This window comes from Amblyomma americanum, chromosome 8, assembly GCF_052857255.1.
Source record: "Amblyomma americanum isolate KBUSLIRL-KWMA chromosome 8, ASM5285725v1, whole genome shotgun sequence".
In the NCBI taxonomy this organism is placed as follows: domain Eukaryota; kingdom Metazoa; phylum Arthropoda; class Arachnida; order Ixodida; family Ixodidae; genus Amblyomma; species Amblyomma americanum.
In genome coordinates, this window is record NC_135504.1 from 7,744,774 (window position 1) to 7,970,126 (window position 225,353).

At 47.7% G+C, this 225,353-nt stretch overlaps 4 protein-coding genes across 4 annotated transcripts in view; 1 reads left to right on the forward strand and 3 right to left on the reverse strand.

Moving 5' to 3' along the window:
* LOC144100862 (somatostatin receptor type 2-like) overlaps positions 1 to 17,027 on the reverse strand; it is a 113,193-nt gene extending 96,166 nt beyond the window's left edge. Inside the window, exon 1 of the mRNA XM_077633751.1 lies at positions 15,448 to 17,027. Within this exon, the coding sequence (XP_077489877.1) occupies positions 15,448 to 16,566 (1,119 nt within the window). The 5' untranslated portion in view covers positions 16,567 to 17,027. The remainder of the gene's footprint in view (positions 1 to 15,447) is intronic.
* A 37,682-nt stretch (positions 17,028 to 54,709) lies between these two features.
* Positions 54,710 to 70,743, reverse strand: Alr (Evr1_Alr domain-containing protein Alr). Its single transcript, XM_077633752.1, has 3 exons — positions 70,578 to 70,743; positions 61,630 to 61,850; positions 54,710 to 55,380 (listed from the first exon to the last, which is right to left on the reverse strand). The coding sequence occupies exons 1-3, from the start codon at positions 70,716 to 70,718 to the stop codon at positions 55,218 to 55,220; spliced, it is 525 nt and encodes a 174-aa protein (XP_077489878.1). The 5' UTR covers positions 70,719 to 70,743; the 3' UTR covers positions 54,710 to 55,217.
* A 233-nt stretch (positions 70,744 to 70,976) lies between these two features.
* On the forward strand, positions 70,977 to 85,190 carry LOC144100864 (uncharacterized). Its single transcript, XM_077633753.1, has 5 exons — positions 70,977 to 71,263; positions 71,617 to 71,689; positions 75,297 to 75,415; positions 81,989 to 82,054; positions 83,756 to 85,190. Exons 1-5 carry the CDS (start codon positions 71,203 to 71,205, stop codon positions 83,806 to 83,808), a joined length of 372 nt encoding a protein of 123 aa, XP_077489879.1. The 5' UTR covers positions 70,977 to 71,202; the 3' UTR covers positions 83,809 to 85,190.
* A 7,290-nt stretch (positions 85,191 to 92,480) lies between these two features.
* Positions 92,481 to 206,535, reverse strand: LOC144100866 (transmembrane protein 114). Its single transcript, XM_077633754.1, has 6 exons — positions 206,325 to 206,535; positions 205,298 to 206,202; positions 129,161 to 129,268; positions 113,023 to 113,160; positions 99,177 to 99,274; positions 92,481 to 96,450 (listed from the first exon to the last, which is right to left on the reverse strand). Exons 2-6 carry the CDS (start codon positions 205,536 to 205,538, stop codon positions 96,184 to 96,186), a joined length of 852 nt encoding a protein of 283 aa, XP_077489880.1. The 5' UTR covers positions 205,539 to 206,202; positions 206,325 to 206,535; the 3' UTR covers positions 92,481 to 96,183.
* Positions 206,536 to 225,353: the final 18,818 nt, after the last annotated feature.

A 225,353-nucleotide genomic window follows, 5' to 3' on the forward strand; every position in this document is an offset into this window, starting at 1 on the left:
GCCCCCGGCTACGCTTGCCTTCGCTTGGAATCCATTCCGTTGCCTATAGGTTGTCAGAAGTCATCGGTTGTACTGCCTTCACAGAACACGCCCAGCCCAAGACCGTTGCTTCTTGATGAACTAGGATATTGCCACATTGCTGACAATCTGCCGACGCCACCTGGTGGCCGAACCTGTCTCCCAGCGCGTGGCCGAACGTCTTCTTTCTCTCGAATGTGCGCGGCTGTTCGGCAAGCCTCGCCCGAGTAAACGGTTGTGCTTCCCGCGTCCTCTACGTTTGTCGGTGACAATATCATTAACTCTCCTTTCTTCTTCTCACCGATTCTGTTCTTTTTTGTCTTCTAAAGTTACACCTATAGTTTTCCTTTCAATAGCTCACTGCGCTGTCCTCAGCCTAATTTTAAGCCTATTGGTCTATCCCACGTTTCCGCACCACATGGTGAGTACTTTCAAGGCACAAATGTTACATACTTTCGGCTTCATGGATATTTGCAAGCTGCTGTTCATGGTCGCCGTCGTAGGGCGTCGGAACCGGAAACCCCGTACCCCTCGATCGTGCTCAGGTGGACCCGAAACATTACTGGTGACAGCGCGCTCGCGAAGACGTATCACCCGTGATCATGTGGTCCTGGCGGGCAGGACACTGGCATAAAGAGAGCGGACACAAAGGATGACCAGTGCGGGACATGATGCGGATAAAAGCAACGCTTTCCGAGGCATTGGCATGAAGCGTACGTGTTTCGAGTGGACCGAGAGCTTTGATATATAAAAAAACAAATGCCCAGTGACAAAAAGAAAACGCGCTCTTCGAACCATGCACTAGCGTCATGATTAAGCGTGGGAAATGAGCTGAGCGATTACACCACTCTGTCACGCCCCTCCCGTAAGAGTGTGACAGGCATTGATTTATTACGGTACTAAGTATGTAACGACAACGGTGTCTCAAATGGGATAATCATGGAACTGTGTGTGTGTGTGTGTGTGTGTGTGTGTGTGTGTGTGTGTGTGTGTGTGTGTGTGTGTGTGTGTGTGTGTGTGTGTGTGTGTGTGTGTGTGTGTGTGTGTGTGTGTGTGTGTGTGTGTGTGTGTGTGTGTGTGTGCGTGTGTGCGCGCGTGTGCGTGCGTGTGTGTGTGTGTGTGCGTGTGTGTGTGTGTGTGTGTGTGTGTGTGTGTGTGTGTGTGTGTGTGTGTGTGTGTGTGTGTGTGTGTGTGTGTGTGTGTGTGTGTGTGTGTGTGTGTGTGTGTGTGTGTGTGTGTGTGTGTGTGTGTGTGTGTGTGTGTGTGTGTGTGTGTGTGTGTGTGTGTGTGTGTGAGAGAGAGACCGCCACACATCACTGCTTACATAGTTCGAGCACCAGGTGTGTTCGCTATTGAACCTCCTCCTCCGCCTTTATTCGCCATAATTAGCCTAGGAGGCATCGCGAAATTTCCGCAGAGTGTATGATGAGGCCGTGCCACAATAGAAAAGTCGACTGGCGCTGGAGGGACACGGTACTATCCGAGGACACTCAAGAGAAAGTACATGACAATTAGTCGCACAAAACAAAGACCAGGAAAACAAAGAAATAACAGTCACTAGGGAGGGACACAGGGCTGTCAGAGGGCCCTGAAAGCAGGGTAAACAGCAGCCAGGGTCCCAAAGCGATTAATTACTATGTAGCAACATCAAAAGAAAGGAGAGACACAGGAGCAAGAGGGACACCACGAAAGAGACGCTTAACGGACCCTGAACTGAAGACGGCAAAGGCACTGAACAACGGAAAAGAGCGGCAGAGCTCAGGCAGAAAAAAAAAAATTGAGCAAGGGCAACGACAACTATTGTTTCCCCACATCTTCCCCCCCCCCCACCCCCTCCCCCAACTTCACGCAAAAAGCCGCGGCTCAGCGGCGATCAATGCTGGCGCGCCATGAGGAGGCGACGTGAGCGTGTCGCTCCTAGCTGCAGAAGCCCCTTCGCGGTCCATAGCAGCAATCAGATACGCGCCAGGGGGGTGACACGCTGTGGCGGTGGCGTCGACAACGGCGTTGCTCACCTCTCGACAACCGTCCGTGCGGAAGGAAATAAAGAACGAGTGGAGAGGGTGGAGGGGAAGGGAAGGAACGGGGCCAATGCGGCGATGGATCTATGGCGTTGCCAACGGTGACACCTGGCTCGGCTAGCGGCCGGGGGCCCCTGCTCGCATCGGCGCGTCGACGACCCAGCGCTAACACCATCGCCACCGCAACCACCTGTTGAGCGTTGACGCGCGCCGAGCCGTACCGGGCACCGCGGCGGTTATTTGGGAAATGCGGCACGTAGCACTTGCGGGGCATAGCAATGAGGAGCGGACAGACGCGACGCAACACGGGACGTGAACGCAATTTGTGCCTGGCTAATGCATAGCGGCAGCAGTGTGGTTTTGGTAGCGCTGGGGAGTAACTTGTTGCTGAACGTGACCGCTTTTGGCAGAACTTTCTGTCTAGAAACGCGACTAACGTGTCGCACTAGTTGCGCAGGTAGACTCGTGGGTGAACGCGTGGGGAACGTGGCGGAATTTGGAAAACCTGGCACGGTAATAAATACAGCGCCACGGGACGCGGGAATGGAAAGGAAACGGACAAAAACGACGACGGTGTGCAATTTGAAGCCGATTTCGCAGCTGTAATGAAGTGGAATAGAAGGCTAACCTGTTGCTAACAACGGGAGCGTTTTCGCGTCAGGACTTTTCGCTATCGAAACGCCAATCGGACCAGTTGCGTACGCTTATGGATGGACACGTAATGGAACGTAACGAAATCGCGCCAAATTTCTAGTCTCATCCATGGAAAATCGGTGAACGAGTCTCATCGGTGAACGCGTGCAAAGCACGTGGAAATGTGCTGTGTTTTGGTTCGCATAACTTGTCGGCCTTCTCAGTGCAGTGCGACATTGAAAAAAAAAAGTTCTCTCCGCAAGCAGATCGCTCATATCTCAAGAGTTCCCCGCACCTCATGATGTGTTTTTTGCAGCATAGTCATAATGATCATCGTGAGCGTTTTAGATCCAGTGAGGGATAAAGCCTTCACCCAATGTCTCTAATTAACTCATCACCCGCCAGTCGCCGCCACCTTACTCCTGAGGAGCCGCGTACTCTGAAAGACATGAACATAAATGCAATGCGGTCACCATAACCAGCCTACTTAGTACAGTGCAGTAATTTGGTTCACAGAGTTTGGGTGAAAATACAGAAAAGCAACTGTACGGTCGTTAAAAAACAAGACACACGAAACACAAAGAGAGAGAGAGAAACTTAAAAGCCAGGAACGTTAACCAAAACATGCTCCTGTTGGCTGCCGCACAGATGGGGACACTACAAAGAGGCAATCATGGACATTATAACTGGACCTTTATGGGCGCCGACTCCGAAGCGGAAAATCGTTAGACTGCTTAACGACGAACACATGAAAAACAACCTCTAATGAAGTCATACTGCGTGTTAGCACGAAGCGTTCTCGGCACACGAGGGTCTCGGGGTCCTGTGACTTATAAAACGCACTACTGGGCTGCTCGGGACAGCTTACCGCATGCTCCTCGGCCTAGGCTTCCTCCATTCAGCCTTCCCAACCCTACTGGCTTAGACAGGGTTGTCTTCTCGCGCAGCCTTTAATCGCGCCTCGATAAGCTTCGAATTCATGTCAGAGTTTTTCAAAATCACCAGGGATTGTATTGGATTGTAAAACTATTTGTCCAACAGATGTAGGGAAGGCTTTAAGCCTTCCCACCTAGACGACGGCCAGGAGTCCTTGGACCCTAGCGGCGGTTTCGGCCAGTCGGACGGTCTTCAGTTGAATCTCCGGATCGGAGTTGACTAATAAGGTCTCCCATTGTTCTAAAGACTTTATGCTTCTTTCAGAGGGAGCCTGTGGGCATTCCCACAGAATGTGATTAAGATCAGCCCTGGCTTTACATAGCTCACACTGGCTGGAGTACTGACCCGGGTAGTAGAGGCTGCACGACACCGGCAGGGAAATCGCCAGGGAAAAGCGCCAACACTTATGTGAGCTTCTTCAAGATCACTTCGTCCACTGTCAGAAGGTCGGGAAGCAGTAACTTCGTACTTGGCTTGGCTTATATTTGGCCGAAGACATGGATTGAGCTTGTGAGCCGTAGCTAGCTTACTATACCACGCTAAGAATAAATAATTTTGGCAAATTGTTTTTCACTACTTTAATAAATTTATCCCGTCTGTGTTCGGTATTAGGTAGGTAGGTAGGAAAAACTTTATTGAAAATGTAGAGCATTCCTTAGCAGTTTACCCGAAGAAATCCATATTCTAACAGGCCAATCGGCTTTTTCAACCAATTCCTGTAGCCAAGCCCCAAACGATGTTCACACCTCCCGGTATTCCGCGCGGTGGACGAAGCGACCGTAGTGCCTCGTTTTCATTCAAGCCTAATTCTGAGACTTGTTGCGCCGCATAGTCCTCAGTTTCCTCTCACTATACTTAGCTGCCCTACACTGGCTTAGATTGGCTCGCCATCCCACGCAGCCAGTAATCGAGTTTCAGCTGTGGCCCCTAGATGTCGCCACTACTGTGGACGTAACACGCAATACCCTTTATGCTGCAAGCGATGATGGCGCGCGGTAATCCGGTAGATCTCGAGGCGTGTAACTGAGCTGTTTGCGCCATGCTTGCGCAGGCCTACTTAGCGGTGCTCCATAACACGTTGACTAATGGTTTAGTGCTGATAAGAATAACCATTAAACTTGTTTTTTTTTTCGTAAAAGAAGGGATCTATCAAGGAATTAAAAAAATCTATCTTTTCGTACGAACCGACGGGTGCAGTGCAATGGCAGTTGTGTAATAACGCCCGCCCCTGTGGAAACATTTCCGCTTTAATTAGTTTTACGCAGTGTCAACCAGATGAAGTTTCCAGCGAGTGGAGCAAATTTGTTCTGCTCCTGCGGGTACACTTCGCGGTATGTCGTAATGAGTTGTAATTACTACTGCCGACTGAGCGCGTGAATAATGCTTTTTCGTGAAGGACAGCTCTGGAGAACAATTGAGCGACCAGTCTTAAGCCACGTCAGGAACGATATTTTGAGGCGACACTTTGTAATGATGATGACGTCACGGTAATCTCCTCCGTCCCGAGCATCACGCGAGGCTGCGGTAAGTGAAAATAAAGAAACGAATTAGTAAATCCTAATGCCTCTCTTTTACGCTCTCCACTCTTCCGGGCGGCGTTTTAATCTGGTAGATTCTAACAGCATTTCAATTTAAACTGTTCTGCCCGAAAACGCCTGGCGGTACACTATGCAAAAGTCATGTGTGTTTCCGATAATCTAGAAACCTTAACTATATATCGTAAACAGAGTTTAAAAGCATGTAAGGCTGCCCGTTCATGTCATGGGCAAAGCGTGGCTTGTAGCTGCATGTGATTCCAGCTACGGCCCCCCCAAAATCTTCTCGATTCAATGATTATGAGTACCTTGCGACGTGTCACAAATATGGCAGGCTAATACAACAAACTGACCATACTCCACGGCACTAGTGATCCCTCTCGCTAGTGCTGATTTTAATGGCTGCTTCTGATAAAAGTTTAATTTAACACGATCTACACGGATACACGTACGAGAAAGTTAATGCTCGTCCCTTTGTCATGGACCAAGACAGAAGGCTGCTCCTTCAATAATTGCGGCTACTTTTCTGCGCTTCGTTTTGAAGACGGAACACGCGGTTCATCCCGGAGGCCTCAAGTGGATGATGACGTCAGACGTGGCCGGGAGAGGACAACTCCGAGGGTTTTTCGAACATCTTTAGTTGATAATCGCATCACATTGCGTGCAGCGCTCTCGCTCTGGTAAAAAAAAAAAACAACGTTAATCAAAATAAAAAGTAGAAGTATTTCAAAAGACCGCAAAACCAGGAAACCGAAACAGGGTTCTTTTCAAACACGACAGACCGTCCCAGACGTCACTGATACTGTCAAAAAACCTACCTGTGCGCGTTAATCGGCTAAACTGGCTACTGTAAGTGAGAGCTTGGGTCAATAATCGTCCTAAATGGCCAAAAGCAAGCTCGAAAGTTTATCCTTCAGCCAAAGCAGAGCGAAATATCGACGGCCGAGCGTCCAGCGACGTCACACACGCAAGGTTACCCGCACAAATCTCCCCGATTGAGGCCACGAAATGATAAATTTTAAAATTAATTTTCTCTGCAACAAAACACCGCCCCACTCAGAAATTTGGCACAAGGGACCATAAAACTGCTGAGAACGTGCCAAGAGAGTTTCAGTAAAACCAGAGGAGGCACAGAAATTGTCGGAGTTGGCTTTTAAGTACAGGCATACAGGAGCAATGAATTTTATCTCTGGTCCGTCATTAATGACGGAAGAGCTCATCAAATTAGGCAGAAAGGTGCGGAAATGTTTGGAACGTGATCGCTCTCCGGGGCCCTAATCTTTAGAGCGTCGTCAGCGGCGCTTCGCTGTCGCGTCACGTCGGTTTATGGCTACACCATGTCTCGACGACGGGGGCACTTAGCCGTTCGCAGGGGCGTCGGCGCAAATGCTAATCGCCAAGTTCTGGCGCGCGAAAGCGACTACGCTAATGTTCAACTACACTCAACTTATTACTGGGGTTTTAACCGTATGGGGCTCGACTCTAGACAGGCACGGCGACAACAGAAAGTGTGCCAAAGTTTTCCGCCCTCTTCAGGGGCGATGATGTGACTGAGACAGTGGGACCACAACTGTCCTGCCATGACAGTGGCGACTCTCAAGCTGATTGGGGTAACGTGATTAGAGGTCACACATCTGCATTGTAACGTGGCAATTCTTCTTTGTCGGAGCTAGGAAATCAAGCAATTGTTTACATACCTCCTGTGTGTAGCTTTCTAACAGAAGCTGCTTTTTTTATATAAACTATAAATTATAGACATCACATGTCTTGATACACCTCAGTCGTTTTCTCAATCCTGAGGAAAGGGCTGAGGTGTCTATTTAATTGGTTGGGAGCCTCGATATCCTTGCCCCACCAAGGATGGCCGCTGAGGTTACCTGACCTTTAAAGATTTTACCATTCGCCATTTAAAAAAAAAATGCCCTTTACTCACATAGTGGTACGAAATAACTTTTTAGGCCCTTCACACAACTGTTGTTTTACAATTTTTTGTGTAATACTGTAAAAAACCATTCTTTTCAATACCCTGTGTTCGGCGCATAATAGCCTTAGATGCTTATGCGCCACTAAGCCCAACACAACACTACAACTTCTTTGTTGAAGCAACGCGAGGTCACCTGTGACGTTACGCGTTGATAGGCGTAACATTAAGAGACAGGAAGCGGGAAGAGTGGGTGAGGGAACAAACGCGGGTTAATGACATCCAAGTCGAAATCAAGAAGATAAAATGGGCACGCTTCGGGCATGCAATCTGGAGAGCATGTAATTGGTGGTCTCTCAGGGTTTCTGAGTGGATCAGGAGATAAGAAAAGCATAGCAGGAGGCGGCTGGCACTCGAGTGGACAGACGAGATTAGGAAGTTTGCGGAGATAAAGCGGCCGCAGCTGGCACAGGATAAGGTTAATAGGAATAATATCGGAGAGGCCTTGTCCTACACTGATACGTAGTTAGGCTGATGGTGAGATTTGTTAAACGTATTTCGTGGCCCATCCCCATCAGGGGAGAATGTTTTTAGGCAGTAGCTGAACGCTGAAGTTTTCTCGTATGACGCACTATGGCGTTAACTCTACCTCCTGCGGAGAAATTCATTCAAGCAGCCATATATATAGCTGCAAAGGTATACGAACCTTCTCTCATTTACCCCTTGCCTCTGGCAGGTCGACCCTGAACCCGTATCCAAGAGCAGTGATCACGTGACCACAGGTGACACATTCACGTTACCCGTCACGTGACCACGACGCCGCTCCATTTTCACTGGCCACAAGGTGACCACGTGACCTCAGAGTGGTCACGACAGATATACTACTGTTCCTTCTGCTACCACATACTACTGGTGATTTTGGCAAATATTACACGGATCCTGGCTTCACACAGTTACTACTGCTGCTACTACCACTACTTCTACTCCCCTAAGACTGCCAGTAATGATAAAAAATGCGCTGAACTGGCTGGAAAACCTCGGAAACCTCCCTAGTATAACGATCACCATGGAATGGAGCTGACCATGCCTGCCTCAAATCAACGGGCAGAGCAGCGACGTGCAGGTCTACAAAGTAGAAAGCGCAAGTCTCTTTCGTCGAATGCAAATGCCTGCCATTATCATTCTGCACAACTCTGCCTAGAGTATGCATTTCAACGCACGGCCGTAGTACAAAAGAATGTACCGTGTCTGCGCGCAGATAAGCCGTGTGACGACTGCTGGGCGCCGCTAATGCGTGGAGTTTTGAGGAAACAGGAAAGTAAAGTACGACCTCATCGCGCGTGCCTCTCTGACTCAATGCCAGCTGCGACTGAATTGCGATAAAACTGGTAAAAGAAACAAAAAGAAAAAAGAAAGAACGAGAGTGATGTGGCGGCTGTCGATACGAGAGAGGCGCGGTCGGCATAGGAACAAGGCATCGAAAAAAAAAAGTCAAATGTACAGAATTAGCGTCAGAGCGCCGGCCGACCTTACAGGGCAGAGGCGGTCCTGGGTGCTACTACTGTTCAGAACGACACCCGATATATATATATATATATATATATATATATATATATATATATATATATATATATATATATATATATATATATATATATATATATATATATATATATATATATATATGTTGACAATAAACGTGTCTCTGTAGACGTGCCTACTTCTCTTAATGTATGTATGTATGTATGTATGTATGTATGTATGTATGTATGTATGACACCCACACAAGCGACTAAGAACAGCTGTGTGCATGTGGGTGTCTTTTTCACGCTTCACCTTATGCCTAGGAACACGTCCGGTTGTGCTAATGACGAATACGTGTAGGAAACCGGATCCCGCGCTTCAGCGAACAACTGTTCGCGAGACGGCGCTCACAGGAAGGGAAGAGGACAAAAATGAGAAAGGGAGAGGGAGAGGGGTAAATGCAGGATACCTGAGTTGGGAACCGTGTACTTGAACAGTCGCTTCGAAGATCCACCCATACAACGTGACCAAACGGATGGCCGACAGAAACCGTGTCCCACAGTAACTCCATCGTGTCGCCTGAATGCATACACCGGGCATTACGGCGCAATACACGTTCTCGGGTACTTCCACCGTTACGGGCATGTACGTGCGCGAACTTCTGGGAAATAGCGGTTAACGCGGCGCGTGTTGTACCGTCACACGGCGACTGCTGTGCTCGCAAGATCATGATGAGTGTGTGTCGTCTGCTAATGTTTTTTTTTCTTTTTCGTCTGCTTTCGCCCCAGGCCGTCTGCTCACGTACTAACACGCACGCTCCAGGTGTAATGTCAGGCTCATTTTGTTCCCGTTGTTCGCAGATGTTAATGTGCGTGTAGGTCGAGACAAATAATCGCGCAAATCGTTCATCACGCGTCGCGAGGTCGCTATTTCTTGCGAATCGCGTTCTATACCGCGGCTGGTAATGACGTCATGGCACGACATTCGGGCCCAGAACGACCGAATCTCACGCTGCACCAACGGGCAGGCGGGTACCGTTCGGCCAGCTTTGAGCGCAGTCATCTTCACATAACTACGAGATTAACATGAAAGGACGCCCGGAACAGGACGTTCTAACTAAAGGAAAGTATTAGCCAAGCTTTGAACGCTTTTGCTCATTAAGGATGGTTTCTCAGAGATTAGTTCAGCACTTTGTTTTATTTTTAATGCTAGGCCAGAAGTTCGATCACACCAGTCAGTCAACTCTCCATGGGACCGATGTATCAAAATCCGACCTCCTGATTGGTCCAAAATTCCCGACATTCTCCGACTGTCACGCCGCTTGCGGCATTCAAATAAACTGACCAGGACTATTCAAAAGACGGAAAAGAAAGCTTGCAATGCCTCAACCTGTAACTAGCTGCATAAGTAATGGGCGGCGCAACAGTCTCAAAGCATTTATAAACTTGCTGCTGGATGTGACCGTAATTTGCTTTGAAACTTCGTAACTGAAGCGATTAAAGAACGTCCACTTAGGGTACGTGGTACAAATGAAAAGTTAGTAAGTATGTAATGGTATCGCTTAAATCATACCTGCAAGGAAACATAGCAAAGGAAGTCGCCGCGCGTTGTCACCAAGTCGAAACGTACGAAACTGGCACCTCATTCTGAAAATGGAGTATATTGTCACCTACATCTCTGTGAGGCCTAGAAAAAAAATCGTGTGAACATTACAAAACGTACTTCGCATTTCCCCAGAATGCACACGCTCTAACAAATTCTCGGGGGAGCATCAGAAAGGTTCTTCTGCCACCGTCACAGTACGCGGAGAGACGGTAGGCAGAAATCTAAATCCACACGCGATGGCGTTTTGTAACGGAAATGAGTGTTAGGATGCATTTATAAGAAAGCGAATTCGACTACGCCTCCTGCTTATGTAAGCGCAATTATTGTGCGCTTCGCTCCAGGGCGTTCTCAAATAGCCTTAACCTGAACGAAGCGCTCTGAACAATGCTCGTTCTTAAGGACTGCACCGTGCAGCAAGATCCCATTTTAGTAAACGCGCGCTTTGAACATGCGTTACGCGAGGCAAGCGCCGACAAGATACGTAATGATGTAACATCAAACGCTCTTTTGCTTTCTTTTTCGTTTTCTCCATCTGCTAAGAAGACGGTTCGGATACTTCGGCAAGACAAGCAGGAACGTTTTACGAGTTTTCGGCTCCCGTATTATAGCCTACTTTGTGACGCGTTTCTTTCGCGATCCTTGTCGGCTCCGAGTGCGAAGTGTCCATCGCGCGCCCTCCACAAGAAAAGGGTAAGAGCATGGGACCGGATCCTTAGACACATAAAACGTACCCGAAAAGTTCACTCAGCAAGACCACCCCCTTTCCTTCACCCCAACCCGGAAGTCAAAAGGATCGAGACGACTGTAGTAGCACTTTGTGACCGCGGTTGACAGAGTGCTGGTTAGGCTTAGCTGGAACAAAGAACACGTCAGTCGTAAAATGCCGCATGTGCGGAAACAGCGCAAGAGCAGAGAATTTGGAAAGAGATACGGACGGTAGCACTTGCGTCTCTCAGCTTTCAACTATATTTACAGGGACAAGAAGACGTAGTCTACAAAGACTCTGGAATTGAACGACGGCAAGTGAAATGCGCGACAGTGCGACATGCCATGAACTTCGCACTCCGAACGTTGACACTTACTCAGTACGAGAACAAAGCAAATTCAACGCTTGGAATTTATAACAAAATAGAATCAAAGCCGCCGCACTACGTGTGAAAGGTCAAAAGAGCATACGGCTCCCAACAGCCTGTAGCTTCAAACAAAACAACGCGAAGTAAAGAAAAAATAAAATTCGCTAACGTAGCACAATGGTAACTTCTAGTTAGTTTTTTTTTTATATAGAGACTTTTTAATTTTTCTTTGCAAAATATGACTGCGTAGAAGTTAGAAGTATGTAGTTGCGGAATGCCTTGCCGCAGATGTGTGCGTGAGCTCGCAGCTTTATAGAGTTCATACAACCTCGAGATTATTCCGTTCTGCTTCTACCATTGATTCGATCTCTTCGCGTTGAAAGCTTTCAGCAAGAGATGGGCCTTTCCGCCAAAACATTTTATGAGCGACCGCGAGCTCTTGGCACGAAAACGCCTTTTGTCTGCTCCGACGGATCTTCGTCCGCTTTGTTTGGGATGGAAGAGGACCTCAGCCACTTCACGAGTGCGCATAATAACAAACTATTACAAATGCAAATTAGAAATTATTACAAGTTACTAATGATGCACAATAAATAAGTGCACCTCAACTGCAACGAGCACTAACTGAGATTTCATAAAGCAGTTTTTAGCGCGAAGATTGGTAGCATGTCAGAGAGTGCTAACTTCAGAAAATTCGACATTTCTCAACTAGCGGCGAAATCTAGGTTCCATTCGATTCTATTTGAATTGAAACGTGGCTGTCGAGATAAGAAGTGGAATTCACGGCGTCCACTTGCCTGAAGCAGGGCGTAGCTAGGCACTACTACCTCTGCAATAGTCGGTTCGTTAAACAAGGGAACACTGGCATTTTTTTTTTTAACTCGGAAACTTTGAGTAAGCGATGTAGATTTTCTTTGCAGCCGCATGGCACCGCTGAGGCGAGTGTTAAGAAAAATTATTCCTTGTTTGAATTTAGCAGAAATTTTAGGAATTCTTCTCTGGAATTTGACTAAAAGCCAGCAAGTCTGGACCACCGCGCTGCTTCTGCTTCAGCGATTATGGTAGTTGACCATAATTGTCTTGCTCTTGTGCATTAGGATGAAGGTAAAATCGTGAAAGAAAAACATAACTGCGTGCCGACAGTTTAGTCAACATTAAACAGCCATGATTGGCAGCTGATCCAGCGCACGAATCAGCCTTCGAGCCAGCGATCATTTATTGGAAAGCTGGATAGCCGGAGTTTGTAGACTGCGCTATCTTTTAGGAATTTCTTGCATATCGTATGACACGTACTTGGGTAAAAGTATCCCGCCAGGCCAGGCTCTCGACAGACGCGAAGGAAATTCTAGAAGGCATCGCTATGTGGAATTCATTTGTAGGTGCTTCAGAAGTCGTCTCGTAAATCCGCTATAAACTAAACTGTACTCTTTATTAACTTTTCGTAAAACCACTCTTAATTTGGATGTCTAAAATGCAAGTTCTAATGAAGTACCAGAATGTTTGATCTCTGCTCCATAACCATTACTTTTTTTCTTTGGACATGGATTAGAAAGCCAGGCTATGAACAAGACGCGTAGTGAAAGCAGACGGTAAAGCTTACTTACAGACGATGACTGAGTTAGTTTCTATGAGTTTTTAAACAAAACATGATAGACACTGTATCGTACTACCTGCTCCGAATACTGTTTCAGTGTACTCTATAAACTTGACAAACAATCTCAAGCGAAACACGTAGCCAGTTTGACGTTCCACGAGAAGAGGTCATTAGCCACTGCTTCATGGGTCCCATAATGCCCAAGAATGGAGACATAACCTCCGCTGGACAACAAAGACGGATCTACCAAATGCTCCAATTCGTATTGAAGTCCCGTTAGCTGCAATAGGGAATATATTTCCAGAACGAACCATTCCAGAACTCACCGAGTATCTTGGTAACGCTCCAGGTCAAAAGCCGTATAGCAAAGCAACTCTGTTTTCTGTTCTTCTCGCCCGCACGTTCTACGCGGCTTTTAAATCGTAGCTCTAGAAGGCTTCAACTGCGGCAAGAGCATTCACTCCATCGGTCTTAGTCAATTTGTATTTTAGAATAGAAGAAAAATTTAATAGAAAAGGAATGTCTCTTGGTCCAGTGACGTCAAGGTACTGAAGTCCACAGTCTCAACGATAGCACTGAGATATGCGTCCAGCGATAATCGAAGCACCTTAATGTCTGTCTCAACGATACATTGCCTTCATTGAAGTCAAATTTGGAGCATAAATTAGGAGCGCCGTTTGCATAGCCTCCAACCCAAACCCATAAAAGGCTGCTTAGAGGGATTGATGACCGGGCAAACGTGTTTATAAAATTATAGTGACCGAGAAAAATATTGTCTTATATCTGCATAATGAGGCGCGGAATTATCCGTTAAACAAGCAAATTGTTAATTTGATATCGACACTTAAAAATGCTCAAAGCCGGGTGAGGCAGCGCTCTGCAGCAAGGCTTTAGCGATAACGTCTCGGAATGTGATCGCACATAAGTATCGACAGCTGTTGTTAAAAGAACCGTGGTTCTAATTTTAGGATGTGCTCGGTATCTTTTACTAGCGTAACAGCTTCTTCGATGCGCCTTCCAATATCAAAAAACTTTCGTTGAAGACTGGCGATGGCGGGAGCTCGCGCAGCTTGGCGGCGCGCGTCAGTGCTTCTGTACGCAGGCATGCGTAAAAGCGCGTACATACGTCCGCTACCGAAGTTAACGTTCTGCATACCCGTCTAGAGCGGTAGTACTGCGCGCTACGGTTTGCGTTGGTGGCATTTGCCGCGGTCTGCTGGCCTTAAATGCAGCTTTTTGAGACATGACATATAAGTCGTGTCCGGTACGAAAGTTCACGAACGATAAAATGCTGTTTCGAGCCCTGGGCCCCCTGTAAATGATGCCGGTATGAATACTTCGCAATGCGTCGTTCGGGGCCTCTGGATTATTGTGGGGAGCAGCACTATGCGTGCAGAGAATTGCGCAACCGAAATTGAAAGAATGTGCTGGAACAACAATACAATTGCCCAATGCAAGATCATACTTTCATGCGGCTAGCGTCACATACGCTCCTCGATTTGGCTGGCGCCTGATCGCTATTGTTTATAGTGTCGGAATGCACAAAAGCAAACGTGTCTGCCCACTGATGCAAAAATAGTGCTTAAAATTGTTTTCCGTAATTCTTAACGCTATCGGTGCGCATCTAGGCACTATGGACACAAATATTTCCTATGCAATGTAGCGGTCCCTACAAATTAGTTCCCGGTTGTATTTAGGCATTGTGCGAAAACTTTTGGAGTGTTTAGTGCTACGAGGCACTCAGTTAGGTAGGAAACTTCGTGCGAAGTGGGAGCTTCGGTTGGTTGCTGTTCTGTGTCCCGCATTCCTGTGCCATCCTTGGGCGCACACTTGAAAGAACTGCGGATATTTAATTGACCGTCATGTTTTCTACTGAAGTACGGAGTGCCGATAAATAGGGGCAAAGGGAATCATCTCATCCTGTTTAAGTACTCGTGCGTTAATTATCAGTGTCATTTTCCTGCGTTAGCTAATTGCCTAGAACAGAAATTTCTTACCCGAGAATTTTCTATTAATACTGCAGCGTATTACCGGGATTTCCAGCGCAACGAAGGCCCACACAAGAAAGAGGACTACGCGGGCTTTCTTTCTTGTGTGTGTCTTCATTGCGCTGATAATCCCGGTAATATGTCTGAAGACCAACTAGCTCGGAAGTTTACTGCAACTTATGCAAAGTGTTTCTACAGCAGACGGTGAATGCGCGCGAAGAGAAAGAAGAATTACTGTGTTGAAAGTGCGTGCATCTTCATGAAGGAGCAAATTCGTTATTTGTTTTCCCAGATTCCTGTATTTATATTTATGAGCCGCTTGAGATAAACCTGGATGAAATTATTCTCCCGTTTGGATCAGCACCAAACCCTGGCCAGTCCCCCACCGTTGGTATTGGCCATCGCTTTAAAGGCGTCAACAACAACAACAGCCTCAAGCCGTTGGTTCGTAGTCAGTCCGTGAATGTGCGCAAAGGTGCAGTCACGGAAGCCTTGTAAAGGAATACGGCGCTGCGAGCGCTTGCTTAGAGCAGTAGTAGCGCGTATGTTGAAGGCATCACCGAGCTAGGTGCAGTCGTTGACGAAGAGCACTGACGTACCTTGCTGACTCCCGCCTGGGTGCCTCCTCCGGGGGCGGCCGACGACCGCGGGAAGAGGCTGTCCTCCTGCTGCTGCTCGCGGCCGCGACCGGACCCGTGCGCCGCGGCCACTGCTGCGCAGGTGAACGCCTTAGCAAAGGACTTCTTGAAGTTGTCGCTCAGGAAGGCGTACAGGATGGGGTTGACGGCCGAGTTGGCGTACGACAGCAGCTGGCTGAGCAGGAACACGGTCACGGTGAGCGCGGTGGCCTGCGCGGCGCCCAGGCAGCTGATGTACAGCTGTCCCGCCCAGTAGGGCAGCCAGCAGATGACGTAGACGGTGATGACGGTCAGCACCAGGTAGGTGACCTTGCGGTGCTTCGCGCGGTGCCGCGAGCGCGGACCGACGCGACTCAGCCGCAGGATCACGAGCACGTAGAAGAGCAGTATGAGCAGCAGCGGTATGGCGAAGCCCAGGGTGAAGGAATAGAGGGTGAACGCGGCCTGGCCGTTCATCACGCCCGACTCGGGCCACACGATGGTGCAGGACTTGACCGAGCCGGCGTCCACCACGCTGGCGTACATGTACACAGGCACCATGAGCAACGCGGACACGGTCCACGCCGTCAGGCAGACGAACTTGGCGATGAACGGAGTCCGGTAGCGCGGCGACGAAATGGGGTGGCACACAGCCACGTACCGGTCGGCCGACATGACCGTCAGCAGCAGCGACGAGGTGAACTGGTTAATGGACGTGGTGGTCATGTACACTTTGCACATGGCGGCGCCGAACGGCCAGTACTTGAACACCATGGTGGCGATGAAGAAGGGCAGTCCCACCAGGAACATCTCGTCGGCCAGCGCCAGGTTGAAGATGTACATGTTGGTGACGGTCTGCATCTTGGAGAAGCGCAGCACCACGTAGATGACGAGCGAGTTGCCGCACAGGCCGACGAGGCAGACGAGCCCGTACAGGAGCTTGGAGAACTCCACCACGAACTCCGGGTGGCTGGTGAAGAAGGTCTCCTCGGCCACCGTGGCCGGGGCGCTGCAGTTGGCAGGGACCAGCGCGGACAGTGCCCGCGGACTGGCCGTGCCGTTGGCCGCGGCGCGGCACAGGGATGTCGCGGTGTCGTTCATGGTCCTCCTTCAGGGAGTCAGCGGCGGGACAACCACGCCCGGCTCGCGCACCGGCCCGGTCCGGGCTGCCGCTGCTGCTCCGACGACCGGCGGCCGCCGACTCCGGCCATCGATCGGAGCCGCCCGGCCAACATGGCGGTCAGCACTGCCGCCGGCTACGGCGACGACGGTCAGACCGGAGGGAGAGGTCTTCTGCTCAGTCCTGACCGGGCACCGCCACTGGCTCTTCCCTCCGGGCGCGCCCCCGGGCTTGGAGTCGGCAGCGTTCGACGCGATGGCAGTGAGCCGGACCGCGGTGTCTGCGTCGGGAAGAGGCGAGACGGCGGCGACGTCGGCGGTCAGCTGCTGCTGCTTCTGCCGGCGGGCCAGGCCAGCGTCGGCGTCGGCGGCGCGCGGGATGTTGCGCGTGTGCTGGCCGCTAGGCGCTGCTCGCGCGCGCGCGCGCTGGTGCCGGGAACGACGGGGGCGACTCGAAGAAGCGCGCGGAGAAAAGGCGTGCGCGCGCCGATGAGGCGGAGGCTCCCCCCGTTGGCCGACGGCGCTGTGCATAGGCGCGGCGACGCCCCCGCGGTGTGGCGCCAGCGATCGCGCGCGCAAGTTTTCCCGCGTTATTTTGTTTCTTTGTTTTGTATCCCTCCGGGAGTTCGAACGCGCAGGTGGGATCATCCGCTGGGGATTCGTGCATCCCCGGTGTCCGCCCATCCATAGACGCGGCCAAGTGGAAAAAACAATGAAGGGTGACCGTTCCGAGTGGCCGCTTTGAAGAAACAGGTGGATATGTCTTGAGGCGAATTTATGGGAAGGGAGGGGTCTTTGACAGGGCTTGCCGGTATGCTCTTGGAATAACAGAGTGGGCCTGGTAGAGGGCGCCAGAGCGTCAGGTTGAGTGATAAGGTGCAAGTACAGCATGCAAGATTATGTGCTGGGAGACTTTACGGAGGTTTGGCCGGAGGTGGTGCAAGATAAGGGTAAGTAGAGGCCCCTAATAGAGAGGTGATTGTCCTGCATACATGCCTCGGCAGCACGTTAGATGGTTCACTCATACTCAGCTGGCCTCCACTCACTCATTCCCAAACCCACACACATATCTGTTACTTACGAGAGAGTGTGCCTACCTATCCCTACAGTGAACTTTACCTGGCTGATTATAATCGGGATGACGGAGATATGACCAAATAAACTGCGATAGACGAGTCACTGCTTCACCACGCAGTGCGTGAGGTGCTCAGCACTGCAGGGAGAACTTATCAGTGATGTGTCATGATTCCGACGTAAGGGCACTGGTGAGAGTTAAGAGCAACTGGTTCCTTATCAAGCACAAAAAAGGGGAGGTGGAAAGAGTGGAGGAGCTAGGTAAAAATTTCTAAATTTACTTTTCCCACTCCGAACAGCATGTACGACCATGGGTGCCAAACGGAAGGCGTGATGAGTTAAGGCTTTTTGATGTGAAGTGGTGGGTTTTTGCTTGAGAGTAGTTCGAAAACATTCGTCTTTTTTTTTTGAAAACCCCCTTTTTCAAACTGCCTAAAAGAAGCCAAATAGAAGACAGAGCGTTGAAGAGTTTAGTTAGTCGTGTAATGGGAACGTGACCACGATCATGTGTCTTTTGCCGACACTAAAAATAACGTCCACAGACTATTCCAGTTCAAGCCTATGCCTCTTGGAACTTTAAGCGGTTTAAAGCCTTTTGTTCTGTGGATACGGTACCAAAGTATACCCGATTCGAAACGACGCAGTGCTACCTCCATAAACGCTCGGTCACTGTTGGTGCAAGGGAAATGCCAATGTATTTCCACAATCGCTGCCTCACAAGCGCTGGGGAATTAGCCATACGCAAATCCTGCCTGCATGGACGAGACAAAAATTGCATGAACTGGAAACAGCATTTTTACAGAGTTCCCTGTGTAGTTGGAATAACTTGTGCGCCATTTTCTGCAACCAAGCTTTTGAATTTCAAAAAGTGTTGAAGTTTGGGAGCTGGTTCGGCTCCTTCTTCAGAGGTGACAGGTAGCCTGAAAATCCGGTCACCATTGAAGAAGGAGCCAGCCCGGCTTTGAAAGGCCGGGGCTAAAGTGTTTTTGGTTGGAGTAACTAGCTTGCAATTTACTATAAAAATTACACGCAGTAACATCTGGTGAATCTTCACTACCCTAGTTTAACTTAACGCTACAGACACCGCCCGTTCTGCACTTAGTTCTTCGGAATGGGGCAAGTGGCGTGACGGTCTGCTAATAATAATAATTGGTTTTGGGGGGAAAGGAAATGGCGCAGTATCTGTCTCATATATCGTTGGACACCTGAACCGCGCCGTATGGGAAGGGATAAGGGAGGGAGTGAAAGAAGAAAGGAAGAAATAGGTGCCGTAGTGGAGGGCTCCGGATTAATTTCGAAGCCCTCCACTACGGCACCTATTTCTTCCTTTCTTCTTTCACTCCCTCCCTTATCCCTTCCCATACGGCGCGGTTCAGGTGTCCAACGATATATGAGACAGATACTGCGAGTTTTTGAATTTCGACATGATGGCCCACCCAAACGTTCTATGCATTAAACGTATTTCTCTCTCTCTCTCTTTCGACAACGCACTTCTTTTTCTCCCCACCCATTTCGCCCTTTGGGTCTCTGCAGTTTATCCTCTTCCCCGGCGCCCATATCCTCCTCACCCCTTCCCCTTGGACGCCAACAGTACTGCCACAAGATGGACAACATAACCAGCGCCCAGTATCCCCTCCCAAGGATAACACATAGTTTAAACAATAACAGTTTACCCACTCTGAGGAAATCGAGCTTGTTGTAGATGTTCGGTCCTTAACTCCGTCCACTTTCTTACCTGCTCCCAATCTTACCGACGACTTCACGCGTCAGCCACATGGAGTTACAGACAAGGCAGTGGATGTCCCCTTTCATTGCACCCTCACATACGCGTATGAAGAGATTCATGTCGAGCGAAGCTGCAAGCAGCGCTAACCTAACAAGGCGCACTTCGTAACACGAACAATAAACCGCGTCCAAACTCTCGCATTACTCGTTTGAGGCTTCATCTTTTTGAGCAAGCCTGTTTCTTTGTTCCCACGGTCGGTACATGCCATATCTATAGCGTCGTGCAGAGACAATTTGGGTTTTGTAAAGCATGCTTGTGACCAAGCCACTTGATGTCACGGAAGGCATTGAAGAACTGAGCGAGAAGGGGTGGACAAAGACCTGAAGGACATAGCGGTGTCCTTCTGCTAGTCTTTCCAGCCTCTTGCCCACCTTTTGTTCGTGCAGTTTATATACCTTGTTCCTTCTCGGTCGTCCTTCTCCCTTCTACTCAATGACTAAGAGGGATGACAAAGTAAGGCCAGTGCTGTGTTGACACATCTTGCGTAGGCACGCAGCACGCCGGGTATCCCACGCCCGCACACTCAAATGAGACGAGAAGGTGATACAGTGGCGCCGAAATCGACAAGGGTCGCACTCGGGATGGATCGAGGTTCGGGCGCAACAGCGAAAGAAAGAACACAAAATGGCAGCGGTTTCACAGAATGATTGAGCTCTCCCGAGCTCCGCCGACCTGAGTATAGAGCAGAACTTGGGGCCAACCCGATGACGACGTATATAGGTTCCTTTTTTTTTCTTTTCTCCTAAATAAACTCCCCGCGCACAACGCTGAAAATCAACAAAAATGTGAACTGCAGCGCAGTTGAGCAAGTGGATGAAAAACGATGTCGTGAGAACTGCGAGATCGGGGAAGGATTTTTTTTTTTGTTTCCTGGCACGATGGTGCGTAAACAATAATAAGTAGCTAATTCATCACGTTCATTGCTCCCTGAACTCAGAGGACTGAATCTAATCATCTCTTTCTCTCTTTTTCTATCTATCTATCTATCTATCTATCTATCTATCTATCTATCTATCTATCTATCTATCTATCTATCTATCTATCTATCTATCTATCTATCTATCTATCTATCTATCTATCTATCTATCTATCTATCTATCTATCTATCTATCTGTCTGTCTGTCTGTCTGTCTGTCTGTCTGTCTGTCTGTCTGTCTGTCTATCTATCTATCTATCTATCTATCTATCTATCTATCTATCTATCTATCTATCTATCTATCTATCTATCTATCTATCTATCTATCTATCTATCTATCTATCTATCTATCTTTCTTTCTTTCTTCCTTTCATTCTTTCTTTCTTTCTTTCTTTCTTTCTTTCTTTCTTTCTATCTTTCCATCTTCCTTTCATTCTTTCTCTTTCTTTCTTTCCTTCTTCCTTTCTTTTCTTCATTCTTTCTTTCTACCATTCCTTCCTTTCTTCCTTCCTTCCTTTCATTCTTTCTTTCTACCATTCCTTCCTTTCTTCCTTCCTTCCTTCCTTTCATTCTTTCTTTTGTTTTCTTTCTTTCGTTCCCTCTTTTTGTCCTTCTGGCTTTTCTGTGTTTCTTTCTTCATTTCTCTCTTATTTTCTTCCATCCTTCCTTTCGCTCTTTGTTTCCTCTTTTGTTTCTTTCTTCCTTGATTCTTTCTCTTCTTCCTTTCTTTATATTATCTCTGTTCATATCATTATTTCCTTTATCGTTTTTTTTTTACTGTTTTCATTCAAAACTGCGAGGGGACTTAACCACGTGTTGCAACCAGTGAAGCAGAAGCGAATGGCAAAGATAGGTACCGTATACGCTAAAGGTTGAGGTTTTATCCGCGCTATACTGGTGGGCTACCCCACTGCATGACAGAATGCACTCGTGCTGCGCCGCGTTTCGTTATCACGCATACACACCGAGTATCGCCAGTAAGCACACCTTTAAGGAATCGTTCCGTTGCGCAATTGTCTCCGGTGCCTTCGCCAAGGACAGCGAACAAAGGCTCAAAGTACACTTCAAGCGAAACCGCCTCCGGGGGCGTCGTGAGGGCTTGACTGTGCTACAGTCGAACCTCGTTATAACGAAACGGCTTATGACGAAATAATGGATATAACGAAGGGATAACGATTCCCCACCGAAGCTCGGTCATCACGGGCTCCTGCGAAGCAACAGCTATAATGAAGTAATCGCGGGGCCCTTAACCTTTGCTTTAACGAGATCAAAGACTACACAATTGTTTGTGAACCTTCAGATTTCTTTACTCGACTGAATCCATAATCAGCTGGGTCAGAGTCTACTTTTTATTTTTCTGATTTTATTTCCTAATTTTAATATATTCTTTTTACTTTAAAAAATGTTTCATTTTTGTTTTCATTTCTTTTCCCAATTTTATTTCATTCATTTTTAATGCTTCTCAACACGATAGCTAGGCGGGCGAGTTGGTGACACATTTTTAAAAATAACAGCGTGGAAAACGGGGACTTCAAGGGTAGAAAACACAAGACAAGTGCCGACTCTCAACTGAAGTTTAATCACAGGAAACAGGCAAATATAAGGGGACAGGCAACAACCGAACAACAAAACCACAATGCACGTGCACTATGTTGTGTCAAGATAGGCAACCTCACTGTCACGCAGGAGCAGGGATGGTTTGCTGAAGCACAATCTCGGTTTTTTTCTTATTTGGTAGGCTTCTAGGATTTCCTTGTTCAATTGGTCGGGATGTTTATACGATATGTCACTACAGTATAAGGAAGGAAAACTGGATTGGTACAGGCTGGAGACGCCGCTGTGTAATACGGCGGTAGATTCCCGGCTCACACCTGCTGTTTGCCAAGGCTTCCATGCTGTCGCTTCACCGCGGCAGAAGCTGAGGCCTGCAGTTGATTCGCCCTGAAGTCGATCGCTCTGCTTGTTGAAAAATGCTATACTGATCAGGCTTGGTTTTAGGAGTCGCTATTGTTGCTAACTAGCCGCTAACCAGCACTAATTGCGCTGTACGGTCAGGATATAAATGAGAGGAAAGGCAGTATGAAAAATGAGCGACGGCTCAATTAATGTAAAGATCAGGATAGTCCAGGAAAGGTATATGGTTGTCCCCATGGAATACCGAGTTTTCATTCATTCATTCATTCATTCATTCATTCATTCATTCATTCATTCATTCATTCATTCATTCATTCACGCTGTGATTCTCTTCAGGCTATGACAGGAGAGGAAATGAATATGTAAAGAAAATTAACGCGCATTCATAAACAAAAACTAAGACAACAAAGCAAGGACACCTTTTTAATATCTCATATGTGCACATATTAATTCTATACTGATGTAATTAGTCAGCTGAGGTATTTGTTATGGACCATGGTAGGTGGTGAAACACTGTGTGGATGTGCGTTGCCATGCTCTCATCGCACTGAGGGCTTTAGGGTTCTCTGGTTGCCTCCACAGCTTAAACCTCGTCCTGCTTCATTGATTGTAAATACTAGTTAAATGCTATACAATACGGTACAATGAAATTGATAGCTTCGCTTAGTTTAGTTTAATTGGGTTTAATGTCCCAAAGCGGCTCAGGCTATGAGGGATGCCAAAGTGGAGGGCTCCGCAAATTTCGACCACCTGGGGTTCTTTAACGTGCACTGACATCACACAGTGCACGGGCCTCTAGAATTTCGACTGCATCGAAATACGACCGCAGCAGCCAGGATCGAACCCGCGTCTTTCGGGTCAGCAGCCGAGCACCATCACCACTGAGCCATGGCAGCGGCCTACAATGAAAAAGAATGCAGAGCCATGAAATGCAATGCAACACAATACTACGCTACAAAAATTCGCTCATATTTTTAAAAGATTCACAGTGCAATATATTTTAATATATTTTTTCTGCTAACAGCTGGTATATTTCTTGGACCTTCATTTCATCGCTGGTTTCGACCTTTTTCTTTCTTTACTCTTGTTCAGATTCAGCGCACAATCCCACCTCACCACTTATGCATCAATATACCCACACCCCGTGGCAGCTCAAAACACACTCGTTTCCTGCGTCTCGCCTTAACCCCCGTCGAGCAATTAATTTCCCCGTGTATAAGCCGCGCCGTCGGCTGATCTCCGTCTTATCGGCTCCGTTCGATCCGCAAACACGGCCCAGGAAGATGTGGGTGAGGGGAAAAGGTCAGCAAGCGAAGACATACTTTCTCTGTTTTTTTTCTTTCGCCCGCAAAACAACCCACACGGTCCGACCGAAAGCACCCGCGGCTTCTTCCCCACTCGCTCCCAACAAGAGGGTCATAAATCTGACCCCCCCCCCCCGCCCCCCCTCCTCCAACGAGCGGTTAGCAGGACAGAGCGAAGACGCTGTTCTTTTTTTGTTTTTATTTTTGCTGCGTGTGAGTGTTCCTTATTTTTCTTCGGCACTGGGAAGGACACACTCCACCAAGAGAGCTGCGAAAGGAACCTAGCCGGCAGACGCCGGCGTTCATCCGCGTGCGACGCGACGCAGCGCTGACCAGGCCTTTAACCCCCCCCCCCCCCCCCCCCCCCCCCCCTCCCAGGCACGCCGTCGGCGCCGGTCTGCCGCCTTGGCCAGCTGGCTCCACTTGACCGTGACGACGCTGGCACGCGGCGCGGACAAGCGCTGAGCGTCACGAACAAGAGGACGCGCGATCGCCAAGCGACGCCGCTGCCGCCGCACATGTCCGGAATCGTAATCAGCCCAATCAACCCTCCCCCCATTGGAGGAGCCGTGAGGGACAAATAGAAACGGGCCTGCGCAGGCTCTGAGGTGATCTTGGTGGGTAGGTGAATGCGTGGTGACTCTGTGTGTGTATTACGTTTCCTCAGGTGGTCACGTTATAGGTAGGAAGAAGCACGAAATGAAGTTCGTTCGACTTGGCTGTAGGGTTAACGTGATTAGGATGGAGAACAGAGTTATTTGAGCGTATCAAATGCGAAACTGCCCTTCGGTCTGCAAGAGCGCCGGCTTGGGATGTTAACCACAAAATCACGCCAAATAGTACAACGGCTAGACAAAAAACACACACACACACACACAACACCAGGTCATGCTCTGCTTTCAGCGCTGTGTTCTGTCCTGTCCATCTCGTGTGCTTGGCTCTTTCCTCTTATTTTCGTCTCTCTGGGACCCGCGTTTCCAAATCCTGTACATTTATTGATACATAACTCGGGGAATAGCTGGCCGTCATGCCTCTTGCAACATTGAGATGAACTACTTGGTGGTGCTGAAAAGGATATAATTGTTTTTTGTTTTTTTTGGGGGGGGGAGGAAATGGCGCAGTATCTTCCTCATATATCGTTGGACACCTGAACCGCGCCGTAAGGGAAGGAATAAAGGATGGAGTGAAAGAAGAAAGGAATAGGTGCCGTAGTGGAGGGCTCCGGAGAAATTTCGACCCCCTGGGGATCTTTAACGTGCACTGACATCGCACAGCACACGGGCGCCTTAGCGTTTTTCCTCCATAAAAACGGAGCCGCCGCGATCGGGTTCGAGCCCGGGAACTCCGGATCAGTAGTCGAACGCTCTAACCACTGAGCCACCGCGGCGGGTCTGAAAAAGATGGGAAAGAAGTTTTTGAACACTGAGCGAACAGATTATATAGCTGTAAACATTAGCTATTTCACACCCGCTAACGTTTCATCCGGTGTGCCTGTAGGGAGCGTTCCTGTGCGCTTACTTTTCCTCAATTACATTAACGATCTGCCGAATTACATTGCATCGTTTGTTAGAGTACTGGCGTCGGAATTCCGTACCGCACAATCAGTAACAGTGATGACAACATTGTACTTTAATGTGACTATCATGAACTTCAGGTTAGTCGCTTCCGCCCGTATGCACAGATAATCTAACTTCACTCGCTTAATATATATAACGCTAGTGTGGGTCCAGCAGCTGCATAAAAACTCAGATGTGCATCTCACGCAAAACCAGTCGTAGTCAACGCACATTTCAGCGTTTAGGCCAAAGCATGAAAAGGGTTATTAACTGCGCTACTCGCGAAGTTTTACAAGTGATGTACTTACTCTAGCTGATTTAAAATTTTATTTACCCCCGTTAGAATACGCTTCATCTGTATGGTCATACCGTATATGCGAACCCTATACGGGTCACCTAGTTTGAGTTCACCTATTTTCACTTATATAGGTGAACCATATCGAAATTATACGTAACCTACATAATAGAAGCCGTCCATAAAATGGGTTCATGCTTAATTACTCAAGTTTAAAGTAGAAATTCTACCACAACACTGACTGAGAAGACATTTTACTCGAATTGGCAACACCTAACACAAGGCCACATCCCTTGAAGCTCAATCGGGCTTTGCGCATGTCCAGAGAACCTTACTTTCAGTTGCAAGCGATGCATCTTCGGCGAAACTAAAGCATTGTATTCATCTGCGTTACCTCTTGTCATCAAACATTGAAATGACCTCCCCAAACAAATCACTTCCATAGCTAACCGCTAATAATTGCACAAGAAGCTGCTGGAATTTTTCAGAAATCACTGGATTTACTCGTCCGCTTTTTGTGTTTTCTGTCTGTTTTTTGCGTTGCGCGGTGTTTTCTCTGATTCCGTTACAACCTGTACTTGTTAGTATGCGTATACGCTATATCTTGCACGCAATTCGTATTTATAAGGCGTAGTCCTACTTGATTCAGAGTGTGTGTGTGTGTGTGTGTGTGTGTGTGTGTGTGTGTGTGTGTGTGTGTGTGTGTGTGTGTGTGTGTGTGTGTGTGTGTGTGTGTGTGTGTGTGTGTGTGTGTGTGTGTGTGTGTGTGTGTGTGTGTGTGTGTGTGTGTGTGTGTGTGTGTGTGTGTGTGTGTGTGTGTGTGTGTGTGTGTGTGTGTGTGTGATACTTGATGGCATAAAAGATGGCGTCCTAATGAACCCTGTCAGGTGGCGGTTAAATTAATGATTGGTCTTGCGAGGTTGCTCGGGATCGTACAAATTCCACCGGTGGCAGCACCTGCCATCCCAGGGCAGTGGCGCAACCCTTAACCGCTGCACCACTGCGTCAGGAGTACTGTGATGACTCCCTTGAATCTATGAATGTCAAGTAGAGAAAGACCAGTTCTGCATATATATGGGCACTAATTCATTAGCTATACCCTTAAGACGGGTCGCGATAGGGCGGCGACTGCCTTTGTATTCAGGTAATTTGTATTCAGGTGTGCACGCAATACGTGCTTAAAAGTTCGCAGGGACACAATTCCTTTATGTGTTGGCAATGTGATAGCGTTAGCAGCTAATAATTCCTTTACCTGAAATGACACCATGTCCGGTCTGATGACGTCACTTCCGTCCACCCATAGACGATTTTCATGACTGACGACACATTTTGGCTCCCTGGGGCTTCTAATGTTAAAAACTCATAGAACGGTTAGCACTGCGTAACGCGAGATTCAGCGACAGTTGTTTGCTGAGGTAAGTCTTGCATACTCGTTAATAGTTTTCTTGTTTTCTGCAGAGCGCACGTGACGCCACTTTGCTGTCACTCATGGCGCCACTTTAATCGGACCGCTTGGCAAGGTGCGGTGACATGGTGCGTTGCAGTGAAATCCTGCGCGACGTCGCTACATGAGGACCAGTCAGAGTGGTGCTTTGCTGTGACGTCATGCGTGACGCCACTGCATGCTGACCAATCAGTGTGGCGCTGGGTGCCCGTGACGGCGTCGATGAATCCTGTAGGCTTCACCCTGAAAAGGCGAAGCTCGTTTTCTGCTTGGTAGCCGCCAACTAGCAGGACGGTGACAGCGCGAATGACGCCGAGAGAGAGAAAAGAAAAATAAATACGACCGAGGCGCCGCCTGGGGATACCGTTTGACAGCAGTTTCCGTCTGTCCTACAGGAGATTATTCCGCCGAGTTCTCGCCCTGCTCCTCTCGTGCGTTCTTTCCCTTTTTTTCCCCGGTTCCTTCCAGCCAGAAGCTCCGAGTTATCCCGCGGCAGTTTTGCCTCCTCCAAGTTCCCCCTTTTTCCCGATGTTTCCCGCCAAAAGAAGCCGTCCAGCTTGCCCGAGGCTGCGCAAATCTCGCGAAGGCTGACCGCACTTCACTTGAATTTCCACGAAAACCCGCACAGCGCGTGTCCACTGTTGTGAGCGGTAATTCGGGCAGTGATTGGCTCGTTGGGATGGTTTTGGCGGCACGGGCAAATTGTGTTCTCGCTCTGCAAGGACAAGGGCTGCGGCGGCGTGTCCAAATTGAATCGTCGGCCCCCGCTTGATCTGCGATTAGGCGCTCGGGATGTTTCTTCCTAGGAGTAGGGCCGGAAATGAAATAACGCCCGAGAGGGCCCAACACTTGTACGGCAGGCGAAAAGAAAAAAGAGATGAGGCACTGCGAAGTGGAAAGGAAGGAGGTAGGAAAGTGAGGACTTAGGGAAGGAAGGGTAGAGAGAAAGAAGAGAGGAAGGATAGACTTAGGGATGAAATGAATAGATGAAATAGGAACGAGGGAAGTGAGGGAAAGAACGGATAATGGATGGTGAGAAGGAAGAAGAAAGGGACGTTGGAACTGGGGGAAACACGGGAACCGGAAAAGGAGAACGGAGAGAAATGAGGATAATAAGCAGTGAGGGAGGAAAGGAATGAGGCGAGCAATGAGGAAGAGGGGAGGTTGGAGTGAAGACAGAAGAGGGGAGAAAGGGTGGAGGAAATGAGGTGTGGAAGGCAATGAAGAAAACCAGTGAGATAGGGCAGAAATTGAGGAACGAACAAAGTGAAGAATAAAAACATGAAAATAGGGAAATTGAGAGGAAACTGGAGAACTAAAAGCAAGATGTAGAAAAAGAAAGGTTCGCAGATGAGACAGAAAACGAGTAAGGGAAAAGGGAACAGAAATGTCGAAACAGGAAACGTATACCTAAAGCCTCGTGACTGCTGACATATGGACGAGGCAGCGGCGTTGCCAAGCACCAGCGCTTTTTCTCGCCCAAAACGCTGTCTTCCTCTTTTGCTTTTCTTGCGCGAGTGAAATCGCAAAACGGTTTATGCTAAAGCCCGTGTCTGCAATAACATTTTGACCTCGTTTGGCAAGCACATCTTTGGGGCGAAGAGTGCGCACTGCCCGCCAGCCCTGTGCTGCGACCGAGCTGTATACTTTATAGCGGCTGTTATTAGTGCCTCCGGTCGTTCATTGCCGGTGCTAATGGCATGCGGCTTAGGCGCAAATAAAAACGGGAATTGCGAAACATCCCGATAAAACGAATAGAAAGGTTGATACAAAACGAAAACAGTCTATCTCGCGACGAAGGGACGGGATAGATGATAATAAAGATCAGACATGCTAAATGCCTTGGGGGGGGTGGGGGGGGGGGTGGGGGGGGGGGGGGGCTGGGCCCGAATTTTGGTGGAAATAAAATAATCACATTTTGAGGTGTAAAGGGGGCGCTTTTTCTGTGCTTTGAGTAAATGAATTCCACTTTTTCATCACGGCTTGTTCCTGACAGGAATATCGATCAACCGAAGGAGAACAGCTCGCATGGCGAAAGCCCGAGGGCGGCGAAGAGGAGACGTCGTTGAAATACTTGTCAACGATTTCCGTTTGGCGCGCAGAAGTGCCCACAGGAGGACGTCACAGCAGCTGACAAAAAGAGCTTGCGCGAATCCCGAAGGACCCTCTGCCTCTGTGTGCCCTTAAAATGGCATGAAGGCGGTCACTTGTGTGTCGATCGAACATGTCTTCCCTCATAAGTGTCTGACTGAAATGGCTGCGAAAATTAGAGGAATTAAACGGGCGAGCAATAATCTGATGCAATTTGCTGGGACAGGATAGCGGAGGCTATTGGCGCCGAGCAAGGCTAACTGGAATCATTGGGAGAGGCGTTCATCTTGAGGTTGATGTAACGTGAATGAGGACGAAGATACGTTGATGCCAATGATGATGCGGATGACAGCGACATCATCATCATCACGTAGTGTGTGTTTTTACAGTAAGTTTAAGGAGCGCTTAAGTGATATGCTATGAAGTTAGCGTTGCTCTCTCAATTCGTAAAGGACTGACATAGCGTTTTAATGCCGTTCGAACGGCCCTCTTTCCAGGCACAACAGTCTCCCCGTGAGGATACCGCTCCCAGTCACACCGGAAGACATGAGATCGGTAAACGTGGTTGCAGTTGTTCACACAAGTAAAGAAATATCGGTAGAAAAGGAAGATTTTCTATTTTCTTTTTTCCTAGCTTTATCGTCATCATCAGCCGGATTACGCCCACTGCAGGAGAGAGGCTTCTTCCATGTCTCTCCGATTAACCGTGTCCTACGCTAGTCACGGCCACCTTGTCCCTGCAAACTTGTTAATGTCATCCGCCCCTCTAACTCTCTGCCGCCCCCTGCTACACTTGCCTTCCCTTGTAATACGGTCCGTTACCCTTAACGGCTATCCGTTAGCCTGTCTCCAAATTACACTGCCAAGCCCTCTCCTTGACTTCGAGTAAGATGTTTCCATAGCTTGCTGCGTTGTCCTGAATTGAACTCTCTTCGTTAGCCTCCATGTTTCTGCCCCATAGCTGAGTACCGGTAAGATACAGCTGTTATATGCTTTCCTTTTGAGGGATACTGGTAAGCTGCCATTCATGATCTGAGAGAACCTACCATATGCGCTCCACATCATTCTTATTCTTCCAGCTATTTCCCTCTCATAATACTGATCAGCGGTCACTACATGCCCTAAGTATCTATAGACGTATTACTTTACCACTTCCAGCGCCTCATACCAAGCGTAAACTGCAGTTCCCATACGAGGCTGCTGAACATTACTTTAGTTTTCTGCTTGTTAATTTCTAGACCCACTGTTCTGCTTTGCTTAAGTCACAGATCATGCTTTGCAATTCATCCCCTGGGTGACTTAGCAAGGCAATGTCAGCAGAGAATCGCAAATTACTAAGGTATTCTTCATTAACTCAATTCCCGAACGGTGAATACCTCTTGTAAACAGGCGGTGAATAGCACTGGAGAGATCATGTCTTCCTGCCTGGCACCTTTCCTTATTGGAATTTTATTGCTGTCTTTACGAAGACCTAAGGTGGCTGTGCGGCCCTTACAGATATCTTGCAGTATTTTCGCATCAAACTCTTCTACACCCCGATTCCATAATGCTTCCATCACTGCTGAGGTTTCCACTGAGACGAATGCTTTCTCGTAATCAATGAAGGCTATATGTAGGGGCTGGTTATATTCTGCGCATTTCTCTGTCAACTGATTGATATAGTGATTATTGTCTATTGTCGAGTAGCTTTTAGGAACGCCTGCCTGGTCATTTGGTCGATTGAAGGCTAAGGTTGTCGTGATTCTATTAGCGATTACCTTAGGAAATACCTTGTCGGCAACGAACATAAGCTGATCGGTCTGTAATTTTTCAGATACTTGACGTCTCTTTTTTATTGATTAACATGATGTTGCCACTCTTCCATAATTCCGGTATGCTAGATGTCATAAGGCACTGCATATACAGGGTGGCTAGTTTTCTGATCCTCACCAGTTGCTTTCCCCATTTTCATTGCTCCTAAGGCTTTCTTTACTTCCTTTTTCGTTACTGACGTGATGTAGAATTCTGTGCACTGCTGCCTCTTTCATTAACGTCCTGATTGCATTGGTTACTGTATAAATTTGTTTAGAACTCTTCGGCTACTTTAGCTATCTTATCCACATTGCTAATGACATGGCCCTCCCTGTCTTTCAAAGAATATATCCTGTTTTTGCCTATGCCTTGTTTCCTCTTCGCCTCATTTAGGCTACCCCCGCTCTTTAGAGCAGGCTCGATCCTCTCCATATTATACTTCCTTATATTGGTTACCTTGCGCCTGTTGGTTAGCTTTCATAGTTCTGCCAGTTCTGCTCTGTCTGTGGGATTAGAGGCTTTCATGCTTTAGCGTTTCCAAATAAGATATTTCGTCTCCCGAGAAAGCTTACAGGTATCCTGTCGAACCGTCCTACCGCCCACTTCCACTGCGCACTCCGTAATGATATCTGCAAGATTATCGTTAACTGCTGGAACATTAAGGTCGTCGTCCTCAGTTAAAGCCGTATATCTCTTCCGCAGCGAGATCCTGAATTCCTCTATTTTCCCTCTTACCGCTAACTAGTTAATGGGCTTCCGCCTTGGTAGTTTTTTCCGTTCCCTCTTCAAATCTAGGCTAATTCGAGACCTTACTATCCTGTGGTCGCTACACCGCACATTTACGAGGACTTCCACAACCTGCACAATGTCAGGATGAGCACAAGGAACCCAGATTCGTCAGGCATGTCATGCCACATCCTTTGCTTTCAAAAAAACTTGGTGCACTAAATATTAAACGTACAGTATTTGCCTCGATTGAAAACTATCTATCTTCCCGCCAACAGTGCGTGGTATTAAATAGAAAGAAATCCAGTTTTGCAGATATAACATCAGGCGTCCCACAGGACTCCTTAATATACAGGGCGTTTCAAATTATTCATTACAAATTTTGCTTTGGAAAGCCGTGAAAGATACTTGGGTGCGGTGCCCGTAGTTTGATTTCACACTTTTAGATTTTAAAATGTCCGCCATGCTGTATAATAAACCTGCACCGACTACACAGTCGTATCTTTCACGGATTTTCAAACAAATATCTGCGTTGAATAATTTGAAACAGCCTGCATATAAATGATATTTGTTCAGAAATAAATTTAGGTATACGGTTAACCGCATCGGCAAACAATTGTTTGCCGATGCCTGTGCCTTATAAAGGCTAACTAGTAATGAAGGTGATGTTCTCCAGCTACGAAGTCATTCATCACGTGCTCTTGAGTAGTGTTCAATATGGAGAACGAAGCTAAATACTAAAAATGCGTTCATGTTGTCTTTTCACGGAAAAAAAAAATTTAACCTCAGAGTATATCATCATCAGTAAAAAATTCAGGGGGGCACTTTGTCGACCTAAAGTGAGATGAGGCGAAAGCCTTTAGCGCGGTGTTGCTGCTTGTGTCGCTGATGTGTGGTGAAGATGCTGATCAAAGACTTCACAATTGTTTGTGAATCTTCAAATTTCTTTATTGGACTGAATCCATAATCAGCTGGGTCAAAGTCTACTTTTTTTTCTAAGTTTATTTTCTATTTTTAATATATTTTTTCTTGTTACTTTTTAAACAATGTTTCATTTTTTGTTTTCACAAATTTTTCCAATTTTATTTCATTCATTCTTAATGTTTTTCAACACGATAGCTAGGCAGGCGAGTTGGTGATACTTTTTTAAAAATAACAGCGCGGAAAACACAGGACAAGTGCCGGCTCTCAACTGAAATTTAATCACAAGAAACAGGCAAATATAAGGGAACAGGCAACAACCAACAACCAAACAATAAAACCACAAGGCACGTGCACTATGTTGTGTCAAGATAGGCAACCTCACTGTCACGCAGGAGCAGGGATGATTTGCTGACGCACAATCTCGTTTTTTTTCTTATTTGGTAGGCTTCTACGATTTCCCTGGTCAATTGGTCGGGGTGTTTATACAATATGTCACTATAGTATAAGTAAGGAAAACTGGATTGACACTCTCGGCAATGATAAACTAAATTAGTGTAGCGGGTAGAACTTAATGAGTTAAGATGTTTTCTGAGTCGTGTGTTAATACACCGTCCCGTTTGGCCAATGTAAATTTGACCACAGGACAGGTATTTTGTACACTACGCACTCAGAGCACGGCAAAAACGTCTTATCATGCTAAATGTCACAAGACGCTACAAATTTATGAGGATTGCAAGCCTTATTTTCAACAATTGAACAAATTTTAGTGAGCTTATTTGGTGCCGAAGAACTATATCAACTTCATACCTATGGGCCAGATTTTTAAGACCATGTGACAGGCGGTGTACATAGGGAAGGACGGCGAACTTTTTTTCGTTTCTGTTTTTTTTTTGTGAAGAAAGCGGCAAGAAGCCGAGGTTTCAAGCTTTTAGCTATTTTATTGCAACCCAAAGTGATGAGCCCCTCTGGATAACCTGCATACCTAAGCCTTTTAGCCTGATCATCGAAGCTTTGTTTCATAGCATGGTTACAGAATTTTGACAACGCCGATGACAAAGATGAAACAACAATTCCGCTTTTTACTACCTTAGAGGTTGCCATCTTGACCCAACGTAGTAACACGCGCCTTGTGGCTTTGTTTTTTGGTTGTTGCCTGTTCCCTTAATAATAATAATAATAATTGAATTTTGGGGTAAAGGAAATGGCGCAGTATCTGTCTCATATATCGGCGGACACCTGAACCGTGCCGTAAGGGAAGGGATAAAGGAGGGAGTGAAAGAAGATAGGAAGAAATAGGTGCCGTAGTGGAGGGCTCCGGAATAATTTCGACCACCTGGGGATCTTTAACGTGCACTGACATCGCACAGCACACGGGTGTCTTACCGTTTTGCCTCCATAAAAACGCAGCCGCCACAGTCAGGTTCGAACCCGGGAACTCAGTAGCCGAGCGCCTAACCACTGAGACACCGCGGCGGGTTGCCTGTTCCCTTATATTTCTGTTTCCTCTGATTAAACTTCAGCTGAGAGTCAGAGCTTCTCCTGTGTTTTCCTCCCCTTTCGTCTTCGTTTTCCGCGCTGCTATATATAAAAAAAATAATGTTTTTGCTTTTCATTGTGTTCTATTTTGATGACATCACCAGGTTGATTGATTGACAGCTATAGTGTGACACTTTTCTGCGAACATCTCCACTGGCGAGTCGTGAACCTAATAAAGGCTTTCACCTTAACGCAGTGACACAAACAGCACAGTGCAAATACTTAGGCGTGGCACTCACAGCCGACTGTTCACAGAATACGCGTTTTGATACCGTGAGGAAGTGAGCGCGCACTCTTCGTTTAATCACAACGAGCTTGGCAGCATTACAATGCGGCAGCGCAACTGCGAAGTAAGACGAAAACGTTACCACTCCCTTCCGTAGCTTGTTCGGCGTGTTTCATATGGCCTTGAACCGAGGAGCGGATAGGGTGGCAGTATTCCCGAATACATTCACCAAAACTTCGAGCAACCGCTCGCCATACAGCATTATGGGTGGTGTCAAAGCATTTTTCTTTGCATAGAGCTTACATGTTTCAGTCAAGCTGGAGGCTAATATGCGAAAGGCGTTCAGACCAATGACATATGAACCTTCATTGAATGCTTTCTGAGACTTGCGATATAAATAATAATAACAATAAAAATAATAATATTAATAATAATAATAATAATAATAATAATAATAATAATGGGTTTGGGGGGAAGGAAATGGCGCAATGTCTTCCTCACATATTCGCGGATACCTGAACCGCGCCGTAAGGGAAGGGATAAAGGAGGGAGTGAAAGAAGAAAGGAAGAAAGAGGTGCCGTAGTGCAAATTATTCTGGAGCCTTCCATGGAAGGCTCCAGAATAATTTCGACCACCTGGGGATCTTTAACGTGCACTGACATCGCACAGCACACGGGCGCCTTAGCATTTTGCCTCCATAAAAATGCAGCCGCCGCGGTCGGGTTCGAACCCGGGAACTCCGGAGCAGTAGCCGAGCGCCCTAACCACTAAGCCATCGCGGCGGGTTTTTGCGATAGGGCATACGCACCTTCAGTTGCATGCTTCAAGGCGCGGTTGAGCTGTCCACCGAGATGTCCAGATCTGAGAGCTACTGCGTTCTTCCCTTTCCTCAAAATCCTTTCTTTTCCTCAAAACAAATGCTTTCGCATTCCTCCCGTAATCATGGGGCCTCACGGTCTGGGCGCAGCAATTGGGAGGGGGTGCTTCCCAGCCAGCTCTGAGCACAGTAGACCGCGGAGAGAGCCTTGTAGTAAGCTGTCTCCGCCTGACGGATGATGAGTCTTTGCTGATCCGGGTCGTGGCTCCGTATCAGCTCTTAAGTGTCCTCAGAACAATTTTTTTAATATTTCGCCGGCTTTCATTAAATACTGAAAAAAGGACCATGTAGAAACGTTGATACAAAAAACTGGGTCAGTTATTTCGTAGACCCGCCACGGTGGCTCAGTGGTTAGGGCGCTCGGCTACTGATCCGGAGTTCCCTTGTTCCAACCCGACCGCGGCGGCTGCATTTGCATTGAGGCAAAACGATAAGGCGCCCGTGTGCTGTGCGATGTCAGTGCACGTTAAAGATCCCCAGGCGGTCGAAATTACTCCGGAGCCCTCCACTACGGCGCCTCTTTCTTCCTTTCTTCTTTCTCTCCCTCCTTTATTCCTTCCCTTACGGCGCGGTTCAGGTGTCAGCCAAGATGTGAGACAGATACTGCGCCATTTCCTTACCCTCAAAACCAATTAATATTATTATTGTTTCGTAGCAGCCTCTACAACTTAACGCAACGCGCGTGACACAAAAGTGATTATTAGAATTTTGCATAATTAACCTAGACTAATTAACTAATTAAGCGGAACTCTAAGAGAATATTCTGAGGAGCGCCACACGACGGGAAACATAGGTCTTTGGTTTCACCCAGCTCCAATGGGTAACTTTTTTATAAATCTTTGGTTAAAGTTACGTGAAACAACCTGTATATATGGAAAGTTTCGTACCAGTAAAAATAATCGCAAATAAATTAGAAAAATTCTCCAAATCTGAATGTGATATCTTAACCTGCGCGAAGCAAGAGTGGAAAGTAGCGCAAGAGCTGCCGATATACCGAAATAATTTTATTGCTACGATTTTCAACACTTGATTTGATACTCTATTAGTTGTTGGGAAATTCGGTGTTCGATAAGCAGGAAGGAGGAGTATCAACGACCTTTTGTTGTTTTGTTACGTTTTCCGCGGTCACCTTCTTATCGTGGGCGCTTTCCTGTATAAGCCATGTGCTTTCACCTGTCTCTAAAAAGGTGATTACAGCTTTCCCTTTCTTCGGATACCAAGCCTTTCACTTTATTCAATATATATCCAATTTCATAAAAAAACTAACAACATCGTTGAGCACATTTGTGAATACTAAACATATTGCAAGGAACTTCATATTTAATGTTATCGTCCTGCCTTGAATAAAAACACCGCACCCTGTTTATACAGTCCCCCAAAAATGCATAGCGCTACGTATGCAGGAAGTGAGTTGATACGTTAAACCCGCGAGCTCTAATCCCTAAAGTAAACTCGCAATGGCGGAACAGACGGGACATAATCTCTCTGCACAAAATGAAGTAGAATCTTCCAAAGAGCAGAGATACAGCGGATGAAACATACGAAGGAAAGATATTAATATGGTTAAAAATACCGCCTACGTTGGTGCCAAGCGAAGTTTGCTGAGAGAAACAAAAAAAAAAGGAGGTCGTTTTGGGATTACAGAGCACAGAATTGTCATTTTCTGCACTATTTAATTTGTAGAGCACAAAAATGAACACTGCGGGAAACAGAGAAATAAAAGGAACTGTTCCCCACTTTTGAAAAGCGTAGGAAGATGGGGAAAAGATGTTATTACACGCATACGTACCGGTCGCTGGTGGCAGAGTGGTTTGCTTAGAATATTTAAGAAGGGACCGTAATGAGCTTACGAAGTACTAAGTGTTTCTTTTTCGAGGTGGAAAAGTTTTTAACTTTCGCATTTCATGAATAGAAACTCCAGGAAGCCAGCAATACAAAGGGTGCTACTGCTTTTGATACTGTTAATCTCTGTTTTGTTCTTTTTCTTGATTTTCGTAGAGAGAAGTGAACTGTTTTGGCTTCGTTAATCCTGTATTACTCACGAAGGTCTTCACTCCCAAACCCCACGCTAGAGCTTAATTAAATTACCCCTGATGCCCATTTAAGGCTCAACTGATGACAGATAGCCAAGCTTAACTCATAAACGACGAAGAAAACGTTTCACTTCTATCTTATATGCTTTACATGCTGAAGATTCAGTAAAGACAGGGGGAAGGGGAGAGGGAGGCTTCAATAGAAAGGCGGCACAGCTAATAGCTCCGTCTTCAATTATTTTTTCATTACCCTCTCTTGTATGTGCTCTTTAATGACCTTTTTCTCTCACTCTCATGTTTTGTTCTCAAAGCAGTGTTTACAAATATCGTTAAGGAATTGAAAACAATAACTAGTGTTTGGGGAAAGAAAATGGCGCAGTATCTGTCTCATATATCGTTGGACACCTGAACCGAGCCGTAAGGGAAGGAATAAAGGAGGGAGTGAAAGAAGAAAGGAAGAACGAGGTGAAGTAGTGGAGGGCTTTTTCCACCATAGAATCGCGTGATATGATATTTAGGCCATTGTGTCCGCAGAACTGTGCAACCGCAGTGTGTTTATATTTCATTCAAAAGAGGCCTTTTCGCGGTTCTAGGCAAATGAGCTGAAAGCAACTTTTGTACACTAGCTTTCACACAACGCAGGAGTCGAGGAGACACTCGGCGCAAAGTTGCACGCCGGAAAAAAAGCGCGCGCTTTCAGGTGAAGCTTTTTGCGCGCGAAACGCGCTCGTTACGTCTGCGTCTAAAATATAAAGGCCCAGGTGCACTCCAGCTGGCCCGCTTGGTGGCGCAAAGTCGCCCGGTACTCTTTCAAAAGCGCGACTTAACGCCGGAGCTGGACAGTGACAAAGGGAACGCATTACAAACGCGCACTCTCACTGTCGCCGCCTTCATCCCGCCGCAGTGCTTGGCTCCTTCGCAAGAGAAGTTAGGCTTAGCAGATGTACCGTATTAACGCGTGTTTAATGCCCCCGCTCTAAAGCCGACAATTTCTGGTGTCTCCCTTTGAAACTGTGGGCCCTCAACTATTGGCGGTAGCAACATAGGACACAGTAATAATAACAATAATGTATAATATTGTCACGTGGTGGTGACTGCAATCCGGAGAGTAGAAAGACGGCGAAAATGGTGCTAAACAAAACTCGTTATTTGGGCTGACCTGCGCCCACAATGGACTGAATGACTCGGCGGCGTCGAAAGCAACAAGCGTGCTCGGCGGTCATCGAACAGAATGCCCGACGCTCTCGGCCGTCCTCAATTTAAAGCTGATAGCGAACTTTCGAGATACGGCGTGCAAAGTTGCCACAACATTCCGGAACAACGTAGAATCGGCTCCGCCTGAATAGGATCAATCAAGATATATCTGGTCGCGTCTTGCATCGCAAGCAAAGTGATAAAGCGGCGTGTCGGCAGCTTTGAAGAATGAACAAACACTACAAATATTCCGGGCAATATTAATAACAAAACCAGCCAAGAGAAAAAGAAAAAACGCCGTAAGAAAAGACGCGTAATTTTATCCATCTATGGTTCTTTAACGAGTATCAACATCACACTGCACAATGGCGATTTTGCATTTCGACCCCGGGTTCGAACCCGACCGCGGCGGCTGCGTTTTTATGGAGGAAAAACGCCAAGGCGCCCGTGTGCTGTGCGATGTCAGTGCACGTTAAAGATCCCCAGGTGGTCGAAATTATTCCGGAGCCCTCCACTACGGCACCTATTTCTTCATTTCTTCTTTCACTCCTTCCTTTATCCCTTCCATTACGGCGCGGTTCAGGTGTCCAACGATATATGAGACAGATACTGCGCCATTTCCTTTCCCCCAATACGAATTATTATTATTATTATTATTATTATTATTATTATTATTATTATTATTATTATTATTATTATTATTATTATTATTATTATTATTATTATTATTATTATTATTATTATTATTATTATTATTATTATTATTATTTCGGCCCCACCGAAATGCTGTTGTCACGCTCGGGATTCAATCCCGCGACCTCGTGCTACGCAGCTGGACACCAAAGCCACTGAACCATGGAGGCCGTCCTTTCCTGCACTTTTTTCATCTTTTAGTTGCAGTTTCTTGAACATCGGCAGGCCATATTTCATCAGAAATAATGGAAGCACAGAGTAAGCAGAAAAAAGTAATGCGCCTTAAAAATAAATTTTAGAATTAGGGCGCGATATCCTTGAGGTGCAACTCTAACTTGACAGTCGACGGAAGGCAGCGGAAAAAAAAATAAATACCGTTAATCGAAAGCTCAGTACAAAACTGATAACGACTCAAACTTGACGAGGAAAAACATATAAATCTGAAGAGAACTCGAGTAATAAAACACGCACTCCGAGCAAGAACGGAATCGAAGAGTAGCAAGGGAAAGTATTTGGGGAGTAAATGCGTTAAGCGTTCAGTCCCTTAGAAGACCAACCTTTACTCCCACGGAGGTTAATTGCAAAGGGATCACCAACTGTCCGTGCGTCGCGGGGACTGTCGCATTTACTTCCATTTTATCATGTTCTTTGGTTGGAACGACAACAATGAAATCATTACAGTGCAGATCACGGGGTATTGAAAGGGACTATAAGGACAAATTCAAGTTTCCTTACATCGATACATAGATTAATGCGCTTTAAAGGCAAAGAAGCTGCTCGCACTGAAAACGCTGTTTTCACAAGCTAGAAACGGCCGAAAAATGAAATACAGGTGGCGCCATCTTCGGTCGCTTCGGCAAGCAAAATGCGGTGACATCAGTACAGGGTCCCTGTTTGTACTGATCCCAGAGGCTAGGATACATCACCAATAATTTCCAATTAGTGATCACTGAGTCCCATTCAGTTCTGGCGTCACGAATTTGAATAGAATGGCGGGAAAAAAATGAATCCTCCATTTTTAAAAATCCAATTTTCTCACCAATCTATTTATTTATTTATTTATTTATTTATTTATTTATTTATTTATTTATTTATTATACCATCAGGCCCACTACTGCATTATAGAGGGGAGTGGTTACAAAAAAAATAAAATCAATTTAACAAACTGGAGTTAATGGGACAGAAAAGGTACAAACATGACTCCTACATGTACATTGTTAGCTAAGTCGTTCAGGAGGACAAAAAGACAACACAATATAAAATGTATCCTAGTTATACAATGTCAGCCAGAACGTTCTTGAATAATTGATGATCGATGATTGTGGCCGTCGAAGAAGGAGGGTGATTCCACTCATTCGATGTGCGTGGAACGAATTACTGAAAAAAAGTTTGTGATCTGCAGAAAGGGATGCCAAGCTTATGAATGTGGTCTAGTCTTGGCGATACGTACTCAGGTGGTGAGATAAGTCCGGCACGAAACTGCGGGTGATAGAATAATTTGTGAAAAAGGCACGGACGAAAAATTTTGCGACGTGATGACAAAGATGGCAAGTTAAGGCTAGATTTCATGGCACTGATGCTTGCTGTTATGGTAAAGCTAAAAAGTGTGAAGCAAGAAGAATTATTCTGAACCATTTCCAATGCCTGTGTTATGTTTGTTTTACCTGGATCCCAAATGAACGCCGCGTACTCGAGCTTGGGCCGTATTAGAGTTTTAAAAAAGATTAATTTTAGAGGGAAGTTCTTTGTAAAAGTTGCGTCGTTAAGTATCCAAGCATTCGATTAGCGTTGGATATTATTTGGGCGATGTGAACGTTTCAAGTTAGATCAGGGGTGATGTGAAAGCCGAGATACTTGTAAGTAGTTACCGGATCTAACGGCGCGTTATTAAGAGAATACACAGGAAGTTCATTAGCATTTCTTGGCACACACATAAATTTACACATGTTAATTTTCAATGCATTAACCATAATTTACATCATGCAGAAACAGCGTTAAGGTCTGACTGGAGCCTGGTTATGTCGTCATCACAAGTTATTTCGGTGAATATTACACAATCATCAGCAAATAAGTGAATGTGCGAGGAGACGCAGGAAGGTAAGTCATTAATGTAAATGAGAAATAAAAGAGGCCCAAGCACAGAGCCTTGTGGTACACCCGAGTGAATTAGACATTGATTCGAGGTTACGTCATTAACTGAGAAAAACTGTGAGCGGTTAGTCAGGAAAACCTCAAGCTAGTACAGAATTTTGGTATCAAGTTTTATTTGATGCAGTTTGTAGATTAATAAACTACGACACGCGTTATCGAATGCTGTTGAAAAATCTAAAAATATTAAAAGTCAGCTACTGAAGGGTGATTTAGTATTAGGTGGAGTTTATGCGTGAACGACATTAGCTGGGTTTCGCATGAGAATGTTTTGCGAAAGCCGTGCTGTAATTGTGATAAAAATGAGTGCGCTTCTAAAAGTTGGAAATCTGAGAAAAGAGAATATGGGGTTCAAAAATTTTGCGTGGTATACTGGTTAAAGAAATGGGCCGATAGGTAAGTGGGCATGTTTCGTACCTGATTTGTGGAGTGGAATCCCCTTCCCAACCTTCCATTCAGCGGGCAGTGAACCTCTCTCAAGTGATTGCTGAAAAATATTTGAAAGTATAACGAAACAATACGAGTTAGTGTTTTCCAGAACTTTGGAATAATTAGGTCACAGCCAGGACCAGATGAAAGTTTCAGTGATGTGATTACTTTTTCGCGAACTGGTTCAATGGATAAAGGGTGCATTACAGCAAAGTCGTAAGAATGTATAGTTGGGTGAGTGGCATGGGTGGGTTCCGAAAAGTTGCGTGTAAAAACCTCCTTTAAAGATGGATGCAGAATCTGCAGACGGCACGTTGTTTTCATCGTCATCAACAAGGGTTATTATGTCGTCATTCTTTGGGTTAATGGTGCGCCAAAACATTTCCATGTCAGTAGATAGCATAGATGGCAGTGTGTTTTTTAAAAAGTTATTTTTTGCACCCTTAAGGACTTTGATGTAGTCGTGAGATGCACGTTTGTAGGCTGCCTGTTTTCCACTGTTAGCAGATTTTTTAGCTGATTTGTATAAACACTTTTTTTCTGTAAGATAACCGCTTGATGTGAGTGTTGTACAGGGAGCGTGGCTGTTAGAAGAAACAGTGTATGTAGAGATAAACTTTTCTGTTAATTCATTACTTTTAGCAATAATCATGTCCCAGTTCACTTGTACACTGCGGTGGTCGAAATCTGTGAGGAAAGTGTCAAGAAATATGCAGAGCTCTTTGTTAATGGAATCAAGATCTGCTTTCTTGTAGTCCCGAATGGTCTTGGTTTTCTTTCTGATTTTTGGCCGTGAAATGTTGATGTTTACATTAATAAGAGAACGGTCCCTCAGAGGAGGTAAATAACTAATGTTCGAAATAAATTCGGGCCGAGTTGTTAGCAGCAGGTCAAAAGTACTAGCAACTTGTGGTGTGGTTCTGGTAGGCTGTGTTATGAGTGACTGAAAGTGAATAATGCACACAAGTCGAGAAAATCTTTTGCTATCGTAGAAAAGTGGTGTATGATAATGGGTTCGTTATCCCATGCAATATTTGGAATATTTAGATCGCCAAGCGAAAACAGGGGAAAGAAAGGGTGGCGTGTTATGACGATGTTGATCGCATCTTGCAATTAGTCAACAAAGGAGGCAGAGTGAGTAGGAGAACGATAGCATGCACCAATTATATCTTTTGTGGAAATTTATTTCAATAACGGCCCATACTATCTGCAAGTTAGTAGTAATACTAATATGCTGAGAGCGTAAGTCTTTGTTAATAGCCAGAACACCGCCACCTTCCTTTATCGTAGGGTCGCAGCGATAAACAGAGAAGTGATGAGCGGTTAAGAAAATTCCGTGGTCGCGAACATGCGCATGCAGCCAATTTTCAGTAAGTGCAACGATATCAGGGTTACGGGTGTGTATAGTAGAAGTGAACGAGTCGTGTTTGGTTTTAATGATTCAAATGTTAGTTAACAGGACTGATAGGGGGGATAAACGACTACCACTGCCCCTTGCGCCTCGCTACGCACTGCCAGGGGATGAAGTGCACTGTAACATGTATTGTTTGTGAGGCACATTCTGTCACACTGCCGTTCCCGTGGTCGTACATGTACAGTTTCTTGTTCACCAATAACTTTTTGTAGCGCAGATGAAAGAGGGGTGTTCCCGGCAAACTATTTGCAAAGGCTATCAGTTTACTTCGAGCATGTCTGGTGGTGGATGAGGAATCAACATGTATTGCTATGTCTTGTACTTTTAGTTCATTACGTACGAAAAACACATTTTCTTTTATTTTGTAGTAGCTGAATTTTTGCAATGATGGGGCGGCATTTGTTAGGCGAGGACAAATCGAGACGATGAAAGCGTTCAATTGTCATATCAGGTAAATTGACGCGACGACTTGTCAGCATGTTTACTATGAGGACTTCAGATTCGTCCCATGATTCCCGAGAATCAGGGAAACCGTGAAAAATTACATTTCTTCGAGACATGTCCTCCAGGTCATTAAAGCGAGATTTGATAGAATCAAGCTGAGCCTTTCAGGACTCCAAAGATTTCTGGAAGCCTGTAACCCGCTGTTCAAAGTCATCAAAACACTTTGTTTTTTTCTTCAAGGGCGTCAAGTCTTTCTTGGATGCAGCCAATCTTAGTTTCGATGTTTTTTGGGTAGCCTTGATTGCTTTAACATCGCCAACCAATTCTGTTCGACACTTAGAGGACTGAACAGATCGCAGTTGAATATCCTTGAGAAGTTTGAAATGAACGGCCATCTGTTCCGAGGGTTCATCAGGTAATGCCATTCTCAACGGGTGTTATGTCCAGGATTGGATTCGATGTCGCCACAACAAAGTAAGAGCACAAACATATGAAAAGACTCGCAAATAATTTAAGAAAGCACTTGTGCGCACGGGAGCAGCAACAAGCAGATATCATCGCTTCTCTTAGCGTACAAGGAAAAAGGCATTACACATCTGCGAAGTGCAGAGAGGCGGAATGTAGGCCACGTTGCTGTTGCTACTCCGGTAGCAACCGAATAAATATAAACACAGCCGAATGCGACCGAATAAATATAGGCATAGCCACAAAGTTCCAAACAATGCATTTAATTAGGAAGAAAAGAATTCACAGGGACACTTACTTCTATAATGTGTCGACAATGCGGTAGCATTAGAACTTGTGTTTGCGGACATCGCTCCTTGTCTAGTGACGTCAATTCCTTCTAGCCAATGAGCGAATTTTATTACCGACCACACATTCCTTTTTTTTTTCGGACGAGGCTTCTAATGCTTTCGCCTTAAAGTCTGAGACGGAGTGGTCTTGCCTGTCCATTTAAAACTGTACGAATTCAACAAAGTTATTAATTCATCCTTTGCAATGTGAAGAGCGAAGAATTTAAAAGATTCCAACACTGACTGGCCATGCGTGTCGTCTTTTAAGAAACAGCCGTAGCTGCAGCAGCCCGTGCTTTTCCGCTCTGTGCTTTGTTCAGCTCCGCATAGTGCATGCAAACAAGCATGGCGCACTTCACCGCCAGACACGCGTGGGGAGTTTGTCAAGCAGCAGCGCGTGTAGTTAGTTCGCCGCACACAATCATGCACGCCTGCACCTGTGGATGCGAACTTCCATGCGGACTGCGCATCCCGCGCTCCTGATTAATGAGATGCACGCTCAGAGCGGACTTAGGAGCACCGCCGTGCGATGCAAATTCAGCGAAAAGCAGTGGCTTTATTCCGAGAAACCCCTAGTCGCCGCAGCCCTGTTTCGTTTAAAATGCGAGCAACTGTTTAGCTCTTTCTTTGCACAACTGTCTCTTTTTCTGGAGCCGTGACCTGTTAGGTTGGAAATGTATTCACGAACTTCCAAACTCTCCTACGGGAATAAGCTCCTTCGTGCCGGTTCACTTGTACATGTGGCTCGGTTTAGAGTACGACACAGTGTGGTCTGTGGAACGCGTAGCGGCGTTAAAAAATACCGTCACGCTTGGAATAGCCGTTCTGATACTGGTAGAATTCGCAAGCATGATAGGAGATTTCAATGCTCACTCACTTTCGCGTGCTTGATTCTGTACCCTTATCTGTCTCTTTCTTCGTAACTTTGTGGCGCCTCTTCCAGAAAGTATACACTAAACTCTTCCTTCCTTTCTTCTTTCACTTTACCCCTTTATCTCTTCCCTTGAAGCGCGGTTCGGGTGTCCACCGAGATATTCGAGACAGGTACTGCGTCATTTCTTTTCCTCGGAACTAATTTGCAGTTTTCAAACTTGCGCTACCTGCGGTCGTCTTATACACTTCACGGGGCATGCAGCTGCGCCGAGTATGCGGGTCACTAGAGAATGGCCACTATGCGGACGCATCTATCTCAAAAAGTTACACTCTCATCATCATCACCATCATCATCATCATCATCATCATCATCATCACCACCACCACCACCACCATCATCATCATCATCATCATCAGCCTGACAGCACCCACTGCAGCGCAAAGGCCTCTACCATGCCTCTCCAATTAACCCTGTCCTTTGCCAGCTGCGCCCACCCTTTGCCTGCAAACTTCATCTCATTCGCCCACCTACCTTCAGCCGCCCCCTGCTGCGCTTGCCTTCTCATGGAATCCACTCCGTTACCCTTACAGGGCCAGCGGTTATCTCGCATTCGCATTACATGCCCTGCCTACGCCCATTTCTTCCTCTTGATTTCGACTAAGACCAATAAAACAACAGTTGAACCTTGTTACAATAAAATAATGGATATAACGAATGAATGACGATACCCCTTGGAAGCTCGGTCAACACGGGCTGTAACGAAGCTACCGCTGTAACGAAATAATGCCCGGCTTCTTCAACTTCGTTATAACGAGGATAAGCTGTATATGCGAACATACTGAGGTCATCAGTATAGCGCCGGCTACACTGATGAAGACGTTTTTCCTCCATAAAAACCCAGCCGACCGCGGCGGCTGCGTTTTTACGGAAGAAAAACGCTAAGGCGCCTGTGTGCTGTGCGATGTCAGTGCGTTGTCAGATCCCCAGGTGGTCGAAATTATTCCGGAGCCCTCCGCTGCGGCACCTCTTTCTTCCTTTCTTCTTTCACTCCCTCCTTTATCCCTTCCCCTGCGGTGCGGTTCAGGTGTCCAACGATATATGAGACAGATATTGCGCCATTTCCTTTCCTCCCAAAACCAATTATTATTATTACATCATATACATTGACCTTGACAGCCGCATTTCGATTGATGCGAAAAGTAATAAGTGTTGTGAACCTAGACATTGATGTTCATAAAAGGTGCCGTATGCTCAAAGTCAGGCTGCAGTTTCCGGTGTTGGCTAAGGTCACTGAGGTTAGAGGTGAGTAGATGGCTACGCTCTCTATGTGTTGGATAAACAACTACTGATGGCGCTCTACTATTATGATCGAAGAACTCTGGCCGGTATATCGACCGTACCGGTGCCAGGGACTAGTAGCAGTTCTAATACAAGTGCCGGTACCGCACACCAGTGCCAGTAAATTACAGTTTTGGCCGATCGCTTATTGTTTCCAAAATAACCTCGCACATTCTATCGGTAGACAGTGCCAACGCTACAGGAGCCCAGCCACCGGATGTTGCTGGGATAAAATTCAATTATCCGAGAATGTTTGCTTGAGAGAAAAAGGGAAGGAGAGAGAAAGAAAAATGAGGCAGACGAAAACGGCAAACACACGAGGAGCTGCGCAAAGAGGCCGGCCGGTATTTGGGGACTAAACCCACAGTGCTCCTTTTGCAGTACACCGCAAATGTTTGGCGAAGTGGCGGGCATTTTCTGTTTTCCCGTATTCGATACTTTAGAAAGGCAAACAAGTACATACACAGGCGCTCGCTGCCGACGAATCCGCACTAAAGGCATAAAAGAAAGGAATGGCCGGGGGAAAAGGAATTAAGGGGATGTTGGGAACTGTGTAGAGCGTGTCTTCAAACTCGGCCCGCTCAAGTATGCATTCATGTTTACAGTTCCGATGCGCGTGGCTTCCATTAAGGACACGCGAATCGCAGTAGCCAGTCAGGAGGTATATAGTTCCTTTTTCCCATTTTTTTTTAAATTTCTCTTCCCTCTTTTTCCTTCCCCTGTCTGTCTTTCACCAGCTTCTCCACTTACGGGCTCTCTTATCGAATTCTCAGTGAGCGGTTAGCGCGGAGCCCAGCCTTCCAATCTTGAAGTGTTTTTCTCGACGAGAAGAAAAAAAAACAAAAAAAAATGCAACTGCGATAAAGTAGGCAGCCTTCCCTAAATTAATGACTTGCTCCGAACATGGTGGCGCTCCCGTCGAAGTCGCCTTATTTCATTTATATTTTTGTTCATCCACTTCCCTTCGCTTCCCTCTCTCCCGTTTTTAATTTACCTTTCCAAGACGTGCTTGACGAGCGCCATTGGGGAGTGAAAGAAATGGAAGGAATAATAAACAGCAATGAAAAAAGAATGAACAAGTTGTGCGTTTCTTTTCGTCGCTGGCTCCTCGTTTCACCGCGAGCCTTTCTTCAGAGGGAAAAAAAGGAAGAAGAGAAAAAAGAAAGATATATCTTTCCTCAAACGAAGATTTTTTTGCCGATTGAAAAAAAAAAAATCTCCCTCTCATTCTTTCATTCTTCCCCCTCTAACAACCACCCTTTAATCATCTTCCTTTCAGTGGTGTTTCCGTCTATTTCATTCGTTAAAAAAAAGCAAGGTGAATTATAATCGGGAGTGGGCTATCCTTCTCTCAATGACTTTGATTTCTGGAAGTACTGTATTGACTCGAATTTAAGCAGCCGGTGATTGTAAGCACTTGCCGTCCAGGTCGTGTCTTTTTGCAGCCGTTGCTGTGGCGAAAGATATAAAGGTATGTTTATAACGATGACCGTAACAACGACAAACTTAACAATAATATTAAAATGTATTAAATGAAGCAGAGCTAAACTTCTGTGTGAGTAAGTTCGAGGGCTCTATTATTGTCTTATTGCCATATTTGTAGCGTGCCATTTTGCAACGACCGTGATTATGGTGGCTTGTAGTAATGCGATTGCTCATTGTGTACAGCTTTTCTTTTTGTTACTTTATGGCGTACACAGTGGTGTCTACGATTCACTGCCCGACATTCCCTAATAATATTACTTACTGCATTGTGAATTATATTCTGCACTCCGTGTTGCAGCACGTCTTGTTATGCACTATGCTGTCATTTTGCGTTGTTTTTTTATCACCTCTGAGACAAGGAGTAGCCCCACCACTGTCATGCACCAACCTATTGTTATATAACAGTGCAACAACTAGAAAGCATCGAGGTTTCTTTGGTATAACCCGCACTTCGTTATATCCGTACTCAACTGAGGTATTTACCGGCGGGTAAAACGAGGCCGGAATAACATTTAGTTGGAAGGCTGAGTGGTGTTTAAGTCGCTGCCTATGTCCCTGTTATTGCGGTATCATGACCGCGCCGAGAATTCCGGCCGCTTATAGTGTGATGTGATAGACCGCGTTGATAGCGCGAGCGCCCTTTTCCATTGAAATGTAATGAAGAAAAGAAAAAAGAAATTTGCATTAAACGGCCAAGGGCTCGTGCGCTCGGGTTAAGTTTGACAGTACCGCGCACAGTTGCGTTAGACTCCTGTACGTCTACCTCAAACCTTTAAAGCTGATGAAGTCACGAACATCTACGTGAAATTATCTCGAGACGTGCGAGGTTCTGCCTTTGCATTTTGTTTTATGTTTCTGGGCTTCCAAAGCAGTCCTAGACTTCCGGCTTCATCAAAAAGAGGAGAATGCAATGAAAGGAAGAGCAGCTGAAAATTAAAAAAAAAGAGAAAGCTCGCTGTCTAACTCTTTGGCATGTCTCAAAGGTGGATTCATTTGCTAAGCATTTAAAGGGTTTCTTCGAGCGGTCTTTACAAAGGAGTTTAGGGGACGGACATTAATGTACAAAACTAAAGCTCCCCCTGAAACTAAGTGAGCGCGCGGATTGGAGTGAAGCTATGATATTTTGGGCTGATTTTTTTTTTTCTTGATGGGAGCGACAGAGAGCCAAGAGTCCTGTTGAAGTTCAGTTTCACCAGAGAGCGGAGTAACACCCGCGCGAAAGCGGAGAGCCCTGGCGTATGTACCCCTACATTCTCATAAAAAGCTCGCAGGTTTTTCCTTGGTACGGTTGTATTCGTGCAAAAAATGCAGAATTGTACGTAGTAGCTACCTTCTCTTTGTGCTAGCTACTCTTAGCGGCGCTCTCATAGAGGCCCATATATTCTTAGATGCAATGTATCATCTACACTTGTATATACACAGGTACTCCTCCGTTACTCACGTGACCTTAGACTCGTATTGGTGATATGGGCTTCCACCGAACCCCATGCTAAATCTTCCTTTTGCATTGGTTTTTGAGGAAAGGCAATGGCACAGTAATTGTCTCACGCATCTCGGCGGACATCTGAACCGCGCCGAAAGGGAAGGGGTAAAGGAGGGAGTGAAAGAAGAAAAGAAGAAATAGGTGCAGTAGTGGAGGGCTCCGGAATAATTTCGACCACCTGGGGATCTTTAACGTGCACTGACATCGCACAGCACACGGGTGCCTTACTATTTTGCCTCCATAAAAACGTAGCCGCCGCGGTCGGGTTCGAACCCGGGAACTCCGGATCAGTAGCCGAGCGCTCTAACCAGGAATAAGGAAGAGAATCATAATTGGAGGCAGTCATCATCATCGTCAGCCTAATTTTATACACTGCATAAGAAAGGCCTCTTCGCCTGCGCACCTACTGACCTTTACAGCAACATGCCCGCCCACCCCCATCATCTCATCCTCCAAGATTATTCTCGACTGTTCCGGCTGTTTTCCTTTTCCTTGGAATGCATTCCGTTACCTTAGGGGGCCATCGGTAATCTTCCCTTCGCGTTATACATGCCCTGCCCATGCCTTTTCCCGTCTCTTAATTTATGCGATTGTGTTGGGGTGGTCAGGCGAGGTGTGGTGGGGTGAGGTCATGTGTGGTGTATGTGTGGTGAGGTGAGGTGTGGCTACATGTAAGCTACATGTGGTCTGGTGGTTATGTGTGGTGATGTAGGGTGAAATGAGGTGTGGTGAGGTCACGTAAGGTGTGGTGTGGTGAGGTATGGTGAGGTGTGTGTGTGTGTGCTGAGACGCAGTGTTGTGAGGTGCGGCGAGGCTTGGTTTGGTCAGGTGTGGTGTGGCACGCTCTACAATCGTGTTGCAACGGATATTCTTGGTGAAGACGAGATGAACGAAGTGTCTCGGAGGTGTGCGTGCTCCGGGCTTGGGTGCTCTGTGCTGTGCTCTGTGCGGGCCCTGTGCTCTTGACCTGTGTGCTGTGCCCGGCGTTCTTGCGTCGTTCCCGCCTTGGAACACGTAACATTATTCACTGATATGGTATGGTATCGAATCCAGTGATACATTGTGGTATATCTAATTCACGCGTATCTTACATGGGTCATCACAAAACATACGGCCCCAACTAAAACTCATCTGATTGTTCCATATACTGCCCAGTGTATGTTAATTGCCGATACGTTTATATTTTATGGTTGCATTGATGGTATTCAACCTGGACGTCGTTGTTAAACTCATCAGAACTGCTTCAGCCTGTGCAGTTATTTTGTTACACATTCGTCTATTCGTCACTTGCTTTGTTTTCCCACCGTGCTGGAAACCTGACAGCAGGATTGTAGAATCAATAACTAATAAAAAAAATGACGCATTATACAACTACCTCTGAAACAGTGAAACTAACGGCAATATTCATTAATCAATAGGTAATTGATAGCGTTGTCAACAACGATGGAGCATTAATCAATGCCTCACTCAGGAAAAAGCCCAAGCCGACCTAACGATCCCGCTCTTCTCTAAAAAAATTTAAATTTAAGGTAGTCTGTGGAAGAGGATAAGTATAAGGCAGAAAAGGCAGCATATAGCGCTCAAAGAAACCTCGGGAGTCTAAAGCAGCAGCCATTACCTTCCCGTGTATTCCAAATACATATTCTACGAGCGCCTTTTTCGGTTTGGCGAGCTCCGAGAACGAACCCGTCATCTCGGCTCGCTTCCCGAAGCCGCGGAACGTAGTCACGTTCCCTTTTAATTACGGCGCCGGCTTAATTATGTCCTTCCGATCGAGACGGATGTCGTACACGGCGGATTCTCGTACGCTCGGCATCGGCAACGGGTGCTGCTGTAGGGAAGCGCTTTAGGGAAACCGGGCACTCAAAAAATGCAAGGGGGAAAACAGGGCGTTCCGGGTGTCATAAGGAAAACGGGATCTAGAAAATGGCGAAATAAGACTCTGCGGAGCGGTGCCGTAAGGAACCAGGGAAGTCAAAAATGAGGGGGCAAAGAAATAGGGTGTTTCGGGAATTCAAAAAAGGAGGAAAGGTGATTCGGTACTTGTCTGTGATTAATGGTTACCGACACTCCGCTTTCTATTCCTCCTTAAGACTTTTTTGCAGGCGGTTTACTTTTCTATTTCTTTTTTAACACATCGATCAACGGAAAGAGAGTCGATGGTGGCTGTGCTAGGAGTTCTTCGCAGAGCCGCTATTGCCGGCGATGAAACCGGAGATGACTACAGTACTGGATCAGTAGCCGAGCGCGCTAACGACTGAGCCACCGCGGCGGATCCCTTCCCTTACGGCGCGGTTCAGGTGTCCAACGATATATCAGACAGATACTGCGCCATTTCCTTTCCCGAAAAACCAATTATATATACTACAGTACTGGCATCTTCTTCACATTCTAACTTCTTCGGACAACTCTTGACAAGCAACGGAATACCACAACTCGCCTGGTCATTGGTGGACATCCTGCACCGTAAACAGAAAGGCCGTAACGTGTCCTCTAGCGTAATGCCTTTTATAAAAGAGAGTGCGCTGTACAGCTTACTCCCTTTTTACTCCTATATAGGCGCATTCGCGTTTAGAGTGTACAGACTGTCATCGGAAATACGTGTAGTTTGTAATTATTGTTTCCAAAGAATTAAAACTACGCACGAAGCGGATAGCCTAACGCGGCTGTTAACTTTGCGGCAGTCAGCTGCAACCATTCGAGGTGTTGTGATCATGGTTATTGGCAAACTTCTTTGTTTCAACGTTGTTCTATTCTTCTTTGTCCCGTCTTTATTTTATATTACGAAGCTAACATGTTCTTACGTTTAATGTTACACTGTAAGCTATGCTCTTATTTTTGTCTGACACTTTCTTGTTCAGTTCCTGCATTTCTTTTCTCCCTTTCGTTCTTAACCTGCATAGGAGTTCGCCATCAGTCATTGACTATGAATCTTTTTTCTGAATATCACATTTTGTAACCACACTACATGTCTGGCACTAAAGTTATGATTCCCGACGCAGCCATAAATGTATAGAGGACATCTATACAGCTTTGTCAAAACAGTGACGCTGAACAAATGCAGCTTTGTTCTGAGGCGTGGACATGGGACCAGAACATTTCATGGACAGTCGTTCTACCAACTAAGCTAACCAGATCTACCTAAACACATAGTAGACCGATGCCTAGCAAATCAACGACACGAAGCTGAAATTGTTTGTCCAATGTTCGTGAAATTACCCGTCAAAGTGGAGTGGATATGAAGCGTGAAAAACGATTACCACCAGCTTTCGCAGTAGCTGTATTGACAATTTTGACAAAATCGATGCCAGAACAGCGTGATTTGCTAGATTGCCTGTGTGGTTCACCGGCGTGTTTATCCGTTGTCACAGTTTTGCAGCAAAAAAAAAAAAAATCATCTTAAGAGCGTTGTTACGTGAACATTTGCACCCTGTCGAAATAAAAGAACCACGCAGGTCTCAAATCGTGAGTTTTCCGGTGCGATCAATAGAGAGCCCATGGGAAAAGGATGTTTCCACACTGTAATGCAAGCACTTTCTCAACCATGGCAGCGCTGTTCTTACCAGGCACTCAGCCTTTATTTCTAAAGAAATGATCTGCCTAGACTAGAAGGGCCAATGTAAATAGGAGGTGCTATAACGAAACGCTGAGCACGCATGACTAACGGGCGCATTTCAAGCGCGAAGTGTTTTGTGCATGACTGCGCCTGTAATTGCGGGCCTTATTGCGGTATGCGTGTGCTGATACGGTGCTTTGTTATGCGCGGAGAGTGTGTGGATACTTACATATTGACTTGATTCGAATTCTATTCCATGCTGATTATTTCTGCCATTTAAATGGCCCATGATTGCACTGCCGCTGGAATCAGTAATTACTGACAGAGGAGCAGAAGGCGAGAATAGGAGAGAATGGAAACAAAATAATTGCATCACACAGGCCTACATTCATTGCATGCCTTCCACCCACTGCTTGCGAACAAGTAGGGCGAACCAGTGACCCGCCGCGGTGGCTCAGTCGTTAGGACGCTTGGCTACTGATCCGGAGTTCCCGGGTTCGAACCCGACCGCGGCGGCTGCGTTTTTATGGAGGAAAAACGCTAAGGCGCCCGTGTGCTGTGCGATGTCAGTGCACGTTAAAGATCCCCAGGTGGTCGAAATTATTCCGGAGCCCTCCACTACGGCGCCTCTTCCTTTCTTCTTTCACTTCCTCCTTTATCACTTCCCTTGCGGCGCGGTTCAGGTGCGCGCCGAGACTTGAGACAGATACTGCGCCGTTTCCTTTACCCAAAAACCAATTATTATTATTATTACAGAAGAAGTCTATATTCATATTTAAACTTGCACATGGTTTATAAAATTTATGAGCACGAAAAAGCGCCGAAGGCGTAGCTTTACGAATTTAAACTCGAACGAGAGTGACTGGCATATTATTCCAGTTCGTTTCCCGCGAAGAAGCATGACTGACAATCGCCGGGTCTTGCTTACCTGACTTCATGGTTTTGTCATTCACCCGTTGTACGCTAGTCGTGGTCGTTGGTTTCGTGGATTTTAAATTCTCTCCAAAGCGCGGTTCGACCATTCCACTGTCACGTAGGCCGTTTTCAAACGCCAGAGAGCGAATTTTTTCCCTGCCTCTCCGTTTATTTTTTTTTTCAACCTAAAAAAAATATTTTTTTGGCTCCCACAAGATCGCCGCCACTGAAAACAATGCAAGAGTTTGTCGTGAAATTTTTAAACAAGCTTGATTATAGCTACATGACGGAAGCCAACAGTCACCGAAACTAAGGAGCATATGGCATGTTTTTTTTTCTTTAATTTGTGGCGTTCATGGGTGGGAGAGTAATAGGAAAATTATTTTTTAAAGATAACTGATCAGAAACCACAATACAAAACAACCACCTGCAGGCGGTGGGATACGAACCCACGATCTCTGAATTTCGCGTCCGGTGCTCTACCAACTGAGCTACGGCAACGGCTAGGCAATCTTCTGGTTTCGGGGGTATTTATGTGTGGTGCAACCGAACCTTGAGAGCATTCACCAGCGCCACCCACGCCCATAGCGGCGGACGTAGTACGTCCTGTATTACCGCGTGTGCCACGTGAAACGTGATCGACTGGTGAGGGCAGAAGCTGTGAGACAGCCCTCTTATGCTACCAATGGCATCACGATTGCTAGAATTATACCTAGGCTGCGCAACGCCGCCATATTGGATAGATCGATGCTGTCCCCCTATAGATTATGACAGTCGCCAGTAGCGTCATTCATTTCAATGCTGGTGTTAGTTACTCCATTGTTTCAAGTCAATTCCACTTGGTCCCGAACACGCCAGGCTCTCCCTCATCAAGACTTCGAGGAAGTATCTTGAAAGAAAGCAGAGACGAAGTGAACAGTCAGGTTTGGTAAACCAAGAAAAAACTATTTTTCATTGCACAACCGAACTCTACTGTACAGCCTCCTGGCTTCCGCTTGTCCACGACAGAGCTGAAAAAGAGGTACAGTGTTACACATTTCTATACAATTGTTCCAGACAACCATGGCAGAACAAAAAGAACAGGAAGGGGCTACTGGAAGTGACTGGAAGGTCCTCTTCAGCACGTTGTCGTCCACTGCACCACAACCCGGACTTGTCTACAGCAGACGTGCAGAGGGGTACGTCGTACAAACACCACACATCCCACCCCACCACACATCCACTGTTCTTTGTTACGGCTCTTCTTCAGCGCGGGGTCACCAACCGCGGCTCTGTGCCTAGGCTGTGCTCTTTGTACACGAGGATCGAGTATAGAGCATAGGTGGAGGGGGGCGTGGTGTGACGTCACTTCCTTCCGTCGCTCGGCGGCCAATCAGGAACAGGAGCCGTCGTCCCAGCCGCGGCGCCACCTCTCGTCGACGCGTGCGCAGTCGAACTCCGGCTTGCCCAGCTTCCGGTTGACAGCGTTGTGCTGCTCGCACAGCCACTGCGCCAACTCGGCACGGCTGGTCACACGGGGAGGGCTCGACTCCAGCCTGCGCCAACGAGAGACACGGGCAAAAGCAAAGAAACGACGCTCTGAATATTTCTGTAAATGAAATCCGATGTAGAGAGGAAAAAGAAAAACTCCCAGATATTTAGACTTGTTAAGGGAGGGAGGGTAATGAGAGAAAGAGGTGTCGTAGTAGAGGGCTCCGAATAATTTCTGCCACCTGGGGTTCTTTTCACGTGCACTGGCATCGCACAGCACACGTGCCTGTAGCGTTTTGCCGCCATCCAAATGCTACCACCGCAGCCGGGACTGAACCTGCATCTTTCGGGTCAGCAGCCGAGCACCATAACCACCGAGCCACCACGGCGTTTTTTCTTTTTTTTAACGAAAGAAGAAGCGACGGAGATGTTGGTATTTGTAAGCCAGAAGCACCACACAAAACCCACAGCTGCACGGTCCCAATGACGTTGTCAAAAGGTCCAAACAAATTTCCACCAAAAATTTAACAGTACCGATAACAAATACCAGTAACCTTGCCAACATTAACACGAAAACACTTGGCAACGATGGGCAATAGACACTATGGGAGCAAAATGAGCGAACGCGTCAGAGTTCTGAACAGCGTACGAAAAAGTTGAATCGACCATAAAAAAATCTTTAATTGCTTTTGATGAATGAACCAGCCTCGCAGTGCGTGCCTCCTGAGTGGTCCTTCGTAATTCTACAACTGCTTCATTCATCACACATGTACAGAACTAGCTCAGCTTTTATTCTTTAGTGACAGACTTCGTGCGTGCGTGCGTGCACGTCTGTGTATCTGCGCGCGTGTGCGCGAAAAAGAAGGAAAAACGGACGAAATAAACATCGGCAGAAAAAAGAAAGACATGATATGAGATTAAGGATGCAAAAGAGGTAATGGCTACTTTCAAGGTCTACACAAAGGTGCACGTTCACATAACACGCGCGCCCGCACACACACTGCAGTATGTTCAAACTACAAGCGAATCAGCGTCTTTTCACGCAGCACAACAATAAAGTTCAGTGCGAAGAGTACGCTTAAACACACCCGTGGAGACCAGCGCCTTCCGCACTTTTCGCGGCCAATTTTCCGACCGCCCCGTCCATCCTAGCGCACCTCGTTGTGTTCCCCGTTGGGAAGGCTCAGCTCTTTCACCGCAGTAGCTTCGTTTCTCAGGCGGCCGAAGCCAATCCAATCCACTAATGGCCGGCCTTCCGCCGCCACGGAGTCAAGGTAAGTGCACTCTAGTCAAGGCAAGCGCGAACCCCAAGAGCGCCACCCCACTGCACGGTTGTCCCCACGCAAACTCCAACGAAATAGACGCAGGGACAACAACAGCTCGACCCTTCCGCTCGCCGTATGGGGGGGGAAGAACCCTATACTACGTGCGAAGAGGGCCGCAGAGTGGAGCCACTTAATTAAAGCAACGCCCAGCGGCTGACACTACGCGAGGACGGAGAAAGTGAGGAAGCGGTTAGACGAAGAATGCTGGCGGGATGGAAAATCAGGACTGGCTTCTCTGCAATGTTTTATGACAACAGGGCAGCAGGCCTCCCGCTAGAGGAACAAGTGTACAGGACTATGATGAAACAACCGGCGATGAAGAGTGCAATTAAGGTAACGGTTCGGAAGAAAAATATCATAAGGATGGAAGTGACGAGCCGCCGCGGTGGCTCAGTGGTTAGGGCGCTCGACTACTGATCCGGAGTTCCCGGGTTCGAACCCGACCGCGACGGCTGCGTTTTGGCGCGTGTGTGCTGGGCGATGTCAGTGCACGTTAAAGATCCCCAGGTGGTCGAAATTATTCCGGAGCCATCCACTACGGCACCTTCTTCCTTTACTCTTTCACTCCTTCCCTTATCCCTTCCCTTGCGGCGCGGTTCAGGTGTCCAACGATATATGAGACAGATACTGCGCCATTTCCTTTCCCCAAAAAAACCAATTATTATTATGGAAGTGACTGAGATGAGAATGCTTAGATGGATATGTGGAGGGACCAGGGAGGATAAAGTAGAAATAACCATGTAAGTGGAACGGTTAAGGTGGCAAGGATGAGCAAGGCTTCCGTTTATTGGTTCACTGCGAATAAATGTACTAGCGATGGGAACGGCATGCGTGCTGGACGGCTGAAAACCTGCGCTGAGGAAGCGACACCAGGCCGTGGTTGCTCCCAGACTCGAGGAGTAACCTCTGCGGTCGTTGTGCATGTAAGCCTTAGGCAAACGATTGATCGATGGCAGTGTCCCCGCCCGCATTGGCGACACTGCTAAATGCGGTAAACCTGGAGAGCAGCGCGTTCCTGGGATCTTAAACTCGCATGGGGAACGATGTACAAAGGCTCAACGGACGCAGACAGAACCACACGCTTGTGAATTTCAATTAGCGGTGTTTTATCCCTCAAATGAAGTCCGAAGCCAGAGGCTGGACGCAACGTGCGACGGTGGTGATCCATTGCTCTCGATTAAGCCATAGTACTAAGTAATTCCGCCGTATCCATCTAGGGGCTTTCACAAGCGACGCGACACCAACACGCAGCGACGACCTGCAGGGCTTCTTGCACCGCGGCTTGGATTTAAATCCGAAATGTAGACGACAGTTGCCTCATGCAGTTGAAATGCCGGGCGTCATGGATCTCTCCATGTCCAGTGTAGCGAAGAAGTTAGGTCTACTGCATGGAAGTAGACGCTCACAAGCGTCGCCCACGGGGCAGACCAGGGACTAATTAGACCCAGACAAGGCAGTCATCTCGCCGTATGCCAGCGACAACAGTCGGCAATAAATCCTGCCTTACAACAGCAACGCTGAGCGTCTAGCTGCTGAAGACAGGCATCTCTGAAACCGCCTTAAGTCCACACATGATGGCACTGCAGCTCCTAACCCAAAACTATACTCTGGTGAAGCAAGATAGTATCAAAAGAGACGAGGCGCACATCAGGTTCTAAGACGTGATGTGTTGCTATGGTACAGGAACAGGGAAGATGGGAGGTGACGGTGCCATAATGCAGGAACGTTTTGTACTGATGCTGCGCCAGCCCTGAGGCTGGTATGACAGGCTCCTTAATCGAGCTCTGTGCCTTGACCTCCCACACGTATCGGAAGATTCGCGTGAAAACAATTCGACGAGAAGTAGAACAAAAGGTTGAAATATAAAAATATCAGCCCAGGAAAGACGCTGGCCAAGGAATAGTGAAGAAAGGAGGACGCTACGATTAGTGCAGCGTTTCTAAAGTGTACAGTGCGAAGATGGTGTTCGACGCGTCCAGTTTGTTGATGTATCAAAGCAGTAACCAAGACATTTAAATCAGTATCAACCAAAAACAAGCCGCCGCATCGTGTCCTTCATCAGCCACGTTACCTCGACTTCATCAGCCTCAGTGGAAGAGGAAAAATACCTCTACCACTGAGCTCCACAATACGCACACTGAGGCGTAGAGACGGAACTGTACCACATGGTATACGCCTACCAAAACAACACAGTAAAGGAAAGGATAAAAAGACGACGATTAAACGGTGGGAAGAAATGCTGTCAAGCTCTGACCCGAAAGTTCAGCAAGACCTGACCGGAAAGGCTGGCTGGAGCGGCTGCAAGGTCCAACGGATTCCCGGAATAAGGGGACCGACCATCAATATTGGGTTCAAGTTAAAATGTTTTCATTATCATGATCATCCGCTTAACCCCGGCTAGTGCCAGCTGCAGCCACCTTATACCCATAAACTTCCTCATCTCATCCGCCTGCCTGACTCCCCGGCTGCCGCTACTACTTTGCCTTCCCTTGGAATCCCCTCCGTTGCCCTAAGGGACCGCCAGTGCTGTGTTATCCACGTTGCACGCCCTCCTTAAGTTTATCTCTTCCCATCGATTTCCGATAATTTACTATTAACTCGCGTTTGTTCTGTAAGTCACTATTACGCTCACTTTAAGCCTCTTAACGTCAGAGCAATGCTTTTCCGTTTCCATTCCAAGGTGCCACAGTTTTGGGACGCAAATCGGTTGAAGCTAATGCTTGCCTCACCTTTCCCTGGCTCCACTCACGGGAGGTCAATGCCTGCACTGCAAACAAGAATACGCCTATATGGAAGTGGAAGGGGAGTAAGCTGCCCTCTAGCACACTCACTTTTACTCCTATTCCCTTTCTGTTTAGAGTGTTTAAAGATCCCCAGGTTGTCGAAATTATTCCGGAGCCCTCCACTACAGCACCTCTTTCTTCCTTTCTTCTTTCACTCCCTCCTTTACCCTTCCCTTACGGCGCGGTTCAGGTGTCCAACGATATATGAGACAGATACTGCGCCATTTCCTTTCCCTCCAAAACCGATTATTATTATTATTATTATTCACCCTTCGCCGCCACAGGACAGAACAGAACGGAGCAGCTCGCGGGGACAAAGTACAACCCAAGAGCGGGCTTGCATGAGAGGCACGGAAACATCGGGGCACTTCAGAGTGCGAGCAAACCTCGCTTCCCATTCTCGCCAGCACGATCGAACCAAAACAGAGACCCGCGGGATGCGCGGCGAACGTGTCTCAAATAAGCAACGTTTCCTCGCCGGAAGACCAGCCGCGAATACATGACGCGTATAGTGTACGTACCGCGGTCCGAAACACCGGTCGAGGCACGTACTGCAAACACAGCGCGACCCAAACGGGTGTTGATCCCAAAGAGCCGAACCGCTGCAGCGTCGGGGGAAAAGTTATAGCAAGTGGAATGGCGCCTTCGTTCTAGGATTTGTCGCCCGTGTTGGGGAACTAGCACCGGCTGGAACTGCCAACTGCGGAACCAGAGGCCGCATTTTGTGATGATTATTCTGGCTATTCGTTACTTTGGCTTATTGGTGCAATCCAGTCTTCTCAAACGTCCTTACAGAAATGTTAAAAGGCTACAGGCACCCAATCTTTGTTTTTCGTGTTTTCTTCTTTCAAACGATGCGTTAGACATTGGTATACATGTAACACCCCGCGGTATTCGCCTACGACCGTTAAATAATTTATAATTAAATTTCTTCTTGATGCCGTTTCGGTTTCATCAACCGAACGACGGCTGTGACTTGTAGTTTAAGTTTACGTCACGTGAGGCACAAAAAAAAAACGGCATTATAACCGCAGATATGTCGTTTGTTGCAATTCTAGCTCCTGAATCTGGCTGGTTTAAGTGCGATAGTGAGTTGAAACTACGTATCAGCGTTTAACTTGCAGTTTTTCCGTGCCTCACGTGGCCTAAAGTACAACTACACTTCACAGCCATCATTCGGTTGATGAAAGAGCATGAGAGAAGAAATTCAATTATAAAGTATTTAGTAGTCGTAGGCGAATACCGCGCAGTGATCCATGTGTTCTAACGTCTAACGCGTCGTTTTAAGGAACAAAACATACAAAAAAAGTAGGTGTCTAAAGCCCTTTAACAGAATATCTGCAGGTTCCCTATAGACTCTCAGTGGACTGCCTGAACATATTTTTGTGAGGGCAGAGCCGGCGACTGACACTGCTTGTTTAGCCACCAACCATGATGTCACGAGCAGCGACTTGACCCACTGCAGGAGAAAAAAAAAAAGCTTGGCGAGTTGGTTCGAATTTGGCATACTGTAACAGCGCAACGACAAATGACTAAGAAAATGTTAGCCAGCATAGTGTTGTCTTTCTTCTTCCTTGGTCGACCGTCTTTCCGTGCTGCTACAATATGTTTGAGCCGCTAAAGGCAGAGCGGAAACTGAATTGACAGGGAAAAGAATTGTTAAAGAACCGGGGCCCAGGAACTGCAATAATTGGAACTGGAAACACGGATAGAAAAAGAAATGCAACTAGAAACAGGTACTATGACTCGAGCTACTGTTCTGCCTTCATACTGTTCGTGCAGACTAAATAGACGCCAAGTCGATAGACGCACTTATTGGAGCCGCTGATACGGAGGCTTAATTCACTCCTGCACTGGCCAAAAGGACGCTGTTACGTAGGGTGTCTCACCTGACATCCGCAAAAACTGAAAAATTAAGATGAAGAAAGCAGAGAACAAACTGCACGTCGTTCGGCGTAATGCGTAGTTAATTAGCCAACAAATACTGGGCTCAGCGCTGAGACGTCAACACGGAGCCGTAGAGCATCGTATGAAAAGTTAAGTTCAAATGCTTCCGACTACGTACTATGCGGCATTTACAAGGTGTCTCGAATCAGACTACATCATCGTTGTCCTTCTTCAGTTGCTTCTTCCGTACCTTCAGCTGCTCAGCGACGTAAAAGTTACAGAGTGACGCTCCAGCGGGCGATAGATGGCGCCTGCTTACTCTTTGCGGAAGTCCCTGGCGCAGTCGTCGCACGGGTACAGCCGGGAGAAGAGGCGGAAGAACTGCTCGGCGTCGTTCTGCTGGGCAGGGGTGGGCTTCTTTGGGTAGTAGGCGGCCACCGAGTGCAGCAGGGACCAGGTGCACCGGCCCAGCTCGGACCTGTCCGGGGGACACTCGCGGTCAGCCTCCGGGACGCTGCCTGGGACCGAAGATGGCGCACCCTGCGAAGAACGTGGGAGAAGGGGGAAGCTATGACTGGAGTTGTACGATGCTACAGATGGCTTGTGCACACGTCCCACTGGCCGCCACGCTGGTGGGGACCAGGTTCACAGCGAAAATCGCGTTCATTCGTCTAGTTCGCTTACTGCCACCTGCCCCGTATGAGCGCAGTAGAAGCTATGCTTGGTCCACTGTCATGGCACACGAGACGTCAGGTGCAGCTGGTACCGGCGCAGACAAACACAGGCACAGGTTAGAACGCAGCAAATTAATGGCGCAGCGCCACAAACATGCAGACAAGAAGGAAATGACTGACAATTCGCCCGACGCTAAATTGCGCTCAAATAACTGCTAAAAAAAATAATTATTAAAGTTAAGGCCCACAAGGTTGCCGAGCCCATGGAAGATCCTTTCTCCTTGCGTCCCCCGCCATCTTTCGTTGGAAACAAGGACGATTAATTGGTTTATTGATTGATTGATCGTGGAAATAAACTGCAACTGAAGGCAGACTAGTAGGCGTTCAAGGACTGAGGAGGGATTAGTGAAACATCCCCGTTCATTTTGCACTTCAAAAAGTGCGTTTTTGCTGTCGCTACACCTATCTCCATGAAACCATTCAGGCTCTAGAATGTTATCCTAGCGTCTTGGTAGCCGCATCTATAGTTTCTTTTTTCTACTCGCGAACTATGCGGCTAGCCCAGCGGTTACGAAGCGTTAACTGTTCCATAAAAAAACTGTCAGTAAGTTCCCCGATCAGCTTTATCAATTCAGTAATGAACGAACCAACTTTCGTCAGTACTCTCACATGCGCACGCTAGCGCCATCCGATGGTGCTTTCAAGAACAGTCCCTTTTAAGCCCAGGCGTAGCATACGTTCAATTCTCGAGCACAATCATAATGAGAACGGAGTCTTAGCTCAGAACAGACACGGCGCTCGGTTCAAAAGATTTGTTAATAGACCTCTCCGGGCCTACGTCATCAGCGCACGTGGTTCTGACCCGATTGGAAAAACATGAGCCACACCAAAGAGGCTCAAACCGGAAGAAGAAAGGCCACCAGGCGTCTCGAATCGGAGAACAAATGCGGCGGCGAAGCGCTCGACACCACAAAGGCATGTTCAGAAACGGCAGTGGATGATTTTGCCCAGAATCGTCACACTGTTTACACAAGGGAGAGGTCTATTGTTACTGCGTTTTTCGGTCTGTGCCTCTACGGTAAAATAAATAAAGAAAATGGTTGACGGCTCGTGAGCCTTTGGATAAGTCCCATCTCACCGTTAACACAAAGGAAAAGCAATAAATATACGCCATTTTTCATTTAATCTGGCGCTGTTTTGTAAGCAGGAAATTATATCCGTGCTTTGGCCAGAGATGGCGTCAAGGTGTGCCTTATGTTCCTGTGCATGCGTTCAGCGCACGATAGGCGTGTTCCGAATAGTTTCGCAATGGCGGGCGTAGGCTGTCCCGAAACTATTTCAAAAACGTTAGGCCTAGCAACGAAGGCCAGAAAGGCAAAGCAGAGTGTAGCTTGGATTTCGGCGACAGAGCTGGCTGCCAGAGAGAAGTGCGCATTCGGTCTAATTTCGTGGGCAGCGGCCTTACTTATACAAAACAACCTGCGGCAGGGTACAAATGAAACTCTCTCTTGTCGCAAACGCGAGCACCAAGCTGGCTAGACAGGCGTATCCATCCAGGAGACAGATCGATGGCTGGAAGGGTGGTCTGTAAAGTTGTTACGTAACGTTGTTACGTTGTTGCGTGCAGCTCTCTTTGGGTTCCTCCGCGGTTTTGTACATAGTACGGGCTGCACATCGTCCGAACCACGGCCCGCCTCGTTTCTCGGAATCTGATGATAATGGATTTTTATGGCGCGAGGGCATCTGTGGCCAAAGAGCGCCATGACACAAGGTATTTGCTTCTACTCAAGGTGAGGTCAAGGACCAATTTCCCACATAAGCCCTTACATAAGCCGAGTACCAGAGCAAGGGAAAGCTTGTACCCATTTATCACCGGTGGGTACCCGGCGGAACTGGGAACCGAACCCCGCACCTCCCTCATGCGAGGCGGATGCTCAACCACTTGGCCACCGCTGCGGTGTTTCTCGGAATCTGGAGTAATCTATCCACACGTGTGGAGGTTTGCCATCCGTTCTGAGAACTTTCCTGCACTGTGACGTGTGATGATGACAGGGATGACGTATTTAGTCGTTCTCCTCGTGACGTTCTTGCAAGATCATCAAGTTAGCTGCTCTAATAAAGTGCGAAGAAGATGAAACGGATGCTGTATTTGCACCGTTTGAAAATCTACATAACAACGTTACAGATTTTCTGCGCAAAAAAAAAAAAAAACGAAATGCACGACTGTATAGTTACACCCCTACTTTGTTCAAGCGCATATTTTAAATGATGCTAGCTATTCCTCCTTCATTACTTGTCGCGCCACCCATATTTTGTAAGATTTATCTTCCACGTCCGACAACAAACGGTTGTATTTCTTATTTGCACAGTGTTTGTTAGTGAATAGAGAGATTTAGCATAGCGAGATCCGCGAACCGATTCCTCGAGGCGCCAGTAGAGCTTGTGCATGTGCCATCTGAGCAGGGCGTACGTCTGCATTGCGCAGAAGCAGCTGGGTCTCCACGGAAGAGGCTCGCGGATCGCGCTGTGCTAAATCTCTCTAATGACAGCGTACTGCAAATGTGTAACGTGCTTCGACCATTATGCCCTTTCCACTGTTTCCTTTGCAGGGGACATGAACTAGGAACTGTGTTAGGGCTTTCCGACCACGGCGCCAAACATCTCGTCATGTCCGAATAAAATTACTACTTCACCCGAAGTTATTCCCCTTGAAAAACCTCGAATAACTGTCCACAACTACAACAAAGTTTCGACCATTTAGATTTACTGCACACATACCCGTTTCTTGCCACGGGTGGCCGGGAAGAGAGCTAAACTCCATCCCACAGGTAGTTTGCAACAATGTGAAACCTACAGCTCACTCGTCCAATCAGGGCTGAAGTTAGCTTTGAAAGTCATCGAATCGCTTCGCACAGAATCACTCCCGATCGAGAGGGAAAAAAAAGGCTTAAGAGACAAAGCGTCACTTGCTGCGGACACAGAGCAGCTGACTAGTGGTAGTTCTTCATCCCCAAAGATCCTGCGTCGAGCGCAGGCGGGATGAACCGCATGCACCCAGCGGAAACGATGTGCTCTGTCTTTTTTGCAAGCGAGAAAAGGGCACCCTGCCGCACGTCTTGGCAGAGTGCACAAAACTCAAGACTCCTCCTCCTACACTTCCCGCCAACACCCTCAATCCCCAACCCCTTGAGCCATGGGAGACCTTGTTATCCAGCCCCGCCCTACCGATTCAGCTCGCACTGACGGACAGGGGCCAGGAGCTGCTGGAAACATATGGGTCCCGTAAATAGGGAACCACCCGGTCTGGTGCCTGCGTGCACCACCGATTTATTTCGTGCTTAATAAGTGTTGATTCATCATCATCCCCAAAGATTGAGCCACCAGTCGGCGTATACTGATCCGGAGGAGCACATTAGTGGAGCGCGCGCCATCCTGATTGGCTCAGGTCGCCTTATTATCTACAGTCTTGCAAACTACTTGGGAGATGAAGTATATAAGCATAGATATAGTACTGGGCATTTCCGAACAAACCACGCCGACGTGTTGGTCAACGTTACGTTAGGTCACATTCGGCTTAGTGGCGACTGCCAACAATGCTGATGCACAATCGCACTGCGAAAAAAAAAATCGGACTGGTTTGCGGAAGGGTATTTCTTCTGCGTGTTGTATACGCAGAAATTACCAACTGTGGCCACTAAGCGTTTAGTCCTAATTATGCCTATTGCTATCGCATACTTTGATCGATGCGCAACTAAATAAAAAGTGCCTATAGTGATCGATGAAATGAGACACACCGGGGGTGGGGGTAAAACTATAACAGTTTTCATATCTTAATAATGTTTATTATTATTATATCGATTGAATAATGCATCTTGCTATTTCAATTATTTGTTTTTATATTTAGTACTTTACGCTCATTATCCACTGCTTAAGGATGAAGGAATTTTTTATTTATTAATAATGGTGCGGAGCTTGAGATGTTCACCTCATGCGCAGACCGCGCAAGGGACAGAATAATCCGGCTGAATAAAAGTAGGCAATTTTCGGACCGAGGGAAATTATAATTTATTTACATACATTTCTGCAGTTGCTAGAACAATAGAGTAGAAGAGAGGAAAATGTTCATATTGGTAGGGCTTTAACATGTACACATATGCTTCAAATATACACCTATATACAATCCGGCCGAACTGAAACGCAAACACGCATATTGCATAGTTTTTTCACCTGCAGCGATATATTTGTTCGCAGCCTGATTAAGAATATTTATTTCGCGAGACAGTTTACACAGAAACATGAATCACGATAGATTCATACTGTAGCTGAATGTAAAATATTTTTTTGTTGTTGTTCGCAGACACTGTTAGCGTTTCATTCCGGCCTGATAGTACATGCACACAATTTGCATACACATGCAAATATTATTCTCACAAAAAATCGAATGCGAAACCTTACGCTTTGCGGCAGGTAAGATATGAGGCCGCTGCACATATATGCAAGGCCGTCAAGGTACGCAGAAAAGCCCTGTTCGCTCGGCCGTCGACTCGTTCCTTTCAGCACAGAGAAAGCGGGTCAGTCATTCCCATATGACTGACCCACTCATTCATTTCGCATATAAGCAATTTGAGACTTTTAGCACAGTGCGTACCGCCACCGCATACTGCGCAGCGCCCGCCGTCAGTGCGCACGTACAGATGGCCTTGGGGGCACGAGATGGCGCCACGTACCGGCCAAGTCCGCGCGCCGCGGCGGTATCAATCAGCGGCAACGCACTGGCGGCGTGCGGCGAACGGTGCGAACTGCGCATGCATGATCAGAACGCTGCTGGCACAGTTCAGTAGAAATATGGCTGCGCTCAGAAAGGCAAATGTAAAAAGGTCCACAGCGGAGGCGTTACGCGCCATTCGAAAAGTCTCGTTTATTCCTGAACACTTGTCTGCTAAGCAAAAATAGCTAGGTGAAAAGACGTGCACGTGAACGCCGCATGTGGATGCGGAGAAACTGGCGTGCGCTATAGCTTGCAGCCACCTGCAGCTGCTGCTTGCATCTATCACCAGCACTGACTGCGCATGAGCACTACAAGCTGGCGCGCATGCGCACAGCAGCCGTGTGAAAAAGGCGGATTGAGAAGACAAGCGGCAGGCGCCCGACGGTTTCGCCAAGGATATTACGCATCTGTTCTAATACGCCCCGCAGAACACACGAGCCGATTTCCAGCTCTGACCCTAGTCACGGATAACAGTTTAACAAGAGCCCCAGCTGCGCTGAAAGCCTATTCGGTTCAAAACCTGTAGAGAGTGTGCCTAAAAGTCCGTTCAAATCACTTTCCGTGAAGTTTCGCCTTACAGCAGGGTCGGTAAAAATGCACTCCGATCTCAGAAACTGCCTCATTCCAAGCGGCTGAAATCGCCGTCGGGTCTAAATGGCTGTCCAGTCGAGAGCGATAAGAAAATCTACAACGACTTGGAGTCAAGCACGGTACGCTCCAGTCTTGTCCTTTGTGATTTGAACCCTTTACGGCAGCTTTACAACTTTCACGTCCGAGGCTCCTTAATTTAAGCACTACCCGTCTTCCACTTGCGTTTGTACGCTTCGGTGAGTCCATAAGGGCGTTACGACAGTTTTTTTTTTTCACTTATCATTATTCCGGTGTCCAAAAGACTCCCCGAACATACCAGACATCGTGCAAAAAATAAATATCGAAATCGTAGCATGCAAACGAAAGTTATTTCTCTTACAGAATCAAAAAAAGGAAAAGAATCGGACGAAGTCGCATTTCACTCGCCAATTTGAGACAGCCGGTGCCAAGATTGAGCGCTTCGCTACGAGCACTGCGCATTGCCATGGTTACCTTGCAAGAGCAGCCTTTTTTTTTCCCCTTTAATCCGCCCGTGATGTAGATACTCCCAGTTAACCACCCTGGCACATTTATTGCGAAGCAAATGCGCTAAAATAAAAAAAAGGCAATCAAGGTAGGCATACAGGGTGTTTCACCTACGGCTTTCCACAATCTTTAGAAATAGGCTTCTTGAGTTCGAAGAGCGCTTTTTTCGGCATAGCATTGTATGCGGTGTAGTACCTAAGAATACAGCTAAGGCGTCCTAACTAGCAGACTGGTTAACTAATATTGAATTGTTAACTTTTCAACTACTGCTGTTAGGCTCCTTAATTATTCAAACGCGTGTGGCTCACCATAAATAATATCCATGTCAGTCTTTCGAATTTCGAAGACTCGGTTACCCTCACCGCTGTGGCCCAACATATTTTGTCTACATCGCTCCAAAATGCATGCGCTTTGGAGACGCTTGCAGTCACAGCAACCTCTCCACTGCACGCAACTCGTCGAAATAGCCAAAATATAATTATCGGGTCACAGCGCCGAGGGTAAGCCCGTTTTCGAAATTCTAAAAACTTATGCGGATATTACTTATGGTGAACCACTCTCCTTCGAATAATTAAGGAGACTAACAGCAGTAGTTGAAAAGTTAACTATTCAATATTAGTTAACCAGTCTGCTAGTTCGGACGCCTTAGCTGAATTCTGACGTACTACACCGCAAACAATGCTATGCCGAAAAAAACGCTCTTCAAACTCAAAAAGCCTTTTTTTTTAATTCTGGAGTCTTAGGTGACCCACCCCGTATATAATTTACCAATCTCATTTATTCTCGGACCATACATGGTACAAACATAATGCGGGAAAGGATGTAAAGTGAGCAAAATAAATTCATACGAAGTATCTATATTTCCATACGAGGTGGTGGTATGGTAGTACGCAGAATTTAGCGCCCCAAAGCGATTCAATCTAATAGTGATGCCGTAGTGGAGGGCTCCGAAATAATTTAGGCCACCTGGGCGTTCTTTACCGTGTACTGACATCGTACAGCTCACGGGCGACGTTTAAGCATGAATAAAGCTGCAAATAAAACGGAAATTTCTTGAAAACGTGCAGGCGAAGACAGGAAGACAACGGAATAGTTACGCTTAGTTGGTTTTAATTCAATTAGTCACCCTGCTCCGAAGTCCCTGGTAGCGCTAAGAGACAAAAGGGGGGAGGGTTAGGTCATGGCACAAACACGAGCTAATGATATCCAAGCTCAAAGCAAATAATATAGAATGGAAATGGCCAAGCCATGTAATGAAAAGAAAACCACCGATGGCCCTTCGGGTAACACAAGGAAAGGAAAGCATAGCAAAGCGCGGCACAGAGTCACATGGGTCGATGAGATTAGGATTAGATTAGGAAGTTTTCGGGGATTAGATGGCCGCAGCTGGCACAGGACGGGGTTATACACTAGGGGGGCAGAGATTAGGTTGGGCAGAAAAAATAAAGTGCCCTGCCAGCACATACTAGGAGGGCAGTGGGAGTCTGTGAGAGAAGCATTTGTCATGTAGAGAACGTTAGGCAGTCGATGAAGATGCCATTTTCTTGCGAGTTTACGAAAACCTCACTAAAAACGAAAAAATTCGTGCAGGCGTTGTAGGTTTTGGTTTCTTTAGTCTTACCTCCCGCGCCATATACATGTCTTTGTCTCAAGCCTTTGTTTCTTTTTATGTATCCCATTCGCGGAAAAAGCCCTTGATTGTATTGGGCACATGTACGAAATATTGTAGCCATAAGCGTGCGCACATGGGGCCAAAGGGGGCGCATATTTTGTCCCATATTATTCCCTTCTTCCCATAAGGCATGAACAGGCGCCACGGTGAAATGTCCCTCTCTCTTATGGCGAAGCCTGTGCACGCCTGCTTGCATCCAACCTCTCTATTTTTATTTTTTACTCTGCAGGTAGTGCGGTATTCGCCCATTTCCGCTGCATCGTAGTGCAGCTAAAATTTGTTTTACGCACTGCCTGATACGGCATAAACTCTCGGTTTACTTTTTCGTTACTAACATGCAGCGCACGTAACAATCCTGCACTCCAGCAGTTCTTCGTGTTACTTTCTCTGCACCGGAATAGTTACACGCACTTTAGCGACTAAAGCATTTAATCATTTATTTAATTACTCCACTCACACTCGTCTGCCCTTGGGCTTACAAGCAGGCATTGCAGAACGGGAAGACAACACCTTACGCACAAATTCAACATGGTAAACGTTACAAAAACGTAACGTAAAAGCGAATCTCGCTTATCGCTTAGCTCCTAGCCATCCGAGCGTTATCTCGAAGACGGTCTTCCACAATCACGTGATAACCGCTCCCGGATAAAGTCGTTGGCAGCGGCGTACTTCTCATTTAAGCCACGATGCCGAATAAGACGATATTATGCTTCAAGCGCACGTGAGGAGGTGTCCGTATATAGCCTGAGTACCCGCAGTTTGGTGAAACAATTCTTGAAGTCATAGCAGACGACACAGAGACCATGGAGCGGAAAGCACGTGAGGAAGAAACCGTTTGCATTTTTCTAAAAAGTGTTCATGCTGGGTATATGCATAGACGTCGATATGAAGCACACCGTTCACCACAGCAGAATAGCTGTGGCGTTGAAGGTAATTCTCGCCATCACGACAACCAAGGACCATTATTACGTCAGCCGCGCCAACTGAGACCGGGCTGATGCCAGCTCTGTGCTTGTAAAACGCTTGCACCAACTTACCGCTGTCTTGGGAACGGTTCCACCCTTGCTTTTAGCCCAAGCCTTGAAGTCCGAGCATGCCCTGCACGGTTTTTTTCTCCTGCCCCCGTGAAAATCGTAGTCTTCACTGTGACTGTCCTCCGCTCCGCTGGGCGCGGCCATGTTGGCTGATAGCGTTTTGTCTCGACTCTGCTCGGCTTAGTTCGTAACGTTTTCTCAAATTTCAATTTATCGAGAAAACCGTGAAAACGCCTTTACGTGATTGCATCTTGGGAAGTACATTTTTTTCTTATTACAACCACTAAATTAAAAGTACTGCTTTAGTCAAAAGGCGAACTCAAATATCTATGGGAAGAGCCATTGGAAGAGCACGAAGAGAGTCGACGCGAGCGCTGCCAGCGCCGTGGCGGCCATAGAAATGTCCGACTCTGCTGTTATGTTTGTTTGACAGCGCAAAGTGAAGCTGTGCTGAATGGGCGGACTGCTGTGCGGCTTCCGCAGATCCCACGCCCTCCAGTTGCCTTCTAATAGGAACTAATAGCGAAGCATAGTGTAGTCGGAGAATGACGAACAGCCTCCGGTGACGCCGTCCATCAGTGGCCGTGAAGAGAAAAAGCCAGCAGAGCAGAGTGTGAAGCGCGCTAGCATGTTCGCCGTCTCGAAGGGTCTGCCCGCGAACAATGCTGTGCTGAGAGGCCGCGCCTCGGGTGAGTCTTCCTCCAACCTTCCTCTGTTGGTCGGCGATCTCAGCGTGGCTATTTTACGGTGGCGGTTTTTACCTGCACAAGCGGTATTCAGAGCTTTCGCTGGCTAGCTCCAGCGAAGCGAGTTGCAGTACGGGTTCGCGCAGCGCACGCGGAATTTTTGAGGCGCTGGTAAAAGAGAAAAAAGCCAGCGGAGCGCCGATTTTGCTGTTTCGTTTTTGTTCGCTCGCGCAGCCAGAACTGGTGTTTTGGCGGGGAGCGTCGTGTGACGTGAATGAACGCGGTTGGGTCGGTTGGTCGGTGGTGGTGATTCGACGCCTCGCGTTTTTATTCTTCTCTCTTGCCTTGCTTCGCAGGCGCCTCGTCGTTCAAGGCGGGAAATCCGGACCAGCAGCGCTCGAGCTTTCAGCGGAGTACTGCGGACATGAGGTGGGTTCGGTGTTTGCTCTCCAGTTCGGGACCGAACGGGGTTTCGGAGCGGTCGTTGACGCGGCGGTCCTCCCGCGTCGCTGACGTGACAGATTGCACGCAGTTCATGGGGTCAGGCCTAAAACGCGTGCCGCGCGATGTGCTGACCTGTCACGCCTTCCGCGTGTCTGCGTTTTGTTTAGGCGTTGAGTGTTTCGAGTCGCGCCGATGCAAACCATGAGCTTTTGCAGCTCTTTGGACAACTTTTTTTTTTTCGTTGTAAGCTCTCTGCTTGCCTTAACCGCGCTTATGTTTGTTTACTACTTCGTTGGCCTGTGCCTCGTAATCGGAAACTCTTCGCGCGTTTGCGCCTTGGCCTGCAACACTACGCCTGTGCTTGCTGGGGCGTACTGACGTATCAGGTTCCCCGTTCGTTTCTGTACTTCTATTTTCCTGTCACTTTACGTAGGGGGGCATCAGCTGGCCAACTTGAAAGTAGGTCGGCTGTTCGGGGAAAACTCGTTTTGTGGGAACGCGATCGTGCCTGTGACTTACGGATCCAGAACTATGCTCGTGCCACGTCGGATTAACGTATAACCGCTGGCAAGCACCGTTAACCTGGTCCGTTTTAAGCAGACTATCGTCATGCCTTGATGCGGCAGTGCGAAACATTACGGTATCACCGGTCACTTGATTAGCCATCCATGCGATTTATGAAAAAAGAAAAGAATGTGCTCTTGCCACGTCCCAGCATCTGATGCCGCCAACTAAATGTGAACCGCTGGTCAGTTTGCTGACGCGTGAAGCACGAACGTCTGTCCTATCAGCTGCGCGATGTAAATGGTTTCTTTGAACAGCTGCCACATATTATCTGATCGTTGTCATGGCGTCATCGTTGTCATGTGCTTTTCATAATGACAGAGCGCGCGCTTTGCAGTCGTCTGTAGTCGAGTCACTTCGCGTGTGATGTTTGTTCTTAAAAAGCAAGACTGTAAGATGTATCCTGGCGCAGTACCAGTGCGTTTGCTTTTTGTTTATGCTATAGTTGTAACAACTACCCCTTTGTTTTAAAATGTTTGATGACTAAGTTGTTTTTTAACACACCTGAAACACTTCAGCCATAATAGCTGCTGAACTAGAGTGCTTGTGCAGTTCTCTCCTAATGAGGCACTTTTGTGGGACGTCTGCTGTAGTGGTTTATTTGCACATATTGAGTGATATCAAGAGTGCACAACAGCTTTTGGCAAGCTTGTGCAAAGTGGCTAAAGCAGTCCATATTTGTGCAAGAGGAATTGCTTGAAAAGTTTTTATTGCATTTAATATCTTAATTTTCATCATCCTCTTAGTATATTTTTACATTGTCTGCTTCTGTTCTAATCTTGCAGCAATGTCACTGTCCATAAATATAGTACCTAATAAAGCTCCTGGCTAGGAGTTTTGCATTGATGTTCATATATGCAGATTTGCTTATTCTCTACTTTGTATAAATCCCTGATTATAGGTGACACTGGTGGTGCTGTGGTTAATTGACGCACCACTGCCTAGCGATGGCAGGTGCTGCCATTGGTGGAGCAAGACCAAGGTTGCTCTTCCCGAGCAACCAATCATAAATTTAACTGCCACCATGCCTCGGCGAAATTTTCCCTCACGACAACACCGGATTAAAAATGGATTTTGCGCTATGTTTCATATCTCCGAACACATTTTCGGAGATACTTGAAGCTTTAAAATTAAGTACATGTAGATTATGTACCACACCCCCGCTCCCGCTCTGTTGGTGCTTCAAAAGATGGAGCTGTATGATGTTCCGGGGTGCTTAGTTAGGTGTCTATACATGATATAGATGCTTTGCCCCATTTGTTTTACATTAGCTCGGCATTTTAAGGGATCAAGTCAGCCTTTTGGGCTCAGTAAGTTCTAGCAGATCTTGAGAAGCTACCAAGAGTCTGGCCAAGTTAACCCAACCTGCCTGGCAAGGTGCACTTAAATGCCATCAGGTCAGCGGGTCAGGTTAGTGGGAGGTGAGAAATGGGAACCTGTTGATCACTGGCTCTGTCGCACCTCTAAGACGGCGGTGATTTCGGGTGCTGCCTTTGCACACTCGCTTGATAATGGGCATCACTGGTGTCTCACCATGTACCCATCACATGGGCACTTTCGAAGGTTATTGAGTCGAGCGCCTTCGAGATTCTCGGTCACTGTTGAACTTGGAGTTGTGCAACTGCTACACAGCATACTCTATTGCCATCGAGAGGTTCCTTCATCACGCACCAAGGCGTTTTGCCGCTGTTGCCGCCAGTAATTTTTCAGGCATGCTAGTAATCAACCGAGAAGTTTAACCTGACACGGTTAAAAGCAAAATTTTTTTTGTTGCAGTAATATTAATCACTCTTTAACCATTTTAGACTCTCATTCTCATTTACTGTCATAAAAAATCTGAAAAAGTGTGTGTATATATTTGGAACCTTCTATTTCACAAACATTACACGAATGGCTCAAAAACTTTCAGAATTCAAACACTGCACACACTTCCATGCTCACTTGATATCAGCCCCACACTTTAAAAAACAATTATCTTCATTTAATTATTTTCTTTATCATTCGTGGCTGTTTTTGCAACAAAAACTTGGGTACAGTTTCATTTAGTAAAACATTCCTTCGCATGAGAGATCAAAAAGTGGCAGCACCAGACAGCACTTCCTAGGCGCACCATAGAACTTCGGGATGTCTATCTTCTTCTTTTCTTTTTGAAAAGCGATCCTGTTTTCTAGGCACAAAAAATAGCCACCATTAAGTTCAGCAGAGATCTGTAATGCAGATAGCATCACTGACTTCGTGAAAGCAGCTCTAGAGGCTTGGAAAAAACTTTTGAAAAGTCTTGTGCACAGTTGTAGACACCATGCCGTAAAGGGTTAAATTAACTTTGTTGTCTTGGATAAGCTGCAGTAACATTCATACACTTTTGAGGAAGCTGGTGTTGGTTTCTTTTTTTTTTTTGTACAGCTATCAGTAATCGTACTATGCTTGCTGCAGAGTTTTGTAGCTCAGCCTGTATTTTTTTCTTCAAAATAAGTTGTTCACTCTGAAGTAAGTTGTAAACTCTGAAGTTTGATATTTTTCAGAGATGGTGCTGCTGACTTTGTTCCCCAGCACAATGCTGCAAGCGCTCTGCATCTGTGAGTGCATGCAGCCACCATTCGAAGGCCCTCAAAATCTAAATATTCTGCGATGCTCTGTTGACTTGATAGACTGTTGACTCGTTGGCCATCGAAGCCGCCTTTGTAGCAGCGCTCAATCGGCTTTTGAGTCTGTTGACTATTGGTTTGACAGCCTTCGAAATGATCATGTGACAGGGGCATTAGCTTGAGTATGTGTTGACATGCAGTTGTGGAGTCGAGCCAGTTTTGCTCAGTGTGACGTCTGGCTCAAGCCACTGCTGTCGGGCTCATCTGAACAAGGCCACACTTTCTTTGCAGCTGCTTTAAATGATGAGCCTTGGCTCCCAAACAGTCTGTGTTTGTGACACCTTGTTGCATTTGTTGCAACTCTGTTGCAACTCTTGTTGCAACTCTGCATTTGTGACACCTTGTTGAGAGATTTTTTTTCCTGGTTATTTTTTTTACCTCAGTGCATCACGGCCGCCATACAGTCAAGCCAACGGTCGGCGGTCACAGAGTGGTGCCAGGGGCGACACGCCTGACCCCGCCTCGCAGCACCACGAGCAAGTTGTCAGCTACCTGCACACATGTAAGTTTTTATTCTGCAAATTTTAAAAGGACCTTGATAAGACGCTCAAGCTGGCCTATATTAGTGGAGTTCCGCATTGTATTAACAAGCTACTTCCTCTGAAAACGGCTTTTGCGAGCTAAAGAAGGGAAGGAAATAAAAGGGTTTTTTTTTCACAAGAAGACTGCGATGATGTCAAGGGTTCTTTATTTGTACATCTGGGGCTAGACCACACCATCATCCACTTCTAGTTTTCTTTATTCTTTTTCTTGCTCGTTCCTGGACAAGTTGAAAGAAAAAAGGAATATGTTGTTTTTTAATGTCCAGTGTCTTTTGTGTTACATAAGCTAGATAAAAAAATTTTGTGGGTGGATGACGGGTGACTCAGTATCAATGAGTCTTTCGCTTTTCTTACCTGTGGTACGCACCATTTCGGGAACCCTGTAACGCTCTCAACATCATCATTCTTAATGAGTTTTCAGTCCTCTTCAGCTGCAAATTTCCCAGTAATAAATACAATCAGTTTAGTTTCTACTGAGAACAAAAAAAGTTTTCCTCAGTGTCTCTCACTTTAACAGGTATTCATCACTTGCAAAGAGGGTTTTGGGGCATTGTAAAAAAAATAAAGGCAGCTGGAGCAATGAGCAAACTTTCCTGAGCGGGGAACGTGCTTACAAAGGCACAAAGGCGCACTAGTTTTGCTGGGAGGCATGGTCAGAAATAACAAAATCCTGGGGATGAAAGCAGACTGGCAGCAGGCAATATGGTGGACGGTCAGAAAAAGCAAGTATGGACAGTCATGCCCTCGTCATGTCCATACCACCTTGCATCACCAATAACCACACAGTTTGATGTGGCCGCAGGTCACTCTGTGAACAAACGCACACTCCACACCATGTGAAGCAAGAACGGTCAGTTTCCATAGGGACAGTTGTGAGCAGAAACGAATGCCTGTAGCATATATCGAACATATAGTGCATTGTATATCGTGAGCCATGAAGAACACAGCACTGTATTTATGCCCACTGCAAGGACAAGTATGAAGGTGCGATGCAGAGGACAGTGCAAGGCAAGAAGCAAAATCAAACCACCTTCTCATTATTATTAAGTGGGCAACCTAAACTCCTGGCACAGTGGATAAGTGATGCGCAACTGCTCTGCAATGCCAGGTGCTATGACCAGTGGTGCTCATGCGGCCTAGGTTGCTCTTCCCGAGCAATCTCTCATGACCAATTAATTTAACTGCCACCTGTCATGGTGGGCTTTGGACAGTCTGGTGGGCAGGTTGTGACAGCGCCACAGTCGCATGCTCTAGGTGGTTTGGCTAGGTTGCTTCTCCGAGGAGCTTTCGCTCACAATGATTGCAACGGTGGATTTTCTGCAGAACAGGGGCCTTAACTCTGTTGCGTTAATGTTGTGATACTGTCGAGATGGCGTCATGGAATGGCTTGGTTATGATAGCCATATTCACCTCCATAGAGAAAAGGAGGCGTGTGAAACCTTCGCGTGATGGCTGTGGTCGCTTTCGGCGTGCACTGAGGTGGCTCGAAGGCAGCCACTAGGAAAACGATTTTGCACTGGCATTGATTTTTGCCATTTTTTTAATTTCAGGGTTTGTATTTGGGTTAGGCCTTGTCTTGGGTGTGGTTCTTATTTTCTGCCTGATATATCGTTTAGCCCAAAAATTTACTTATTTCCCTGCCAACTGTTCAAATTCTCTGAAAATTTCAAGAAAGTATCTTTCCCGTATAGGCCCAGTTCTAGACCAACTTTTCTGAAGAAAAATTTTTCTAATGAAACATTACTGGTTTCGATGAAACCGCGGGGCGATAAAAAACATGCTATACACTGCAATCACTGTCAAGGCAGGCAGACATATGCTCAATTTGTGAACACTGATTCTAATTTTCACTGATGGTGAACCCACTTTTTGTGGGTGGATAGTCTGAGCAAATAGACATGCCAGCCATGTATCAATCCATCGCATGGCACCCTTAGTGCTCGTGGTCTCTTTGAGGGGCAGGATGGAAACATGGAAGTAAAACAAGGTACAGGGCGTCGCTAGTCTCAGTACTTCAGCTTTGTCGCAACAAAATATGCTTGTCTGTACTTCGGAGTATATAGTAAACTATTTTTTGGGAGCAGACATAGCCAGCATGAAGAGGTCCATTAGCCATGTCAGCATTGCACGTTATGTATACTATAGTTAAAATGGAAGTTTGGGGTGGCACATTACGTGTAAAATAAACAGCCCTGTGGCAGCAGCACAACTGCCTTGCAGGGTCATGTGCAGGTTAAATGCTGTTATCTTTACACAAACACAATCTGCGTGATGTGCAGAGCTGAGTGATATTGTGATACTAGCTTTAGATATTTGTAGCTAGCAGGGGTGGGAGTTCTGCAAATCTTTGAATGTGTTCTGGCTTTCACATTCCTTACTTGGTCTGGTAGTCACTGCATGCTGTTTGCTTACTATGTTTGAATTTCAGGCTTGGCTCACTTAGATCCCATACAGCTCTCATCTTCTATACCATGGCTGCTTTCGAAGCATGAGCGCTGTTTTTGCAGTACTCGTGGTGAGAAAGTAAAGTTGACGGGTCTCAGATTACCATGAATATATGACTTGTTCTTAAAGGCATGTGCAAGAAAGCAGTTCAAGAAACAGTGAGACCATGCATTTTTGTTAGCCCATCGATGCATTCCGCCGTCGTTTTGTTCGGGCACTAGACACTCGCCTTCGAATTGTGCAAGTCCTTGAACTTTCAAGCAAAATTTGCGAGTACAGGAAAGTCTAGGTAAATTAGACTTGAAGGAACCAGGAAGGACTAATTAACTGGACATCATATTTTCGAATGGCCTTGAGAAAAACTACCAAACCCGTTCTCACCATTGTGAATTTATTTGGTGAGAAACTGTGCAATACTTGTTATGCGGGTGCAGCAATACAGTAGTCAGTTTCCTCAGATGTATTGTGCGAGCACACTCTTGGGAATGTCTAAGCAACACTTCTTCAAAATGGTAAGGGCCTCTGTAGCCACTTCCGCAATGTAGCACGGTAGTGGCCGTGCCTGCTCACATGTGGAATCGTCTTCCAAGGCGCCAATGTAAGATATTTACTTCCGTGGCCAAGACCTTCGCTAGGCAGTTCCCTCAATTCAGAGTAACCGTGCAGGTATGTTCTTGGAAGTGTGCGCAACCACGCAAGCAGCAAAGAGCACCTGAAAAGGGCCTAGGTTCAGCTCGGTAGGCTTCGCTGGCTGGTAATTTTTGTCTAATGTACAGCATTGCTGCAGGCTGGAAGCAAAACTCGCTCGAACTGTGTAAACCGGATTGTTTCTCAGCCTAGTGACGAGGGTCCTCCTACTGTTGCCATGCCAGAAGCACATGTGAAAGGCCGCACTATGGAATTCAGGGTTGAGGAAGGGAGTGTTTGGACAGCTTTTCTAAATTAACGAGCATCTAACACACGGACATGTAGCTTCACTACAACAAATAGTGCAAAAAACAGACGAAGAGGAGACACTATGAGTGCTCAATGGTCGTTGGCCGGAATCGTATTAATTCCAGCAGTTCAAATTGCGAGGTTTTGCCGTACACAATCTCCATCTCTACTGGTTTTCAAGCAGAAAAAAAAAAGTCACAGTGGAACCCCGTTAATTCGTTTTTCACCGGACCGGGGAAAAAAACTTAGCAGCCGGGGAAACCGAAACAGTGAGGAAAGCTCCGAAAATTAATGAAAACAGTGCAGCTTTGACTTGAAACAGTTAATTTCCACAAAGTGAGCCTAAGACTTGAAAAAATAGAGAATGGTGGATTGCCGTCTCTTTCGTTCGCTGTAAAACACCACGCTTTTCTCGATAGCCTGGAAAGCCGCATTGCTCTCAGCGTCGCTGTGAGGTGCGACATACCTGCGTAGGAGGTCCAGAGCCGCGACGGCTTCTCCAAAGCTCGGATCCGCCAACTCCCCGGAATCATGCGGCTCATGCTCCTCGTCGTCATCAGTCAGTGGCTTCACTCGCGACAGTTTGCAACAATCTCGGCGACTCTGGCACTTAGACGTCGCAACAGCAGCATCCGCGGTGATGTAGTCGTCATATGTGACTCCCGTGGCACCCAGCGCATTCAAAGCCTCACTCAGCTCTTGATCACAAGAGGCTGCTTCCGTCTCTTCAGCTTCCGTGGCAGTTTCCACTTTGCCGTCCATGCGAAAGCCACACCGTGCGAAGCAGTGCTGTGCAGTTGACGTGCTCACTGCAGTCCACGCTTAAGCGACATAGTTCAGAGCGTCAAGTGTCGAAATGTTCGTAGGCTGCTGTCCGCGATTAATACGCGTCAGACAGCGCTTCACAATAGACTTCCTGTAGGAATGCTTGAAGTTCTTTATGGCGCCGGCATCCAACTGTTGCAAGTGGCTTGTAGTATTTAGAGGGAAAACCACAAGCTTGACGTTTCGAAGAAACTATGGGTCTCTCGGGTGGGCAGCACAATTGTCCAGAAAAAGGAGAACACTCCTGCACTGGGAACCCATCTTGTTATCAAAGTACTGAAGAAATTCTTCACGACTGTTGCTTCTCTAGTGGCATGGCAGCAGGCGAGTGTTCCTCAAGCACCGTGGGTTTTGATATTTGCCGATTACCCATGGCTTTAGCTTGTCCGAGCCATCCATGTTACAGCAAGGAGCACCGTCAATCGGTCTTGGCTGCATTTGTCACCGTGGCATGCTTCGCCCTTCAGGCTTAACGACTTCAGTGGCTGCACCCGGAAGAAGAGACCTGTTTCGTCGGCATTATAAATGTCACGAGGCTGATACCCCTCAATTATAGCAGATAGTGTGGCCTTCTAATTATTGACTGTTTCCAAGTTCACACTTGCTGCTTCCTTGCTTACTGTCTCATAAGCGATGCCGTGCCTCTTCCGGAAACGGTCGATCCAGCCATTTGACGCCGGCAAGTCACTGATGCCCAGTCTGTCAGCTATTTTCATCACCTTCTTGCGCAAAATGCTGCCATCGAAGTTAACACCGGCAGCGCGAGCTTGTTTAAACCAAGTCAGAAGAGTCTCGTCAAGGTTTCCATACTTGGCGCCACGAGCCTGCTTAGCTTTCAGGCCGAAGAGCGCAGCATTTCCTTCTATCTCGGCACACTTCGAGACTATACTGTTCAGCGTCGAGGGTGGTAGACTAAGGTCTTTGGCAATGTTGACTCTTTTCCGTGCTGGCTGCCTGTTGACTGCATTTAGAACATCCAGCTTTTCCTCAAGGGAGAGCGCCTTCCGCTTGTGCGACACCATCAAAGCAAGGCAAATCGCTCGCGGTGTTAGCGGTGCTGTGGTTACAAGACGTTCTCTTTACGACGTTCACGAGGCAGAGGTGCTGAGGCAGTGGCCATCTAGTGGCAGTCTCTCCAACTCGCATGCGGCTTCTCATGGCCTCCTAGATTACCCGCGCGTGTGGGGGTGATCTCGGAGGCCATGGGATTGCAGCCGGTTCAATAGCCAAGCCTGGCCAAAACTCGTCAAAATGGCGGTTGGTGCTCGTTGCCTGGCCAGGTTCGGGGTGCCAGGTTGCGACGTTTTCACAGCTACAACGTAACAGCGGGGTTCCCAATACATTGGGTCCCATTTTAGCTATGCCGGGACCGGATGAAAACGACGTAACAGCCGGGAAAACGCAGCAATGAGGAACGTAACACTGGGGTTCTACAGTACTGGGGCTTTGCTGAAAAGCAAGGGACTTTAGGACTCCACAAACATGAGGGCCCAATAAAGGACTTGGCGTGTGTGCACAGTGTGTGCATACATACTTGTGCATGTTTTGAATTTGCAAATTGACATCATTTTGTCTGACAGGTAGCATACATGAACCACTGATTGTTACCATCCATATACAGATATAACGATTTTAGTTCATCAGTTTCGGAACGCATCTCATGTTGTATTCTGAACCAGTTTATGAAAATGGTGCAATTTTTCTTTTCGGTGTTCAAGATAGCAACAGCGAGCTTCGCCGCCAGGCTTACGAGCTGATAGGAGAAGCCAACTTTTTGTCAGCTTAGGGTCACCTGGCGAACTCTGGCATGGGGAGAGGGTGGCTCATACGTATGAAGAAGTCAGCATAGGCCTTTCACAGCGACACCTCACTGAAAAAGTTGAGTAGAGTAGGGAAAGACAAGAGTGAGTGGGCACAGGACTTGGCAGCATGGTTGCGGCGGTGGCCGCTGCTACACAGATGACTGCTGTACAGGCAACTACTGCACTCGATGTTGCTCGCATTTCCAAAATGTTGTTTCAGAAATAATATCTCTGTTCTTTGCTTCTGTATTTTTGCATGCGATCTGTTTCTTCTGAGCTTTCGGCGGTAAATGGCTTTGAAGAGGCTGAGATCGTGTTTTGTGTGTGTGTGTGTGTGCGTGTGTGTGTGTGTGTGCGCGTGCGTACGTGTGTGTGTGTGTGTGTGTGTTTCAAGCTCCCATTTTCGCGTTACGTGCGTGTAAATACAGTACACGTGGATGTGGTGAAGCCAGTGCAGTTTTCATTCATGCTAACCAGCAGCTGAAGCAACAAGACAGTCTTGACCAGTCGTTGCTCTTTTCGCAGGGTGGAAACGCACCTGCAATGAACTCGAACTCTCTCAGCAGGCCACAGGAGCCTGCGATGGAAATCGTGAGTTGTTTTCGTATCTCAGCTCCTTCAGTGTACTGCGGCTACTCTCTGTACATGGTACCCTGAGGCTGGGAGAGTGGACTGCACAAGGTAATGGCTCGGTTTGTTATTGAGATTGAGCTCCTAAAAGGTGGTGAGGAACCCTGTGCCTCTATACTTGTTTTTTCCTGCCTTGCATGCATGCAAAAAGAGCATGCCTGTGCACGGCTCCTGAATAAACTCAACCAATAACAATTCATTGCGTAACAGAACAGTCTGTAAAGGAAAGGTTAGGGTTGAGGTATGCATAGTTATAAGTAATTTGGTTACCCAAGAACTGCTTCAAGGAACCACAGGGTTCAGAGTACCCAGTTTGTGAAACTCTGCTAAGAGCACTTTCTGGAATATGTGACTGTTCAGCTGCTGTGGCATTCTGGGTAACGTTACAGAAAACTAATATTATGACAACCCTCTGTGGTGTTTCGTATTGTGTATTACAGTGTGTGTGCGCAAAAGCTTGTAGCACAAAACTGTAGAAGTTGCAAACCATCCAAGGGTACTTAGGACGCACCTAATAGTTGGAGGATTATGTGCCAAGAAGGCATTTTGAACAGTCTCTACTCTTTACTCATGCTGTACCATGGCTGTGGCATTACCTATGCCAAGAAAGCTGCTGAAAATAGATTGTCATTGTGGGTGCAGTGGAAAATGCTTGTATTCATTGCAATGTAGCAACGGTTTTGCCTCTGCTCTTAGTGTCGTAAGGCCGCAGTGGTTATGGCGCTCGGCTGCTGACCCGAAAGACTCGGGTTCAATCCCAGCCGCGGCGGTCGAATTTCGATGCAGGCGAAATTCTAGAGGCCCGTGTACTGCGCGATATCAGTGCACATCAAAGAACCCCAGGTGATAGAAATTATCCGGTACCCTTCACTATACCGTCCCTCATAGCATGAGTCGTTTTGGGATGTTAAGTTCCCACAAACTTAAACCTAAAACCTAATCTTAGTGTGGTAAGCATTTTGCATATGTCATCTGTCACGGGACGAAAAGTCTGTGTTTCTGATGTGCCAGCTTCAAAACCCCATAAGTCAACCTTCATGATAGGCAGGGTGATAATTTTATCCTTATTGCATTCCTTGATGAAGAGAGACCAGTGGCATACATTCTGATGTGTTCCTTTGCAGCAAAATTTCTTAAGTGCGTCACAAATATTATGCAAGTGCTCAAGGAATTGGCTTACATGAAACTAAATTACATTTATAATCAGCACACAAGAATGCATGTTCCCTAAATATTTCATAATTGTGACTTCATGAATGAAAAAGTTTTTCAAGCGGTATGCCCATGAGACAAAAACTAGAGCTGCTTTTAGTTAGCCAGTAGTTGATCATGTGCTGTTAAGCACCTCATCTAGCATGATCATAGGAAATCTGTCAATTTTTCGTTGTGGCTGTGAGCACAAGTGTTCTTTGTGCCTTCCTTAGAGATTTGGCATAGTTCAAGAGCTGCACTTTCGTTTCCTAAGTGGGCTTCATTGTCCCCGCTTGGAGCCTATTTAGTTTGTTAACCTTGCTTTTTTTTTAAAGTAGTCTGATGCTGCCCATCATTGTGCCTGCAGTGCATAATTTGCTGCTTTCGCTTCATTTCATTGGCAGTAATCATTCTCCCCACTGCATTTACCCCATACCTTTCTTGGTGCAAAAAAAGAAACTATCCATGCAGATCGGAGCGTCGTCTACTACCAAGAGAAAGAGCCAGACGAGACACGCAGGTAGCCAGTCCATCAGGTCAGGAAAGCTCGCAGCTTCAACACGTGGCGCAGCTGGCCAAAAGACCATCAACCAGAGAAGGCACTCTCAGGACGAACAATGAGTGCTCTTCTTGGCTGGCTGCTTCATTTGCCGGAAACAACGGCAACATGCCATTATTTCTTCTGTGGCCAAACTCTGGGCACTGGTAGAGGAACTTACCTGCAGTGCTGTCGGCACCACCGCCAGACAGCTTGGAACCAAGTTGATTGTACAGTGACCAACCTTAAGTTCAGATGGAAGGGCGTGATTTTGATGCTCAGTGCACTTTTATTTCGGAGTTAATGTGGTTCTTAAAGAAGTGACTGGACTGTCTGCCTTTATTATTCATGTGTACATAATTTTGACCAATTTCAGAGGAGAGTTCTCAAGGAGAGACTTGACAGTTTTGCATTTTTTTTTTAATGCGCTCCTGAACAACTAAAAATATTGTGTTTTGATGCAAAAGAACTTGGAAGTCATTTTATGTAGAAATGGGTGGGAGCATGGGGCTTAGTGATTTGAGACTACCCTAACGCACATCTTAATCTGGAAAGGGTCTATTTTAATTCGTTACTTTTGCAGCATGCAAGTTTAATTTGCGACTCATTTTTCAGGTGCATTTATCAGATGGAACCTCAGTGCATGCTTGCTGTATATAATTGTGTTCCCTCAGGCTTCTCAAAAGCCAAACTAAGCATTTTTTTTTTGTTTGCCAATGGTCCTGTCAACAGGTCATTCAAGTTATAACTGTGGTCAGATATTTTGCTCTGCGTGTTCACTGCTACCTGCTTTGGAACACGGGTATCTGCGACCAAAGAACTTCCAAACACTTTAGCGGAACTTGGATGGAGAAGCCGAGCCGTGAAACGTATTGGATACGCACATTGCCAACGTGTCACACCTGTGGACGAAAGTGCTTCAGTGTGGTTTCAGAAGTACGTCTGCTGGTACCATGCCACTTCGACACCCAGCACTGTTCCATAGGCTCTAGGTTATTTGAGGAAACGCTGTATAAATTGTGTACAGTATTTATATTTTTTATTGTCCGCAAGACAACAGGCATCTCTGCCACAACGATCATGCGGACCTTTTTTTTATTTGCTTCCATGCAAGTGTTTTATTTACCAGCTGACATGGAACTCAATGATGAGGTTATGAAGTGCAGCTTCTTATTGGGGTAGCTGTACACTTCGCTGCCATGCAAACATTAAGTGGTTCTGTGGCTGATTTGTGTTTTTATAGGCCTTTACCTTCTGACTGAAGTGCTGTGCTTTATTGAAATTTTAGCAGCCTTAATGGCACTTGATCGGTGCTGAGATTATGATGGTCGTCATTATAATAAAGGCTGCATTGCTTTTTACCGTCCATTCCCCTGAAGTGTTTTTCATTTGCTCCTGGCATGTGTAATGGGCAGTCCCAGGGCTTTGTACATCAGGTCCCATGGTCCATCTTCAATCCTTGACAGACTGATGCCTGGAAGCACACTACATTTGGTTGAACCAGTGGGTAATGTTTATGGTGCTCAGTTGCAACTCTTATGCCACTACCTGTCACCTGTCAAGGTAGTGGCATGTGCATTCATCACTGCCAAAACTCTCAAGGTTTGGCTCGACAGTGTGGATGGGACGCCAGTTCTGGAGCACAAGGTTGTGGCATCAAAGCAGCTTAAACACTTCTGCAGGTCTGTAGTGGCTGTGCTCGTAAGCATGTATGCTTGAAAACAAAAACTCACTGGCACGAACTTGGCATCAATTATGTTATCTTTTTTGTTGAGTTTTTTGTCTTTTTGCAACAGTGTTCGTTGTGGAGAACCAGCGTACCCAAACACCTACCCTTGTCGGCTCAAAAGCAGCAGGCACAAAATTGTATTTTTCTCAAGAGAAAATTCCAGGTGTTTTATTTGGGCATAATTTTGTTCTTGATTAAGCTGTACTCTTTGTCTGCAGAGCTGCGGTGCAGAATGGGCCCTGAGGCTTAGTGCATCGCAAACATTGGCAGTGCTATTTTCTTTTTTGTGCGTGTGTGAAATTGGGCATTGCATTTAGCTTCTTCCCCAGAAGATATTAATGAGTTCATTGCGCTGTACATGCAATGGTTCACACATTCATTGCCTTGCGTTGCTTTCAGACTGGTAGTGTTACGAGATGTGACATCTAGCAAAGCCTTGCTTGGATATGGATTTTGAAGCCAACAGTACAGTGTAGGCTCCCAGTGCATGTGGGAAGACTCTATGAAGCTGTTGACATTATTTCGTACACTTTCAGTGCAACAACTTTTATGCAGAAATTTACAGTGCTTTGAAGGTAGCAGAGTGAATCATAATTAATGCATCCAGTTTGGATGCCTATATCTGCATCATCCATTAGAGGGATGTAATGGTTAAGGGTATGTGTGTGTTAGCCCATTCTGTCTGAATTCACACCTAGTACCGGAGCGGTGGCCTAGTCGTTTGAGCATCCGCCTCACATGTGGGAGGGTGGGGTTCGATCCCCAGTGCTGCTGCGTACCCACTGGTGATATTATGGGTACAAGCTTTCCCCTGCCTTATGCTCGGCTTCTATAGGATCAAATGCTTGGGAAATGGGTCTCTGCCTCCACCTTGAGTAGAAAAAACAACCTTGTGCCATAAAAATTCATCATGAATTCACACCTGGCATCACGTGTGGGCACTCTTGCTGCACCAATGTCAGCGCCATAGTAAAGTGCCATGTGATGGTGTGATTGCAGCCTTCAGGAAGGTTGTCTGTTATTGAGGCAGAAATCTTTTTTTTGCAGATGCCAGCATCATGCGGTGCCTCATTGATATCAAGTTTTCATTTCTTTCCTCCTACCAGTTTGCCCAAACCATTCAGTTTGTGGATCTGATCTTACCAACAGCATGTGGTGTCTGTTACTACTGGGTGTTAGACTATCACTTTAAAATAATATCCCAGCAATCGATGGCACAGAAAAAACCCTGATGCTTTTTGGTTTCGTATATCTATAATCTGTGCCAATATGGACTTTTGACTGCTCCAAAGGGACTTTGGCCAGTGTTGTCACTATGCAATGCATCCATGGACATTCATGATTTTGAGCAGTTCACGTAGAAGGGACAGTGTTATTGTTTTAAATACTACTGTGAATAGCAACTGCTTTCGAACATTGTAAAGTGAGCACAAGGTGAGGTTTTTCTGCGACACTGGTGTCCGCTATGATGAAACGGCAACAAGGATTTCATTTTTGGGCCATTAGCATTTTATTTCTCTATTCCTGGGAAGGCACTCTTCAAACTAGCTGCCCATTGTGGTACGAGTGAATCAAAGTATTAGGAGCGACTGCAAAAATGGCCGCTAAGCTCTGGCTAGAAGCAGTATAGACACCTAACATTTGGGTGCGTGTTTTCTTTTTTGTAATGATGCGTAAGGCATATGTGGATTACCATCTGGTATTCCATGACTGCTAAATTTTTAATCGCATTTCTTTCTCGAGCTCTTTCGCTTCCGGTTTCAACAGCCGAATGAGGACTGTGATGCCAACGTGCTTACAGGTCATGCAACACGTAAAAAAACTGCAATATAATCGCTGCTTCCACATAAGTTGTCATTCCGGCTCTTGAGGAAGGCTGCCTTCAGCACTGGAGTGAATTAAAACGATGACAGTTTATAGGGACATTTTTCCATGCCTCGCGTGACACAAAAGCTCTCCTGTGTCACAGCCATCGTTCGGCTGTTGAAGCCGAAACATGACAAAAAATTTGATTATAAATTATCGATTGTAGGCGAATATCACATGGTGGTTCATGTGTCGTGTCTTCCTCATCATTGTAGAGGAGAAATCGTGCCACCAAAATTAGGTGTATATACTCCTTTAAATTCTGCTTAATTTCATCAGGAGCTGTGCTTGACTGTTTCTGTCGTTGCTCCTCCATACCGGTGCGCATCCATTTACAGCAACTGCAAAACTTTTCTGCACGCGAGCTTCTCGCCTGTTTTACAGCGAAAAGCTGCTTTAGAGAGCTCGCCCACACCGGAGGTTGGTTCCCGACCCCGGCACTCTCGTCCTGCTGTTCTGTGCGCTAAGTGCGAAAGAGGGGGCGTTGAATATCGCAGCAACCGACACTCCGACGGATGCTTTCGCCTTAAATTAGCCGCAGTCACGCATGGCCCGGCCGGCGTGTCTCCATACCTGCGTCGTGCCTTAGTTTCGGAGCACTATCCCTTCGCCTTTTTTCACACGACCGCTGTGCACATGGGCGCCTTTTCCAGCTCCACTGGTTGAAAAGAACGCCAGCTCCTACTGCGAATGCGCAGTTCACGTTAGTGACGGGCTCATGCGACAGTTTTCAAGCACACGCCACTTCCCAGGCGCATCTGGCTCGTGAAACTGGATCACGTCTGCGTTTTCCATGTGCGTTTGTTTTCAACCAGTAGAGGACGGATTTTCGCCACACTCTAGAGGGCGCCACATCTTATGAAAAAGGTTAGCAGCCTCTGCAAGCAGTAGGAAATCCGCAGCGCATTTGCGGTCGACTCGTCGACGCCGCTGGTGTCTAGCTTAAAAGAGGATGTTCCTAGAACCGGCTGCAAATTTCCAACTCGGAACCTTGTCGCTCTTTGGAAACGAGGATTGTTACGAGGCCAGCATCGTACAGATTTAGGAGCCGAGGCAATGACGAGGTTGGGGTCGCTGGTTGGGTCGTAGAATTGGCACGGCTTCGCGAGCTCAAGAGGTCATCACATGGGATCGACTCGATGCTAAGTGGCTGCGGGATGCGTGCCGCCAGACGATGGATGTTTTGGCAAATTTCCGGGCTGCAACTGATGCGTCGGAGAAACCGTGTTGCTTGAAAGGCGTCGGTGCGAATGTCAGTGCGGGCCGTGGGGAGCATGGGAATAGTGGGGGGGGGGGGGGGGGGGGGGTCTCTGACCCCCTCCAATATTGGCGAGGGGTCTGAGACCCCCCTAGCCTTCATTGTGTTAATTCAGTCTTATAATTACCGACGCTTCGTTTCTCTGTCAGATGTTTTACCATCGAGCACACTGGCAGAGAGCGTGGGGATCGCTTATTTAAAGTCTGTGTCATAAACTGATTTCTCCATGCACTTTGTATAAAACCGTTCTGTAAACAGCAAAAACCACCCTTAAATTTATTTCTCCCCTTTGTATAAAACTGCGTAAAATAGGCTGCCAGCCACTTTCTCTCTGTACCTTTATTACCCTCTCCACCTGTGCTCGAATCACTAGAGGCCATCCTCCGATGGAGCCGGGCTTAAAGCCCTGGGAATGGCGGCCACAGAGCGAACGCCTGTTCTCGTTCTCACTTGATTCTGTCAAGTCTTATTTTTGCACGAGGCAGTCGTAATGTCCCACTTCTTGCCAGTCGACAGACCCGTGTACTTTCCTTTTCTTCCTTCGTACAGACGCACATGCCACTCAATACTAAGTCCTTCTAAATGTCTGCGTGCTATCTGCTGCGGCGCAACCACAATGCGACCACGATACCGCCACCTGTTGCGGCGCAAGCGCAGTATAAGCCCTGGCGGCGGCTCCGCGTAACGTCATACCAGCTGTAGCGGGGTTTCTGATGGTCCACGCTGACGTACCCTCATACAGCTCTCGTGACAAAAGTCGTGATCCGAATGTCAAACATATCTTAGGAAAAACCCGGGCACGTCCCACCGGTCAGCTCCTGATGCCAGCATAGTGGCTGAGCCGCCCATGAGCAGTGCAATTAGCCACAACCCAATGGGCACTGAAACTGCATGTACGTCCGCGGGATATTCCAGACGTCCCCAGGATGTCCAAGGGAGTGCTGGTGTCAATTGGGGACTGGCTACCAGCAAACTACCTGATGAATTTCGAGCAGTGCTTGAGTAGTTCATTCAACCACGGCGGCCGATAGCGCTACAGTATCTGACTTCGGAGTGTGGGGCAATCGGAGTGCTGGTCATGCACCGTGTGGCGAGTTTCGGGGATGCTGCGATTAAAGGGAATGTCGCCAGCTGTGGCTCTCGCGTCACATGTTGAAGGCGAGAATTGCGTCTCCAATACCGACGAGGCCCTCTGCGTGCCCCGCCCCGGGAGCAGAGGCGCAGGTTGTGTCATCAGCCCGATGCAGCCGCGCATCTTGCCTTGACCGGCCGAATATGCTTTGGCGCACTTCCAGCGGGCAGGTTTTCCTCTCGGCATACCTGCGACGGTCGCACGGAATGCGCGTTACGTCGCGAACTTGACCGGCCATTGAGCGCGGCGTTCGAGGACTTCTGGAGTGCGCTCTGCTGAATTTTGATAACGACCACACGTTGTGGGCTACAGTGAAGTACTTCTTTCTCAAAAGTGTCTAAAACGCTGCATTTGAGAATTGTTTTCGTATCGTAGCCGCCGCGGTGGCCGAGTGGTCATGGCGCTCGGCTGCTGACCCGAAAGACGCAGGCTCGGTCCCGGCCGCGGCGGTCGAATTTCGATGGAGGCGAAATTCTAGAGGCCCGTGTACTGTGCGATGTCACTGCACGTTAAAGAACCCCAGGTGGTCTAAATTCCCGGAGCCCTTCACTACGGCGTCCCTCATAGCCTGAGTCGCTTTGGGACGTTGAACCCTTATAGACCAAACCTGTTTTCGTATTGTGCCATTTTTTTCTCGCAATTTGGGATTGGCTCAAGCAGCGCCACGCTCAGCAATGAAGAGTGCGTCGCTTGAGCCAATTAAAAATAGGAAAAAAATGAATTAAATTGGCTGCAAATTAATTGCTCTATTATACCGTCCCTGGGGTTTGATTTCTTGATAATAATCTACCGAAACTATCTTCCTCCTCTCGGGATGTAGTGGAGGTAGCTTTATTAGAAAGTTTAGGATACGCTTGCGCAGGGAGCTGAACGAATGCGTGATAGCCCCAACCTCGCCGCATTTTGTTCGCTCAGTGCCTTTCAAAGTTACCGCTAGAGGGCTGCTGTTGTACGTTCTCTGCGATGAGGCTGAACGTTGAGGCTCCCTAGTGTTTACGAGCCCGACTCGAAAGACAGAGGGTTTATTGACGAGAAAGGCAGATAGGTTGGCCGGAAAAAAACATCTGGCCTTCTACTCTGCATTGGGGTACGGGAAGAGGAAAAATGAAGAGGGTCGTTCATGATGGGGGGTGATGATGGGAGGAGGCAGACGAAAAAGTCAAGGCACACTTTCTAACATCACAAACGCGAATCAGGGCCCGTGTTGCTTGAAAAGCGCGAAAGCGCTCGCGTTGCCTGTACAATTTTCGAACTATCTGGCCAAGCGCCGAGGATCAAATCCTCCGAGAGGGACCTGGTTTCAAGAGACTTGAAAGCAGATACTAGCATGAGTCTTTCTCGTGCATATGTTGGGCATACCAATAAAACATGCTCTACAGTCTCTAGCACGCCACATGTGGTACAGTCCGGGGTGTGCCCGACTTGAAATCCCAAATGTAGGCTATGCAGCAATTTGTCATGACCCATCCAGCACACGGGGGACCCCTCAAGACATTCCTGCAGCCTCGTCCAGCATTCGCAGACATGTCTGCAATTTTACACAGCGAGGGCTGTTATACTTACGTTTGGCGACGCTCAACTGAGGGACTGAGAGGTCGGCTATCCACTTGACTTACCCCGACCGTAACGCTTAGCTTGACAGCCAGTGCCGGTGGTTTCGTTTTTACGCAGCTTATAATACTCATAAAAATGCGAATAAAGGAATTTGATTAATTGTAGACACACAGACAATAAACTTTGTTGGCCGAGTGGGAGGGGCGGAGCCCCTCAACGCAGCAGGTCAACCCAGCCGGATAACAAAGAGCTTATATGCACCTTGGCGACCGCGTCAGCCCGCAGGACGAGCCGAGCCTGAAGGCCTAGCTCCGGGCTACGCAGCGCGGTCTCCCACTGCTCATCGGTAGTGATTAAGCGGAAGAGGGTGGTAGGGTAGGCCCACATGTGGGATAGGGTAGCGTGACCACCGCAGAATCTGCAGTTGGGGGAGTAGAGGGTGGGGTATGTATGGGAGAGAACTGCGCGATTTGGGAAGGCGTGCGTTTGTAGCTGGCGCCAGATTTCATGCGTGCGGGTAGGGACCTCTCCGCCGGCGGGTAAAGGCGCCTGGTAAGTCTGTAGTTTTGTGTGATTTCGTGATAGGTGGTCAACCGGTCCCTCGTTGATTTCGCTCCGTGGTGGGGATAGGGTCTGAGCCCCGCCCGGATACTAAAGCCTCGGGCGTGTGAGTGGGCCGCCTCGTTCCCTGGGAGGGAGGAGCGTACGGGGGTCCAGATCAGCTGGATGGTGTATGTGGTGGGGGGTTAGATTCTAGAAGGCGGAGGGTGATGGGAAAGATCCGGCCTTTAGAGGAATTATTGATTGACTAACAGTGGAGTTATCTTACTGGAATCTATTTTGCCGCTGTTCTAATCGAAATAGGCTCAATATTTTAACGCGAGTTCGGCGCAAGGCTTGTAGGCCTTTTTGCGTACTTTTCATAACATCGGGGTAAAGTCGCGCCTCTGCTGCTATTTGCTCTGCTGCCGTTTGCTCTCACTGAATTTAAACAAAGTTTAGCCGAGCTGTTTCTTTTTTCCTTCGGCCTACCCGAGTGATCTTACTGAACACTATCCAGCTTTTGAATTTCCTTGACCTGTGCGTTAAGTGTGGAAGAATTTTCGTCTTTGTTGAGGATCGTTCACGTGGGTTTTATTTCAGAACCGTTCTACAAACACACATACACGGTACACGAGTCGCTCGAGTATAAAAAAAACAAAAACAATGGAATGCATCTGTCTCTTCGCTTTAATGAGTACGTTCATTTTTTTATTGTTTTTCATGGTTCAACAGTCATTCCAAGGCATTAATCATGTATACCAAATGGTTAGTCGCAGCAATAACGTACCCGAAACACGTCGCACGGAAATTTTAAGCCTTCTTTTTTAATCCTTCAATTGGCTGTGAAATGTGTGCAAGGAAAAAGGCTTTCCTTTTGTCGTCTGCGCAGTACCGGATTGTCGTCTGCAAACTCATGATGATGGAACAGTGGACGTACTACATGCATATATCCTGGCGAAATTATATAGCTAACCATCCATTCCTGTTAGTTAGCGCACACAATGCACACACTTTGTCAACAACACCAAAGGCTACACAAAGCTAATGCTTCTTTCTTAAGTCTTTATTTGCTGTCTACGCTGACATTCTGCTCTAGTTTCCCCATCGTGCCGTATCGGCGCATTGTCGTCTGCGTGTTGAGCTGTCAAGCGCGCAGGGCGGTAACAAAACGGGGCATCACGTGACCGTGAACACTTGAAAGAATAAAACACACAAAAAACACCGAACCCTAGTGGTGAGTAACGTCCGCGGGACCTGTAAAGCAAACTCTCTACACTGGTGTTGCCGCACGCACAGGGCTGGCGCGTCGGTCGACCGTTCTGAATTCGGCCGCCTTTCCCAAATGGCGCTGCCGGCGCACTCGTGAGTATTACTGCGCCGGGCGCTGTTAGATGGACCCCGTAGTCCCTGATGTAGTATATAACTTCTGAATTAAATTATACACACATATAGAAAAAAAATCAAAACAAGAAAACACATAGTTGTGTGCCGTTCACTCGGAGCGTCGAAACGACTGACTGGAGTGGGAACAGTGACGAGTCACGGAATGTCATTTAACTGTGATCCAAGTCAGTGGCTCCGATGCTCCTGGCACCTAGACAATTAAGCAAATATATAAGGAAGCTCTAACTAGCGCGAACACGGCGACAGGTTTTGTTTTTGATGTTGGCACGAAGAAAAAGATGAACAAAAAGAGTTCCAAAAACAAATGACACGTACCGAACAGAAGACGTTGATGAGACATTAGTTTTCTACTAACCAGGGCATAAAACCTTATTTTAGAAGTGTACAGTCTGTGTCATACTTGTGTAGAGCGCTATAACAGTGGGCACGGCGCAATAAAAGCTAGAACTAAACAGCAGCCCATTGTTTTCTGGAAAAGTGCCTGTGCCGAGTTTGCTTAAACGTCTGTGGCTTTGCTTCCGCGCAAGTGTCGCCTCTAAAATCTAGAAGCTATGACGAGGTGTCCATTTTTGTGTAGGGAAGCGCGCCGCTCAATCGCTCTACACAAGGGCGACGCAGACTGCACGTACACGCGCAAAACAATTTATTTCTGGCTGCTTGGTTTCGTCACCTGCACGTAAACAGTCCATGTCATTTTTCTCAAAGCTTAAGTGCAGTATGTAGCTGGATATTCTGCAGCGATGTCTTAGTGGACGCGATGTTGCTGACCAGGAGTACCCGCTAAAAGCTACCCCTTTTTCTGATCCGCTCATATCGTCACTTGCTCCGACCTAGCTGCACTGTGGAAGCTATGCGTGGTACATCATCATGGCAGTCGTGACATCACGAGCACTCGGCCGCGTGTTGCACACTAACAAGCTTATAGCACTCAGAGGAAGAGCTTTGAAAACTAAAATGTGAAGCACGTGATGTGTGTGGCCAATAGGCAGCCTTTGGAAGGTGGGTCTGCAGCCAGGCTCCAGTAGATTTCGTTAGCCTGTCTCATGGAATGTAGCATACCGCGGGTTCGTCCATGCACGCGCAAAACAAACTTAACGCCGCCTCTTGTGCGTGCGTCACTGCAACTATAGTTTAGTACTGCGACGGTAGAGCCCGCTGTTAGGATGACCGACCACGTGACCAGAGACTGGAAACCATAGCATATAAATTTTGATGCGCGCACAGTAAATAGTCACCTAGACTGCCCTGGATCGTAGGGTAACTTCTCAAGGTCGCCATATCACGGCCGGGCTAGAGGAGCCGGGGCCACGAGAGCGCGCGCGTCGATCCTCTAGCCCGGCCGTGGCCATATCAATTTGGTTGCTTGTTCTCCAACGGGATGGCGCTAGTGTCTGTATGAGGAATACCTAAAGAACGCAACATCATCGTGTCTGTCGAGGTTACAAGAGATGAGGGACTTCGAAGGGGCGGAAATTAAAATGATTAGAGCAAGTAACGTGAGAGTGAAAACTATGTACAAGAAGTGCTGCACGGGAGGGATATTTTACATCGCGACGCAGCCATATAATTTGCCGTTTTTTCCCAGTCGCTCCCTCACTAACTTCGCTAGCAGGTGCCATTTCTCCTGCCGCAGCACACAGAATGACATCACGCGGTAAAGCGTGGGTTTGCGGCGGTCGTGAAGCACCCTGAAGCAAGCGTGAGGGATCAGCTGTTTACATGACGTCAAAAATAAGAACGCTTTAGTCATGCAGAGCTTGCTTGGTCAGTGTAATAATTCAAATGCCTGTTCCTCGTGCGCCTGCATCATCTCGCGCTTGTATGTACAGGAACCACCGCCGTGTAAATTAGTTTTCGCAGGAGTAATGCTTCACACTTGAAGAAGGAATCTGTAATATTTCGACTTTGGCAACGTGTCGTATACAAAGTCATTAATGTCCGTTTCCGTACTGTGTACTCCATATTTAAAGTAGCTCGTCTTTCTTTGGCGGGTAGTAATTTTATCGCTGACAATTCAAGATAACGTGTATGCATAATCCTATTCTTCTGGAAGAATCGGAAGTACTGGTACTATCGGCAGCGAAACACGGAAAAGTACTTTTGTCCCGTCCTGGCCGATTATGTGAAAGACAGACTGACATAAGGCACGGCGCCTTTGCCTGATCTTCCCTACATGGTCAATGTCTCCTTTGGATCTCGCAGCGACCCGCCGTACTTAAGTGATTGAAACAAAGGTAGACATCATATATCTCTCTCACCGCTTCAAGGAATGAAAGCTACTCGTCCGTTCGGACCGGAAGGAAGGTTACTAGGACGCGAGTCTGCAGTTCCGCGGCCTGTGCTTTCAGTGTTCCAGCTAAGACACGACCGGCGTAAGCACAATGCCAACACCAAAGCTCGCGGTCTGGTAAGCCTTCCATTTCAGAAGCCCGATCCAAGTCGGAACGGGGTTACAGTATAGGATTTGGATGCAAGACAGCTCCGGAAATCTTTCACCTGCGAAGTTGTCTCTGCACTCTAAGCCAGAAGTGATTAAAACGGGACCAACTGCACCACTTAGTCCAACTCACGAAGGAATAGTCCGTGGGGAGACTGACTGGCTGATGTCGCTCTGCAGTTAGTCTGTCAGGGAGTTATGGTTGCTCTCTCGGGGATTAAAGATAGCGGCAACGAAATTATACCCCAAAGGACTACGCCCCTGCAGCAATTTTAATTCCTTCTGGCTTAAGAGTGTTCCGCAGCAATAGGCCGCACAGCTGCCACATCATAGCAGTTTCAGGAAGCGTCTTCCGGTTCCGGTCTGTTCAAAAAGGCGGTGACGTCTTGTGCGTGGCGAGATGAGTCTGCCAGAGGAGCAGCGTGGCTGGGTTTCAGCTCAGTATCCGTACGGCCCGTATTGCGAGCCGTGGTGGTAGGCGTAAGGTCCCGGGTAAGCGGCGTAGCCGTACGGCTGCCGCTTGTCCGGGTAGACGGGCATCAGGTACTGCATGTTCTTTGCCTGGTCGGCCTTCTTCTCGCGGCGCAGACACCGCGCCGAGGCCAGGAAGAGGATGCCGGTGAGCAGGCTGGCGCCCACGCCGGCCCAGGCCAGCATGTAGGACCAGCCGTAGGCGAACTCCGTCACGCCCTTGCGCCGCAGGATCTGCGCGTGCGAAAGCAGAAGGGAGAAAGGTGTAGAAGGTGAAAAAGGTCCGCCCAGCGCCATGGCCTCTCTTGATCGCTCATATCACCTATCGTTACCAGGAATCCGCCTTTTTTTACAACATTTGCGCCCTCTGGGGAGCGGCGAAAATTCGTCTGCTACTGGTTGAGAGCAAACGCTCGTGGGAGAGACAGGCGCTACCTGGTTCTACGAGGAGCCAGCTGTGCCTGCGAAATGGCAAGTGTGTGCTTGACAGCTGCCGCCATCTGTCGCAAGCGCCTGTCGCTAACACGAAATGCGCAGTAGGAGCTGGCGGTTTTCGTATTTCAACCAGAGTAGCTGGAGAGAGGCCTTGTCAAAAAGGCGGATTCGGGGCAACTCCCAGCCACTGCCGCTGAGCCTAGCGGCCTATCAAGTTCTGTTCTGCAGTCATTCGTTCATTCTCTTTCTTAGTTCAAGGATGATGTGACCGCGCTATGTTTTAATGTTCAAAGCCATGCGCCACTTGGTGGCAGCCAAGGGAACCAGAAGCGCTTGCCCTGAAATCCTGGTGATGGTGTTGGACAAACATCGTGCTGCTCCGAACTTAGGCTTCAGCCCACCTACTTAACGGGACTGAGGACAGATTGCAGTTAGCCCTGCATTGATTGGTTATTGCATTCTAACTACAAATACGCTACTTGCATTAAAAATGAAGCTTTAAAGATCAGAAAATGGAATACAGGTGTCCCCATTAGCGGCCGATTTCGTAAGCAATGAGTTGACCCATTTTGTTAAGCGCCAATCCCCGAGGCTAGGCTATGACACTATTAACTTAAATTCGGTGATCACGGAGTCTCTTTTCGGTCTTGAGTGACGTCACTTGTTTGAATCGAGTGGCGGAAATTTTATAAAGTGCAATTTTCATTGCAATAAATGCGTCTTTTGGTGCCACACATGCGTCAACATAGCCAGAGACATGTGATCAGTTTTTAAAAAGAACAGGTGCAAACAGTCCCAAACTGTCAGTGTCCCAATTCAACCCCGCGATCCGGAGTTTCGGAGTTCATTAACGTTGTCGGCTACCTTAGAGCCTGCGGTTGTAGAACAAGCACGGGCATTATGAATGGTGACAATTCTTGCCCACTCAATAGAGCCACGTTTAGTTTTAACTTCTGCATTGAACTTCAATGGTCATTAATATGTGACGATGCGTACAGAGCAAAACTGGTTAGTACAAAACAAAAAGCTCGTTTATCACACACTCGGGGAGCAATCTTCGACTGCGCGCCAATACTTCTCTTCACAACGCCTGCATCTGATCGTTCGCGCATATACTCTGTCCACACTGTCATCCATCACAACCTCCTTTGTTCACCTTGTTCGGTCTAGGTCAAGAGGGCGTAGGAACTCCTTTTGTCGATGGATTCTCCCATCTCTTACGTCGTGGACTGCTGTCTCAGCTTTGGTGAAGGCCCTTGAAAGCCAGCTGTGGCTCATCCATGTTCCGTTTCGATAGGCCATTGTCGTCCGGAAATAATTCGCTCATTGTCCACTTAGTCGTCGTTATTCTTAGTTGACGTGGTCAAGTGTGTTCGTCAATCAGTTTTATTTGTATACGGGATTTGGAGTTAGCTATAGCCATAACATCAAGAATCGCAGACTTAGTTATATCTGCCCCTTTTTTTTTTGGTACGCGCACACGATGGCGCGAATATACTTGAAAGTGTCGTTACTCAAATTTATGAATAGCCGCGCGACATCACAATTAATGCTCCAGTGGTCTGAGGCACTATCATCCGCAGACAACTACCGAGATTTATGCTCCTTACGCCGCATGGTCCTGGTGGTCCGGTTTATGCTTTTTTGTTATCTGTTCTCTTCTATCCGTTATATTCTTATCAGGGCGCTGCTAGGATAGCTCACCACACCTTTATCATTTACACTTACCATGCCTTTCGCCCTTGGGCCAACGGTCTTGCTGGTAAAGCAACACGGCGTGCGACAACTGCCGATCTGAGGAAGCCTTGACTAATCATTTGCCTTGCTCCTCGTTTCACCGCCAGTGCACGGTAGCCAACCAGAACCATTTTTAATTGGCACCCTTGCCTTTCCTTCTTCCTGGCTCTCTCTCTATACGCGTTGTGCATTGACACTATCGTGGAGGCCAAGATTATTCAGCTACGGTTTCAACGCCCCATGGCCCACAAAATCACATAACTGCTGCTGCAGTCGAGAAGGTCGACTGGGCTTAAGCACTGTTCACCGACGCTAAGTTTATCGACGCGTACAGATTCAATCTCTTGTCCTCCCTATCTCTCTTCAATATTTTCGTCTTTTTTTTTTAACAGACTGGATTCCAGGGGTAGCAGGGGGAGGCAGAAAGTTTTAGGTGGGCGGATGAGATTAAGAAGCTTTGCGGGGATAGGGTGGCCGCGGCTGGCACGGGACAGGGTTAACTGGAGAGATGTGGGAGAGGCCTTTGTCCTGCAGTGGGTGAAGTCAGGCTGATGATGATGATGATGGTGAACTGCTTCCCCAAGTGGTGTAGTAAACCAGGCATACCGTACGTCCAGTTATTGCTTAAGTCTTTCTCTGCCTCGCTTTTAAAATGTAAAGCCTTATTATCATCGCCTTCGCGGTTGCTCCGGGCCGCATTGGAAGGAATAACACCTTCTCCTCTAGCATGGATTTAACTCCAAGAAAATACAAAAATAAAAAAAGAAGATGCGCAGACGAGCACTCACGGCTGGCCAGGCGTAGACGGACTGGCTGTCGTGCAGCTTCTTGAAGTCGTAGTACTCGACCCCGTGCCACAGGCCCATGGCGCCGGCCACCGTCAGGGCTGCAGTGACCAGTCAGTGATCAGTTCCATTAATTGCACATAAATACACACAGAAGCTTTGCGTTGATTCAAAAACATAGGCGTAGAGAGATATCAGTGCACTCTAAAAAAAGGTATTTGGAAATCAATTCGTAGCCCGTGTCATTGTATACTTTGGTATGCAATCCTAATCATGAATACCGTACCGAACTATTCAATCGTTCTCACTAGACAGGCTTGAAAAAGCGAGTACTGTTACACTAACGGAGCCACGACCACCACGATGCAAATTCATCATGTGAAACGCGCGTATACGAGCGATGATTTCACCTCGCTATCGTTTTTTTTTTTTTGTCCGCGAAAAGCTTTCCGTTAGTTATTGGTCCCAATGCAAGGCGCCGATTTCGTAAGCCATTACAACTATTCAAGCGTCGTACTTCATTACAGCAGTACTGTGACAATAAGCGTCGTACTCCAGTACTGTGACGACCCGGGCAAGACAGCAACACGTACAGTGATGAACAAAAGTTTACAGGATGCGAGATAGCGGGAAAAAAGAAATGTGTGCGTGGTTATGAACAGTGGGTCAACGAAAAACACAGAAGCATGAGGAGGGGACATGAGTGATCTGTCGGATGCAACAATTACCAACTCAATGGCTAGTGAGGCAACACAGGAATAAATTATTTTCCACATATCCGCATCCCGCGAGCTTTTTCTCGTTACTGTCCACCATGTCTCAGTATTTCCTTGCTGCACTGCCAGAACAGTCAAGCATGCAGTGGCGATGTTCTGGCACCGCGTAACGTGCTGCCAGCATAAATTTATAGTCTCCTGCCTGCGTAGTGGCACGAAACCCCAAACAATAAAGAACACAAAAGTATCTTTCTTCATTGCCGAACTGCGATATGTGCAAGTGGTATTTATGGTGGGGGCTTGTATGTGTACGAAACAGACGGAGTTTTTCAGGCCAGTCATTTGTTCGAGAGCATTGACATTGAAAAAATAGCGTTCTACCTTCTCCCGCGTACATCGCTAAACAGCGACAGAAAAACTCACAGGACGGTTACGACTGTGTAACGCGAGATTCAGCGATAGCTGTTTAGGCGTTTAGTCACGTGACCACTGGCGTAGTGGTCAAATCACGTGATGCATACCCTTGCACTGGCAGGCGGCTGTTCCAAGGAGAGCCACCCTTAGGCTTATGAGACACAGGTTGCTGTCGGCGCAACCGGTGGGTGAGTAGCACCCTCCGGTTACGCCGACGGCGGCGGACGACTACGACGCGCAAGGCAGGGACGGGCGCCTATAACAGCTATCGCTGTAAAAATACATTGCTAAATATACATTTCACTCTATAGCGTTCAGGCATACCCCTGTCACACGGCCAGTTTCAGTAGCCATCGAGTCAAGGGCCTTCGAAATTCTCAATCGCCATCGAACTCGAGATAGTTGTGTCGCTGCTACACGGCAACTCTCAATGGCCGTTGAAATGGTTATCGTGTCTTGCGCCAAGTTTGTGTGGCGCCACAATCGCTACTTTAGATTTTGCAAAAATAACAAAAATATTTTATAAATGTATACTAAATGCTGAAATACACGCTTACGCGCATGTCGTTGAAAACCATTTTAATTGCACGTACGCGACGGACAGATGCAGACAGATGCAAACACTGTTGTAGCCATCTAATACAAGACGAGCCAGAACCAATCCAGTCCAACTGCGTCGGAGCGCTGCTTCGTCAGGCTTAACACCTGGGAAATCGCCTTGATATCTGAAAAACAAGAGCTATTTGTCTCTTGAAACTTTATGCGAGGGTAAGAATGGGCTAATCGAAGGCGAATACAACAGTTTAGAACCCGGTGGATGTGCCCGAACCACCCCGAACATCAACCGCACAAAAAGAAACCTGCCCCACGTATATGCCCATGGACTTCGCTCTTCAACTCAACGAAAAAAAAAGTCACCATTGACTGTCTCCCCACAGTGCGACAACGTGACTCACAGCCTTAACCCCCCCGCCCCTTCCTCCCCCTACCCCATGCCTTTCGCATCACAGCTTTCGTTCCTTTGACCCCCTGATGAAGGAGCCGAGTCGGCCTCGAAACGTTGGGTTAAAATTGAAGTTTTTGGCTGGAGATGTGCAATTTATTATATGAACTACCCCTGCCCGATGGATATGAAAAAACCTGCAGATGTTTTTGGGGGTGGTTGCATTCTACAGGCAATTCATCCCGCGCTGTTCGGAGCTTGCTAGGCCGTTGAACCTACTGTTGCGTAAAGGCTCGAAGCGCGTCGGGGGCAAAGAACAGAGCGACGCATTTGTTGCCTTTGTTCGCGCGATAGCTGATACCGCTCCCGACCTGAACGAGCAGTTTGTCTCGCAGACAGGCGCTAGTGACTACGGCGTTGGAGCTGTGTTGTTGCAGGAACACGAGGGCACGCTGCGCCCTGTCGCTAGCCGCACTCTCGCATCGGCAGAGCGAATTTACGGAAAAGGAGCGCCTGGCGATCGTGTTCGCATTGTCAAAGTTCGGCATGTACCTAGACAGAGCGGTCTTCACCGTGCAGACAGATCAGCAGGCACTGTGGTGGTTAAAGAGGCTCAAAAACGCCGCAGGTGCTCTCGCGAGGTGGGCGCTGACTTTTCAACGTTACCATTGAGTACCGCCGGGGCAGCACGAGCAAGGTGGCCGACGCTTTATCGCGCGCACCGGGTCGCCACTGTTGGAGAGGGCGGACGGGAGTGTCACGCCCGGTATGGCGAAAGGGGAGACGGACAAAGGTCCCGCACCGTGCTGTGAGAGGAAGAAAGCACAGGCGACTTGTCGCCTGCACGGTGTAAGAATACCGTGGTCGCCTGCCATGGAGCGAGGCAGAGAGAAATCTGTGCTAGCAGAACTCGGCGCACCAGAGACGAGGCACAAGAGACAAGAACTTACGACGGGACGAACTGCTCAACTATCAACTTTTATTTTCAAAGACGAGGCGGACCAGTATTTAATACCTAAGTGCCCTATCAGGCCACGTGACCACGAAAAAAACAATTCAAAAAGCAAACGAAAGACGACACAACAACTTCAGGTACGAAGGAGCGAGGGAAAGACCTCACGTGTCTAAGAAGGGAAATCCAGAATCGGAACAAGACAAAAAAAAAGAGATATGAGATAAGATATGTTCATACAAAGGAAACCAAACCTAGAGCCACATGGCAGACTTTTATTTGGTTTTTGATTTTTTTTTCGTGGTAAGGTGGCCTGATATATAGGGCACTTCATAAATACTGGTCCGCCTCGTCTTTCAAAATAAAAGTCGATAGTTCAGCGCTTCGTCCCGTCGTACTTCTTGTCTCTTGCGCCTCGTCCTTCGTGCGCTGAGCTCTCCCAGCCTGGAATGAAACCAACTAGCCCAACAACGAGTATTGCTAGAGAGAAATCTGTCTTGGGGAGTATAGCGGTCAGTAGAGAGATTGAGGACCAGAAAGCACACGGTCTATCCCAGCGGGTGCCGACAGAGCTTGCACCGAGAACGCGTAGGGCAAGTACGACGCGTATCTGCTGGGCGATGGCGGCTTGCTGCTCCGCTATATCCCCCAACTTGACGAGGATGAGGCGATAACATCCCCTTTCCGAGTCGTGGTCCCGGGAAACGATTGCTGCAGTGCTTTCATGAGAGGAATCGCCCACACTCTATAGCAAAGGGCGTGACGCAGGCTTCCGTCGACCAGCCGTTTGATAGTCAAAGACAAAGCTTTAAAGTGTTCCGCTAAGTCCTCTCTGAAGGCCGTTTCACATGATGCGATTGTTGCCGCAGCGCAGTGCGATTTCTGCCGCTGTGCGACAGAAATGCGCGTCGTTCTCGTCGCAGGGCCACTGCGACAGACTTTCAACAAGTTGGTCGCAGTGTCGGTGCGGTCGCAGCGATGGCCACAGTAGTCAGCCAATAGGAGCTCAGCGACATGACAGGAAAATCTCGAAAACGTTTTATTGAGCTTAAGAATACATCACGGCTCAATATTATTACCCATGATTACGAAATCAAAGCCTGCCACGATGTTTGACATTTATTGCAGCCGAAGAATTTTCGGCCACTGAAAGGCCGCACCGACGCTGGGGCGCTGGTGCCGACGGCACCGACTGAATTCATCGTTGTCATGTGAAACGGCGGCTGCGATTACCGTCGCAACGACAGTGCGACCGGGCCGTAATTTTTCGTTCCCGTCGCAGCATGTGAAACAGGCTTGACCCGTGTGCTTCGGCAAGGCCGGCGGCAGGCAGCAGGCGCGTCAACTGTTAGCCCGTCTGTAACAACGGCACAATCACGCATGGCTGACACGTTGTTAAAACTGTCACAGGGCCACAGGCTCTCTCTCTCTCTCAGTGCGTGATTTTAGTTGTCTTTTTATGCAAAAGAAACCAAAGAAAAACGCGTATTTACGAGTGCGACACGTAGTAGTACCCCTCTTGCCGGTCAGGGACACGTTTCACAGTGGTGCGGTTTCCGAGTTCAAAATCTCTGCCCAGCCAAGCGGGTGAAGCGCGAAAAATAGAAAGAAAAACAGTGAAAAAAAAAGGAAAACTGAGGTTTGAGGGCGTTACGAGGAGCGAACTCGTTTTTAAATGGGAACACACCCATCCGGCCTGCCCAATTCAGACTTGCGGCGAGTCCCGCGGACGCAGTTGACTGTTCCGCTCTGCTAAGCCATTTCGTTCGTCCGCTAAAACAACACGTGGCGCCCACTGGCGGCGCGTAGCATTACTGCTGCTACATCTGTGCATTCTGCCAGCTCGACAGGCGTCCTTTGTTGAGAAGTGAAGCGAAGTCACACGCGCACATCCGGCCGAGGTCTAAAAAAAAAATGCGACGAACACCCGCGTGCGCTTGATTTGCAGAAGAAAAAAAAAAACGTTGCAGCACTGAAGCTGCTGTAGCTAGCGTCCAAATTGCCCAGGCGAATCAGCGTGACAATGCATGAAGGACCCTCTTTGTCTCTGCTGTCTTTCACTCCCTTCTTCGTCTTTTCCCTCGTGGGAACACAGAAAGAACAAAACGGGAACACAGAAATAAGTACACAGTACAGCGCTGAACTCGTTCAGCACTGGACTATCTAAGCATTGAAAACAGAGCCTATCCAGGTAACCAAACAACGCGTACGTATCAGGCGCAGAAAACACTCGAGCCTAACCTACAACACACTTCAGGCAATGCGTAGACTAAAAAAAATACTTTTGATTTCGTGCACACTTTTTTCCACTAGCTTAAATTCCTCGTTCGTAAGCGACAGTGAAGGTGCACTGACGCACTTCCTTGGAGCCTGTATAATGTGAAAGGCTTCCAGAACTCCCTTCCAGCCAATGGCGTCGGCCGGTTCTCATGAGCCTGCTAGCGCGACGACAGTACAGGGAGTGGCCGATGAAAGGGGATAGTCCCCTGTTCATGAGATTCGACCGACATCATTGGCTGGAAGGAGGTCATTCGAGGCGGAAAATCTGCCTCGTTCTTGAGTTGTATCCGACCATATTATGGACGCAGTTCCTGCACTGACTATTATTACGTTCGCGTGCCCGACCATTCACGCACCTGCCGGTCTTGCCCGTATACACCCTGCCGCTGGACAGGGGCATGTTGTACACGACACGTGTGGCACATTCAGCAAACATGATGATGATCATAATTTTTTATGGCGCAAGGGCATCTACGCCCAAAGAGCGCCATGGCAATAGGTATTTTTCGACTACTCAAGGTGGGGTCGAAGACCCATTTTCCAAGTATTTCACACCAGATAAGCCGACCACCAGGCCAGGGGAAAGCTTGTACCCATTGTACCACTACACGGCGGCACTGGGGATCGAACCCCGCACCTCCCGCATGCGAGGCGGATGCTCAAGCCACTAGGCCACCGCCGCGGTACGATTGTTCTTATAATGCACTTTATAATTTACTTCAAGGCAGGGGCTGTTTTTAAAATTGTTGTTATGATGCGTTTTATGCATATATTTGTCTCACGAGACGGGCTGGTCTTAAAATTGCTATTTACATTAGTTATAATGGTGCGCTGCAGCTGGCGGAGATCAGGGTTAATTAACCCTGGGTTAACTATATATCAACGGGAGAGGCCTTTGTCCTCCAGTTGTAAATAGTCGGGATAGTGATGATGATGATGATGATGATGACGATGGTGATTTATCTAGACGGCCTAGACTCTTTCCTTCCTCCACCATGTCGTCTTCTCACGGTGCGATTCGTGCCAACCCAAAGCGAGTCAGGCGTCTTTCCTTTTTTTCGCACCCTAATCTTACCTAATATCTGTTGTTATCGAATAACTTTGGTTTGTACGCAGACACCGCCGTAAACGTTTAAGGCTTTGTCGAAGTAGTCAAGCTTGAGAAATAACGTGCAGCGTAACAGACGTGTATACGCCTGGATGTGCACTTTCTGCTGCGAAATAAGTCTCACAAGACTACCACGTCGATTCTGCAACTCTACGTAGCGCAGCTTATTGCACTGCTCGTGGCGCGAGCGAGGAAATCCGGCGCTTACGCACACACAAGCGAACGGTGGACGGAGGCACGCAACTCAGCCGACGCTTTGTTTCCGTCTTTTTTTCTTTTTTTGCAGGTCTTTTCCGGTTCTTTCTTTCGGCGAGATTTTGCAACTCTTACTGGCGTCGGCAAACTCTGCCTGCCGAGCATCGCATTGTTCGGGAGCGCTAAAAGGCCCCTCGCAGCTCCGCCAGTCGTCGCCACCGGCGCTGCCAAAAGGTGCGGGGTGTTGGCCTCGATGCAGACGAATAAACTGCGCGCTACGCAGACGGCGGCACCGGCGTAGCGCCGTGGCTTCGTTACGCGGAGTGTGCGCGCGAACGCACTGCGCGCGCTTGAGTGAAGTTACGTGCAGCGGGCGAACACCCGCGGGCTTTCTTCAGCGCCACGTAGTAAGCAACGCGAACGGAGTCCCTTATTATCAATGCATATTGAAAATTTCGACAGCTTTATCATATTAAACACTGGTTATTGTTTAATACTCTCCTCTCTCTCTCTCTCCTAGCATTTCGCTTTTGTAGGGAGTGGTTTGGAAGAAAGTGGCCAAGCGGTACGCTCTAATTAAGCTGGCCTAGCGGCTGCTAATGCCTGTACAAGTGCTATGAGATGCGTGCAGTGGTGCCGCAGGTTGAGCGTAATGGTGCGGTGTCGACTGCTTTGCGCACGTCGTATTGTTGGCGTGACGTCACTAATTGTGCGTGACGTCACATAAAGGTGTCCTCAGCGGCAAATTAGACGTCTTCTGTTTGATGATGGTTTGTTCTTTTGTCTCCGTATTCAGAATTGAAGATTCAAAGGAGGGATTGAAAACCGTGGCCGGAACGTACGTGCTGTTCTTGTCGATGTTTCGTGCTAAATGGTTAGCGTTCCCCTTACTACTAGACTCTGTTACATCAGCAGGTACTGAACTGTTTTTGTCTTATTAAAACGCTTCAGAAATCCAACATTGCTGTAATAGCTAGGATTTGTTCCCAACTACAATTTTTTCAAGCAAAAAAAAATAGTGAAAAGGGAGAGCATTTTTTGTACATAAATGTGTTTTTTGCATTCCTGAATCAGTCTGGCAACTTAAAACATCATCAAAGCTACGTCTTAACATGTGAACCTAACGACGTTTTGCGTTATGAATCAAAGGGATTATCACATGATTAGCTATAAGAAACAACGAAAGAAGGTCAGAAGATATCGATGAAGCGGATAGCGGTCAGTATGCTGTTATTCTTAACTCGAAATTGGGTTTAGTTAAAGCCCTTAGAGGGTTTAGTTACAGTAGTTGTCGCTGTTTGCTATACTGTACTTACGTTTAGTCCATTGCGCAGCGTTCCTTTATACCTCCTTCCGTTACACAGGAGATTCCAACCATACACGCATGCGCATGGTTCTCAATCGTTTGTTTATTCTTCTCAAGACGCGTAATTCCGTCAGCACTGCTCGCAACTCCGGCGTGGAGCCAAGCCCCATCGACGCCGCCATGAAATGTCAAGGTGATCTCGCGCGCTTTTTGCACGGGCCTGAAAAAAGTAATGAAATGAAAAGAAACTACGCATAAAAACAAGGCGGGCCGACCGGCTTGCGAAGCCGACTGGAAAAGCGACGCGTGTACGTAATACCAGCTCTCGGGGGCATGCGCGCGGGGCACGCCGATTTCGCATACCTGTTCTTCCGTTTTTTCTTTATTTTTGTTTCTTTTAAAACTTTGCAAAAGCGAGAGACGCACGAGCGCATGCGTGGTTCGCTGTACTGAACCTCCCACTGTCTGAAAGCAGTGCCGTTTGCTGGTGCGGTTTTGTTGTTGTTGTTGTTAGGATCTGCAGTTGTTGCACGTTCTTGGACGTACTGCGCCTTCCTGTTGTTGGTGCGCTGGAAAGATGTGAGCTTAGCGGGGAAGTTGCATATTATGCACGGCTTAATCGATTAAGAAAACGTTTCCGCTGTCGGCTACGCCAGCGCGCGCTCAAGGGCTCTGGAAAGTCCACGTATTTCGTGGAGAATAGATATAGGAAAAGAAAAGGAATTAAAAAAAAATAATGACACGTGGGTGCGTTGTGCACGATTGTTTGCCGGCACTGTGAAGTTACAAGGACGAGAGACAAAGAAATTCACGAGTCAGGGCGTGTTTTCTCAACGTTCGTATGTGTGTGCATGTGCGTCCTGTGCATGCGCAGAATAATAAGGCGCAGGGAGCAAATGGAAAAGCGTGCTGGTCACGTGTTTCTCCTTTTGTCCTGGCGTTGTGACTCTGTCTTGCCTTACCAGAATTTCGCGGCTCTGGGGAGGTGTCAGTCTGTTTGATTTCGGCACTTTTCTTGGATCGATCAAGCGCTTTCTTTGTGCAGTGTCTCCTCCTAATTGCATGAGAAATGCTTCTGTCCTCTGGGGGGTTAGGGTTAAGTTGATAGCTCTTTTGCTGACCGCTCTGCTACAGTGTGTTGTTGCGCTGTTTAGTAAGCTATTAGTTTAGTTTATTCCATGACTACAGCGCAACGAAGGGGACATAGGACACAGGCAGGGAGACAACACAGCGCTTACTAATCGAGATGTTAGTAAGTTATGTGGCCCAGTTATTTGCACTACTAGGTGCCTGGGCCACATGTACAGGCCCCTCAAATTTTAAAGGGAACAAAGTTTGACTGTTGAATTAATGATTACTGCATAATTACGCTTGCCAAGCAGAGTTTTCCCTGTTTTCCACCTATATTTTCCACTTGGCGTGTAATATCCAAACACAACTTTAAAATTTAGCGCAGCAATAACCAAAAAATTCGTCCTTTGGTATCCGCCACGGTAGCTCAGTGGTTATGGTGCTCGGCTGCTGACCCAAATTAAAGATGCGGGTTCGATACCGGCCGTGGTGGTTGCATTTCGATGGAGGCGAAATGCTAAAGGCCCGGCTACTGTGCGATGTCAGCTGACGTTCAAGAACCTCAAATGTGGTTGAAATTATCCGGAGCCCTCCACTACGGCGTCCCTCAGAATCCTGAGCCACATTGGAACGTTAAAACCCTGTTAAAGCAAATCGTCTTTTGGTGCAAACTGGTTGTTCCCTTTAATATTTCAGGGACTTGTAACTTGGCCCAGGCAAAGTGGGCAACACTGTTTTGTAGGAAAAGCGTGAACGGTGCCCTTAGACAGTCATCAAAGAAATATAGTTTTAAGAAAATTCAAACCGTTTAGTTTATACCCTATCAGTAGGCTGTCTACGAACTGTTTTAAAACTCTCTGTAAGAATTAGTTGTCAGAAAAAAAAAGACAGAAAAGCTGCTCGATATAATAATGTACGGATACGGAATTTTTGCTCACACTGTTACTTCCACCTCACCACTATAAGAACACTTCGAATGGAAACTACATTAGCAGCGAAACCGGTGCAGGGGCGATGTTCCCAAGGGCTGTCTCTTAGTAGAGAGCGTCTAGATGAAGTGATTCCTCGCGCTCCATTTTTCTGCCGATGGAGGCAGTGATTACTGCGACTTCACCGCGTTGTGAAAAACTTATAGCGATTTCAACCGCGATTGCGTTGGGAGGCCATCACCGCGGGAGCATAATGCAGGGCTTTCCACAAGAGGACGAAAGAAAAAAAAACTTAAAGTGAAAGCAAACTAAAGGCAGAAAACGGGTGGATCTCTGGCTGATAGTTCGCCTATTTGCATATCAGAACGACCCGTTGCCCCGACCAACTCTCCTCTTTCTTTTTTTTTTTCGCAGCACCCATTTCCGCTCGACGCGGTGGTTCTGCGGATGTATGGCGTATGTTTGCTGAGCACGAGGTCGCGGGGTCGATTCCCGGTCGCATTAATGCCATAGCATTAGAGTCCACATTCCGCACAATGGCAGCGCATGTCGCTAAATTCGCTGATTGGCAGAGAGAGGTCACGTAAGCTTGAGACGTCATCACAACCCGAACCTGCCGGCAAAATCCAGTTAGAACCAGTTCTTGACTTCCCCTACACCTAAGTAGCAACAACGGGGATTTCAGTGCTATTCCATTCCACTCTTACGGTGCATTAAGCGCCCCCCAATTTTTTTTCACGAAGTCTAAATCCAAGAAATGGCCCGTGTAATGATGTACTGAAATTTCGGAACATGTTTAACAGGAACGACGAGCCAGTTGTCCGGTGCGTTTTTGTTTCCTGATGACGGGGTGTACGATGTTAATTGAAAGCGACCAAACTGGACAAGATATGCCCAAGAGCGCTTTAAATGCACTGGACTGTGTTTCGCCATGAGTTGCTGCTTCTGCGGCTGGGCCGTCAGAACATAGTGCCCAAAATGGCCACAACTCACGTGCTATCACAGAACGCTAACGCGTTGGCTGCCTCATCCTCTAATGCGACTATGCATGACTTGTGGAGGTTTTGTGCACCCTCCTTTGACGTCACTACTCGCGGGAATCGAATTAAAAGCGCTGTCAAAAAATAGCTTTTCTAATACATGATTTAAAGCACACAGTGCATGTCTTCTCCATTTCTATCGTTCTTGTCATGAGGAAACAAATTTCTGTCGTTCCTGTCTGTCATGAAGAAACATAAATAAACCAGAACCTGAAAACTTAGTGATCCTTGCCTTTTGATAAAGAAGAGGTGGTCGAACTCAGTCCTCTATACTTCGGCCTGCCCCATTCATAGCCCCGCCAATGTTGCTTCAGAACTCATCAACCATTTTGGCTGGCGCGGCATGTTTACATTGCATTGTTTCCGTGAAACAAAGAAGCGGTGTTGTGAGTCATCATTATCTTTCGAGCTTCCTCCTGTGCAGTTTGAACATCGAGCGTATACTCAAGATCCGTAATCAGTTGCAACAGTGCTCTTTGAAAACGTCCCCAGATAGCCTTGCCTTGAAGAAGCTCATCTCGCAGTCATTAGTACGCAGCTACGGGAAGCTGCAGTGGATGGCGCTTTCCTCGCGTCGTTGGGGCGATTGCCACGCCGCCGTGGGAGTCTTGGCACGCCGCTTTCTTCACGAGCACTAATGCTACGGTGCTTAGCGGAATTCCTCAAGTCACGACGATTAAAGGCAAAGCGCACCTTGGAAAGCGTGGGACAACCATGACAACAAGGCTTCGAAACACGCGCTAGGAGGCGCTTCTGCGCATGCGGGAACAGTGCAGAAGAGATTACGCATGTTCTGCTGGGCTGCAAAGCTGTACATCCAGATAGGAAAGAGGGTATGGTGAGCCTTCCATTAGCTCTGGGTTTTAGGTATGGTGAAAGCGAAATTTACACTGCAACAGAAGAGATTAGCAATAGAAGACTGGCGGCGTAAAAGCAGAATGCAGGAACAGCACGAACCGTCGCAGAAATCAAAGTAATGTCATTTAGAACATGTACAATAGCACTGAATAAAAAAAATAATATACGATTCAACATAAATAAAAAATAAAGAAAAATCTATAATTGATGAAGCGACCACTTTAATTTACTAGGCAAGGCGGCGCTCGGCATCGCCCTGATTCAGTTATCTACTTACAGCACCACAGAATTAGCCTGGAATATACTTTACAGCTGACTACATCACTCTACTCGACGCGGTGATGTCTCAGAGTAGGAGATAAGGATTTCTGGAGCTATTCCAAGTGGACATTCCAAGGATGCTATTCCAAGTGGACATGGCAATTAAGCAACTCGAAGATTTGTTAGTCAATGTCGTTCCAGCCACCGCACCGATTCAAGGGTGATACCGATAAAACCCATCCATCCCTCAAGCGTTCCGAGAACACACGGTACAAGTTACACCTTTTATACAGCTGGTAACTGCCGTCTCGGTGGTACAAAGGGGTCGCTAAATAATTCTGCTTCATAGATCAACCCGGCCCCCAACGTCGCCATGCTGGTTGGCGGCACTGGCAAGATTTTGGCGGAACAGAGGCGACATGTGACTCCAATGACATCGGCTCATAATTAGTAAGGTCTACGTCAGTCCTTGTCAGTTAGTCGCTGTGTACAAAGACACGTGTTCACACGTGGACAGACTTGTCTTGAGCGCTAGAGCTGTGTGCTGCCGAACAGCTAATGCAAAATAACGCAGTTGCTGTGGTATCGGTAGGATACTTGCGCATTCGGCCTGTGCACGCCTGTGTGACTTCACTTGAGCCCAAATTTAAAACTTAGTACCATGTTTAGCGCCACTGGAGCGTTCTAAACAGGTCTGCTCACGTATATTTAGGCTTCGCCAAGAGCAGAGAGCCCAAGGTGTTCGCTTCTAAACCGTGTAGAGGGAATCCTGTAGAACCCTCGGATGTCCTAACTTTCGGTGGGTCGGTGGCGAGAGTTTGTTTCCACTTCGAGGGACATCGCATGCAACGCTGGCGATGCATCATGTGATAGAATGAAACCCGTTAGATTCTAGTAAAGGCTACTCTTAAAACTTCAAAGGGACGTTGAGGACAACTTGAAGTGTACCAGCATCGACAGAGTGCAGTGTTCTTTTCAGAAGAGACAACTCTCACCGAAAACGAGGCTTTTATAATCTAGGGCAGTCTTAAAAACGAAACACAGGTGTCGCCACCACCGGCCGATTTCGCAAGTAAAACGCGTGCGTCGACACTTATTTTGTGCGCGGATCCCAGAGGCTACGATACATCGCCGCTCACTTCAACGTGGCGGCAACCCGTCCTTTTCGGCAAGGACGTCACGGGTTCGAATCGACTGGCGGGAAGATTTTTTTAAATCCAATTTTCTTGGTTATAAACGCGTCTTTTGCTGTCAGACAAACGCCAACATAGCCAGAAAGAACCAGAGAATCCAATTTAGTGCGCGAGTACTATATATACTTCACTTGCAATCCTGAAAAAAAAAAAAAGCCGATGGGTCACTGAAGACTCTACCTTTGACCCTTGACCTTTGAGATGAAATGAAATGGATACGGTGTGGCTAGGGGAATGTCACGTGGTACGGAAGTTTAAAAGAAATTATCTTGGAGGACATTGCAAGGCGATGTCTAGGCAAGAGCCAAGCGAACTCTAAGGACAAGTTAAGCCAATGTTCAGGCAATAATAGTCAAGCTAATTCGAAGCCAAGTGCTTCCGCACGTCATGCTCGGTTTAACGGCGTTAGAACTCACATTGTTTAAATACGAATAATAATTAAATAGGGTTGTTATCAGTGCCCATTTCAAGCTGCACTCAGCGGCGGACGCAGTTCGCTTGCGTTTATGGTTTGCTTCATCGCAGGCACCCTGTGACGTGACCAGTAGCTACGGCTCCGTTGTGAATGTGCACGCAAGCTTACCGGCCAGTATCTGGAGCAGCCCTGTGGCGATGATGTTGCTGTTGGAGCGCTTCCAGCATCCGGCGATGCCCGTGAAGAATGAGAGGAAGGCGAAGAAGAAGGAGATGATGAACAGCGCCACCACGGAGCGGGCCATGTCTGCGGGGAGGGAGATAAGGCACGAGATAAGACACACGCATGGCGACGTAGATGTATCGCTTGTGACGTCACGGACGCCATTAGTGGTGGCTTCCGTGGTGCTAGTAATGGTCGATAATGGATGCAAACGTGACTGCATGCACTCGAAGGTCTTTCGTAATGCTCTCAGCGGTTGGCGAGTTACGAAGCAAACATCCTTAACGTGTTCTTTTCAGCAAGACTTTTATGAGCCAATAGCGACACAGCACTGCAACAGAGTTCCATAGCTGCAGTACAAGCTGCGTTACCGCCAAGGTAACGAAATGTTGACTGGGTCAGGTAGCGTTGACAAGAACCGACAGATGGCGCAACGTGGAGAGAAGATTGTAAGAGTCGAATTCACCATAGCCTTGCTGTTATGGAAATATAATACCAAGGACGGTCAATTTGAACAAAGTGGTTGTTAAAGTAAAAAAAAAACCTATTAATAAAGAACCTTGGCTAGCGCCCAGTTTCAAAGGAGACGCTATGGACATTCACTCGTATACCACTAGCAAAAATGACATACTAACCGCAGTTCCGAGAAGAATCGCCCTGTATACAGAACGTGCTTTGCGTAAATAATCCATTAATTTTTCTTCAACAAAAAGGGACGTTTTACTTAACACTCTGCACGAGCGGCACCGTATATGACTCACTGACTACGCATATTGTGTCTGTGGTTACACCGTTTCCCGCCACTTTGCATGCAGAATCTCGCCGTCCATTGTCTTCCAGCCACCTCGTTAACGAGTGTTGTTGTCGGGGAACCGTGAGAAAGGCGGCTAGTTCGGGGTGCGGCCGCGAAAATCGCCGTGTATATATATATATATATATATATATATATATATATATATATATATATATATATATATATATATATATATATATATATATATATATATATATATATATATATATATATATATATACCGCGCAGTTCTACGCCAGTTCTGCCGGGGCGATCTAAGGTGTCGATCTCTCAGCGGGCCTCGAGTCACGCCGAGCCAATTTGCTTCTCTCGAGACAGACTCCGGCGGCCTTCGCCTTCGATTATTACAGCGGCGGCGGTGTATGAATCGTGGCTAGGATATGTGCTAGGCGGGAATGCTTCCCCTTCGACCTCGCCTTACGTCGCCAACGCTGGTGCGAACGCCTAGCGGCTGCGTTTGTTCGCTAAAGGTGCACTAAAGAGGAATCTGAACTCGTATTTTTCAGCTCGGGAACTCGATCTACACGCTCCGAGAATTCTGATAAACTTGGGATTATTGTCCTGTGCGGCCGATTTCCCTAATTTAAATCGGATTAAACGTCCCGGCTCCCGGCTTTCTTTTTCAACTCAACGCTCAAGGTAGGAGAAGTCAACCAACGCGTGAAGTGCCTTTCAGCCCGCCCCGCCCTTAAAAAATTTTTTTACACAGTCTATAGACTGTCCATAAACTTCTGTCTATAAAGTCTATCGACAAACCCTAGAGAACAGTGTATAGGCAATACAAATGCTATAGACAGTCTATAGACAATACGTGGACTTACGGTCATACACTTTTAGTAGACTTTTGCCTATAGACTATGAATAGACAAAAAGAAGTATCTATAGAAAGTCGATAGAGTCTATAAGAAGTCTGTAGACGATTTTATAAAGGTGTGGCGGCTTCGCTTTCGCTTTTATATTGTTTTTTTAGGTTCCTATGAATAACTAGTTTAAGTCACAGACAATATAGCCGCAAATTAGGCCCACGGAAATAAAGTTACGCGTGGACTTTGATTTACGTATCACTCCGCCGATGGCAGAGCGACAAGCCGTCAAGGGACTGGATGACTCCTCATACCTTCAGCGTTGAGTTCAAAAAAAGGTGGGAGCCGGGACGTTTAATCCGATTTATTTAGGGAAATCGGCCACACATGACAATAATTTGAAGCTTCTAAGATTTTTCTGAACGTGTATCGAGTTACCGTGGTAAAAAGACGAGTTCAGATTCCTCTTTAGTGCACCTTCAAGATAAAGCAACGCGATGCGGTTGTCACAAACCGAGAGATCTCACTGTTGTTAGCTGAGACACGTTCGAGCTGTGTACTGTGTACCCGTGTATCTGTAGGTAACACGCTTTAAGTGCACGTAAGAATATAAAAAGTTAAAATATAAAACACTGATAAATGGATGTTATCATGCCTAACAGGCTTGGGATGTTACACTGCATACATATCCACATACACTGAAACTTTAGTTACATTTATGAAACCTTCGACTGAGATGATTCTGAAAGTTGTGTCTTAGACATCTCAAACTTTATTACTTGTTAACCGTGCATCACACCGGTATTAGTCATGCATCCCATACATACCACCATACAACCCACAGGTAATACAGTAGGTACAAAGCTTTCCCCTCTCAATGGTGCTCGGCTTGTTTAGGGTGAAATGCTTGGAAGACGAGTTTTTGTTCCCACTTTGGGTAAAAAAAAAATACCTTGTGCCATAGCACCCGATCCAGGACGAATTTTTCTTTAACTACGAAGTTTCTGTGGAAGCTGTTTGTATAGCTTCCCTCTGTATCCGCATTCGGGCTGCGCTTGGGCGGATGTCAGTGAGTAATTACTTCCTTATTACAAGCCTAATACACTACCATAAGTAACAAGTTCATAACTCCGCGGTTGCCAACTTTCAAAGATACCGTGCGCGCGGTACTTTGTCGGTATTGTGACAGCAACGTTACTAGCTCACGCAAAATTCGAGGCGGTCAAGAACTCAGCTTCGAATAACAGTTCATAGTCAGAATGCATGCCGAATCGGTTCAGCTCGCAGAAGGAGCCACTTACGCCTGCAGCTGGCATTATTGCAGAAGAATGAATGAATGAATGAATGAATGAATGAATGAATGAATGAATGAATGAATGAATGAATGAATGAATGAATGAAAAGTGATTATATTTCACAATATTGCGTAGCAAACTGAGTAGGCGAGAAAAGACCCGCTATCAGGTGGATTTACACGACGGACCAATGGCCCACGTACCACCGCGGACCAGGCGTCACGTGGTGTGTGTACCACTTCCGCTCCGTCGGGTCCGCACCTGGCCCGCGTACGGATAAAGGCTCCTCGCTAGCCTGATCCGCTTATCACCGCTGCTCCGACCTTCGCCTTTGCACGAGTAACTCGCCGAACTATCGTTCACCAACACCATGGGCCAGACGCGATCCAACCCGAAGGAGTAAGGAAGTGAGACTTCACATCACACCTGGTCCGCGGTGGTTCGCGGGCCATTTTTGCGTCGCGTGAATCCACTTTTCATCGGAGCTTAACTAAGCTCTACAGCGACTCGTTAGCACTTGCGAGCGTAATTAACAGGGCTAATCGGGAAACAGCGCAACATTTGAGACAAGAACCAGAAGCAAAACGAATTCCGTCAGCCCTGTCAAAGTAGCGCAGCACTGTAACCGTAATTAGGCATATAATCAGTTTGCCAACATTCGCAGATTTCTTTCTCTTTTTTTTTATGCGTGAACAGCGACGGCCATGAAATATAATGGAATGCCGAGCTGCAACGACGCGGACCTGAGCAAGCCCGTGGAGGCTGGCATTATCTCCATAATTTAGGGGTCATCCGCGCGTAAACTCAGGCGTGGTTGAGGCTTGCGCTCGCAGAGAACGCACGCAACCGCGAGATAATTAACCGGTTGAGCGTTAATGACTCATCAGAGAATGGTCTACTTGCATTCATTTTTTCGTTGGCGCACACGACCGCGTTTGCGCATTACACTTCCCCTGGGGATTACGCTATGGCGAGGAGCTGGGTGTAGTAATCGGATGGTTTTGTTTTGAGCCTACTCGTTGCTATAGACCGGTTCCCACGGGACTTCGCTAGAGTTTACAGTTTTCGTTTTTTTATGCTTTGAAAGTTTGGAGGACTTTTTTCACTGTTTATATCGGAACGCAGCTTTCGAGTTTTTTTTTTTTTTCGGCGAACATTATTCTTCATTGAGGAACTACCGGCTTCTTTCGGCGATATATGGAGACCCGTGTGCGCTCAAAGTCGCGTATAGTTAATACCGGCTTGTTTGTTAACAAGAGCAATTTATCTAGCAGGAATCAACGCACAAATGGTCGTGTTTAGAGCAGTAGTTGAAATATAAAATATGCCAAAAAATTAACAGCGTGGAAGTTAAGTACTTGGCCGTAAGACAAAAGTGTAATTAGAAGTTTAATTCCGAATACTGGGAGCCACGACGAACCAATTAAAAAAAAAACAAGCGACCGAAAGCAATGTACGGGGAAGCAACACACATATACACTTGTCTCGCGTATGCAAGTGGCGTTGCGCCTTATTGTCTAGTCGTCTTTGTGTTTGGAAAACTTCATCTCCTTAACTGCAAGTATATTAATTGCGACACGCTGCCAAATCCTTCACTCAAAGAACAAACTGTGAAAGGATCAAACGCTTCACAAAGTTTCGAATTACAAATGAAAAAAAATAACTGACAGCAGGAATCCAGAAGGAGCCAGAAGGCGTCCGACCGATCACGTAGTACGCATGTTGACGGTAGCAACAAAAGTGCCGTTGAACCGTTGCGGAAGCCAGAATAAGACGTGTTCTGCATGGTTTCTGGTTATTTTCTGGGATACAGCTTGCCAGCAATAAACAACACAGGCAAAACGAATCTACGCACAATACAAAGTCTTCAGGGTCAAGTGCTCCGGATCTGTCTAGGCTTGCCTCAGAGTGCTTCAACAGTGGCTACGATAGTAATCGCTAGAGACCACCTTGTCAAGACCCACATTGAAATTGAAGTACTCAGGACCCATATAAGGCATCTAGCGAGGAATCCTCGTCACCATTTAGCCTCTCTACCAGCGGACAGGCCACACACATCTTTCAGCCAAACGATAACTGCATATGAAGAATCATTGCCAGCTTGTTTCACTCCGGCTGCGAGACCTTCGATCCCTCCATGGTGCCTCGCTCAGCCAAAAATCAACCTCGCAATACCTGGTATCTCGAGAAAAGCTGATCTGTCATCACCAGCCCTTAGACAGCTCACGCTACTACACTTGTACGAGAACTACTGTGACTCAACGCATATTTACACTGATGGATCTGTTCTTCCAAGCATCTCCGCGGCGGCAATCGTCATTCCAGCGAAAGCTACAACAATCAAATTTAAGACGACCCACGCGACAACATCGACGGCAGCAGAGCTCGCAGCGCTCTTAACTGCCCTTCATCACATTGGTGATGAACCGCCACACAAATGGACAATATTCTGCGACTCGAAGCCGGCACTGCAGTCTCTAGTGTCACCTCTACGACGCGGACCGCACGAACAACTCATCTTCCATATTGCAGAAACGTTACACCATATAAGTGATGCCGGCCATGAAATAACGTTCCAGTGGCTTCCAAGTCACTGCGGGATTATCGGCAATAAGCGGGCGGATCACGCTGCCCGCTCGGCCCGTACTGAGGAGCGCCACGTCCCAATTCCTCTTTCTAGAACTGACGCGGCACGGAAGCTCCGCCTACTTGCTCGGCAGTGCACCGAGTCGCAATGGAATGAGCCACATTTAAGAAATACGCGACTGTACTCACTTGATCCAACATTAAGTCCTCGAGTGCCATCACAGCTTCGCCGTAGAGACGCCACGCTTTTATATCGACTTTGGTTGGGTGTTGCCTTTACTAAAGCCTATGCCTTCCGCATAGGGATGACCGACACCCCAACCTGTGACCACTGCGGCCATGAAGAATCAATTGGCCATATATTGTGCTCCTGCCCGCAGTACAGTCCACAGAGGGCATGCCTTAGCCACGAACTTGACCAACTGGACGACCAACCGCTATCCGAAAAAAGAATTCTACAACATCGAAAGGACCTACCGTCGCAGAAGAAGGACGTGCAAGCGCTTTTGCGCTTCTTACAATCTACCGGCCTGTGTGAAAGACTTTAACTGGAACGCCTTGTGTGTGTGTGTCTCCATGTGTGCACGTTCCTTTTTTTTGCGTTTTCCTCTCTGTCATCTTTCTAACCCCAATCCCCCATCCCCAGTGTAGGGTAGCAAACCGGAGACTCACATCTGGTTAACCTCCCTGCGTTTCCTTTTCATTCTCTCTCTCTCTCTCTCTGGTTCTTTTTAATTTTTTTGCGGTTTCAAACCAAAGTTCCGATCTCTCGGCGTCGCCTAAATAAAAACTTGAAGTGCACTATGAAACATTTTAGAGGCATATCTGTGTATTAGGATGCCTGTAACCAACATCCACACAAGAACCCCCCCCCCCCCCTCCCCAATACAGAAAATGGATGAACCCAAAAGAGGAGGGCTCCACATAAGTACCGTGGGTACTTCCGCAATACAGGAGTGGCGCTGAGCACCAAAATACGCTTATGAAAACGGTTCAGTTGAACCTGGGACCACCAGCTGTTCAGAACAGTGGACCTGCCAACTAAGCTAACCAGGCTGGCTAGCAGAAAGCAGGGCCGAGCTAATAAACTCGAAGCCAGAGCGATGTCAATACAATGTTTCCCCTAAAAGCATTCAACTGCCTCCTGACGTCTGACCAGTCTACCAGTGTTGGCAGCATTAGTTAACAACATTTCTTTTATTCTTTTCTCAGGTTTCGGTTCTCGGTAAACGTGACAGCCAGCTCTTTTCTGTCATCCTCAGTCTTTCTAGAAAGAGCCGCCGTAGTGGCTCAGCGGTTATGGCGCTCGGCTGCTGACCCGAGGACGCGGGTTCGATCCCGGCCGCGGTGGTCGAATTTCGATGGAGGCGAAATTTCAGAGACCCGTGTGCTGCGCGATGTCAGTGGACGCTAAAGAACCCCAGGTGGTCGAAATTTCCGGAGCCCTTCACTACGGCGTCCCTCATGGCCTGAGTTGCTTTGGGACGTTAAACCTCAATAAACCAACCAAACCATATCTTTCTAGAAATATAATAATAATAATTGGTTTTGGGGGGAAAGGAAATGGCGCAGTATCTGTCTCATATATCGTTGGACATGTTAACCGCGCCGTATGGGAAGGGATAAAGGAGGGAGTGAAAGAAGAAAGGAAGGAAGAGGTGCCGTAGTGGAGGGCTCCGGACTAGTTTCGACCACCTGGGGATCTTTAACGGGCACTGACATCGCACAGCACACGGGCGCCTTAGCGTTTTTCCTCCATAAAAACGCAGCCGCCGCGGTCGGGTTCGAACCCGGGAACTCCGGATCAGTAGTCGAGCGCCCTAACCACTGAGCCACCGCGGCGGGGTTCTAGAAAGCACGTGCGATGTTCCGGGTCCGATATACCACCGTGCGTCAAAGCGAAAGGCTGCCTCTAACGACGCCAATTTCCCACGCTTCAAGCGACGACTCGGCGTACACAGCCGAAGGAACCGTCGAAGCAGCACTTTCACGCGCCGTGCAACGTCAGCCGCACGGTCTTTGCCCCGCGTATCCGTACAACGATTCTGGCATGGCCACTGCATTGCGCCCAGACGTACAGCCAGCACCGTGACGACGGAGACAAAACTGCCGCTGTCTGGCCACACATAAAGAAAGCGCGCGACGTCCGGCACAGACAAGAAGCCATTTCGTCGTCCGAAATGCTGGCCACTTCCGGCTCCTGTCCCGCGGTGTACAAAACCTTCCTTCCTTCCCCGAGCGACCATTAGCGCAGCCTTTGAAAAGGCGCCGGCGATTGGACACGGCGGCAACAGCAGTGGCGACACGAGATGCGGTGGAGAAACGGAGGACAGCTCGGTTTCTCTGCGCACGACGAAAGGGACAAATGACGTCACAGAAGGAGACGACGCGCGGCGTTGTGTGAAGCTGGTTTGTAGGTGTCTTTCAAGTGTCAAGGCGCTGCTCATAGCTACGTGCGCATTCCTCGCACTTGAACGGGTTTGATGAAAGCGTTGCGCGGCGATTTCGTGCAAGCAAGGATGCTCGGAGAGCGGCAGAAGAAAGGGCGTTCACACTTGCGGCTGATGATGCTTATGACTATGAGTGTACCGGAACGCGAAGTGAAAGCAGTGATTGCATTTGTTAATGCATGAGCATTTAAGTATGCGGAAGTGGCGACCGCCGTACTGCATGGCGCAAAGAAGCTTAGCAGGCCATTTCGTATATAACAAACTTTCGTGTGTTAACATCGCCTATAACGAAGATTCCAGTGTTAACCTCGGATATAACAAACTTTTATGTGTAACTACTTTGGGTGTAATGAACGGAATGTATGCCACCTGGGATATTATGAACTTTAGTGTATCAACCTCGGAAATACTAAAGCATTGCGAGGATTGTCTAATAGTTTTTTCCCCTTCCGACCACTATGGCTGTGGAATTATGTACCGTCATAAGAGACACAGAATAAGAAAACTTTGGCCCCATGACGGAAACTGATCAGGGAACCTACGTTTCATAATCCGGCACTATGAATGGTCAGAGTCGGAAGGTAGAGCTACTACCAGGACACTCACGGTGTTCAGAGCAACAGGTCAACGCTGCTCAGAACTTAAATACTGGGAACAAACAATTGACAGGGCTCCGCTAAATCTAAAGTCTGCAGCTCACTGAAGACGTCACCGTCTGGTAACTTCTACAAACTGGCCGCGGAACATAGCCTGTCTTGATTTGAGGTTTCATAGCTGGAACGATTACAGAGCTTTAGAGGAAAATCCGTCGACGATGACGATGCGGCTGACCTAGAAGACATTGGGTATCCTGGTCTGAAACGCCCCTAACAAGTGCGACTCACAGTTAAGTTCACGCATCTTGTTTTTTCCTCAACACATCTTGCATACGGAAGCTTATCGTCTGTCCTCAATGCTCAGAACGGAAAGGTTGGAAGACACGATGAAATGGTGCTGCACCCCGAACAGGCGCCAGAGTTGTTACGGTGGTGGTGGGGGCGGTTTTCACCCATTACGCGAGTCGAGTAGATGGGCTCTCACCTTAAAAGCCTCGCTTCTCGTCACGGTCAGTGCCTCTGGAATTGACCGCGAAAACCGCGGTTGCAATAAGTGCAGGGCGTACACCACGAACAAAATTAGAGCGACACGCCACCGCCGAAGATTTCCGCTACCATCAGAGCTCGAACAGTCTTCGTAAAGCCTGTCGACACGAATTGGAAAAGGAAAATCCGCTGCGCAAAAATGTCCGGGGACGCGTCACCACTCGACACCCTTAACCCTCCAGGCGAACCTCCGCGCAGGGAAACCAACACACACGACCTCTGTAGGGGGTGTCAACGGCACAGTCGCGCCCAGGCCTAGTTTGTCTTTACGGCAGACCCTCGCCTCACTGCGCTCCAAGCAACGTACGCCAATGCAGGCGTCGTGATATCCATGAATATCAAGCGGGCACATCGCGTGTCGCGCACTTTTCCTGCATCTTTTACCTCTTCTCCAAGAGAGGGGGCGTGCATCTCTCCAGCGGCTCTTCGATGCGTGTAATCTATTTACAGGGCCACGACCAGAGGCGTGCCTTCGTCGCTTCCTGCCGCCTTCCGTACGTACTACATTACACGGGTGGGGGGTATATGATGGCCGTCTCTGCTAGGTTGGTTCCTTTAATTTTTTTTCTCTCCCTCTATTTCTGCGAATGAAAAACGAAAAAAAAAATAAAAGACAGAAGTGAGTAGATTGAGGAAAAGGACGCCGGGCTGAAAGAAGGTTCACCCGATCCTCTCCTCCTCTCCCTTCTTCTTGCGAGGAGAAGAGGTCGGGTGCTCGAGCTTTTTCCCGACGTTCCGGGCCAACGATGATGGCCGGGACACGGTTCGACGATTCAATCTTGGCCACACATTGCGCACGTGCGCGCAGCGCACTGCTTCGAGACCAGAATCGAGGCTTCGTTCGTGAAGAACAAAAAGAGATAAAAAGATAGAGAGAGAAAGAAATGGCAGACATATGCGACGCTGCATTATTGTGTCTCGATTCGGGCCGCGAGCCGTTAGGCCTAATATCTGTGTTTTAGAAGAGGTTAGTCTTTGGCGATGTCCCTAGTTCATCGCGTTGGAGGGAAACCTAGTAAGCGAAGCTAAGCAAGAGAGAGGGAGGGAGAAAATGAAGGAAAAAGAGAAGGAGGAAGAAAGAAAGACCGTTACACACGACGACGACAACGCAACCTTCAGTGACCCGCCGTTGACCTTCTAGTCCTAAAGAAGGAGGCGCAGGTCCTTTTTCCTGAGCACACCGCACGCGCTTTCAATGAGCGCTGCTGCTGCTGCTTCTACCCGTGTGCATCGTTTCGGCGCCGGTGTATGCGTCTTAGGCTTATATATGCGTGTATGTGTGTGTGTGTGTGTGTGTGTTGGGCGGGAGGGGGGGGGGGCGCTGCAAGTCTCTCTCGAGCGGAAAAGCAGGCACGCGTGCGTGCATTTCCTGGCGATGTTGTCGTCTCCGCTAATAACCTCCTCGACGACGACGATATAGCGCTGACGCTGCTGAACTCTCCGCGTGCTTGGGCTGGCGCGGCGTTTATAGTATCGCTAGTTCCGCGCTGGCGTCGTGTCTCTGGCTCTTAGGGAGAGGGCGCGCGCAGCAGCGGAGGAGCTATCGCGCGTATTTGCTCAGTGGCAGTGGCTGGGCCTGTACCGTTATACGCCGCTGCTTAGCTGTTATACCCGAGAACCGTGGAGGAGTATACAAGGGGGAACACAAAGACACATTGCGCGCCAGTTTTTGCCGGCGGCGATGCCTGGAAGAGGAAAGGAAGAACTTTGTGGTTGACCTTTTTTGTCTTGTACATATACTTTTTCCTTGCGGAGGCTGTTTTCTCTCTCTCTCTTTCATGTGGAGAGGATCAGTGTATGTGCCTCTCTCTCTCTCTTTCATGTGGAGAGGATCAGTGTATGTGCCAGCTTTCACGAGACCAACAGGCCCTTCTGGCCGCGAATGCGTTTAATGTGGACAGTATGTGCTAGAGTGGCTATATGGCCGTGAGCTAAGATATGTCTGCAGCCCCTGATGCTGGGTGGGGAGTCTTTGAGATAGGAACATGGAAACTATGTACTGCTTATTCCTCGGCGTTGTTTATTGTAGGTCGTTCTGGCCACCCCCTTTTCTCCCCCTCCCCCCCTCCCCTCCCGCCTCGTCCTCTTCCATTGTGTACACTCCAGGCACCGTGCCGCCATCTTTGTCACCGCGGCAGCGGCCAACACTTTAGCGTGCCGTCGTCTATGTATTCTTCCGGCGTCTTCTTATTCTTTGTACGCCGTCACCGTATCCTTTATCCACCGCTTGTGTATTCTTTGGTTGTCGTCTGCTTATACATTGATGCTGTCTGCGTACTCTTTAATCGCCCCTTGTTTATCGTTTGTTCTTTGTTTATACATTCATCGCCGTTTGCCTATATGTTGATGCTTCCTGTGTGCTCTTTTCCGTCTGCGTATTCTTAATTACTCGCCGTGTGCTTATTCCTTCGCATCTTCTGCGTATTCTTCCTTTGCCGTCTGCCGCCTGTTTATCAATGTGACGTCACCTACTTCACCCCTTCTTTGTCTGCCAGGAGAGTAGTTTGAGTGCAGGTGCACGGCGTTAACCGCGTGGGGGCGTCCTGGGCGGGCGGCGGCTAATGGGAAAATGAGGCCAAACTGCGCGAGGTCACAGTGTCGGCGTTGTCGGTTATGCATGTGTGTGTGTGTCGCGTCTGCGTTTGCTTCAGCCTGTTGGATAAAGTGGGAGCGCACTTAGGGAGACATTGCATAGAGCGGCTGCAAGAATGCGGACGTCGTCAGCGAAGCAGCGACGCCTGTCGGAGTCATTTTTCACCCCGGGGTCTTCTTGCGTTTTTAAAACGCGCGGACGGACTTGATGGGGCATCCCGCGAGCTAATAGCGCGGCTGTCAAGTGTTGCGCTTGCCCTTTCCATCTTGCCCGAACGAGTTAAGCGCGAAAGCAATTCTCTTGAGCTTAATTTGTTTAATGAAAATCAGAATTTGCAAGCATCTACCCGGTACGAAGTGACACTTTGTTTTTTTCTAAAGGGACACTGAAGATGAATTGCAGTTGACCCGATTTTATTGGTCGATCAGCGCGGTCTAATGGCAGAGAGACTAGTTTGATGAACTACGAAGCTCTTACAAGCTAGAAAAAGCAAAACAAAAATTAATGACTGGCTATGCGACCAGAAGCCGTTTTAAGAAGCCAACTGCCGTGGCCTACACCTTCAGATCGCAGAGTCCCGAATGCAGTAAATTTCGTCGTCAATGTCACAAGTTTGAATCGGGTTAACGAGGAAAATGTATTCCATTTTTAGCTGCAAATACCTTAACCATGCATGAATACTATTGTGCTGCCGGACGGACGTCAGCACAGCCGCAAGACGAAAACAATAGAACTTTGCTGCGAACAAATATTTGGGTAGAGTTGTCGTGTCTTTTAGAGATCAAAATCTGCAGGGAGTATTCACAGACGTCATAGCGGCCGCCATTTTGTTGTTCATGGAGCATGACGAAAGGCCAGCGCACGTGTCTAATAGGCTTATCGTTAACTGCCTCAGCAGGCACTGCTGAAGGTGCTGAACACCTATTACAAAATGGCGCCCGTGACGTCACGTCACGGGCGCCACGTGAATACCCTATAGGAGTATACGCCACATAATGACGTTTACCCTAAGAAGAAGAAATGGGCTTGGGGCAGGGCATGTAATACGAAGGCAAGACAGCCAATGGCTGTTAAGGGCGGTAGAAAGTTAGAAGGTCAGATGAGATTAAGCAGTTTGCGGGGTTAGGATGGCGGCAGCTGGCTCAGGATAGGCCTAATTGGAAAGATATGGGAAAGGCCTTCAGTGGACGTAGTCAGGCTGATGATGATGCTGATAATAAATACTTCACGTGAATGCCCTAGGGGTATTCACGTGACGTCACGGGTACCATCGCGCAGCTTCAGTAGTGCAAGCCGTAGCAGGTGTCGCAATGTGAAGGGACCACACTTTCAAAGAGAAATTAAATGCAGAACTGATTTACTAAAAATGTCATTTTTTTCCTAAAGCAATAAATGAATGGAATAAGTTGTCCCAGAAAGTCGTTTCAACAAAATCTAATGAATCGTTTGCCGCATTTCTGTAATTTTATGCTTGTGTTTGTATCAAATCATGCTGCATTGTATTTTCTGTTAATATTTTTTTTTCTTGCGATAATGTCAAATAATTGTTGTAACTCTACCCCCCCCCCCCCCCCCCATTGTAATGCCAAACAGGCGCTGTGGGTAATGTGATGAATAAATAAATAAATAAATAAATAAATATCAGATATTCCCGGTGGCCTTTCCCCGTTCTCCATGAACAACAAAATGGCGGCCGCTGTGACCTCTGTGAACACTTGCTAGCACTAAGCGCGGCATGTGCGCCTAAAGTAAAGCACTAAAGTAACCAACTCATCACGAAGTTACTGTCTTCTGTTTCTTTTATCGCCCTGTTGACGCTGCCGAGTGTCCTTGCCGGCACTCTTTGTCTCACCATGGCATACAGACACGAACGCGAGGCCGCGTCCGCAGCCAAACTCACGAAGTGGGTCTTTGTCTGCGGCTGTGCGTCGTCGTTTGTGATGTCGAAATAAATAAACCGCCGCCATTGACGACAGTGGGACGCTCTGCGTGGTGACATATTGTGACACATCGGGGCCAGCCATTCCCGTCACTTATTCCGCTGCCTCCGAAGGCCGTTCGGCACATTGTCTCTAAAGTTGTCGTGCTTTGTCACGTAGTGCAGTCTGCTCCCGCGTCAACGGGAACACTCACGTGACGCTCAAAATCTAAATTTATTTTGCTTCTCAGCTCGACAAGAACAGAGTTATCGTTCATGAGAACACTAATGTTAACGACAAACTGTATCGTCCGTACTAGTAACCACTTATTACAGGACGGTGTGGTGTTCATTTCTTGCATTAGAAGGGACGTTTCCGTGCGTCAATTGAAATGCAGGACTGCTGGTTGTCAGCGGAGGTATCGCTTTACCTCTTCACGGAATTTGATATCGAATACTGGAGGGTTTACTCTCTAATCGAAACTGTTCAGTGGACGCTCAGCTGATACGTTGGATAAATGAGCTAAAATGTTCACAACATTCATTGTCTGAACACCATTCTGATTGTTTTTACGGTGGTGCGGCCCACAGTAAACATCTAAGTGCTACTATTAATAGCGAGCAGTACTGTAATTCAGATTATGTTGGTGGATTTTCTTATTTTGTCGTCGAGCTTTTGTTTATACTGCTGCGCAATTTTGAGCGTGAACGCAATATTTTTGGCATTATCGTTCTACATTTTACGTCCGTATTTCAGGTCTCGTATGCTTACAATGTTTGTTTCCCTTTTCTCCTGACTTCTTCCCGGAGGAAAGTCGGACTCTGTCTCCCGACCACTGGCACATTCAAAGGCAGAAAATGTCTCGACTCTCGGGGCAATATCCACGTGCTCCCTGCACAGTTACAAATGTTTAAACGCGCATGCGCAGACCGGCCTTGTGAAAAAAGGCGGATTAAGAGCAGCACGACGCAGAAGTGACAGGTTTCGGTACGCTCGCCCTAAACCCCATTTCACTCTCAGCACGCAACGCTGCTGTTCAAGCTATGCAAGTAGTGCTGACGCATAAAAGCACGTCAGTCATATTCCTGCACGCCTCGGCAAACGATTGGACAAAACCATGGTGACGTATTAAACGAAATGCTACGCGCTGCAAATCAGAGTACAGTGCAACATCGGCAGTTCGAACTCGCATAATACGAACTTCCGGTTCATCCGAACTAACGCTGCACTCCCGCCAACATCAAGTGTATTAAAATTGCTCCCCTTGATTTTGAACTCCGCTTAATTCGAATGGACTTCTTGTGACCTTCGAGTTGAAATTGGTTTGGTTTGGTTTGGTTTATGGGGGTTTAACATCCCAAAGCGACTCAGGTTATGAGAGACGCCGTAGTGAGGGGCTCCGGAAATTTCGACCACCTGGGATTCTTTAACGTGCACTGACATCGCACAGTACACGGGCCTCTAGAATTTCGCCATCGAAATTCGACCGCCGCGGCCGGGATCGCACCCACGTCTTTTGGGCCAGCAGCCGAGCGCGTAACCACTCTGCCACCGCGGCGGCTCAAGTTGAAATTATCAAGAGTTCAGTCTGTGTGTAAAGAAAAGTAACTGGGATATCGTTTGATTCAAGTCCAGCTTTCTTGGACGCCATTTTTGTGAGACAACTGTGGAATATTGTAAGATACCCTTATGAGCATTCTGGTGGGTATACGGTCGAACCTTCCGATGCGTAGCAAAATCTTGCCTTAAAGTTCGTCCTCCGCGCGCACTGAACAGGTAAGACTGCAATAGAAGACCAATAAGGTGCGTTTTTGACAATAAATTTCAGGAAATTACAAGCGTACCGGGGAGGGGGAGGATCTGCGGATATATTGATTGTCTTTGTGGTATCTTAAGACAAGCAAAATAATGCGTTCATAAACAACTTCCCGTTGAGGAAAACGTTAGAGATCACTGCGGTTACCCGCAGTGGAGGAATGCGAAATCATTGACGCCTCCTCGACACTCGTCGCCTCTCTTTGCCCCTCCTTCTCTCCGTTGACGTTTGCTTCTAATTAATTAAATATTTTTTCTATGTCAATCAAACTTTTTGTTCGATTAATTATCACTCATCAAACACATTCCAATCCATTTCAAAGTTTATTTTCACTTGTTTGCCTAATTTTCCTCTGTTTTGCCATCCACGGCTGTTTTCCCGTCCAATCACTACATCGACGTCCGTGCTATTTCGACGTTTTTGACATTATTGGCTCTAATTAATTAGGTAATCATCCTATTGGCATCAAACCTTTTGCGCATCATCCTCACATCGTCCTCTATCGATCACAACCATTCGTTTGATGCTATCTCTTTTGAGAACGTCGCTCGCTGCAGACACGTTCTGGTGATACGACCCCGTCGACATAGCCTAGAAATATGACCTCGCATTAATAAGCTCGTTCAGATATTGTGAGTGGCGAAGGGTAATAATGTTGGCACTCACGGAGTCGTTCCCAGCGCTGCTCGGAGAAGCCGTCCGACTCCTCGTTTTCGGGGATGTAGTAGTTGACGTTGACGCAGTCCGTCTGCACCGGCGACATGAACGTCTCCACTGCGAGAAAAGATAACACACAAAGGCATGAACGTCACACGCCTCACTGTGGCCAGTTTGTTCAGTCTCGCCACATTCGATAGTCGCAGTATACCTCTGACAGTGATGACACACGTCTTCCCTTCCAATGAACACCGGCTTCTAAACTTTGGCCAATCAGTCAATATTGGTCTGTAATATAAAACAAGCGCCGAATGAACTATACTCGAGGACTAAACACAACGCGGCAAAGGCGCCGGAGACCGCGTGAGCACCTGAAAATATCAGGGGTAACTCTCGGGCGTTTCTAGTTTTAGTACTTATTTTTATGATGGTCTTCGCGCATTTCTTTTCAGTTTACCGCACTTTTTTGGGGTGTGAATGCTCGCACCTTAAGTAACACACTCCTATAGTCGCAACTCCTGTTCAGTGGTATGAAATGTGGACGTTAGTTCGGCTCGGGTGCAAAGGATGCACAGTCGGGGACAAAAGTTTATAGGACGGCTTGAAAGCGATTTAGGTCCATAAAGGCGTCATGTTTGTGAGCGATAACATCATTTCACTGCCACAAATTAAAGTAACATGAGTTTGACTTCCACCGCCGCAAGAGTCATCTCGATCCAGCGTCTAATAAAAGAGTTAACGGCTCAGCTTGCAGCGCGCGCGTGTCAGAGAAATTTTTGGCCCGGACTGCATACATGTTCCAAATAAGGTGTGATCCCCGCTGTGGTATCCGCTCTCACTTGCATGTTTGTTACATATATAGCGACGCAGTTGCACGTGCATGGTTGCACAATGGAGGCACGGGGGGGGGGGGGGGGGGGGGGGGGTTAGTTGCGGCGCGGGAGGCATGTTTAATAATGCGTGTCCAGTGCTGAGCAGTGGCACGGCGCTAAGCGCCCCCCGGCAGCAGAGAGCGGCCTTCGACGGCACAGTCGTAACAAAACACACCTATGGCTTCGCTCACGCTGCTTGCTCGGTGCGAAAAGCACAGTCCACCACACCCGTACCCGTCGGCACACTGCTACGCACCCTGCTGTTTGCTCAAGGGCGCCGTACTGCTGTTGTTGGGTGTGCACGCCAGGGCCACCCTGGGCTTGCGCCCCATGTGACCCGGAAGTTGTTGCCTCTTTGTGTATATACGTACAGGCGGCAATGTCGAGGCTATAGTGACTGCTGCACTACTGCGCATTTACGGGGGGTGTTCAACGTTTACCCTCCTGGGCAGCCTTCTGCATTTTTTTTTTGTATCAAGCGGCCTAATTGAAATACGTTGTAGTCGAATAAAAGTTTAGAATCTCCTTCTTTTCCCAGGAACGACTGCACCGTGGAACCATTAGAAAGCTCGGGGTGTTCGGCAGTTATTACAGATGTAGGTGCTAGCATTACCCTCGAAACTTTGCCGTGGTACGGCGTCACACTTGATTCACAACATAGCTCTATCGGCACGAGCGTATTCACACTGCCGAAGCCACAGAGGGTTCGCGTGTCCTTATGGTTCATCAGTATTTAAAAGGCCCGGTACAAGTCTCACAGCAGTACGACACCTAGACCGTACCGTGAAGCAAGTAATTAACGAAGCGCTGGAAGGGGCAGAGATTAAAAAAAAAACTGGCAAATTTACGCTCGCTGGATAAATCGCGAAAATCAGCGACATCTGTTGATGCGCCCGAAGGCGCGCAGTGTGTGCGTGCGGGTGACGTCACATGCTCGCGCACACACTAACAGCTATCGCTGATTTTCGTGATTTATAGTTAGCAAGTGTAAACGTTGTGATTTTTTCTTTAGTCTCACAATCTGCCCATGCGACAAGGCACTGCACAGTGCACGGTGCCACCACCTGGAGGCACCAGCAAGCACCAGCATCGGCGGCCCGAGGGAAACCTTCACGTCGATGAGACGACGACCTGACTAGTTGCTCTTGCCTATACCTTATCCGAATTATTATTACTACATTTCATATGTTCACCCTTTGACACTCATCAGCGGCACGAGTAGGCCTAGCGAGTCCATGGGATTCATATGTGCAATGTCGGCGAATGTGGAGAGCGAGTTCACAAGTTTCAGCGAACACAAACGGTCATCGAGCACAATTCTGACAACAGTGACCTGAAATCGACGACTGCTTACAAGTCTTAGAACGCACATGCATCGATCGGGAAGCGCCGCGTCTCAATGTTTATGCACCAACGATGCAGGCACCAATACAGCCTCATACGTATACCTCCTATAGGCGGCGCTTCCGTCTTCGTAACTTCAGAAACACATCACAAGAAGTGCTCAGATTTTGACCAGGATTTTCGCAACTGGAATGACGGAGGAACACTGGCAAAGGCGTATAGAAACTTCACATGCCGGGCCGGCGCGACTTCTGGCCTATAGCGAGGACCGACCATCACATATAGCGGCGGAGTTAACGATCTGCAGAGGCCGCCCCGGCAGACGTATGAGAAGCCGCGGAGTCACGCTGCGGAACGCGTCGGCGCGGAACATCGCCGTGATTCGCCAAGGGCGCTCACGGCCGCCATTATTGTCGAAATGACGGAAGCACGGAGCCACGGAAATCGTACACCGCGAGTCTGCGGGGTCCGTTCTTGAGGTGCTTCCGTCAACATTTCTTGGGATGTGTTATTTTTGTTTGCCTTTGTTTTTGACTTGGACGCATTCCTTTCTTTCTCCTGTAACTGCGAACTCCGCTTCGGTTGTGCCTTGGTCTCGAAGAAGACCATCGCCCTTTGTTTCACCGTGAACTTGGACGCGTTACATCCGTTCTGCTATAGCGGTCGACAATTTCAAGACCGCTATCCTTATTGTTTGAAGTTTATTTCTTAAAATACATGAGAAATGCAGGCATATACTGATTGATCATATACAAAGAGGTCCCAAAGCAGTATGCTGTAATGGGACCTCTTATAATAAAATTGATAAACTAATGACAATTTTTAGGAATTGCAACCGCGAACAGTTATGAGTTAAAGCATGTCAGGTAAACACTACAACAACATATTCGATAAAGGTACATATTGAAACACAATATGTGTTGTAACACAAAACATATTGAAACACAATACTGAAACATAATATCCTTCATTGCTGTTTTTTATAGTCGTGCATGACAGGAGAATAAGAATAAATGCTGTAAATGTGCAATAAATGAGAAATTTTTATTGTAATCAAATTGAGATTAAAGGAGTCACGTATACGATGCCTCTGCTCCAACCCCTCACGCTGTTTTCGGCATAATCTGGTCTCTCCCGGCAGCGAAGCAGGATAATTTTGTTGTCTAAAAAAAACTAAATAAAAGAGACGGCCTAGAGGTGGCTAGACTGGCAAATATAAGAGCCCGCTGTCTCAAGTGCCGGTTTGGCTATATAACCATGCTGTGACTTCAAAACAACTCCAACGAGCTAGTCTTCGGGAGAGCTGTTATTATATCAGAACGTCGCTGAGAAAAACAATATTAATGAGGACTTGAGACCAGCAATTATAAAGCGGCTCACCGTCGTTGATGAAGAAGAGTGGCTGTTGTCCTAGAAGGCAACGTGTCATTACAAAAGTGAAGAGGAAGAAAGTTAAAGCGAGGCGCACGGACATTATGACAGAGTTACATTCCCCCCCCCCCCTTCCCCCCCTCCTTAAGAAAAAAAAATCACCGTTTCAGCTTTGAAAACAGCGCTGGTACGGTGGATGAGATCAGATAAGTCAGTTATCTCAGTGTGGAAATAAGGGAAAAAAACGTCATAACCGCATGCGTTTCTGAAATCGCTCTTAGGCCTTGGTTTAGAACAATGGCCTGTGCGGTGTCTCGGATATTCACATCCAGCAAGTAGGGAGACACGGATACTTCAAGGCCCTTCTTTAGGAACGAATGACTATGGTCGCATGCAGACGGTTGTACCCGACTATCACGCAAAGCGGTGTGAAGCTTAGAGTGCCGCCTCCACGACTGGCTAGGCGTTCTTCTTGAACGAAAAATACGACAGAAATAAACTTGAAGGAAGAGGCTACAAAACTCGACAACCCCTTTATATAGCGCGCAGTCAGCGTGAAAAATAGAGGGCTAAATCTACCTTTTTCTTCATTGCCACACTTTATTCGTTTTTTTTTTTTTTCAGGAAAATGAGGGTACGCTTAGACGCTTCGCTTCTATGTAATTTGCGCCCCGCTCAAAGCGACTGTAGCACCACCCTGGTTTAGGCCAAGTTTCGAAGCGGACAATTTTAAACGCAGACGACGAAGGCGACGGCGTCGTTTCTTTTCTTATTATTTTTTTCCCCATGCAGCCAGCCGAAAAAAGCAGACGATCTCCCAAAATGGTTTCTGCATCCCACTCCACACACACTCACACGTTTCGTCTGTTTGTTTTTTTGCCGTTATTTTTTTCTACTTTTCTACAAACTTCGTTTTCGACCTTGGAGTATATATAACTCGCCATCCCAGTAGACTGCACGCCGACGTATACACGAGTTGGGCGGCGCTGCGTTCGCTTTTAGCGGCGAAATTCAGGGCCACGTGAAGAGGGTGTTCCAGGAGAAACACCTGGAGGGATGAAATTACGTCTGCGAGAGGTAAAGCAGGCGAGAGAACAGCGGCGCGAAAAAAATATAACAACGCAGACGACACAAGGAAGAAGACAACGCTGGGTAGTTAAGGGCGATGAAAGATGGGAGACACAGAGAGAGAGAAGAGAGGCGTTTTCTTCCTCCCTTTCCCTTTCACCCTCTCGACGCCAGCGCCTCTGGTGCGAAGCACTGTGTATAAGTGCTAAGCAGCACGGATGAAAGAAACTCCACGGTCCGACGCACAGCGAGAGCTGAGCTAAGCCTAGCTAGCTTGCACGACCCATAGAATGAAACCAGCGCCAAGGACAATGAAACGGGCACCGCCGCCGCCTTCGCCGCCTGCCTCTTCTCTCTATTATGTTTAGCTCTTCTTTTTTCCTTCTTTCGTTTTCTTCTCCACGGCTGGCTGGCCCGGCCAGGCCCGTTATTATGACGTGGCCTCACTTCAACGCCTGAATGAAGAAGCTCCTTGCCGCCTGCGAAAACGCGCCGCACGGAGCAACGAGAAAAACAGTAAGGCCTTTATGAACAGCCGAAGCAGAAAAAAGAGGCGGGAGATAGAAAGATGGAGAAAGAGGAAGAAGGGTCGAGTGTCTGCCAGCGCCATCTCCGCACTGGACTGCATGTAGCGGGTCAGGCATTTTGTGATGTTTTGAGTTTTTTCATCTGAGACTCGCAAACGCTTCTCTAATCGTCTGCGATGACCGCTTCTTTGTGCGTATAGCTTTCGTTGTCACAGGGGGCGTTATTATATACGTGTTGCGTACGGTTACACAGCTTCGTGGAAGCGATTATGTGCATGAACAAGAGGCGTGCCCCAGACTCGTGTAATCTTTTTTGCTGTCTATTTCTTTAGAAAGACGACTGCTCCTTATTTGCTCTTTCCCGGCTCCTCGTCAGAAGTGTCCCCTGTCTCGTCGTCAACGGGATTCGCCTCGTTACTACAAGAGCAGTGGAGAAAGTCGTTGCGTTTTGCTCCTTGGTTGCTTTCTCTTGATGGGAACCCGAAGCGACATGCGCTACAAAAACAAAGAAGACGTTGTGGTTCAGCGTCAGGGATGAGCACACAATGATGCAGAAGAGTGGCACAGAGCTTCGACGACAGGCGACGAGGTGGTGTCTGATGGGAAGGAGTGATAGAGACGATAGGAGCGATCGGAAGACCCGGATCATACTTGTCAGGAGAGATGCGGGAAGAGCAGTTCGCTCTCGTGGATTCGTCGAGTGACAGATGCCTGTCATTTCGTCGACAAAAAAAAAAAAAAAAGCCGGGACGACGGCCCAAAAACCTGTCTGTGGCGTCTTAAGACTCTGAATGTCTGGTACACAAGGCGAGACATTGAGCTTTCCCTCGAGATATTTAGCAGTGCACGGCGGTACTGCTGGACTTTTTTTGCAAGCCCGTTAGTTTGGGTTTGGGTTGGGGGGCAGGTAGTGTCCGCTGGAAATAACTAGAAGAATAAGAATGGGGTGGAGCGCATATCTCAGATCATTAATGGCAGTTTACCAATATCCATCAAGAGAAATGTACACAACACTTTTATCTTACCGGTACTCATCTATGGGGCAGAAACACGGAGGCTAACAAAAAGGGATTCAGCTTAAGTTAAGGACAACGCAGCGAGCTATGGAAAGAAATATGATAGGTGCAACGTTAAGAGACCGGAAGTGGGCGGAGTGGGTGAGGGAACAAACGCGGGTTAATGACATCCTTGTCGAAATCAAGAGGAGGAAATGGGCTTGGGCAGGGCATGTAATGAAAAGGCAAGATAACCGCTGGTGCTTAAGGGTAACGGAGTGGATTCCAAGAGAAAGTAAGCGCAGCAGGGGGCGGCAGAAAGTTAGGCGGGCGGATGAGATTAAGAAGTTTGCAGGCAAAGGGTGGACGAAGCTGTCAAAGGACAGGGTTAATAGGAGAGACATGGGAGAGGCCTTTGCCCTGCAGTGGGCGTAGTGAGGCTGATGATGATGATGATGAACACGTCGAACTAAGGTTTGGGCCGCAATACAAAATAATTCCTTAAATAACGTATCGTTTCGATATCATCGATAATTCTGGGAGCTTTAGATGCAACGAGAATACGGGAACTCCCATAAATTAAAACTGCCAGCTGAATTCTTTGCACCATGAATTGTTTTCCAGTGACCGTTCTCAACGCAACAGAAATGCGCTCGATTGAAACCAAAGAAAGGTAGTGGAATCCGAAAGAAATTAGTAGCGATTAAAGGAACTGAACGTTCCTCTAATTAGTTTTAAGCTGTCGACAGTGACGACGTCAGTCGTGTATCGCATTGTGTCCTGAGCGTCAAAATGTACGATGCAAAAGTGTATGGCCTCCTGAAATTGAATGCTTCAATGTAGTAGTGGTCTTTGTTATACTCATGTGGCCACTTGCCTTTTCACTGCTGCACGGTTGTGTAAAAGCCCTAACACCTAACATCTGCCCTATAAGGCAACCCTCACCTTCCAGGGTATCTTCCACCTGCCATAAAGTTGCAGGAAAGAGTACGTAGTCACTGCAGTTGCAACCACCTCATGCTCCTCTACTACTGCACTCGAGAAAAAACACCGAAGCGATTGTGAAATGTGGGATTTCTTATAGAAATACCGCAATCAAATAGGTCGGTGTATGACGATAACGCGCCGCCCTTTCTGAGGTCAGTACTTCACTACAGCTGTACTAGACAAAATCAGACTGAACTAAACGCTGCACACCTATCAACTTGCTACTTAACTATGCTACTGGTATACTACTAGTACCACTACTTCTACCACTACAACAAAATTGTAAAGAGCCAAAGTGATGCTATCTATGCTCCTACACAGGCCGCTGAAGTAGTCCGCAAAGCCAGTAATAAGCTTGCAGTGATCCGCCCAGCTAATTCATGATGGTGACAGATATGCGCAGAAGAATCCGACAAGGTCATAGTCGCTTTTAACGAGATTCCCGCTCTGCAGAAAACCCGACGTAGTCGGCGTTGTGAGCGAAAAATACCCAGAGAAGCATCAGGTGGGCCACCTGGGTCACGTGACCTCGTGGCGTCATCACAATGAGCAAACTGCGCATCGTGACAGGTAGCAGTTAAATTATTGATTGGTCGCGAGAGATTGCACGGGAAGAGCAACCCGGGGTCGCACATCCGCACAGGTGGCAGAACCTGCCGTCGCAGGGCAGTGGCGCATGCACCCCTGTGTCAGGAGTGGTATGAGGACTCCCAGTTATCCATGAATGTAATGTAAAGAGTCGAGAATGACCAATTCCGCATATATGGGCGATAACCCATCAACGCTATCGCTCTGGTCATACTATAAAGGCGGAGCTTAAGTGTCCACTCCTATTGTTCATGACATGCATGTATCTTTTCACTCGTTCTAAAAAGAAAGAATTTTGCAGTTTCATTTGTTCCCGCTTTTTGTTTAGGAAGGATGATGACCTTGCATGATAGGAATGATGGCGATGATGACTGAGATCAAAATGACTGATGAGCTACTGTCTAACTGGGCTCGTAACGTGCAGGCTTAATACTATCACGTCGTCGTATTTAGCCCGTCATCCACGATCATCCAGTTGTAATCAAGTGGCTTACAGATTACACCCGTAGATTTTGATAAAATTGAACGTAACGCAGATAACCTTTACGGCCCTCTCGTGCATTCTTTCCAAATCATGTGCGAGCTCACAGTCAGTTTGAGCTAGCCCGGTTACATCTCATTACGGTGTCACTCAGAACCCACTGTGTCACTTTGTAACGCTCACATCCCGATTAAAAAAAAAAAACCAGCTGAAATCCTTCCCATTCTTCTCCCCCCTCTCTCTCAGGAAAATGTCGCGGAGTCTGACGTGTCCCAACATCAACTAATGCTTTTTTTTTTGTTCCTTCCGTCGCGCTCAGATGGCGCCACGATACCTCTGGCATTGCGGATACCTCGAATCGAAACATTTCACGGCTATGAAAAGTAACAAGAAACTACAAAGGAGCCTGCGACGGAGTCGTGGGAATTTTTTCCTCCGCTCGAACGATTGGCGAAGCAAAATCATAACACGCTATACTTCCGGACACTTTTTTGTTTGCTTTTATATTTATTTGTATCCCTGTGTTCTCCAGTCGGCGAGACACGTAGACGTCCCGAATCAAACGCTCGAGCGCCATCTCTCGATGTACGTACGCGGAACTGTCGTTCCCTAGACGTGCACAGTTCTTCCTCCACCCAGACGGAGTACACACACTGTGTGCTTCGGACCTATGTTTTCCTACCACGCCTGCCATTTCGTGCGATATCGGCGATGTACGACGACCTAGCTTACAGTATACGCTTCATACCCTTTGCCGGTCGCCGCTTTGTGCAACTGAAGGAAGGAACTATAACAGCTGTGCACGTGGGACGGGACACTCCCCATCTATATGGAACACTGCACACACCTTTCGAGCGCCGACCATCGACGGTTCAGCGCCTACACACAGTGACGAGGAAGAAGTTTGGCCCGAAGGCCTTGGTTGACCCCCTTTTTTTTTCTCATCACAATCACTCACTGAATACGCGGGGCGGTGGGCGTGTGTACGCAAAAGGGAAATGAGTGGTGGGCCGAAATGAAGCCGCAGGTCGACTTTCTAAAATAGCCGTTTTTTTTTTTACCTGGCCAAAAATTGCGTTTAGTCCCTCGTTAACGAGCCGCTGCTAACGACCAGGATGGATTGTACGAGGATGTAAAATCAATCATTGTATTTTTGCCGTGAAGTCTTCCTTCCTGCGCTGTTCTTCGTAAAGAAAAACGGAACATTAATTACCTTCCGTTAATAACGGTAATAATAATAATAACGTTAATAACAATACGTTCTCTCGTGTTGTTAATAACCTACCCGGGGTGCACAAACAAAAAATCACTCATATCTGGATTTAGGGCGCGCATTTATGTTCTATCCTCAGTGGTTCTTTTTTTCCCTCCTGTTTCTTTTTTCTCCTTCTGCTTAAGAGAGTGATTAATTGTTCATTACTCCCCAGTGGTTCTATTGTGCTTCCCCTCTGGGTTGCACTCTATTACTCCGTGTTTTTTTTGTGTGTGTTTAAACTGCGAAGTCCTAGAAAGATGGAGTTTAATGAGTAATCACTCCGTTAAAGGAATTCTACTCCTCCTTGAGATATATTCCTATATACACTACACTAACTTTTTTCCCTTTTGTACGTCTCGCTTTAATAATAATAATTGGTTTTTCGGGAAAGGAAATAGCGCAGTATCTGTCTCATATATCGGCGGACACCTGAACCGCGTCGTAAGGGAAGGGATAAAGGCGGGAGTGAAAGAAGAAAGGAAGAAGAGGTGCAGTAGTGGAGGGCTCAGGAATAATTTCGACCACCTGGGGATCTTTAACGTGTACTGACATCGCACAGCACACGGGCGCCTTAGCGTTTTTCCTCCATAAAAACGCAGCCGCCGCGGTCGGGTTCGAGCCCGGGAACTCCGGATCAGTAGCCGAAGTTCCCGGATTCGAACCCGACCGCGGCGGCTGCGTTTTTGTCTCTCGCTTTTATTTCTCGTATATCGGTGTTTTATGTAGGCGACTTCTCGCTTTATTTTAAGTAATACAGGACAGCGCCAGCCCAGTCCTATACCGACGGAAAGCATCGGCCTTTTTCCGCAGTGTCGGGATATATGTCTGAAGAAACGTGAGCAATAGACAAATGCGGACCATCTAAAAGAGTACACTCTAAACAAGAATACGCCTATGTGAGAGTAAAAAAAGGAGTAAGTTGTCCTTCCTCTCATAAAAGACAGTGCGCTCGAGGACAGCTCACTCTCCTTTTTATTCCTTTCTGCTCAGAGTGTATACAGGCTGATATACTCTCTCGGGCTTGCGTGTGCCTAATGAGCTCCGTGTTTGCTTCTTCTGCGGGAATATGCATTCGAGGCGAAAAAAAAATAGAACTAACGACAAAGCTCGTCGCACCACGCACACATGGTTGGACTTCCATACACGAGGAGAGAGAAAGTACAGACCTGTGCGTAGTTCAAAGCGGCCGTTCCCCTAGACTTCGGTGCCGTGTATACGAATCTCATTAGCTGCGGCCTAAATAAACCGCAACCACTCGGCGATGAGCTACCGTGTTTGTGCCAGCGTGCCTCTTTCACGATGAAGAGGACATCAGTTATTATTAATGTAATTCGCGGTATGCTCCTCATTTAGCTACTACCTTGTTTGTACGAAGCCTTGGCTCTCCCACACGCCCCCTCCGGCAACGGACTTAAAAGAAATGAGCTCGTCAAGGGAGCTGAAGAGAGTACTACCTACCTTCTCTCGTTCAAGTGCATGACGTAGCTGCATACCGTATACCTCCTAATCCCATAAACGCGGACCTTTTCTTGTAAACGAGATCGTTCAAAGCAACTACAGTATCTTCTCAGCATGATGCCTACTATCGCATTCCTTTCCCTTAGACCCACAACAATGGAATGGGGGGATGGGGGGGGGGGGGTGGACAGAGGGAAAGGAGAGTTGCGTTCGCTCGAACAAGGGAGAGGCGCGTAAAGAGCGGGTAAAAGCGGTATAATGCCGCCCGTATACCTCCGAGCGCGATTCGTGACTGAAGTTTTTTTTTTTCTTTCGCTGAATAATATCGCATCCTCGTTGGCAGAAAGCGCGCCCCGATCCACCGCTGCGCGCGGTTATATATACAGGCCTTCTCATACATACAGTGCGGTATGCTCGCGATGCAGGTTTTCGCCGCCAGCTAGAGTATATGGGGAAGGGAAGTCCGCGTGCTGTGCGCTTTCTGCCGCATCAACTATAGCGCCCATATACGTGCATGCCCTGCCGTTGCCTTATTCTTGGTGCGGCGGGCGCGAACGGCTTTTTACGAGGACCACTTTTACGTGTGCCTGAGGCGCGCGGTGCAAGGTCTATTTTCCTTGACTTGAGTCACGAGGAAAGAAGACAAAAAAAATACAAAAAAGCGCGTTATGAAGGGAGTCCGGGAAGATAGGATTGGCTGCCCGGAGTTGCAGATCAAATGCGCAGGGCGCCTCTTGCAATGTTGTCCCCATAACGTTAAGAGCACTTTCGCCGGATGGCTATAGTATGCGACTTTATAGAGCTACTCCAAAGCATACCTAACCTCTTGACTGCTCGGCTCAGCAAGCGCTGGTGCGCTAGTTTCAGGACCCGGGGAAACTACGGCACAGCTGAGGAGAGTTACATTGAAACGGTGTTTAACGAAGGAACGGATATAAAGAAACGCAATTTCCAGTGCAAAGCATAGCGCGATGTTACTTGTACAAAACAACAAAATCACGGTCATAATGTAAGGATTTCAGCATCTTTTTGGATTCACTCCGGAGAGGCCTTAACGGTACAATAAATTTTTCACGAACCATTCCCAGCTAGGCTTACTTAAAGTTCGCCGGTCTGTAATGAAGTAACAGATATAGTGAAAAAAACGCAATTTCTCCTGAGCCCTAAATTAGTATTATTCGCGCAAATACAACGAAATTGCTGTTATGCAGCTTCGTGCTAACAAGGTACTAGCCATTGAGCGTAGTTTCTGCTTAACAGGGGGAGGGGGGAGGGGGGGGGGGGGCTTTGTCCTGCAATTGGACTAGGCTGACTGTGACAGCAGCACTTTCCACTCTCGTAAGTGGAAAGTACAAACTACTTTCTACATCTTCGAGCACTCCCTGCGACAAATCTGAACGCTTGGGAACGGCTGGAATGTGAATTCATTTGGATGCTGAAGTGTTCAAAACAAGGCAGGCTCGAACTATACTATATCCGAACACGGAGGAAATCACTGAATCATCTTAAGCCACTCACCAAGCGCAATGTTGTGTGCTTTTCTTTCTGAACATGGCCAACGTTTAAAATCCGCTACAGCTTGTTTGCAGCCGGTGCTATCAGGAGCATAAGTTTACAGTTTTGCGAAAAAAATTTATTTGAACGCAATCACTGAAGCCACTCGCCTGAAACGTCTGAAGTTATGAAGGGACGTGCATTGTCCATCCTCTGGTATGGCAGTAGCAGGCGACTGTATCGCGATTCAGTGCCAGTCATTTTTTTCCGTTTTGCGAGAGTACGCATCCCGTAAGCTTTTGATGACTACAGATACATTCTGCGAAAACATAGGACAACAATCGACAAGTTATATATATATATATATATATATATATATATATATATATATATATATATATATATATATATATATTATAACCAAGGTGCATAGGAGAATGTTTTTATTACTATTATTTTCTTAATTCGCTCGCGGTGCTGTATATATACATATATTCGCGCTCAGCAACAACGAGACAGTGTGGATATAACAAATAACGCTTATAATAATAATAATTGGTTCTTTTTGGGGAAAGGAAATGGCGCAGTATCTGTCTCATATATATTTGGACACCTGAACCGCGCCGTAAGGGAAGGGATAAGGAGGAGTGAAAGAAGAAAGGTAGAATAGGTGCCGTAGTGGAGGGCTCCGGCATAATTTCGACCACCTGGGGATCTTTAACGTGCACTGACATCGCACAGCACACGGGCACCTTAGCGTTTTTCCTCCATAAAAACGCAGCCGCCGCGGTCGGGTTCGAACCCGGGAACTCCGGATCAGTAGTCGAGCGCCCTAACCACTGAGCCACCGCGGCGGGGCGAATCACGCTTATAACGAAGCGAATAATAATAATAATAATAATAATAATAATAATAATAATAATAATAATAATAATAATAATTGGTTTTGGGGGAAAGGAAATGGCGCAGTATCTGTCTCATATATCTTTGGACACCTGAACCGCGCCGTAAGGGAAGGGATAAGGAGGGAGTGAAAGAAGAAAGGAAGAAAGAAGTGCCGTAGTGGAGGGCTCCGGCATAATTTCGACCACCTGGGGACCTTTAACGTGCACTGACATCGCACAGCACACGGGCACCTTAGCGTTTTTCCTCCATAAAAACGCAGCCGCCGCGGTCGGGTTCGAACCCGGGAACTCCGGATCAGTAGTCGAGCGCCCTAACCACTGAGCCACCGCGGCGGGGCGAATCACGCTTATAACGAAGCGAATAATAATAATAATAATAATAATAATAATAATAATAATAATAATAATAATAATAATAATAATAATAATAATAATAATAATAATAATAATAATTGGTTTTGGGGGAAAGGAAATGGCGCAGTATCTGTCTAATATATCTTTGGACACCTGAACCGCGCCGTAAGGGAAGGGATAAGGAGGGAGTGAAAGAAGAAAGGAAGAAAGAAGTGCCGTAGTGGAGGGCTCCGGCATAATTTCGACCACCTGGGGACCTTTAACGTGCACTGACATCGCACAGCACACGGGCGCCTTAGCGTTTCGCCTCCATCGAAACGCAGCCGCCGCGGTCGGGTTCGAACCCGGGAACTCCGGATCAGTAGTCGAGCGCCCTAACCACTGAGCCACCGCGGCGGGGCGAATAACGCTTATAACGAAGCGAATTCCGCGCTTTCCCAATTTCCGCAATGAGCTGCGGCGAAAAGGTATCAATGCACCTACGTGTGAAAAGAAAAAAATTAACGACACAGTGAGGTATTCTTTTTTTTACAATAGTTTCTTTTCAGATATAAACGGACTCGATCGCCGGCCTTAGCATCAACCGTGTTCCCATTCCAGCCAAACGCAAACAAGAGTACGGTACAAAGAAAAATAACAGTGTGTCTTTTAGGTGGGCGTTTTCGGTCGCAGAGAAAATGAGGAATGCGGCAGGCAAAAAAAAAAGAAAAGGAGGTACGATGAAAGGATGTCGACGTGAACAGCGAAGCGTCAGCGAAGAATAGAGAGATGCACTTCGTGGCTTCAGGGGCTGCGGTGGGGGAGGTGGGGGACTCCAACGTCTTTCGCGCGACCGCCATGCGAAGAAACACACGAAAACAGACAAAATAAGCGGACGAAATCGTCTGCTCAGGGTTAAGGCGAGGAGGAGGAGGAGGAAGCAAAAGGAATAAAATGAAGATGAAAGAAGGAAGAGGCGTTTTCTTCTTTCTTCTTCTTCTCAGGTCTCTGTGTCCGTTCGCGAAGGATGTGTCTCGGTCGCGGGGCGGTTTTCGCTGGAAACTGTTGGCGTCGCCGTGAGCCAACGCGCGCGGGTAAGTTGCCGACGTTTCGGCCAAACTGACGAGCGGGGCGCTGGCATCGCCGACGCCACAGGCTCGCCAGGAATTGGGGTGACCTTGTTAGACGGCGCCGCTCTCACAACGCTCGGAGTGTTTTATACGGCGGTGCGCGAGAAATATACCGCATTTACGCGAATACAGCAGGACGCTTCAAGTCGGGCTGGACTCCGTTGCTCAGGGGTTGCATTTGGGGTGATATCTCCACAGATGTCGTTATCAGCAGACTGGAGTTATGTCGCATCATAATATCGCATTCTTTTCTTCCGTGACTTCATCATGATCATCAGCCTGACTACACCCACTGCAGGGCAAAGGCTTCTCCCATGTCTCTCCAATTAACTCTGTTCTTTGCCAGCTGCGGCCACCGTATCCCCGCAAACTTCTTAATCTCATCCGCCAACCTAGCCTTCTGCCGACCCCTGCTACGCTTGCCTTCTCTTGGAATCCACTCTGTTACACTTAAGGACGAGCAATTATCTTGCGTTCGCATTACATGCCCTGCCCAAGCCCATTTCTACCGCTTGATTTCGACTAGGATGTCATTAACACGCGTTTGTTCCCTCACCCACTCTGCCCGCTTCCGGTCTCTTAACGTTACAGCTATCATTCTTCTTTCAATAGCTCGCCGCGTTGTCCTTAACTTAAGCTGAACTCTTTTCGTTAGCCTCCACGTTTCTGCCCCGTAGGTGAGTACCGGTAAGATAAAGCTGTTGTATGCGTGCCTTCACAACGCAACGTAAACCGCACAACCGTCACCTTCTGAAGGATGACGGCTAGAAACTTAATCAGCTTCTCAGGAAGGCAATCAGCTTCTGCCATGTGAGCTCGTGGCATGAAGTGACCACCACGTGGTCAAACGAAATACATTTTCTCTCCAGGTAATAAATTTTTCGTGACGTCACATCACTTGACCACGTTTTAGCCAATGACGGTGGGCTTTTCTTCAGTCACAATCAGTGAAGTCATAACATCAGGCTGTGTCTCTTCGATTGTAGCGACAGCAGAATGAGGCTGCTTGGGCAAATCAAGTGCTCTCCTATACTCCCTCTTTCTTGTTATTTGCTGTTCGCTAGCCTTGGCGTCTCCTTCTCACGGGCAGCGAAAGTGAGAGGGGGAAGAAGCACCCCGTAACTAGCGACACGTCACGGGAAATGGGCTAACTAATTTTTACGTTCTCCTTTTGTTCGAGGGGCGGCGCTTTATAAAAGGACGGTGCTTCAGAGAAGCAGCAATCTCGCTAACTTTACATTGAGTTGAAGCGCCTTATTTCAAGCAGTGAAGGCTAGCTTTGAAATTAAAGAAAGCCTACCCTCGATGACTAAAATTAATATGTGACCCTTTGTCCACATGACAGCTTTTTGACGTAAAAATTCACCACTTAAACCAAGCAAAGTATGGGATGGGGAAGCAAACTGGAATAGATTCGATTAGGTATTTTATGTGCAGTTGTGCTTTATGTGCTTCTGGCACGAAATCACCTTGCGTGGTGACCGGGGTGTCTGAAAACAGTGTCACACAGTAGCGCTATTTTTTGTCCAAAAACATAACCCCACAGTTACCAGGAAACCAATCGAAGCCGCCCTTTCGGCGATGAGTTGTGAAGAGGAAGAACTCCACAACACTGCAATCGGGCGTGCACCTTACACCCATGAATTACAACTGTCACGGTAATCGATACTGATGAGTTCCGACTTCTCATCGGTTAAATAGGAAGCTCCGGAGAGTTCAGATAGCGGTGTGCGCTCGGCAAATGTTTACACCGACAACAATCGACGCCGCCACTGAAAACATACTCAACAGGAATAAATTTAAATTTAGGGAAAGTCATTCAAACTTCTCTTCACGCCAGAATTATCTGGATGCGGACTACTTGGGGCGGGTTATTCACTCGAACCGCCATTAATGCCTAACGACAGAGCCTACAGTATGGCGACAATGAGAGCTATAGTCGGATGCAACTCAAGAATGAAGCGGAGAATGCCTTTCAAAGGAGGACTTACAGCCAATAGCGTCTACCGATTTTCATAACGTCGCGGCTTATCTGTGGTTTGTACCAAGCCACATTAGGTTAACTCTTGTCACGCTAGCGTGAAGGGATTAACCACGGATTAAATGCGACGTCACGAAAATCTTCCGAAGCCATTGGATGGAGGGGCTCCTTGGTGGGGCATTTGCAGCTTCGTCCTTGAGTTGTATCCGACTGTAACTGGCAACCAGACAGAACTTACGGAATTTTCAGTCAACCACCCGTAAGGTCTTATTATCGCCCTTATTTCTGTACGTGGTGTCCATCTTAATGAACAAACCATAACCGCTTTCCCCGTCACCGCCTCTTTTTGTTTTCTTTTCTTTATACTCAGGGTTCATTCAACAGTTAGCCTCTGTCACCCAAAATACGAAAAAAAGGAGGTTTCAAACCTCCTGGTTAGGGTACCTCATTTCACTAAATACACAAAAACTAATGCATATGAGCAGCATCACATAACAAGAGGCAAAAAGTCAACAAATAATACGGTTAAATTCATTACGTACGGCACACTGGTAAATGACATCATCAAGAAAGTAAACAGTTCTTTTTTTTGGGGGGGGGGGGGGGAGTACTCTCGGATAATGATTGTTTCATATATTGCTTGACGTTGTCATAGTCGGTTTGTGACGGCCAGTTGTTTACGTGTGGTTCGTTGAGATTTTTTTTTTTTTTTCAATGGAGAGTAAAATTTTTTCAAGGTCCTTTTTCCTTTAGGAATCGGACTCACCGCGATATCTGCGCTGGACCACGTATCAATAATGGTACGCGTTTACTTTTCTCGCTTAAAGTGCGACTTAAATTCGCTTCAATACGGTACTATACGCCGATGCTGTACGCTTGCGCGCGTGTGTGGCGTGTTCCCGCGCAGTTGCCCCAGTAGCCACTTCGACTTTGATACGAGGGGCGGTCGGCCGACACAGCGGCGGGAAGAAGAAGCCCCCGAGGCATGCGCGCCCGGACTGAGTAGAGCCGGGCTATTTCGCAAACCCGCTCGCCTCCCTGCCCTGGAGCGGTTGCCTGCACCACCGACCAGGACGTGGTGCGGCATTGCGAACAACCGCACCGCTTTTCCCCATCCCATCTGTCTATCCGGCGTGTATGGCCCAGTACGATACACCGCGCATGCGCTTTGAGACGTTGAGGGCGCATTCGCTGTTTATTTATGTTATTTATTTCTTATACAAAACCTATACGAACTCCTTGCTGTGCACCGTGGTACGGATGAGAGCCAACAAGATCAATAAAATCGGAGACGGTGGTAGTAATACACACACATGTATTGCGAGACAAATATGTTTAACCTCTCCGGGGCGTACCCGCCGCGATGGCTCAGTGGTTAGGGCGCTCGACTACTGATCCGGAGCACCCGGGTTCGAACCCGACCGCTGCGGCCGCGTTTCGATGTAGGCGAAACGCTAAGGCGCCCGTGTGCTGTGCGACGTCAGTGCACGGTAAAGATCTCCGGGTGGTCGAAAGTATTCCGGAGCCCTCCACTACGGCACCTCCTCCTTCCTTTCATCTTTCACTCCCTCCTTTATCCCTTCCCTTACGGCGCGGTTCAGGTGTACGAGATATGTGAGACATATACTGCGTCATTTCCTTTCCCCAACAACCAATTTTCAATTTTCCCCGGGGCGTAAAATACTTGTATACAGACGAAGAATTCGTTTATTTATTCAGTACATACTGCGGAGCGTTGGGTACAAGCAGAGGGGCATTAGGATACATGTGACAATAATGGACAAATCGAGAACAAGCAATCACCAAATTACACAATTTTTTATCATACTCTATCTTGCTGTCAGTAAGACATCGTTCCAGCCCGATATTATGCGAGGAAAGACAGATAGTTACACGTATCTGTTCGAGCATAGTATAGGGTGTCGGTGAATCAGGATGATGATGTCTTCTTGTGTGGCGTGTTGTTGCTGGTGTGATATAAGGCGACTGGTTCATTTCAAGCTTATTGTTAAAAAGCAGGGAAAGAAATTCCAGCGTCCGCTGTTTTCGGCGCGATTCAAGGGTAGGTGTAGAATTTTCTGTCATCATTTTAGAGGGGGAGTCCAGTCTTGTTGTATTGAAATGAGGGAATGGGGTGCCCCCTTTGCCAGGAGTACACCATTTTGTCGATGTATGGTCTCAAACATGCAGCGAAGACTGCTGAAGTAGTCTCTGAAGGTAGTGTAGCAGAATGATTGTGGCTGTTTTGCACCGCGCACTCACCTTACAGCCCAGACACCGGGCAGTCGCATGCCTGGCTGCATCATGCGATAAAGGAGTGGCTGAAGGGTGCCCATTAGGCGTGGGACTAAGACACCGTTAATGGAAAGAGCGGTGTCGTCAGCAGCAGCCCTATTTCTTTTACGATAGGACCGGTAAAGTGTTGTAACCATTACTAGGAACTGACGCCAGCTGTTATTAGGACTGGCGCCAGCAGGTCTCGAGGATTGCCACCAAGACGGAATCGCTCGCCAGGTGTCTGCGGGGTGCATTTACCGCGCTCGCCCGGTCGTTGCTGCCTAGGACAAGCGGGGAGCAGGGTTCTGCGAAAATCCCTTTGAGGAGTCGCTGTCGCCGGAAGCGAAGTGGTTCCGGCTGTCTTCCGATTTTCCCCGACGTCTACCGACCCGACTACTCCTGGCTTCACGGGCACAGCACCAGCGTGGGAACGGATCGCCACAGTGGCTCGTCTGCAGGCTTCGCCGGTCATGACTAATGGCAGAGCCACTGGGGATTATCTCCCGACGGGGCGCTCCGGCTTTTGCGTCTCGGCTTCTTCAAAGGTCACCGACCGGCGGAGAGCGGGCCGAACACTTGACGTCTCCTGCCAGCCCGGCGGGGTCCTGGCCGCATAACCCTCTCCCTCGTGCTCAACTTATGCCAGGGGCGTGTCCTTGTGTGCGGAGGTGTCTGTCTGTGTGTGATAGTGAAAGTGTTGTCCACACCCACCACGGCGTCCCCTAGCTGGGGAATTTAGGGAAGACGCAGTGTATAAAACTGGACAGCAGATGCAGTTGAGGCAGCTCACTTCTGAACTCAAAAGCTTGCAAATATGTAAAATAAACCAAGTCTTCTTTCTCCACTAACGAACCCTTCACTCAGCGGCACTCCTGTTCGGGTCGGAGCGGGCGTCATCTTGACCGAGGTTGTGCCGAGAAACGACCCCGATCGCCACCTTCAACACCATCTACTGAAATATGGAGGTCTGGTTAGCGCCAAAACTCGCAAATAAAGCCCCTCAATGGACTTGAGGGGCTTTACTCGCAAAGTAACTGTCGCGCCTCCTGTCGGCAAAAAAAAAAGAAACTCCACAATTTATAAACTTCGAGATGGTCGATAACATTCATAACCTAGCTATAGTAGGCATAACCTAGCTCGCTACTTGCTAGCGCCTGCCACCAAAATTTGTGAAACGCGTAAGAAAACAAGAAATGCGTAAATATAACAGTCCGCGATAAACAATTTTAAAGCTGAAACGCGCAAAACATTTCATTGCTTCGGAACCTGCTGAAGTTAGTGACAGCGCCAAGATTTCTTTTTGTTTGCCGTTCCTAGCTGGTGCCACCTTGTGCTGTAACCACCGCAACGTGACCGCAGGGAATAGCTGCAGGCTGGCCAGACTTCGAATTGGAGTTTCGTAAATTGTGTGGTCCAGGAGTTCTCTAGTGCGCGTAATGTAAATAAATGAGCGCAAAAATAGAGACAGGCGACAAGGAAGGAGAGACATATGACGATTAACAAGCGCATATGTGTCCCTATTTTTGCGCTAATTTCTTTACCACTATGCAGCAGTAACTAGCCCGACAGCACGCCCTTCTGAACTGCATCTCAGTGCGCCGGTGCTGGAAGAGCCAATTTTCGGGAAGAGTGCACCGGCGCCGCTGGGCATTCAAGTGCATAGTGATGCGCTCGTATATGATAGAGGGCGCTGCAATATGCCGCAGCTTTCAGTTCTCCCATTTTGTTAAAAAGTTACAGCCGAACTGCAGGTAGCACTTACCTAACAGCATTCGCAGCTTACTTCATTAGTCTTTAAACTTCCTGGTAAACTTTGGTCAGAATGTAGCAGCACGGCATCGATATTAAGCTGGCCATTATCATCAGTTTCGCATATCGAGCCACGACGGCACAGGGACGTCATAGTGAACTGTAGTGGTCCCGTGAATGCATCAGCAATGCGCGGAAACCGGCTCGCTTGATTGCAAAGCCGGCTACGCGATGCAGGTCACCATTAGCGGCGGAAATTGCGTGCTGAATGAATGCACAGCGCCCTGTTAGCATTGCTTTCCGACGCCGGGCGGAGGGGGGGGGGGGGGGGCACTTCGCTGTGCTGCCATCGCTCTGGCTTTGTTAATGAAACGAACGCCCCCTACCCGCGGGGTACAGGAAAAATAGAATAAAATAAAGCACTCGCACGCCTCCAGGGTGCCCGGATGTGATCAGCGCGACCTTCCAAGGTTCGAGTTAGAGGCACCGAGTTGCCCGGACACTGCGACAGCGCTTGGCGTCCACCCGTGAAAAAATTTCTTTATAGACAGTCTATAGACTGTCCACGGACTTTTGTCTATAAAGTCTATGGACTCTCTATTGACAAACCCTGGAGAACCGTCTATAGGCAATGCAAAGTGTATATATGGAATCTATAGATTTATGGCCACACACTTTTAGTAGACTTTTGTCTGTAGACAATGTATAGAGGACAAATAGAGAAAAAGAGATCTATACGAAAGCAATAGAGTCTATAAGAAGTGTATAGACTGTCTATAGACCATTTTTATAAGGGTAGAGAACGCAGCAGCAGCAGTCCTGTCAGCCGTGGTGTATGCTGAGCAGCACAAGCACCATTTGTAATGCAGGCAGCAATTAATTAGGTGTGTTTACTTAGTGTTTTGTATAGCCTGCGTGCTAACAGCTGCGCTTATCGCGAAAGCTGCACAGCTCATTTGTACAGCTGGTCCAGATCGACTGCCCCGTCAAGGTGGCGTCCGGGTTTAATATCTGTACCGAAAATATTATTTTTTTACATATTTGTTGCCGCCACTACTTCATGACCATCAAGAGTAGTAGCACAGCCTAACTACGTCCACTGTAAAACAAAGGTATCTCCCATATCCTTCTCAATTAATGCTCTCCTGCCACTGCTTACCAGGGGTGTTTGCCGGGATTTGAGGCGCTGTCGCAGTACGTATTAGACTTAGAAGTTGTAGTAGTACTAGTAGCTGTTCTTGCAGTAGCAATACTATCAGTAGCTGTAGTAGTAGTAGTAGTAGTAGTAGTAGTAGTAGTAGTGGTAGTAGTAGTAGTAGTAGTAGTATAGTCAGGTACAACTCAAGAACGAAGCGGCAAGTGCCCACCAAAGGAGGCCCGCCAGCTTATGACGTCGACCCATTCTCGTGACGTCGTGGTTAATCGGCGGTCAGTCTCCGGTCATGTTAGCATTACAGCGGATTAACCACGGATTAACCGCTATGTCAAGAGAATCTGTCGACGCTATTGGTTGGAAGGCCTGGGCACTTGCCGCTTCGTTCTTGAGTTGTATCCGACTGTAGTAGCAGTAGAGCGATAGTAATGGTAAAAGAAGTTGTAAAAGTACGTGCGCGTAAACGCGCAAATCACGTGAACACCTTCCGACTAATTAGAATGGAGCAGTGCTTCCTTCCTGACGAAGTTGCGTTGCATTCGGTCTTGGAAGCAGGACCCACAATATTTGCCGTCACTTTCCCGCGCACGATTAGGGGGCTGGGAGGAGAGGGACAGTTCTTTACTTTCACATTCGCCGTCTTTGGAGGCCTATACGTCACCTTTTGCCTGAAGTTGCTTAACTGCGTATAACCTTCTATGCCGTATAGCCCACATCGGACGCTCTGTTTGCGATGTCCATCAGGACATGTATTTCGGTACACGACAGACTGTCTGAAATGGCGCCCCATATCCTTCACTTATTTTATGCGTAATTTTTTTTTTTCGCCTTTTCTCTCTCAGTTCAGGCGCATAGCATATCCAGAGCAGCTCGCAGCTCAGCGGTCGTCGCAGCCAGCCATCCGTGTCGACGATCGACTTGGCCGCGGCAGCGTCGATTAGTGGCGCGGCCGCTTCGGCCACGAAACGCGCTCCCGCGCAGCAACTGCCCGTATAGCAGGGCAGCCCGAGTATAATAATGCGCCGGGTACACCCCTCCCCAACCTACGCTGCTGCCCGCATCGTGTCTTCCCTCGCTGCGCCGTGATCGGGCCGCCTCCCAAACGGGGCTGGCCAGCGGATCTCTCTCTCTCTCTCCTTCATTGGCAGAGAGAAAAACAATGGGGCCGGCAGCTCCTCGGTGATGAGAAATCGAACGGCTTTGTGGCGGTCAGCAGAGCTCGGTATCTCGCCTTGTAAAGGGGAACTCACTGCGGGTGCTTTGTCTGCATGGATGGGGTGACAGATTTTGTTTCTTTATTTCCTTTGATTATTTTCACGCTTGAATCGGTCTCGACTGCCCGCCAGGGGCCGCCTTTCAGGCTCCTGCCGATTTGGCTGGCCTGGTATTTTGCGCGGATCGGTATTTTCCACGGAGCAACGAATTGTTGCTGCTGCTATTAATATGTTCTGATACTCGTACTCGTGTGTACAATTTGTACCCCAGGTGGTCGAAATTCCCGGAGCCCTTCACTACGGCGTCTCTCATAGCCTGAGTCGCTTTGGGACGTTAAACCCACATAAAACAAACAAGCAAATTGTTGGCTATATATAACTGCGCCAGAACCAAGACTTGCAGATTGTTTCTGGGCTCTGCAGTGTGATTGATTGATTGAATGCGGCGGTCATAAAGCCAGTGGTTTGTGATGCCCTGGCCGACTGTCATTGTCTTCACATAGGCTGCGCCAGAATCACGTGACTTCAAAAACCGCTCCTCGTCCTCCACCGAAAGCAGAAGGCAACGCCTCCTCGTTGGCAGAAGGAAAGACATCATGTGCTTCGTGCACGCTCGCGTGTAAGCGAGTTCCCGGTATGTTTGCAGAGGGCGATTCCTCGGAGAAGGTGGAATGTGGCGGCCGCAATTCTATACAAGCGCGCCGCCTCGCACGGGCCACACACCGAGTCGCTGCGTTGTGTACACACCGCACGAAACGCATACCGCGTTCACGCGAGTGTATGTCGAAGCCTCGATACCCCCCTTTTCACGCCTTTCCTTTTATTCACACCTTTGATTTATCCTAAGGTTACCAGACGTCCTGTCTGCCTGTGTACGATTTGCACAGACAAGGGTACAGAAATGAGGGGCTTACTTCATACGCCATTGTTCACATATGGCTACCGCTTCAAGCACACAATTTCCACGAAGAACTTGGGTGTCGTAGGCAGCTGAAATCAGAGGCGCTTGGAGCGGGCGATGGTTTTATATGTCGGTGACTGCACACTTCGGAATAGACCTCTGTTTTTCGCAGATTATTCTGCGTCGTGAAAGTATACCTCAGTGCACGTGAAGAAGAAGCGAATCGTGACATATGTTTGGTCCTTAGGCCTCTTCTATTAACCTCCAGTTAGCGCTGTCCTGCGACTTAGAAGGGCAGTAAAGCGCAATAAATGGCTGTTCTGTGACAGCGAAATTCCCTAATCTCATCTGCACACCACCTCAGCGCCACCAACCCACCAGTGTATTCACCGACATCACCATGGCCTCCACTTCGTAGTAAACGGAGCGCGGAGAAAGGCTGCCACACGTGTTTAATAGGCTTATCGCTACCTGCTTCGACCTGCACTGCTGAAGCTAGCTGTGCGCTGTGTGACAAAATGACGCACCCCCTCCCTTCCCGTGGAGTCACGTGAATACCTCCCATTGTGTTTTCCATCCCCTCGAATCCTCTTTGTTAACGAAATCGATTATTCGTGATCAGTTCTAAGCTTCAAAAGTCCAGTCCAAGTGTTTTTTTTCTTTTTTTTTTACGTACGCTAATCATCTTCTACCCCCGTTTACTCTCTGATATTGCCCGCTTTCTTTCTGCCTTTCATCGTTCGCTACGCTGTTCCTATAGCCTCCGATCGAGTTATAGACGCGTAAACTCGGTACCTTCGTACGGGTTGCATAGCTCTGGCGATTACAACACTAAGTACATCAGTCCCACAAGGTATGCGTATACAACCTATAGGCAGCGCATCATGCGAGCACGGAAGAAAGTTGTCGGAACGCGCGCGGGTATCCGTGCCTATATACCAGCATTCTTTCTCTTTGCTTTTTTCTTCATCATTCTATCTTTCCGCCCGCGCGATCAATAAGACACGAGCACGAGCGTGCGCTGTTGACACACTTCCGCGCAAGCGCTTTCCCATTTCCGCGTACATCACGATATCGCATACACGCAAGTCGCCAGAAGCGAATTCACCGCCGGATGAATTACGGGGAGTAAGTTACGAGGTCGGTAGACGAGGGGGAGGGAGGGGGGTGTTGTTGCGACGCAGCAGGGCTGTGCAAACAGAACTGCCGGAGGTACAAGCATTCTTGCACTCTATACGCAAACGCAGCCGTCCTTGGTATTGTGGCGCCTGCTACTTGCCATGCAACCTGCTAGTTATGTGGGATGCATATGGGGCAATGGTTCTTGCCTTCGGCGGCAAGCTATTCACCGCCTCCCAGCGGAAATCCGAGCTGCGCGCCCTACTTCACGCGGTATGCAACGTCGAGTTCCTCTCAAGGATTCTCGGCGATGGTAAGCTCGTTGCCTCAGGCCTTCTCTGAAGTTACGAGCTATGGATAAACGAAGTTTGAGTTAATAAACGCTTAGATAAAGGTTTAGGTGATCAAGAAATGTTAAAACAGCAAACTTTTAATAAAATAATTGTTTAATTAATTGGCATAAACCCCTTCTGCGTGAAAACTGCCTATCGTGGGCTTGAAAATATCCCAGGAATCAAGTGTCTGTATATTTGATGAAAGAGTAGTTTTTTTCTGCCACCTCGCCCGCAATGTGCAGTATGCTCCACGTAGGAATGACCGAAGCATCAGTTTGTAAATCCATAAATCCGAGGTGACCAAGCTGCAAGACAGTACCTAGAAAGCTGGATTAATGATACAAAAATTGAAATAAATCTGGAGGCACGACAAAACCTCTCTTTACACGCTAAATACAAAGGAGTGTAATGGAGTCAATCCGTTTTTACTCCCATATAGGCGCATTCGTGCTTAGAGTGTACTTGTGCTCGCGTTCAAAGCAGTTCATGCGCAACTCGGTTAAAAGGCTTTTCAATTTTAATTTTGAAACGAACCGCTGCAATATCTTCACCTAAAAACCCCACATACACCCATGCCAAGCATGCTCCGCAAGAGTTAAGACACTCTGTCGAATTACGTGTTTAAAAGTAGCCCTTTGTATCATCACATCGTGATCCGATGGCGTTATAAATCTGAGCGCCCGACCACCCTGCTCCTGACCTACAAACCCTGCGAATCCGAGACAAACATGTGTGTACCCTGCTGTTACACCACGCGGTCGAACTACGTTGTCAAAACAGCCCCCGAAACTGCAACAGCCTCCAAACTGCAGAAAGAACAAAGGAATGGGAAAAAATAAAAAGAAACACCCCGGGATTAACACGCTGTGCGTAGCAGAGGTCACGAAAACGACTCCTTTCACGTGAATCCTATACTTACCGCTACATTCTGGCCCCGAAGTCGCTCCATTTCTGATATTTTTCTTTTTCTTTTATGAGCTGCGTCTTTTCCTCGCCGACCCCCAAAGCGAAAATCAGTTCCGAACGTCGCCCGGCCGCCGTTGCCGCATTTGCCGGCGGCCGGTCATCGTGCCATCGCCGCCGGAGGAAGGCCTGCAGCAGCAGCTAGGCCTACTTTTCCACGGTTTCGTTTCCCGCCGGCAATTCCAGAGCCCGCCCCCAACTGAGCTTCGCGCTGGCCGACTCGCTGCGTGCGGTGCTTTCCTTGCTTTGTTTATTCGGTTGTTTCGTGCCGAGCTAAAACAACCCCCCACCACCCCTCACGGTCACGAAGTCGCGTGCCGTTCACGCAATAGCGGGTGAAATGGAGCGGCCTTGCGGGCGGCCACCTAGGGGCCGCGGCACGCACCGCCCACGCCCGCGATGCAGACGATGCCGTCTGCATAAATAGCAGACGATACGCGCTTACGTATACCGTCTGCTGGCATATTTTCCGTGGGCGCGGTTGCCATTTTGGGAACGGGGAGTTGTTACCACGAACGTTGTCTGGTCTATATAAGCGCGCGGCTGTGCTAAACTTAACGCACCCGCGCTACGTCGAACAACTCTGTTTCTGTCTCTTGTTCGCGCGGGCAGACCGCAGCATAGTGTGACCATTTTTCGTGCTTTACTAAGGCTATGTATTTACCTAAGGTACAAAAGCAAAAGTACATAACAGCAAAGTGTAAACATGTTTCTTCACGGCAGAAAAGCAGCAGTACAGCCGCCGTCAAAAGTTTGTGAAGCGTAACTTTGGCAAAAATTTAATTTCCTTGCATCCATGGCGCACTGCTTGACGTCTACGCCTATGTGCAAGCTCTGAGCATGTATAGCCTGCACATAACATATTTATGCTAAATGCAAACACAGCGACGAAAGGATGCCTTTTTTTAACCTCACTGAGGCCCATAAACTTTTGACTGCGTGTGCACGCAAGTAAGAAGTATGAATATATCCTTATCGCAGTTTGCAGTTCATCCCTGCTTTCTCGGGTATTTTCCCATTTTCACTGTCAATTTGACATCTCCCGCAACTCCCGTATTACATCATTAAGAGCCTCCCTCATTTTTTAGCCTGGAATAGTCTACCTACGCCTTGAAATTTCCTAAGAAGTGTATCGTAAGAGTTCTGAAACTCTACATGAAGACCACATTTCAAGGAACAACGCGCTTGATCTGTCCACAAGTTTGGTACTTACTGATCGCAGCGCAAAACCTGCATAAAAATGCATAATAATGCAGGCAGTCATCTTAATGCCTAAAGGATTGGTGATTGGTCTTTTTTTTTGTTTTTTACTCATGCATAGCGCATGCGTCCGGAAGTTACCGAAAACGCACCCAGGAAATACGCTTTCGCTTCGGCGCTGGCTTACTAATATAGCGCTGATCATGACTGGTACGATTAAGGAACTCTCTTTTAACGCGCTGGTCGCATTCGAATAAGCGCATAAAAGAAATAGATCACGCCATACTTTCTTTAAACATTTGTGCGGTAGTATTCAATGCACACGACCGGAACCATCTGCACCGCTGGCAATGACTTCGGCTTCGACTTCGGCTTGGCACGGATAGCCACTCTAATGAGAACAGTGCGGGACTTTCGCGCGCGCGCACGAGTCGTTGAAAGCGCCGCGATCAGAGCCGACCGTTATTGAGAGAGCGAGCCTGCATGGCGATCAAATGCTGGCGTTCACGCTATAGCATGCACTAATAGCGCCTGCCTTCTAAAAACAGGCTGTATATAGCGCGATAATCTCCTGTTCGCGAGAAAGCCGATTGCGTGGTTAAGAGCAATTCGCGCGCATGGTTCCTCTTAGCTGTAACGCTGGGCGGCCGTTCAAAGAAGTAGTCCCGTCATTTGGTCCCCGAATGCAAGGCGCATTAACTATTTTCAGGCTCCATCCGAAACGGAATAACGCCGCGACGGTTCCATGTGCAAAGGGTGAGCGCGCCGTGGAATAATGAGGAATTATTTATAACCCGCGTGTACACGTGGCTCGAGTTGCTAAGTAAAGACACGCAGTCTTCTCGCACGAAGTGCTTAATCGATGGCTATCTCCCCTGGCAACGCGGTTATCTTGAGCACCATTAGGCTGTCGAGCGGAAAATGTTTTGTGCGGGATGGTGCTGTTTTGGGTGCACGGGTGCAGAAATTTGTCAATGCCAAGGGATTACATGGCTCATCGGCAACGAAACCTGGAGTCGACGTTAACCAGCAGCAGTGGTCCCAAAAATCACAGATGACGTCACCGATGTTTCAAAGGAAAATAAAATTTCTTCCGAAGGCGCTAGCGAGGCGAGCACGCAAGCTATATAGGCCTCAATACAGCGTTGCTTTTTGGCGAAAAAAGGTGAGCCTATTATATGCGTTGCCTTACGGCTGTATGCTAATGAGCAGGCGTGTCATTAGAAAGGAAGAGAAAAATTTCTAAAATAAATAAAATAATAAAAATAAAAAGGAAATAAAAATAAAACCAATGCTTTCGCATTCAAAGGGCGTAAGTAGTCTTAAAGTGCCCTCCGTAATTTTATAAATTTGCCTATCATATTATTATGTCTATTATACCACTTGACTTATTCGCAGATGTGAATGAACAGCTATCCAACGGATATCCAAGAACAGCATCTCCTTGAACGACATCTTTTTTCCAAATTTCACTTCGGCGTCCGCAGGGAGTGTGCTGAAATAATACGTATTTATTATAGCGCGCGTTCGAATGCAGCTGCCCAACGGGTTGTTGCAGATCCGACACGCTGGCAGCAAATTTTATACAGTATCCAAATTAATTGACCAGAACAGAATGCGTTGAGCGCTACAAAATGACAAGACCGCTGCCTTTAGGCAGGTAAAGAATCGAGGCTTTTAGCATAGCGCAGACGCATTAGCGTAGACGCTTGCATAAGGTGGGTCAGGAGAGCCCACAGTGTGTGAGCAACCGGCGCCTCCTATGCGGCTACAATAGTACATGTCTCTCCTATGCTAAAAGCCTCCATTTAAGCCACTATTAAACGCAACGCCAAAAAAGAAACTGATAATAAAACTGACACGACACAGTGCAAGACAAAAACAGAACATAGCAGTGGCTGAAGGGAACGTGTCATTCATTGTGCATACTTTTGCACAACGCGCTCTCCTGGGCATCACCGTATTGCTCGCTGAATTACTGTGCAATTGTGCACATGCTCAAGCACAGATCAAATTGCAACGCTGGTACTTTACACGTATAGACTATTCTTCATGCCTGTAACATATGGACCGTGGCAACCACGTAAGGGAGCCATTGTACCTCAACAATCTTCGCTTATACAAGCCTGTGCCTCCCACAGCCCAGCACCGAACGTGGCCACGGTGGTGTCAAGCTAACTGTGAAAAGGTGTATATCACGAGGAGGCGCTCAGCTTGCGCACAAAGCTCATTGTCCACGTTTATTGTTCACTCCGTAGTAGCTCCTTTAATTGCTCTAACTCGCGTGCTCCACGCGCCTTATGCAATTAGCCTCGCGCCAGCCAGCTCCATCGATAACCCTTCGAAGGCCGCGGCGTGATCTGGAATACCAAGCACAACAGACCACGCGTCCTCGTTCAGACGGGATAGCGGCGTCAGCTCTTTCTGTTTTTTTTTTTATATACATAGCACGGTGGCCTCGTGTATAAGGGTTCTACGGGCACGCCTAGTGTTGCTAGTGTTATTATTGATGCAACAACGAATACCAAACGCTCCCGACTTCTCTCCCTTACAAAAACTGTCTATAGACAGTCTAAAGACTTCTTATGGACTCTATTGTCTGCCTATAGATATTTATTTTTGTGTATTCATAGTGTATAGACTGTCTATAGACAGAAGTCTACTAAAAGTGTATGGCCATAAATCTATAGATCGTCTATAGACTGTCTATACGATTTGTATTGCCTATAGACTGTTCTCTAGGGTTTGTTCATAGAGAGTCTATAGACTTTATAGACAGATGTCTATGGACAGTCTATAGACTTTAAAGGAAATGTTTTTAAGGGTCTGGTTTGTGGAGGGTGGTGGCGTCGATGTTGCGAATGTTTGCACAAGTTTATATACTTCCACAGCGAGACGACCCGCCGCGGTGGCTCAGTGGTTAGGGCGCTCGACTACTGATCCGGAGTTTCCGGGCTCGAACCCGACCGCGGCGGCTGCGTTTTTATGGAGGAAAAACGCTAAGGCGCCCGTGTGCTGTGCGATGTCAGTGCACGTTAAAGATCCCCAGGTGGTCGAAATTATTCCGGAGCCCTCCACTACGGCACCTTCTTCCTTTACTCTTTCACTCCCTCCTTTATCCCTTCCCTTGCGGCGCGGTTCAGGTGTCCAACGATATATGAGACAGATACTGCGCCATTTCCTTTCCCCAAAAACCAATTAATAATAATAACAGCGAGACGATCACGAACGCCTATATGAGCTGATGTGGATCGTCCCTGGCAAGAAGCAAATAAGGTCGGCAGGCTGGGTGGAGTCGCACGGGCCTCAGCGTACGCAACAGCGAGAGACCTATGCGCGTGCGCGCACTGCGTACGCATATACGAGGAAGAAGTTTGGAGGGATGCGGTCGCAGCTCCATGCGTTTGGAGGGCGTTGGCGTCACGTTGCTTGAGCGTCGCCGATACGGGGGGTGCTTGACTTACGCGAGAACGTGCGTGCGGTTAAAGAGGAGCGCCCTTGGAAACAGGGCGAGAGCTATATGCACGACGAAAAGCGGAGAAGAATGCTGCGAGGCAGCGAACTTGATACAGATCGGCTTTTCTTCTTTACAGCCCTGCATTCCGGTAGTTAAGCGTATACTGCTGAAATGATTTTTGTTTTTTTTTTCTTTTTATGCCCTGCATATTTTCTTTTTACTGCTGTAGCCTTGTGAGGGAATTTCTCCGGAGTAGAGTGTCGCAAGTGGAAGCCCTCGTCTTCACTCGAGGGGAGACCAGTGTTGCTTATGCGGAGACGTACCTACTGCGTCACACTAAAGGGTGTCCAGGCACTTGCTGCGCTGGAGATTCTGAAAAGAAACATGCAGCACTATTTGAACCTCGTAATATCGAGGCTGATGGGGCCCGGAGATTACTTTGTTATAGCCGTAGCTTCGTTATAGCCCGTGCTGACCGATCTTCAAAGGGGAATTGTCATCCCTTCGTTATATCCATTATTTCGTTATAGCGAGGTTCGACTGTAGATCTGCAGTCATGGAATCTGTCACAAAAACACTTCAGAAACTGTACCGCCAGCCTTACGCCACAGGAACTGAAATAGCTGTGGTTTCCACGTGGACTGCATAGGCACACTTTGGGCGGGAACGAGCTAAGCCTCAAACCGCCAGCTAACGTTCCGACAGCGGCAGTTGTTTTCGCCTTTGGGGCCCAGACAAAAACGTCGGTCAGCGAACTCAGGACTAACTGCAGCCCCTTGCTCAAGGGCCTGTAGCCGAGAATTCCTTCTTTCCTACTGTGTATTTATTACGGCTTCCCATGTATTGATGCAATCGAAAATAGCTCACCGCCTTGGTTGGTAAGGACGGGCCGCCGCAGTGGCTCAGTGGTTACGGCGCTCGGCCGCTGACCCAAAAGACGCGGGTTCGATACCGGCCACGGCGGTCGAATTTCGATGGAGGCGAAATTCTAGAGGCCCGTGTACCGTGCGATGTCAGTGCACGTTAAAGAACCCCAGGTGGTCGAAATCTCCGGAGCTCTTCACTACGGCGTCGCTTTGAGTCGTTAAACCCCCATAAACCATAAATCATTGGTTGGTAAGCACGTCCAACACGCGATTGGCCTGGAACCGGTAAATGTGAAGAAGAGCTAAAAAGGAAACATTTACCATAAACATACACCAGACGAGAGCCGCATGATTAGTAAGGAAGACTATATGCCCGTCTGAAATCACCTTATCTGGACGAAAGTTAGAGTCAATCGGCGGCAAGAAGGCTAGCAGGTGGTCATCTGCTCGAACGAGAGGGGGCAGATATATACTCAATGAATCTGTCAAATGTTTGGGAATCGGCATGAACGTATCAGACTTCGGCGCAAATGAAAACAATTGTTCATAATCTTTCTCTCGTCACTGTGGTCGGCAATCGAATCGACAACGTCTTGTAACATATGGTCGGAGACTTCTTTGAGATGCCGGTATCTAGCTACACTGAGTGAACAGACACAGCAGAGCGACAACACGTTCACCGCGCATACCACTTAGGAAAAGGAAACAGCGGCCATACTGATCATTCAACACAAGTCGCCTCGGGAGCAGCGGCCCCGCAGAGATCGGCGCGTGACCGACCGATTCTGTCCGCCCGTCGGGGCGCGAAGGTCGACGGCTCGATTCCCCGCGTGCACATACTCATTCTACGGGCAGCCCGACGGCCCTGAGGAATGTCTCTCGCTCTTTCCTGCCGCGAGCCGATGCAACACCCTCTAACCGTGCACGTCACCTGTCAGCGAGAGTGCAGCCGCAGCGAAGAATGTGCACCTGTTGCCAACCCTGTGCATTCCTCGGTGTTGGGGCCATAAGCCGCGTTTACATGAATGCGACAGAAGTCGACTCCAGTCAACTTTTTGAGGGAAAGAGCAGGTTTTTGAGAAGGAAAGGCGTGACTCGTCCTCTGCTCTCTTCCTACACGTTTTTGCACTTCTGCTCAAAAAGTGGACTGGAGTCGATTTCTGTCGCATTCATGTAAGCGGCATCCCAGAAAAACTAGCAACTTATTTGTCATACCCGCCGCGGTGGCTCAGTGGTTAGAGCCCCCGGCTACTGATCCAGGAGTACACGGGTTCGAACCGACCGCGGCGGCCGCGTTTCGATGGAGGCGAAACGCAAAAAGGCGCCCGCGTGTGCTGTGCGATGTAAGTGCACGTTAAAGATCCCCAGGTGGTCGAAATTATTCCGGAGCCCTCCACTACGGCACCTCTTTCTTCCTTTCTTCTTTCACTCCTTCCTTAACCCCTTCCCTTACGGCGCGGATCAGGTGTCCGCCGATATGTGAGACAGATATTGCGCCATTTCCTTCCCCAAAAACCAATTAAATTATATGTCATGTGGCGAAATCTGTCAGTATGAGGCCATGCAAAGTCGAAAGTTTATTGTAGACTACTTATATTTAAGACGTCTCGTTCGATTTATTGACGACTGATTGACTGAATTATTGCACTGATCGAATGGCTTATTTATTCATTTGTAGTCATTATTTAACGTATAACGGTAATCCAGCAAACGCTACACGGAGTGAAAAAGGCGTATAAGCTAGAGGTCAGCTTACTGCCATTTTACTCCTTTGTGTTTAGAGTGCACGTACGATTGAGCCAAAAACATTTATGTGAGTGCTGGCTGTTGCACATGGTCTCAGGGAAAATTATAAAATCGACGTCGCGCGAAGTCACTATGACCAACTGTCGGGAACAGCAACCGCAAGTGCCACCAAAGCGGTCGTCTTCCAGGAACGAAAGAGCCGAGAGGCCACTAACCTTTTCCTCAGCGCACGTCACTGGTCGTCGTCGTCTCGCATGAGAAATTCGGTGTGCGACCTTCAGTCGCGGTTCGCGGAATGCCTCGCGAGAGCCGGATGCGTCTGACAATGCTTGCCCAAGGAATGAAAGCTACTGCAGCTCAATGCGCAACAGAACCGCCGCAAAGAGCGTTGCTCGATAACATGATGCAGGAATGAAATACTATTCTTGCAACTAATTAATTTCGAGAGGAAATTAAAGCGCTGCTGCTTTATGAAGCCCAGTGTGACAAAATTTTCGACTTAATTAGCAACGAAGTTTTCACTTTGGTAGGTTACGTATGAGTATACGTTTGCATGCCGATGGTCTGTAATGCGATAACTTACGTTGCGGCAATAGCCGTTCCGAAATCTTAAGGACTGCTTTTGTAACCGCACCCGTGCACAACTCGCCAAATGTGCTGCTCTTCAAGAAGGGCAAATTCAAAGGGGGGGGGGGGGGGGGGGACGCCCCTCCTCTTCCCACCCCGCCCTCGTCGAGAAATTTTACACACAATAACCATGCTGAAGGTAATTTTTTTTTTCGACGAAATCGGTCCAGAAATGCATGGTTTAGCCCGCGAATTGGGGCCCATGAATCCCGCCTCTGCTCCTACAAGCTTGAAGTGAAAAAGGTGCACGAAATGTTCTGCTTGTCGATGCGTCGTCTACCGCCGCGAGAACCAAAAAAAAAAGAGATCAATATCTCCTTACGTAATCTTGCGAGCCAAGTTTTACGAGTTTGCAGTGAACGCGGGCGATTTCTTGCTGCTCATTTATGATTGCCATAACATTACATTTTCTTCATTTGCGCCCTGCTGTGAAAACATCGATATAAGTTGTCACAAGCAGCTAGACATAATTAACATGGTCGGTTTTTCTGTATTGGGTACATTATCCAGAGGAGACTTCGAACTTCTCACAAGACTTCATCTTAAACAGTCGAACTGCGACGAATGGAAAAAAAAAAACAGTGGTATGCTGTGCCTTTAACCCACAGCTACATAAACAAGACCGCGGTCTGTTCCATTCGTTTTTTCCAAAAACCATACATGACGAGGTGCTAATCGTAAAGTGCTATATATCGGGCAGTTGCCATGTGCCGTGATCCAGTTTGGACAGTTTGAAAACGAAACGAAAACAATAACTATATTAGTGTTTGGCAGCATCCGCACCGCTGACCCTCCATGTTTGCAAGATGCTTTGTATATTAGGACAATCGATTAAAACACTCTACGGAGCAACAGAACAGCTCCTACATTTGTCACTAAATCTTAGGGCTTTTGTGATTTCAACTTCGCATTTTCAGCACCTTTGCAGGACTCTGCAAACCTAAAGCGTCTCCACCACTTTTCTCCATTAATGAGACCTATTTCAAATGCAACCTCAATACTTCTCATGAAATGATCGAAACATGACGTCATTACTTTTTACAACTCCTCGCCCTATTCCAAGAAGCGACTTCGGGGCACTTTCTTCCGTGCATGGGATTATTAATGCGACTCCAGTTTTCAATAGCGTCTTGCGCGGCTTTGTGCGGCGGGGCATATCCGACAGCGTCTTAATGGCCGATTAGGATGGAAGAGCGCGATTTTTTTTTTTTTTGGGGGGGGGGGGGGGGGTTCCGAGAAAGAAAGTAAAAGAGGCCTCAACGTTAAAAAACAAAGTTAGAAGACGCTTTATCAAAAGCCCGAGAGTCGTAAAAGGCTTTGAGAAGTAATAGAGGAGCGGCCGGGGACGTTGAGATTCGTGGAGAAAATCGAACAACGCATATGAGGTTACGAGAGAACGCGACGACCGGCCATTCGGTCGTTCGTCAAGAATCTCAAGCGTCTTTCATTAAGCACGGCATAGATAAACAGAACGAAAGAATGAAAACTAAATAATGCGCGAGGAGTCGCGGAGACGTAAAAAAATAGTAATAACAAAGACTCGATGGACGGATGAACACCCGACAGGGTATGCGAGGAAACAACTGGGAGTAAAAAAAATTCTCCATTACGAAATCAAATTGTAATGTGACGGTTCAGTGAACCGCTTGAAAACTGCGCTCATTTTCCTTATAGAGTGTTAAAAAATGATAAACTGAATTCCCGAGCTCCAATGTCGCACGAAAGAATGACGATTACGCACGAACAGATATTCGCCAAGAGAGCGCGCTCATATATCGAGAGATACATTCTCAGTTCGATCACGTCTCTTAATTCATGCCAATTGCCTTGAAGACATTGTTCATACGAGTATTTCGCGGACAAACGGCTACGGATTGCAAGGCCACAGCTTGGACGAAGTCAGTAAAATAGTGGGAAAAAAAATACTTCGTGTGCGACCAGTTTTTCGAACCACGCGTGACTAGAAATTGGATATTTTACGACAAGGTTCAAGATAGAACGCCATTGGCATTTCGGAACTATAATTGCACATTCCGAACGCAGACTTGCGCGATCGCTATTCACCTTCACAGTCGATGTCTTTGATCGTTCTGTAGTTGCCAGACTCCCCACCTCCAGCTCTGCCCTACTGCCTGCATCGGACGCTTGAAAATCCGCGCGTTCATCAGCCCCGAAGTTCCGTCCTGGGAATTTACAGACTGTCGCCCAACCTGTGGGAGCTGGCAAGAACTACTGTACAGTCACCGAAATCAAGGAGCATAGGGGATGTCTTTTCTTTAATTTGTGGTTTTCATCAATGGAAGATTAATAAAAGCAGCAAAAGATACAACCTAGCTGTGGTGGCATTCGAACCGACTACCTCCGAATTTCGAGTCCGGTGGTCTACCAACTGAGCTACGACGACGGCTGTCTAACCTTCTGCTTTAGGGGATATTTTTGTGCAGTGTAACCGAACCTTGAGAATATTCACCAGCGCCACCCTCGTCCATAGCGGCGGACGTAGTACGTCCTGTACTACTGCAGGCGCCAAAAAAGAAGGCATACCCTCTGCTCCTAGCCCTTACAAGAATGGTCTATAGACTTCTTATATACTCTATTGCCTTTCTATAGATAATTATTTTTGTCTATACGTAGTCTGTAGACAAAAGTCTACTGAACGCGTATGGCCATAAATCTATACATTGTCCATAGACTGTGTGTACGTTTTGCATTGGCTATAGACTGTTCTCTAGGGTTTGTCCATAGAGATTGTAGAGCCTTCATAGACAGGAGTCTATGGACAGTCTATAGACTATCTAAAAAAACTTTATAAGGGTGGTTTCGGTGACTGTTGGCTCTCGTCATGTCTGGGATACCTACGTCACACCAGACTAGCCGAATAAATGAAACGAAAGTAGAGAAACCCAAAGTGTTTTCTTTTTTCCTGGAAAAGGATTTTCCACGGGAATGCCGGAAATATTACGCGGGGTGTGGCGTGAAGCGAAACTCTCCGGAGGCAGACGATATACGCGATTGCCGGAGACGTGGATAGCCGTAGCCGCCATGACTGACACTCGCGGTGGGATAGCGGGTGCTGGCGTATACTCGCTCACTGCAGTATTGCATCGTTATCGGGTTTTCCGCGGAAAAGCCGGTCCCTCTTTTTTTCGAACTTTGCGAGAGCCTGAAACTCCGCTCACGTGCTTATCTGCCAAAGCACCCGCGCCGTCTTCCTCAACGCAGAAAGACGTGACTCTTTGTGTAGCAGACAGCGCGGAAGGAAAGGAACTGGCGCCTCTTTTCGCTCGGCGTCTGCTTCGGCGTCCCAGATCGTCTGCACGCGTTTTTGAAGAGAAAAGCGTTTGAAACAAACCGCTTTCCTTGAAAAGCCAGAGGGTCTTGGCGCGGTCCGCTAGCTTGGCCGTAAACAGAGGTGATCTTCAGCAGCGACACGAATCTAGCACGAACGGGGTATGCTGGTCAAGACCGTACGATGTTATTCTCAGAGATCTGGATGATGCGCATGTCTGTCTTCGCTTTTGGGGCGAAAGCCTTTAATGGCTCATCGTTGTCCGCCTGCCCGTCCGTCCGCGAAAGCTGTCACACTATGACGTCATCAATGGTATAATTGATATAACCCATATACTTTTAGTAATCACTAAGTTATGGGTGATTAGTAAGTAGTTAATTAGTCGTTAATTGATAAGTAGTTAAGATTAAAAGAAACAAAAGATTTAAATTTTCCATAAAAAGAGAGATAAAAGAAACCACGCAAAAATTTAAAAGTAAACAAAGTAAACGAAAATACAGAAAAATAAACAAAAATAAAAATAAAAACAACAGAAGAATGCAATGCTCACAGGCGCCGTGGAAAAAACCTGCGTTTTCGCATTCTTGCACGTAAGCAGACTTAAGTGCCCTCAGAATTTTCTTCGTATTCTTGATGATCTGTTTGCTTGCCAATAAAGTCCTGTGACAATCAGCCGAAGCATTTACCACTGATATAAGCGCTGTCTGCATCAAGTTCTTTGACCATGTGATAATAAGTATACGAAAGTACGGCTTAGAATGCGCCCGTCTTGTCAATCACTTTTTCTTTTTCTGTTCTTGAGAGAGGTGGGGCCAAGTATAGACGAATGCCTCTCGTGTGGACAAGAACAGATAAGGGCGTAAACGTCCGGCTAGAAAAAAAATCTGCTTTTAAATCATCCGATATATTAGACAGCTGCAATCAATTTAATCAGCATCAGTGTCACTGATGTTTAACTGAACATGCCAGAGCTTCCAGTGACCTTTCACTGCTAACATTCTTCATGGGCGTGAAATTTCGCGGAGAAAAATGACACCTTTATCATTATTATTTGTGGTTCATTTTTTCTTAGAACCTATGGTCCTGCCGTCAGTATGGTTAGAGAAGCCCGCAATCTAAACTCCCCCCCCCCCCCCCCAAGAAAAAAAAAACATGTATTCGAGTAACGCGGAAAACTTACTGGTTTGTGGAAACATGTGAGGTGTCACTCGTTTCACGAATGTAATACCCCTATCACACGGCCAGTTTCAACGGCCATCGAGGGTCTTCGAAATTCTCAATCGACATCGAACTCGAAGGAGTTGTGTCGCTGCCACACGGCAAATATCAATGACCATTAAAATGGTTCTCGTGTCTTACGCCAAGCTTGTGTGGCGCCACAATCGCTACTTTGGATTTTGCAAAAAATAACAAAAATATTTTATAATTGTATACTAAATGCTGAAATACACGCATAAGCGCATGTCGTTTAAAACCCTTTTAATTGCACGCACGCGACGGACAGATGCAGACAGATGCAGACACTGCTATGGCCACTCTAATACAACACGAGCTAAAACCAAGCCAGTCCAACTGCGTCGGAGCGCTGCTTCGTCAGGCTTAACACCTGGGAAATCGCCTTGATATCTGAACAAGAGCTATTTGTCTCTTGAAACCTTATGCGAGGGTAAGAATGGGCAAATCGAAGGCGAATACAACAGTTTAGAACACGATATTGCTTTGAGGGATTAGCGACGAAGCTGTTATCGCTGTGAAGCGGCGGGCAGGGTGCCGCCATGTTTGTCAACGCTAAGTACGCAAGCAACGCAAAGACCGCAACGCAAAATTAATGCGCTTAAGGCACTTAAAGCCAGTCTGATACAATTTTAAAATCATTGTACAGACTTTTTGCATTAAAGTTTAGGCGAATAATGTTTGTTCATGCTTTTGTACCGTGAATGTATCATGTACGAAAGTGCGCTTGGGACCGCTGGAGGCAACGCTAGCAACCTTGGGCAGCGCTCGAAGGCCCTCCAAATCTCGATGGAGTTCCGCGCTGCTCCGTTGACTCGATAGACTATATTTGACTCGATGGCCATTGAAACTGCCCGTGTAGCAGCGCTCGATCGCCTTTGAGTCGATCGACCATCGGTTCGAGGGCCCTCGAAATGTCCGCGTGACAGGGGCATAAGTCACCATTCAAGAGTTAAGAGCAGGCGACATATGTAACAAGCCAATATTTATAGAGCATTTTAAGCCAGGAAAACGCCACACAGCGACTGTAGCAGACGAGGATTACCTGCAACTCCCTCAAAGCAGGCCAGTCTTCATATTCATTAATTAGCTTAAACATAGAAGTCACTGTGCTAGACGAGGCGAGACAAAGATTCTATTTTCAGTACTTAGCATTAAACGTGTTCAGGCCGAACTGACAAGCGTACTGAAGCAGAGCAAATGAACCGAGGAAACTGCGCGTAGCAGACGACCGTTTTCTCTAAAGCAGCCGACAAAACCGGAGCCAAATCAGGTGGTTGCTCACTCCTGCAACAGGTCAACTCGCTCGAACCTATCGCACCAGTTTACCTTGGCGTAGTCGGTCGAAATCCGCTGAGCTTTGTTCCCGAGAGCAAATTGCAGTGTCGCCTCGGAACCTCACCCCATAAAACACACACACGCGCACACAAAGGCGAATGGGGTTTTCCTAAAAAGCTTTTTTCAACGATCGATAACGCCGCCACCTCGCGGGACGCTTGGCTGGAAGTGCCTAATTCCTTTCCTCCTCACCCTCTGTCTCCGTCACTTAAACACACGCCGGCTAGCACGACAGGACGCAACGCAGCAACATGCTCGCGCGCGCTTCGCAGCTCGCAGAAAGTTCCGCGCGCGTTCTTTTGGCGGCGATTTTTATGGCGCGTATTTTTTGGCTCGCAGAGTCTGGGTAATCTTCCGGTTCACTGAACTGTCCCTGCTAGTTTGACGCAGCCTGAGCAAAGAGGCCGCCGCAGCCGAGGCACGCCACGCGAGCACCGTAGGTCTGACATATACCGTAAAAGCCCGAGCGTAACGCATGCGTTTTTTCCGAGGTAGTCGGCGCCTCGTGATAACCTTCTGAAGTTAACATCCCGCAGTACAAAGTTTGGAACATCGCATTACAAAAAAATGCGAACAGTTTTCGACTCGCCGCTGAATCTCTAATTCTCTTTGGACGTATTAAAATAATGTCCGTGTCCTTTCGGAGGGGGAAGTCAGGGAAGACTGTTTCACGATAGAATTGAAATGGCAGTGGCTGATTGTGATGTGCAGAAGAAATAGATGCCTATTAATTCACTGACCGTTTTGTACACGGAGCAATGTTGTCATCAGATGGCCTTCCATGCTGTACAGTTTGCACACAAGCACGCCTCCCTCATAGCCTGAATCGCTTAACGATGTCAAACCCTATAAACCAACAAGCACACGGAAGTAGAAGGAAATTACAGAATTGGCGGAGGAGGCAGAGAAAGCTGTTTAACCAGGGAGGGCAGCAAGTTGGCGCAGTGGATTCGAAGAAATGTTAGTTTTTAGACATTATCTAACTGAATCTGTCATCACCCCATAAAAAGGTGGAGCTTCAATTATCGATCTAATTTCAAACGCTACGCGGGTTTTTCAGTACCAACATACAAACATGAGGTTGGGTAGGATGAGAGGGAAACCAGTGGGAGAGGGTGGAATAGAGGGTACGCTGTCGCCACCGCTGCAATGTTTGCCCAGCAGAGCGCGCAGCAGCGAATTAAACTCGCCGTCGACGTTCCGGTCTCGAGACCTCGGATTGGCCATCAGCGGAGCGTGCTTGCCGATCTCGAAGGAAGAACAGGGTTAGCCAAGCCGGCACAGGAAGGAATAAATGGGGGGTGAGGAAATAGGCTTTCTCTATCTCCTCTCTACCTCCCCCCCCCTCCCCCTACACACAAACACGAACAAAATATCTTTAGGGAAGCAGTTGGCCGGTAGAAGGCGCTGCCGCCCTCTACGCGTGCGCAGTGTTCCGCCATGCCTCCGGACAGAGTTCCTGCCGAAAGTCCACCGAAGCGGATTAGAGAGATTAGAGATTAAGGGCCCCGCTAGTGGCATTGGTGCATGGCAGCGGGAAACCGGGAAAGGGCGGTCACTGTGTGCGCCGTGCTTTCTTATTCAGCAGCGGATCAGTCGGTGTTAATCTGAGCGCAGCCGTCGAATCAGGCGCAGACGCGGTTTAAGGAAGGTGCATACGAAAGGCGGAAGAACCCGCGGAAGTATAACAGTGAGGGTACAGCTTAATCGGCTGAGCCTAGAAGGAATTCGGAACGGACGGTTCGGTTTGGGCTCAGAGAAAGGGTCGAGAGCAAGAAGGAAAAAAGAAAAGGAATAACGAGGCACGTTAAGCGGTTTAAAGTGGATCATGCTCGTTTTTTGGAATCCGAAGGCTATTGTCCTTGACGGCTGACCGTGACCGTTGGCAACGAACTATAGCACCGACTCCTATTCATGACTCATGACTCCAATTCGGGCGAGTAAATCTCACGGTGATTACCAGCACTCCGGCGGAGATTACACCCATAAAGGGGTATTTTGTTTCGCAGCACTGGAAGCGTAATACTTTTATGGTATTCCATTTTTATGCCAATGCCAACACGGAGTAAAATTTGTCCTGGAACCTTGAGCTGTTCTAGGCACTTTGTAGAGTAGAGAAAGAACCTGCTGCGTATTGTTGAGAGTATTTCGCCAACAAAATAACCTCCATATGGTATATCGGCATGTGCTGCAGTTCGCGTTAAATGCTTGAAATTAAGAGGAAAATCAATCTCACGAGTAAATTAACCCGGCTAGAGCTTCACCTTTTGTACACCCATTCTAAAGTTCGAAACCAGGCAGCAGAATTGCTGTTACCGGCCTTTCACCAAAACGACCAAGTACAAAGTACGCACTCACATGTGCCTCAATTCGCATTTTAGTGCGTAAAATAGGGCTTGAAATTGGGAGAAAAATCTGTCCTGCTAAATTAGGACAGTTCTAGACATAAATTACGATACAGTTCGTCCTTCAGAGCCAGTACCGTTTGAAAGCGCTTTGACAAAGTACTAGCTAACGGTATGATAAATTCCTGGTATGCTGTAACCGACACTAGTTTTCCACGCACTTGTTCACGCAATTATGATTTCTTCCTGTGTGTAGTTATTTCCTTGTAAAGCAGTGTGTATTGTGCATCCTGCATGCTAACACTGCAAGTACCAGCGAATTGTATAGTTTCATTGATTTGTTTTCTTGTTTTCCATTCTTTTTAAATGTGCGACAATTTTTATTGTATACATCCTGGAACTTCCTGTCTTAGCTCAGGCCGACAGTATGAATAAAAAATTATAAATACACCTTCTGTAAACCTTTCCTGGGGTACAGAAACTCTCCTGCATGCTGTTGTGCGCCCGTCACCAACGCGACCATCTTTACGGTATCAAGGCAGGCGAGCAGAGGGCAGACGGTTGTTCTGGGGATAATTTGTACGCTTTCGATCAATTTTTTCCCACTCACAACATCGAAGCGGTCCGGCGCTTCCTAGAAATTTCTTTCAACATAGTGATGCTTCAGGTGATGTCGCACTTAAACATATATATACATTTAACGCATTTGCTCCTTCCAGCGTAGTCTTTTGACTTCTACTACACCGCTGCTCTGAGAATGACATAATCCCGTTACGTCCATCTAATGATAATTCATCACTGCCGCCCGCAAAAAGTGATGTAATATGACTCCACCGGACGTAACATGCGCTGACAGGGCTTGTCAGTGAAAGCAAAACAAACGAATGCAAAAGCCGCAGGTTATAATCGCTTGCGGATACCGGCGGAATGACGTCCAGGAAAACTATGTTCGCAAGACGTCGCTTCCCGTGATGACGCGTGATACGTGAACTCTGGCGTTAGCAGCTGGCGGTGCAAGGCGGAAGAGGATATGATGTCTAGACGGGTAACGTCAGCACCCATCAACGGCAACGTGTTCGTCGTGATCGTGTCGACCTACAGAGGTCACTGCTTGTTTCCGGTCAGGGCATTTGAACCCCGTTGGGGGGTGAGGGTGCAGATTGTGAAACTTCCTAGACGCTGTAAAGTTCGTCGGGAAACTGTCTGTAACGTCGTCTGCCGTCTCTCTTCTATTACGCTGTCTTCAGTTTCGTATATATGAATATACTATAGTTCACATATTTCCGCACAATTCGACGCTTTCAGCATCTGCTACGAAAATTCGTGTCGGGTTTAGGACTGCTGCACGTTGACTCTATCCTGAGTCATCGCGAGTGCACTGTGATCAAAAGGCGTCATTCACGCGTAGAACAAAGAACTGATGAATTTAAGCTTGGTAATGGTTTCAGTTATCCCTTAACAACAGTGCTCCACAAGCACGTGTATTCACAACGTTGGTGTTGTTAGCTTTCACGCCAGAATGCCATCTTTCTATTATTTTGTAATTTTTCTTGTTAATTGTCGGTGCATAACTCTAGCTCCCTGCTACATGACGCAACAGATTTTCGTCATACGTGACATCACCGGACACACGCTTCGTGGTAGAAACAAACAAAAAGGGTGAAGGAAGTCAAATGCTCATGAAAACCTGCACTGCTGTGGCAGCGGCTGGAAGATGGCGCCGCTGAAAAGAAGCCCCAAGAGGGCGCCAACTCGTGCGAACGCATTATGCGCGCAGCCTGCCTGCCTCTTTCCGTCGCGTCACGAAAAGCAACGGGAAAGAAGAACGAATTCGTATCCGGACAAAATGCGTCAACGACAACACGTCGGTCGTGCATGCAGCGAAGGAAGGAAAAGGTCGTTGTCGTCGTCTTGCTGCCACGCATACAAAATAATGGCGCCCAACGTTGGCCCAAGCATGGCCCAAGAAGACGATCGCGACGCAGACGTTGTCGTCTGCTGCTGCTGCTGCAGTGCACGGATTTTCGTCTGCGCTGCCCCGCGGCCGGAAGTGCACAGTAGCAGACGGCATTGCCGGCGGGAAGCGCAAGCAAAAAAAAAAAAAGAACAGGAGCGTCGCAGTGCGGTGTCACGATTCTTCGTGACAATGTCCGCACGAATCGCGAGCGTTTAGCGGCTGACGACGACGACGACTTGCGAAACCCGCTGCGTCGCTCATGCGTAACTTTGTGCCGGTCCCCGCTCTCTCCGCCCCCTGTCTCGGAGTCCGTGGCGGTCTTCGAATGGGTTACCACCACCATGCAGTAAGAGCAAAAAGCAAATGAGACTGGTCTAACTGTATCACTTGGCTCCAGCGACGAAAAGGGTGCTGATCCTGCTGAGGGTGATTACCGAGGAGGTAATGGCTGCTCTTTCTCTGAAGTGTCTGTGAAACCACCCAGAATTTTGTTAACAATACGCGTAATGTCTACCGAACTGCCCACTTTATTTAATGCCTCCGCATGTCCGACTAGGGTTCAGTGTCAGGCGCACGACTCCGATTGGCCAAAGTGGCAGCGCGGTGCGTCTTATGAAAATTGTGCGACTGTAAGAACGCGTGGAATCGAACCCTGATCTACAAGAACTAGCCTTCTGCTCATTCTATAGTTTAGAAACTGCTCAAAAACGGCAGAAGAGGAGAGGCAGACAGACAGAAGTAAGTGATGGTAGCACAACAAAATCAATGTTATCGTCTGGTTGTTGTCGTTTCTAAGCTGCTTCCATTCGAAGATTCAGTAAGCACCGACTCACTATTCGTACGCTTACCTTCTGCATCCTATACTACGCGAGGTGAGGTGATCAAAAGAGTTGACTGAGGCGTCGCTGCGAGCTGAAATTTAGACCCAGCAGAGAACCGCTGCGCTCAAGGAAGGTCGCCTGCTTGGCTTCTCGTAGCGAGGCCACCTGCCAAGACGGATTCTGAGCGCCCCCGACCTTGACTGAGGCGCGAACATTGGACGCGTCTTCTCGAAGCGCATCCACTTTACAATCGCCCGTGCGTCTGCAGCGAGCTTGATATCAGAAACAGTGTAGTCGGAACTTCTCTTGTTATAGCTACGAGCGCAAGCCATCAACTTTAAGACCCGTCTGATTGGCTCCTGAGCGCGTGAGAGAATGGCCGTCTTGTGGAAGCCAGTAAGTAACCCAGGAGCTGACTTATGAGGAGGTGTTACCACCGCCCCTCTTCACAAAGCCAGAAGTTTTGCATAAGAAACGATGCTGAATCCAATTTTTTTCGACGAAATTAATAGTCCAAGAAATACATATTTGAAGTGAGACCCCCCCCAAAGAGCGACCAATCGCCTGCATTGCCTCTCTACATTTCCGAGAAAAGTTGTTTGTAAGTGTGGCCTTTGTCTTGCTTCCACATATAATTAGAAGCATTTAGCATACCGTGTTACCGTTATCGGCACCGGAGTACCGGGAGACAGCGCGCCGCCAATGCGCACGCGCAAATCGCCTTAATGGCGCCAGATGGCGCTAGCTACCGGGAAACTGCGCGCCCGCAGCATCAGGACCAATCAGCGCGTGCTCTCCGGCGGTGGGCGGGCTCCCGGTACTCCGGTAACGGTAACACGGTATGCTAAAGGTGCCTATTTTCGACCCTCTGGTTACTGCTGGGCCTGTCTCATTCAGGTGCGTTTCGAAGCAGACGACTTCAAAACGGAGACTGCTTCGTTTTTACCCAGCCAGCCTAAAGAGGAGCACCGAGTTCTCAGAAGCGTTTCTCTACACAATGCTTATTGATAGCGCCGTAGTTTAGGGAGGTATGGGAAGGTATACATGAAAACAGCATGATTACGCTCCAGAGGTCATACAGCGATGAAGTGGGTCAAGCCTGTGGCGACACAATTTCCTGCGTGCAAAAAAAAAAAAAAAACTAAGCACTTCCGTTCTGCCGCGCCCTCTAGATAGCGACGCTTGAAAAGCGTCTTCCCATGTTTCTTCAAAGCAAGATGGAGACTACTAAGTGAAAGTTACGTGAAGTTGAGTATTGATACAACGGATCATTGAGTCACGTGTCCTGAATGGACAGCGCAGACCTGCGACTATCAGGTGACCGTAATGAATTATTAGACGTTTTTAGCATACCGTAGGCGTATAAGCGAAGAGGTATACCGGCTTATTGGACGCTTCCTGCGCACGCGCGCAGTGGTCCCGCCTGGCCAAAACCGCCTAGGTGGCGCTGGTCTGGCCCCATCCACGCGTGCGCAGGAGGCATCCGGTAAGCCTGTATACGTATACGCTAATATGTCTCCGCTATGCTAAAACGTCCGTTGAGACGCCCATTTGCTGGTAACTCAGGGTTGGCTCTCGCCGCAGCATGTAACCAGTTGAATGTTCGCGAATAAAATAAGAGACCCCTTTCGTTGCGCTGTTATGATAGAAACGCCCTTGGAACGCTCAAACCCAATTCACACGGAGACTGAACAGCCTCCCTGCCTGGTCTGTCTGAAGAAAAGAAATAAATAGAAGCTGATTAGTCAAAGAAAGGTCAAGCGAGGTCACCAAGTGATACGATGAACTTCACAAAGCATCCCTGACTCGTGACTGGACAGCCATTTTCAAAGCACGACAATGAATTATTGAGATGCATAGGCGTCTCTGCACAGAGGAGTGCAGGATTGGTCTTGATGGAAAGCTGCGAAGAAAGAAACACATTAATGGGAAAGGAAGAAGGAGACGTCGAGGGCGGACAAGCGGTTGACGATGGAGGTCACCCTCACGGCGCGTCTTCCTCCCCGGGTAACCCATCGCGCCGCTGGACACCTTTTGCCGTGTCTCGTCTTCACAAGCAACGCTAGCCGGGCGTTCAAGGAATCACGGCCTGCCGTGGGTGACAGAATCCGGTAGGGAGCTGTGTACAGTCACAGTGAGCGACCTTAGGAAAGTGCCGTCAGCGACGACTTGTGCCTCGCGCTTCGACAGTCCAGCGCAAACCTGTTTTTTGAACGAGCCACAGAAAGCTTTAACAGTGGAAACACGGAGAAGCAGTCATGCGGATACAATGTAGCCGTATTTGTGGGCGTCCCTGACAAGTCGATTAGACTCTCTTTGCAAGGAATATGTTTGTATTCCTCCAGTCTTCAAGAGAACCTAGAGAGTTTTGGTAAAATGGCGGTTCGAGAAAAAAGAGGACGGAGCCGAGATCGTTTAACGGTTTGCCTTCCGGGCCTCCCTAAATCGGTGAGGCGATGTAGGTCACCTCAGTTCGGACTCCGCTTTGGTTCTTTGCGCAATTGAACCGTGACAGTCGGGAACCGGCTTTTTTTTTCTCTCTCTCCTGGGATTCGAATCTTAGACCCCCCTTTTTGTGCAGCATATATACATTGATACATTCAAACCAGCCGCCATTTCTGCTAATGATGCCGTGGCGGTAGCAATGGGCACATTTTCCCCCCCCCCAGAGGCTCCAGAAGGATACTCAGTGCAAAGTGAAGATGCGTGGACTGATTTCATTGCCTCCTTTTAATGATAACAAAGACTAGTTACGCGGAAAACGGAGCTCTTAATTAAGGCCAAGAAAAGACAAAAAAATATGGAAGACAGGTGTCGCCACCACTTGCCGTTTCCGTAACTAGACTGCGGTGATGTCAAGGCAGACAAGATAGACGAAAACAAAAAGTGAACACAACAAATAAATTACAAGAAATTCCACCACACTAGACATCCTCACAACGTCCCGAATTTGTATAATATTGGCGTGAAAAAAAATTGCAATTTCACAGACGTCAGATCAGTAACCAAAGGACCACTTATCGCGTTTTATTAAGAAAAGCTGGATGGAATTATCCTCATGTGTCCCCTAGCGCGGGATTTTCATGCTGTGAGAGGTATTAACGCTAAAGCGTTAAGGCTCGCATTCTGCAGAAAATCAGGCGTCCTCCTCGGCGCTGTGAGCGAAAAAACCCTGGATAAACGACCAGGTGGGCCACCTAGGACACTTGACCTTCTAGCGTCATTAACCTGCCCATCGGATTGTGAGCAAACTGGCCACAGTGGCACTTAAATTAATGATTGGTCACTCGGGAAGAGCAACCTATAGGTACCACAAGCTTCGCCAGTAGAAGCACCTGCCAACGCAGAACAATGGTGGTGAAAAGCATTTATTTGGCTATATTTACAAAGAGCTGCACGGGGAGAGGCCCCTGGTGGGTCTCGCCCCTTACAATAGAAGGCGGAGTCCCTCATTCCGGCAATGAAGCATCGCTTAACCGCTGTACCACTGCGCCAGGAGTGATATGACTTGCAGGGATCCATGAGTGTAAAGTTGAGAGTGACCAATTCCGCACATATGGGCGTTAATTATTAACCTATTACTCTATCGCACCATACCCTTAAGGCGGGGCTTAAGTATCTCCTCCAATTTTTTCGCGCCTGTCACTGAGCGCAGCTGTTCGCCGTCATACCCTGACGGAAGGCTTCCTCTCGGCCATCATCTTCCACTCATCGACGTGCGCGGTCTTCGCTTCGAGACCTCGTCGTTTCCACCGCAGCGTTCCTTTCATTTCAGTTCAAGGTCCTCGGCGCTGGTCACTGTTGCTGCGCCGTCAGCCTCCCAGCACAAGCCGGCGAAAGAGGAGGGCGCTTCGAGCGCTGACGCCGCTTCCGCCCCCGAGCGGCCCTTTGCCGAACAATGCACGCCACGGGGAGTGCGGAGGGTGCCTGATGGGATGTCGTGACTCGGTGGAGGCAGAGCTGACGGCTCGGCTACTCCGACGTGAATTGTGTGCGGCTGTGTGCCACGTACTACGTTCGTCCGTCCCACCCGATTAACGGTCATTTGTCTGTATCCTTCAGCTGTGAGCTTAACGAAGTGAGAGCTCGAATTGAAAAGCTTCTCGAACCTTGAAGCGCACAGCTCTAACACCGAGGAAACCGCAAGAAATATGCTCTCGCTTCGGTTCCTATTAAAATGCCGCTGTAACTGTGTGAGCTACTTTGTCAGGTACGTATCGTGTCGTAGTAGTGAGAGTAGTAGTCGCTTATTTTTTGCAAAAAAATACAAAAAGGAAGGAAAAGGTGTTGCCAGCCGCGGCAGTTGCTGTCTAATATCTTAAGCGCCCGAGCTGCGGGCCGGCGGAAATAAAGGCACAGGGAGAGGACAAAATAAGAAGTACAGAGGGGAGCGATAGAGAGAAAGGTAAAAGAAGGGCTTTATACGCTATTTACAACATTTACAAAACCCAAAAGTCCGCTTTTGTCTGCTGATCAGACAAGACTTTACTCTGGTGGACATTGCCAATGTGGGCTGGATAGTCAGTAGGCGCTCTCGAAAATGTCATCTATGGTACATGAATGACACAGTCACAATAGAGGTTGGAACGCCTATGAGAGTAGCTGAACCGAAAAAAAATAGGAACACGAAGAAAGATGCAAGAAAGGGTAGAAGTGAAAGTATTCAAAGAACAAGCAATTAAATTAATTTAATAATAATAATAATAATTGGTTTTGGGGGGAAAGGAAATGGCGCAGTATCTGTCTCATATATCGTTGGACACCTGAACCGCGCCCTAAGGGAAGGGATAAAGGAGGGAGTGAAAGAAGAAGGGAAGAAGAAGTGCCGTAGTGGAGGGCTCCGGAATAATTTCGACCACCTGGGGATCTTTAACGTGCACTGACATCGCACAGCACACGGGCGCCTTAAAAACGCAGCCTCCATAAAAACGCAGCCGCCGCGGTCGGGTTCGAACCCGGGAACTCCGGATCAGTAGTCGAGCGCCCTAACCACTGAGTCACCGCGGCGGGGCAATTAATTTTTTGAAGTTGCTGCTTTTCTTCTACTAAACCAAGTTCGTAGATCTTTCCTTTTTTTTTTGTCTTCAAATAAGTCCAGCTTTCAGTGTACGGCCATCATCTGCCTGCCTGTTTGTGTACCCCGTTGTGGTATAGGCGGTGCGGGCTGTACGCTATTTTTCTGGCTTATTTGTTAGCCCGCCATAACGAATGCCTGCCTGCTCGTGTGTGCAGGCAGGGCACTATTTTTTTCTTCCATTCTTTTTCTAGCCCTCTCTAATGTATAATTGTTCGGGTGCTCCAGTGTCCCATTTTAGCGTACCTTTCCGGCATAGGAACTTCAAAAAATGTTTCGCCAACTGGTCCACAAAAATTATCGATTAAAATAAATCAAGGAGGGAAGAATGCAAGGAAGAAGGGGACATTAGGCAGCGGACTCAACTGCGGAAGGCTTTAGGCACTAAAGACTGCATTTTCACGTAACTATTATTCTTTTCTTCTTCAAAAAAGTCCTAGTTGAGAAAGCGAAGTCCACGTTTAAACTGCTTTCCTTCGCGTCCAGCTTGCGTATGCGTCCTCGCAGACGACTTTCGCTGCCCAAGCGCGCCATGTTTATTTGCCTCTCGATAAGCGCCTCTCTACGCGATAAGGAAGGGTTGTGCAGCAGCCAAGATGTGTCCGCATACATATGCGCTCTCAACGCAATTATGCCTCTCCCTTGGAAGTTCGCCCGGAGAAAGTTTACAGGGCGAAGCCTTTTTGCACGCAAAACGTGTGGCCAGGCATTAAACGATGGACCTTGAAGCCGCGTCCGTCAGTTCCTATTGGAAACGGGCTTGGCTTCGAACGTCTTATTGTTCTGTCAGTAATGCCCGCCCCGTGCATTACTAATGTTCACCTGCGGAGCTCATGGGTACACTGTTCAAGTCATTCAGCTCCTGGGTTGTTATTATGCGAGTTTGTGAGCCTATAGAACGCTTCGAACGTGATCATTTTATCTCGACCTGCTGTAGCGGTGCGGTTTGTGAGTCACCGCGTATTAGCTATGCGCGGTTTTGTAGTGATCGAAAGACAGTAGCGCTGTATATGTGAACAGATTGCTGGCTACTGCGATTAGAAGCGAAGTCGTTAAGAATGTACACCCACAGCTTATTCCAAGGGCTTATAATGCTTGCATATAAACTATATAGCGACGACGACATTCTCACGGTATACCCTTATGCAAGGCCCAGCATGTGGCTCAACTTCTGTCGGATTAATGTGGCGATAAATTGAGCAAACAGGAAATAAAAGCTGTATTCTAATGGCGCGTCCCCACCAATTGTCACCTCCACGAGATTAATAAACGCAGTGTTCATGAAACGCTCGAAACGATGGTATCGCAAACACACCCAGGAAACTGGTGCTCTGGACTACCGGGTGTCTAAGCCTCTGGAAAGCGGGAAAACTTCCACACGTTTAAAACCGAGCTATTAGTTCTTTTAAAGCCCGATAACTATTCGATGAAGCAACGGGGCGCAGTTTTGTGCGGTGCATACCGCTGTATACCGCAAACATTAGTTGTAGAACAGGGCTACATTGGCGCTAGTGTCTGTGTATGCGCAGACACATGCACTGTCACCCCAACTGTCATAGGGCCGCCCTATTCTAAAGCTCGCTGTTATGTGCAATTGTTCATCCTGCAACGAAGCAATTATCGAACTTATATATTCACCAACAGCCACGCTTGCATCATTTTTTTTTAATATATTACAGCAGCTACGACTACGGAAGGAGCCTAAGGAAGTAAACACGGTCAGCATCTTCCAGGGTGCCTACTTTCCGCACCCGCTTCCTCAAGAGGGGATGCGGAGCCATCTGGCTCAAACCAGCTTCACGTTTCTTGCGGGTTCAGCTGAACTAGACAGAAGACAAATGAAACTCGTCGCTGGTGACACTAACGACCATTAAAACGCCGCCAGCGCCATCTCGACCTTGCCGCTCCCCGCCTATCGCCCTTGGCAGTCCGCATCTTCCTCAACAACACCGCAGGCCATTCTAGGCCGGGTAGCCACCGTCATCTTGGTTTCTTTATTTTGTTATCGTCTACCCGAGTCGTCTGCGCGCGCTGCTCGGAGCAGACGACGGGCAAAGAGCGCCAGAGGAGACAACCAAGATGGCGACCGGGAGCGGACCGAGCAGACGACGCAGATAGCGCGTCCCAGAGCCTCGAGGGAGATCCGGTATTCCGGGGGCATGACGCGCGTACGTACGCCAGCGGTCGCTTCCTGGTAGGCCGTGCCTTTGGCTCGACAGGTATGCGGAGAAGCAGACCCCTCTCTCTCTTCAATGAACCAACCAGCGGCCGGCTCGTCATTAGAAGCACGGCTGCATTCTTTCGCTGACGTAATCCGCTTGGCGTTTAAGTGCCATGAAAGCTGACTAATAGGTATACGGATCAGTTAGGCTGCCTATAAATGCCCGCACGGACGATTTAAGCCTCGAGTCAGGTGCGTTCTGGTTGAACGTTTGCTGAATCCTGCACCGAAGAAAACGATTCTAAACCGTTGAGCAGAAATCAAAACTAACTTCTTAGAACAGCAGATAGACGGTTCGCATGCGGGTTTCTCGGTTGCCGTGAACGCTTGCAAGGAACAAATACTGTTAGCAAGGAACGCTGCACTCTTCGGACGACCAACACAAGGGTGGAAGGATGTATCAGACATATGGGGCACACATGAACTGTCGGGTGCAAAAGTGGTGCGCTAATCCACTCGAGCTCGGTTAGGGTTAACTCCCCAGCCATTTTCCGGCAGCGACTGCTGTCGAGACAGGCGCGGGAACGCAGAGCCGGGAGCTGTGAAGGACCGTACAAACGTCGTCATGTGCCATCGGGGGAAAAAGTAACAGACGCCCCCTCCCCTCAAAGTTCCGAACCGTGCCACTCTTCGTGGGGGCGCCACCTGACAAAACACTTCTGGTGTCGAGACTGGCGCAGTGGGCCCGTTTCGACAGCAGAAGTGCTTTTTCAGGTGGCGCCCCTACGCACAGTGGCACGGCTCGGAACTTTGAGGGGGGGGGGGGCTGCTACTTTAGCCTCCGATGGCACAAAGCGAAATAATTCCCTCGCCTAGCGCTAGATGGCTCTAATACACCGAATGCTCTGCGTGTAAGTGCCCGCACAAGTTTCTCCGACAAGGTGAATGCTTTTTTTTTGTTTTTTTATCTTCTAGATAACTACAGTACGCGGTCTTTCCCCTGTGCAAAGAGAGAGCGGCGTTTGTCTAGGGTCTCGCCGTGAGTAATCAGGCCATATCTAATCTATGTGCGCTGGCTCGTCTGGAGGAGACGTACTCGGCCAGACCAGACGCAGGAGAGCCTTCCTTATCGCAGAGGGGTTTTCTCGTACGTTCATATTTATTTTTATTTTCTTTCTTGCGTCAGGGGCTTTCTTGCCAGGCGCGGCAACAAAGTCCTACGTAGCCTGCCCTACGTAGCCTACGACTCTGCTACGTAATGTATTGCAGTGGCACCCAGGTAATCGTACCGGCTGCGCCGCTTTCTGTATAGAGACGATTTTGACTCTGCCCTGCAAGAGCGAAGCTACGCTGCGCTGAAACATGAAATCCCCCCCCCCCCCCAATCCCCCCAAACCAACCTTCCCAACACTGCCCCTAAGACGAAATAATGTAATTTTTGTACCTGCTTCCATCATTGAGAATTTGGGTCTAGGTCATGTGAAAACAACTTCGACCCACGCAAATGTAGCATGAGTAGGGCCCTTCGTTCCCGGATTTTATTTATTTACTTTTTAATTTAGGAGGGAAAACAGGGCGATATATTTTTTTAACCGAAATTTTAGAGCAAATCGTGTGATCCAAAAAAAAAATCCGTAATTTGAGTTTCTACGCGTCGTTTTTTAACACCAGAAGACAATTTACTATTAGCGCTCATTTTCGTGCGAGACATAAAACACCCTATTTCTTTCGCAATATCTTTTTATAAACTACGTTGGTCTATATTTATCATTTTTTTCCCTCGTTTATTGCAATCGTTTTGTACCGTACATTTCCAAGCATTTCCTGCGCAGCACTTTCGTGTCTTTGCAAGACCTGCCCGTTTTCACCGTTAACTGCGAAACCATTCGTTCATCATCCCAGCGACGATTTTGAACATTAAAGACTGTTGGAGCAGAACGTCGTTAGTATGAGTAGCGCTTGATACAACGATGCCATTAGTACCCGTGTTTTGGCCGTTGGCTTTTGAAACCAAATTTTCAAACTCGTTCTTAAGCCGCGCCATGAATAAAAAATAAGCTCTCAAATAGGCTTAAAACACGCTTAAAGTCATCAGTAAACTTACATCACCGCTCTGGACATAGCACGAGACATACGCTAATTTTCTGCGGTGTCTTCAATTTTGTGCTCTGGAAAACTGCGTTCTCTATATGGCGCATTTTCGGGTAGAAGAAAGACTGAGCTCCATATTGAATAAATCGAATAAGGATAATAAATCTAATCAGGATAAAAAATGTAATAAGGATAAATTTAATAAGGATCGGGTAAAACAGGGTTGGAATAGAAAACGAAGACTTCTAAGTATAGGCGGCGATGATTTCTGATGCTACGCACTGACTTCCTGCATGCCCAGCAATTCTGGACAAAGCCATTTTGGAGCGGGAAGCCGTTTATGAACGCAATCTGTTTCATATAATTTAAGATTGCTGTATACCAATCAACATATCCGCACATCCCTCGACGGCAGTCTTGTATGTTTTTTTCTATTCACGTTTTTGCTATGGTCTAAAGCGTTCCCCATTGGTTTCATATGACAGTCTTAACTGTTCGATGCGACCGATAGAAACACATTAAAAGAAAGATTTTGCTACATATTAGAATTATGGACCATTACCTTCAATAATTTTATAACAGAGTCTTACAATTTTCAAATTTTCAAATTTTTCGCCCGAGAAAGTTGGTCATGTTCCCTTATAGGGTGTGTCAAAGTGTCGCGCAGCGCGTGTAGAAGTGAAGACGGAAAATGAATGCCAGACCCTGTCGGATTCCCCGTTGGGTAAGACGTCGTTCAACAACACATCGACAGCCAGACAGAGAGACTAATCGTACCTCGGTTCTGAAGCAGACAAATAGCAGCCGAAAATGGAGGCCCAAATCCGTTACCGTCTGTTTCGCAAGCCCCATGGATTATGCTACGTAACAGAGGAAGTAAAGGGGAATGGAAGCTTATGGGAACGCCAGCTGTGTTCCAGCCGTTCGCTCGGTACCTTGGAAAGCCACTGCGCTCCAGCTCGGCTCGCAGCGCCTTGGTATATAATCTGCTAATCTTCTTTAGCCACTCGCAAATTACGAATGGTGTTAGCTTACAGCACGAAAGAGCAGTCGCGTGACAAATGCGGGGCGCTGTAGTCGGCGATAAGCCGGGACAAGAAAAAATTAGTTACATATCTCGGATTGCCGGCCGGTACAGGACGAATGTTGATTACTTTACAGGGCCCGCTAGTTATGCAACTAGGGCTTGGGTAACTGCGACATATCCGATTGGGTTCGGCTGCTTTCGGTACGGAGTTTCATGCCGACAATATTGGAGGACAACTGGGCTCTGCTATCGTTCTGTCACGCACAGGGAATGATTGAAAGTACGTGGATCTTGTTGGCTTCGAGTTGGCTTCGAACGACCTTGTGATTTGTTGACTTGTTTCTAACATAGAGTTTCTTAAATAACTAGAGCGATAGCTGGCGGTGCTATACTTCATCCACCATGGAAAGGAGCAGGAATGCCGGGAAGACGAGGTTTCTTACTTGGCTTGGCTTTTTTTGGGCATGAAACGTGGATTCAGCAGTAAAACTTCGCGACTATTCTCGAGGCAAACCTCGAAGAAATTCTGTGAGAGTTTCTATAGCAGCCTAGCACCCGACTTTCACTTGCGTTAAATCTATTGAAGAAGTGAAAAACGCGGTATCGATATAATTTTATCTGCGCACAAAAAAGAGCATCATTGCGCAACTACCAATTTTTAGGTACAGTCCACGCTTTCAGCCAACACTAGCCAAGACGAACACGAAACCTCGTCTTCCCGGCATTCCTGCGGCGGATGAAGTGCTCTTTAAGAAACTAGCCAGCTTTCCCTCCAGGTAATATTTAGAAACTCTATGGTTTCTAACTGTATTCTTCGTCATCTATGTTCTCACCACAGGTTCCATCATGTGCGTCCAACTCTCCTGTCGATACGAGACGCCAACACAATCTGTCCCACACACACGGGCGGCTCACGTTTCCAAAATGAGTTTTACAGCCGTATCTAATCTAAGTATCGGCCGACTGTTAATCTATACGCAATAGTGGGGGACAAACGACCTCACAAAGCACGACACCACCTTGACCTCAAATCAATTTCACCAACTTCTGTCACCCCACTGAGAACAAATAGCAGTTTGCGCGTGTCGATATAGGGTAGTTCTTTCTAATCACACCGAGAAAGGAGGTTTTATAAGTTACAAAAGACAAACAAAAATTGAAGCCTTATTAACCACATCTTTAGTGAAGAAAATGCTGCCGCACTAGGAAGTCTGCCTATCCCAGAAGATGGATTACAGTGGATTAGTGGGAATTAGTGGGTGCATTAAGATCAGGCGCATGGAGTTAGTGAACAGCAGAACTCAAAAATATTCCACCCCCAGTGGAGTGGGGAGCTGGGCCAGTTGGTACCTTTTTGCGAGAATTAAATCAGTCGGAAGGGCGCAGGCAGAGTAAAGAACAGTTGATATATCCCAGCGTCGCCATGTGTTCCTGTCTCTGGGTCCTTTCCGTTGGCTTAATTCTTGCAAATTCAACCACCAGCTTTTAATATGTATCTGTACATTCGAAAGTGTTTGCCCGAAAGGGTTTGGGTTTTGAGTGGAAACTGTGGCGCATCCCTACTGCATCTTGGGCAGGCGACACTTCCACTTCGCTTCGATAAATAAGGTCGGAAACGCGACTTGAGTAATATTATCAATATTTGGTATTCGTTCACCAGTATAGTTACAAAAACAATTTCATTTGTACATTCTCTTTTTTATAAAATCCTGCACAAAACAATTTTCTATACTTTGTGCTTGGCGCATGATAGCCTTAGATGCTTATGGACCACTAAACCCAACACAACGCAACGTTTGTACATTCTGGATCGCAGGGACTATGCAGGGCATGGATGAATTGAAGAATTCAGGAGAGGCCGTTACGTGACATCTTTCAAACTGGGACGTGAGGGCTACCCCAGTTAATTGGCTACCGCCTCAGCGCGCTTGCGCATGCGCAGTAGACAATGCAGCACACAACACCGCTGCACGTCGGCCAAAGACTCCCAGCAGACCTTGCGAAAACACTTGACTTCCGGCACACTTTTTGGCGCGCAGCTTGGAAAGCGAGGTCCTGTCCTGAGCTTTCCCTTCCTCCATGATGCAGTACATTCGAGCGTTAAGCTATGATAGAATGTGTCTGCAAGCGAAATTCAAATCTAAATGCTCTACCTCGCGATCTCTCTTCCTTTGCTCAGAAAAGACGCGCTCGTTTCGAATGCAGCCTCGACTGCCCTAATTGAAACGAAGAGAGCGGGAACGCATACCAGAAATGCAGCGACTGCCTGGCACGGTGTCAAGCCGTTTCACACCTGGCCGACTGTTATTTTTTGTTCATTTTTTTCACCCGGTGTTTTGGTTATAGGACACAGTATAGAAAACCAGTTCGCGGATGTCATTTTTTTTTATCCCGCCATTTATGTATGCGCGCCTGTGTGTGCGTTCAGGTTATGCGATATATTTTTTTTTGCGCCATTTCCCGGCAAATGAGAAATTGCAAAACTGGGCAAGGACGCGTGAAAATACTAACAAGTAAAGAAAAAAAAGAAACACGAGAAGAAGGCGGCGAGAGCGCGCGATAACTGGTTTACCGCGGCCCGATTTTCCGCGGTTTCTTTGCTTCTCGTAACCATAACCAGAGTTGAAGGACTCTGCCCTAACGAAGCGCGCGCGCTCCAACCAAACCGGCTTCGAGCGAGAACACTGCTGAAAAAAAAAGAACACTTCAGAGTCAACAGTGTGACGGCATTCATCAGGCAACGTAAAAAACGTGTATGTACACTAAGAGCCACGCGTTATATTGGGAGCAGAATACACGAAGAAGGAACTTGCATACGTTAATTCCTTGAGAATTCTAAGCAAATTCTGGTTAGACGATAAAAAAAGCGGGAAAAATACAGTTAGGTTCGATATATGACTTCGAAATATGACTTCATCGGTCCAGTAAATGTATAATATGACAGGCGGACGCATATCTAATACGTCGGGAACGCAGCGACGGTGTTTCGTGTGCGACGAGCTCTACTTCAAATGTAACAACGCTGTTTCGTTTTTTTAATTTCGTTCAGATATCAGGTTTATTCATGAGACCCTGTATAAGGCCCGCTTATGCCCACCCAGAAAGCTTGGAGGAGGCTAACGTCTTAAACTTTAATCAGCCAAGTCAGGATGTTGGAATCGTGCTATAGTCGTGGAATTTGGGAAAAGAGTAAAAAATTTGTCGAACGCAGATGCCATTCCTAGTTAGTTCTGCTTATGGTTTTGCTTTTTTTATTTTGTTGCTGGTACTGCTGTTGGAGTTGTTTTTTATTTCTCTGGTGACCTATTTTTCACCTTTAGGTGCGCATAAATGTACTGTGGGTGCTCTGAAACTTGGCACGCCTAATTTTAAATTCTCAACTCAGGGGGATAAAAATGAAAGCCAGAAATGATATTCATGTAAAGTACAGATTTCTCTGCATGTTTGTGTAAACTTGACACGCCTAAGTTTAAATTCTCAACTCAGGGGGATAAAAATGAAAGCCAGAAATGATATTCATGGAAAGTACAGATTTCTCGGCATGTTTGTGTAAACTTTGCACGCCTAATTTTAAATTCTCAACTCAGGGGGATAAAAATGAAAGCCAGAAATGATATTCGTGGAAAGTACAGGTTTCTTTGCATGTTTGTGTACAAGTTCAGGGCAGGACAATAATATGGCCTTCGAAGTTTTACCCTACACCCCTATGCGTTCAACTGCGAGGCGTAGTCTCCAATTAGCGAAAACGATGCAGCTTTAAGCCAAAGTTTACTTCAGCAGTAGCCTAGTGGTTTGAGCATCCGGTTCGCAAGCTGGAGGGGCAGGGTTCGATTCCCAAAGCCGCCGGGTACACACCGGTGATACATGGGTGAAAGCTTCCCCGGGTCTGGTGCTCGGCTTATCTGGGGTTGTTTGGAAAATGGGCCTTTTTCCTCACCTTGTGAGAACAAAAATACCTTGCGCCAGGGCGCTTTTTAGCCGAAGCTGCCCTTCCGCTATTAAAAATTCATCATCATCATCATTAAAGCCTGAATTGCCACAAGTTAACTCTATGGAAAAGAAACAGTTCGCTCTTCGAGGTCCTAATTACGTCGGAGTTCTAACTGCAGTTGTTACCTCCTACACACAGCGACGACAATCAAATACCGAGACTTCTGGTTATCGAAAGGTAGAAACTCCGTTGCGCAGCCATTCAGAAGACGACCTCGATGTTAGACGGTGTGTTCATTTGTTTTTGCTTTTTTTTCGCAGATTCCGCAGAAGGGGCGGTGCCATTGTCTGCGCAAGAACGCTCGGAGCCCAAATGAATAAAATAGAACCCAGACCTGCTTAGTACCGTGGCGCAAACGCAAGCCTCGCATCGGGATGGAGTTAAGGCCGGACAAAAAAAAAAAGAAAAATACAGAAGGCAGTCGCGTTTTAGAGCGCCTTCGTGATGTGTTCAAACAATGCCTCCTCTGCGTGTTCCGCTCTCTCGCAGCAGCAGCAGCATCCAGAAGAGGGCGCTGCGAGTTATCTAGCCTCGCTTAAGTGAAAAGAAAGCAGTCACGAAGTTCTTCCGTGCCTCTCTTATTTCGTTCAGCCACTCGCTCGGTCGGTCTCCGGTTTGTTTCGTTATCTCTTCCTACAATCTCGAGGCTCCACGCCTTTTTCACCTCGAAGCGCTGACAACGCCGGCCTTCCTAAGAAAATGCCGCGCGTGTTCTCGGAGACTCCATAGAGGGCGCGAGCATAGCAGACGACGACGGGGCCTGAGAGTGTGTGTAGCAGACGACGCAAAGAACTGGTGCATAGCAGACGGCAGAAAGAACCAGCGCACAACGGCACTGAATAGCGGTCTTCTGCAACGCCGCTCAGCCGTTGGCCATTCGTCGTCTGCGCGTCTGTTGTCTGCAGCACTAAAGCCGTGCAGTAAAAGAGAATGCAAATCCGTTTTATCATGTACCAATTTCGTCAAAGCTCCCTGTTAAAGATCCCCGGGTGGTCGAAATTATTCCTCCAGTCCTCTGCGGCACCTCTTTCTTCGTTTCTTCTTTCACTCCCTCCTTCATTCCTTCCCTTGCGGCGCGGTTCAGGTGTCCGCCGATATGTGAGACAGATACTGCGCCATTTCCTTTCCCCAAAAACCAATTATTATTATTATTATTATTATTATTATTATTATTATTATTATTACTGTTATTATTATTATTATTATTATTATCAATTTTTCCGCAAAGGGTCCCATCCATCAAAATCTGTCGCTCTGGTCGGTCTAAAGCTCCGACTTGGCTGGAGGGATAGATGGAAGGTAGAAGCGTGCCCTTTGAAACGTGGTGGCGGTTACCACCATGCTCGGCTTTTCGTCATTTTCTTTAAACGCGTTTTCCTACACCTCTAACCAGGTTTATTTACATGACCATTGTTATCTCTAAACCCTAGGGTATGGTAACTCTTGAGATATCATATAACGCTATAGTCGGCAGTTATAGCCGACTGGAACGCCACTGGCGGCAGTCGAATGAACTACCGAGCGCTGCTTAAAGCACGGAAAAAAAATCAACCGCGCTACACCTATAGCTAATCGCTCGCATCTCATTAGTAAGAGTACAACCTGCTAACCTCCAGAATCTGATTTCTGAAACATGCCCTAGTTTAGATGCGCAGTTGCGTAATTGATATGATTCCCGATGTGGCAATGAGAGAAGTGCACATCAAGGAAAGCTTTCATCCCCGATATGTGCATCACGGTCGATAGCTCTTTATCTACAAGGGAGATGAGTCCGGTACAGGAGAGATGAGACTCCAGCACAAACTTAGGGTACCTTCCGTGATTTGTTCCCGGAGGTTTGTAGATCGAAACGCCCCCTGTGAGCCGTAGTGTCGGCTGTTCCCAGCAATACGCCATCCATCAGCGGTCTTCAACAGTTAACTTGGTTAACTTTACTACCGTCGGTGTCGCTAACGTTTGCGAAGCTGCAAATATAGCAGCAATTGAGAGTGCAGACTGCGGAAACAAATGATGAGATTTCGCCTCTGTCCTAACTACCGACCTGCCTCCGATGGTGGGCGTTGTCTGCTCCCCACAATGGAAGCAGACGACGGTGAACGGAGAGAAACCAATAGGCTTTGTCAAGGCTATCATGCAACGAGTGCGCCTAGTGAGAGCTGTCGAAACTCGGCACTACTTTGTGTAGAGACCCCCTCTGCACGCCTCGCACGTTTCACGATCCACGCAGCACTGTTTTGTCTAGACGACGGAACGCAGTGAGAGAGGAGGCGAGGTGAGAATGCCGGTGAGGGAGGGCTATGCAAATTCCAGCGCCTCACGCACGGCTGCCGAGTCTCCTCCTCTCAGGCAAATGGCCCCGCTCGGAAACCGGGGCAAGCCTTGGGAGGGGAACGTTGCCAGCACGGTCGCGTTTCTAACGAGCAGAGCGAGCGTGCGTGTGGAAAACAAAGGACAGACGCTGCCGGCTGCCGCTGTGCCTGCGGCAGTAGCAGCAGCACCGGAGACATTGCGGAAGCGGCACTGAAGCCGCACTCTAAGCGAAGCCGGTAGAGGGGGCGCCACCGTACACTCGGGCTTCGAGGCATGTCTGCGATAGACTGGCAGAGTGTATCCAGTGTTCACGAAGAGAAAGGTTCGCATGGCGGAGGAAGGAAAACAAAATAGGCTCATATATGAGCTTTGCGATCTACCACAGCCCCAGATATGACAGCCCCAGCTCAACTGCGGCACAACAGCACCCCCCTCCTCTCCACCTCTTCCGGGAGTGCCTATCTCCCGCACGGACTTGGTCCCAGGACGACAGAAACTATGTGCGACTTGACTGGCATGAGAACGCGGCAGTGCTTCGTTCTCATGATCAAAAGGTTATCGCGTGTCCAAAGAGTTGTGGCGTCATTAAATTTCCGATTACGACAGACACATTGCGCCTTCTAATGCGACGATGCCGGACGACAACTGCGCGATGAACTGCCATTGAAATCCATTGAAATCAGCCCGGTTACCTCCTAGTGCGATCAAACAATCTCGCTGCCTCGCGTCAGCACCGCGGTCTACATCACTGCGAAATAAGAAGGCACGCTTATGCGGCAGCATTGAAGCAAAATTCTTCTGAAAAATATTCATTCGAAGTGCCCAGCGCGTGGCCGTGTCACTTCATTGATGTGTAGCTCACGAACAGACGCATGTCCACTACAATGATTGGTTATCACGAAATGAAAAGTGCGGTAACTGTCTCACTTCTTGGTGGACACCTCAACAGTACCTTGAGAGAAAGGAGCAACGTGGGTGTGAAAGAAGAAAGAGAGAGAAAGGTGTCATTGTGGAGGGGTCGGGAATAATTTCGACCACCTGGGGATCTTCAACGTGCACTGACATCGCACAGCACACGGGCGCCTTTTGCGTTTCGCCTCCATCGAAACGCGGCCGCCGCGGCCGATTTATTGCGATCCCATTCGTGAGGAATGACACACACACGCAGGGAATGTCTGTGTGCCATCCAGCAGACGAAGCAGAGGGCCTGCGGACAAGCGGCATATATCTGTTCCGTGCTCGATTTCAATCGCAACAAAATGTTTACGCAAGCTATGAATAAAAAGGAAGAGGGCGCAGACACCAAAAAACGTACATGTTATCGCACGCAACATTTACCGTTCTGGCTTTTTAAGCGTCTCAATAGATATTAACTTCGCTTTCCGTGGAAGCCGCTTCTAAAGGGCAAGAATGAGAGTTCCCGTTACCGTCAAAAGATGTGGCGATGCATAAAGAACCATTGACATGGCACAGAAGGAACCACCTTACATGTGCTCTTTTGTTCAGACAAAGAGTATGTTTATGGTTTATGGGGGTTAAACGTCCCAAAGCGACTTAGGCTATGAGGGACGCCGTAGTGAAGGGATCCGGAAATTTCGACTGCCTGGGCTTCTTTAACGTGCACTGACATCACACAGTACACGGGCCTCTAGAATTTTGCCTCCATCCAAATTCGACCGCCGCAGCCGGGATCGAACCCGCGTCTTTTAGGTCAGCAGCCGAGCGCCGTAACCACTGAGCCACTGCAGCGGCTAGACAAAGGGTATGGTATACCTACATCCTGCCGCTGCTGATCATGATGCTTTGATTTCAGTGTCAATATTAGTCAATAGCTACGGCTCAGGTGCTTCAGCATCGATAGCAGATTCCGGGGCTAGTAAAAATCTTCTCCTTCCTTTTTATTATATTTTAATAAAACCACTTACTCCTACATCCTCTCCAACTCAGTGAGGTGGCAGTAGCCCGTTGAGTTGTCATAAATATAAGCCCGCGTTTGGCATCATCTCATAACTATCGCAAACTATACAGACGAGCACCGCACCGCCATACCTGATGCCCCAACGCCGGAGTCGACTCCTCTATTTACGTCCCAGGGGGGTGTTTTCCGGTTTTTATTTCGCTTTTATATGACCACGTGATCACTGTACTTGTTATCCCCGCCCCCCCCCCCCCCTTATGTAATGCCCAACCCAGGGCCCTTAAGGGATAATAAATGATGATGATGATGACTAATCGCCTTTCTGGCTGCCTCCTTGACCGCGGGGTTAACGTGGTGCGCCGGTTTAAGCAACAACGCCTTCCTTAGCCTGCTTCCGTCTTTCCCACGTCCTTTCGTTCGTTCCGTGAGAGCGCCGACGGGGATTAAAATAAAAACGAACAAAGGGCAACCAGGCGGCATCCAAAGCGGTGAACTCTGCAGTCTTTAGCGGACCACGCGACGTTCAACGCGTTTCCGGTAGTAGCCGCGGATTTACCCCGCCGGAAACAATGCATTCACAACGCGCCGAGGAAACAGCGGACGAGATTAAAAGAACAAAAAAGGAGGGAAAAAAAAGTAGACAGCAGCGGCATTCCGGAACCCTCCCCCATTGATGATGTCCTTCCTCGCGGAGAGATAAAACGGTGAGAATCCCGCTATAAAGCGGCCGCATCACCAGGCGATCGTCCCGAACCGACCGCAACAATCGCAACAACAATCAAAGTGAACTTCCCTCGCCTCGCAGACTGTGCGGCCGTGTAGTAGCCTTCGCGTCTCCTTTCCATTTGGGTCAAGTTTCCTGCTGTCTTCTTTTTTTTTTTTCCCCACCATGCCGGCCCTTCGCGACCTCCGGAAGACTGCCCGCCGAACGCCTCGTCCATTGCCCGGTGTACACAGAACGTGTCCGATAAGCTATGCATTTATAGTTGTCGATTATTACGCAGCCAGTGTTTCAATGAAAGTTTTGTCGCTCGGGTGTGGAAGATATGAGCGATCATAATCAGCGCGTATAAAAGCTGCATACGGGCTGAAGGAAGCGAAAGCGAGATATAAATGCATTTCTGGTACGAAGATCAAACACTTGGTTGAACTTAGTCTTGTCTGCTGGGTGAAGAGTTAGAAGATAAAAGAGACAACGGTCGCTGACCGATGTCTCTTCGACTGCTGGGTGTATACATAGACGCGTCCGATAAGCTATATAGTTGCCGATATTATGTAGTCGATGGCATCAATGAAAGTTTTGTCAACTTTAGCAGATACTATAGTGGAGGAGACAAAAGACAGTGGCCCTTCACTACACCGCGCTGCAAGAGCCTATAAGGTAGCGAACGCGTTGATAAGCGCTGCTGATACGAAGTTTGCCTCGTACGCTGGAGTCAAAGTATGAAGAACGAGTGAGGATGCAGGAACTAAGCCGTGCCCTGTCGACTGTTCGCTGCAAGACCGCTCCGATAAGTTACAGGTATCGATGGTTGGACGAAAGCTGTGTCGCGTCTAGAAGATACAAGCTAGGTTGTATAGTCAACGACCACTAACAACTACCAGCTAGGTTATATAGTCAATGCACGGGTCGTGATTGGGCGTTGACTATATCCTAATCATTATTGATTATGAGATATCAACGACCAGTCACTGACCCATGCATGAAGCAAAAAAAAGAAAGAAAGGCGAGAAGCCGCTGGTATTGTGTAGTGAAAAGTTCGGTGAGTATTTGCCTGCGTTCACTGTTAGGGTCCCCAGCCTCCCTACACTCATTTCAGAAAAATAAACAACATTTAATTGGCGCTGCTGTCCCGTGTTCGTGCTCCCTTCCCCAAGTCCTGTGGTTCTCCGTGACATCACATGTCTATTGAAACAAGAGACCGACTATGGTCGGATACAACTCAAGAGCGAAGCGGCAAATGCCCCTCAAAAGAGGCTCTTCAGCCAATGGCGTCGACCGGTTGTGATGATGTCGCGGTTAGTCCATTAATCCGTGGTTAAGCTCCTTGCGACAGCACGCGACCAAGTTAAAGGAGATTAGCCATGGCGTCATGAAAATCAGTTGACGCCAGTCGCTGGAAGGCCTCCTTTGAGGGGCATGTGCCGTTTCTATCTTGAGTTGTATCCGACTATATAGATCACATGCAGCCTACGCTGAAGATAGCGCTCTGCCCTTCTGTGTGCGACCCTTCAATGAAAAGTGCACTCCTCAATGTGAGGCCGCGTTTCAGGAAGAAGAAAAATAAAGAGCGAGTGAAGGAAAAGGAAGGTAAGAAAAGAAAGAAGAGAGAAAGAAGACTCAACATAACGGTTGGCAGTATGAAAGACCCTATGTGCCCAAGAAAAGCAGCTGTTTCTTGGTTTCCGTGCTTCATAGACTTCTGCGGGCACCCGCACATGAAGGTGAACTACACAAGAACGTTTACTCTCCAAATAGCAGTTCGTAGAAAGGAAAGACAGGGCTGTAAAAAAAAAAAACTTTATTTAATCGTTGACGTTATGAAATGCCCTATGTGTCCAGGAAATTCAGGTTTCTCGTGGTTTCGTAGACTTGTGCAGGTGCCCGTATATGAACGTGAATAACACACGGACTTCTATACCGCACAATAGCAGTACGTATATCAGCGAAGGGAGGAGCTGCAGCCTACCGAAAAGAGACACGCAGGTGGGAAAACCATCAAATTCGTTTGGAGGCGGCGAAAACAAATGGACCGAACCAAGCGTTCAACAACCCTCGCCCAGCATCCAACGACGCACGCACAAATTCTCACTGTCCGTGGCGGAGTTGAAGGGACGACGAAAACAAGGGGTCCAGGGGCGAATTGCGTTTTGATCGACGACGTTTGAAAGATCCAGAACAAATCGCTTTTCCCCCATCACCTCGACCTGCGTATACGTACCGACTCGGACATACGCATTACCAGCCATCGCTCGAGAGACCTCGTGGTGTTCAACAAACGTCTTTTTTTTTTTTTATCTCCAGCAGTTCGCTTCTGTTATAGCTGTGCAGTCATGGGTCCGCTGTTGGGCGGAGCCTTTGCATGACTCGAACGAACCGCGTTGTTACGTAGCCTTGTCAATCATTCGCGCACACGCGCCTTTCTGTGTGAGGCGTCGAGCAAGTATGGCCACACCTTTAATCGGACGCGAGCAACGCCGTCCGGGACGTTGAACGGATCAAAGCACTTGTCGGCTGCGTTCGCCTGGGCTGCTGATCAGAGGTTATTGGAACCCTCGTCGCGGTCAGACGCACCTTTCATTCGTTGTGATTTTTTTGCATTTGTTTTGAGTTTTTCACCACCTGCTACTCAAGAGCTTACGTCAACTCCCAGCTATGCTGTGCCTATAGCTGCCACCACGCGGTCTGCCGCCTGATGTAAGGGAACGCGAAAAATGTGCATTTACGAGCCGGTGAATACCAGTCTGTATTATACGACTACGGTCGTGGAAACGAAATGGAATTTGACGGGAGTTATGGTTGACAACTGCACTGCCTGGAATGTTTGGACGTCACAGGTGCGGACCATTCGGTTCGTGTCAAGCGGCCAGCTTCAGCTAATGTTAAAAATTCCATTTTTATTCTTGTTATGACGTCATATTTCCCGTGCGGCAAAGGAGAGAGGGTGACGAGAATTATGGAGCTGGTAGGGGGAAGGGAATAAGAGGGGAGAAGGGGGGACGTACTTAATCACGGGTTTTAGAATAGGGTGACCGTGTCGGTTAGGGGGATAGCGGAGCGCTATTGCGCATGTGCACTGGCGCCAGGCTATTCCACTATAGTGTCACCCTATTGTAAAACTCCCTAACAAGAACTGCTTATTCGCATATAAATATGACTAGAGGCCCTATTTTTTGCAAGCGTATATCGTTCCGGGCGCCGGTTATGAGCCGCAAGCTATGTACTGAACACTCGCTCTTATAGCAATAAACAATTGATTAGCAGTTGTGACTCCTCGGCTCTGGTATCGCCATCACTGCACACATCCACTACATGACGAAAACCCCTAACATCAATCTGCACTTAACCCTTATTGCCTCAAACTTAGAAATCTTATATCTGCCCTCCTGACTATCTACCATCTTCTGCTTTCTTTTGCCTTCTACATTGCCCTTTACAACCATTGGTTACCTTTCCTTCGCATTACATGCACTGTCAACGCTCATTTTACCTTCTAGGTCTCAGGCTGTCATTAATTCGCGTTTGTTTCCTCACTGCGCTTGTCCTGTTTCCCTTCTTTTCTTGTCCCTTGACTCCACTCTCTTCCTTCTGGCATCCCAATAGAGCCTGGACAGATGACAGGCAAGTAGAATGACGGACTACCGGTTAAGCGTGGTCACCGTTACCATACGTGTTGAATGCCACAAACTTTTTGTCTCCCGCCAAATACACATACTTCAGCGTTTCTGAACCATGGCGTCATTATTTTTATTACTTCAGTGCATAGCTTTCTCCTTTCTTTTTTTTTCTTCGCTATTCGTGCCCGCAAACTGCGCTGACTACGGGGCGTGGCGAACGACGAAACAGGTGAGTAAGCCGCGCCCCTAGCGGCAGGGAGACGCAATGAACCGCGACAAGGGACTCGCGAGAATACCGCGCCTCGCCCGGCTAGTCGTACACTACGTGGGGTGTGAGCGGCTGTTTAAGCGACAAAGCGTCTCCGCTGTCGGCGAGGAAGTCGTCACGCTCGCCCCAGACGGAAGTGGAAATGCGTCCCAAAGACGCAGCAGACACGCAACCGCGCCTTCGGGGGATGCGCATTCCACCTCGGCTTGCACCATCCCCATTCCCCCTCTCTCCTCGCGTCGTGATAGCGAAGGACTCTGCTGTTAGCACGGCACGCAATTGCAACATAGACAGCAACAACAACAACAACAACAAAAAAGCACGTTGCGCCGTCGATTGAACAGCACACGTGCCTCACCTTTTTTTGTTTTTCTTTTACTTTGTCGTCGGCGGAAACTGAATCCGCCGCATCCATGTGCGACTACGTTAGATTGCAGACGATCTTAGAAACTACCAGCAAGCAGACGATGTTCTATTTTTTTTGCACGCTGATAAGCGGGTCGTCTGTACATAGCCACACAACGACAGAGAAAGCAGATCCACTCTTTTGAAAATACCGTATTTGGAATGTCCAAAAAAATTCAGATATGGACACACCTGGAATTGGGCACATACGACATATATAGCCCTATCTGCCGAATTCCTGTGTGATATGAAGTACCAGGCATCTCACATCTATCCATATTTTCTCCAATCCTGGTATGTCCGTAACCATGCCCAGCTTTCTCGGGCAAAAATTTTGAAAATTGCAAAATTGTGCGACACTTTTATGGAAATATTGAAGGTAATATTTCATTATTCTGACATGTAGCAAAATCATCCTTTTAAAGTGTTTCCATCGATCGCATCGAACAGTTAACACTGCCGTATAAAAGCAATGGGGAACAGTTTCGACGATAGCAAAAACGTGAATAGAAAAAAATACAAGACTGCCGTCGGGTGATCTGCAGATATATTGATTGTTATAGTGAAATCTTCCATTATATGAAAAAATTGCGATCATAAACGGTTTCCCGCTCAAAAATGCTTTTGTCCAGAATTGCTGGGTACGGGGGAAGATCTGGTTATAACTGGAAGACATGGTCAGACCTTCGTGTCTTTTTTTTTTTTATATATCAGTGCGTATATCTGGAGGATCGTTTTTTTTTTTCCCGAAACATATGCATCTTGCAGCTGCTGCAAGATGTAGACAGGTACAAAGCTGCATACAGGGTCTTTTTGAATGTTTGCGCAGGAATGCATTTAGCGACTGAAACAGGTGTTTGCATGGTTTGCTCGATACGACCACGGGTGATTGATGTGGAATGGAGACCAGCGGCCGTGTATTATTCGCGAAGGTAGAAGGTATTACCTCCAAAAATTATATAAACGACGAAAAAAAACAATCAAAATTCAGAATAACAAAGTTAGGATAACAAAGATATAACACCGAACCGCTGTTTTAATATGCTATTTATTAACAGCTGGCTAAAAAGCTGTCAAAAGCCACATTATATATTGCATCGCGTGGATCATCTTCAGAAATCAGGCAGCTAAATATTAGTACAGAAAATTTTCTTCCCTTCAGTTATTTGCATCTAGTGCATCCAAGAAATGGAACGAAATAATAATAATAATAATTGGTTTTTGGTGGAAAGGAAATGGCGCAGTATCTGTCTCATATATCGTTGGACACCTGAACCGCGCCGTAAGGGAAGGGATAAAGGAGGGAGTGAAAGAAGAGAGGAACAAATAGGTCCGTAGTGGAGGGCTCCGGAATAATTTCGACCACCTGGGGATCTTTAACGTGCACTGACATCGCACAGCACACGGGCGCCTTAGCGTTTTTCCTCCATAAAAACGCAGCCGCCGCGGTCGGGTTCGAACCCGGGAACTCCGGATCAGTAGTCGAGCGCCCTAACCACTGAGCCACCGCGGCGGGTCAGGAACGAAATTCCAGTGAATTTGATTTGAGCTCATGACTGATATAATTTCGGAAAATTTTAGCTCGAATTGCGTAAATACGAAATCCCTATAAGTGGCCGCAACTTTCGTGTTATCAACGTCTCTATTATTTTGTGTGTCGGTCACTGCAAATACTGAGGGCGACTGGAGAGAGAATGAGAGAGAAACCCTTTAATGAAAAAATAAATAAGGAATATGTGCCTTCAACAAGCCATGTCCTTTCTTACCGGCTGCAGCGGAAGACATGCTCTACGTCTGCTGAGATTCATGGCATTAAAGAAGCTGTTTCCTATATCCTGCGCCGAACCCCCGGAGGGTTTACCGACTCCAAAGCATCTCTGCAGATCCTGTTCAACCTGCTGAAGAAAATCAATCAGCCGCCCACTTCTCTTGACATCGGGCATCTACATCATTGACTATTGTCGCATGCCACTGCATAACATTTCAGTGGATAGCAGCACACTGTGGCATTGTGACCAATGAAAAAGCAGATGAAGCAGCCCGTGAAGGCCACTAACATCACAGATACATTCAGACTTTCTTCACGAAATCTGATGCGTCCCAAACGACTAAAAGATTTGCTTCCGAAAAACGCATCCGCTCTGGAGCTTGCCGACACATCCCCACCAATTTCTTTACGTTCAACTATTCAAGAGTCGTCGCGGTGGCTCAAAAGTTATGGCGCTCGGCTGCTGACCTGAAAGACGTGAGTGCGATCCCGCCCGCACGGTCGAATTTTGATGGAGGAAATATTCGAGAGGCCCGTGTACTGGGCGGTGTCAGTGCACGTTAAAGAACCCCCGGTGGTTGAAATTTCCGGAGCCCTTCAAACTACGGCGTCCTTCATAGCCTGAATCGCTTTGGGACGTTAAACCCCCATAAACCAAACCAAACTAAATCAACTACTCAAGAAGCTTCTTCCAGGGGCGACAGGTGGTTCTATCTCATTAACAATGACTGGGAAGGCTGAGATCCGAGAACCTTCTTCCTGGGGCGACAGGTGGTTCTATCTCATTAGCAATGACTGGGAAGGCTGTGATCCAAACCAACTACTCAAGAAACTTCTTCCTGGGGCGACAGGTGCTTCTATCTGATTAGCAGTGGCTGGGAAGGCTGAGGTCAGAAACACGTTGGTGCGGCAATGCGGCCATAGCAGACGGTCATCGAATCGGCGACGAGCAGACGATAGGCACACCGGAGAGCGGCGAGGCGTCGTCTGCTGGGAGAAAGCGCCGCCGCCATGACACCACGGCCATGGCTGGGCGGTAGTGCCACACGAAGAGGAAGCGGGCGGCGCGCGTTCCCGTCCACTTTTGGGCCCATCCTAATCCTGAAGAACAAGTTTCGTGGCGGCGGCGGCACGGGCCGTACTTTTGGAGCGTGTCGGCCGGCCGGGGATGCCTTGCGAGGAGACCGCCACTTCCTCGTCGACGCATAAGGGCAGAGCTCTTTCGGGCCCACCTTGGCCTCCCTTCTTCCCCGGAGAAACTTTTGCTCGCGTGCGGGCCGCATTACAGCGACGTTTGCGCAGCATTATCATCACCATCCTGTACTACTGTAATTTTTCTTCATTCTTTTTTTAAACATTATTACCCCGCAGCGCCCGAAGGCGTTGTAGCAGGCGGTGACAGTATGAAAAAAAGAAACATCTTCCTTCACACAGCACATTTGCGTTTCAGTTGATCTATTTCACTCTCCAACTGATTTAACAAACAAGGAATTTGCGCAAGTGCCAGTCCTGCCATGATATTCGCGAATTTTAAGACAGCGGTGAATACGCCTAGAGACATAGTGTGGGTATTTGAGAGAGGTGTCTGTATCGGTTTTAACGCGATAGCGTTAGGGAACTCGTGTCACAGAAAATCCGGTGTCGGCGTCATTCACCGCGAGCAAAAATTCCCCAGAGAAACAACCTAGGAGGTAGACCGGCCAGCTAGGTCACGTGACCTTGTGGCGTCATCGCAACCTGCCCACCGGATTGTGAGCAAACTGCTCACCTTGGCAGGTGGCAGGTAAATTAATGATTGGTCGCGAGAGGTCGCTGGGAAGGGCAACCTGGATCGCACAAGTCCCACCGCGGTGGCAGCACCTGCCATCGCAGTGCAGTGGCGCATCGCTTAAACGCTGCAGCACTACGCAAGGAGTGGTAGGATTCCCCGCCATCTGTGAACGCTAAGTAGAGAATGCCTAATTCTCTTATAGGGGCATTAACCCATTAATGCAATCGCGTCATACCCTTAAAACGGAGCTGAAGTGTCCCCTCCGATTTTCTGAGTGGTAAATTGCATAGAAGAGTTTAAGCCTTAATTTATTCTTTAATTGAAGTGAACTAGAATATTACGGCATGGAATGGGACGACGTAATGGAGTAATAATAATTGGTTTTGGAGGGAAAGGAAATGGCGCAGTATCTGTCTCATATATCGTTGGACACCTGAACCGCGCCGTAAGGGAAGGGTAAAGGTGGGAGTGAAAGAAGAAAGGAAGAGAGAGGTGCCGTAGTGGAGCTCCGGAATAATTTCGACCACCTGGGGATCTTTAACGTGCACTGACATCGCACAGCACACGGGCGCCTTAGCGTTTTTCCTCCATAAAAACGCAACCGCCGCGGTCGGGTTCGAACCCGGGAACTCCGGATCAGTAGTCGAGCGCCCTAACCACTGAGCCACCGCGGCGGGGCACGTAATGGAGCGCTGCGGGTGATTTTCGACCACCTGGGGATCTTCAGCGTGCACTGACATCGCACAGCACACGCGGGCGCCTTTTGCGTCTCGCCTCCATCGAAACGCGGCCGCCACAGCTGGGATGGAAGCGCGCTAAAGGCTTTTAAAGGCAGACAAGTAGGAACGTGCTTGAGAAATTTCGTAGAAGCGTTTGTCATCGAGGCACCGTTCAACCGGAATTCCCCGCCAACTGCGACGAGCTAGTCAACCTGGTTGCACGGACGAGCTCGCGTTGCACCGGCCGCGGCAATTCCGGAATAACACTGAAAAAGTGGTCGCAGATAAATCTATCCCAATCGCGCAGCTGGACGCGAGCGCAACTTCTGGCTCTGCGCACCCAGAGATAGAATCTTTAATGAAAGAAAAAGAATTTAACCGAACGGTTTCATATGATTCCAGACAACCAAGGACAGTCATCAGTCCATGTATTTCTAAACCGAATCCAGGATCCCGTGACGCTTTCTCTTTAATTATCATTCAGCGATTTTCTATGTCGACGCCAGAACCCTGTCCACAACCAATAAAATATTTCTTTTTCATGCAGGACTGTCAATCGAATCGCTCTGCTTGCCAAAAGAATCCGGTGCTTGGCGAGTTAGTTTCGCATTAGCATAGACATCTAGCGCAGCTAAACAACAGCAAGTAAAGAGTCTGCAGTGTCTGCCCCGTGACGTGTCCGCCTCTACCTGCGCTAAGCCCGGCTTAATTACGTAGGTCTCGTACTTAACGGGTCAACCGGAACACCACGAGATCGCCGCAAGGGGTTCTTTTCTTTGCGTTTTGATTTTGCCAACCCCCCTTCCCTTCTGCGGCTGCGCTCCAATTACGTCACTGCTATGCAAGTAAAAGAAATCGGCCCGTTTCTGGTTAGGCGCCGGCTTGAGTTTTGGCCAACATTTAGCGCTTCTGGCAGGTCGCGATCGGCAGTCGTAAATCACTGATCCTTATAAGGTCAGCTGAAAAATGGAACCGCGCTGAGGACCTGTTTGGGCTCGGGAGCGATGGGCAAGACTTGTAGCCAGGTTGGGTCGATGGCGTCTGACACTGTGCTCTTGGACATATATGAACGCATTCGCGAAGAGCCTTGGACGCGTTTCAGAGTTGTGTCATGCGAGCGTTGGAATAACTAAAAAAGTGTACGTGGTGGAAAAAACAAGTAATTATGGCACACTGCTTTCCAGGACTGTGCGCTTCCTTTAGCTGTTCCTCACGATTCCTGTCGTTCTGTAAACGCAGACTTCGTTCCTATTTCGTGCTTTGTTTGTTTTGTTTTTTTTGATGTCCTGGATATATCCAGGATACAATACAGGTGTTATCCAGTAACATTGCATGTAGCTGGGACAAGGACAGGCTTACGGGAAATCCCCGGAGAGAGCAGCACCAAATGTAATAAGGCAGTAATAAGGTAAAAAAGAGCAAAAAAAGAATTTTTGCAGAGCTTCAGCTCATGTGGGAGGTGCTTCCCCTTTTCAGTGGCCTCAGCAGTGGCGAAAGCCAGAAACCTGCCAGTAGTGGTTTCTCATTCCGTTTTCTTACGCATCAACATCCTGAACCGCCACCAAGGCTATCCAGGCAACAGCAATGCTCCTATGTGGTAGCAGGTGCTTTCCCGCTGGTTTCAATGCACCTCCAATAAAAGTCATCATCGTCATCATCATCATCATCACCCTGACTACATTGACTGCAGGGCAAAGGCTTTTCCCATATCACTCTACTTAACCCTGTCCTATACAGTGCCAGTTGCAGCTAGCTTACCCCCACATACTTCCTGATCTCATCCCCTCTCCTGACAAAGACGTCCCCTACTGTGCACTCCTTGTCTTCGAATGCAGTCATGCCCATTTTCTTTTTGATTTCAGCTGGGATGTAATCAACTCGAGTTTGTTCACTCTGCTTTCTGCTTGTCCGTTAATGTTACTAGTATCATTTTGCTTTCCATGGATTACTGCGTAGTCTTCGATTCAAGTTCAACCCTTTTCGTTGGCGTCCACGTTTCTGCCCCTTAGGTGAGTACCGTTAAGATGCAGGTTTTAAATACTTTCCCCTTGAGCAATATTATTAAACTGCTATTCATCAGCTGGCAGTGGGTGCCAAACCAATAAAAGTAAAACATCGCAAAAAATGCCACGAGATCTGCCCTTTCAACTTGAGCCTGAGCTCGTAATATCCATCATTCTGGACCCGTCGCCGCCCTTATGTGATGTGCACCTTCACCTCTTTCTCCTTATCTCCCCCGATTCGCCCCCTTCATTTCTTCTCTTACAGCCGCTGAATGAGGCTGTTATCGACCTTTCCGAACATCCTAACCTGTGCTGCGTTAGTACACTAGTCCCTCAAGTTGGCCACCAATGCATCGAGAAAAAAACTGCCTGATGGCAGTGAAGTACACTTCGGTAAGTTTCCTCATCCTTGATAGAAACCCTCACTATCCAGAATATAATGCACTATGCATCTGGTAACACGCAGCATTTAGCTTCGCGTCATCGCAGAATAAAAAATCGGGCATGGCTACCATTACCGTCTTTTGCGCAGCTTTAATTTCAACACATATTCCCGATGTGTTCCGCAGTTTTTTGAACAATATGTTCGGTTTGCGATATGATTTTATCGTTCTGGACAACCAATCCGTTTATCCTAGACATAGCTATCCGGTACCACAGCAACCAAAGCAAAAGCCTTTAATGTAGCAGCAGCGGAGCATGTGGAAAAGTAGGCAGAGGTGCCATAAATTGAACTAATAGACTCATGTCCTTTGGGTTGGTTCTCATCTTCTGTTTAGTCGTATGTATTTATCGTCATGAATAGCCACTCAGGCCATACACGAAAAAGAAATATATATCCGGCTCCACAGCTATATGCAATCTGTCCCACCGTGCTAACAGAGCACAAGGGAAAGCTGGGCGCAGTGCCGTGCAGTACTCACATCCTTTGGGCTTCTTCTCGGGGAAGCAGATCCTGAAGAGTCCCTGGTCGCGGCTGAAGTACTCCGTTCTCGTCTCGTAAGCCCGGTACTCGTCCGTGTCCTTCTGCAGCTGCTGACGGATGGCGGTCCGGTTGACGCGCGTCTCCAGCCAGTTATCCGTGCCGAACGAGATGGCAAGGCAGGCCAGAGCCAGCACCGCCGCTATGGTCGCTATCGAGAGGGTCACCGCCGAGCAGGCCATGCTTGTGGGGGGATCACGGTTTAGGGTAACACAGCACTCCGGTCGGCACTCGACAACTCAACGAGGAGTCACCAACACGTCTTCACGACACAGGACGAAGACGACGGGCCGAACGCCTGAAGGAGTTCGCAGAAGACGGCGTGGTAGTTTCGGAAGAGGTACACCTTGTCCGTGCCACCGGCGCGGAGCGTGTCAGGGTCCGTTGGAGGAGCGTTCGTTCTCGTTCGAAGAGTGGCCGTCGGGTGCTCGATGGCTGACGGCACAAAGGAGGGTAGGTGGGAAACTGGGGGAGCCTGCCTTGGCAGGCGACGCCGCGCGTTGGGCGGCTTGGGACGGGAGCGACGAGACGCCGGCTTTGAGCCTCTTTGTTGCCGGTCGACCAACTGTACAGCAGAGACAGCGGCGCACACGCACACACACACCAGACACTTGTTTCCAAGGGGTTGGCGGGTCACCACACTGCCAGGGAGACTGCTGGCGTCGCTGCTGTCTGCGGCAGCGGGCGAGAGGCTTGCCAGGGCGCGATCGGCGTTGGGAGAGGGGGAAAGAGGGTGCTGCGTGCCACACGGCCGGGCCTCCAGGAAAGAAACGTGTGGGCTGCTTCGAGGTGGAGGAGGAGGGCGGGACCAACTTTGCCAGAGGGAGCGTCGCGGCACCGTCGAAGCTGCATGGGGGAAGGAGTGAGAGAGAGGTCTGCGTAAGGAGAGACAGAGAGAAGGTTCCCGCACGCAGAAGTCCAGGTACGGGACCCTTCTTTCTAAGGGGGGAGGATGTGGAAAAAAATACCTTCTCGGGTCTCCGTTCCACTGCGGGGCAGGAGAGGAGTTTAGCCTCCTTGCCCTCTATTTTTGTGCCGGGCTTCAGAGAAAACCTGCTGCTGCCGCTGCTGCTGCTACGTAGTGCGTAGTTTTTTTGCCGCCGGCGACCAAGTCATGTGCTGCCGCCTCTCGGGTGTGTGCACCCAGCGTGTACGCTTGTGTGTACAGGTGGAGGAAATAGAGAATGAGGAGGACTGAGACGGAGAGAGAGAGAGAGTGGAGGACACAGCATGACCTCTCTTCCCCTCCGCCTTTACTCTCTGTCATGGCGTCATTTCTCGTGATGGCGCGGAGGAGAGGGAGAGAGAAAGCTGGGGCACGGCTTCCTTCGCGGCGGCGCAACAGGTACCTACCCCTCCCAACAGTCGCCAGACCGTCGGCTCGGTTGTACAGCGCGACGCTCGCTCGGCCTCGGTCCGCGTTTGCCGGCGACTACGGCAGTCGAGCAGGCCGCGAATGCGAGAGTGCGACGCCCGTATGCAGTGCATATACGCGCGATCGCGACCACTGTCGCCATCCAGGGTAACGGCGGGGAATCACGCGTCGTTCCACTCTTCCTGCCGCCCGTAGAGTTAACGCACGTCTGCTCCGAAGTGGCGGCCTGTGGGGCCCGCGCTCCATTTGTTAGCTGTCCCTGCGTGTTTGATTGTTTGCGCGTAGATCGCTTCGCCGCATCGTTAAGTCGCGCGACAGTGCGGACATGTAGGAGAAAGCCGGCAACTGATGCTTCCCGTTCGAAGAAGTCAAGCCTGGCGTGGTTCGAATACTGGCTTGCAAAAACGTTTGCCGACTTTCGATGGGACGTCAGCAGTGGAATATGTGTGTCAACTCCGCTAACAAAAACGTCTGCAAGGGACAGACGAAAGTCAAATGGTTCGCGCACAGTTTTCCTTGCTATTTTAACATAGATAGACCAAGAACGACTTCGCCGTCGCAGTATTACCATATTCGCACCTGTCGGGGTCTCGACTAAGCACGAATAAAGAGAGCTTTGAAAGCCGTACCTCGAATAACATGCAGCAATACTCAGGCGTTATATCTATTGTCCTCAAAATCCTGCTGTTCTCAAATCCCTTCAACTTCTTTCGTTGCCTTTAGCCCATTTGGTCGGAGATGACGGCTAATCTCGCGGTTAGGGACGTCAGTTCCAGTTCTCAGCCCTCTAGGCTCCATGGTCATCGGTTCCCGACTCTCTCTGCGAGCAATTCTCATATATGCAGAATTTCATTCTCTACTTTAAATTCATAGATGCCGGAGACCTCTCATACTTCTCCTGGCGCAGTGGTGCAACGTTTAAGCGATGCGCCACTGTCCTGCGATATGGCAGGTGCTGCCATCGGTGGGGCTTGTGAGACCCGGGTTGCTCTTCCCGAGCGACCAAACATTAACTGCCACGATTGGCAGTTTGCTCACTATCCGGTGGGCAGGTTGTGATGACGCCGCAAGGTCACGTGACCTAGGTTGTCCACCTGCATCGTAGGTTGCTCTCTGGGGACAGCCTGCCAGAGCCATGTCCGTGATTTCTTGCCCACAACGCCGTCACCAGCTGGGAAACGGTTCCTTTAACGCTATCGTGTTAGAAATTTTCATACCACACAGGGCCGTCCCACACCTAATACGGTGGCTTGAGGAGTGCCACGAGTGCCCCACTGCACTCCTGAAAGCAAAACCGTGTGTCCTGGAGACTTTTGACCGTAGGTGTACATATGTTTCGAAATAGGCGGCGAATTCAAAATATGGAATGGACAAGAAAAAGAAGTAGAAGCAAAGGAGGACGCATTTATCTGAGTCGAAACGCAGCAGGATAGGATGTCCCGCTTCGCAACAAGAGGATGTCTTCCTGCTGCGCTATACAAAACGGGAAAAAAAGTATTTTTTTCTTTCTCACTTTAGACCTCTGTATATACGGAGCCAAAAAATGCGACATGCCGCGAAGCTGCGGCCGCGGCGATGGTGGGAAGTTTTCGAGGCGAAGGTGAAAAATACAACGTGGGCACTTTTTTTCGCACAATAGTGAAGAGGAAAAATCCGAAGAACAAAGGCACAGGCATGAATGGAATCTAAGCTGGAGGTTAAGAAGACACGAGGCGTCTATTTTTGCTGCGTCCCGCCGAGGAGGGAGGGGGCGTGATTGAAAGAATGAGTCTCGAAAGGAAGCAAAGAAGACAAGAGAGATAGCTCGTGGGTGGTCGTCGTCGTTGAGGGCGCGCATATCTTATTACAAGAACGATGCCTCTTACTACGACCCCCGCAAACACACACACACTCACACATGCATTCTTAGGCACGAGAACCTCGGAAATAAAGACGAGGCTGGGATGCCTTTTTTTCGCCTACACGGATTTTCCATTCTGGGAGCTAATAAGGCTGGTTGTAGGTAGCCTCGCCTTTTCCTTCTCCCTACGGGTCTGACTGAGTCGGTGCAAATGGCGTCGCGTGTAATGTCACATTCGTGTCCCCTCTATATATTCGTTTTGTTCCTGGGGGAACGAACATATGTGACTGGTTCCCTCTGCGTTTGCAAACAAAACTCGGTATGCTTGCCTATACAGTTGAAGCTCGTTATAGCGAAGCTGAAGGAGCCTGGCGATTGCTTCGTTATATCTGTAGCTTTGTTATAGCCCTCGTTGACGAAGCTTCCAAGGGGAATCGCCATTATTTCGTTATATCCGTTATTTAGTTATCAACCGTTTCGTTATAACGAGGTTCGACTGTATACGTTTGTGTGTGCATATATTGCTGAATATGCTTTATATTTTAACTTCTTTTGCTGTCTGTCGCTGAGAAGACACTTCACGTTAGACCATGCAAGATAAACACTTGCTATACTCTCTTTCGAGCCCTACATTCTAGTGCTCTACTTAGGGGTATATTCGCGTGCCATTTCAGCACCTCCCGGCTTTCAATAGGTGCACTGGCCAGTGCTTTTCTCCAACGGCCTTTCAGCTGTTCATCAGACAGTACAATTTGAATTCGCTTTGCTATCTTGAAGGAAAGTGTACGTGACTTGGCCGTTACGCATTTTCAAACTAAGCTTTGCGTGTTTATTTTACATACGCTTGATTGTGCATATTTTTACCTTCATGGGCTTATGTGCATGTACGTGTATTGCCCCCCCCCCCTTCTTTGTTGCAACCAACAGCAACCTCCCCGCATTTCCTCTTCCTATCTCTGTTTTCTGTCTTTGTAACTGAGAAACCCTATACGCTTGGCCTTTCGGCCGTGTTATGATTTATGGTTTATGGGGGATTTAACGTCCCAAAGCGACTCAGGCTATGAGGGACGCCGTAGTGAAGGGCTCCGGGAATTTTGACCACCTGGGGTTCTTTAACGTGCACTGACATCGCACAGTACTCGGGCCTCTAGAATCTCGCCTCCATCGAAATTCGACCGCCGCAGCTGGGATCCAACCCGCATCTTTCGGGCCGGCAGCCGAGCGCCATAACCACTCAGCCACCGCGGCAGCTCTTTCGGCCGTGTTAAATGAACATTCTAATACACCTACGCTCTTTCACAATGGCATTCCAGCAGTCTAGTGCGTTTTGATTTATTCTTCTATCGTGAAAGCGCACACACGTGCGTTCGACCTTGTTTGACCTTGATGGTGTTCAACGGGACTTTCACGTTGGTTTACATGCGTTTATACATATATTTTTATACCCTCAGAATATATACACACATTTCTCGCACTTTTGTTCTCTTTTGATGTCGAAGGAGAAAAAAAAAGCACCAGAAGAATTTAAAGAGCGCATGCGATATCTCCGTACTTCGACTGAGCTCACAGAAAGAAATAAGTGCAGTCCAGAAGTTCAGACTCGTGAGGAAAGCTCGATAGGCCAATGTCACTTGGACCCTCCGTACTCAAACGTTTCGTATGAGCTGCGCATAGCGAAGTATGGGAATACAAAGCCCGTATGATGTGGAAAATGTACAGAAATCCGTATTTCTTCGATATGTTCTCTTTATGACCGATTTCCATATCCTTTCCAAATGTCCTGCTTACGATTTTCATATGATGTATATATGACATCTTAAAGAGTACGCATGTCATTCGACTTTCATACGAGCCACACGGAAAACATATGGATATACGATACTCGTCGCATGGAACGTTACACTCGGGCTGGTTCGTATTTATTACCCTTTTATCGCGTGCTGGTTCCCGTTAAGAAGAGATGAGACGATGGCTCTTTTAGGGCCGAGTTTCACAGATCATGAGCTTTCACGTTCTAGTAACGATAAGTGTTCAAATAACACTTGGGCGTAGAAGCCCGAGAGTAGGGCCACGTAATCACCCTTGCGGAACACCTGGCTTCGGGCTGCGTAATGGTCTAGCGGCTTCAAATCAGCGTCCCGAATAGGCGCGTTTAGATGGGCAGCTATAAGCGGCGCAGGCTTATAGCCCTGCTGCCCTCTGCTGCACAGAACAGTCAGAATATTAAAAAAAAAAAACATTCGCATCATCTGTTCTCCAGTTCCTAGAGCGTATATGGCCCTCAAGAGGGGACGTTTACTTTCTGGGAAGTATACCTGAACGTCAATAACACTTCTGTTGGGCCTAGTTGGTGCATGGTGATACAGATGAACGATGTGCTCAAAACATTAGACGAACCACGTACACGGCAGAAACACAAAGACTGGCGCAAAGGAGTTGCGCCAGTCCTTGTGTTTCTCCCGTGTATGTGGTTAGTCGAATAGTTTGCGCACATCGATCATCTGAATACCTGAACGTGTTTTCTTCAGTTAAGTAAGACTCATCATCATCATATGATGATGATGATGATGATGATGATTGATGTTTATGGCGCAAGGGCATCAATAGCCAAAGAGCGCCATGGCACAAGGTATTTTTCATGTACTCAAGGTAGGGTCAAAGGCCCATCTCCCAAGCGATTCACCGTAAATAAGCCGGGCACCAGACCAGGGAAAAGCTTGTAGCCATTGTATCACCGGTGGGTACCCGGCGGCACTGGGGATCGAAGCCCTCATCTCCCGCATGCGAGGTGGTAAAACTTCAATGCATATTAACGCGTAGTAAAAATTGCATATCGCGCCGCATTTGTCTCTGCTCGAATTCAGGCTGTAATGATATTTTTTTAGTGCCTCTAGCACTCATGCCCGCATTCACGGAAAAAGCTGTTTGTCGTTCTGGTCCTCCGGTTAGTTGGCGTTTGCCACCTGCCACGTTGGCAGGTAGTCGTGACGGCACAAGGTCACTTGACCAGGGCGGCAGGTTGGTCGCCTGCTTTTCCGATCACGACGCCGTCGTCGCCGACAACATCGACGACGCCGGATTCTCTGCAGAACAGGAGGCGTGACTGATAAGCATGCATAGAGCGGCTTTAATAAGCATTGCGTCATGCATCCACTGTGCTTCTTCTATGCCATGCAAACGCACACAGCACAGAGAGAAAACATTTGCTATAACACTTTAATAACAGCAATATCATGATTAACATAGCATAACCACAGTAAACAATGCAAAACACAAGCACTCCAAAACAATTGGCACGCAGTGCTAGCGCACCTAATTCGCATTTGGCTTAACTAACCAAATCGACCGTCATTTTTTTACAGAAGTCCAAGTTGGACATCGTAGAATTGGTTTTCGCAAAACCCGGCCGCGTGTACAAATGCATCCATATACCCGGCAATTCTGGACAAAAGCATTTCTGAGCAGGAAACCGTTTATGAACGCAGCTTTTTCTTATAATGTAAGATTTCACTAAACAATCAATATATCCGCAGATCACCCGACGGCAATCATATATTTCTTTTTCTATTCACGTTTTTGCTATCGTCAAAAAGGTTCCCCATTGGTTTTCTATCGCAGTCTTCACTGTTCGATGCTATCGCTGGAAACACTTTGAAAGAAAGATTTTGCTACATAGCAGAGTAATGTACCGTTACCTTCAATATTTCCGTAAGAATGTGTTACAATTTTTTTTTCAAAATTTTTGCCCGAGAAAGCTGGACTTATTTCATTTCCTTTCCACACATATACCCACTCCCGACTTCGTTTTCATCCACCATTGCTCGCCAGGAGCCCAGTACCACTTCCTTCAACCGTTACTAGCTTGAGACGAATCAGCGCCTTTTACCGACCGCATATGATTTGGCTCCGGCTTAGGGTATCTATATATGAGCTTCCCCTTCCGTCATGTATACCCACCAGCCGCCTGTTTCTGTCATTTATTTTTCAAGCATCCGACGCCGCTGTCTAAGGGCTCCGTTGTCCGCCTAATTAAATATCTCTAATCCGTGGCGGGATCTTCCTGATCAAAAGTACTCGCATCCGCCGGACCCGACCCGATCGATTCGGGAAATCCGCGCTGCTTCGAACGACGGAATTTCTCCCTCTGTCGTTGTCTGAGGCGACTCGCGGTCGAGGAAACGGAGATTAGTGGACGCCCGCCTGTCATATAGACTTTCCTCCCGACGTGGAACAAAGATTAGGGCCTACGGGAAACAGTTGATCTGCTCCGGGACACTGCAGAAATATCCGCGCAAATGCCTTGTAGCTAGCTTCCGCACATTCGCTAATTTTAGTGAAACCTAGCTTTCTTTTTCTCTGTTCGTACATACGCGGTGCTACCGAGCACGCCGTTTGTTCGCATTTCCGCCACCAGGTTCAGTGCTGATGACTCCGAACGTTCCAATGTCCCAGGCGTAGAAAACTGTTGATGCAACACGTTTAAAAGACGAAGAGATGAAGGAAGGCAGACACAATACTAACTTCTATAGTCAGGTACAACTCAAGAGCGAAGCAGCTTTTCCGCGGCAAAGGACCTCGTTCCAGCCAGGGGCGTCGGCCGATTCTCATGGATCTCCTATAGAGTGACAATGCACGGAGGGGACTATCCCCGACCATGGAAGGAGGAGACTATATCATCTGCCACTCCCTGCACTTTCACGCTAAAAGGGTCACGAGAATCGGCCGACGCCACTGGCGGGAAGGGGGTCCTTTGGCGGGGAAAATCCGCTTTGTTCTTGAGTTGTATCCGACTATTGCAACATTTATTTATTTATTTATTTGGAATACTGCTCACCACCAAGGGGTCATTACAGGAATGGGTTGAAGAATGAAGACAATAACAGAAAACAAATACACAGTTTATTCGGAAGAAAATAAAGATTTTTGTGCTTGCCATGAATCCACTGATATGGTATGCGTGTGTTTCATCTCGTGGGCTAAGCTCAGACCTCGCGCACCACTTTCAAAGAAGGCCACTCCTGTTCGCACGGAGCTAAGCGTGTTTGGGCAAACCCTGGAACAAGCTGGTAGTGTTCACAGCAATGCTGTTGTGTGAACGACTTCGTCACCGGCGGCTCTTCTGTTCGACGAAGATGGAATAGTGGCCGCCATGCGGTACACACTTTGTCAAAAATTGGTTGTCTGAATCCATTTTTTCCAATCTGGATGACTCTGTGGTATAATTATTAAATGCGGGAACATCAAAGTTCACGAGCGGAGTTCCGAGGCACGATTCAGTCCTGCTGCGAGCACCAGGGTTGAGGTGTCAAAAATCTACAGCCCAACACATAAGCTCCTAAGCTGTGTAGTGGGGTTCACAGTATTACCTGCTTCGCAGAAGCTACCTTTACAAGAAAATTCTTAGACAGTCTATAGACTGTCCATACACTTCTTTCTACAAAGTCTAAAGACTGTCTATAGACAAATTCTAGAGAACAGTCTATAGGCAATCTTTAGGGTTACAGCCATCCACTTTTAGTAGACTTTTGTCGATATACAGTCCATAGACTATGAATATACAATATATATATATATATATATATATATATATATATATATAGGAAGGCAATATAGTCTTTAAGAACTCTATAGACTGTATATGAACCATTTTTATTAGGGTAGGATGACAGCTCTTCCTATCATATTCGAGAGGTTTGGAGTACTGTGGCGATTCTGAAGGAGATTGTAGTCAAGGGTTTGACGGAATCCCGCCTGGTCGGGATGGTACATGATACTAGTGAGTCGGACCGACCAAAAATTAAGATGGAATGACGTGTCGGCTCCCACACGGGAGCCTTGTTCACAATGAGGCAAAACGTTGCGGTGGTGCCTTTTTTATGCGGCGTATGTGCGATCCCAGGCATCTCGCGTAGATAGGTGGCAAATTCCCGTCATTTCGATTGATAGTATGCGCTGTTGTCTGGATGATCAGCGACTCAAGATAGAGCCGTGATTTCCTGTCCTTCTCTTTGGCGACCACACGTGCCTCTGCCCAGTCGATGTTGTGGCTGGCAGATACTGAATGCTCGGCAAGCGCATTTTGTTCTGCGCGCCGGTTCTTAACGTCATTCTTATGTTCACGTAATCTGCGTGCAAAATCTCCTGTTTCGCCTATGTATACTGATGGGCAGTCGGCACATGGAACCTGATAAACAACGCCAGGGAATCTATCTTTCTAAAGCCCGTCCTTGACATTGACAAGTTGGCTTCTCAGTTTTTGAGATGGCACATGAGCAGTGTGCTCACCATATGAAGGTAAGATACGCGCAAGTGCACCACCGCAACGTTTTGCCTCATTGTGAACAAGGCTCCCGTGTGGGAGCCGGAACATCATTCCATCTTAATTTTTGGTCGGTGCGACTCACTATAGTATCTAGTATCAGATTCTGAAGGAGCCGCTCTGCGCCGCGCAGGAGGAGATTCATTGGGGTTGTACATTTCTGACGGAGACTGCACATGCATAGCAAAGACCGGAAACCGGCGCGTAACTGCGGTTCTCAACCAGAGGGCATCATCCCACGTACGGTGACGGATGTGCGGTGCCAACTCCGCAGCAGACGGTCAGTATGCATGGAAAGACGAAAGTGTGTCTAGAATCTGGATCTCCGCATCGCCAACCTCACGCTGTCATAGTCTACTGACTGGTTACGACTGTCTATATGTTTCGCTGGCATACAGACCACCGGCTATCAGCAGCGACATTGTGACAAGGCTTGGTCATGTGTGATGCATAAAACTCGATATTTTTTCCCTCAAGGAATATCGCGAAATTGTGGACCTTATGCATATGATACCAGTCTCACCAGTAAGAAAATGGTACGCCCCGATGGTGAAGCTAAGGAAACGCTTAATTTACTTTTAATAAGGGAGAGAAATCACAAGAGGGTGTTCGAGGAATGCCCCGCCGCGGTGGCTCAGTGGTTAGGGCGCTCGACTACTGATCCGGAGTTCCCGGGTTCGAACCCGACCGCGGCGGCTGCGTTTTTATGGAGGAAAAACGCTAAGGCGCCCGTGTGCTGTGCGATGTCAGTGCACGTTAAAGATCCCCAGGTGGTCGAAATTATTCCGGAGCCCTCCACTACGGACATATTTGTTCCTCTCTTCTTTCACTCCCTCCTTTATCCCTTCCCTTACGGCGCGGTTCAGGTGTCCAACGATATATGAGACAGATACTGCGCCATTTCCTTTCCACCAAAAACCAATTATTATTATTATTATTATTATTCGAGGAATGTAAACAGTACGCCCGAAATGTGCGAATGCAGGCACATTCACATGCGAACAGCACGTTTCACTACTAAAAATAACATATGCAATAAAATAAACATTCTCTTACATTCGGGCATCGTGCCATATTTAACGCCTGCTTTCGTTGAATGGGAACACAGAACACACAAAGCACGGGGGACACGTACAAAATTAGGAAAAAGAAATGGATGATTTGTAGGCACTACAACTCACTCATAAGCGTTAAACCATCAATTTTAGTTTGGCTAACGACATGAAAATGAAATCATTAACGCGCTCATAAATGGGAAAAGAATAAAAACTTTAGTGATGTCTCATGCTTACCCGTTTAATTTATGCAGGCTATAATTGGCATAACGTGAAAGTAATTTATCCTGAAGCTCCGCTTTATGGTGGTCATCTGCAGCCTGATAATTCCTCCGCCACCTCCGGAGTCAAACGTAAGTTTGGTTGTCCAAAGACGCACTAACATCTCAGCGATAACTACTGTGATAACGATAGCGATAACTACTGGGCTTTTGGTGTGAATCGGTCTATAGTAGCGCGTGTCGTCAATTCTGTCGTCGTAACCATCATCGTCGTTGTCATCACTAGCAACACCACTATCTACACCCATAGATTTCACTGGTCTGTCCCGATTTGACCTCAAATTACTCCATTGTTGAAAAAAAAAAACACAGAACAATACTAACAAACCTGGAACAAAAGAAGTAAGAAAACTGGAAATGTTACTTCGCTTTCTTGCCGCGTTGGTCAGCGCAGTACTGCTTCCGGCAGTGCTTATTCAACAACTAGCCCCAGCCAGCAACTTAATATACTGTTTTCCGCAAGCAATTTTGAAGGCAACTTTTTTGAAGCGAAAGCATCACTACGCTCCGATCTCGCAGTGCGTTGCCGGTTGACATTCAAGTGAACCAGAGGTCAACTGTGGGTATAGGCCTTACCATATGTGGTCCACCATGATGTCGCACCACTTGACCTTTCTATTCGCCGGTAGAATAGTCACGTGACAGTCGCGTGACGTCGCGCGATGGAAACTGCCGTTGTGATGTCGGTCTGAGAGGAATATATAGGCCGCAGCGTTTATTGGGGATCAACGTCTAGCGATCAACCATAAATTTAACTGCCACCTGCCAGAGTGGCAGGGTGGGCGCTCTGCCTATCCAGTGTGCGGAACGCACTCAACGTTACAGACGCCAAGCCGCGTCTAGTTGCCCGATACACCACAGCTATCGCTTTATAACCAGGTTTAGGAGTAGTTAAACCGCAGCTCATTTTTTTTTGTAATCTGCAAAACGAATCAAGATGCTGCCTCCATTACTCGCCAAATCAGCTTTACTCGCATATGCAACTATGCCTGATCTTTATCGATGCAGCGGTTGCCTCTTCCGGCCACGTAAGGGCGCGTGACCCACGTATGTAGGATGCCATCCGCGCGCGAGCAGACGACACAACTCGCGGGGGTTGTTAGCGCGGTCGCGCTTCACACAATGCGGCTCGTCTGCGACCTCTCGCGCGTGCCGGCATGTCGCCAGCCTGAGATTTCATCAAGAAAGCCGGGACTGAGAAGGGGCGCCATGTTGCGGAAACCTGGGCACCGACTTTTCGTGACCCCCGAGGAAGCAACTCAACACGTTCCCCGCCAATTGTGCAAGACGCGCGCACTGCGCAGGCCGGTTGGTGGGGGAGCACTCATCAAAACTTCAGTTTCACCACATCTCTTCAAAGTCCGACCAACAATGCCATAAATTTCTGGCACTTAACGAAGCGTTGTACCACCTATGAGTATAAAGTAAAATGTTTTTGCTCAAGTTTTTCTAATTTTTAATAAAATTATAGTTTGATTGTTCCTCAATAGGTGGCGCGACAGATTGTGGGTTACAATTTTGAGTACATATAGTGTTGTTTTTTTTCTGCTACAGGTTTGCGGAGAGTGTAGCAACTGGCGCAGGCGAAATGGGTGGTTGTGCCACCGGGAGTCCCCGAAATATTATCGGCTCCGCCGATCGTTCCACAACGACTTTTGCCGCTCCAATATCGCGCCCTGGAGGAAGATGAGGCGAAAAAAAAAAAAAATGGGGTGCCCCCGAGCTTCAGTGGGCCGGGAAAACTCGTACGTCCTTTGCGCAATGAGCGACGCTCACACACGGCTGCAAGTCGGCGACCCGAACTTCTTTGTGCTCTACCAGCACGTGGCTATCGGAAGCCGGCGCGTGCGTGCCATCCGCAATACAGACTCCGACGATGATAACCGCTTGAGAGGTGGGCTGTGTGCAAAGTGATTCAAATTATCTATGGCGGATGCAAACTCCCTACACTTTTGAGCGAAAGTTCCCTTTGCTAACATTCAGCAAGAATTGAAAGCTGGGCGATCTGGAGTTAATTCGTTATTGGGGAATACAACGATTTGCCTGCACACCCCCTCCTTTTCTGAAGGCACCCCCTTAATTCGTAACAATTTGCGTTGCGTTGAAGTTGTGACAGACCACAAGTGGCGAATCTAGTCCCGCACGATTACTGATCATTTTAGTTAAAGTTGCACCTATGCCGTTTAAAAGTTCAATTAAGGTCATGAAAATGTTATTCCAAACTTTATTTACAACGTTTCATAAACAGCGAAAAAAAATTGGGCGTTAAGAATAATGTACTAATGTTTGATCAAAACAAAACGTAACATTGTTGCAACGTTTCGGTGTTACTTTCTCACCTTGTCTATACTTACTGGACGTTGGCCACGCAGTGATCTTGAAACTTGGGCTTCCACGAAAATCCAGCCATAACCAGCGCGCGACTGATTTCCTCAGTCATACAAATTACAGATGAAAATATTTTGTGATATCTGTTCAGGCCTGTTTCTAGACATGGTACGTGATGATTCTGTCGATGACCGAAGCGCTGCCTATGAGCTGAAGCGACAGTTGTCCCTCAGAGCCTTGTCCTCTTCAGCTGCCCTCAGCGCAGTTCACTGTTCCCACTTCGAGTTATCGTTCAATTCTCTCCCGCCCTACCATAAGCTTGCCGTCCCTGTTAGCTCAGTTGGCAGAGCGACTGCTCCGGTGAAGCGGTGGTCCCGGGTTCGCACCCTGGATCAGGACGAGTTTTTCTTTAACTGCGAAGTTTCTGAGAAAGCTGTATAGCTTTCCTTTGTAGCCGTATGGCTGCGCTCGGGTGGATGCCAATGAGTAATTACTCCCTTATTACAAACCTACTCCACCTTGGGGGATTCCCCTAAACATTACCCTAAACATTTGACCTTAATGCATACACAGGCGATGCAACATCCCACTGCTAGCTATCCCCATTCTTTTTGTTGATGAATTTCCGCGTGGCGTTTTGAAACACGATGTGTTTCACAACAACCACGATTACAGTGCTCGGCGACAGTCATGCTAGCAGAAACCGAATGCACATGCAGCAGCTGCATGTCTGTGGAGTCACCAGCCTACAGCCATTTCTCATGTTTCAAGGTCGAGCGCTGACGTCATATACGCTTGCAGTAAAAGTTCGTTCATACGGCTCTGTCACTTTTGTGATCGTTTTAGCACCATTACAAAATGCCCCTGCAGAGCCTCAGCTGTGTCAGCTATGCGAGGCGACGGCTCTAACATTTAGTGTGCGGCCGTTTACATGTGCTCGCGGGTCGACTACATAGGGCTACCACTTCCGGAACTATTTTACTATACCAGATACAAAAGTGCTCGCAGAAGGAAGAAGACGTTGATAAACATGGGTCACCACGTGAAACTTTCTTGTGGTCTCGTAAACGATTAGTACTTTATTTTTCTGCCATGCAGCAGCCAAACCGTGGCTCTGATGTCAAAATAGGCTTGAGATCAGGTGAGGCATGCCAAAAACTGAAATATTATTAATAATAATAATTGGTTTTGGGGGAAAGGAAATGGCACAGTATCTGCCTCATATATCGTTGGACACCTGAACCGCGCCGTAAGGGAAGGAATAAAGGAGGGAGTGAAAGCAGAAAGGAAGAAGAGGTGCCGTAGTGGAGGGCTCCGGAATAATTTCGACCACCTGGGGATCTTTAACGTGCACTGACATAGCACAGCACACGGGGCGCAAGGACTACGGCACCTCTTCTTCCTTTCTGCTTTCACTCTTAGCGCCCCGTGTGCTGTGCTATGTCAGTGCACGTTAAAGATCCCCAGGTGGTCGAAATTATTCCGGAGCCCTCCACTACGGCACCTCTTCTTCCTTTCTGCTTTCACTCCCTCCTTTATTCCTTCCCTTACGGCGCGGTTCAGGTGTCCAACGATATATGAGACAGATACTGCGCCATTTCCTTTCCCCCAAAACCAATTATTATTATTATTATTTGCTTGTTCATTCCCCGCAATTTCAGCGTCCGGTGTTGCCTCGAGTAATAGACGGAGCGAACTAAAGCGGCGAAGAAGCAATTATGCGTCTCATGTCCCACGTGACCCCAATCCTTATGTCAGCCACCATTCGGCTTTTGGAAGCATAACTACATGGGACAAGAAATTCGATAATAATTTATAAACCGTGCAGGCGAATTGCAAGTGGGGAGCGATGTTAGCTACTGCACACCATTGTAAAGACACACAAAAAGTTTGTAATTACTACTTGAAAGGGCTGAAAACAACAAATTTTTATTGGTGCTAAACATAGGTAACCATAAACTTAAGCAACACAAGGCATAACCTAAGAACTACCCATGCCCGGTAAATAATTTATATCGGAATTCCTTCTCCAATGTTGTTTCGGTGCCAGCAGCCAAACGGCTCTCGTAACGTCGCAAGCAGGTTTGAGATCGCGTGAGGCATAAAAAAAAAAAACACAATCGCCGCTTCGAAGTTTTGATTCGTTCCTGCTCGGAGTGACAACAGAAACATAACAATTCGTTTTTGCGTGCCTCATTTGATCTCAAACTCAGGAGGAGGTGTCCTAATAGCCGTCAAGAAGCGTATAGCATCTCATCTTGTTAATTTACCCAGTCCCCTTGAGATTATATGGATCTGCATTACGTCATCATTCGTTAATTCAATAATAGGTGCATGTTACAGACCACCAGATAGCTCCGCTGCTTTCATATCTCACTTGCGCGATAACCTCAGTGCCATAAGGACCAAGTTTCCTAAAGCTAATATATTTCTGATGGGGGACTTCAATTTCCCGGACATTGACTGGTCTAACCTCACCTCGGACTCTCGCTGTTCTAAAGACTTCATCGACTTAACTTTAGATTTTTCTTTACCTCAGTTAGTAAACCAACCTACACGCGGAACGAATATTCTTGACCTTGTTTTGACTTCATGCCCCGACAATTCAAGCATCGTCTCTACTAGTGAGGGATTCAGTGACCATCTGGTTCTTAATTTTGCAGTTAGCATTCCATCACATACGCGGCATCTAACGTCTAAGCTCATCTTCAACTATAAAAAAGCTGATTGCAAAGCTCTTAACGTTGGTCTGCAAGAATTTTGCTCCTCGTACCTTTCCACTTTCTCTTCCCGTACCGTCAATGAAAACTGGACCTTATTTAAAGAAAAGTTGCTGTCATTAATGGTTGCTCACGTACCACAAACTTCATTTCGGGTCAACATTCCTAAGCCATGGTATCATAGGTCACTCCGCACAATTAAGAATAAAAAGAAGCGCTTATTTAAAGCAATGAAAAAATCTGGATCTCCCTCTCTGAAACTGCAACAGAAAGACTGCGAAAAACAATACTGCCGTGCCGTTCGTAAAGCGAGACATAAATTTTATTCTCATGATCTTCAATCCCTTATGCGCAACAACCCTAAAAAATTCTGGCGTACAATATCCCCAACTAACACTCATACCCAAATCGCTCTACAGGACAATACCGGAAATTTCATTACTGACGAAGAAAGTGCGACTATCTTTAACAATTATTTTACTTCAGTGTTCACCCATGAAGATCTTTCTAACATTCCTGCCACCGCCGAAGTCGACTACAGATATATGACCCCCATCGAATTAACTGTTGAAGGCATTGCGCCACTTATCAAAAACCTTAAAATGTCCACTAGCTCTGGTGTTGACGGAATCAACGCCAAAATTCTTAAACTCACTATAAACTCGAGCAGCTTAATCTTGTATCACATTTTTCAGCAGTCTTTATTTACAGGTGAACTTCCGTTTGATTGGAAAATAGGCAAAGTCATCCCCGTGTTCAAATCCGGAGACAGAAGTAACATCAGTAACTACCGACCTATATCTTTAACCAGTATTGCATGTAAGCTCCTAGAACATATCTGCTTCAAATGTTGCGCAGCACCTTGAACAAAACCGCTTTTTTTACCCTCATCAGCACGGTTTTAGAAAAGGACTGTCATGCGATACTCAACTCATGGAATTTTCATGGAAAGGAGGGGCCGAAAGGAGGAAAGGAGGGGCCGAAATTCTCATGGAAAGGAGGGGCCGAAATTCAGCGTCCCAGCCATTCTCAAGCCTCACGAATGGCTGTCCCTGAACCGACGACTTGCCAACAGAACGGAGCAAGAAAACCAGGAAAGGTGCCTCCTGGACGGCATCGACACCATCACGAGGTCAGTCAGTAATAGGAGTACTCCAAACCACCGATCCGATCCCACCGCAAGGGTTGTTGCTTTTTTCAAAGCCAATTCGCTCGAGCTTATGGAGGCAGACAAAGAAAGCGGTTTCGTCATTATTCCGTCAGGCCTTTTCAACGAAAAGGCAGTTGAAGCCGTCACCAAGTCTTTTAAGACAGTGGAAGTGAAAAAATCTTCAGTGAAGAAATGTGCCATGTCACTCTGCGAGGAACTTCAACTGCACAGACTAGCCGGCGCCATTGGGAAGGCTGAAGGGAATTGTTTATCGGTTTTTTTCACCGCAAAAACCCACAAGAGCGGCATTCCTTTTCGGACCATAGTTAGCGAAAAGGGCACATGGCAAAAGGAAGTCAGCCAGTTCCTGCTCAAGCACCTCAGGACACTGCAAGATGCGGACCCTTATGCCACTAAGAACTCTGATGAAGTGATAGCCTTTGTTCAGTCTGCGAGGAATATTAAGACCGGTTTCTCAATCGATGTTAAGGATCTTTTCTATTCTATTCCACACCAGCCCCTGTTCACCGCGGTGCGTGATTGTATAGATAGAAATGGTATCACCGCGTTTCAAAATGCCACTGGTTTGAACGTGGACAATTTCATGTCATTACTAGAGCTTTACCTGAATGCCACTTTTATTGAATTTAATGATCGTACCTATCTTCAAAAGCAAGGTATTTGCATAGGCTCTTGCGTAGCCCCGGTTCTTTCTACTATTTTTTTATCGCAAGTTGACCGCTCTTTGAGTGAAACTTTTGACTCAGACCGTATAGCTCATCTCTATAGATATGTAGATGACTACCTGGTTCTGTTGAAGGAAAGTGATTTTAGTTTTGACGAGGCCGTAGCTGATGTTTTAGATACGTTTGGTAGGAAAGGCATGGGACTCACCTTTACCCATGAAAAGCCAAGCAGTGATAACCAACTGCAGTTTTTAGATATCACCTTAACATTTAACCCTTCACATGTTTGCTGGCGATATTGTCCGCGTGCAAAGAAAGATTTGCTGCCATTTCATTCTAATCATTCTAAGACGATCAAAAGGGCTATCGCTTTACAATGTCTTTCATCGGCACTAACAAAGTCCTGTCACCACGCTGTGTACGCTGGCTTCTTGTCACAGGTCTCAAGGCTGGAAAAGGCAGGCTTCCCTGATTCCCTCATTCTTGCTGTGACGCAGTCCTTGGTCAAAAAATTGAAGGGCAGCAAGCAGAGCAACGCGAAAGACCCAACGAAGTGTTCAAGGCCGGAGGTGGTACCATACGTACACAGAACTTCCCACAACATCAAGAAGGTGGCCAAGAAGTACGGAGTAGAAGTTGTTTTTTCTGCTCCGCGAAAGTTGTCCGGTCTGTGCGCACGCATAAGAAGAAAAGAAAAACGGCAAGAGTGTGGCGTAAAACACCGTAAGCCCCACGTAACCTGCAAAAAAGGAGTTGTGTATGAGTTCCCGCTCACTTGCGGGAAGGTTTACGTTGGGCAAACTGGACGCTGCCTCAACCAGCGCCTTCTGGAGCACAAAAATTCTTTAAAGAAGACAGGCTCCCATCTCCCGGACCATTGCCAAGAATGCACTAAGAAGGCTAAGGTCGCCTGTTTTCCCCGATTATCGGACTGTAGAGTATTGTTGAGAAGCCGCGATCAGATTGAACGGGAACTGGTGGAAGCCTATTACATCAGAAAAAAAGGAGATAACTGCATCAGTGATTCGTCTGTAATGCTTCGCCGATCTGAAACGGTTTTCTTAGATAGATTTCTGTAATCGCCTCTTTTCGATTTCTTTTGGTGTTTTCTGTTACCCACGTGCTTGTGATTCGCACAGTGGCGCTTGGGTAGGCGAAAGTATATTAACGGTCTACGTCAAATAAAGCCTGTTGATAGTAAGCGCTCGTCCCTGTCTACTTCTATGTCCGTGTGTTTTTGTTGCGCCCCTGTGTCCACCTGAAAAGATATGAACCAACACGCCCAAATACAAGTACTTCATGGAATTTACGCACGAAGTTCTGACTAACATGAATGATAACCAACAGACTGATTGCATTTTCATCGACTTTTCTAAGGCTTTTGATCGGGTAGCACATTGTCGTTTAATTGCCAAATTCTCTGCTTTAAATATCGACTCATTAACGCTATCATGGATTAGAAATTTCCTCTCACTTCGCAAACAATTTACCAGTATAAATAATTGTTCATCCTCTCTCTCTGAAGTATCGTCCGGTGTTCCCCAGGGCAGCGTCCTGGGCCCGTTACTATTTTTAATATATATTAACGATCTGCCAACCGACATTACCTCTAACATCCGTTTGTTTGCTGACGACTGTATTATTTACCGCAGAATTTCTAATCAAACCGATCATATCGCTTTACAGAAAGATCTAGACCATATAACAAACTGGTGTTCCATGTGGCTAATGCCGGTCAACACTGATAAGTGTAAATTAATGACTTTCAGCCGTAAACTTTCAAACTCTCCTTTCACCTACTCGCTCAGCAATAATCATGTGACAACAGCGTCCTCATATAAATAACTCAGCATTCACCTAAATCGAAACCTTTCCTGGTCGACACACATTAATAAAATTACAGCTAAGGCTTCACGAACCCTTGGATACTTAAAGCGTAATCTTCATGGTGCACCATCTGACACTCGAAAACTAGCCTACCAGACGTTTGTCCGCCCACAACTAGAATTTGCATCACCCATCTGGTCACCTCACCAAGCGTATCTAACACGTAATCTCGAATCTATACAGAACCGTGCTGCACGCTTCATCGCTCGTGATTATAACCGGCATTCCAGCGTCACTAAGATCAAGTTATCGCTATCACTTGAGTCTTTAGAATCACGTCGTACCGTAGCCCTTCTTTGCTTATTTCATAAAATGATTTTCAGTCTTCACAGTCACACATTACCTTTGTCACGGCC

Excerpts from the sequence above, each read along its gene's own strand:
- Alr (XM_077633752.1), bottom strand. The coding sequence starts at position 70,718 with ATGGCCGCGCCCAGCGGAGCGGAGGACAGTCACAGTGAAGACTACGAT. Across the intron at positions 61,851-70,577 it reads GAACCGTTCCCAAGACAGCG|GGTGCGCCATCTTCGGTCCC; the intron begins GTAAGTTGGTGC and ends CGTTCTTCGCAG. Across the intron at positions 55,381-61,629 it reads GCCAGGGACTTCCGCAAAGA|GCTGGAGTCGAGCCCTCCCC; the intron begins GTAAGCAGGCGC and ends TCGTTGGCGCAG.
- LOC144100866 (XM_077633754.1), bottom strand. The coding sequence starts at position 205,538 with ATGGCCTGCTCGGCGGTGACCCTCTCGATAGCGACCATAGCGGCGGTG. Across the intron at positions 129,269-205,297 it reads CGAGAAGAAGCCCAAAGGAT|TGGAGACGTTCATGTCGCCG; the intron begins GTGAGTACTGCA and ends CTTTTCTCGCAG. Across the intron at positions 96,451-99,176 it reads CCGTCTACGCCTGGCCAGCC|ATCCTGCGGCGCAAGGGCGT; the intron begins GTGAGTGCTCGT and ends TCGCACGCGCAG.
- LOC144100864 (XM_077633753.1), top strand. The coding sequence starts at position 71,203 with ATGTTCGCCGTCTCGAAGGGTCTGCCCGCGAACAATGCTGTGCTGAGA. Across the intron at positions 71,264-71,616 it reads GCTGAGAGGCCGCGCCTCGG|GCGCCTCGTCGTTCAAGGCG; the intron begins GTGAGTCTTCCT and ends CTTGCTTCGCAG. Across the intron at positions 71,690-75,296 it reads CGGAGTACTGCGGACATGAG|TGCATCACGGCCGCCATACA; the intron begins GTGGGTTCGGTG and ends TTTTTACCTCAG.